This window comes from Pelodiscus sinensis, chromosome 4 (assembly GCF_052426305.1).
Source record: "Pelodiscus sinensis isolate ZL-2025 chromosome 4, ASM5242630v1, whole genome shotgun sequence".
NCBI lineage: Eukaryota > Metazoa > Chordata > Testudines > Trionychidae > Pelodiscus > Pelodiscus sinensis.
In genome coordinates, this window is record NC_143055.1 from 26193679 (window position 1) to 26468274 (window position 274596).

General features: G+C 41.6%; 1 protein-coding gene and 1 long non-coding RNA gene across 5 annotated transcripts; one reads left to right on the forward strand and one right to left on the reverse strand.

The window, feature by feature from the left end:
• The first annotated feature begins 18888 nt into the window (after positions 1 to 18888).
• Positions 18889 to 83529, forward strand: LOC102454236 (uncharacterized). 2 transcript variants are annotated; one of them, XR_012904375.2, is made up of 4 exons: positions 18889 to 19063; positions 60634 to 60754; positions 80637 to 80702; positions 83343 to 83529. It is a non-coding gene; the product is annotated as an uncharacterized LOC102454236 (long non-coding RNA). The 2 variants fall into 2 exon arrangements; XR_016349394.1 differs by lacking the exon at positions 18889 to 19063 and adding an exon at positions 50612 to 50875.
• On the reverse strand, positions 51786 to 230103 carry SLC2A9 (solute carrier family 2 member 9). 3 transcript variants are annotated; one of them, XM_006128181.5, is made up of 12 exons: positions 230020 to 230103; positions 220612 to 220710; positions 202943 to 203103; positions 196486 to 196610; positions 194951 to 195096; positions 170550 to 170682; positions 145209 to 145396; positions 141170 to 141280; positions 127646 to 127747; positions 123553 to 123628; positions 88528 to 88655; positions 51788 to 60708 (listed from the first exon to the last, which is right to left on the reverse strand). In XM_006128181.5, exons 1-12 carry the CDS (start codon positions 230080 to 230082, stop codon positions 60460 to 60462), a joined length of 1581 nt encoding a protein of 526 aa, XP_006128243.3. In that variant the 5' UTR covers positions 230083 to 230103; the 3' UTR covers positions 51788 to 60459. The 3 variants fall into 3 exon arrangements, with proteins under 3 accessions (XP_075786850.2, XP_006128243.3, XP_006128244.1); XM_006128182.5 differs by lacking the exon at positions 230020 to 230103 and adding an exon at positions 225981 to 226407 and having other exon boundaries at positions 51789 to 60708; XM_075930735.2 differs by lacking the exon at positions 141170 to 141280 and having other exon boundaries at positions 51786 to 60708.
• Positions 230104 to 274596: the final 44493 nt, after the last annotated feature.

A 274596-nucleotide genomic window follows, 5' to 3' on the forward strand; every position in this document is an offset into this window, starting at 1 on the left:
GAACAGAACAGGTAATCATCATGTGATTCCTCTCCTGTCATCCATTTTCAGCTTCTGACAAACAGAGGCTAGGGATACCATTCCTACGCATCCTGATGGACTTAACTTCCATGAACTTATCTAGTTCTTTTTTGAACCCTGTTAAACTCCTTGTTTTTACAACATCCTCTGGCAAGGAGTTCCACAGTTTGACTATGTGCTACATGAAGAAAAACTTCCTTTTGTTTGTTTAAACCTGCTACCTATTAATTTCATTTGGTGACCCCTAGTTCTTATGTTATGGAAACGAGTAAATAACTTTTCATTCTTCACTTTTTCCACAGCAGTCATGATTTTATAGACCTCTATCATATCCCCTATTAGTCTCTTCTTTTCTAAGCTGAAAAGTCCCAGTCTTTTTTATCTCTCTTCATATGGGACTGTTCCAAACCCCTAATCATTTTTGTTGCTCTTTTCTGGACCTTTTCCAATGCCTATATATGAGAGATGTGGGCGTACCATGGTTTATAGATGCAATAAGATATTTTCGGTCTTATTCTCTATCCCTTTTTTTTATGATTCCTAACCTTGTTTGCTTTTCTTTTCCTGCTACTGCACTTTGAGTGGATGTTTTCAGAGAACTATTCACAATGACTCCAAGATCTTTCTCTTGAGTAGTTATAGCTAAATTAGCCACCATCATATTGTGTAGTTAGGATATTTTTTTCCAATGTACATTACTTTACATTTATCAACATTAAGCTTCATTTGCCATTTTGGTGTCCAATCACTTAATTTTGTGAGATCTTTTTGAAACTCTTCATAGTCTGCTTTGGTCTTAACTATCTCGACCAGTTTAATGTCATCTGCAAATTTTGCCACCTCACTGTTTACCTGTTATGACAATCTTGCGGTCCACTGAGATGGAGGGCTATTCATGCAGCTCACTCACTGGCCTAGGTTGCCCCTCAGCTAGAAGATTAAAAAGACTTACTCAATGGCCTCTTGACTGTTCATTATTTTGTTTGTATCCTTACCATGTCCACTATTTTCTGTCATTTTCTAAGGTAAACAATACCCAGTTCTTCAATCACCTATGCCGCTACATGTTCCCATCAGCCCTCTCTGGTTGTCCTCTACTTTTGAATCAATTTCTTTGATGGGCTTACTGATTTATATAATGGCACATTGCATTACTACTGTTTACTGCCATTGATTTCAGTAGAATACTACTGGTATAAAATTGGAGTGTAACAGTGGTGAATCAGACCTGAGTGGCAGAAACGAGTATAAAAGAAATCAAGGAATATTGTTTAGACAGTGAGTTTTTAAAAACGGTATTGAAATTGGTCTAAAAACTACACCGTAATCCCTCGGTCATAACATGTCTTCCTCCAGGTATTTTCAGCAAGCTATTGGAAGTTCCTGCCTCAAATTAGCTGCTCATTTACATGCAAATTTTGGAATTTAGTGAAGCTTTTTTTTTCCAGTTATACAACCTACAGTGTGGCAGATGGGATTTAAAAAAATCTGAAGTTTTGCCTAACAATACTGCATATCATTACCTGATGAGTTACAGCACTGTCACAGATAACATGCCTTTGGAAAAACTCCACGAGTCATCGTTCTTTTCTACCATGAAGCATAGTAACAGTTGCTATACACGGGATTTCACAAAAATATTAGGCTGGGTAGCAAATTAAATGTTTTGAAAAGAAAGAAAGGGTATATTACTTCTGGTGATGGTTGGTTGTTTTTATTAATAAGCACTTCAATAATTTAAAATATTTTGGAGCTCTTGTTATGGATCAGGGTTCCCTTGTGCTAGGTTGTACAAATGCAGAACAAAAAGTCTCTGCCCCAACAGTCTTACAGTTTAAGTACAAGATGAGACAATAGATGAATATAGATTGATGAGGGAATATAAGTAAACAAGAAAACATTGGTCAGCATAATAGGAAGGGGTTGCTACGTGCTGCCAGCCAGATTGCTGTCAATTCTGTCATATGCAGGTGTGCATGTAGGTTTCAGTAGGGCCTTGCTGAGAGACAGTGTTCAGACTGTATGCAAAGATTTGTAGGGCCACGGGCTTAGTTTTCTTCCCCACAATTAAAAAGTGGAACTACATTTTGTTTTAAAACTTGGGGAGGAGAGAAAGAAACATGGCCACATCCTACACTGACATGAAAAATAGGTGGGATCCAAATTATGAGCATACTCTGTAGAAGGTGCAATGGTTCTGAAGAGTGAATTTCATTAACCAATATGATGGTCCAGACAAGACTGGACCATTTTAACATGAATTTTTCTACTCGCATGCAACTTTTCATAGTCAGAACAATTGATGGTGTCTCTTCCTCTAGTTCTTTGACTTGGGGTATTGCTTGGGCTATCTTAAAAGTGTAAATAATCTTTTTAGCCCTTTCTCCCCTCACTAATAGTCACGGATGGCCTGCATGAAACAGTTATAAAACCCCCAAACTTCAAGGAGATCAGACTTATTCTTTTCCCCTGCTTTAAGATAAAAAGTGGGTTTATGACTCAGACTTGAACCATTTTAAATCAGACCAAAACTAACCTTTATAGAAGTCATTACAGATTTTCAGTCCAAAACTAAGCCCCAAGGGGTCTCAAAAGGAGTGTTAATGAAATGGACAGGATGAGAATTCTTGTTTCTGATCTTCAAAGTAAACTGAATACATTTCACTCTTTAAAAAAAACATGAAGATTCATATAAAAAAATCTAGAAGGTTCATGCCAGGTCAGAAACCAAATGTGGAATGAATTTGAAACTAAAGAGTTTTTAAATTAGTGTCCATCCTGCTGTAACTTTGCATCACCCACAACACTGCCATAAGGCACATCAAAATAAAATACAGTGAATTAATTATCCTTCTTTAATGCTGGGTGAACACTGTAAAAACTTAAGTGATTATTTTTTAAAAAGCAATACCTTGCACTTCACAGTTTATTCAGACAGTTACAAGGTCCTTCACATCAACAGAGAGACAGTTAAACTCATGGTTGATTTTTACATGTTGTTCCCTTGCCTCTACTTCATGGCTCAAAAAAGTGGTGGTGGGATGCAGAGAGACAAACAAACTTGCACTTTCAGGAGAGCAAGGAGAGTGTGCTGACAGTGAAAGCAGCAACTTCTCCTATCTATTTCACTATAACGGGAGTTCAGAAAAGGGTATGAACTTATATGTCTCCTCATAGTTATTGTGTATATATCCATACTATTAGATGAGGAGCTGAAAGAAATTAAAGAGAATTGCTTAAGGTCCAACAGAAAGTCTATGGCCCAGCAGGAAATTAAACTGAGGCCACCAAAGTCCCACACTAGCAGCCTAACACTTGACCATTCTTCCTTTCAACCTATTTTGCTTCCTCCCTTCCTCTGTCTGACCTTGGATGCTTTCTCATCTCACTTTCCTTGGCTGGAGAGTTCAGTTCCCACTGGCCTTCTCCTCTACCTGCCTCCTCCTTGGTTGGAGAAATGGTGACTGATCAGACAAGAGAACCCAAAGGAGGATCTGATGCCTGTCAGGAGAGTTGAAGGGGATCAAAGCTTTTCCTGTAAGTAGAAAGGTAGCATCTAATGGGAGAATAACAACTGTCCAATGGGGGAAGGGCTAGTCTGCACACACAATGCTATCTAAATTGAGTTGAGGTGCAACTTTGTGTGGGGACACTACTTTTTAAAATTTAAAGCTAGCTTCTGTCTGTTCAGTTTGCCCATTAAAAAGGAGATTCTGCCACTGGCTTCCTCTCCCCTATCAAGATTCCAAGGGGAATGGAAGGGCCCTGTCAGTCCCTTCTTCCTTCTTGTGCTATCATAGTGGGATGGTGAGGGTAGCTGAGAGACCAGGAACATTCCTGTTTACAGTTCTACACCATGTACGTACTGCTTTTGTTTGGTCAGATATGGCCATGGACTTGTTTCAGATGCATTTATTGTTCCTTTGCCCCCCATTCTGTTCCTGGTTCAATATCTGATCACATAAGATGGGATGATCAAGATGGTGCTTGGTCTTGCCATGAGTGCAGGGGACTGGACTTCCAGTTCTATGACTCTACGAGATGAGACAATATCTGTTCACCAAATAGCAGCAAAACTAACAATTGCATTCAACAACCAGATTTAATGAGCTCTCTCAGATATTGATCTACTTAGTCAACAGGTAAATCTATGTAAGAGTCGTACCTATTTATTGGGAGCCCACATAAGTACCTGAGCACCTCACAGAGGTCACATGGGACATCTGTGGAGGAACAGAGTCTAGAACATGGCTCTCCTAAACAAGGGCCTTGGATCATCCTTCCTGTCTAGTCCATCTTTATTCCCTCCTGGCTACTATGTAATTTCTTTTATTAACTGTTTGAGTTATGTTTGCTTTGAAATTTGTCAATAAAATCCAAGAGTAGTGCCAGCTTTTACAGTAACACTGTCTAGAATCTAGATAGATGAAAACTACTTGCTTTCTTCGTACTCTTGCCAGCAGATGTACCCAGCATTGCTCCGGTCTTTAAGACTGGAGGGGTGTGTGTGTAAGAATCAGGATAGGGGTTGAGAGGTGCGGGGCACTGAGATCAAGGGTGACATCAGGGGTGCAGGAGTTAGGGTTTGGAGTGAAGAGGGTCTCAGGGCAGAGGATTGGTGTGGAGTGAGGAGGGGCATAGGGTGTGAGAGGTGCAGCAGTGAGGAGTGGCTCAGGGAAGGGGTTAGGGAGTTGTGGGGGGCTCAGGGCAGGGGATGGGAGGTACAAGACTCAGGGCAGGGGACTTGGGAAGTTGGGGGGCTTACCAAGGCTGCCTGTGGTGATGAGGGTGGCATTGCTCCAGTCAGTGGCTCCTCCCAGAGGTGAGAAGAGCCCAGGGCTATGCCCCCCAGCCAGCAGCTCATCAATGGAGGGTTGGGATTATGCTCCCCAGCCAGCAGTTGCTCCCCAGCCAGCTGGTTGGGCAGTGCAGCTCCCCCAGGAGGAGCCACTGGATGGGAAGCTCAGCCTCCGCCCCACCAGGAGAAGCTGCCACTGGAGCAGTACCAACTGTGCCAACATAGGGAGCCCCAGTAAGCTTCCCCCAACCTCCTGGCTCCCTGCCCTGAGCCCCCAACCCCTTGCTCTGACTCCTGCTCCCCAGGGTGGGCAGTAGGTGCTACTGCCCCCATCCAGAGTTACGGCTGAGGGCCGGAAGGGAGGAGCTTGGTGTCAGGCTTTGGGGCAGGATGCTCAGTTACCCAGGCCAATGGTCTGCAACATGGAGAGCCTTGGCCCCAACTGGCCACTCTCTTTCTAGTGCGGTGACTCTCCTGTGGTTACTCTGCAGTATAACTGTTCCCTGTACTTGCTGTCCCCTGTGGTTATTGCAGAGCATAACTGTCCCTCCTATTAGCCCTGTCCCTTTCTATGTTATGGAAAACAACCCCATTCCCGGCACAGCCAAACCCTAAGCTTTCTTTAAGTTAAAGATTCAAAGGGGCCTGGAGCTCCTAGCCACTGCCTCTGCTACTGTGGCCCCTTAGAATTGCCATGGGAGCACTGGAGCACTGCTCTGCATGGCACCGATGTCTGGGAGGCAGGGTGCGCCACGCTCAGGGCAGTGCTGAGGGATGATTGTCCTGGCCCCCGCCCTTTCTGTCCTTAGCTCCGCCCCTTCTGGGAGTGCAGAGCCACCCCCTTGTTCCAGAGCTTGCAATGGCTGTCAGCCTTGCTGCCTTGTCTAGTCTATTTTCCAAAACACAAAGCCAAATTCAGAGTGTGTGAGTAGCAGCAATTCCAATGATCTTGTACATGGCCTGTCTGAGATCCAGAGTCTCTGTATTGCACTGATTTGTGGGTGATTATATTATTGAATGTTCTGTATTCTGGAGGCATTGTCAGTTGCTTCTCTAATTCTATCTCTTCTGTTGGTTTCCTTTTCACGTGATTGTGTAATTTGGATGCAGTTTGCAGTTGTGTGTGTTTGTTCTGGCATTGGATATTTTCCTTATAATCCACAGAGCCTTGTAGCCTGTTTATAGTTTTTATGTCAGTCAGAAGCTGTCTGAAAGTTTTCCCCTTGGCTGATCATATTTGATATGAATGAGGAATTTTTTTGCTGTGTGTTTCACAGAAGCTGATTTTCATTCGCTCTGTAAATAATTCTGTAGACAGTCACCTACATTTAACTTTGGAAGCCCTTCCATATATATTCTCCTACTGTAATTTTGCATTGATCTTCATGCTTTAATTCAGGCACTGTTTTCTAATGAGGCCTTATGTATCATTGATATGAGTAATGACTTTGAACAAGAATGTTTAGATTTTGTTTAGCACTGGAGCTGAACTACACATTCCTGTTAACAGTAAAAAGGTCAACTACTGGCACTGTCTTCATAAGAGAACCATTTGTTAGTGTATTTCTGGTTTAGAGTACTGCATTTAAATCCCTCTTTCAGGAAAACCTAATGGTCAGTAAATCAACTTTTATTCCCCTATCATCTTTTCTTACATAGGCTATTTGCCATCATACTTCAAGAATAATCTGATCACAGTTATGGGTAATATTGTTAAGAATTAGGGGAAAATCTTCCTTTGTAGCATTTGGGACAGGCTAATCTTGGAAGCAAACCAGGTTTGAAATCTGGACCACTGATCTGCTCATTTGGGGAATTCTTATGCCTCTTGTATACCTGACCACTAGGTGGCAGTATGACAATATACATAGCATTCCAGGGGCCCCTTCATATTTCCACCAAATGGCAAAGGAAGAGCAAGTGTCATTTATTCATAGATTCCCAGAGTTTAACTCTATAAGATCAACTAGCCTGAAACACTGGCTAACACAAGCCATTATATTTCCTGTATATAATCCAATAACTTGTGTTTGGCTAAAACATAATATCCAAAAGGGCATCAAGTCCCAGGGGTACTAGAACAATTTGTGTAGTGATGCTGAGAGCCATTGAACCAAACTGTAAACCTTCTATACAATGGAAACCACTTCAAGCCAGGGGGTGCTGTCACAGTCCTAGTTTCAGCACCTATGTCCAGTCTTGATCTGAAGACATCAAGAGACAGAATCTACCACTTCCCTTAGCAGTTTGTTCTAATGGTTATCACCATCATTGTTAAGTTTGCACCTTCTTTCCAGTTCAAATTTGTTGGGGTTCAGTGTCCAGTCACTGGTTCTTGTGATGTCATCTTGGCTAGATTAAAGAGCCTGTTACTGTTGAGTGTATTTGCCTTGTGAAGGTATGCAAGTCACCTCTCCCTCTTATTTCTGATAAACTGAACATATGGAGCTCATAAAGTCTCACAGTCTAAAACATTTTCTCTAGCCCTCAACCCACTTTGGTGGCTCTTTTCTGCACCCTCTCTAGTTTTTCAATATTCTTCTTATATTGTTGGCACCAGAATTGCATGTAGCATGCCGATACTGGCCTCCCTGATGCCCCTTTTGAGAGAGAGAAAATCATCTTCCCTAGTCATTGGTTTATGCATCTAAGGATCACTTTAGCTCTTCGATAGAGTGCTCATGTAAAGTTGCTTGTCCACAATATCCCCTAGATCTTTTTTAAAGACACTTCTTTCTTCCTCCATTCTGTATGCCAGCCTGCATTTCTTGTTCCTAGATGTACAACTACGCATTTGGCTGCAATAATAATGCCATCTAGAGCCCAGGTAGCCCCTCTCCAGTAGATCTCAAGGAGATCAGTCTCATTATCCCCATTTTACAGATAGGGCAATGAAGGCATAGAAAGTTATCTTTATTATGAAAACTTGTAATCTCCTCAAAGAATGAAGTTTGGTTTGACGATGACAGGCATTTAATTATATTTCAGTCCTTGAGTTCTTATTAATTTAATCCTCTGGAGGACTAAGTCAATTACAATAGCTTGGCCTAAGCAAGTTTTCCTTAATTAGGGAGGTGTCAGATACCAACATCTCCAGTAGGCTAAAAGAAGGCCTGATACACCCATAACAAGTCTCTCATTGGATTTTTTTCATTCCCCCACTCCCCCCCAGGATTTATGCTGGATAACCAACCTATAGTTACCTGGGTCATCTCACTTGCCCTCTATTTAAATATTGGCACAATGTTAGCACTCTTCCAGTTTTCTGGAATTTTCATTGTTTTTAAAATATTGAAATATATTCACAGAGATCTCCTTAGCTAGTTCTTATAGAACTCTTGGGTGGAAGTTATATGGGCCTCTTAATTTAAAAATGCTTATTCCCAGTTGACTTTGCATAATTAACCTAATTGGTTACTAATAAACTGTGAAATATTTGATCATCCACTTTCAATACAAATATCATTGTGATTTTAATCTAGGGATCTCAAAACACTTAACAGTAAGGCATCATTAGCCTCATTATAAATATGGTGAAATAGAAGGAAACCAAGTCTCTTACCCAGAATTATACATCAAATAAATGGAAGAATTGGCAATAAAGTCCGGGTCTTCTGACACCCTGTTGGAGGCCTTATCAGCTTGACAGTAACACTTTTACAAATTAGTGGAATATAGTAAAGTCACTGGAATAACATATTTGGATATTTTTTTAAAACATGCAATAGATGGTCTCAAAAATGCTACTTTCAGTCTGCCTCCCAGTAGGTTACTTCAATTCTGCAGGTAAAGCAGATTTTTAGGAATAAATATTTTCAATAGGATTGGATGGGAGTAAAAACAGAAACAATGCAAAGAGAAACAATACAAACAATCCAGAAAGATTAAAATGAGGAACTACAGGTAATAGATGACAAATTCTTTGACAAAGTTACTGGCCTAGTGCATGGGGGTAAGCCTCAGATGGGATGTATTTTGATTTTTAATAAAGATTTTAACATAGTCACACATGATATTCTCATAAGCAGACTAGGGAAATGTGGTTGTTGTATATTGGGTTGTAGATATAGATCTTGTTGTTATAGTAACTGAGTAGGTCACTGGGGTCAGCCCAGCTAGTCCGGGCTTATTCTAGTTAGTTCTGTGCTATGCAATAAAATGGACACTTGCAGCTACTCCAGCTCTCTGCATTTCCACTGATTCCTTCCTATGCTGTGAAACTCCCCACAGCATAACAAGTGGCGATGAGGATGGGATACCTGTGCTGCCTTCAGCAACAAAAGAAGTAGAAGTCAGTGTAAGAAAACCAACTTTTTTTGGCTGTTCTGGAAGGTAGGGGTGAGAACTGACTGCTATACTGTGCAAACTGAAACTAAGATCAAGGAGCCCAGAGACTGAAAAGGGGGGGAGAAAGTGGGGGGAGAGTGCAACAGCCATGGCAACACTTACAGGGCCACTGGGACCTTTTGAGGAGACTGTAGAGCAACGGCACGTATATACTGAGCATTTTGAACTTTTTGTTATTGCAAATGACATTAAAGAAGAAAAGAAGGTGTCAATATTTTTAAGTGTTGTAGGGGCTAAGACCTGCTCTCTGCTACGCAGTTTGCTGCTCCCTGTTAAGCCAGAGACCAAATCTTACAGTGACACTGTGGAAATCCTGGGGTCACATTATGCTCCAAAACCATTGGTAATTGCAGAAAGGTACAGGCTCCATAACAGAGACCAAAAAGAAAGTGAAACAATTCTACAATTTGTAGCCAATTTGAAAAAGCTTGCTGAACACTGTGAATTTAAAAAGATGTTAAATGATGCCATACCTGACAAGTTAGTTTGTGGCCTGCACAGTGAAGCTATACGGAGGTGTCTGTTAACCGAAGCTCAGCTCACCCTACAGAAGGCCATTGATATTGCAGTGTCCATGGAACTGGCCACACAGGAGGCACAATGCCTTAGTGCACCCCCTGGGGTGCATAAAATGTCCCAAGATCCTACTCACAAAACAGTGGGGAGTCAGGAATGTTACTGCTGTGGTAAGACAGGTCACCATGCATCAGAATGCTGGTGTAAGAACCTAGGCTATGTCTAGACTGCAAGCCTCTTTCGAAAGAGAGCGTCTAGACTGCACGCGGAACTTTCGAAAAAGCAAGCCGCTTTCGAGAAAAAAGCCTGTTTGCTTTCAAGAACGCCTTCTTTCGAAAGTGCTCTTTCGAAAGAAGGCGTTCTTCCTCGTGGAATTAGGTTTACCACCGTCGAAAGAAAAGCCGCATTCTTTTGATTTAATTTCGAAAGAACGCGGCTGCAGTCTAGATGCAGGTGAAGTTTTTCGAAAAAAGGCTACTTTTTTCGGAAAAACCCCTGAGTCTGGACACAGCCCTAGTGTGTTGACATTGTGGGGGGGGAAAAGGACACATTGAGCGTGCCTGCAAACAAAAGAAAAAGAGGCCTGTGATCTGGCAGAACAAAAAGGAAAATCTGCATACCATCGAGCAGATGCCTGATAATCAAAGTGACACCCTGTCTGAAGAAGTGGTGCCATGCTATGTTTTGTCTTTGGAAGGGGGCTCCCAGGAACACTGGGTAAGCCCACTGTTGGATGGCAAACCGGTATGCATGGAGGTGGACACTGGTGCAGCAGTTTCATTGGTCTCAGACACGATGTATAAGGAAAAGTTGAAGCATCTTCCACTTAAGGCAACAAAGATCATTCTGAAGACATATACAGGAGAAGCAGTACCTCTATTGGGCACTACTGATGTTAAGGTTGAACTTAATGGACAGACTGCAGAATTACCACTGTTTGTGGTGAAAGGCCATTACCCAGCCTTAATGAGGAGATCATGGCTTAGGAAGATCCCACTGGACGGGGCAGAAGTGCACCGGATGACTAAAGAAGAAACAGGTCTGACTGATATATTAAAGAAACAGGCTGCTGTTTTTGGAGAGGATCTGGGAAGTATGAGGGGAATCACTGTGAAACTGAACATTAAACCTGGTAGCCAACCAAAATATCTGAAGGCCAGAACTGTGCCATATGCTATCAGGCCAAAAGTTGAAGCAGACCTGGAACGCCTACTCAAAAATGGAGTCCTAATACCAGTTACCCATAGTCAATGGGCAACGCCAATAGTTTCAATGTTGAAGAAAGACGGTTCTATTCAGATTTGTGGGGATTTTAAGGTCACTGTTAACCCTGTTTTATGTGCAGAGCAATACCCCCTTCCTTGCATCGATGACATCTTTGCAGGCCTGGCTGGGGGATAAAAGTTCAGCAAGATTGATCTGATTTAAGCATATTTACAGATGCAAGTTGATGAAGAATCCCAAGAGCTGTTGACTATTGTGACTCATAAAGGGCTTTATCGTTACTGTCGCTTACCCTTCAGAATAACTACTGCCCCGGCCTTGTTCCAGAGAGCTATGGACCAGATCTTGTGTGGCTTGCCAGGAGATCAGTGCTATCTTGACAACAGCCTGGTCACAGGTGGGAATGAGGAGGATCCCCTTAAGAACTTAGAGGCTACCTTACAAAGACTGGAAGAATATGGCCTACGAGACCGTAAAGATAAGTGTGCATTCTTTCAGCCCTCTGTTGAATATTTGGGACACATCATTGATGCTACTGGTCTTCATAAGTCCCCTTCAAAAGTTAAGGCTATTGTGGAAGCTCCACTCCCTCAAAATGTTAGTCAACTTTGCTCATTTCTAGGACTATTGAACTATTATGGAAGGCTTATTTCACAGCTAGCCACACTATTAAAACCACTTCACGAGCTCCTTGGCCAGAACAAGGTCTGGAAGTGGACTGACGCCTTTGATGTTGCACTTAACAAGACTAAATGTGCATTGCTAAACGCAGAGGTCCTGACGCATTTTGATCCATCCTTACCTTTACAGTTGGCTTGTGATACCTCCCCATATGGAGAGGGAGCGGACTTGTCACATGTTATGCCTTCAGGAGGGGAGAAACCAATTGCTTTTGCTTTGTGCACCTTAAGCAAGGCTGAAACTAACTATGCGCAAATTGAACGTGAAGCGTTGGGAATCGTTTTTGGAATTCGGAAATTTCACCAGTACCTGTTTGGATGGAAGTTTACACTTCTCACTGACCATCGACCTCTGACGGCAATTTTTGGTCCACACTCAGGTATTCCACCAATGGCTACTAGTCGTATACAATGATGGACATTGTGGCTTTCAGGACACACATATGAGATCAGATATCAGAAAGCCACTCTACATGGAAATGCAGATGCTCTCTCTAGGCTGCCCTTTGCCAGGCAAACATCAAGATAGTGGCCAGAAGGAAATCTCTTATTTTGAACAGGTGAAGAACATGCCCGTCACTGCTGCACAAATTAAGAGAGCAACTTGTGTTGACCCAGTACTGTGCCAAGTAATGGAACTAGTGATGCGTGGAACATCTGTATGGAACTCTCAGGTCTCATCTGACCCTGTCCCCTACATGTCCAGGAGAACGGAGTTATAAACCGTTCAGGGTGCTTGCTGTGGGGAATGCGTGTCATTATTCCAAAAATACTGAGACAACAGATGTTAGAGCAGTTGCATTCAGGTCACACTGGAATGGTGCACATGAAAGAAATTGCACGAAGCTATTTTTGGTGGCCTGGGTTGGACAGTGACATTGAAGAGAAGGCAAGAGCTTGTATTTCTTGCCAGGGTGTGAGGAATGCACCTCAATTGGCACCTCTACACCCATGGGACTGGCCTGAAAAACCATGGCAACGTATTCATGTTGATTTTGCTGGCCCATTTGAAGGTAGCATGTTATTGGTGGTGGTAGATGCTCATTTCAGATGGCCAGAAGTCTGTATAATGCCTTCCACTACTGCTGGGAGTACTATCCAAAAATTATGGGGAATCTTCTGTCATTTGGGTATTCCTGAACAACTTGTGAGCGACAACGGTCCACAGTTTGTCTCTCAGGAGTTTGGAAATTTTATGAAAGCAAACGGGATCCATCACATCACTTCAGCACCATATCACCCAGCCACAAATGGATTGGCTGAGAGGTTTGTCCAGACAACGAAACAAGCTTTGAAATCAGTTAGAGAACATTCACTCGTACAAAAGAGTCTGGACACCTTCTTGGTATCCTACAGAAACACTCCTCATGCTACAACCAAAGTGTCCCCAGCTTTTCTAATGATGGGACATCAGCTACGCATGTGCTTTGATTTGCTGAAACCTTCAGAACTGTGACAAATTGTGCAACATCAGTAGCCAGGTCAAGTCATCAGGTGTGCATCCAGAGCAAAAGATCGAACCGCTAGTCCTGGACAGACAGTTTGGCTCGGAACTATGCTCCTGGAGCTAAATGGGTCCCTGCCACTATTATTGCTCAAACAGGACCTGTTTCCTATACTGTCCGGACTGTGAAGGATCTCATCTGGTGGCGGCATGTAGATCAGTTATTGACAGGTTATTCCTGCCCCCAAGGCACATCTCCAGTTGAGTTGCCCATCCTTCCCACTGCTGGTGAGCTACCGTGTCAAGAATCACCTGCTCCTGACTCTCCTCCTCCATCACCACTAGCAGCGAACAATAACCCCCTCCCTGAGCAGGCTGATTCAACAGCCTCACCTTTTCACATTTCAAGTTCCCAGCCCCATTTCAGGCCTGCACCCATAACATCTTCGGGTGCGAGAATGCCGGATGTCCGTCGTAATCTACTTAGAGAAAGGAGGCCTCCTCAACGGCTGGACCTTCAATTGAGATTAACTCACAGATGGGGCAAAATAATCCCCAGGGTTAGCTGGGAACTTGAGGTGGTCTACCCTCATTTCATAGTTAGTTTTTGTTTCCTTAAAGGGACTTTTTTATTAAGGGGGGAGGAATATGTTGTATATTGGGTTGTAGATATAGATCTGAGTAGGTCACTGGGGTCAGCCCAGCTAGTCTGGGCTTAGTTAGTTCTGTGCTATGCAATAAAATGGACACTTGCAGTTACTCCAGCTCTCTGCATTTCCACTGATTTCTTCCTATACTGTGAAACTCCCCACAACATAACAGTGGTCTCCATGAAATTACTATAAACGTAAATGCAAAAAATGGCTGAAAGGCCATTCTCAGAGTGGTTAGTGATAGTTCACTTTCAAACAGGGAAGGTATATCTAATAATGGCTTGAGGGGTCATTCCTGGGTCTCCATACTATTCAGTATTTTTATTAATGATTTGGAAAATGAGTGGTGGCTTTTGTCCTCACTTTTTTTTAATGTAAGTTCATTCAAATGCACAGTGACTGTCTTGTTTCACCTGCATAGTTGTTATTGGGGGTCATTTAGTGCACAGGATGAGGCAGATAACACTTGTTGCAATAGACATATGTAGGATCCAGGGATCTTAAAAGATATATTGGCTATGTCTACACTACAGAAGTTTTTTTGGAAAAACAGCTGTTTTTCTTTAAAAAAAAAATCACTTACGTCCACACTGCAATCGCGTTTTCAGGAAAAAAAAAATGGAAAGAACAGGTGTTTTCCCGACATTGGTAAACCTCTTTCTATGAGGAAGAAGCCTTTTTCTGAAAGAGCTCTTTCAGAAAAAAGCATGTGTGGACGGGGAAGAGGGAGTTCTTTTGAAAGAAGAGGAAAGAGAAAAAAGCACAAGTGCCCTGGTGGCCACTCCATCCATAGTAATCACAACTTAAATGTGAGATGGCGTCCATTCAGTGTGGACTCTGTCTTTCGAAAAAGCAGATCGCTTTTTCGATGCACTTTGGCAGTGTGGATGCTCTCTTTCGGAAGAAGTTTTTTCAGAAGATCTCTTAGAACCATAGAGCTGGAAGAGACCTCAGGAGGTCATCAAGTCCAGCCCCCTGTCCAAGGCAGGACCAATACCAACTAAATCAATCCAGCCAGGGCTTTATCAAGCCGAGACTTATAGACTCATAGACTCATAGACTTTAAGGTCAGAAGGGACCATTATGATCATCTAGTCTGACCCCCTGCACAGTGCAGGCCACAGAACCTCGCCCACCCCTCTTAGAATAATCCTAAAAACCTCTTAAAAACCTCTAGGGATGGAGATGCCACCACCTCCCTAGGTACCCCATTGCAGTGCTTCACCACCCTCCTAGTGAAATAGTTTTCCCTTATATCCAACCTAGACCTCTCTCACTGTAACTTGAGACCATTGCTCCTTGTTCTGCCATCCGTCACTACTGTGAACAGCATTTTTCCATCCTCTTTGGAACCTCCCTTCAGGAAGTTGAAGGCTGCTATCAAATCCCCCCTCACTCTTCTCTTCTGCAGACTAAACAAACCCAAATCCCTCAGTTTGTCCTCATAGGTCATGCGCTCCAGCCCCCTAATCATTTTGGTCGCCCTCCCCTGGATCCTCTCCAATGCGTCTATATCCTTTCTGTAGTGGGGGGCCCAGAACTGGGCATAATATTCTAGATGTGGCCTCACCAGAGCCGAATAAAGGGGAATAATAACTTCTCTGGATCTGTTGCCAGTGCTCCTCCTAACGCATCCCAATATGCCATTAGCCCTCTTGTCTACAAGGGCACACTGTTGACTCATATCCAGCTTCTCATCCACTGTAATCCCCGGTCCTTTTCTGCAGAACTGCTACTTAGCCATTCAGTCCTCAGCCTGTAAGAATGCTTGGGATTCTTCCATCCCAAGGGCAGGACTCTGCACTTGTCCTTGTTGAACCTCATCAGATTTCTTTTGGCCCAATCCTCTAATCTTCCAGGTCACTCTGGACCCTATCCTTGCCCTCCAGCGTATCTGCCTCTCCCCCTAGCTTAGTGTCATCTGCAAACTTGCTGAGGGTGCAATCCATCTCCTCATCCAGGTCATTAATAAAGATATTGAACAAAACCAGTCCAAGAATGGATCCTTGGGGCACTCTGCTAGAAACCGACCGCCAACCTGACATCAAGCCGTTGATCACTACCCGTTGGGCGCGACGGTCTAGCCAGCTTTCTGTCCATTTTACAGTCCATTTATCCAATCCATATTCCCTTAACTTGCTGGCAAGAATATTGTGGGAGACTGTATCAGAAGCTTTGCTAAAGTCAAGGTATATCACATCCACTGACTTTCCCATAGCCACAGAGCCAGTTACCTCATCATAGAAGCTAATCAGATTGGTCAGGTATGACTTGTCCTTGGTGAATCCATGTTGACTATTCCTGATCCCTTTCCCCTCTTCCTAGTGCTTCAGAATGGATTCCCTGAGGATCCCATCCATGATTTTTCCAGAGAATCTCTTCTGGAAAAGCTTCTTCTGAAAGAAGCCTGCAGTCTGGATGTAGCCATTGTGGGCTGGGGTAGGGTTATTAATCATCGGTAGCAGAGATAAGTCTTCGGGTTTTGCATCTGTTGATCTGGCAGAGTTTGGTGCCCCTTTGAGTTGATGTGTCCTTGTCAGGGGGAAGCTGACTTCTGATGATAAGTTTGGTGTGTTTATCTGAAGGCCAGAGAGGGAGACAGGGGAAAGATGTCTTTGAGGAAGCGGTCTCCATCAAGTAGAGCTGTAACTGTTCAATAATATCCTATGCGAGTTCCCAGATGGGGTGAGAGGTGACAATATGAGATTTGGTCAGAGGGTATTTTTTCCCCAGGATTGAAACAGGTTCTCACTGTTCTATGACGTGATCTGTTTCTTTGATAGAGTCTCTAGTTTGGTGAAAACAAATAGTTTGGTGAAGGCAGTTTTAAGCATGGTAAGGTGTATACTCTGCACTTTCTCCTCTGAAGCGTCCAATGGCACCTTAAAGACTGAGAATTTTATGTGGCAGATCTGCCACGTACATTGGACAAACTAGACTGTCTCTATGTAACAAAATAAACGGACAAAAATCAGTCATCAAGAATGGTAGCATACAAAAACCAGTGGGAGAATATTTTAGCCTTCCTGGACTCACAGTTACAGACTTGAAAGCTGGAAAACTTCAAAATCAGCCATGTGAACTGATGAGCTGGAATTCAGATGCAAATTTGACATCAGAATGGGTCTGAATAGGGGCTTGAAATGGCTCTCATTACAAAAAGTAATTTTCCACTTTAGTTATCAGCATCCAGCCTGGTTGAGTTGGCTCTGAGGTAAGACTCCCGTCTTTGTATCCCTCCTATCTGTTTCTTTTTCTTTCACTCCATGCATCTAATGAAGTGGAGTTTCTAGAGGAAATCAATTGCATCCAGGAGGAAGCTGGCCCTTTGTGTGGTGAGTGGTTTGAGGATGGTTTTTAGGGATCCCAATATTTCTTTGGCAGGAGTGCCTTGGCCAGATGTGATGGGTCTGCCTGGGTTCCCTTATTTGTGTATCTTAGAAAGGATACAAAGTCCTGAGGTGAATTCATGGGGGATAAGGTTATAGAGTTTTTCTTGGGGTTGTGTGAGGAAAGATTTGAGGTTATCCTTAAATTCTGGGGAGAACGGCGGGGTGGGGTTGTCTTGTCCCTGAGTCCTTTATAGAAGATTGTCAGAGAGTCATCAGCTGGTTTTGTCACATAATCTTTGTCATTGAGAACTATGATGGCATTTGCCTTCCTTTTGACTGCAGGTTTGATTGCTGTCTTGTGGCTAGATTTCAGGGCCCGGACAGCCATCCTTGAGGCAGTGGATGTGATGTACATTAAGGATTTCACAGTCAATTTTTTTCCTGTGGCAATATTTTTGCTTTTTGGTACATGCTTTGTATTTGTAAAAGACTTTTGCATAAGCAAACTCCATTTTAGTGGAATTTACCAAACTCGGTGAGCAGCAGCTTCTTTTATACTTGCTCAATAGATGAAGAGAACTATAAATACTTTCCTGTATTATAAAAAAAAAAAAAAAGAGAGAGAGAGATGATATTAATGGTTCAAATTCATCTTCCATTCATTGTTGGTTAGGATAAAACAGGAGCCTGACGGATCTAGAAAATGAGATACATGTAAAACCAGGCCACTAAAGTTTTTGTGTGTGTTTGTGTGTACAGTACAAACAGCAGAGTGAGAATAAAGGTATTATTTAAGAAATGTGTGTACCAGAGAGGCATATATTACTGTAGTGCTGATCTAATACATTTCAAAATCAGTATTGCACATTTTCTACATTCAGTGTACTTACAAAACTTCATTAAATATGGAAATGCTAAGAAAAGACACAACTCCCATTGATTCAGTGGTACAGAATCAGGCCACAATGATTCTACAGATTGGACCTCCCTGGTCTGGTACCGTTAGGATCTGACCAGTCCCGAATGAGAGAATTTTCTGGACCAGGGGTGGTGTCCTCTGCCCCGAGCCAGCCGTCCCCAAGCCAGCCAGCCTCCTGCCTCTGGCTCCGTCTACACCCTCCTCAGACAGGCTGTTTGCTCTGCTGATCCCCCAACCCCAGGCTGCCATGGGCATCTGGAGTTCTCCAGCCCCTAGCCCCATGCTGCCATGTTTCCTTGCCCCTGTGCTGCTGCGGACTTCTGCACTCTTGTGGGTTGCCAGAGTTCTCAGCCCCACACTTCCAAAGGCAGACAGGCTTCTTTAGTCCCTGACACCATGCTGGCCCCTCACTGCTGTGGTCTGCGGGTGTTTTCTGGCCCGGCCCCAGCACTTTTGCAGCCCTGGCCCCGCTGCCCCTGGCTGGGCTGCTGGCCCTCCTACATAGGTCTCCTGGACTCTCTGGTCCAGGGGCATCCATAATCCAGACTATAGAGTGCCAGTTTTCAGAGGTTCAACCTGTAGTTAATATCTCCTGGGGGATGTGTGCTACCTGTAGTGAATTAGCACAACTTGAGCAGCCAAACACACAGTTAGGCCAGCCCAAACCCCTCTCACTGGCCTTTTCTAATTGGTGGGGATGTTGTGACGGGGGATCCAACCCCCGCATTGACAGCGGCCTGGAGCCGGCGGGCTGCGGCGTGGGTGGAGCAGCTGGTGCAGGGCAAGAGAACGTGCCCGGGGATGCCATGCATGCGCACCCTGCCCCGGGGTCAAGCCAGCAGGCATTAGGACCCGGGGATGCTGGGCAGAGCGGGATGCAGGCGGGGGTACGCCGGGAGGGAGCAGATAAGGGCAGAAGGGAGGAGGAAAAAGTGTGTGGGGGGGAAGACAGCAGGGTCTGGTGTTGCTTTCAGCCACCTCCTCTGCCCCCTGCAGACTGAGGAAGTGGTGACCACACCAGGGATGCAGAGCCAGTGGACCCGAGCACCGGGACCTCCAAAGGGTCTCCCCAGGAACGCGGACGCAAGCTGCCAGGACTGAGGGCCCATGCTGCAGGAGCAGCCAAAAGGTAGACAGAGGCCGGCGGGGGCGGGGGGGGGGGGGCGCGCATGGGGCAAAAGGGGCTGCAAGCCCACGGGACCCCCATCCCGGGGCGGGGGAATGCTCCCGGTCCCCAGGACTTGGGTACAGATGCACTGGCTCCAGAGGAGGAGATCTATGGGGCAGTCACACACACATGCTTCCAGTGAATAGGCAGCATCAGGGGCCTGAGGTTTGTTAATGTAGACAAGTGTTCCATTTTAGGTTTGTTCAAGTCTGTGTGGCTCTTGGGATAGAACATTTGTGGGTTTAGAGAGAAACATTGAGTCCCTGACGCCACAATGTGCAGGGAATTTTGAGTTGAACCTGAAGAGTATTTGTCCCCTCTGAATTCTTCCCTGCAAGATTTTTCCAACAGAGCATTGATAATACTGCTACATGATCAATGGAAAGGAAGAAATACTTCCCCAGTATCCCATGGCCTTACTTCATCACTGGTCCTGCTTTACAAACTAAAGGAAGCATTCTTAATTAGATTTACACTATTGTCTGTCATCTTTCGAATATTATCATCATTCATTCCCATGTTTCTCAACATGTGGGTTATACCCCAGGGGTTTGGATAATGTGAGCAATAATGTAAAAGTTCCCCAGTTTGAGTGCTCTAAATAGATTGAGATTTTCTTGAGTCTCCAGTGGGCTGCAAAAACTGTTGGCAAATCCAATCTTCAGTCTTTGCTTTTCTAGCTAAGGCTTCTCTGTTTGAACATGATCTGAGTAAGGATTCACTTGAAGCAATATTGATCTGGTCCAAGAACTGCTTATGTTGAGATTAATTGATTTGAAACAGCTGTGTGAACAGTTTGTTCATACAGTATGTTTGTTCAATTGTAGTTTCCAGGAAAGCTGCAATAAATCCGTATGTGCATGGGATCTTTGACAGCAGGATAGTGCATGAATAATGAACATATCTGTTATGAAACTTTATTTCATAACCACATTAGATTTATTTTCTCTAGGTTCATCGGTTCATATTACTTTTAATTGATGATAGATTGTTTTAATGTATAACAAATGCATGGAATAACTGATATTCATGTGCCCTAGAATTTAATTCTGGTTTTGTGAGATAGAGGGGAAGTAGATAAAGCACACTGGAAATATGAGGTGACAATAAGTGTTTGCTTGAATAGCCCATTGCCACACCTTTTGCTCCTATTTTGCTGATGTTCAATAGGTTCTTTATACATTCAAACCTCAAAATATAGTGTAAGTTATAGGAGCTCTTTGCTTGTTCTGTTGGTAGAAAGGTAAATAAGTTGCTATCAACAGCATCACTGACCTGTCTTTCTTACCCACAAATCCACCAGTTGCTCTTCAAAGTCCCAAAAATGTACCGGACTTGGTCTTTGTTAGAGAGGTAAAGTGTGAACTCTAAAAGGGGAAGAACTTTCTGTTTACAATAAGCAGGTCATCTCCAGTTAGCAAGGACTCTGAGCTATTGTCCTGAAAGCTCTTGTTTTCTACCTGCTAAGGATTCTGTGGTGCCTACAGGACTCCTTGAGAGAATACAGCTCAGTGAGGCCTCCTCAACAGAAACCAAGGGAGCAGTAGCAAAGTAGAGGTGACACCAGTGAGATCCTCCAGCACTTAGAACTTAAACTGAGCTGAGTTAAAAGTCTGGGCCAGGTGGTGGCACCTCATTGTATAACTTGGAAAGAAGCTTCAAGAAGACCAAAGCCAAACTTGCAGAGGGTTCTACTCTTAGAAGTCTGGGCTCTGAGTGGGTTTGAGGTGGGTGGCCATTGGACCCTTGCCTATTGGAGAGAGACTGGTGTGGAAAGAGTAGAATGGAGCACTACAGTTTTGCTGAGTGATTTAACCTGACTTTGAATATATTAATAGCTGATTTCTCTCCCCCGTCCCTTTCAGCTTCTGTGTTCTTGCTTCTCTTAAAAAAGTTTCCCTTGTTTGTCTAATAGAATGCTTGGGAGAGGGAATCCTGCCTACATAAGAGAACTGGAGCAGGAGTTCTTTGTGTCCTCCTCCCCCTGCATTCTGGGTGGATCTTCAATTTTTTTTCATGAGACTCTCCACCTAGATGTATGGAACACCTTCATTGCTGCTGCTAAGTGCTTGAGAGAAAGTTACAAAAGTATATTTCTGCATAGACACTTTCAACTGTGATGTCACCTGATCAATTACTGTCAATCTCCAGCAGAGCAGAAAAATAAGATTTCTTTTCTTTTTCCTCCTGAGCTTTTAGTTTTATTGATAAACTTTAGAAAAGGGTTGGTATGAAAATAATAGTATTGATAGTGGCAAATCTGTTGCTCATGGACCCACTGATTTCACTTGAAGGCATCCATCATCTGGCTAATATAAAGATACTGGATGTCTTTTCCTATTGCTCTTATTGTCCTGTGCATGGTTACCAAAACTATGTTGTGCTTGGCATTGTAACTACATTTCATTTCCCCTTTTTAAAGCAGTCTTGTTTTTTTCCTCAGAAACCACTTCATATTTGTCTGACTTCTGTGCTTTATAGAGGTTATCCAGCCAGATATTCATATAGCCCTCCTCACCTCACTTCCCAAACATGAATGAATGTGTTCTCCCAGAATCCCTGTGAGGGAGAAAAGAGCGATTATTTCTGTTTTGCAATGTAGCAGAGAGGGATTAAGGGTCACCTTCTCTAAAGTGCCTGGATGATTTTGTAGCCTAACTTACATCTCCAAAAGTGCCTTAAAACACGAAGAAGCATAATTGTCAAATACCAAGTGCCTTTGAAAAATTTAATTGAAGGCCTGGATTCACAAAAGGAATAGGGGCTGATGCTTGAATCTCGGTTTAGGAAACACTGCAATGCACAGTCTCCCACTAAAGCCTATAAGTGCCTGAGCTCACTCAGCATCCAAATAACTGCAGTAAAAGTTCCCTTGGGAATAGATCTCCATTCCAATCCTTTCTCTCCAAGTGGAGATGGGACTTAAACTGGGGGGGGGGGGGGGGGGGGAGGGTGTCGCATATTGCTAGTGAGACCTCTAAGTCCGGTGGTTAGCATAATGAGGAAAGAATACTTTTTCCCTGGGTTCTTGCTAAAATAGGACAGGTACTTAACTCCAGGAGAGCATGCGAGGCTGAGAACTACTAGCAGAGCTAGGGTTCTCCCTGAAGCTTGGGCTTATGACCTCACTCCAGGAGATGGATGGTGCTTCATACATACCTTTTTGGTCAGCATCTACCATTGCCTAGCCCAGGCATAGGAATCTGTTTGCAGATGATACCAAACTGTTTAGGATAGTCAAGACAGAAGCAGACTGTGAGGGACTCCAAGAAGATCTCACCAAACTGAGTGATTGGGCAACAAAATGGCAAATGAAATTTAATGTGGATAAGTGTAAAGTAATGCACATTGGGAAAAATAACCCCAACTATACGTACAGTGTGATGGGGGCTAATTTGGCTACGACAAATCAGGAAAGAGATCTTGGAGTTATTGTGGACAGTTCTCTGAAAACTTCCACACAGTATGCAGCGGCGGTCAAAAAGGCAAATAGGATGCTAGGAATTATTAAGAAAGGGATAGAAAATAAGACTGAGAATATCTTACTGCCCCTGTATAAAACTATGGTACGCCTACATCTTGAATACTGTGTACAGATGTGGTCTCCTCACCTCAAAAAAGATATTTTGGCCTTGGAAAGGGTTCAGAAAAGGGCAACTAAAATGATTAGGGGTTTGGAACGGGTCCCATATGAGGAGAGGTTAAAGCGACTGGGACTTTTCAGTTTAGAAAAGAGGAGACTGAGGGGGGATATGATAGAGGTCTATAAAATCATGAGTGGTGTGGAGAGGGCTGATAAAGAAAAGTTATTTATTAGTTCCCATAATAGAAGAACTAGAGAACACCAAATGAAATTAATGTTTTAGGAGAATAATGAAGTTGAAATCCTTAAATTGAAATGTACGTACTTTTGTCACCTTGTCAAAACTTTAAACTTATTTTTATAAGGTTTTTCATTTTAGTTTCTAGAAGTAGAGTTGTTGGACTGAAATGTTATCTGGGAATGCATTGGAAACAGTTGAAAAAAGATTAAGAAATAAAGACAAAATGCTTAATAGTTACATTAGTCAAACTCTTAAGTGATAGAGTAAAAATGTCTTTTAAAGACAATAATAGCTGCTAATATAAATGTCTCAGTGCAGGAGTGAAGATAATACAGACTAAAGACTTAATAGACATTTGTAATGATCACAGATGGGAGGAAATACTATACTGTGAGCTATACTAAAACTTCAATGTCAGGAGGCACTCCAATCTTATCAGTAAACTGAATTCCTTAAGTCGACTTAAGGTTAATTCTATGCTACTTTATTTGTGCAGAGAGAGACCAAGCAACCAATGTTTCATAATCTGATTTTTCCAAGGCACATCTACAGGTGTGCAAGGCAGTTTTCCAAGGTGGTGGGACAATGTTAAAAGTGTTTATAGCAATAAATGATTTAAAGTACTATGAAGCAGGGAGTGCCAATTGTTTTATGGGAGTCCATTGTTTTAGCATGACACTTGAGCCATTTTCAGGGGGATGAAAACAAATATTAAGACAGACAAGTCAGAGTTGTAACAGAGGTATGATATAAATCTATCTAGTACACTCATTCACAAATAGGAGAACCCAAACCCAGCCAAACATGTGCTTTAATTGCTGGCTATAGTTCTCTGGGGCACAAGAAAAGCCTTAAGGCCAAGATTCTGCAACTGAATCTTTGTGGATGGATTGTGTAGCCTGGGAAGGATTCTAGTAAAATTTGGATGGGTAAGTCTCACCAATCTGATCAGGAAAAGATCTAGGTTTGTCCTCTATCCCAACTTACAGTTCAGTGGAACCACAAGGTTCTCTGTCTTGAGGACTGGCAGGTGACCAACAGCAACCAGACTTTAACTCAGGGAATTAAATAGAAAACTGCTTTATTGCTAATGGAATAACGATAATGCTTACCATGAAAAAAAAACAGTAAGAACACAAATTACTTGAATTCCTTCCCAAGATGTCATTAACACAATCAAATTAAAACTTATCTAAGTGTACAAGGAGTAATAATAATAATTCCTACACACACAAGGTGCCCATGGTTTGATGGAGAAGGGTGGCTTCCCTTCCCTTGGAAGACCTGGGCGCAAGTGTTAGTAGGATTCCTAAATGCAAACTTAAGCAAAATTAAGAAAATAAAGAAGCAGTTATAGAAGGAGCTAGATATAAGTGTTCAGTTTCTCTGACCTGACAAAATAACACACCAGAGTGGACTGCTTTCAGTGACACTGGTTCAGCAGCCCCGATATCGCAAAATCCCTAGGCCTAAATATCCTTTTTGGCGCCAAAATGTTCCGGATATACCACCCTTTTCCATAACTGGGCCTAGCACCCTAAGATTTCTGAGGGTACCATTTTTGATTAGAAGAAATCTTTGGGTATCTTCTGAATATTTATTATGAATGACTGATGTTTTCTTGGATAATTTCTTGGAGCCACAGAGAAAGCGCGGGAGGTTGTGGTCTAGGGCCTCCATCTGTTGTGATTGCGCAGGAAATTCAAAATAACCGTTAGTGCTATGTTAGCAGATTTATACTTTAAATTCCAGGCAGGATTCAAAAAATAAACTCTTGCGCCAACCACAAACTCTTGCTTCACCCCTTTATGGAAAATCACAAACAAGTATTTCACTGATTATCTACTGCTTTAAGCCATTTTACAGAAAATGAATTCTGCAGGCCCCTTGCATTACCAGCATATTTAAATCTATATAAAGGAAAAACAAAAATGAAATCATAAAGCTGCTAATTAACTAAAACAAAGCAAATATTTTAGTAGGCTGAAATAAGGCAGATAACAGTTAATAGGCTACAAGTGCTGCACCTAATGATGTTTTTAGTCTGGGCTAGCTAAGCTGGCTCGATGTGAAGTAATGAGGCTAGGACTAGAGCTTGTAGGTACAAAATAGCTGTGCCATACCAGAGAATCAGACTTTCTGTACCATAAAGTTGGACTGAGGCATGACTCAATATTTCCAGGCCCGTGATCAGGTACAAAAAAAAGGGAACACTTTTTTGGGTGGTGATTTTAAGAGACCAGGTGGCTCTTTAAAAGCAGCTCAGATGGGCTATGTCTACACTGCAGCACTATTTCGGGATACCTCTGGTATCCCAAAATAGTTATTCTGCAACTTTTGAGCCCATTCGTTATTTCAAAATATAATGGGCTCGCTATTCTGATGTCCCTGTAAACCTCATTCCACGAGGAGTAAGGGACGTTTCAGAATAGCAATTTATTTCTAAATAAGTGCTGTGTAGACAGTGCCAAATTTTGAAATACGCTATTTCAAAATTGATGCGAAATAAGCTATGCAGTTTGCATAGCTCAAATTGTGTATCTTATTTCAAGCTTTGGGTGCTGTGTAGATGCACCATGTTGGGTATGAAAACCTAGTTTGGTTGAAAGATGGATCAGCGGCCAAAGAATGCGGCTGTCTCCACAATTTTCTGCATGGATTTTTAAAAAGAGATCTTTAACCTTATTTATGATAGAAAATAAGGATATGATAGAACTCTCGTATTAATTCCTTCCATTTGTTTTCTTCATCCCCTTTTTGTAGCACTAATATTCCCTGTTCCTTTCTCTCATCTTTAAATGTGAGCAGAGTGTCTTTTTAAAAGGCATTTTTAGTGCCTTTTAAACTTGTTTTGTGTTTGTTTTTAGCAATACAGCTGCCTGTGCACCAGATGGTAACAGCACTGCTGCTCTACTTTTTTAGTTCAGCCCGTCCTTAACCCATTCCATAATCTTGTAGAATTTAAGGCCAGAAGTGATCATCGCGTCTGACATACTGTATATCACAAGCCAGTAAACCCAGAAACTAAAATTAACTCATATGACAGCCCTCAACAGACTTCTCTGCCTGTGACACACAGTTTTATAGGAGAAACTGAGGTGCACCTTCTCTAAGACCCCTTCAGTGACAGGGACTTGATTAAAATGAGAGATACCCAGACAATCCCGGCAAATAACCCACACCCCACTCTGCAGAGGAAGGCAATCCCCTCCTCCCTCCAAGGTGACTGACAATATGACCCCAAGGAAGGTTCCTTATTGATCCTACATGTGGCAAATAGTGAGACCCAGAGCAAGCAGTCCCATCATACAATCCCTGCACACATTTTTCCAATTCTCTCTCAAAGCTGTTTTTGCTCCCATAATTCCTATAGTTCTATGCCTTTGATGTTTAGAAATCATCTTCTGTTTTCCATCCTAAACTTGTGCACAGCTAGTTTATACCTATTTGGGCTTGTGTCAACATTCTCCTTGAGCTTACATGGCTCTTCCTCCTCCCTGGTATTTAATCCCTGACACATTTATCCCTTCTCCCCCTTCCTTTTACTAAACTAAACAAGCCAAGCTCTTCCGGTCCCCGCTCATTAGATAGGCTCTCCATGTCCCTGATCCCGCTATAGCTTTTCTCTGCACCTGTTCCAATTTGGATCCCTCTGTCTTGAACATGGGATACCAAAATTGTACATACCCTTCTCTCCACTATTACAGGCAGTCCCCGGGTTATGTACAAGATAGGGACTGTAGGTTTGTTCTTAAGTTGAATCTGTATGTAAGTCGGAACTGGCGTCCAGATTCAGACACTGCTGAAACTGACCGCCAGTTCTGACTTACATACAGAATCAACTTAAGAACCCCAGGCGTCCCCAAGTCAGCTGCTGCTGAAACTGATCAGCAGCTGATTCCAGGAAGCCCCGGGGCAGAGCAACTCTGCCTGGGGCTTCCTGTAGTCAGCGCTGGTCAGTTTCAGCAGAAGCTGACTTGGGGACGCCTGGGGCAGAGCAGCTGGGGTGCTGCTGGGTTGCTCTAGTAGCGCCGCTCCTGGGTGCTACTGGACCAACCTAGCAGCACCCCATCTGCTCTGCCCCAGGCGTCCTGATTCAGCCGCTGCTGAAACTGACCAGCAGCGGCTGAATCAGGACCTGGGGCAGAGCAGCTGGGGTGCTGCCGGGTTGGTCCAGTAGTGCCCAGAGCGGGCGCTGCAGGACCAATCGGCAGCGCCCCAGCTGCTCTGCCCCAGAGTCCAAAACAAAAGCCTGGTCTGCTGGGGGGGGGAGGGGGAGCACACTAGCTGCCCCCCCCCCCCCCCAGCAGACCAGGGACACGGGGAGCAGAGCCTCTGAGGCTTTGCTCTGGCAAAGCCTCAGAGGCGAGGGACCCCGCCGCGGCTGCGGCTTCAGTCCGGGAGCCTGTGGTCTGCTGGGGACGGTCCCCAGCAGACCACAGGCACCCAGATTGAAGCGGCAGCAGCGGCGGTTCCCCGCGCCTCTGAGGCTTTGCTCTGGCAAAGCCTCAGAAGCGCGGGAACCTGCCCGGTGCCCCTGGTCTGCTGGAGACGGTCTCCAGCAGACCAGGGGCACCGGAGCAGCTTACCAACGGGGCTTTCTCGCCCCGACTTCCGGGGCGAGAAAGCCCCGTTCGTAAGTGCGGATCCGACGTAAGTCGGATCCGCGTAAGTCGGGGACTGCCTGTACTTTATACAAGCTAGAAGTGCCTCCCCTGATGCATTTGCCCGTTTTTTCAGTTGGATCACATTGGTGACACAGTCATCCTCTGACTAACTAGTGCACCCAGGTCTTTCTTCTCTATCACTTCCAGCTAATGAGACACCCCCGCTTATAGCAGAAATTATTAGATCCCAAGTGTGTGACCTTACACTCTGTACTATTGAATTTCATCCCATTTCTGTTACTCCGGTAATTCAAGGTTATTCAGATCTTCCTGCACAATAATCTGATCAATCTCTCTCTACTGACAATGCCACCCAATTTTGTATCATCAACAGGTTTCTTGAGCACACTCTTATTTCTTGTGTCAACGTAATTAAAAAAGATACTGAATAAGATTGGTCCCAAAACTGATCCTGGAGGAACTCCTAACAGCCTCCTGCAGTCCAATAGCTCTCCTTTCAGCACAACCAGCTGCCTTCTTCCTTTAACCACCTTAAAAATCTTGTACTAATCACCTTCTTCTCTAATGAAATTAATAATTTCCCATGTGGTACTGTGTCAATTGCTTTACTGAAATCCAAGTACAATATTAGCTCTAGTCTAGTCTAGTCTAGCTCTGATCTTAACCATTCTTTTCCTCAAAGAAGGATCTCAGGTTAGTCTCGCACAATCTATCTTTAGTAAATCCATGTTCCATTATTCCTTCTTTTCTGTTTAGCTCCATGAATTTAATTATTCTTTCTTACACAATGTGTTCTAAAACCTTACATACTGCAGTAAAAGCTCTATTATCTTGCACTCTATTAACCAACATTTCTGATTTCTTCTCAGTACAAATCTTCACTGGACTAGTATATTATCTAGCACATTATGCAATTGCATACTCTGTGCTCTACTTTTATGCAAAAGAGGCAGAAGACAAGTAAGCAAGCTGAAATCAAGGATTTATTCAAAAAAGCAGCTACTGGGGTATGTTACAGGGTCATTACAGATTCAGTCCAATCTCCTACACCTTCTACGTCTACAATGATAACTAATGTTGATAACAATGCCCCCGAAGCATTGCAAAATCCTGAAATGCCTTCTGAATCATCAAAGATTAAATTATGTTCAGTTTAATATTAGTGTTAAGTATATGTTTAGTAATGTGGATGTACACCATATTCTGCCCATAGTAATATGTAGTATTATCAGGATCTACTATACAGAAAATGTTACCTATGTACACCTAAGTGCTTCAAGAATCCAACCACTCTATGGTGCAGCACTATTACTGGATTGGTGAGTACCTGTGTGCTATTTTACACTTGATTCATTTTATTGTATTCCAATTCTTTGAAAATTGGCATTTAATTAGTAACTCCCAGTTAACTGGCACTCCCCGTTCCTGCAACATGTCAGATAATAGAGTTTACTGTACTGAGATCAGACTAATAAGTCTATAATTGCCTAGATCACTTCCCCACCCCTTTCTGAAATGAAAGTCCAATTTTAGCTATTCTCCAGTCATATGGTACTATTTCCAAATAGAGATATTCATTAAAAAATTCCTTGCAAGTGGACTTGCAATCTCATGTGCCAGTTCTGTCAGAATTGTAGGATAGAAATTATTCTCTGCCCCTAATTTGAGCACATTAAGATACTGAAACTTTAATTCTGCTTCAATTGTAGTAATTTCCATTTCTATAAACTCATTTCCATTACCTTTTCTGCCTTCATACCCATGTTCCATATTCTCATCTTCACTGACAACTGAGGCAAAGTATCCATGGTGCTTTGGGGCCAGACCTAAATTATCTTCATTCCCTCCCTGTGCATAGCAGCCTGACTTCATCCATCCTAAGTCTCTATTTATTAATCATAGCTAAAAAAACCCCACCCCCTTACTATTTTAATTTCCTTGGCAAGATTTAATTCAGCTTGACTTATCTTTAAACTAATTTATTAAAAAAGCTTTGCCCTCCATATTTAGGTCCTTTCATATATAAATATATAATCCTTTCATACATTCTGGAATATAGACTCTTCCTCCAGTTGATTTCTCTAAATTTCCCAAAGTCTGTTCTTTTGAAATAAAAAAACATAATTGATACCTGGTCTTGGTTATTCTTCCATTTAATTTAAGACAGAGTATGAAGCTGTTAGGAGTTTCTCCTTTGTACATTTAAATTAATTGTATTACAAAGGGGAAACTCTCCCTACATTGAGATTAATGTCAGAGCTGAAAAGTATGGCAAGCTCATGTGAACCTCAGGAGTTTAAGATGGCATCTATAAATGTATTATAACCTGATGACTTTCTTCATCCCTCAGTAAATCCTTTTATATCTCATAGAATTCCCTCCAATTCCAGAAAACGTCTAATAATAAGCCTGTTGTAGTTATTATAGAAGACAAAAGAATGAGAGTTGAGAGGTTAAAGCTAATATAATATAATACATAAGCACAGTTTGTTCTCTCCAACTTCAGCAATCCAGTTCTTGCAGCTGATGGGAGGCTGTTCAGAGGGAGTCAGCTTTCCTCAGTAAACAAGAGGCCAGTATTTCCTCTGAATTCTTTCTGCATCACTGATTATTCTACATTAAGTTAAAGACACCTATGTTAGAGACCCATATTTATGTCTCATGTATGCTTGATTTTTACATCAGAGACTCTGATGAGGGGAACAAATTGATTACAAGACCTCCATGCTTAGGGAGAATTGAGGCCCCAGTGCAGAATCCAAATAACTGGGTCATGTATTGCAGAAACCCTTGGGAATCATCTCTAGTAATACCATCGTCCTGATACTCTGCTATTTCATGAAAGGTCTTTATAATGCCTTCCTAGCACTTTCTAGGCCTTGCTATAGTGCATGTGTGCGCGCTCTCTTTCTCTCTCTCTCTCTCTCTCTCTCTTTCTCTCCGTGTCTCGAAAAGGCTCAGAATTCTAAGAATGTCAGAACAATTCTTTTCTCTTTCCTTAGAGAAGGCAAATAATTTGTATGTATTTTCAGCTTCACTGCCCACTGTATGTTACTTAGCTAGCCTGTGCTTTGCTGCTCTGGGGTAAGCCTTGATGCAGCCGAGAATCTGATGAAGCCCTCTTTCCACTCAGCCTGAACAAACTGAAAGTTTTTAGAAGGGATGAACACTGGCATTTTCTGTGCCTATTATTTTTGCTGGATTAGAATGAGCCACTGTCTGACACCATGTCATTCGGTAGCACAGGTTGAACCAGCCGTGGATGTGACTGGACCAGAGAGCCCTAGTGGAGGACCAGAGTCCTCCAGGGTCCCTTTAAGCACAAGCCTCAGATAACCTCAGGCAGCAGCCACACAAAGTAACTATTGATCTGATGCCCTCCTGGAACCAGTTTCAGCTGGCCTTAAATGCGATTCAGTGTCCACTCAGTGTGGACGTGCTGTTTTGAAATAGCGAAATGAATTTTGTGTCTAGACATGTTATTTCAAAATAAGTTATTTTGAAATAATGCTGTAGTGTAGACATACCCTAGGACAAAAGAATGAGAGTTGAGAAGTCTCAGAGGGGAGCCGTGTTAGCTTGTGACTTAAAAAAACTTAAAAAAAAAAAAAGTAAAAGTGGTGCTGTAGTACCTTAGAGATTAACAAAAATATATAAATAGCATCATGAGCTTTTGTGGGCACAACCTTCTTCTTCAGATGCGTGTAGTAGAGAAGTTAAAGCAGGTCAAATACAAACTGAGCTACATATTCTAATTCCAAATGGTGGTGGTTGTGCAATAAACTTCCAGTTTCCCAAAAGTCTTTCCAGTCTACCCTGAATAATTCAGGGGATCTCTATCTTCCTGTTCAGTTATTCTGCCCTGTTAGAATTCAGACAGTATAAAGGTAACAAAGATCTTGCTTTGAATACATATTTGTCTTCAGAGAAGACAAGTTGATGATCTCTGAACCCATATGAGCATTTTCTCTGACAGGGAGTAAGGAAGGTTTTCACTGTGGTGTCTAGTTATGTAGCCTATGTGCAGCTGCCAATGCTGTGCAGTGTAGATGGACTCAGTCTTGCCTTCAGCTTTACCAGAGGAAAAAACCATCTAAAACCTTCCTCAACACTCCTTGATGACTCCTTACCACAGATTTAATGAAATATGTCCACTCATGGCAACACTTGACTGAGGAGAGTATTTGCAGTCATACACAGGCCCTCTGTGAATTTGCAAGCAGTTTCCAGTTAAACACAGACACCAAGAGTGCGAGAACTAAATTGTAACTGAGATGCATTACATTACCACACTCCATCACATTCACAGGCACTTAGATTAATCAGCATATTACTAGCAATTACTGCAGAGTGGGAGAATGCTACAGCCATAAAGGATGGCTGGTTGCTGATGGCAAAAGATGGGTGTTATGGACTAAATAGAAAGATACAGTTTGGAGACCTCATGGAACTTTATTTCATTTCTGGTATTATTCATTTATCACCAAGTAACCCACAAGCAGTGGCATCAAACCAGGAGGGCTCAGTTCTCGACATATCATCAGAGTCAAGTACTGACCATTCCACCCTTCTGGAAATTCCAGCTAAAAAAATTCTGCTAGTTCTAATTGGAAACTATGGTTTGGAACAATATTGGCTCCTGTGGCAACTAGTTTTCCAGTTAATTGATGCTAGTGGAGCCTGTCAGAGTTTCCAGTGGGGAAGAATTTCCACTGGGGGAAACAAGTCTGACCACAACTAATGGATATTCCAAATCTGAGTTATGCCAAGAAAGATCACCCCACTGACTGAGCTCCTGCAACAAAGCTTCACCAGTGTCAAACCTCAGAATAGAGTATATCTATCACGTGACTATTTATGAAGGACTTCTTATGTAATGGCTGAAGTTTTAGTCAGCAGCAAAGATTAAACCAGGGTCTTCCAGAGCTAAAAAAGCACGAGAAGCTATTTCATGAGCTAAAGCTCCCAAGATAAGATGTATAGTAGACTCATAATTTTTTGCCTGGGCGGGAAGGGGCAGGGCCTAATCCAGAAGGAGTGGGGCCAGAATGCTTCTCGGCTTCTCCCCCCTTCCCCCCACACCATAATTGCTGTGAGGGTGGGGGAGCCACTTTGCCCCCCCTTTTCGCTAGGCACCCATGCCCCTGGCAGGGTGGGAAGAGGGAGGGAACACAAGAGGTAATCATCACGTGATCCCTCTCCTGCCTATTAATTTCATTTGGTGACCCCTAATCTTTATATTGTGGGAAAAAGTAAATAACTTTTCTTTATTCACTTTTTCCACTCCTTTCATGAGTTTATAGACCTCTCTTATATACCCCCTTTTCTAAGCTGAAAAGTCCAAGTCCTTTTAATCTGTCTTCATATGAGACCCATTCCAAATCCCTAATCATTTTGTTGCCCTTTTCTGAACCTTTTCTAATGCCAATATATCTTTTTTTTAGATGAGAGGACCACATCTGCATGCAGTATTCAAGATGTGGGTGTAACATTTTTTTATATAGAGGCAATAACATATTCTCTGTCTTATTCTCTATCCCTTTCAAAATTATTCCTAACATTCTATTTGCTTTTTTTGACTGCCGCTGCACACTGAGTGGATGTTTTCAGGAAACTATCCACAATGACTCCAAGATCTCTCTTGAATAGTTGTAGCTAAAGTAGACCCCATCAGGTTGTTGGGATTATTTTTTCCAATGTGCATTACTTTACATTTATCAACATTAAATTTCATTTTCTATTTTGTTGCCGAATCATTTAATTTGGTGAGGTCTTTTTGAAGCGCTTCAGAGTCTGCTTTGGTCTTAAGTATCCAAGCATCTTTTCAGCCTTGGTGGAAATTATACCCATTTCTCAACTATGCAAACTGATTTTCTTTGAATGAATGTGATTAAAAACAGTGGCTCCAGCAATTATGATATTTCTTAGAAAGGAGGCAACATCAGAATATAGAGGATGTATAGGTTCAATTTGTATCTTATGTTACATCATCTACATCATGCTAATTTGTTAGGTAGAAAGGATCTTATTAAAGAAGTATTGAATAGTTGAATGTGAATTTAAAGTAATCTTAGGTTGAGGCCTTTAAGATACAGCTGGAATATAATAAAAATACTAACAGCAACGGCTGGCAATGGGGAATAGGAATAAGAATAATGGAGGAAGAAGGAAAACAAATCCTGTAAGGAAAAGGTGTTTAAGTGTGTTATAGGTGAAAGTGTATCCGGAACTTAGGCTACGTCTACATTGGCAAGATTTTGCGCAAATACTTTTAACGCAAGAGTTTTTGCGTTAAAGTATTTGCTCAAGAGAGCGTCTACACTGGCATGTGCTTTTGTGCAAAAGCATCCGTGCCAGTGTAGATGCTCTCTTGTGAAAAATTCATGTTGCCTGTCTACACTGGCCTCTTGCGCAAGAACACTTGCGCAAGAGGGCTTATTCCTGAGCGGGAGCATCATAGTTCTTGCGCAAGAAGCACTGATTTCTTACATTATAACGTCAGTATTCTTGAGGAAGAACTCGCGGCCAGTGTAGACAGGCAGCAAGTTTTTGGGCAAAAGCAATTGCTTTTGCGCAAAATCTTGCCAATGTAGACGTAGTGTACTTTCAGTAATGGGAGCATTGGCCACTGAAAGTAGGTTGTTTGTTTTTATGTCATGCAACACTCCAATTGCTTTAAAATGCAGTAGGGGTTTCTATCCATGTATATACATTAATAATAAAATCTATGTAAAACATTATTGAAAAGATTCTGTAATTTGTCAAATTAACAGCACTTTTAATGCATAAATATTGAGTAAACATCACTGAGTTGTTAGAAGTAGCTGTAAGCTTCCTCAGTGAAAGGGACAACCTTAGCAAGTGAAAATACATTCTGCAAACATGAAGCATATGCTTATCATGACACAAAAGTTAGAATTTGCAATATATACATTGTATACAACAGTGCCCAAAGTATATTGTTTTGATTGTGCTTTTTGTTACTTTAATCTATGCTACCATAGCTTATTTAGGAAGATTCAATTTGTGTCTCTCAAATAACCAGTACACAGTATGATGCATTCATAATTCACAATGTTCGAGAGAGATATTTCATGCATTCGTTTTACCAAATTGCCCTAATAACTAGCACTGTGTGGTCTAGGCTGTATCAAGGATTTGAAAGGAATTGCAGATATCCATTCTAGAAAACCAGCCTGGATTGTTTCTGCCACTACTAGTTAGCTAAGGACATGCAGTTATTCAGTAGCATTTTTTTTTGCCACATTGTTTAATAGTGGTGTAAAATTTTCCCTTTAATTGAAGTGCTGTAGATTTCATATATAATTATTATTGGAGTTTCCAAATCAATGTTTAGCTTTTATAGAAGCTAATTAAGGCCCTGAACTTGTATGCATTGATTTCTATTGGCTCCCCCCTGCACTGAGGTCAGTAACACAGTTGTGATATGAACAAGTGAAATGAACAAGCTTCAGTCCAATTATCCAAACTTTGTGCATCACAATATATAAGCAAATGTGAACAGTTTGTGTTTTTAATCACTTATTTTGTAATGCAAGTTTCAGGTTAAAATAAGTTTTAAAGCCAATGTAAAGATTATCATTATTCACTCGAGACACACTGCATCCTCTTGTAGCAGACAGAAATAACTAGATTATTCAAAAATTGGTGTTGTCTATGGACCAAGTCCCTACAAATGCAGGCATTTTCTACTCAGTTCTGTCCACAGATAAAACTGCACCTAACAGTCTTGATTAGTGTTGGAGAAGGGATAAGAGACTGAGGGAGCTGGAATGCAGGCTGTTCCTTCTGGAGAAAGAAATGTGTCTGGTATGTAGCTGGTGTGTGTTTAAGTTTTTTTTTCTCCCTCTTCTAGTCAGGATCATTGAGATTTTGGGTCATTTCAAGGGAACATAGAAAATATTATTACATTCCAACTGCTTGCTGCAGAAATTCCAGGAACCCTGACTGTTCATAGTTGGATTGCTACAGAGTTGATTTTATCATGGCATTCTATTCAGTGTTCAGATTTACTCAGAAAATATAACTCTGTGCACTGCACTGTCCTCATGTTATAGACTGGGAAACTAAAACAGGGAGAGGAAGTGACTTGTGCAAGATCACACATTAGTTAGTGGCAAAGCCAGTAACAGAACCAAGACCTTCTGACAATCTGTGCAGGGCCTTATCAAGAATTTCAACAGTTGCTGTCCATCACTAGCAATCTAAAAATCAAGTTTAGATTAGAAATATGCAAACACAAATTAATTGAGTTAAGTCCTGTGTCGTATAGCTTGTTAGGCTAGGCAAGCGGTTCCCAACCTTTTCTAGATGGGGACTCATTTTGACAATTCAGTAAGACTTGATGACCCAGGGCAATTCAAAAATGGGGGGAGGAAGGGAGGCAGAGACACCTAGGGAGACATTTGGCAACCCTTATGAAATGTAATGGTGACCCATATTTGGGTCCTGACCGATATGTTGGGGAAACTCTGGGCTAGATGATCAAGCTTTATAGTATATGAACAATTCATTATGCAAAAATGCTTTTTAAAATATACCACAAAGTTCTTCTTTAAATACAGCCAGCATTTCCTGAAACTCTGATAATCTATCTACTCTTTGTTAGTCAGCTCATCATTTGATATCATTAAATGGTTCTAATTACAGGGATAAACATTGAGACCAGAATAAACCCAGGAATGAAACGAAGTTCTTAAAAGGTAAAATTATAGTGAGAATCATTGTGCCACTTAACCCATCAACCCCATTTTAAAATGTCAACTTTTAAAGAACCAAAGCATAATATAAAGTTTAAGATACCACAGTTTAAGATGTCACCCTCAAGGTGAAAGGGATATAAAAATGCATTATTCTTCACAGTAGGTTAAACTTCTCTCATGTGCTGAAATGGGCCTTAGATGTAGGCTTGAATAATACACATTACCTTCTATGCTAGTTCTTGTTAATGGTGTTCTTAAGACTGTCTTTGAAGTAATGGAGGCAGTTAAACATCAACTCATAGGCTACTGACTGGCCACCAAATAACGATGACTTTTGGTCCTTATAAACCTGGAAGTAGATTCCAACCTAAAAGTGAAAGGCTTTAGTTTTGGAAGACTAGTTTACAAATCCTGCTACCGTGTCTAAGCCATCCAGTTATGTAGCTGGAAACCTGGTGGTCGGCCACAAAATAGCCACCCGAACACCAGATTGTCCCTAGGATCCTCCTTCTTGTCTTGTTAGTGTATAAAAGGAGATGTAGAATTTAATAAATGAGAACTCCTTTCCATTCCACTGTCAATAAATAAGATGTTCTGCAGAAAGAACGATGCCAATTTAAATACTGAAGAAACCATAAAATTCATGAGCCATTCAACACTGCTTGTGAAGTTCTATGAGAATATTTTGAATATGTTTTATATACAATAATCTAGAGGATGTATGAGCAGATAAAATAAAATAACTCATCTGGAATTTTTTCCCCTGGCTTTTTCTTATGGTGTTCTAAATTTGAAGTTTAGAATAACTATTCTTCCGTCTGGACATATAATCCAGAATTTTGGGCCTTTTGCTATATGGTCCTTGATTTATGCAAACTGCTCTTGCAGAGAGCACTATACAGAGAGTGTTATGCAAGTGGATTGAGGCTGATTACATATTCTTTTGCTTCAATAATTCAGAATTGAGGTATAACCACTAAGAAATGATTGAACTCCTTTTCTTCATCCAGGGATCATCATATTTATATTTCACGGGAAGGAATCAAATGAGGAAAAAAACCACACATTTCTTTACATCCATGTATATAATTTAATTTCAATAAAGATGAGGTGGAATAAAGAAAGTGTGTTGGCTTGTTAACTTAACTTACAATTTCTAATCAAATACACAAATGAAGTTATAGCTTATTGACTTTAAGGCTTTAGAAGTTGGCATTACTTTGAACACTGAAGGCCACAGTTAAAAATGTAGAATGCAATTGCATATTCAAAATTTGCATGAAATTATGCATAGTGTTTGTGTTGCTAAAAGTTGGACAGTGTAAACACTGTTTGTCTGCATTTTTTCAGACAAAAAACTTCTACCCTCCCCTCCCCCCATGAGCAGTGTTTGCTTTGTCAGCAGGAAAGCACTGTTAACACTAGAACGGGCTGAGGAAAAGCTTTTGTCATTCATGTTATTTTTTTATGAACCCGTGAACGACAAAAGCTTTGCCGCTTGATTGCCAATGTAGACAAAGCCTAACTGAGAGGTCCGATTTGGCCTGAAGAGACTTTTTATTGGTGATGCATGAGATGAGATAGACCAGCTTTATTACCAGAGCCCTGAATGTGCATGTAGTGCTGGCAGTTACATAACTATCAGGCCTGATTCTTCATTCATATGACTGCAGGCCAAGAATAACTCTGAGACCCCACAGCCATTTTGACAGTTTAGCCTATTAGGATAGAACTGTACTTAAATATCACATTCCACAGCACTCCCACTGTTTTGAATGACAGTTTAGGACACATTAGGTGCGTATGTGTGTGCACGCATAGGTGGACACACAGTGGGGGGGGGGGGGGTCATGAGATGACAGCGGATTGCTCAGGCTGAACTCCCATATTGAGTTTAGCCAACAGACAAAAGACATGTAAAATGCATTGGGAAGCAGTCTATATTCAACACTCACATATTCCTACCTTTCCACTGGTGCCTTTAAAATGTTAAAACTTAAAAAACAGTGAATATCCTATAGTACCTTGGAGACTAACAAAACATGTAGATGGTATCATGAACATTCGCGGGCACAACCCACTTCTTCAGATGAATGGAATTATGTTAGTAAATCTTTGATTATTTTCCTGCTGTCTGGGCTACATAATAAAGTATGGCTGCTTAGGACAGGCTTTAGCTATTTATAACATTGTTTGTGACAGATACATTGCCAGAAAACGTCATTGATGAGGTAAGGCCCAATCTCTTTGAACTACATGAGTGAAGATAAAGTTGGGGTTTTTTTTTTGTTGAGAAAACTAACAATAATATGGAGACCTCTCTCTGTATCAATGACCTGTCCTCTTTGTTATTTACATTTCCCCCTTAATTTTTGTGTCATCTGCAAACTTTATCAATTATAACTTTTGCATTTTCTTCCAGGTCTTTGTTAATGTTAAATAGCATAGGGTCAAGAACCTGTCCCTGAGGGACCCCTCTAGAAACCCAGCTGCTTGATAAGAATTTCCCATTTACAATTACATAGAGTTGTAGGATGGGAAAGGATCTCTGGAGGTCATTTAGTCCTGTCTCCTGCACTCATCATGGGACTAAGTATTATAACATATCATTCAGTCAGCTTTTAATCCATTTATTGCATGCCGTGTTGATTTTCTATCATTCTAGTTTATTAATGAAAATGGCATGTGGTACCAATTAAAATGTTTTACAGAATTTTATTATATCAACAATATTATCTTTACCAACCAAGCTTGTAATCTAATAAAATATATTGTTAGTTTGACATAACCTATCTTTCATAAACCCTTGTTGATTGGTATTATTGCAATATCATCCTTTAATTTTGTTTAATCAAGTCCCATATCAGCCACTCCATTATCTTGTCTGACAAGTCTGTAATTATCTGGATAATCTTGTTTATCCTGTATACATATTCTCACAAAATTAGCTTTCTTCCACTCCTCAGGAACTTCTCCAGAGTACTAAGACTTATTGAAAATCAGTATTAATGGGCAAGTGAGTTCTTCAGCTAACTCTTAAAACTTGTGTATGCAAGTTATCGGGACTTTCTGATTTAAAAATGTCTGTCTAACTTTAGAAGCTGCTATTTAACACTCTCCTGAGATGTGGAATGGAGAATTGCATAAGAATGACAACACTGGGTGAGACTATAGGTCCATCTAGCCTACTATCTGGTCTTCTGGCAGAGGGCAATGCCAGGTGCTTCCAAGGGAATAAACATAACAGGTAATCAAATGATCCCTCCCTTGTCGCCTATTTCCCACTTTTGGGAAATGGAGGCTAGGGATGCCATTCCTGCCCATCTTGTCTAATAGTCATTGATGGACCTAACCTCCATGAATTTATGTAGCTCTTTTTTTAATCTTGTTATAGTGTTGGCAAGTCAAATCGTCAGGCAAAGAGTTCTACAGTTTGACAATGCACTGTGTGAAGAAATACTTCCTTTTATTTAAACCTGCTGCCTATTGATTTCATTTGGTGACTCTTAGCTCTTGTGTTAGGAGTAAATAACCTTTCATTATTTACTTTCCCTACACCAAACATGATTTTATCGACCTCACTCATACCCCACCTCTTGTCATCTCTGTTCCAAGCTGAGACACTCCAGTCTTGTTAATCTCTTCTCATATGGAAGCTATTCTATGTTCCCAAATCATTTTTTGTGTTATCATATGAGATAACATAATCTCTCCCTCCATACAGAACAGACATATTTATTCTCTCTCTTTGGGACTATTCTTGATAATTCTACAATTTCCACCTTATATGGGACCACTATTATTGTGAGGGTTCTTTTTGTCTGTAATATACTTAAAATGGTGTGACTCTGCTAGCCATTGATTTATCCTTATGTTCAATATCATTTTCTTTCAAGTTATCAGTGACTGTCAGGCAATGTCATTTTTTTATATTGAGCGCCCTCCCTCTTTTGAACATACACTCCTTGCTATAAAGGTTATAATAATTGATTTTTAACATTCCAGTCAAATGAATCTCCTTATCAGTTTTCCAATCCATTGTTTAGCAACATTGGTGCATAGGCTGTTAAAAATCTCTTCTCCTCCTGTTTTTTAGTTCCTTGATTAATTTTATTTGCAATATTTGTGTACCCTCCTATTTTATTTGTTTCATGTTTTCTTGATTAATTAGTCTACTATAGCCAAACTATACAGCCCCCCTTTGGCCCACCTTCTATAAGGAATGTTCCACAAAACCTGCACCACTTACCAGCCAGCAGTTTACTTACGGACTATTCTCCTTCTCTTTTCTTTTGCTTGTGGGATTGGAAGGATGTCACTCTCCCTCTTCAGCATGCTGTCAGCTTCCCAGAAGTTATCTGAGAGAGATCCTATGATCCAGTGTCATTACTGCTGATATCAATCATCACTAAGGGATCTTTGCTGATCAGTTTCAGAAACCTTTTTGATCTTTGTCTTGGCTACAGGAAGGCAACATATTGTTGTATTGGCGCAGGACTGCCGACAGAATTGCCAGGCCCCTGGGCACTGTGGGGGCAGGCTCTAGATCCCCTGCAAGGGGTGGGGCCTTGTGCAGGATGGGCAGGTTTGAGGCTAGCCCAGGGGTGGGCCATAATTTTTGCGCAGGGGGCCATTTAATGAATTTCTATATGTGGTCACTGGCCAGTTCCAGCCCTGGAAGGGGCAGGGGGACTAAGCTCCCCCAGAGTTGTCTGAAGCTGGAGGCTTTGAATAAAAACCCAGCAAAGAGCTCCCGGCTCCACTGCTACCACATTGCTTTGTAGCCATCCAGGGTTGCTGTGGCTATTTAAAGGGCTCATGACTCTGGCCCCTGCTGGTTAGCACCGTGATGGGGAGCCATGAGCCATTTAATTAGCATCCTGCTATCTGAGCCACCCTCTGGAAATGCATAGAATCTTAGAATACTAGGACTGGAAGGGACCTTGAGAGATCGAGTCCAATCCCCTGCCCTCATGGCAGGACCCAGTACTGTCTAGACCAGGGGTTCCCAAACTTTTTGAGATGGGGACCAATAAATCCATTCACGAGCTTTTGGAGGACCGGTAACATTCATTTGCATATTTGCATGTTAATTAAGCAAATGATGACTATGTAAATAAATACATTTCTGGTCCTCCCAAAGCCGTCAGTGCCAGCCTTAGAAAAACTTTTGATACGGTCATCCACAATATTCTTTCCAGAAAGTTAAGGGAATATTGATTGGATAAGCGGACTGTAAGATGGATAGAAAGCTGGCTAGAGCAGGGTTTCCCAAACTTTTTACTTTAGTTGGAACCCATTTTTTTAGTACTGTGTCTTGCATTCCAAAAATATAAATGCAGATTAAGAAAAAATGAATACATTTTCACTGTGCATTATTTATTCACAATAATAACAGTATATAACTGTTTGGAGGATAGGGACATAATTCAAAATGACCTTAGCAAATTAGAGAAATGGTCAGAGGTAAACAGGATGAGGTTTAATAAAGAGAAATGCAAAGTGCTCCACTTAGGAAGGAACAATCAGTTCCATACATACAAGATGGGAAGCGACTGTCTAGGAAGGAGCATGGCGGAAAGGGATTTAGGGGTCATAGTGGACCACAAGTTGAATATGAGCCAACAGTGTGATGCTGTTGCAAAAAAAGCAAATATGATTCTAGGTTGTATCAACAGGTGTGTTGTAAGCAAAACTCGTGAAGTCATTCTGCCGCTCTTCTCTGCACTAGTTAGGCCTCAGCTGGAGTACTGTGTCCAGTTCTGGGCGCCACATTTCAAGAAAGATGTGGAGAAATTGGAAAGGGTACAGAGAAGAGCGACAAGAATGATTAAAGGTCTAGAGAACATGACCTATGAAGCCAGGCTTCATGAACTGGGCTTGTTTAGTTTGGAAAAAAGAAGATTAAGGGGGGACATGATAGCGGTTTTCAAATATCTAAAAGGGTGTCACAAGGAGGAAGGCGAAAATTTGTTCCTCTTGGTTTCTGAGGACAGGACAAGGAGTAATGGGCTTAAAGTGCAGCAGGGGAGGTTTAGATTGGACATTAGGAAAAAATTCCTAACTGTCAGGGTGGTCAAATATTGGAATAAATTGCCAAGGGAGGTGGTGGAATCTCCCTCTCTGGAGATATTTAAGAACAGGTTAGATAGACATCTGTCAGGGATGGTGTAGACGGAGCTTGATCCTCCCTTGAGGGCGGGGGGCTGGACTCGATGACCTCTCGAGGTCCCTTCCAGTCCTATTATTCTATGATTCTATGATAACATAAATCTTAATTACAATTTAACCAGTAGAATTTATTTATTTATTTATAATTGAATGAGTTGAATACAAGTCATTTGTGTGCACTTGATAACTTTTAAATAACTAAAAATAGAACTAATGGGAAGGGTGATGTTGTTTTGCATCACATAGCAACTTTATGGCAGGAGCAAAAGAAGAAAGTTTTATCCTCAAATCTGGTTCAACATTCTATTTTTATATTTATTTTTGAAGAAAACCAAAGATGAGAAACTAGTTTCACACTTATGTCGTGATGAAAGGCATTAAGAATTTGACTGCTTTCTCAGATAAATGTGAATATTCATTTCTACAGCTCAACCAAAAATCAATCAAGGATAGTTAATCAAAGTTCTCTTTTAAGGCAGAGTCACAGGACAGTTCAATTAATGAATCCACTTCTGATACACTCAATTGTAGTATTTCTTCATTTTTGGTGTCAACAATAAACAGGTTCTTAATCCACATTTTACTGGCGTCAATTGGAGGAAAATATTCATTTAAACTTGATGTTAGCCCCAAGAGGTGTTCTTGGATTGCTGTAGAAATCGCATCTGAGATATTGGTTTCAGCATATTTTTCTTGTAATTCAGTTAAAGTATAAAAAGACTTAAAGTTTCTCTTGTTAACTTGCTGTGCCCATAAACGAAGTTTTTTAATTGTTGCCTCAACTTTTTCATGAACTTTGGAAATATTAATTTTAATGCCTTGTAAATTCAAACTTAAATAATTTAAAAGACAAAATGTCACATAAGTAAGCCACCATTGTTGACCAATCAAATTCATGAAACTTGTCTTTAAATGTAAATATAACATCTTTTGCCGATGGAGGGTGTCACTTCAAGAACAATAAAACTTCATCCTTCATTTCAAAGAGTCGTTTCAAAATGTTTCCTTTCGACAGCCATTGAACCTCACAGTGTAGTAAGAGATGCTCATGTTCACTTCCTAATTCGTTGCACAAAGCAGTAAAGATTCTGGAATTCAAAGGACAAGATTTCATATAATTTATAAACTTCACACAATATTGAAGAGTGGAACTCAAAAGTGATGGCATAGTTTTCACAGCTAGTGCCTCTCTGTGAATACTGCAGTGCACCCATACACAGTCAGGTGCTACAGTTCGAATCCGCGGGACAAGCTCAGTGCGAGACCCTGCCATTGCTTGAGCCCTATCACTGCTCGGTCCCACACACTTTTTCCAGTCAATATCGCTTTGAATAATTAAATCATTGATTAGCTTAAAAAATTCAGCAGCTGTTGTTCTTGTTGGAAGTGGTTTACAAAATAAGAGATCTTCTTGAATGGAGCTTTCATAATCATATCTAACAAAACACATCAAATTGGCAGCGTTAGCTATATCAGTGCTTTCATCCACTTGTAATGCAAAACACTGACTATCCTGTAGTCGATGAATGAGCGTTTCTTCAATATATTTCACCATTTCTTCAATTCTACATTTCACTGTATTGTTGGATAAAGACAGAGAACCCAACTGATTTCCCTTTTTTCCTCCATAAATATGGGATGTAATAATATTCAATGCAGGGAGTATTAACCTTTCACCAACAGTATACGGGTAACCTGTCTTGGCTATTAGTTTTGAAACTTCATATGAAGCCAGCACAAAGTTTTCATTTGAAGAGCCCATTGAAAGTGCGCTTTTTTTTAGCAAAAGCTAATTCATTTCTCTTATTTATGAAAAAATCTATGGGCTTACTCGCATATTCTGGATGCTTGCATTCCAAATGGCGTTTCAGTTTTGATGGTTTCATGCACTCGTTGGATAGTTCTGACACGCAGATTAAGCATAATGGCAAGTGGTTATCACTACCAACGCTTATAAAACCAAATTTCAAATACTCATCAGAATAATTGTGGGTCCAAGGAGTTTTTATCTTCTTATTCTCACTGGTACTAGGCTGCACATCATTCAAACATTTTTTAGTTGTATTTTCAGTCACATTCTTCAGCCATGTATCCATATTGAAGATGAAAATGAGAGGGTATGTTATTGAAAATAAATGAAGAAAGCTTAAGCAGTTAACCTAAGAGGACGTGCACGTTGTCCCACTGTGCAGAAACAAGCTGAGGCTGCCGTATCATGTGACAGGTAAACCAATGACACAGGCTTGGCTGCATGAAAAATACACATGCTTCTGGGGAGATGAAGCCCTTTCCCTGCCCTTGCCAGGTGGCCTGCCCTCCTTGGCACTGCCAAAGCACTGTGCTGCCCCAGAAAGCCCCACCCCCAGACAGCCACTGAAATCCCATAAGAAGTAGTCTGCTACTCACCCACGGAGACCACCGCCATCCAGCAACCCTGGCTGCATCCTCCGTTCAGCCCAGGACAGGGCTTGGGGACGTGGTGCTGAATTGGCAGTCCGGGAGCCCAGAACTCCCGGCCGTATCCTCCGGGACAGGGCTCCGGGACGTGGTGCCGCACGGGCATGCTTGGAGCCCAGAACACTCCGGCAGCCACACTGAGGCCTGGGATATTTTTGCTGCAGCCTGGTACCGGGCCATGGCCCATAGTTTGGGAAACGCTGGTCTAGACCATCCCGGATAGACATTTATCTAACCAACTCTTAAATATCTCCAGAGATGGCGATTCCACAACCTCCCTGGGCAATTTATTCCAGTGTTTGACTACCCTGACAGGAAGTTATAAACCTCCCTTGCTGCAGTTTATTGAAATTCTATACATAGAAAGTGGCCAGATGCAGTCAGCGAGCTGGATCAGATTCAGCTCCTGGGCCACATCTTGCCCAGCTGTGAGCTAGCCTCCCCCAGCCAGCCCTTTATCACTGCCTGACCTGTGCATCTAGGGCTCTGCAGAGGTGATTTAAAGGGCCCTGGGCAGCTGCCCCTCTACCCTTGTCAGCAGCTCTGTCAGCATCATGCTGCTGCTGGCCTGGCCTGCGATTAAATTGCCATGATTTAAAAGCAGTAGGAAGCCCCAGGGCTTCCACCCTGAAGCTGCTGCCATGCCACACTAATCTGCTAATGTGATTGTAAAGGAAGTGTCAGGGAGCTCTCAGCTGCTGCTACCACAGCGGTAGTTGTGGGAGACCTGGGCCCTTTAAAATCACCTGGACCCCTGGGCAATTGCCCCCTTTACTACCCTTTCAGCAGCCCTGGTTGGTCTCTTGCAGAATGATTTTTTTGATTCTTCTGATTATTGAATCCCCAGCATGGGCTGTCTGTCTCCCTTGAGTGCTTGGTGGACAAGCTTGTTTCTTTTCTTGCAGATTGGGCTGAACTGCCATCCACAGGTGTGCCCTGAAGATCTGTTTTCGTGCATCAGCTAGGCCTTGAGAGGTACCTTCCACTCTTTCTAGTGTTGAAGACCTGATATCAGTTAGCTGTATGGAATTCCTCCTGAACCACTTCTCACTGGTGGCCACATCCTGGCCATCCTTGTCTGTTTCATTGCTAATGAGGAATACTGACATGACTTGTTGCCGTTGGTGACAGTTTTCTGTTGCAATAATTGGAGTTATACCAGAGATGAACTTGTCTGCTATCTCAAAGAAGTAGTACAATATTTGATAGCAAATCCTTGCCAAGATCTATAGCCTGTAACTCCAAAATAACACAGAATTATATGCCTTTAATTTCTATAGTAATTCCTCATGTATTTGAAATAGACTGGGAGACTTTCACAGAATTCAGTTCTAGACTTTTATCTAGGACTATCAGCCACATCCAACTCCTGAAGCTCAAATGCCTGTGAATGAATGTATGAGACCTATAGACTAACATTATGCACAAAAGGGAATATTGCCAACATTGCTAATTCATAGGAAGATATCTAATCTGCCTTTTAATTAAATCTCTTATGTAACCTCCCTCCAAAACAATCTAAGTGGCATAATGATATTTAAAATATCCAGGCTATTGCAGTTTTACATCTCTTCTAACTGTAAAGGATGGCCTGGAATTGCTAACAATTCTGCATTCCAACATGATCATTTCTCCATTATTACCCATCTTCTCAGTTTGAAAAATCAGGAATTACAAATAGGCAATGGAAAAAAAAAAGTCTTACTTTATATTAAGTGAATTCAGCATTGCAAAGCAATCTGGAACTGTCCTAGATACTACTTAATTTAATTAATATTAACTGTATCCTTCCAATGTTTCACCTTAGCTAATGTACTTGTGAATGTAGTCCTTATTGCTATAAACCTCTGATCTTTCCTCTAAATTCTACTAAGCCTGGACCTCAATGTTATCTCGTGGCAATTAGTTCCACAAGTTAATTATTCATTAGTTAAATTTGTCGCCTTCAGTTCATTGCCTTATTCATGTGGTGTGAGAAAAGGGTTAAGAGGAGCACCTAGCTGACCTCTGTTTATTTGTATTAATCTCTGATGTTTCTTATTAGTCATCTCTCTCTCTCTCTCCCTCCCTACAGAAATCTAATAATTTTCATTAACTGTCTTCAAATCCTCCCCTTCTCTTTTATTCGTATTCTTATAGTCTGTGACCTGCCATGTTCCTATAGTTAGTTTTTATACCATCATAAGTACTTATCCTTACAAGAGGTTCCTGGGGCATGATCCATAGAACTAGAGAAATGAGCTTTAATTTGGTGGTAAGATAATTAGTTGACATTATAATTAAATAGAATTTTAAAATAGATTATTTTTAATCGGAGAAGGAGAAATTAGTAGGGCTTTTGCAAAGGAAATTTATGGCCAAACAATGGAATTCTTAGAACATGTCAGTAAAAGATCAAGTGAAGAAGAACCAGTTAACACACTTTAAGATGGTCAAAAATTATTTAACAAAGGCCCCTCAAAAGAAGCTATTAGGAAACTTAAGTGTTCATTAGGGATGTTACACAGTTACGTAATTAACTGCTTCCTATCTACTGAAAATCTCAGCGGTTACAGAGTTGCATGCTATAGGCTCTTCAGTATAAATCTTACATTGAAGTAAGCTCCCTGGGAGCAGAGCTGGCAGCCAGTACGTGCTGGGAGCCAGCCCCCAGCTGCCAGTCCAACTCTCAAGGAGACAGCTGTACTGTGGGTATATTTTATACTGCAGATCTTGCACTGTAGGGTGGCAGCTGACTCCCTGAGAGCTAGTGATTTCTGGAAGCTGGTTTTTAAGCTGGCTCCTGGCTTCATGCTGGTGGGAGCCTGCATGCTCATGATTATCGGTTAAACATTTAAACAGTTATACTATTACATCCCTAGTGTTCATGGGGTGAGAGGTAAAGTGCTGGTATGGATTAAAATTGGCTAGGAAATAGAAAATAATAAATAGGAATATTTTGACAATTTTCCAAATGACAAAATGGTAAAGTTGCTTGCCCCAAAAATCTGGTTTTGGATAGGTGTTTTAATGGGTTTATCAGTTATCTGGAATGGACAACAATTAGGTGGTTAAAAATCTTCCAAAGACGACTGTAAGGAACTTGAAAAAAAACTTATTAAATTAGGTCAGTGAGTGTGATGAGGCCACATGAAATTAGTGGTTGACAAATGCAGGCAAATATATTTTAAATAAATTGTGCAACTCTCAGCAGTGCCGAGTTCAATCTAAATTAACACTAACCCTGTAAAGAAAAGACCAAGATATCACGGTGAGAAAGTCAATGGAACTACTGCCCAACCTGGCATAGCTGGCAAAAAAGCAAACAAAGTGAAGATACATAAAGAATAAGACAGAAAATATTTAATTTGCTACCCTCCAGTCGTCTGCTACAGTGGCTGACTTTAATGAACAATTGCATATTTTTAGCAGCTCAGCTATTTAATTCTTAAGTTCCTTCCAGGGAAAACTTAGCACTTTGCATAATCAGACCATTAATGGAAATACACACATTTTTCACCTCAGGGATAAAAGCAGAAAAATAGTAGGAAGACTACATGTGACATTCAAGTTGCTCAAAGGATTTTAAACATTTGTTTTTATTTTTGACCACTTGAACTCCGGTAGAGGCATCAGGGTCTTAAGGCAAAATTTTTCAAAAATGACTGACTAGTAATTTTTGATGCCTCCATTTTTGGTTGCCTTAAAAAGGCCACCTTTCCTTCCTTGTAATAATTTAGAAATTAGCAAAAATAGAATTGCCAGATTGCTACTGAATCAATAGTCCATAGCAAAAACATAAAAAAACAAAGAAAAAAAAGCAGTAGCCCCAAAGTAACCCAATCTATGTATTTAAACAATTTTTATTATTATGAGCTTAGACTATAGGTTTAAAAAGAACCACTATCTATTCTAGAGCAGGGGTGGGCAATAATTTTTGATTGGGGGGGGGAGGGGGGCAGACACATGACACTGCAAGATTTTGGAAAGTGATTGATTGAGGGCCACACGCTTCCATGATATGAATAGAAGAGATGTGGGGTGTGGGATGGAGGTTGGCTGCAGGTTGGGAGCTTGGGGTAAGGGACTGGGGTGCAGGAGGGAGACTGGAAGGGAGTTGGGATGAAGCAGGCGGTTGTGACCTAGAGCGGGGGACTGGAGTGCAGGGGTTTGGGATGTGACCCAGGGTAGGAGGGGATTGTGATCTGGGGCAGGAGTTTGGGGTGCCAGATATGGGAGGGGGTATGGGTGTAAGAGGGGGACAGAGGGTTTGGGTATGTTAAGTGGGGGGAGGAGGGGAGGAACATGGTTCTTCTTGGCTGTCTGTTACTCCAACAAGCAGCACCCATTGCCTGGTTTCTGACAAACTGGCCAATGGGATGTGCTGGGGGCAGGGCGCCCCCTAAAACTTCCCCCCTTCTCCAGTATTAAAACAGAAATGGAGCCCTACAAGTAGGGTTGCCAGATGGTTTCAACAAGAATACCAGACACACTTGACATAACATGACAATCTATATTACATCTTATTTAGAAAATGCCGGATATTTATATTTTCTCAATTTGTTTCCAGAACAGAAAGCTCAAATACTGGATTGTCTGGTTCAAAATCGGACAACTGGCAACCCTACCTGCAGCTACATTTCTGCACAGTGCTACGGAGCAAGCTGGGGAGCCTACCTGGGGCTTCTCACTGTCTCCACAGGCCAGATCTGGTGGCTTGGCAGGTCGGATTTGGCCCAAGCCTGATCTAGAGTATAATAAAATGGTGGATGTTAGCAGCACAGATCTGTAACAATAAAATTGTCAGCTAAATCTCGGCTTGGGTTCATGTGCATGCTTTATGCAAGTAGCTATGAATAAATACAAAGAATTGGAAGGAGGGTCTTAACGTGAAGCTGTAAAGATTTGAGAGTAAACATCACCTCCATGAAATTCCCAGACGTATTCAAAGTTGTGAATCATTGATGAAGATATTGAACAGTATGGGTCCCAAAACAGACCCTTGCGGAACTCCACTTGTTATCCCTTTCCAGCAGGATTTAGCACCGTTAACAACAACTCTCTGACTATGGTTATCCAACCAATTATGCACCCACCTTATGGTGGCCCTATCTAAGTTATATTTGCCTAGTTTATCAATAAGAATATCATGCGAGACCGTATGATTACTTACCAGTTGAAAGAGAAGGACATAACAGTCCAACAGACACAGTTATAAAATGGCTGGCTGCTTAAAGCAGCATTTGTTTGTATTTGCATATGTAGAGGACCAGCAGCTCCTCAAAAGGTGTTTTGGAAAAAAGTCCAAGAATTGCAAAGTGCAACTGCAACCCCGATGAGGCATCAGCCTTTGTGTGTAACAGTCTACATTGTCTTACTTGGTAACCTGATCCAAAGCCCATTATAGTCGAAAGAAAGACTGACAAACATGTGGCACTAAATGGAAGAATAGATGGCCATCCTGGGGCATTGCCATTCGCCCCCAAAATTGGAGAGTTGGAAAAGTGCGAAAGTTTTTAAGCATCCTTTAAGTAATGTTTGTTGGGTGACACCTGAGGTTGGTTTCTTGTCAGCAGGGGAAGATCACAGGTAGTCATTCTGTTGCTCTGCTGCTCTTACAGTGAAGCACTGAAACATTCAAAGCTGGGCTAATGTGGATGTGCATGGGGTAGCCTGAGCATCCCTACTGGTGTCACAGGGGGCTTGCTTCTTCTAGCCTTTGTAAAACATCAAGATGTGAGGATGAGGCATGTCATGATTATGAGGGTTAGCCAGCAGCCTGGGGATTAAGGGGTTAACTACACCTAGCCAGGTGGAGTGACCAATAGGAATGTAGGTGGGACTTTTCAAACTGGGACAAAGGAATTTGGGTTTTTTTCTTTTCTCCTTTTTGTCTCTCAGAGAGTTCTCTGCAGCTACAGAGAGGGACAAGCATGTCTCTCTCTCTCTCTCTCTCTCTCTCTCTCTCCAAGACATCATTCTTCATTTTCTGTAAGTAGGGTAAAGTTTAGGTAGTTTCGTTAGGTTTTATTGTGTTATGGATTGGGTATGAGATCTGAGATCTGGCACTGCTTAAAAGATGTTTTGGCTTTTCTTTGTAACTAAGTTCTAGGCCCATGGAGTTTCTCCATGAGTATATTTTGTTACCTTTCTCTCTAGTCATTATACTTGCAACCAGAATATTGTTGTAATAATAAAAGTTCTTTCTTTTCTTTTATTAACCTGGCAGTGGTTAATGGTGTGCCCTGATTTTTGTTTAGGGGGAAGATTTCCCAAATGATCTTTCCCCTGGTTTCTTTAGCAACATTTGGGTGGTGGCAGCGGAAGTTTTATTCCCAAGATCTAGGTTTTTAAGATCTTGGGGGAAGTTTTATACCAAAGCCTGGTAGATAAGGCTTTGGGGTACACTTGCTGGCCCCCACTTCTGCATTTATCATGCCAGAGTGGGGAAGGAGCCATGACAAGGCAGATCATGATAAATACTGCAGCAAGCATCTTCTGATCCATGTATAGAGCTTTCTTCCCCAACACTCCTTGAGCCTGCTTGTTTCAGTGAATTTGAAAAAAGTGCTGCAGTAGCTCCTAGTCCTGCTATTGGCTCTGACAAATACACCTCTGCATTGTTGGTAGAGCAAAGAGTAGCCAGCCTGGGGAAGGGGAGGAATGAATTACCTTTCCAAGTGGTGCGGTGAAGTGGGGACACAGCAGCAGAAGTAGCTTTTGGTTGGCTGGTCAGAGGGAAGAGTAAGCCAAGGAAACAGCATGGCTGCTTATCTTTGTGTTTTGCATTTGCTGCTGCAGTTCAGTCCTTGCCAATCCAAGAGCTGGAATCTGTATCTCAGGAGCTCTGATTTAACTCAGCTGCTCCTGATTTCAGCCAAGAGCCAAGCAGGAATTTGCATGGGCTGGACCTTCTTGTTATGCCTGATGAACCTCCATTCCTCTCACTCCAGTGAGGGGGGAGGGAGGAGAGCACTAAGCTGTACTTACCAGAGTGGCATGCCTACTTGCTGAACAGTTATCTTCCATTATACATAGATTTATATCTTTAATTCTAATCAAAACACTTATTGAGACTAAAATGAATGAAATCTCCATCATCTCGATTTGAGAAGTATATTGTAACAATATGGAGTTTGCAAAATAACTTAGACTCTCCAGGCCTGATTGTACATAGAAGATTTTAATGATTAATTACATGAAAACATCATGTGGGTTACACAACCAAAACCTGAGTACTGATACTTTCTATCATCTTTGGATAATCTCACATTATTTGCCAGCAGTGAAATAGAGCCAGACTCTTGCTAGTTTCATTCTCATACATTATCTGACTCTCATTGTATACAGAAATCACTGATCAGCAGAGCCCGGCAAATCTGTGTCTATCCACTTTATATTCGTACCTCATTTTTGCAGATATGGATGTGGATACAAATTTTATATCTAAAACCCTGCAAATTTGCAGCTATCCCCTTTAAATCCACGGATATGAATGTGGATATCTGTGACCCATTTCTGAGGAAACAGATGTGATGCAGATACACAATTTTGTATCCACACAGGCTCTACTGATCACACATTTTTAATACTGCCTTTAAAACAAAAACACACAGTTCAGCATTTCCCATTTTTAATTCAGAATTTAGCAAAACAGACTATGGCACAAATAGAACATTCATTGACAAATGTATAGGTTTGAGTATAGACAGTTTAATAGACCCAAATAGAAGAGTAAGGGAAAACTTGTAAGAATATTACATCCCATCCTTTGATTGCTAGTTATAGCAGACTAAGAATGGAAAAATGTTGCTAGGCAATACTTTGAGAACAGTTCAAAACCATACTTGGTTCAAAATGAGACTGTTAGTAAATGTTTGCCATTATAGAAGGGTTAAACCGTACTTCAGAAGTTCAGTAAAACTGATATCGGGGTGCCAACACAAATGCCAACATTATCAGAGATTAATGCCAAGTGGCTAGAGGATGAGCAGCACAAAGTATCAATTTTAAGTTATTATGAAGAGTTCAGTTATGACACCCTGACTCAATCGGAGTACAGGTTGAACCTCCCTTGTCCGGCACCCTTGGGACGGGAGTGGTTCTGAACAAGGGAATTTGCCAGACCAGGGGAGATCAGGCATCCAGGCTCTCCTGGGGCTCCCCTCCTGGCAGCTGCCCCGGGAGAACCTGGAGAATTGACCTCTTCCAGCCCACTTGCCTGGGTCTGCTGCCCACAGACAGCTTGTGGGGCTCTCTTCCTGCCCCCCACTCCCACACATGGTGGCAGCTGTTCCTGAGATTTCCCGGCCCCACGCATGGCAGCAGCTGCTCCAGGGGTTCCCCAGAACCCTACAAGCAGCTAAACAGCAGTTACTCCCAGGGGTCTCTATCCGCAGGTCAGGGTACCTGCAGGCTGTCGCCGACCAAACCAGCTCCCCTTTCAAGCTGCTCTGAACCTTTGTGGAAATAGAGAGACAAAGCACAAGAGCTATGCAGTTCCAAATACTTTCTTGAAGAAAACATCTCTGTATTTTTTCCCTAAAGATTTGATTAATCTCAGCATATGATTCTCCACTGCTAGGGCAAATGATGAGGAAGGACACAGGAGGTGGGCACCTGTTACGTGACTGCCCCCACATGACTCCTCCCCCTGCCAACTCTAGCCTGGGGGAGGGCTTAACCAATCCCCCCTCTGCCCCAGGTCCCACCCATGCCTGCCCAACCCTTATCCACCATCTTCCCCATCCCTGCTCTGCCCCTGCATGATCTCTGCCTTGCCTCTACTCTGTCTTTTCCCTAAGCCCCTGCCTCCAAGTGATGCAGCCCAGGGAGACTAGCAGGGGACTGGCATTAACATCAAGCATTGTCCCTCCCCTCACCCCACATATACCCCTGTCCACTGGCATAATCTTATTATATTTAGTATTAAAAAACAGTCTGATTCTCCTCTGCATTACCCAGATTATATATTGAAATAATATCTGGTATGGAGAACTTCACCCTTTCCTATTACCAATCAATAAAAGTGCGCTCAGGTAATTTTCTAGTAATGGTTAATATACATAGCTGGTATGTGAACATACAATCACAATGTAAGATTAGAGAGACAGGGTGGGTGAGGTAATATCTTTTAATGGATCAACCTCTACTGATAAGAAACATTGTTTAGTTTACACAGAGCTCTACAAGTCTGGGAAATGTACTCAGCATGACAGCTAATACAAGGGGGAAGAGATTGTTTAGTGCAAGTAGTCAACATCTATTGAAGTTAACGCCTCTTCAGTCATGGGACATGGAGAGATGGGAAGGATGTAGGGAAGGAAAAAGTTGAGGTGGGGGGACTATAGATTATTGTTTTTTCCTTCCCTTATTGGCCACCTCACTTAGAATAGTTCCTTGAAATATATGTTAAATACTTATGCTAAACAATGTGTTCTGCCTTGTATTTAACTGTGACTGACACCTGCAGTTGGCTTGTGGCAGCTGACTCTGGCTCAGGGAACTTGGGCTAAGAGGTTGCTTAACCGGGAAGTGGATGTTTGAGCTGTGGTTGCAGTCTGAGCTCTGGGACCCTTCTGCTTCACAGAGTCCTGGAGACAGTCTCCAGCATGAGCCCAAATGGCTACAGGTGGGTGTACAACTGACTGGATAACCGTTCTCGGAGAGTAGTTATTAATGGTCCACAGTCATGGGCCTAACAAGTGGGATTCTGCAGGGGTCAGTTTGGGGACCAGTTCTGTTCAATATCTTAGATATTGGCATCAGACCCAGCCTTTGGGCAAGGCAAGCGAGGCAGTCACCTTGGGCCCCATGCATTCAGGGCCCTGTGCTGCCCAGCTCTCATCCCTACCTACACGGCTGGAAGCCATACGGCAGTGCAGCTTAGCATGCTGCGTTGGGCTCCGCACGCGCTTTGGCTGGGTCTGATTGGCATAGAGAGTACTCTTATTAACTCTGCAGATTATACCAACCTGGGAGGGGTTGCAAGTGCTTTGGAGGATAGGGTCATAATTCAAAATGATCTGGACAAACTGGAGAAATGGTAAATAGGATGAAGATTAATAAGGAGAAATGCAATGCACAATCATTTTCAAATATACAGAATGGGAAGTGACTGTTTAGGAAGGAGTACTGCAGAAAGATCACAGTACTCAGTGGACCACAAGCTAAATATGAATCAAAAGTGTGACACTGTTGCAAAAAAACAAAACAAAACAACCCCCCCCCCCATAATTCTGGGATGCATTAACAAGAGTGTTGTGAGCAAGACATGAGAGGTAATTCTTCTGCTCTACTTGGTACTGATTAAGCCTCAACTGGAGAATTTTGTCCAGTTCTGGGCACCACATTTCGAGAAAGATGTGGAGAAATTAGAGAGGATCCAGAGAGGAGCAACAAAAATGGTTAAAGGTCTAGAAAACATGACCTATGAGGGAAGACTGAAAGAACTAGGTTTGTTTAGTATGAAAAAGAGAAGACTGAGAGGTAACATGATAGCAGTTTTCAAGTACCTAAAATAGTGTTAAAAAGAGGAGAGAGAAAATTGTTCTTCTTGGCCTCTGATGATAGGACAAGCAATGGGCTTACAACTGTAGCAAGGGAGGTTTAGGTTGGACATTAGGAAACTCTTCCTAATTGTCAGGGTGGTTAAGCACTGCAATAAACTGCTTAGGGAGGTTGTGGAATCTCCATCACTGGAGATATTTAAGAACAGGTTAGACAGATGTAACCACCACTGGGCAGATTTGAACCCTTTGAGCTAAAAGCCAGTTGACTCTCAGCCCATGCAGTATCTGTTGCTGTGGTCTAGGTGCCACTGCATGGGACAATGAACCACACTAGGTAAATTTTAAACAATTAACAAAACTATCCAAAGCCCAAGATTTGGTGGTGATGGGGGACTTCAACTATCCAGACATATGTTGGGAAACTAACACAGCGGGGCACAGCCTATCCAATAAGTTTCTGGACTGCATTGGAGACAACTTTCTGTTTCAGAAGGTTGAAAAAGCTACCAGAGGAGAAGCTGTTTTGGATTTGATTTTAACAAATAGGGAGGAACTAGTTGAGAACTTGAACAGTGATCATGAAATAATAGAGTTCATGATCTTAAGGAAAGGTAGAAGGGAGACCAGCACAACTGAGGTAATGGATTTCAGGAAGGCAGATTTTGATAAGCTCAGAGAACTTGTAGGTAAGGTCCCATGGGAAGCAAGACTGAAGGGAAAAACAACTGAGGAGAGTTGGAAGTATTTCAAAGGGACGTTGTTAAGGGCCCAAAAGCAAACAATTCCGCTGTGTAGGAAAGAGAAAATATGGCAAAAGACCAGCTTGGCTTAACAAGGAGATCTTGCATGATCTCAAAATAAAAAAGGAGTCTCATAAAAAATGGAAACTAGGACAAATAACAAAGGATGAATATAGGCAAGCAACATGGGAATGCAGGGGCAAGATTAGAAAGGCAAAGGCACAAAATGAGCTCAAACTAGCTACAGGCATAAAGGGAAACAAGAAGACCTTTTATAAATACATTAAAAGCAAGAGGAAGACCAAGGACAGGGTAGGACCACTGCTCAGTGAGGAGGGAGAAGCAGTAACAGGAAGCTTGGAAATGGCGGAGATGCTCAATGACTTCTTTGTTTCGGTCTTCACCGAGAAGTCTGGAGGTGTGCCTAACGTAGTGAATACAAGCAGAGAGAGGGTAAGTTTAGAAGATAGGATACACAAAGAACAAGTTAAAAATCACTTAGGAAAGTTAGATGTCAGCAAGTCACCAGGTCCTGATGAAATGCATCCCAGGATACTCAAGGAGCTGATAGAGAAGGTATCTGAGCCTTTAGCTATGATCTTTGGAAAAATCATGGAAGACAGGGGAGATTCCAGAAGACTGGAAAAGGGCAAATATTGTGCCCATCTATAAAAAGGGGAATAAGAACAACCCAGGAAACTACAGACCGGTCAGTTTAACGTCTGTCCCAGGGAAGATAATGGAGCAGGTAATTAAGGAAATCCTATGCAAACACTTGGAAGGTAATAAAGTGATAGGGAATAGCCAGCATGGGTTTGTGAAGAACAAGTCATGCCAAACTAATCTGATAGCTTTCTTTGATAGGATAACGAGCCTTGTGGATAAGGGAGAAGCGGTGGACGTCATATACCTAGACTTTAGTAAGGCATTTGATACGGTATCACATGATATTCTTATTGATAAACTAGGCAAATATAACTTAGATAGGGCCACGATAAGGTGGGTGCATAATTGGCTGGATAACCGTAGTCAGAGAGTTGTTGTTAACGGTGCTAAATCCTGCTGCAAAGGGATAACAAGTGGAGTTCCGCAAGGGTCTGTTTTGGGACCCGTACTGTTCAATATCTTCATCAGAGATGTAGATATTGGGATAGAGAGTACGCTTATTAAGTTTGCAGATGATACCAAACTGGGTGGGGTTGCAACTTCTTTGGAGGATAGGGACATAATTCAAAATGACCTTAGCAAGTTAGAGAAATGGTCAGAGGTAAACAGGATGAAGTTTAATAAAGAGAAATGCAAAGTGCTCCACTTAGGAAGGAACAATCAGTTCCATACATACAAGATGGGAAGTGACTGTCTAGGAAGGAGCATGGCGGAAAGGGATCTAGGGGTCATAGTGGACCACAAGTTGAATATGAGTCAACAGTGTGATGCTGTTGCAAAAAAAGCAAATATGATTCTAGGTTGTATCAACAGGTGTGTTGTAAGCAAAACTCGTGAAGTCATTCTGCCGCTCTACTCTGTACTAGTTAGGCCTCAGCTGGAGTACTGTGTCCAGTTCTGGGCGCCACATTTCAAGAAAGATGTGGAGAAATTGGAAAGGGTACAGAGAAGAGCGACAAGAATGATTAAAGGTCTAGAGAACATGACCTATGAAGCCAGGCTTCATGAACTGGGCTTGTTTAGTTTGGAAAAAAGAAGATTAAGGGGGGACATGATAGCGGTTTTCAAATATCTAAAAGGGTGTCACAAGGAGGGAGGAAATTTGTTCCTCTTGGTTTCTGAGGACAGGACAAGGAGTAATGGGCTTAAAGTGCAGCAAGGGAGGTTTAGATTGGACATTAGGAAAAAATTCCTAACTGTCAGGGTGGTCAAATATTGGAATAAATTGCCAAGGGAGGTGGTGGAATCTCCCTTTCCGGAGATATTTAAGAACAGGTTAGATAGACATCTGTCAGGGATGGTGTAGACGGAGCTTGGTCCTGCCTTGAGGCTGGGGGGCTGGACTTGATGACCTCTCGAGGTCCCTTCCAGTCCTATGATTCTATGATTCTAGGTGTGTGGGTTACACAGACACCTGTCAGAGATGTCACAGACTTGGTCCTGTTGTGAGGCAAGGGACTGGACTTTATGACCTCTCAAGATCCTGTCCAATTCTATGATTCTATGATTGCAATTACCCAGCCCCATAGTCTGAGCCTAAGTCAGCTACCATGGGCCAGCTGCATATGCCTAACTGCAGTGTAGACATGCCCTCTGAGTACATTTCCCAGACCTGAAGTCAAGCTCTGTGCAAGCTGGAGGAAGGCTGGCCTCTCTGCCCCTGCAACAGAAGTTAGTCCAAAAAAAGACATTATGTCACTCACCTAGTCACTCAAATATCCAGGAACCGAAGTGGCTACACCAATACAGCATTATCTTTTGGTTTTCTGATTGTAGATTATGATTTAAAGCACGTTATGTTAAAACCTGAGAAATCCTTACCGAAGAAAACATTTGAAGACAGTTTTGTAAAAATAATAAAATACACATGCCAAATTTACAATTTTAGCACTATGCAAAATGGACTATTATAAAACATAGCTCACCCTAAAATATTGCACATGCTCACTCAGGAATTATCCCAGGACCTCTAAGTGTTTTGGATTTGTTATTTTTATATAAAATGATGCTCTTTGTTATTTTATTTCAAAAGTGCTTATCCCAATAATAACTAGGTACTTCAGTTATTCAAGGAAAACAATTGAAAAATATGAAAGAGAGCCATAGCTTGCCTAAAAACTCTAAGATTCAGGAAGAGTAAACATCACAAATCAATATTAGAGGGACAGCTGTGTTAAATCTATTTTAGCAAAAATAATGAGAAGTCCTGTGGCACCTTAAAGGCTAACTAATTTATTTGTGCATAATCTTTTGTGGGCTGCATGCAACTTCATCAGTGCATCTGTTTCAGGTGCCACACAAACGGGACTCCTTGTTGTCATCACAGACCAGAAATCCCTGCTCTTGTTCTATCATGAAATTAAATGAACATTGGATAACATTTTTAAAAGCACAATAAGAGTTAAGGGTCTATGCCCTATTTTGAAATCTGACTCAGGGCAGGTCTACACTAGAGCTGAAAGTTGGCTTAACATACACAATTCCAGCAACATAAATAACATAGCTGGAGTTGATGTACTTTAAGCTGAGTTTTGGCGCCATCCCCACAGTGGGAGGTTGATGAGAAAAACACTCCCATTGACTTTCCTTACTCCTTGCAATTAATCAACAGGGGTGTCCTCACTATTTGATTTAGTGGGTCTTTATTTGACTAGCTAAATCGAATGCCAGAAGATGAACCGTTGCAGCATGTGAAAACATGTCCTTAGGCAGTGAAGACATGTCCTTAGACACTTCAGTGCATTAGTCTCATAGGCCTTTAGTAAGACTTAAGCTCCTAAATCACTTTTGAAAATAGGGCTAACATGCTTTTAAAAGTATTACTATTGTCAAAGTTAAAGTCTGGGTAACTCAATATTTCATTAATTTTTCTCATAACCCTATTAATTCAGAATATATGAAATTTTTGTTTTTAGAAGAAATGCTTCACTGCTATTTGCTTTAAAAAACAGAAACCCAATGCCAGAAATCTAGCTCTATAGCCAGTATTTGTGGGTTGGAGGGAGAATGTGCGTCAGTAATAGTGGAAACAAATTGCTGTTTCCATCTTCTGGAGTCAGTGGGAATGAGAGAGGTTCTTGAAAGGTGGAACAGCAGCTAAAATTTAAAAAATGATGTAAAAAATACCATGATTGTGTCCCTTTCATTTTGATGTGCAACTTTAATAGCATATTGGGAAAAGATGAGAGAACTTGCCTCTCCCCCTCTTCTCTTCATGTCCACCAAGACACTCAGAATCTCTGACACTGGCATATAGGTCCACTTGTATCAGCGGGCACGTAGCTGCTACGTTTATCTGCACACTGATCAGCCAGTCCTTGCACAGGATCGCTCTACCCAATTCCCATTGATAATCCAGCTTCCCTTCTCTATGCCTGATCCTATCCCCCTCCCGCCACCTGATGATCGATTCCATAGGTTTCCTGGAAACTCGGGATCTTGTTCCCATCAGATGTCATGATCCTTCATATATCAGCTTCCCTCCAGAACCTTCCCAGCTGACACTGATTTGCCCTATGCCCATATTCCTCTGAATTGAAAAAAAGCACATAAACAGAGGTATTAATAACACAAACGCTGAACCGCTAGAACTATCACATGCTTTCGAAGCCAGAAGAGCATGTGAGTATTTTTTCCCCTTACAAAGAATGCTGAATTGTTATATTATTCTGTTTTTAATTTCACCATTGTCCACTGTAGAAGGGAAGTTATGTTCTTGTTCTTCACTTGATTTTGTTTCTGATGAAAACTGGCTCATCTCCCGTCCTTCTAAAGTTCTTTTGGCAAATGCCTGGCTGATTTCATTAATGGTCTTATTTTTTGTTTCGGGCAGGACTAAAAACAGATAAGTAGCTCCAGCAAGGCAGATGACAGCAAACACCAGGAAGCAAAATGTCTTCAGTCCATTCTGTGAATAGAAAACAAACCAAACCAGTGTTTCAGATATTAGAGAGGTAAGACTCTTATGAATCAGAGTAATGTTTAAGACTTGTTTGACAGAAACAGTACATGAATCATTATAGAACAGCAGCCCACGTGCACTGCATTTATTTTGAGAAACCCAGAGCAATTTTTTGACAAAGTTCACCTAATAGACAGCAATAAATTCAAGCCAGCACAGCAAGTCATTACCAGTTTAAACATGCTAATTTTTCAGTTACTTCACAAGGAAGGGAGGAGTATAAAGAGCTTCCTCAAACCTTTTCCAGGGCTCTTACTTAACAGCTCAGATCAGGGGTGCAGGTGCTCCTGAGGCATATTGTACTCTAAAGCAGGTGATAGCAGTTACCAATATGACTTTAATAGGACATGCTGTTGTTCACATCCCTGAAAATCAGGCTAGTTATTTAGGTGCCTAAATATGCATTTACATATCAATGTTTGAAAATGCTGGCCAGTGTTTTTAGTAGCACCCCTTTGTAATTAAATGAGCACAAAATTAGGAATCTGCCAAAGCCCTCAGGCAGCCAAATGACAGTTTTGAGATTAAAAAGATCAACTTGGATTTTTTTTCCTATTTCTAAATTTCGAGGAGTATATTACATAATAAAAGATGTTACAATATTTACTTTTCTTATAAGAAAGAGAGACCGTTGCAAGAGTTAACTAAGATAAGTGCTATAAAATACAATCCACGTTTACATCCTTCAGATTTTACTACTGCAAATGTTTTACTGTGCAAAAAAAGGGATAACTTCAAAACGAGAGTTTCTATACTGCTGTTAAATAACTCTTGTTAAACAAGCCTGTTTAGACTGTATGTCTATAACACAATTTTTCAAAATCTTCTGTAGTATTTGAGTATTGCATGATACAGTTCCTTTAAACCAGGAACACTGAACATTGAACAACCACTGAATCAGTGGGGTCGGGATACCAACTGGAACTTTGAAAGATCTCACTCTTCTCTGTTTTTATGTAACTTAATACACTCAGAACAATATGGGTACCCAGAACAAATCTCTGACGTATTTTTATTAGCAGGGCAAAATGTAAAGCTCAGCTGTTGATTGCAGTTCATATCTAATAAACTAATTACACAAATATTACAGATTTTCCATGACATCTGACAGTCAGTCCTGAGTAAAGAATACAGGAGGGAACTAGGTATTACTTTAACACAGACACACACACTTTTGTCTATGACAGAGGTTGTTAGAAGACGAGGGCTGCATCTAGACTGGCATGATTTTGCGGAAATACTTTTAACGGAAAAGTTTTTCCATTAAAAGTATTTCCGCAAAAGCGCGTCTAGATTGGCATGGATGCTTTTGCGCAAAAAGTGCTTTTGTGCAAAAAGCATCCATGGCCAGTCTAGATACGATTTTATGCAAGAAAGCCCCAATTGCCATTTTAGCCATCGGGGCTTTTTTGCGTAAAACAGTTCTTCCCTGTTTACACTGGCCCTCTTGTGCAAGTATTCTTACGCAAGAGGGCTTTTTCCCCGAGTGGGAGCATGAAAGTATTTGTGCAAGAAGCACTGATTTTGTACATTACAAAGTCAGTGCTCTTGTGCAAATTCAAGCGGCCAGTGGAGACAGCTGGCAAGTTTTTGCGCAAAAGCAGTTGCTTATGAGCAAAATCTTGCCAGTCTAGACGCACCCAAGTTGTATTCCAGACAAATACTGAGTGGAGCAGGAGGATTGGGGCTTCTCAGTCTCCCAGCTCTCCAGTGTTACTCTCCTTGCTAGACATCATTCTCATGCTCCCTGGCCTAGTGACATGCACGGTTGATGAAGGTAGGGTTGGGGGAGGCAAGCCCCCCAGTTCCACCCCTTCAGATGAGCCCCCTCCCCCCCATGGGTGCCTCCCTATCTCTCCACAACCACAGGGAGGGGAATAGGGTGGGTGAGCATGCATGTCCCAGCCTCCCCAGCCCCAGAGCACAGGGAGGGAGGAGGGTGTGCAGCCCCAGCCTCCCTGGCCCTGGAGCATGGGGTGGGTAAGTGGTGCATGTGGCCCCAGCTTCCTGGGCCCCCAGGAACAAGAAGGGAGGAAGGCATGTTGCTCCAACCTCCCTGGCCCCAAAGCACATGCATGGGCAGCATGCATCCCCAGCCTCTCCAGCCCCGGAGCATGGGGAAGGAGGAGGGTGTGTGGCTCCATCCTCTCCAGCCTGAAGCATGGGGAGAGTGGCTGCTTGGGGGCAGCAACACTCTGCCCTCAGTGCACCTACAGTAGGCGTTCTGGGGTGAAGCTGGCGGTTTGCCCCCGTCTATTATACCCGACTCCAATGCTTAGTGATGTATTTATCCATAGTGGAACAGCTTCAGCAGGTGAGGTGGTGGGAACCCTACCTCAAACTAGCCCATAGTTCAGTGGTTAGAACAATTTGTTGAGTGATGGGAAATCCCTTTAGAAATTATTTCTCCTCTGCTAAGGGGGTGGAAGTGAGGCTGGGTCTCTCACATCCCAGATGAATGATCTAATCAAGTGGTCTCCGACCTTTTAAAGCATGAGATCACTTGTTGAATTTAAGTGCAATCCAGGATCTACCTCAAACCCAACCCCCCCTTGCCCTAGCTCCTTCCTGGCCCTGCTCCAAGGCCCCGCCCTTGCTCACTCCAGCTTCCCCCTCTTCCCATCCTCACTCAAGTTTTTAATCAGACTGGGGGCAGAGGTGTAGGGGAGGGAGTGCAGATTCTGATCTTGGGCTAAAGGATTTGGAGTGTGGGAGGGGTTCTGAGCTGAACCTGGGACAGGGAGTTTAGGTGCACGAGGGGGTTCAGGGTGCAGGCTCTGGAGGGCGGTTTGGGGGTAGGGGTTTGTGGTGCAGGAGGGGTTCAGGATGGGGGCTGGGGTTGAAATGTTGTCTCCAGCTGGGCACCGCTTACCACAGGTGGCTTCTGGGTGGTGGTACAGGGGACTAAGGGAGACTCTCACCCTGCACCACTCCCAAAAGCAGCCAACAAACTCTCTCCATTCCAATCCCTGTTCTGCTCTGTGGAGAGGAGGTACAGGATAGGAGGAGGGGAACCCTGACATCAGCATCCCTCCTCTTCTTCCTGTGCCCTGTACAACAAGCAAGAGGCCCTTGGAGGTGGAGGACAGCTCCAAGGCAGAGGGCAGGAGCAGCATGGCAATGCTGAGGGGCAGATGAAATACCAGCACTAGACAGCCTCCCAGCTCACCGTCAGGATCACCTGTCAAAGGCTCCAAGATCTACCAGTAGATCCCAATCTACTGGTTGGTGACTACTGCTCTAATCACTTGGCTAAGAGTTATAAGGTGGGCACTGCCTCCAGCTGCTTTGTGGGGAGCGAGGCAGGTGCTTAGTTCATTCTTAATAGAGCTGACTCAGACACCTATGCCAAGTGACTCAAGGAGGGGGTTCGTCACTGCAAATTAGGGATGTTAAATATCAGTTAATTGAATAGTTGAGTAATAGCATTAATTCTTATTGGTTAATAGACTATTCTACAGTCCCTGGGGGCAGGGCCAGCAGCCAGTGCACTCTAGCCTCATTCCTGAGGAGCCCCCTGCCACTTCACACTGCTGCCTCTCTATCAGAGGCAGCAGTATGGGGTGCCAGGTGGGAGCTGGTCCACAAGGGGAGCCAATTTAAAAAACAGCCCCCTTGAGGTCTGGCTGCCTGTCGCCCTGTGACGCAGCCTCTGATAAAGAGGCAGCAGCCCCTGTCTATGGGGGTCTGAGCTCTTGGACCTGGTGCGAGATGGAACTGAGCTGGGCTTACTGTTCATCTGGCTCCTAAAACACTTTAAATGCAGAGCCATAGCACGTGGCATGAGTCAGGACAGAGCCGGGCTGCCTGCCCACCCAGCTCCTAATACACTTTGAATGCAGAGCTGCAGCAGGGGTAGGTCCTGGACCTGATGCAAGTCAGGACCAAGCCAGACTGCTGGCCAGCCTGATAAAAAATTTACTGGTGGGGAGTGAAATGTGTGTAGTCAGATGATAGCATTAACCTAAGCTTTTGCTTATCGGTTAATTGACTACACTATGCCCTACTGCATATCACAAGCAGAGACACACTTCCCTGCAAACCTGCTCTTAAATGCCTATCTCCTTCAGAAAGTTGAGGGCTTAGCATCATCTCTCTTATCAGTATCTCCCATTGGCTGCCTTGAGCAGCTTCCAGCGTAGCCTGCTGGCTTTGTGGATCACATTATAAGGAATCTGCCCCTTGTGCATGTGCCTTGTCGGGGCAGGGCAGCTTGCATGTTCTTATGATCCCAGGAGCTATGCCAGCAGGAGCTTAGTGCTCCTGGTAGGTTCAACCAAGATGGAAAGGTCAAGGGGAGAGGAGCCAGACTAAGCATGCACACCGGTCCTCCAGCATTGGGGGTTTGGCTCAGGGCTAACAACCTAGAAAAAGTATTTTTTTAAATGTGCGTGACGGCCTTCCAGAGTCACTTACAGTGACTTACTTGTATGACTGCCAGTGGTGAAAGCAGAAATGATGAATTACACTTGGGGCACTATTGAGAAGCTGGCCAGAGACAGACAGAAGTTGCTGCCCTATACGCCAGTGGGCATGAAGGACGATGATGATGATTATAAGGAATCTATTCCTCCCCATTCACTGTGTAGAGAGTTTAGTCTTGTGAATCAGTGTGGTTCCAGTGATCCTTCTACACGCCTAAGATTAAGCATTGTGAAGCTCACTATCGGGTCCAAACCACTACCCTTTCCTCCTTCAAATTCCCCCCAAAAACTTACCTTTTCTGTGAAGCCTAAAAAAAAAAAATGAGGAAATATTTGTGTGTATTTATATTTATTCACACACATACACACACTCTTACCATTACTTATTAAGTGTACAGGGACTGATGAAAACATCAATCAATCTTTGGGAAACCCTGACTTTCCCCAACTATAGTATTCTTGCCCTCATTTGTTGTCCCACATCCATATTCTAGACTGCAAGCTCTTTGGGATGTGGGTTAGTACTATGCCTAACACTATTTTATGTCTCATTCAGTTATCAGCTAAATACTGGGGCTATGTCTACACTTGCAATAATCCGCAGTGCATCCACACTGCCCACCTGCTCCTGTGCAAGAAGATGTACAGTACGGTGTGGTAAGAGACGGCTTCTTGAGCAAGAGCTACACTCTTTTCTTACAAGTGTAAGCTCTCTTGCGCAAGAAGCACAAGTGTGGATGCTCTCTTGCGCAAGAAAGCTATTTTAGCTATAGAGTTTTATTGGGCAAGAATCCCTGCCACGCATCCACACTGCCATGGGCGCTCTTGCGCAAAAGCACATCTCACACATGGCAGAGTGGACGTGTTCTTGCTCAGGACTCCTTGCCCAAGAACCCTTGCGCAAGAAGTTCTTGCTCAAGGAGCCACCAGTGTAGACATAGCCTATGTGTGTCAGCCACTGTTCCCTCTAATTTTTTCCATCTGTGTGCAGAATAAATTTTGTTATGTGCACCAAGGCATATGCAGATGTGTACCACCAGTAGAAACACATGCTGCTAGCTATGGGTGCTCTGATAATCAGCTAACAGGAAACACTGGTTTCATTTGATGAGAAACAAAACACACTTACTGGTGAAGGCTAAATCTAATAAAAGGGATTTATTATGCTGTCATTTTTAATAATGTGGCTGATTTACCAGTTTAGCTAATCCCAATGTCTCCATAGCTAATTTGTCATCTAGCTCAAGGAAACCTGGAAAGCACATCTGATATATTGACTAAGGCCCCCTGAGTACATCAGCAATTTTCTCTTCAAACATCAATTAAATCCCAGCAGCAAAATGCTCATACAAAACCCAGCAATAGTAAGAACACGTACACATGTATTGAGGGGAAATGTTCTTGTAAGGAAGCAGATCTGGTTTTTAAGCTTATAGACAGACAGAAACAAATTAATTTAATAGCGATGAAAAATAACTTCACAATAGCTCCATAAATTGTCCTGTCAGCTTTAGAACTGTTATTTTGAATTAGAATTTGCAGCATTTGGAACCATATAATAAGATTGCACTTTTGTATATGTCAAAGCCTGGGCTGAGGCAGAATGAAGTAGGGGCTGATTAGTATGGAAACAGACCTGGCTAAAGCAGAAACAGGAGTGAGAGCCAGCTGGAGCAGGAGCAATGAGACAAACCTATTGGCAGTGAGCGAGCATCCAGCCAGATAGTGATGAGGAAGAAATTGGACAGAATTATTTTAAGAGCCAATACACCTGCCTTGGGGTTACCTTGATGGGTTTTAGCCTGTGGCTTGTCTGAATCTTGGTTGACTAGGAGACTGCCTATTACAAGACCCAGGGGTAATTAATTGGCTTTGATGAATCCTAACACCTTCTGGCTCAGGGATGATTCATCATATTTAAGCAGGCTGGGGTTCAGTGGTAACTCAGGCATAGGCACGCTCAGACTCAGAAATCTAACAATTTACTCATTTTGACAAATGCACCTCTTGCCACAGGCAGCAAATAGGTAGAATGGAGGTACACTAGTGCTTGAGGCCCATTACAACGGTTGGCAATTGAGATATACCCAGGAGTGAAAGGAACTTATATTCTTACAGATACTGTCCTATTGCAACCCAGGTTCCTGACAGCTCTTTAAATAGTTCCCTGCTTGCTTTTGTCACAGCTCAGCCACTTCTTGCTGGAGCTGTGCAGCTGGGTGCACCCCCTTATTTTTCCCTCTGGATAGAGACAGATAATCCTGACAAGTTGCGCACAGCCATATTCCACAGAGGAAAGCAACCCCCACCCCCAAACACTGAGCTGGAGGAAAATTCCTTCCTGACCCCACATCTGGGGATTAGTGAGACTCAGAACATGTGAGCAAGAACCAGCCCATCAAGCACCTGAGAGAGAGAATGCTGGTTGCCACCTGATCCACACCACCCAATGTCCCAGCTATACTGATGGCCATCACTGATGCGTCAGAGGTAAGAGATTAAAAACCCATTCTCCTGGAATACATTGTGGAAAATAAAATCTTTGAGACTCCTGCCACTGGCTGTCTGAAACCTAGAACCACAGGGACTATAAAACAAAGTGGAAGTGAGCCTCAGGGCTGTTGAGCCCTGCTTCTTACCCTTACAAGTTGCCCCATCAGAGGGAGGAGACTGGTCTTGATGGACCAATAAATTCACTGGGCATAGCAAAATCATGGCAAATCATATGAGACTATTATGTGATGCAAAAGATAATACAGTAGCTAAGTACTCAGATTATTATCCTATCTGATCTATCAACATCTTTCCTGTATCAGCCATCACTCTGTAGATAAAATATGAGTCTTATCCTGTTGAAATTACCTATATTCTGCTCTTATTTTATAGGGCAGTTGTGCTTTTTTTTTTAAATAGGAATGAGTCCCTTCGTAATGTAATATCCCTGATGTCTGTAATGTCCCTTCCTTGTATTGTATTTATATCAGTGGCTTCTCAGTAGATATGGTCCAAAACCAAAGAGGCACTGGTTGGTTATCTGCAACTATTCAGGAGTCAAATCCCAAGGTCTTTTGCTCAGTTTGACCTTAGTGAGACTTTGCAAGAATAAGAGGCGAGTAAAAAGTGAGCATGAGCCTCTGTTTGACTCCTTGTTTTCAATGAGAATCCCCGATACTCAGCACTGCTGTGGATTTGAGGCTTCATAGATCTTACAGCTTTTTATTCACCACAATACGCTTGCTGATTCATGTCAATGTAGTTTGCATGCACAATTGCAGAAGGCTTAACAATGGGAGGGCAAGGCACAGAAAACTTCCTTATGTACTTTCTACTCAATGAAAATTTTGGGGGAGGAGGAGAATCTTTTCCCACTTGACACAATTCTTTTAAACATAAAGCAGACACTGCCTTATATTCACTACAGTGTGTTGAAAAATGGAGTTCTTGGACAGAATATTTTCTCTCCATTCACAGGAAATGTTGACTTTTCATCAGAAAACCAAACCCCTGCTCTTTCCAAACCCAAACTTTTTGGCTGAAAACCCTACTACAACAAAACCAAAAAGTTCGCTTTTAAGGTTTTTAATCTTCTAACAGAAGCTTGACATTTTTTGAGAAAAGCAGATAATTTAGATGAAAAACTTCATTTGATCAAAGGTCTGGTTTCCTGTGGGACAATATTTCCAGCCAGGCCTGTTTGTTTCTGGGAGTCTAAAGATCTACATTTTCTGCAATTAAGAGCTAAGAGCAGAAAAATGGAAAAACTAGGGGACTTTGTTCATCATATAGGCAAGGTGGGCTTTAAGGGCCCCCTCCTGACTTCCCCCATCTTTCACTGCAGTGAACAGCAGTTGAGGGAAATCAAGTATCTCCCAGTTCCATCCATTAAGTCCAAGACGTGCTAAATGGAAAAACCTGAATTAGATTCTGATTTGCAGCTGTGTAATTTATATGCATTTGGATGAAAATGCAGTGCAGTCAATGTACCCTCTCTAAGGGATACAAACATGTTCCAAGTCTGTGTAGGGTTATTATTGGGTACACAGATAGAAAGTATTGGCATGGTGATTGATTTTTACCTTTTTCAAAAGTCATCTCTGCCCACATGAAGCAAGTATTAAAGAGCTCATTTTTGAATCAAGAAAAGTGAAATGAATTGAAAAAAGATCTAGTATTAAAATAAATGTTGCTATGCTTTTTGTATGTGCGGATAGATTTTTTTAAAAACATAATGTGTTCAAAAGCTGTTAAAAAGAAGAAAATGTACAGCTGTTTAGGTTAATAAGTTACATTCTGTAAATACTATAGCCTGGAAAAATGTGCAATTAGTTGAATACAGTCCCTTGCCAGATCATTTAATAATGTGTCAATTGATTCCTTATTCAGCCCATTTTGCTGTAAGGCTCAGTTACTAAGTGGTGATACAGTAATTGTGAAGGGGATAAAAACTATCACTTGGCAGCATGTATTCTCAATGAGACAGCAGAATAAGTGAATGAACTCATTCTGTAGAGGTGTTGAAATTTGAGTTTTTGAAACAGGCCTTTTAAAATCTTCTTATTTGGAAAAAATAGTCTTTAAAGATCTTGCTCTGTGATGTTGACCTGTTTTTAACTGCACTGTGAGCTTTTTAAGAGCTTTTCCATGGAAATGTAATCCAAACTTAGTATTTAGTATTCTTTTATTTGTACCTGATTTGCCATCTCTAGAATAGCAGCATTGTTTCATAGTCACTTTCAGATTACATCATTACTTGTTTAGAGAATTTTACTTGGGGACTGTTGCCCTTCTCTTCATTTTCTTAATTTCTGTTGGATTTTACAGCAACAAAATTAAGGACATATAACCAAGATCCTCTATACTCTGCAGCAATTGATATTTAAATTCACAGATTCATAGACTCCAAAGCCAAAACAGAACACTCAGATCATCTAATCTGATTCTTATATGCTCTTGGAATCATAGTGGGGCATATACAAAAACAGCCATAATGGGTCAGACCAAAGATCCATTTAGCCCAGAATCCTGTCTGCTGACAGTGGCCAATACCAGATGACCCAGAGGGAGGAATCACAACAGGTAATCCTCACGTAGATCCTGTTATCCATTTCCAGACACACACAGACTAGGGACACCATTCCTACACATCCTGGCTAAAAGCCATTGATGGACCTAACCTCCATGAATCAATCTAGTTCTTTTTTGAACCCTGTTAAGGTGCTAGTCTCCACCGTATCGTCTGGCAATGAGTCCCACAGGTTGACTGAGCTGAGTGAAGAAAAACTTCCTTTGCTTGTTTTAAATCTGCTGCCTATTAATTTCATTTGGTGACCACTAGTTCTTATATTGTGGGAATAAGTAAATAACTTTTCCTTATTCACTTTTTCCACACCAATCATGATACTGTAGACATCTATCATATCCCCCCTTTGTCTCCTCTTTTCTATGCTCAAAAGTCCAAGTCTTTTTAATCTTTCTTTATATGGGACCTGTTCCAAATCCCTATACATTTTTGTTGTCCTTTTCTGAACCTTTTTCAATGCCAATATACCTTTTTTGAGATGAAGCAACCACATCTGTATGCAGTATTCAAGATGTAGGTGTAACATGCTTTTATATAGAGGCAATAACGTATTCTTTGTCTTATTTTCTATTCCTTTTTAAATTATTCCTAACATTCTATATACTTTGACTGCCGCTTCACACTTAGTGGATGTTTTCAGAGAACTATCCACAGTGACTCCAAGATCTCTCTTTTGAGAAGTTGTAGCTAAATTAGTCCCCATCATAATGTATGTATAGTTGGGATTATTTTTTCCAATGTGCATTACTTTACATTTATCAACATTAAATTTCATTTGCCATTTTGTTGCCCAATCACTTAGTTTGGTGACATCTTTTTGACACTATTCACAAGATAGTCTTAACTATCTTGAGCAGATTGGTATCATCTGCAAATTTTGCCACTTCACTGTTTACCCCTTTCTCTAGATCACTTATAAATAATAAGATGGGGTCCGAGAACAGACCCTTGGGGGACACCACTAGTTACCTCTGTCCACTCTGAAAATTTACCACTTATTCTAACCCTTTGTTTCCTGTTGTTTAACCAGTTATCAGTCTATGAAAGGATCTTCCCTCTTATCCCATGGCAACTTACTTTACTTAAGTGCCTTTGGTGAAAGACCTTGTCAAAGGCTTTATGGAAATCTAAGTATACTATATCTACTGGATCGCCCTTGTCCATGTTTGTTGCCCTCAAAGAACTCTAGTAGATTAATAAGGCAGATTTCCCTTTACCGAAACCATGCTGACTTCCCCCCAACAAATTATGTTCATCAATGTGTCTGACAATTTTATTCTTTACTATAGTTTCAACTAATTTGCTTATTACTGAAGTTAGACTTACTGGTCTGTAATTACCTGGATCACCACTAGAGTCGTTTTTAAATACTGGCATCATGTTAACTATTTTCATCATTAGGTACAGAAGTTGATTTAAAAGGATAGGTTACAAACCACAGTTAATAGTTACTCAATGTCACATCCGAGTTCTTTCAGAGCTCTTGAGTGAATGCCATCTGGCATTCTTTTAGAAAAACATCCAATCTTGATCTAAAAATAGCCAGTGATGGAGACTCTATCATCACCCTTGGTAAACTGATCCAATGGTTAATCACTCTATTAAAAATCTACAACTTATTTCCAGTCTGACTTTGTCTAACTTCAATTTTCAGCCATTGCATCATGGTTTTCTGTTAGACTGAAGAGACCATTACCAAGTATATGTTCCACGTGTAGGTACTGATAAACTGATCAAAGTAGCCCTTAACCTTTTCCTTTTAAGCTAAGTAGATTGAGTCTATATTATAAGGCATGCTTTAGTCATTTTCTTGTCTCTGAATCCTTTCCCATTTATCAATATCCTTGTTGAATTGTGGGCACCAGGACTGGACAGAGTACTGAATAGTAGTTGCACCAGCACCAAATACAGATACATTAAAAAAGTTAGTTCATTAAATAGGGATGTCAATTTGCAATTGACTGAAAGATTAATTGATAGGATTAACCAATAAGCCCAAGCTTATCGACTACACACACTTCCCCCTCTGATATAGAGGCAGCAAGAGGGAGGAAGGTGGGATCCAGTGCCCCTGTGGAGCCAGCTTTTAGGTGCATGGGGAGCCAACTTTAATGCACAGGGGAGTGGGTAGATGGCTCTGTGGATCTGGTGGAGGTGGGGAGCTAGCTTTTAAGCCAGCTCTCCATGAGCACCAGACCCGCAGAGCCACCTACCCCCTGTGTGGAGGGTGAGGGGAACAGGCGGGAGCTGGTACACATGGGAAGCCAGCTACCAAGCCAGCTGCCCGTGTGTATCGGCTCCCACAGAACCACTTGCCCCCTTTGTCATGGTGCTGCCTCTATCAGGCACCAGGAAAGGGTGAGTGTAGATGGAAGCGGATACATGTGGGGAGCTCCATGGAGCTGCTTGGTTCCTTCCACACTGGCAGCAGGGGAGGGGAGAGGAGCCAGTGCCTGGAGGGAGCCAACTTAAAAACTGGTTCTCCATGTGCACCAGATCCACAAAGGCAGCAGTGTGGGGGAGAGGGAGAGGGTTTGCTCCATGGGATGCTGGTGCAGCCTCTGTTCACATGGAACTCGGAGCCCCCGCAGACAGGGACTGCTACCATTCCACGCTGCTGCCTCTGATAGACCAGCAGTAGTGTGGAGTGGCAGGGGGCTCCCCAGCTGTAGGGCCAGGGGTGCACTGGGTGCTGGCCCCGCCCCAGAGGACTATCCAATAGCCATGTAACCGTTAAAATTTGATGTGGTTACACAATTATTTAATTAACATCTAACATTCCTATCTTCAGTTCTCTCATAAGACCAGTTCGTCACAGTAAGGCTTTTCTGGGGCTCTTTTCTGCACCCTTTCTAATTTTAAATAACTTTTTAAAAATGTGGACTCCAGACCTATATGCAATATTCCAGAAGGAATGATGAGGAGCTGCTAAAAGGCATAAATTGCATTTAGATGCCTAACTTCCATTCATTTCATATTTCCCCTTCAATACATGATGCAGCATTTTATTCTGTAGTAGAATAGCCCTAATGAGCTGTTCTTTGTCTAACCTTCACATAAGAAAGCGAGAAGAAGTGCTAATTACTTTTCTAAAAGATTGTCATTTCTCCAACTATATCCATAGCAATTTTAAAACACCAGATACACTTACTTATAAAAGCATAAAATAACTTGGTTAAGATGATATCCTGGGTAGAGAAGCTTTAATATACTTTGTTGTCACTACTCCCCATTATTAAAATTATTGTACAGCATAACTGAAAAAATTTAAAATGGATCATTACACATTTGTGGAAATAATCCAAAGGAACCCTACCAGGTAAGTGAATCTCAGGGACTAAAAAAGGGACTCAAGTGTAGAAAAATGAGGCAGCAATAATATGGAGATGCATGCAGGGCGCTAATGAATTGTATAATGATGTGAAAGTGCCACTTCACCAGGAGAAATGAAGACACACACACGGGCTGAAAAGGGAACTGGGGGGGGGGGGGGGGGAGGGAATCAAACACATAGCAAAGCCTTACTGCATCTTAACAGCAGGCAGGAAGAATAGAATGACTAGCACTTCATGGCACGGGAAGTTCTTACTGTGCAAAGATCCATCTAGACCATGAGGAACAAAGCTCAGCTTAAGGTATGTTGATTCCATCTATCTTGTTAACGTAGCTGGAGTCACATACCTTAAACCAACCTCCTGGGTGTAGAAGACTCAGGCCAGGTCTATACAAGGAAAAAGAAAGGAAGGGGGAACTTAAGAGCCATCACTGAGGCTAGAAACGTACACAAAGCCAGAAAGGTGGAAGGAAAGTTCCTGCCACTCACTGAATGGCCCAAAGTCGTTCAACTTTGCTTTTGGTTCACCAGTTTCCTGTGATCTTAGAACATAAGAACGGCCGTAATGGGTCAGACCAAGGGTCCTTCTAGCCCAGTATCCTGTCTACCAACAGTGGCCAGCATCAGGTGCCCCAGAGAGGGTGGACCAAAGACAATGATCAAGCGATTTGTCTCCTGCCATCTCTCTCCAGCCTCTGACAAACAGAGGCCAAGGACACCATTTTATCCCCTGGCTAATAGCCTTTTATGGACCTAACCTCCATGAAATTATCTAGCTTCTCTTAACTCTATTATAGTCCTAGCCTTCACAGCCTCCTCTGGCAAGGAGTTCCACAGGTTGACTACACGCTGTGTGAAGAAGAACTTTCTTTTATTCATTTTAAACCTGCTACCCATTAATTTCATTTGGTGACCTCTAGTTCTTCTATTTAGGGAACTAATAAATAACTTTTCTTTATCGGCCCTCTCCACACCACTCATGATTTTATAGACCTCTATCATATCCCCCCTCAGTCTCCTTTTTTCTAAACTGAAAAGTCCCAGTCTCTTTAACCTCTCCTCATATGGGACCTGTTCCAAACCCCTAATCATTTTAGTTGCCCTTTTCTGAACCCTTTCCAAGGCCAAAATATCTTTTTTGAGGTGAGACCACCACATCTGTACACAGTATTCCAGATGTGGGCGTACCATAGTTTTATACAGGGGCAGTAAGATATTCTGGGTCTTATTTTCTATCCCTTTCCTAATAATTCCTAGCATCCTATTTGCCTTTTTGACTGCCGTTGCACACTGCATGGAAGTTTTCAGAGAACTGTCCACGATAACTCCAAGATCCCTTTCCTGATTTGTCGTAGCCAAATTAGCCCCCATCATACTGTACGTATAGTTGGGGTTATTTTTCCCGATGTGCATTACTTTACACTTATCCACATTAAATTTCATTTGCCATTTTGTTGCCCAATCACTGAGTTTGGTGAGATTTTCTTGGAGTCCCTCACAGTCTCCTTCTGTCTTGACTATCCTAAACAGTTTGGTAACATCCGCAAACTTTACTACCTCACTGCTTACCCCTTTCTCCAGATCATTTATGAATAAGTTGAAAAGGATTGGTCCCAGGACTGACCCTTGGGGAACACCACTATTTACCCCTCTCCAATCTGAAAATTTACCATTTATTCCTATCCTTTGTTTCCTGACTTTTAACCAGTTCTCAATCCAAGAAAGGACCTTTCCTCTTATCCCATGGCCATGTAATTTACACAAAAGCCTTTGGTGAGGGACCTTGTCAAAGGCTTTCTGAAAATCCAAGTATACTATATCTACTGGATCCCCCTTATCTGCATGCTTGTTAACCCCTTCAAAGAACTCTAATAGATTAGTAAGACAGGATTTCCCTTTACAGAAACCATGTTGACTTTTGTCCAACAAATTCTGTTCTTCTACATGCTTCACAATTTTATTCTTTATTATTGTTTCGACTAATTTGCCCGGTACTGAAGTTAGACTTAGCGGTCTGTAATTGCCAGGATCGCCTCTAGAGCCCTTTTTAATATTGGTGTCACGTTGGCTACCTTCCAGTCATTAGGTACGGAAGCCGATTTAAAGGATAGGTTACAAACTACAGATACTAGCTCAGCAATTTCCCATTTGAGTTCTTTTAGAACCCTTGGATGAATGCCATCCGGTCCCGTAGATTTGTTAACATTAATTTTTTCTATTTGTTCCAAAACCTCCTCTAATGACACTTCAATCCGGGACAGTTCCTCAGATTCATCACCCACAAAGGACAGTGCAGATTCGGGAATCTCCCCAACGTCCTCAGCCGTGAAGACTGAAGCAAAGAAATCATTTAGTTTCTCCGCAATGGCTTTATCGTCCTTGATTGCTCCTTTTATAGCTCGATCATCTAGGGGACCCACAGGTTTTTTAGCAGGTTTCCTGCTTCTAATGTACTTAAAAAACATTTTATTATTTCTTTTTGAGTTTTTGGCTAGCTGTTCCTCAAAATCTTTTTTTGCTTTTCTTATTACATTTTTACATTTGATTTGACAGTGTTTATGTTCCTTTTTATTTATCTCACTAGGATTGGACTTCCACTTCTTAAAAGATACCTTTTTGTCCCTCACTGCTTCTTTTACATGGTGGTTAAGCCACCATGACACTGTTTTAGGTCTCTTGCTATGTTTTTTAATTTGGGGTATACATTTAAGTTGGGCCTCTATTATGGTGTCTTTAAAAAGTTTCCATGCAGCTTGCAGGGATTTTGGCTCTAGTCACTGTGCCTTTTAATTTCTGTTTAACTAACCTCCTCATTTTTGTGTAATTCCCCTTTTTGAAATTAAATGCCAGGGTGCTGGACTGCTAAGGTGTTCTTCCCACCACAGGAATGTTGAATGTTATTATATTATGGTCACTATTCCCAAGCGATCCTGTAACGGTCTTATAACAAAAACCTTGTTATTCCTGAGCATGTTAGCACTTATATAGAGCCTCATTATAAGAACAAACCGTTTTCCCACAGTAGAGTTACTGTGTGGAATTCTCATTCTAGTTTGCAGCCTATGGCTTAGGAATTGTTTGATTGAGGAGTTCTGACTTGCCCCTCTGCTTCAGGAATCCCCTTTCTCCATCTCCAAGCCAACACCTAACAGGTTACTACTGCCTGATGCTCATGCAGGAGGGGAACAGGTTATGTGATGAGGCAACTGGGAAGAGGAACCGATATGGACACTTGGGCTATGTCTACACTGACAGGTTCTTGAGTAAGAACCTGCAGAGCATCCACACTGCTCACCTGCTCTTGTGCAAGAAGATTTACAGTACGGCGCCGTAAGTGAGGGCTTCTTGCGCAAGAGCTACGCTCTTTTCTTACAAGTGTAAGCTGTCGCGCAAGAGGGCAGTGTGGATGTGCGGCAGGGGTTTCTTGAGCAAGAAAGCCCTATAGCTAAAATGGCTGTCAGAGCTTTCCTGCGCAAGAGAGCATCCACACTGCCATGGACGCTCTTGAGCAAAAGCATATCTCGCACATGGCAGTGTGGATGCGTTCTTGCGCAAGACTTCTTGCACAAGAACCCTTGCGCAAGATACCACCAGTGTAGACATAGCCTTGCAGAAGAGCTAGTGGAGAAGCTAATGGGGTAGCAAAGTGGTCTCTGTAGGGTGGCAAATATTAGGTTCTGGCACTCAGTTTGGCAGCTGTGGTGGGTGTTCTATTTAACTGGGGGAGTAAGAGCTGGAAGGGAACCAGTCTCAGTATTTTAAGAGTTAAATGCTGCCACTAAATTACACTGATGGGGGTACAATTGCCACCTAAGAAATTTCTGTGTAGGTCCACCACACTTTTCAAGGGGCAATCATTCTACCAATTTTGCTGCTTCCTCCATCTCTCTGCATTTTGACTTTGTCATATTATGGCAAAGTCATGATTAAACATAGGTAATACAGAGCAATCATCTTTTTGAAAACAGGCACCAAACACACAAGAATATCAGAACATTCCTGGAGAAAAGTCACCAAGTCTTGCTTGTCTCTATAGCTTATCTCTGTTTTTAACATTACTTGGGGAAAGAAACAAGCATAAATTAGTACAGCCACTATCCTAGATTCAGTAAAGCTTACACAGATATGAGTTCTCAATGAAGGCACAAAGAGTTCTGTGTTGTCGCACTGTACTCACTCTCCTACAAAAAGAAATTTCTGTAACACTTCCAATTTTCACATTAAATTAAAAAAATCAGAGTTTAGTTAAATTTTAAATAATGAACACTAAAGGAAAAATTAATGATGAAAATAAAAGTTTGTTTTTGCTGCCTTTTACTTCACTGGCTACAAATTGACTTTAAGACACAGTATAAACTGAAATGTTTGTACTACTTTTTCCTGTTTCTTCTCTGCTTTATTGTCTATATTTTGGTTGACTGGTAACAATTTTGAGAGCTGTATTCCTTAGCTCTGCTAGAATAGAAGATTTGCTAGTGTTTCTGAAGTAAACCCTTGTTTGATAAAGATAGCGTGTAGTCAACCTGTGGAACTCCTTGCCAGAGGAGGCTGTGAAGGCTAGGACTATAATAGAGTTTAAAGAGAAGCTAGATAATTTCATGGAGGTTAGATCCATAAAAGGCTATTAGCCAGGGGATAAAATGGTGTCCTTGGCCTCTGTTCGTCAGAGGCTGGAGAGGGATGGCAGGAGACAAATTGCTTGATCATTGTCTTCGGTCCACCCTCTCTGGGGCACCTGATGCTGGCCACTGTTGGCAGACAGGATACTGGGCTAGATGGACCTTTGGTCTGACCCAGTATGGCCATTCTTATGTTATGTTCTTATGTATGTTCTTATGCTGATAGGCTAATATAAATGGTTGATTTCTGTGCACCATTCTATTATGGATAAGCATCAAGAAACTCAAAAGCACAGAGTTTTCCATCAAACCATATTTAAACGACTGAACAACTTAGGTCAGACTCAGCCTTGGCGGTATGACCCCAGAGACATAGTCAACACTTGTCAAGGGGTTTCACAAACAGCATGACCATTTCATATAGCTGAAGGAGAAGAAGGTACTGGCAAGCTGACGGGGAAATTCTGTTATGGAAAAATTAAGAATGACTAGGGTAGGTGACCTAGCTATACAGCCTTCAATTTCTGTTTCTAAGCCTCTGAATCCAGCCTATGGTATAAGAAATGACTGAAAGTTGTTAATGGCTCTTTAGTCGCTTATGATAGATAATTTGGTGGCCTCTGTCTGGTTCCTAGGAGATTGGCATCTACATTCCTTGAGGAATCCTTGTCAATAACTTCAGAAGAGAAGCCAAAGAATTGGCTGCACCCAGTACTAGCCAAAGAACCCAGAGCGCTAACATTTTGCTGGATCTTATATATTTATTGTTGTACCTGTTACACAGTAAATGGTTCATTTTTGCATCTTCCAAAGGATGAAAGAGAGCCCATCAAATCGGATGCTTTATAAGTATTAGAGAACCAGTCAGCAAGCTTAAGTTACATAACTAGCTCTGATTAGCTTAACTTTGGAAAGCTTAGAAGACAGACTCTAGATCAAAACTACATTACTTGAAAGAAAGTATACATAACACAATGAAGGGTCTCAATTTTTCTTTTTTATGTTCTCTATAGAAATGTACTTGTTTTTGCTCCCAATTTAAATATTAAAAGTAAGCTATTTACATCTATTTCTGGGAATTTAGCTTTTAAGTAGACTGCAGGACTCATGTGATACTCAGAATCTAATGACTAAAAAGCAAGCTTGTGCATAGTACTGAACGTGGCACTCTAATTCCAGGCCTAGTAGCATGAAATGTAATTTAATCTCATAGATGAATAGATTCAGGATATTCAAACACTGTAGGAGAAGATCCCTCACTAAGAATTAGATACACATAAAAATAGGTTTCATTCTATTTTGTCTTGTCCTCTGCAAATTCCATTGGCTAAAATAATATGGGGACAATTGCTCTGTCGGTGTAATTCTGTTAAAGGTAATGCAACTGAATTAGTAGAAAATTCGAAAATCTTGTTAGATACCACAAGTTCAGCAAGGTGAGTCTGGATTTGTTGTTGGATGGGAAACTGCTAGTGAAGATGCAGCTCAATTTATAAAGTGCCTACTACTGGAGGCATTGGTTACCTAAATATTTAAAGAGAGACCCGTGGGCATTCCAAAGTGCTCATTGTTATAATTTTGCTCCACTAATACCCTGGAGGAGCAGTTAGGCCAATGTTCAGTGCTTTTGAGGACACCACTAGGGAATTGTATTAACCTCATAAACCATTACTGGAACCATCAAAATGATATTAGCAGTCAGTTCATCAAGAATGAACAAAGAGATAAACTAAAAACAATCAAGAAGAAGATAAACAAATTAATATACCTGGCATACTGCCTTGAGGATCACCAAACACAGGCCTCCTAGCAGATTTCCAAAGACAGCACAAAGAAAGTCTCTTTTCTCTGGATCAGAGATTGTAATGTCAAATAATGACTGCGAGAGCATCATCCTAGCTGACCTTAGCAAATGTACGGTAATAAATAGTAAGAGGTGTTCTCTCTGCTTTTTATCCTTGCATAGTTCCATGGTTTTTAGCTATGAGCATCTTTCATACTGTTCCTTTTACTCTGAAACATAAAATAGCCTGAGGAAAAAAATCTCTTTTTATTAATAGTTGGAGATCTGGCCACCTTGAACATTTGTAATGGTCCGTGACCAAAGTATATTAGGAACCTAATATGACCCCATTTCAATTTTTTTTCTACTTAACTGAACTGCACTATCTCCCTTTTCCTCCCAAAAAACCCAAATATGTTATGGCACTTTCTTAACAAAGTGTCCCCTGGCAGCAAAGCTATCACAGTTCAGGGCAACTGTACTTGTATTTCCCTTCAGTGGTCCAGCTAATGCATCCAATCTCAGGATTCTACCTCCGAACCTATTAAATAGAGACCCACATCTCTCCTCCTTATGACCAGGGTATTTTCAGGTTGCACAGTTCTCAGTCTATACTATGCATTTCTCATTACAGACAGGTTGCCCCTGGATACCCGCTTGCTTTTCTTGAGAGAGAATTAACAAGTGTAACTGCTACATTGTAAGTACCACCCTGTTTTTACTAGTATGGGAATGGCTGGGTGAGGTTCTATGGCCTGCAATGTTCAGGAGATCAGACTGGATGATCATGATAGTATCTTCTGGCTATAAAGTCTATTAGTTTAAGAATAAAGTAGTCTTGCATAAGGTAACAAGCATTACAGAAGCGACGAGGAGTCCTGTGGCACCTTATAGACTAACTGAAGAGCCACAGGACTCCTCGTCGCTTTTGCAGATTCAGACTAACACGGCTACCCCTCTGATACTTAACAAGCATTACAGAGAAAATATATTAAAAGCAATAAAAGAACCTGCACACATGCCAATAAGTTTACCGGAACGAATCCCAATCCTAACATGGATTCTAACAAGTTCAGTCTTCTGCTAAACCAGGAAGAAGGCCCTATGCCAATTTAAAACCAGGTTATTTATCCCAAATCCTTGCTTTGTCTATTAGTGCCTAGTAGGGTTGCCAGGTATCCAGTATTCACCTGGATAGTCTGGTATTTTTAGCTCCTGTCTGGTAAAAAAAAAAAAAAAAAATTCAGAGAATACCGGACACCTGAGATGTCCGGTATTTTCTGAATTTTCCCTGGCCAGGAGGCAAAAATCCTGGGCACCTGGCAACCCTACAAATACTCAGTGTCTGGCCTCCCTCCCTGAGCCCGCCTTGGCTCTCAACAAGGCTTACCTGGTTCCCCAAGGCTGCCGGCACAAAATGGCTGCCGGCCAAAAGACCTAGGGAAAGCAATGCTTTCCCCTAGGTTTTAGTGCTCAACTACTCCCCCTGTTCCTATCCCTGCACTCACTCTTAAATGGGACATGCTGTTTTATTTTAATTTTTTTTGGCTCGGAGTTCTTTTTCTTTTTTTTGCTCAACAACTTTGGTCTCTCCTCCCCCTCCCTTTTTTCCCTTCAACAGAATTTTTTCCTGTTTTTGCGGGGGGGGGGGGGGGAGAGGAGGAGGGAAAGGTGTTCGGTATTTTTGTTTCAACCATCTGGCAAACCTAGAGCCTAGAGAATCCACTTTGAACAAGTACAGGCCTTTGTTTTTGGGAGGAGGGAGGTGTCTCTCTGGAGATGATACAACATGAATTTGCCTAATCATTCCTGCTGTTCTCCTATTCACCCTGCTCATGGAAATGCACACAGATCCACAACAACAGATTCCCAATTTCATTTTTAATACAATGGACTCAAAAGGCATTAATTTAATAAAATTCATTCAAGATACTGCAGAATATTGTTAGTCTGCCAAAGCAGCAGCCATTCACCGGTTTTCCATCAACTCATCCACTGGTCTGCCCACCCTTTAACATCTTCTGTGTTGCAGAGACTTAGCCCTCTGGCTAGCCACTTACAGTCCTACTCCTTTTGAAACATTCCAAGTGCAAACAAGTATGAAACAACATAAACTCTCCTATTCCTCTAGAAGAGCTGGTGGGCACTAGCCTCTGATCCTAACCAGGCTTAATCCTTAAGGATGGGATTTTCAAAAAAGCTCAGTGATGGCTAAACTCTACAAGAATATTGGTCATTGGGAATTTCACCAGTGACTTCCACTGAGTTTAATAGGAACAGAGTTCAGTCAATAGTGAGCACTTTTGAAAATCCCAGTCTAAAATTCCAGCTGTATTGGCTGGTTGTGTTTGATCACATAAGATGTATGGTATAATCTCTGTTCCTTGATTAGATGGGCACATGAAGGAGTTTGAAAATTTTATTTGCATGGAGTATTTGCAGATGCTTGTTACAAATATGCTTTCAGAAAACAATAATAATCATTGACTGATTACTTAAATGTCTGGGTAAAGAACATAAAGGGCACTGCACAAGTGAAATCATTTTGTAGTTTTAGCAATACTTGTTGACATCATTCTGGATATTACTTTCAAACTCATTATTTATCCAGAAAAGAAAAATCACAAAGTGATCCTTTTCAGATCTTATTCATTTCCCAAAACTGACCCTTCAGCAAACATTTGGACTTGCTACACAAAAGAAGAGAGACATGACTGAGTTCAACATGCTAACCTGACAGATTCCTTAGAATGAGCTAAGATCTAGCTTATAGATTTATTAATATTCCCATTTCTGACAACATGCCTTCTTGAAAATGAATAAAAATTATGAGAACTTTCCAAAACTGAAAAATTATGGATATTAACCTGACACTGATGCTTTTGAGCAGTGAGCCCATTGGGCTTGGATGACCTGGAGATAAAGATTTTAGATCTCAAAGAGCTGTATTCACCAGTGTATTATTTATATATGCCCTTCAAACTCACAAGATACTTTTTCAAAAGACACTACCCAACACTGTCAAAATTCTAGTGCAGGGCATAAGCAGGGATGAGTGCTTTAACCTTTCCAGGTACAAGGATCCACATGAAAAAATATATACATTAGGAAAGAGGAACCAACCCTGAAGTGCCTGTTCATTTGATGGATATTTTGCTTCAGTAAAGCACTTTGGGATTTGGCCTATAAAACCCAGAGCATTAAAACCACCAAAATTTTAGCATACAGAGAAGAACTGGGACATTCTGGAAGAAGGGGTGGCAACATTTGGGTAACTCATTTTCTAAATCTGATCTACTGAGTCATTTCTCTCACCAAGATCTGTCTTTTGTCTTTTCAGGGCCCAGTCCTATGAACTATGGCATGTATTCAATGGCCAATTAAATCAGTGGGTGTAGAGAGCACGGAACACCTCTGAGCAGACCTCATGACCAAGCCTTAAGTGATGAAGAGGAGTTTGAAATGCCTCCAAACTGAGAAATATAATTTTTATCGTGTGAGTGAGAGAGAGAGAGAGAGACACAGAAGACCACACGTGATAAAGTTACAACTCCCATAATATATTTTAAGTTAATAAATTCAAGGTGTAAAACAGTGCATGTTTTGACTTCTGTTATTTAAGAGGTATTATTACTTCGCTTCTTAATTTTCTTGTTACAAATACTATATACACTTAAACCTGGCAGCTCAATCTGAACAGCTGGCCCCACAAACAAAAATGTGAGGAGATAAACAGAGTTTTGCCATCTGTCAGTAGAAAAGGACTGCAAGGACATGTTAAAAGATCCTCAAGTTGCAGACGCCTGAAGTAGAAAATAAAAATTCTTAGAGTATAACATATTCCAGTTTTTTCATTGTAGCAGAATACATCAAGAGAAAAATGTTTTAAAAGTGGATGTTATTTAGAAATGGGTAGCTAATCCATAACGTTTGTGTAACAAAGAGGGAGCTACACTTTTTTGTTTTGAAATTATATGATTATAATGCAGTACTCAGATGTGCACTGAAGGAGCTGGATGAAGATAAAGTTTAGGAAGCCATTCTTAAATGTGCAACTTCTACTTTTTGAATGAGGATGACATTAATAGTTGATCTCATGAATAATCCCAGAAGAAAGTCAAAACCTGAGTAAATCTGTTTTCATGTATATGCCTCTGATTTCTAATGGTAAGAAAGTTCTAAAAACAAAAAACAAACAAACTGCAGCACACTCTTTTTTCAATGCAACTAAAGATGTATTTTTGTCATTAAAAGTTCTTAGAAGTAGATTTTTTTTTCATCTAAATAATGTATTTACAAGGACAATATTAGATAAATGTTAGTATATAGATAAAAATGAAAGGTAATCAATTTTTAGCCTAGTGCCTTTTTAAAAACAGTCAACACTCAGTGAGTGACCTATGATGAGGTACTAGTAGAAACACAGAATACATATAATACAATCTAGCAAAGAAAGTAACGGATTACATAACAGGAGAGATGTGCTTGAGCCACACAGTTCAGATTTGGCTGACAGAAGAGCAGTCTCCAAGTGGGAGCGCAGGAAGTAGAAATGAGAGTACATGCATGGAGTACGTTGTCTATTCCTACAAGAAAAATCTGAAAAAAACCCTCCCTGACTTTTAGGAGAAAAATTGCCCTGACAAATGTACACAGTTTCAAAATTTAAGAGCAATAGCCTAACTCCATAGAAGCTCAGGGGAGTTTCTGTGACTTTATCAGGAGTACAGTTAGGTGAGCGCAAAGCACTTACACCTTACTTTAGAAATACAGATTGATCCAATGCCTAGTGAAGCCAATGAAAAGACTCCCATTGATTTCATTATACATTCGATTGAGCTCTTAGGGATTATTCCTGTGAGCATTCTTATTGAAGTCAATGACAAGAGTTGTAGAGTAGGGCAAAAAATGTTGGTGCATAACAAATTCACCAAAAATGCAGCTTTGGCCAACTTCAACATAGAAAATTGTTTTTAAAAAAGGTTAAAAACGTTCATTTCAACATGTTCAAATTGAGCCACTTTTACAGTTACAGGCAGTCCCCGGGTTACGTACAAGATAGGGACTGTAGGTTTGTTCTTAAGTTGAATTTGTATGTAAGTCGGAACTGGTACATATTGTAGGGGAAACTCTAGCCAAACATTTTTTTTAGTTTTGGATAGCATAGGGAAAGGTAAACTCCCCTCTAATGTTTGTTTTGCTGTCTGTTCCCCTGTTCAGAAGATTTCACATCTATTTCTGTCCCTGTGACAAACTCAGGACTAAAGGAAAGTGATAGAAAGTAACTCATCAAATACCAAATAGCTCTGCACCATGCTTTGAGCTAATAGCTTTATTTCCACACACCACCCAGGGTTCTAGGAGGAGGGTTCTTTTTTTGCTAACACAATGAGGCCAGCACTTTGTTTGTTTTGGTGGAGTCTTTGTTTGCCCAGGGAGCCCAGCATGTATAGGGGGAGGAGGGGCGGAGAGGCTGCTTTGTCTGCTGTTCCGCAGCCTGTTGCTCAGGGGAGGGGGCAGCCTGTTGCTGGCAGGGGGGGAGGGGGGGAGGCGTGCAGGATGCGAGGCTGCAGGGGGGGGGGAGGGCAGCGGGCTTGGGGAGGCACTTTTCCTCTGCCCCGCAGCTCTGCGGGATCCCTGTCCCTGTGGCCAGCTGCTGCAGGCAGAGGCCAGTTGGAGCCGGCCGAAGAGGAGGAGGAGGTGGATTCTAGGACCCAGGTGAGCGAGCCCCGGGGACGCTGCTGCACTCCGGGAGCCCGGCATGTATAGAGGGGAGGAGGGGCAGAGAGGCTGCTTTTGTCTGTTCGGCAGCCTGTTGCTCAGGGGAGGGGGCTACATCTACACTGGCATGATTCTGCGCAAATACTGTTACCGGAAAAGTTTTTCCGTTAAAAGTGTTTGCGCAAGAGAGCGTCTGTACTAGCATGTGCCTTTGCGCAAAAGATTTGCTTTTGCACAAAAGCATCCGTGCCAGCGTAGATGCTCTCTTGCGCAAGAAAGCGCTGATGGCCATTTTAGCCATCGGGCTTTCTTGCGCAAGAAATTGATGTTACCTGTCTACACTGGCCTCTTGCGCAAGAACACTTGCACAAGAGGACTTATCCCTGAGCGGGAGCATCAGACTATTTGCGCAAGAAGCACTGATTTCATTCAGTAGAGCGTCAGTGTTCTTGCACAAATATTCGTGGCCAGTGTAGACAGGCAGCAAGATTTTGCGCAAAAGCAACTGCTTTTGCGCAACATCTTACCAATGTAGACACAGCCAAAGATTGTTTTCTGCACAAAATTCTAGGACTCTAGTACCATTACTTGATAATATTCCAATTGTGCGAGGACTTATAACTATTTTCCAGAATCTCCTATCCTTCCCAATTTGGAAGTACGATAAGTCAAGATGGTAAATACTCTGAAGAAATTAGAATATGGATTGGCAAAGCAAATACAGCCTTCGATTAACTTAGGAACAAAAAGTTAAAGGTTAAAATCAAAAGTTAACATACAAAACTAAGTTCTTCCATACAAAACTAAGTGTCTACTCAGCCATCGTTGTAGCGATAGAAACCTATGGCAGTGAAACCTGGCAACTTAAAAAAACTAGATGCTCACAAGTAAGATGCCCTTCATGCTAAGTGCTTCCAGAGAATATTAGACATAAGCTATGAGGAAAGAAAAACAAATCTTGAGGTCAGAAAAATGGCTAAAGTGAGGACTCTTGCAAATAATTTGTGAGAAGACACTAAAGGCATGTGTTAAAAAGGAATTGTAACCGATCGCCAATTAAAATAAAATCCAACAAGAAAGAGGGACAGACCTAGGATGACTTGAAAGTATACAATGAATAATGAAAAAGGAAAAGTTAATTAGAAATGGGAGGACTTGTGTCACATGTCAGCTGATTCGCAAGCATGGAGAATATGGGTAGCCCATTGTGCTGAAAAGCATGGGTTGGACTAAGGTCTAAGGATGAGATGGTAAAAGATGTCCTATATACTACTGAGAATAAATGTCTAACAGAAACACTACACATTTTACATGAAATATTTTTTCTCTTCTGAGCAGACACAAAAAGCAATTTTCCAGAAATTAAAAAAAATGTGTTATTATTCCAATTATTCTAAATTACACCAATTATTTCCAAATCTCATTACCCAGAAAGGACTAGTCCAATTAGCCTTAGACTTTTCAGAACTATTCTCTAGACAACAATTACATGAGAAAAACTTCTGATTTTTTCCCCCTAAAATATTTTCTGTGTTTGCTTAAAATGTTAACAGGCAACTACGTAGTCACTACTCTGGTTTTGTAATTGTAGACCCCACTTTTATCACATTATTATAAGGTGGGATGCCCTGTAAATAAGATGGGGTTAGCCCCCACCTGAGAATAACTAGTTGCATTCCAGCTGGCCATACAGAAGACTCAGGATATGACCTGGCAAGGAGGGCTTGCCACACCACCCAGATGAAAGGCCTGGTGGAGAAACCTATTACTTAGACAACAGATCTCTGAGGCAAAGATTTTAGGAGGGGCCAAGACTTGGTTTATCTGTTCTGATATATTTAGCTGTGTGTATACAATAAATGCATCCCTGCAGAAAGTGACTGAAATATTGTCAGTGGTGGGAGACTCCTTAATGCCCACCAGCTTGTATGAAAGTGGGAAAACAGAAGCAGTGTCCTTTGCCATGTTTGAAGAGACTGTGCTACACATATACAGCACTGCAATAAATATATTCCAGACAAAACAGACAAAAGGCTTGATATAAACAAACTGGAGAGAGTCCAGATGAGAGCACAAAAATGTATATAAAGTTTAGAAACCTTCATCTATGAAGAAAGGTTAAGAAAACCTGATTAATTTTGAGAAAAGAAGACGGATGGGGAACTTTATAACAGTCTTCCAGTACCCAAAGGATTGTTATACTGCTGTCTATGTCCACTGAAGGTAGGACAAGTAGTTATGGGCTTAGTCTGCAGCAAGTGAATCAGATTAGACAACAGGAAAAGAACGGTAAACGGTGAAATAAGTTCCTAAGTGAGGTTATGGACACCCCATCATTGGAGATTAAGATTTTTAAAATTTTTAAGATTTTAAGGTGTTTAAGAACAGGTTAGCCCTACTGTTCTATATTTCTTTGGTTCTATTCAAATCCCAATTAAGTGAAGTCAATGGGAATCTTGGTATTGACTTTAATGGGCCCCAGATCAAGCCTGAAGTCCTCATTTATCACCCAAGTTCAGCATTTGCTTGAAGGTCACCCTTCTTTTTTGGGAGCATAAAGCTCTCTTTAAGTCTCCACTCTTTCTCATCAGAAATATGCTATTGTCCACAAGTCCACAACATAATCATGTTTTCCTCCCCAGTTTCCATTAAGTAGAGCTTCATCGTAATAGGCATTTACAACTGGCACATTGAAATGCATCAAAAGAAGGAGCAGGTTTCATTCCACTTCACAAAGTTTCAACATCACATGCTAATATACTTTTAATTCAACCAGCATACAGTTAATTGTGCATGGGATATACCTGAATGAAAGGGAAAAGGAGTCCCACTGAGAAGTTGGAGAGCCAGTTGACTGTCCCAGCTATCATAAATGCGGCAGGCTTTTGAGATTGCTGAAAAAACTCTCCAGTCAAGACAAATGGAATCCCACCTGAAATACAACAGCCAAAAAATGGATGGTTTAATAACCTCTGTGATCTAAAGCTGTGGTAGTAATTATTATAGAAATATCAGAAATTCACAAGCACTGAGATCTGTGACATCAATCAATGTCAGGTGCAGCTACCTGTCTCTATTCTGGTGTGAAATTATAACATGGAAACCTTGATCACTAGGATTTATTATTCCACATTCCTTACTGAAACTTTAATTTTAAAGGGCTTGGATTTACCCTCTATTATACCAGCTTTGGATGAGTATAATTCCTTTGTGGAGTTACAGTGACATAAAACTGGCAACAATGGATAATGCAGCCCAAAGTGTATTCCAATTTAAAGTTGATAACATGGGAGTAGTTTAATTTCTGTTCTTACTAAAACAGTCAAAATGCGGCAGTTTAAGGGATATTCTGTAACAGATTTTTATGTTAAACATTAACATCTGAACAGGTGACTTAGAAATATACTTTAAAAAGAACAATGAGATTAAATAAAATTATTCCTTTATAATTCATAACATAATTGCATAATTCACATTTGTAACAGTGAAGCTTGAAATGGTAAAAAAAGAAAAAAGGCAAATGGTTGCTACTCTATGGCTGTGTCTACATTGGCATGATTTTGTGCAAAAGCACTTGCTTTTGCGCAAAAACATGCTGCATGTCTACACTGGTGGGGAGTTCTTGTGCAAGTACACTGACATTCTAATGTGTGAAATCAGTGCTTCTTGTGCAAGAACTCTGATGCTCCCGCTCAGGAATAAGCCCTCTTGCACAACTGTTCTTGCGCAAGAGGCCAGTGTAGACAGGCAACATGAATTTCTTGCGCAAGAAAGCCCGATGGCTAAAATGGCCATCAGAGCTTTCTTGCGCAAGAGAGTGTCTACACTGGCATGGATGCTTTTGCGCAAAAGCACATCTCTTGCGCAAAAGCACATGCCAGTGTAGACGCTCTCTTGCGCAAACACTTTAATGCAAAAACTCTTGTGTTAAAAGTATTTGCGCAAAATCTTGCCAATGTAGACATAGCAATGAAAGCATACCACAGGAGCTATTACACACACACAAACACACATTCTAAATGAAGAATGTTCTTTTTAATTAAAATCCCTTTTGAAAATCCATTTTCCATAACATGCACAAATTTAAAAAACAAACTCTGCTGTAGGTTATATCCATTCTCTTCGTTGCCGCCCAGTGTTTCTATCTGATCTATCTTTGCCCTTTAGATTGTTAGCTCCTTGGGTTGAGATTCTGGCTTCACTTAACCGTTGCCTAGCACTGAACACACTTGTCAGTGCTTAAAAATGATATATCAGTAGGCTGCTACAGTATAGTGCTTAGCAGTACAACTCTTAAAATACATACAGTACCAAAAATAATATGTGCGCCAAGACATAGTATCTCGCAGACATTAATAAGGGATGAATAGAAGACATGAGACAAGTACCTTACTAACATACAGCAGGAAAACCTGTCTCTGCCTCAAAGAGCTTAAAGTCTAATGAAACAATGGATACATGGCAAGAGGAAATGGGATGTGGCAAAAAGCCATGATACTGATCAGTAAAGTTCAGCAAACATCCTATTCACTATCATTTATTTTTCTTTTCAGTGCCTGAAAGCTCCAACTGAAACTGAAGCCCTATAATGCAAGGTCTGTACAAATACACATTAAAAGTCTCTGACCCAAAGAGCTTACTGTCTAAATGGACAATACAAAGGGCACAGAAAGGTAGTATTGTTACCCCATCTTACAGAGGGGGAATTGAGGTACCAAACCACTAAGCACTATTACTTCAAAGTTGCTCATCCTGTCCATATTCCACAACTAAAAATTGTATTAATCTCTGCGGGGATTTGATACAGTGCACTGGCTTTTTTGTACATCACTTTAAAGATGTATAGTAAAGTGCTATTTATTGGCTCAACAGGCATATCTTTTATAGTATATATTTTGAAGCACAGACAACACACAGTCTCTTAACACTTGGTGGCTTGCAGAGAGAGACTGCTGTACTCCTGCTACATGGGTTCAGCTTCTAGGTTCTGGCAGGCAAGATAACAACTGCATCAGTTACGTCAGCATCTGTTTCAGATCTTGACATGCCATGTGAGGAAGCTGTTTGCCACAGAGTTTATCCTATGGAGAGAGGAAGCGAAGTACTGCATACGCAGAAACCATGGAATGCGGCTCTATTTATAATTTATTCTGTCATGCCTTTGCTGTAGGACAATCTACAGAGGTGTTGCTGTTCTTGTCAGCATAATCAAAATGTTGTACTAGATCCATTTGGGAAAATACACATTGTATAAAAAAGGAAAAAAGCCAGAGGCAAAAAAGAAAGAACAGAAGGACAGAAATATATCATAAAGCATAAATGTTATGGAAACATATAATGTTATCTATGCTATTTGAAAATCAGCTTCTTGAAAAAGCATAGAATCATAGGACTGGAAGGGATCTCGGGAGGTTATCTAGTCCCCAGCAGTCAAGGAAGGACTATTTTTTTAAAAATCTGACAGAGGTTTGCCTAACCTGTTCTTAAAAGTCTCCAGTGATGGAGACTCCACAACCTTCCTAGGCAATTTATTCCAGTAGTTAACACTCTGCTTGTTAGGAAGTTTTTTCTAATGTCCAACCTAAATCTCCCTTGCTGTAATTTAAGCTCATTCCTTTTTGTCCAATCATCACAGTTTAAAGAGAATATTTTTCTCCTTCTTCCTTTTAATACCCTTTTATGTACTTGAAAACTTATGTCCCCTTGTTGGGTTATGTAAATCTGTATACCCATATATTCCAGAAAATATGTGTTATAGACCAAGGAGCCTATTGTGGTACTATGTCTAAATGTTGACATTTAGACTAGTTTGTTTGACATAAATATGTATACTGCATGTTGGCAACAGAAGTGAGAATTTAAGATTTCAAGCAGTCAAGAGCTATTTGTACAAAATAATTGATGTCCATGAAGAAATATGAAGAATCCAAGAAATAACATCAGCTGGACTGCTATAAAAATGTGTCAGATTTGAAGAAAATGGCATGCCTTGGACCACGGCGGCCCACTCAGAATTGTCTCATTGGAATTCTGTTGGTAAAAAGTCCAGGCAACAGACACACAAGATTAATGATGTCATGAAGTGGTTTATAAATGGAGGCTTCACATATTTGCAATCTGATGTAGTTTATTGATCTAGAGCTCTTTTTGGATATGCTATGCTATTTGAAAACCTCATGAACCTTGTGATTAAAGTGAACCTCGGCCAGAAATCAGGATTTTTGACTATGGATTCTGGTGTAGTATGCTTTGGGTATGAACATGGAGTGAGTGAGGTTCATTTTGTAAGCAATAAAGAGTATTTAGGGTATTATACCAACACTGTGTTAGATACTGGCAGATACCAGGCAGATATACGCCTGCTCCCTCATCTTTTAGGGGGAACCCTCCTCCAGGTCTAACACCCTCCAAGTCTTCTCTTTGGCAGATTAAACAAACCCAATTTTTTCAATCCTCCCTTACAGTACTCATTGAATTTCATCCTAATTATTTCAGACTATTTATCTAGTTAATTCTGAATTTTAATCTGTTCTCCAAACCAGTTGCAACTCCTCCCAGCTTGGTATCATTCGCAAAATTTACAAGTGTGCTCTCTAAATCACTGAGGAAAATACGAACAGACCTGGATCCAGAACGGATCTCTGCAGGACCCCACTCATTATACCTTTCCAGCATGACTGACTACTGAGAACGACTCTCTGGGAACAATTTTCCACCTTACAGTAGCTCCATCTAGGTCAGGGGTGGGTAATAATTTTGCCTGGGGGCCACTTCAAAAATTTTTGAAATAGTGCCAGGCCATCCCAGGAGGGCAGAGCCTAAACAGGAAGGAGTGGGGCAACCCATCCCCAGACCATGATTACACTCCCTCGCCCCCAGGCCAATCTGGGCCTTGGGGCTGGGGAACGCAGGAAGCCTCCTCCTGCCCTGTGAGGAGCACATGGCCCTTTGAAGTGCCACGGGCTCCTTGCAGGGCTGGGGCAGGGCGAAGGAAGCTTCATGCAGCTCCCCTGATTGGCCTGGGGGCAGGGGAGTGCACGAAGCCTAGGGTTGCCAGATGGTTTCAACAAAGATACCAGACACACACGACATTACATCTTATTTAGAAAATACTGGACATTTATATTTTCTCAATTTGTTTCCTGAACAGAAAACTCAAATATTGGACTGTCCAGTTCAAAACCGGGCACCTGGCAACCCTAACGAAGCTTCCTCCGCTCTCCCCCCTTCCCCACCCTGTGAGCAGCATGCGGAGCTTCAAAGCACCACGTGCTCCTGGCAGGGCGGGAGGAGGCTTGGCATGCTCCCTGCCCCCAGGCAGAGGTGGCTTCAGGCGCTCCTCTGCCCCCAGATCCTAATTGGTCTGGGGGCGGGAGAGAAGCAGGGCCTCTGCAGGCTGGATCCACCTGCTTGATTGGCCGGATCCGGCCCGCGGAGGCCCTTTTGCCCACCCCGATTTAGGTGGTAGTTCCCTAGTTTGTTTATGAGAAGATCATGCAAAACGGTATCAAAAGCTTTGATAAATCAAGATCTATCATGTCTACCATTCCTCACTCCCCATCCCTAAGGCTTGTTCCCCTGTCAAAGAAAACTATCAGGCTGGTTTGACATGATTTGTTCTTGACAAATCACGTGTGGTCTCTAGATACAATTTCAGCTTTAATAAGATTGTTCTTTACGTTAGTCACGAGCATCACAAGAACTCTTGAATGTAATTAAAAAAGAAACGTAGCTAATTTAATTAGTACCGTGTCCAGGAAGTCCAGAAAAGGGAGAGTGGTATTGTGGAGCCTTTCCAAACAGTTTTTTTTCCCTTAAGGGGAAACGGGGATATTAGAAATGGTACAGACAAGTGGTTCTATGCTTCAGGGGAGTATAACTAAGCATTTCCAGAAGGCACCTACTAGCCAACATAGGGAGGGTATGCCACTGTCGTGGGATGATGTCAGAGATTGTGTGAGAGAATGAATCGGCCCCTGATGAGCATGTGAAGGGAAGTCTGACTAAGATGAAGGATGGGGAAATTCTGAGAAAAACCAGGAAGCTAGGATTAGGCAGATTCTGTGATGTAAAGCCCTAAATTATCACAAGGCTTGTGCTGCACTGGGACACAAAGCAGGGATGAAAGTGTCTTCCAGGAGCTAGAACAAGGGAACAGCCAATTATGGTGAAAGACCCAATGCAAACAGAGTTAAATGAAGCAGGAATTGAACCACCAGACAGATTAGAGGACACCATTAAATAATAACTCTTGAAAAGAGGGTCTGGCTTAGGACTCAATGGACTGTGATATGAAACCTAGAGTAATCGAGAATAAAAGTCAGTGAGATACAGGTCAACATCACGATGTCATAGGCATGACCTAGCAAAGGTACTTATGTATAAATATGATTTAATGTACAAGTATAGGAATACAAATGGACAGGATACACAGTCTAGATATATACACTATTGAAAGCGACTGTTTATTGTTGCCTTCAAGACCTCCAACTGCTTATTAGTGTGCATTAATTTAGATGAAAATTACACCGGCATCTATGACAAACTTTAGAGCAGCATTTCCCTATGAAAACAGCCTCCCTTCAGGAAAATGAAATCAGCTCTCCCCATTAACCTACCCAAGGCCTCCCCAAAATAAGTGGTCTGTTGTGACAACTGAGACACAGTTCAGGCTGTTTTTCATAATCTTCCTCTCCTTTCTCACATGCTTTAGTAAACAGCGAAACAGTTAAAACGCCGACACTTAAGTCTCCTCTGGGCAGGGAACTTGGTCCCACTCCCTCTTGAGGGGGGGAGTTTTAAGGCTTCACAGCTTTCTGACTTACACTGGGATATCCACAGGGATCCAGTCTGCCTAAAGGCCAGTGTCTCTGCTTTGCTTTCCCTCCAATGGCTATGATCAGTGTGTTGCCAGAAGTCACAAGTCACCACACAGCTAAGTTAGCAAATAAATTCTTAAAAGCTAAAAGGATTACAGAGAAAACATGATAAAAAACCCAACACAGATTTAAACACACATTGAATGCACCAGGAATTACCCCTCCATTTGAAGTGGCCCTAATAAGCCAGTTTCCACTTCTCCTACAAGTGTTGGGGCCCTCTTCTTCCTGTCTGCTTGTTGGATCAGAAGACAGGCCCTGAGTCAGTTCAATGTTTTTTCTAGCAAAAGCTCTTTCTGTTACGGGGCTGGGATATGGTCAGTGGACAGAACAGGAAACATGCCTGGTGGTCAGAACAAGATTCACTGTCCAGGAATCGGAACCCAGAGTCAGGATCCAGAGGTCACAATCAGAACCAGGTTACCCAGGGAAAGGGAAGGCTGAAACAAGCCATGGGAAAATGCTTTTAGCAGCCCTTAAGTGAACTGCTGCAGATTCTGTGCTTAAGAGCCAGTGTACAGATTTTTTCCAGTCATTCAGCCAGCATAACCAAGCAAGCAGTTTAGCTACAATTGTTAGGTTGCCTAGAGACTGGCTCTGCAGCAGGCCTTGATTCCTGACACTTTCTTTGTCTGATGGTCTCTGGAAAACTCAGCTTGAACCGGCATATGAAACCATCCCACGGAGTGACTCACCTTAATCATGCCCCCTCCCAGGTACACACTGTTTCTGGTTCCTGTAGGAGCTGAAATAACCCTCCCCATTGCAGTTGCAAATAGTCAGTAGCCCACACGAATACACAAACCCAAAGGTGTAGTATGCAGTTGCAATATCTGTCACAACTACGACCTAATTGGGGGGGGAGGCATGAGACTTAAATCAATCATAGTTTGTAAAATATAATAAGATTTTTTCATGGAAGTTGCTATTGAATACAAATTATTATTAATCCAGTGATATCTGTACCTATACTTCCATACCAAAAGAGCTTAGATTCTGTATTCAGATTTTGGAAATTTATGTAAAATGGACCTGCCAAACTGACAGAGTTGCAAATATGTTCTTCAAGCCATCCAGGTAAATCATCTGGACAAGTGTATCAGTGAAAGAAAAAAATGTGGTACAGACAGCATAGGCAATCCAAATTTTAATATTTCCTTGGATTGTTGTGATAAAGTTTGTCTTTATCAATCATCCGGTACAAATGAGTGAATGCCGTAATTCAAGTATCCTCTTCCCCATCATTAATGTGAACTGCACATTTCTGGCCGATGTCCAAATATGGTTTGTTACTGGAAATAAATTATAAATAAAAGCAGCCAGTATGACCAATTCACAGAGTTGGCACAGCTGTTCTGAAACACATGGCCACGGAATCTTGCAGCTTCCACTATGTGTATTTATGTAGCCTGGCATTATGGATTCAGCACACATCTAAATGATGTACTTCCATGAAGAATGAGCCATACCTGAGCATGGTCATCAGAAGGCTGTACACATGATTTTCAGTAAAATTGCTATTTTTTGGTTATGATCATAAAAGAAGAAAATATACACTAGGAAACTTTCCCGTAGGAGTTTTTCCAGCAAGGCAGCTTTTGAACATGAATTTAGAAAGCTAATGCACCAACCATAATTACTGTGATGATTCACTTTCATTACTTTGTTCTTTTCAGAGTAGCAATGAGTGTAATAGGAGGAGTAACTCTTAACACACTGTGATGTCTTAATGAAAGACTAATATACCTGTTAAGACTGCTATCACCACTACAACTTACCAGTTTCTTATTTCAGCTGTAGCATACTTAGGGTCGGATTTATAAACATCCAAAAATGTGTGTGCGTGTGCACACAATTTGGCAGACAAAGTTTATGTACTTGTGCAATATTTATTTCCATACATAATCACTACCACTGAAATCTATATAATTCATTGCAAATGTCAATAATTGACTATTTGGATGAGTGTGCAACTGATATTACAGCACTAAAATAAATAATACATTAAATAAATTAAATAAATAAATAAATAAATAAATAAATAATGTCAATTTCATGATTTTAGGAATACAAATGCAAATAAATTTTGCATATGTATCAACATGCATTTTAATAAAATATATACATACTAGAAGATATACCTGGCATTACTTGGATCTTTAACTCCAACAATTTTTGTTTTTTTGGAAAATAAAATTAAAATGTACATGCTCCATTAAATCATTGCTCTAGGGTGGTGCTTGGGATGAGAGGTTCAGTATGCAGGCTGCTCCAAGGAAAGAGGACTACTCCAAACCTCTCTCACCACAGCAGCTTGGGGCCAGGTGAGAAGCATCTCTCCAAGGCTGCTGCAGCTTCAGCAAGCACAGCCATTGGAATGGTGCATGATCCCCAGCTAAGGCAGATCAGGTTCATCATCTCCCTGTGTTCCCCAGCCAGAGTGATGAATGCAGCAAACTGTGCACTTTTCCCTTGTTCCCAGCCAGCAATGTCCCAGTATGAATCAGGAGGAGGGAGAACTTCAGCCTCCCTGACCTCCTTAAAGTGTACCTGGGTGGTGGGAAGCTCGAGACTAGGGTAGTCCTGAATGAGGGGCAGGAAGAGTAGCACACCCCCAGCCAGCTCCTTTCATCTGCCTGGTGATTCTGTCTCTCTTCTGTATGGTTTTATGAGAAGCAATCTCATTCCAAGCACATCCCATTTTTCTGATACAACCAAACACTTACGTTGTTTTAAGTTATGATAAGAGGAAGCTGCATACCGAATTTGCTGGTCCTAGTACTTACTGTTTAGGAGGAGTTCTTGAATAGGCAGACAAACACACAGACAGATTCTCTCAAATATCTGGTATTTATTTTAAAATATTTTGCCCTGCCTCTCTATTTAAAATATTGGAGGCATCTTACAAAATTTTAAACACACAATATACTAAAAGCAGAATAAAAGATCCTAAGGGGGAAAGGGGGCATAAAACCTACTAAGACACACAGAGAGGAGGGGCGACTCACTCTCTCTCTCTCTCTCTCTCTCTCACACACACACACACACACACACACACACACACACGAATAAAAACATGGATAAAAAGGGTGCATGCGTGCACACAGACACACATGCTTCTAGACTAGGACCCTCTTCTAGCATTTGAGAATCAGATTTCCTTGGTGGCCAGGAGTGCTTTTGGGCTGCTGTGGCTGATCCACCAGCTGTAACCCTTCTAGAGTAAGAATGACTTGGCCACAGCGATTCATGCTCTTTGCACATCCCTATTGGACTCCTGCAGCGTGCTCTACATGGGACTGCCTTTGAAGAGTCTTGGAAGTTTCAACTGGTCCAAGATCCAGCTGCTCAAGTTCTAACTAATTCTCATTATACTGAGCACATTATGCCAGTGCTCCGGTAGCTGCACTAGCTACCAGTATGCTTCTGGGCACAATTCAAGGTCTTAGTTATGACCTATAAAGCCTTAAACAGTTTGTGACCAGGGTATTTGAAGGACTCCTATATGAACATGCCCAGAGATTAAGATTTGCTGGAGAGGCTCTGCTCCATATTCCTTCACTTAAGGAGATAAGGCTGACATCTACATGGAACAGGGCCCTCTCAGCTTTTGCTGCCAGGCTACGGAGCTCCCCTGGCACATTCGCCTGGTGCCAATGCTGGCACTGTTTTGGCAGTGTTGGGGTGTGCGTGTGTGTATGCGAGTGTGCCAAATTTTTATTTTGGTTTTTATTATTTTTTATTTCATTTTAATTTTATGGTACTCAAAAAGTGTATTAATTTAACATCATATAGAACAGCTGGGCAACTTAGGCTAACAGCCCATATGAGTGGCCTTCCTCCATCTCAATGGGCCACAAGATAGTCATAACCAAGACAGTCTCTCAGGATAGGTTAGTTTTGCTAACTGCACTTGCGTATCCAGAATTTGTGGGGTGTCCCTATGCAACTGTAGCAGCACTAAGGGGACACATGACTCTCCCAATCAATGTTGTGTGCAATCAGCACATACCTCATTTCATGTGCCCTTGCTATACATGTGTGTAGGGTTGCCAGGTGTCCAGTTTTGAACCAAACAGTCCAGTATTTGAGCTTTCTGTCAGGAAAAAAATTGAGAAACTATAATTGAGTAAATAGAACTGTCCAGTATTTTCTCAATCAAATGTAATGTAGATTGTGATGTAATGTCAAGTGTGTCCAATATTTTTGTTGAAACCATCTGGCAACCCTACATGTGTGTCACTTTAGTAATACAGATAGGGAAAAAACCACATCAACAGAAACCAGAGGAATCTAGCACCCCTACATGGGGTCAATGGTAAACAAAATATCTCACAGGCCACGTACAACCCCAATAGGCTGCAAACCGCAGGCATCACTATTATAGAAAGCCAGTTCTGGGAGCATTATTAATATTGTTGTTGTGTATCAGAGTAAATAAATGAACTGAGGGCCCAGAACAAAAGTAAAAAATTGATCTCTTGTACAATAGGATCATTAGTATAAATTTTAGGTTTTTAATTCTCATGTACTTTATTCCAAGTGATTTAAGTATAGATACAAACCAGTAGATAAAGAAAAAATTAAAATAATCTTGTTATGCCTGTTATGGTAATCTTTTTTTAAAAAACCCTACATATTCCTTGTACTTTTTAAATTTTCAATATTAGGAATACTATTAATCTGAATCATCTCATGATTTGTTGTCTACTGAACAAAGGTTCGTCCTTCCTTGAATACTAATTACTGTGTTTTGAGAGATGCTCAGTTCCAAAAGGCAGTACACATTCAAGCAGAACTTTCAGAACCATAAATTTACTAGCTGCATTTTCCTCTCCGCAAATTGTTTCTATAAAAGAAAAGAACAAATTTACTCTTTCTAGTCCGGCACACTCTGGTCCCGCAAAATTCACAGTCCAGCTAGAGATGTAAAATTCCAGTTAATCAGTTAACAGGTTAAACCTTAGGTTTAACTGGTTAACCAATTAAGCGAGATTCTGTTCCTTGGCTCTCCCACTTGCACATGGGATGCTGCTCCAGCTAGCAGCAGAACTCATTAGCCTCAAGCATGGAGTTCTGCTCCCTGGTACTGGTTAACTGTTCACATCTTTAGGTTTGACATGATTTTAGTTATTTGGATGTCCACTTATGCATGTGGCCAAGATTCCCGTGGTCCTATAAAATTTGTTTACAGCCACCTGTCCTGGTGCTCAGTGTTCTGTGTTATTTAACTCTAATTTACCCCTATATAGCTTCTAAGAGCCTAGTAAGCAATGCAAGTGTTGGTAAAGCTTCTAGACAATACTGACCTGTGATTCAGCAAATTCTCTGGTTCAGCACTGGTCAGGTCCCTAGGGTGCCAGACTAGAGAGGTTCAACCTGTACTCTCCGCAATGGAAGAACCTCAAGAATTTCAGCAAGATTAAAATTTCAGCTTTCTTGATGCTTATAATCCCTTCTCCCATTAAATACATCTGATCTTCTGGATACCTGTCATTTCAAACTTACCACGGATCCTTCTCTTTCCTCCCCAACCTTCTACACTACAGCCTCATCTTCTGCCACTGCTGACAACACTAATTTGCTCATTGTCACTGAGGCCTGTAATTTTTGGGAACAGGTCACCTTTGATTTAATCTTCTCTCTCACCCCATACGTCTATGCCACACCCAAATCTTGCTGCTTCTTCCTATAAACAACTGAAACCCTTATCCAAATCATCAATTTTTATTAATTACCATAAACATTTTTTCTCTGGTCTCCACAACAACCACATTGCCACTTCATTATTCAAAATGAAGTTGGTAAGGCAGTCTTCCTTGCCAGTCATTTTGATCATATCACCCACCTACCCCCTTCTTTGGATCATTCTACTGAGTATACTTTTAAATTCTAGCTTCTTGTTCTCACCTTTAATACCCCTGATAACTCTGCTGTTCTGCCAGCAAAAGCTTCCCACTGCAGAGGGGAGGGAGAGACTCACGGGCTGAAGTCAGCTTGTGTGGCGAAGGAAGTAGCTCTACCCACTGCTGCTTCCCCTCCACCCAGCTGGGGGAACAGCAGTGCAGGTAATTGCTTGCCTGAGTCTTTCCCTGCTGCTCCTATTGGCTGGAATCACAGACAATGGGAGCAGCAGAAGGTGGTACATGGGAGCAATGGGAGATACAGAGCCAGGTAATCGTCCCCTGTCCCCCTCATGTTCAGACCTCGCATCTCCATCTCCCTCATGTACATCCCTCTCACTGAGACCAGGCACTCCTACCTTGCTCCTGCACTCTCCCACCTGTGAAGACCTCCTCTCCCCATCTGCAGCCTGCTCCTGCACCCAACCTGCCAGCCAGACCTTCCAACCTCAGATCACTCCTGCGCCTTTTCTCCCCGTCCTGCACCAACCTTCCACCCACAATCCCTAAACTCAGCCTGCTCCTGCACCCTACCTCTCAGCCAGACTCTGCATCTCCACCCCCTTCAGTACCCATTTTGTCATCACAGGTGGCTGGGGGGCGGTCCATAGAATGATCTGCATTGAGTAGGGTAGACCACAGGTCAACAAGTTTGACAACCACTGTCTTAACTGTATTCTCAGACTCTCTGTGCCATTTCAAACCCCCTAATTAAAATATCTTTCAATTCACTTGCTTGAACATACAGCAAATAATTTCTTTATTCAACTACAAGACTGAATCATTATTAAGATAGAATTACTTTTATGCTTTTAAACTTCAAAGTCTGATAATTACTTCAGCTATTCTTTAGTTTATTATGAGCAAATGGACTTTAAGGACTAAAGAAGGTTCTTACAGTTATCCCTTTAAATTCTATTAAATAGTTGGATTGTCTATTACATTTCTATTTTGCAACAGCCTGCAATGCCAGGAAAGATTTTTTTCCCCAGTGGAATTAATGATTCATTGATGCGACAACCTGTGGCGTTAATGCACAATATTCTTGTTGACATATCAATATCACAACCTTTTACAAATCCAACCAAATTAGGTTTACTACTTCCCTTAATAACACACTCAAAGAAAAATTAACCAGGCATGAGTTCCCTGTCAGGAATTCATGATGATGGTCCATCCGCAATAAATGTTATTGGCTGTGAAATGCCTCTCATCCAGAACAGTTTTAAAAAGAGCTGATGTGATATCTAAGGCTTCCATGGTAAAATATTTTAACAATAACAATTATAATTAATTATAATCAGCTATGTTGTCTTATATTTAGAACAGCACCTTTCATCCTAAAGGATCCAAAAAAGTATAAAACTCTGGGATCATAGGATTTAGATTTCCTGTGTATTTTTCAAATAGACACGGCATGGAGGCTTCCTTGTTAATGACTGCCCAATTTCATTAGAATTTTGTGGACTCTATGGGCTCAGAGATGCACAGTGAACTCTGGGGAGTAAGTAATGTAGATGACCCACACTGGCACATGATTTGAGTAGAGCACCAGATATGCTGATGCTTGTGGCCTTTCCTCCATTCATGGAGATGTTCCTTCCAGAAGAGGATGAGCAGCAGTTCAGGCCCCAACAGAGGATTTAAGGTTTCCTTCTGATGAAGGGATGTGGGTTCACCATGTCTCCAGAAGAAAGTGTAGCTTTACACATTTTGTATACTCTGAAAAGGTTTGGATGGTACCTACATTCTGGAAGTTCATGCAAATGGAATTTTTTACTAGATCCCAGAGGAAATTTTGCTGGATGCATATTCTATCGGAACATGACTGTTCCTGATTCTATCTGAGAGAGAATATAAGATGCATGGCCTACCAAAAAGCTAAACACTCTGTACAGGTCATAGGGAGTTGGGGGTGAGGTTGGGGTGATGTGGAAGGGTAATGTGGATCACTGCAGGGCAGTATGACTATTCTGAGAAGGCTGCACAGAGTTCAGATGCTTTGGTGTGTGAGTGGTAGCTGGTGAGCCGATGTAGCTCTGTTTGCTTTAGCAAAATGCAGGACAATGTAGAAAATGCAGGACATGCACCACCATGGATGTAGAAGCTCTATATACCAACATCCCACATGAAGACGGATTACAAGCAATTAGAAACACTATCCCAGAGGACACTACTGCCAACCTGATAGCAGACCTATGTAACTTTGTTCTCACCCACAATTATTTCCAGTTTGAGAACAACTTATACCTCCAGATCAGCGGCACAGCCATGGGTACACGCATGGCCCCACAGTATGCTAACATCTTTATGGCTGACCTAGAACAACGTTTCCTCAACTCCTGTCCCCTTTCACCCCTCCTCTACCTACGGTACATCGATGACATCTTTATGATCTGGACGCATGGCCAAGAAACACTGGAGATATTCCACAGAGATTTCAACAACCTACACCCCACCATCAACCTCAGCCTGGACCATTCTACACGAGAGATCCACTTCCTGGACACCACAGTACAAATCAACAATGGAAAATTAGATACCACTCTCTACAGAAAACCCACCGACTCATACAGTTACCTACATGCTTCCAGCTCCCATCCAGAACACACCACACGATCCATTGTCTATAGCCAAGCCCTTCGATACAACCGCATCTGCTCTAATCCCACTGACAGAGACCAGAAGCTTCAGGATCTCTACCAAGCATTTATAAACCTCAACTACCCACCCAGAGAAATAAAAAAGAAACTACATTGTCCTGCATTTTGCTTCAGCTACCCCAGACTAACACGGCTACATCTCTATCACTATTCTGTTTGCTTTAGGACATTCCTTTAGTCATTCCAAAAGCAAAGTGGTCAGCATGACCTGGATGTGAATCTTCTAAATCTTATTGCTGGGGCAAACATACTCTGTTCATCTCTTGACTGTGTACTCATATTTCTGTATGAGTGCTGGGTCTTCCCACCTGATTGATTCTGTCCAATGTATTTTTTGCCACACAACTCTTACTTGTAGCTTTTTAATTTGGTTTTACGTTCTTTTCCTTAGGGCCATTTAGCAATGTATCTTAAAACTCATTACATTTTAACCTTTTACTCCTAGCATAGCCTAAAGAGATCACATTTGCTTAAGTGTAGAAATGTGATGAAAAGCAAATAAAGAACAGATTTTGGAGCCTATATCTTGGTTTGATAACAATAAGGACTAGTAAAATATAAGTGAAAACAAAGTGAGATAAGTTAGGAGACAATCTTGGGTTATATGGTAAATATATTTGTGTTTTAATTGGTTTTAGCAAGTGTTGTAGGGGAATTTTGGGATGTTTTTGGGATATTGGTAATTGTAGAATTTGCATTGACAAATAATAATTAGACTGATGTTTGATATTAATAGGCAAGAAAGAAGACATCTGGGGTTTGTGGAATGGCAAATTAAATATAGCAGAAGAAATATAAATATGGTAGAGGGCATGCTTAATTAATTAATTAATTAAATGTTATAACATTATAAAAAGGATAAGTAATTTTAGATTAGTATGCATCTTTCATTAGGAAAAGGATTATATTCAGATTCTTCTCATCCAAGGACTTATCACTTCTGAATACAGTGCACCATGACACTTTGGAATGTGAGCAAGGTGTAGATGACAGGGCAAGTTAGATTAGACTGAGAGGGTTACTTCAGGGCAGCCAGGAGTAGCTGACCTGGGGCTATTAAGGGCAGAATGGAAGGGGGGGGGGGGGAAGGGGACGTGCAATAAATCAATTAAGGGACAGCTGACTTCAGGCAGCCACAGGGGCCTTTTAAAAAGCCTTCCCAGATTGGGGGGGGGGGGGAGGAGTTTGGTGGAGAGGACTTATAGCTGATAAGAAAAGAATCAGAGAAGTGGATACAGAGAACAGCAGCACTGCCGGTGTTCCAAAGAGGAGTGTTTGGATTCCCTTACCCAAATAGCTTGAGAACCTAGCCAGTAGCTAGGGAGGACTAGTTCCTCAGCCCAGACTGACCAGGGGCATCACTTTTAGCCAAGTGATAGAAGCCCAAACACCAACAAGGACAAGCAGGACCCATGCTGCAGTACTTAGACTATGAATTTGTGGACTGAACAGAGGTCTGGGGCCCAGGAGTGGGACTGACTTTGCCACAGTAGTTATATGGTAATGTCTATTTGCTTTAACTAATTATTTTTTAAATAAACTCTTTAATTCAATTACTTGTTGTGTCATTCAGAACCTGCCACTAAATTAAGTTATCTGTAAATGCCTCAGAGGTTCGAACCTTAAAGAATTCAGTTTGGTCCTATTAATTATGTTTAAATTATTAATTGGGAACAAATAAATTAAAGTTATACTAGTTGACTGCCTTAAACAAATAGAAGGATGGCCTTGTGACTTTTCTTTAAATGTACATGAGTGTGGATGTGCATGTTAGAAAGAGAATTACAACTTGCTAATGTTATTAGTCCAGAAATAAATGTTGTGTGGCAAATATAAATACATTGCTTTATTTATAGTCTACAAAAGAAAATTGTTCACCTTAAACATATACCAGTTGTAGGCTGCAATTTGCAAAGCCACCAATTTAATTTGAACACCTCGTTCCCAATAGCTATAATGCGTGTAGAGTGTTTAAACTGAATTGGCAGCTTCTGAAATCTTCACCATATTCTTTTAGGGATATGCAAAATTCTAAGACAACACATGGCATTTTTCCAGCTTAGAACACTGAGTCATTAGCAAGCAATTAACTATCATTCAGGCAAACATCTAGTTCAAGGCTAATGTTCTTTTCGAGTGTTACAGTAATCACAATTTAAAAGTTACAGTTTTAATTGGAAATTAAGATAATTTTTCACAATCCATTGTTAAAAGGGGAAGGTTCATAAGATTTCCTACTGTAGAGATTCACACATCTCTCCAGCAACACTCCATATCTGACAGATACAGATGATTATAACCTTTCAGTTATTATAGACCCTCATCTCTTTCTGAAACCTTTACTAATTACTAAGGACCAAATACTTCATTCCTGATGGAACTCTATGAAAGTCAACAGACTTACACTGTAGGCTCAATGTAAGTGCATAGTGAAACCAAAATTAAGTGTATTCATTTTGAGATGTCACTGATAATATCTTATTTAATATTGTGAAGGGTCACAGTTTATCTGAATACCTTCCATATACTGATAGACAAAAATGTATCAAAATCCAAACCAACCCCTAGTATAATTTCTGCACAGGTTCTCAACCAGGAGTATATGTACCCAGGGGGTAGGATGAGATCTTCCAAGAGGGTACATTACTTCATCTAGAATAGATACTTGTCTATTTTACATCATTGCTAACATTATTAAGTTTGCAGATACTTACTGCTTTGGAATCATAATTCAAAATGATCTGGACCAACTAGAGAAATGGTCTGAACAGAATGAAGTTTAATGAAGTTTAAACAGAATGAAGTTTAATAAAAGACAAATGCAAAGTACACCACTTAGGAAGAAACAGTTCCCCCAAATTTCACTGGAGACCACCCCAAAGTTACACTCTCATAGATTTATTAAATGAGGAATTAATCCATTACAGGGTTAATCTCAAGAGGACTGAGCTGTCACTGAATGCCACTACAGGGTTAAACTGAAGGGGCTTGAGCGCGTGCGCACGTACACACACACACACACACACACACACACACACACACACACACAGACACAGACACAGACACAGACACAGACACAGACACAGACACAGACACAGACACAGTTGCAGAACAAGCCAAGGCATATTGACTTGGGAAGTTTGCCTCTAGCCATGGATCCCCGTCAGAGAGCTGGTCAAGAAAGAGAGCTTCTGCCAGGTGCTCTCCCCTTTTATAAGAGCTGGGCAGCTCCTGTCATTCACACAGGGGTCCTACCCAGAGCCGACCTGAGCCATTCATGAGCCCCGGGAGCACGGTGCCGCCCCTGAGAGTGCGGCGCATGCCCAGCCCTGCCCCTGGGTGCCCAGCACATGCACGGCTCCACCCCCACCCGGTCTGGCAGCCCGGTGCGGCGCCCCCTACAATGGGGTGCCCCGGGCGGTAGCCCGGTCAGCCGGCTCTGGTCCTACCTCCACGTTACTCACTGAGGAACCTGCCCAGACCTCCCGCAGTCTGGGTCCTTTGTTTGCTTAAAGCAGCCTTGTGTCTTTAGTCACCAGTTGGCTCCTGGTTCTATGTGTTTAGCCTTGCTGTTTCCCTCACCCCAAACAGGCTCCAGTCTCACACACACACTTATTACAGGGGGGCACGCATCTTAGAGCAAGTTACAAGCAAAGTGCCTGAGAGTTACAAAGAAAGATTAGAAAGTTGAAAGACTCGACAATCACCAAGATTACAGTAGGTTTCTGCACTTATAAAGCAACCTGGCTGAGAGTTACAAAGTTGCAAAGCTCAACAATTGTACAACAAGGAGCAGAATTTAAAAGTCAAGGTAGCTGAAAGTTACAAAGAGACAAGTACAAAGCTTCAAAGCTCAATAGTTACAAAGATACCATCCAGAGCACAGCATCTGACTGAGACTTAGAAGACAACTACCCCCCTCAAACAGTGTTCACAGCAATGCAGTCAGCAGCAGGTTCTGTCATTCTCTAATATGTTGGCAGGACCTTACAGTTTAATGCATTTCCACAAAATGTGTGTAAATAAAGTAATAGCTCAGGCAGAGGCTTTATGCAACAGGAAAAATCAGTTTCACACATACAGAATGGGAAGTGTCTCTCTAGGAAGGAGTACTGCAGAAACGGATCTAGGGGTTATAGTGGACCACAAGCTAAATATGAGTCAATATGAGTGTGATGCTGTTGCAAAAAAAAAAAAAAAAAAAAAAGCAGCAAACATGATTCTGGGATGCATTAACAGAAGTGCTGTGATCAAGACATGAGAAGTAATTATTCTGTCTAGTCTGCATTGATTAGGCCTCAGTTGGTGTACTCTGTCCAGTTCTGGGCACCACATTTCAATAAAGATGTGGAGAAATTGGAGACGGTCCAGAGAGGAGCAACAAAAAATGATTAAAGGTCTAGAAAGCATGAGCTATGAGGGAAGATTGAAAGAATTGGGCTTATTTAGTTTAGAAAAGAGAAGACTGAAGGGGGACACGATAGCAGTTTTCAAGTATCAAAAAGAGTTTTACAAAGAGGAGGGAGAAAAATTGTTCTCCTTGGCCTCTGATGATAGGATAAGGAGTAATATTCTTAAACTGCAGCAAAGGATGTTTAGGTTGGACATTAGGAAAAACATCCTAACTGCCAGGGTGGTTAAATGCTGGAATAAATTGCTTAGGGAGGCTGTGGAATCTCCATCACTCGAGATTTAAGAGATCTCTTGAGATCCCTTCCAGTTCTAGTATTCCATGAAAAGCACTAAGAGTCAGTATCAACTAAAATTTCACAAAATAACTTGTTTATAGTATTCTATATACTATACACTGAAATGTAAGTATAATATTTATATTCCAATTGATTTATTCTATAATTATATGGTAAAAAGAGAAAGTGAGCAATTTCTCAGTAACAGAGTGGTGACTCTTGTATTTTATATGTCTGATGTTGTAAGTAAGTGAGTGAGGTGAAACTTGGGCATACCCAAGACAAATATGACTCCTGAAAATGGTCTAGCAGTCTCGAAAGATTGAAAGCCATTGCCTTAAAGAGATAAACAAGTGAGAACCCTTGAACTTTGCTGGTTCAGATCAAATGGAATCTGGACTCAAACCTCGCCTGGTATTAGTTATGCAAAACCAAAACCTGGCCACTCCCTCAGTTCATCTCTGTGGGAGTACATGCTGCAAAAATTGACATGACTTGCAATTGCCATTGTGAAGCAAATTGACATAATTAGATTGTAAGCTCTTATAAAATCTTCACACCAGGGGTCCTATCCAACATTGGCAACTTATCTCCGATACCAGTAGACCTGCACAACAGATGAATATTAGTAAGTAAGGGGGTCTAGTGTCTTAAAAATGTGAGGGAATTAGGGATTTCTTATGGTTTGTTCATTCACATTTGAATAGCAATTCTCTGAGTTCAATTACTGTGGGAGTTACCTCTGAAATAGACTATAAAAGACTGTAAAATGTCTAGAATATTTTCTGTTTAGATCTAAATGTTGAACACGTGAAAAGGCACTGTAATGACCCTCCCATTTATTTATTTAGTACAAAGGAATATTAAAGGTTACTTCCTCCAAAGCAGTTTTTATCTGTCCTCTTACATAAGAATACCTACCATCTGGGAGGATTTCATAAGCTTCTAACTCAGGGAGCATGCCAAGATTTTGGTAAGTGGTCAAGAGCCACACTTTTCTATGAAGGGAGTGCAGGGTGCAGAAGGGAGCTCAGAGTAGGGGACTGGCGTGCAGGAGAGGATGTGGGGTCAGAGGGAATTTGGATGAAGGAGGGGATCATGATCTGGGGTCAGGGCTTTGGGTGAAAGGTCTAGGAGGGAGTATGGGTATGCTTATGGGTACAGGAGAGGATTCTAGCTTGGGTGAGGGCTGTAGAAGGAGGTTCAGAGTCTGGCAGAGAGTTGTGTCTTGGGGTGGAGGGAGTGTGTGCAGAGGACTTGGGTGGCGACCTAGAGCAGAGAGTGGAGGTGAATGAGGGGATGGAGTGCCAGAGGGAGGCTCTGGACAGAAGGCACTTATTTAGGCCACTCCTGGCCAGCAGCCCAGAAGGCGCCTCAGGCAGGGTTCCTGCCTGCCAGCAGCTCCAGACTGCTCAAAGAGGCTCTCTGGGTGGCATGCTGGAGGGGGAAAGTTTTGTGTGTGCTTGTGCCTTCAAAACAAACTCTCAGCTGACTGGCTTCCCTCCACGCAAGCATGCGGTGCAGAGCGACATTGAGCAGTCAGCCACTTTGAGCAGCATGGAGCTGCTCTGTGCCTAAGGGTCCTGGTGGGGTGGGCCAGATTAAAAGGTTTGGCAGGCCGAATCTGGGTTGCAGGCCATATCTTGCCCAACTCTGTTATAACTGAAAGATTAAAGACCCTGTTTGAAAATATGGAGGAGCTTTAAAATAAGTGGCTTTTCAATTAAATACAGCTCTCCCTTTCCCCGCCCTCTCCCCTGGATTTGTTTAGATGCCACAGATTTCTGTTGAAAAAGGAGACTTATGCACTCAAGCATAGATCTAACACCTGCTGGGAGTACAGAAATGAGACTCAAGAAACACATGCATCCCTGTAAGTGGAGATAGACAGAACAATACCACACACGAGAGCCTTGCAATATCAGGACTACCTTCTGAAATACAAGTTACATTTTATGTCAATCTTTTTGTTTCTGGCAGCACATGAACGGAGACATGTAACTGTGAATGGTCTAACCCTCTTCTTTTGTCATGGATCCAGGAACATTTTTACTGCCCTTGCAGGTCAAACAAACCTCCTGACTTTCAAAGATACCCTTTTCTCACAACCAGTTCCACTGTTCATACAGCTTTGCGTTGACATTCAGAATAAGAGCCAGACTGATTTAAAATCTAAATACCAACCTCAAGGTGCAGCAATAATTTTCTCTGAATTTCCTCCTGTATACAACATGCCACCAATTTAACAGATGCCAAACGTGCAACTACCTCAATTTAACATACATACCTTGCATCTAAATTCAATCTTGAATCACTTTCCATACAAATTCTAGTAAACTTAGAACTAAACCATAAGACAAGCCACAAGCTACAAAGACAAAAGTGAAATATCCTTCTTAGGCAGTCTAGAGCAAAAGAAAAAGAGAAAGAAAACAACATTTCAAAACTAGAACTGCTGAATTTCTTTAGCTATTTTGGACCCTAAAATTCAGAGCTGGATCGTCTTCTCAACTCAGGTTTCCCATACGATATTATAAAGAGATAAGGAATTAGATTCACAAGGTTATAAGAAATGCATGAAAATAGCATCCAAATAAATATAGTTAATTCTCCACAAATAAATAAAGTTAAAGAGACGGATCAGAAAAGACAAGTCAAATGCCTAGGTAGAAGCTCACCCTAGGACACAAAGTAACCCTTCTCTTTCTCCCTCATTCAGTCAATATTTTATTTTATCTAAGCATACAGTCATTCTGAACACTTGATATAGCTCAGCTTGTCTGGTAGCAGACTTTTCAACTGTCTCTGATTAAGCCTATGTCATCCTCCTAGATATGATTAAAATATCAAAGGCAAAGTGAGAACTGAACACAATATTAATCCCATACTTGAACTGGATCCAAACTGGTATAATCTCCAGAGCAAAGATGGTTAGAATAAATTTCAGGTAACAGAGCTAACACTTCAGATCTCTGAAGGTTCACCAAATTACTTTTACTCACTGTTCCTCAATCAGAGGCAGATTTCCTCTCTACTGTAGCAAACAGCTTTTTTATTCCATTCCACAAAACAAGGAATATTAAAGCGTGTCTCTGTTTCTGTTTATTAAAAGGTTTATACCTTTCTTCTTTGTTTATATGCCATTTCAGCGGTCAAAAGTTAGACAGCATGATTGTAATCAACCTGTAGTGGTCTTAAATCAATGCTAATTTTTTTCAAGTGAACAAATAAATCTGTTATTTTCAGTTTGCCAGAGTTGCAAGATTCTGCTCTAAAAGTTATTTCCCTAATTTCATGATTTTGGGGTGGGGAAATCTTACTACAGTAAACTTCCGATAATCTGGCACCTTTGGGACTCAGGGGGTGCTGAATTATCGGATATGCTAGAGTATCAGGAGGTACTCCGGAAGGGGGGCTATGAAGGCTCTGGGGACAGGGTTGGCGGGGGAAGCCCCGCGAAGCCGCCGGCAACAGGCCAGCTGGGGCTGCAAGCGGCAGCCGGTGACTTGGGGAAGCGGCGGGGCAGAGCAGCTGGGGTGCTGCAGGGTTGGTCCCTCAATGCCACCCCTCACCTGAGCGGCGCTGTGGGACCAACCCAGCAGCACCCCAGCTGTTCTGCCCCCGGCTTCCCCAAGTCTGCCACTGGTCATTTTCAGCAGCGGCCTTGGGGAAGTGGCATGGAGCAGCTCCAATTGTCCGGCTGGCCGGAGCACTTCGGGGTTCCAGTTGGTGCCAGACTATCCGGAGTGCCGGACCACTGGATGCAGGACAATTGGAGTTTTACTGTAATTGGACTGGCTACACAGCAGTGGACAAATAGCAGATATGCAACATAATTACATACAAAATGCAAAAAACTATTTAGAATACTTCACAAAACTAGATAAAAAAACATTACAAAAGCCAAGATTGTATTAAATTTATGTGCCAAGTCAGGAAATACCTGAACTGCTATTTAAACGGGACATTTTTGTACCCGTAATTCATTTACACATATTTTTGGCAACAGATTGCAAGTGTTGAATTGCAGGAACAGTTCCTTGTGGACACCACTCATAAGGCCCAATTGGAAAGCCTTATTGCCTATTGCTTACCTCCTCATAGGCTGACAATAGTAAGATTTGGAATTATATTAATATTCAAATAAACAACTACAGCCAGCACTGGAGCTGGGTGCAGGATGACAATTCTGTTTCACGAGAACTTTTGACATTTGTTTTCCTTCTTCAGTAGAAGAAAACAATACCTTTCCAAAACTTTTGTGAAAGAGGAATTTGGGTCACAATACAGACAGTCCCCGGGTTACGTACAAGATAGGGACTGTAGGTTTGTTCTTAAGTTGAATCTGTATGTAAGTCGGAACTGGCGTCAACCGCTGCTGAAACTTATCAGTTTCAACCGCGGCTGAATCTGGATGCCAGTTCTGACTTACATACAGATTCAACTTAAGAACCCCAAGCGTCCCCAAGTCAGCTGCTGCTGAAACTGATCAGCAGCTGATTCCAGGAAGCCCGAGGCAGAGCAACTCTGCCTCGGGCTTCCTGTAGTCAGCGCTGGTCAGTTTCAGCAGTGGCTAAATCAGGACGCCTGGGGCAGAGCAGCTGGGGTGCTGCTGGGTTGGTCCAGTAGTGCCCAGAGCGGCGCTGCGGGACCAACCGGCAGCGCCCCAGCTGCTCTGCCACAGGCGTCCAGAGAAAAGCCTAGACTGCTGGGGGGGGAGGGGCGTACTAGCTGCACCCCCTCCCCCCCACCCCAGCAGACCAGGAAGACGCGGGCAGCGGACCGAGACGCACCGCGGTCCCACAGCCTGGGTCCTCCACGGCTTTGCTCCCCGTCTCCCTGGTCTGCTGGGGTGGGGGGGGGGGGGGTGCAGCTAGTACGCCCCTCCCCCCCCAGCAGTCTAGGCTTTCTCCAGCAGACCAGGGAGACGGGGAGCAAAGCGTCTGAGGACGCCGGCAGCGGGACAGCCGCGGGGCATCTGGGCTGTCCCACTGCCTGCTTTCCCCGCGGCTTTGCAAAGCCGCGGGGAAGCCGGCAGCGGAGCTGCCCAGGCGGCCTGGGCTGCCTCCCTGCCCGAGCCCCTCCGCGGCTTTGCAAAGCCTCGGGGAAGCCGGCAGTGGAGCAGCCCAGGCGCGCCTGGGTTGCCCCGCTGCCCGAGCCCCCCCCCCGCAGCTTTGCAAAGCCTGGGGAAGCCGGCAGCGATGCAGCCCAGGCGTGCCTGGGCTGCCTCGCTGCTCGAGCCCCCCGGCGGACCAGGCAGACCAGGGAGACGCGGAGCAGCTTTTCTCGCCTGGAGTACACGGGCGGCGGGACCATGAGGTCCCGCAGTCCGTGTGCTCCGGGGCAGCCCCGTTCGTAACTGCGGATCCGACATAAGTCGGATCCGCGTAAGTCGGGGACTGCCTGTATACATTTTCAGATAGAAATCAGAGTTTTTGTATTTGGGAAGCCTCTCTCTTTCTCCCCATCTTCTTGACAAAATTAGTCATAACTAACACGTCTTAGTGAAACATTCTGGCTTCAATTTAACAACATAATCTGATGAAACTTCTTTTACAAGGAAATGTTCCAATCTTCTCTACTCAGCATAATTTTCTTTGAATTCATGAATATATACATCATCTTTGCTTTCTGATCAATTAATCAGAAGTAAATTTTATTCTGGATCTTCAAGGTGCATCTACACAGCCCTGTAACTCGAAATAAGGTATGGAATTGAGCTATGCAAATTGCATATCTTATTTCATCATTTGGCACTGTCAACACAGTACCAATTTCAAAATAAAGTGCTATTCCAAAACATCCTGTACTCGTCGTACATTGAAGTTTACAGGGATGGGGAATAGCGAGCCAGAAGTAATGGGCTTGCCGTGAAGATGAGGGATAGTTATTTCGGGATACTCCAGTACCCCCAAACAGCATTGCAGTGTAGATGCACCCTGCTAGTAGATGTACTATTCTTGCAGTGTTGAATAGTAGTTTATTGAAAAAAATCATGCAAGAAAACAAAGTACAAATCCACTCCTTTGCTGAAGCAGCCTTAATGTTGGGTTAGCCATCTTCTGTAGGATTTTTGTAGTTCATAGGATCCTTGGAAGGTCAAGAGAGTAATAGCACCTTTCTCCCTGCAGCTAGTGTACTGAACAATAGTTAAGAGAAACCTTGTGTATCTCATGATCCCTGGGGCCACTGTCATTTGAAGGAATTTAGTTAACTAATTTTACTATTTTAAGTTCATAAATAAGTGTTGAACCCCAGCCTTCGGATATTTAGGAACTAAGGCACTTTAGGACAGAACATCACTGGAAAATGTTAGGAAATACAGTTTAGCTTTTTGTTTGTCTTTGTTGTAAGCAGAGGGATATCAACAATCCATCAATATACCTGTAGTTAACATTACAGTTTCAATACTTAAGATTTCTGCGTGGAAAACATCTGCAAACTTGCCTGAAAAAAAAAGGGGGGGGATCCTGAGTGAAGAAGTGACAGCTGTTCCTGGTTAGTGAGGAGCAGATGGGACTCTGCCATATGCTTTTATGAAAGTGACAGACAGAAATCATCAGAGGTTCTAACAGGAGAGAAAATATTGCATTTGTAAATGAATTATTATGGCACGGTGAGGCAATTAAAAGTATTAATTTCTATACACTGTGGGTTGGATCCTCAGCTGGGGTAAACTGGCACAGCTCCACAGAAGTCAACAAAGTTATGCTGGATTTATCCTAGCCAAATATCTATATTTGTTGACCCACTAGAAGCCATCTATAACTCTTGCTGAAGTCAATATGAAAGCTCCAATTAACTACAAAGATAGTTAAGGCATATTCCAAAACCTTAATTATATCACACTATCCATACCAGCTTGTTAACTCAGGTGACACTCATCTTTCCACACAAAGCTAAGAACTGTCACATAGTTTATTAAGTTGTACAGGTTGGATCTTCCTGGTCCGGCATCCTTGGAACCTGACATCCTGAACAAGGGAATTTACCAGACCAGGGGAAGTCCTTTGCCACCTGCCTGTCAGCCTCCCACCAGCTCTGCTTCCACCCTGGCTGTTGGTCCTGGCTAGGTTGCCAGATGCCAATCCCCCTGCCTCCAGCTCCAGCCGGCTCCCCTCGCACCAGCCTGACTAGGCTGCCGCCTGCCAGACCATGGATATTATTGGACCAGAGGGTCCTGGTTTTGGGAAGTACAACCTGGCTGAACATTATTGCTCATGTTCCAGGGGAAAACATTCTCTCAGATTTATGGCAAACAGAAAAGATTAAAAATAATGTTCACGTCTACTTACGTTACTATCCGAGTTACAGTAATCTATCTATATTAGAGAGTTTGTGCATATGTCTGTCTGAGTCCATTTGTTCAAGAATCCCTCCTAAACGGTAAGAACTAGAACCACTACATTTGCTAGGCAGCTTCCTCTTATCCTAACTTAAAGCAAGGTCAGGGTTTGCTTGTGCCAGGAAAATGTGCCTGGAATCCAAATTGTTTTCCATAACATTTCTTCTCCATTGAAGAGCTGGAGCCAGGCAACACAGCTCTAGGTCTCCCCAACCCCCGGAGGAGCCAGCAGGAGCCAGGCAGGTGCAGTGCTGCCATTGCTGCTGCGGGTGGCCATGATGAGTCTCCCCCAGAACCTTAGCCTGAGTCCCCCACTCCCTGGCCTGAGCCCCCGCCATCTCCCAATACTTTTCCCCGAGTACCTCACACCCCCAACCCTCTGCCCTGACTCCTGCACCCCCCATACCACCATTTCCCTGGCCTGAAGGACCCGAGCAACACCAGATAAGTCTTCTTGTGTGCTATATATTAAAAGTGAGAAATTGTACTTTTTATGCTTAATGATTGCATTAAGCTACAAACATTTCCTCACCATGATCATAACTTTAACATTAATATGACCTTTGTGTTGGCCACACTGCAATAACTTCATTCTGGCATAGAAGGCTCACACAGGACCTCCTCTCCACTTAAGCTCTTGACCAGTTTGAAGTCTAGCAGACGTTTAACAGTCAGACGTAAGCCTCTGAGTTTCTGGCCCTAGGTGTCTCAAGCTAGACACCTAAAGACACACGAACCAAAATTTAGCTGGTGCTATGAAAATCTGAACCATAATGCTGACGAAATAAAGTAAATTAAAATATTTTATGTTCATAGCATACATTTTGCACAAAGATGTTCAATTTATTAATATGTTGCATTACACACCTCTAGGTATTTTAAAAAATCTCCTAGTAAACAGAAAAACTTTGAGCCTAGTCAGTTACTCTATTTAAAAAATATAAAATTAAGATGAAGTGGCACACTGATTAATTTTCAATTATTACAACCATTCTCCTATTTGCACAATGAAATATATTAACTGTTTCCCTTACGTTGGGTAGCACACACAACAGAGAAGAGAATTTGAGCAATACTATATTAGTCAATAACATATCAGAGTATCGAATTTAAGTTAAGTTACTACTATACATTATTACTTTTACCAACAAAGACCCAAAAGTAGAGCTTCCCCTTCTAATTTTAAGTTAAGATGACATAGCTACAATCTACTGGATTTTGATGTTGAAGTAGCCATTTGCCCAGTGGCTAGTAACTAATTTAGGGGCCCAATCCTATAATTCTTCACTCACATGAGTAGTTTCACTGCAGCCAATGGGACCACACATTTATATTTATTTGAGCAAGAATTACACAACTGGATTCTGGAATACTTATTAATTTTTTGGAATTTCATCTATAAAATTCTGCTTATCTAACACCCAGAAAAAGAACCCATTAAACTCATTAAGTCCCACAATCAGCAACCCCTTAAAAAAGCACTTGGAGTTCTGGATGATGGCTCAAGATTCTACAAAACTGACTATATCTAGGTCTTAGCTTAATTACACTAATGCACAGTATGGGTGGTTCCTCAGTCTTCATAGATCAGTTAACTAATATGTGACTGATGGTTTATCAACTTTTCCTGTCTGTAAGCCCCCCCTCAACTCATCTAATAAGGCCCATTTAGATGGACTAAAATTTAATTTAATTTTAATTTAAAATTCAGTGATTATTTTTGTTCCATTTCAAAGTAATTAGATGTCTTATCTGTTCATGTAAAAGGAACTAAAGCAATCTGGCATGCAATTGTACATGAAGAACCAGTAAGAGAAAGGGGAACACTTCCTAATGTGGGAGCCAGCTCTATACCTGACATAGCCTGTGCTCAATTCATTTGTTACCACTACTTTCCTCTCTCCACTTGGAAAACTTACCATTTATTCCTACCCTTTGTTTCCTGTCTTTTCATTGGTTATCAATCCATGAAAGGACCTTCCCTCTTATCCCATGACAACTTACTTTACTTAAGAGACTTTGGTGAGGGACCTTGTCAAAGGCTTTATGGAAATCTAAGTACACTATATCCACATGTTTGTTGACCCCCTCAAAAAACTCTAGCAGATTAGTAAGGCATGATTTCCCTTTAATTTCTGATTTAAAAGCAGATTGTCTGCAGGGGGTCCCAGTGGGGAGTTGGGATCCCCTGTGGTCAGGGGCTGCTGCTGGCTGGGCAGGCAGCCTGGCTCAGTCCCAGCTCATGCCAGGTGCTATATCAAACCCAGCTGCGGCTCTGCATTTTAAAATGCAGTAGAAGCTGGGGGAAGGGGTGGAAAGGGAGGGAGGAGGGCATGCTGCCTGACTCCTACTGGCCTTTACATTGCAGAGCTGCAGCAGGGTTGGGCCGGCACACAGCACGAGCAGGGCCCGAGCCAGGCTTCCTATCCACTAATTGAATAGCAGATACATCCCTAGTGTGGTCCCCTTTCCTGCTACTTTGACAATAAACATCATCTACTCCTGTCTAGTGGCAGTACACATCCTAAGAGTCAAAGAGTTGGACAACCATCCCTACTCACCAGACCATGTGTGGGGATCATCACTGTACCTTGGCACCTTTATTTTAATACTTAAACACTGATGCTTATGCATGGAAAAGGAGCACTCTCTTCATAAGCCTTCACTCCTTGTGTAGTAGCACAACAAAGACAGGAAGTTGCTTCTTCACCGGTTCTTTCATTATACTGTTGAATCAAATAATTCAGGGCAGTGTTCCCTCTAAGCTGGTAGGCAGCACAGCGTCACAGATGATTAATCAGTGCTGCCCAGTCAGTCAGCTCTGTGCATGAAGCCATGAGCCTGACTGGACAGGGCTGATTAATCACCTGTGAAGCTGTTCTGCCATGCAGCTTAGAAAGAACACTGATTCAAACCAATGTGACAATTCAGCAAATATTTTGTGGTATAACAGTGTCCTGCTGTTTAATAGCTCTAAGGTTTAAATGAGTAGAAATGTCCCATTTCCAGGACAGACTACAAAAAACATGGCTGGCTCCATTTTAAAATAAAAATGCAAAGTGAAAACTCTTTAGGACGTGACTGTGCTACACTGACTTCCACAGGGTTGCACCTTGCTCAAAGAGTAGCCCACTTGACTTCAATGAGACTACTCACAGAGTCAAGTATCACTCAGCATATCAGTTGTACAATCAGTACATCTATGTTCATTTTTCTTATTTAGACATGTAGATATAGATTCAGTGTCAGCCCCCACAAAATCACGTATAACTGAAGTTAATGGGAGTCTCATATACTTAAACCACTGATGACTTTGGTATACAGGCAGTCCCCGGGTTACGCGGATCCGACTTATATGGGATCCATACTTACGAACGGGGCTTTTCTCGTCCCGGAGGACGCGGCGCGTCTTGGCATCCCGCCGCCCGCGTCTCCCTGGTCTGCTGGGGGGGGGGGGCGCAGCTAGTGCGCCCCCCCCCGCAGACCAGGCTTTTCTTGCTGACACCTGTGGTAGAGCAGCTGGGGCGCTGCCAGGTTGGTCCCGCAACGCCAAGGAGCGGCGCTACTAGACCAACTCGGCAGCACCCCAGCTGCTCTGCCCCAGGAGTCCTGATTCAGCCACTGCTGGCCAGTTTCAGCAGCGGCTGAATCAGGACGCCTGGGGCAGAGCAGCTGGGGTGCTGCTGGGTTGGTCCAGTAGCGCCGAGGAGCAGCACCCCAGCTGCTCTGCCTCAGGTGTCCCCAAGTCAGCTGCTGCTGAAACTGACCAGTGGCTGACTACAGGAAGCCGGAGACAGAGTTGCTCTGCCCCGGGCTTCCTGGAATCAGCCACTGATCAGTTTCAGCAGCAGCTGACTTGGGGACACTTGGGGTAGAGCAGCTGGGGTACTGCCGGGTTGGTCCCCGCAGCGCCCCAGTTGCTCTGTCCCAGGTATCCAGATTCAGCCGCTGTTGAAACTGATCAGCGGCTGATTCCAGGAAGCCCGGGGCAGAGAAACTGGACACCAGTTCTGACTTACGTACAAATTCAACTTAAGAACAATCCTACAGTCCCTATCTTGTACGTAACCCGGGGACTGCCCGTACAGCAAACCGCAGAGCTGGATTTGAAATATTAAGGGCTAAATTTTGATTTGGACTACGCAGCCATGTAGAATCATAAAGGAACCTTCATTGCACCTTTGCAAAGGCTCCCCAGACCTTGTATCTGGGCAACGAGAGATAAAAGAGTGGACTGCTCCATGCTTGCTTGCTACCTCAGGCTAGGAGGAAGGGATCAGAGAGGATTGGAACATGGGCTCTATTTTCCAATACACCAGCCAGCCCAGATATCTCCGAGCAGGGGTGCCATAACTTACTCTTGGCAAAAGGTGGCAGCAAATTTCTACTTCCCCGCAGCCCCAACTAGATAAAGAGAAATCCGGGAGCCTAAGGGCAGGAGGGCCAGCCAGCCAGGGCATCAGGGTTGGAAGCCCGGCTGGAGGCCAGACCGGGGCAAGAGCCCCACGGCAGCTTCTAGCAGCCCACAGCAGCGTGGGGCTTCGCATGAGTCCCCCAGCAACACAGATCAGCACTGGGCTGGAGCCCCATGGTAGCCTCCAGGAACTTGGGGTTGAGGTTGGAGTCTCATGGCAGTGCAGGACTAGAATCCTCCAACAGCTTCTTGGAGCGTGGGGCCAGGGCAAGAGCCCCGTAGAAGTTCCCTGAGCATGGGGATGGAACCCCATCGCAGGAGTCACAGCTTCTGCTACCCAGGGAGCCGGCAACAGCTAGGCAAGGTGCTCAGCCAAGTGAGAGGAGTGGGAGGAGAGACAGGTGCCTGCTGGGGCAGCCTTGACAGCTAGTAGCAGGAGACTTCCCCTAGTCTGGCAAATTCTCTCATTTGGGAGCAATCAGGTCCCAACGGTGCTGGACCAAGGAGGTCCAATCTATACTTTTTTTTAGGTTAACAATATAGGGTAGGTTTTCTTTTATTATGAAATATGGCTAATGATGGAAACTAGTTTCCATTTCTAAAAGAAAAATGGTCCTTTACAGAAACAAAAGAAGCACAAAAATTCAGAGCCTGCCCAGACAAAGGATAACTGATCAGAGGGGCAGTTTCACTGTGGGTAAATCTGGCCTCATTCAATTTAGCTAAAGTGCTTTTAATTTTTTTAATGGAATCATCATCATAATGCTTGGGGCAGAATCCCTCGACTCACTCCCTCCAGACTTGGAATTTAAGCTGAAAATCCCTCGTATTCACAACAAATAGTTTACAATTATATCTACCAGGTATCACCCAGCCTTCACAGGGGAGCTCTGGCAGGTTCTAAAATATTTCAGGACAGGACCTGTGTGTCTCATGCCAGTTTCATGCCAGTTCTTGTATCAAGTGTTAGAATAACATTTCTTCTCAGGTCATAGTAGTCATGTTAGATGGCTTTCAGTTTATTTGCTAGGCCTCTTAAACCACATCAAACCACTATATGCAATTCCCCCCCAGGGACAAAATTTCTCCAGATTTATTACCTGCCTCAGAGATGTTCATTAAACAAACATCAGTAATTATTTAAAAAAGCAGTCATGTAGCACTTTAAAGACTAACAAGATGGCTTATTAGGTGATGAGCTTTCGTGGGGCAGACCCACTTCTTCAGATCATATTCTGAAAGTGAAATGGCATGACCATTATATAACAGAGGGATACAACGAAGAAGAAAACAAATCAGCTACATAGAATAGAAGGTAGGGAGGGACGAGGGGACGAGGAAGAGATAAGGAAGGAGGAAATTGCTTATTGTAAGAGTCATATTGTACCTTCTATTCTATGTAGCTGATTTGTTTACTTCTTCATTGTATCCCTCTGTTATATAATGGTCATGCCATTTCACTTTCAGAAAATGATCTGAAGAAGTGGGTCTGCCCCACGAAAGCTCATCACCTAATAAACCATCTTGTTAGTCTTTAAAGTGCTACATGTCTGCTTTTCTTGCTTTGCCAAAATCATACTAACACAGCTACTTACCTCTCTTGTTACTTTTCATCAGTAATTATAGTTACTGAGGAAACATTTTAGCATCCCTATTAAGTCAGGAATACTATCCCTAGCCCATAAAGATACACATAACATTTATAAACCTGGAACATTCATAGACTATTATATAATGTGTTGATAGCATCTATCACAGTCACCACATTTTTACCAGCAATTAGGATTATATGACTGCATGAGAATGGTCAATGGATTGGTTTTAGAGAAAACAAGTATTACGTTTTCTTCCTTAGAAGGAGAAACAAGAAAACATAGCTTCAAGAAAAGTGCTGTAATTTTAGAGATTTTCTATAGGCAGAAGTCTGCAATAAAGAACAGAAGTTTCAGTCTTCCATACTTACATGTATTGCCTCAATACAAGTGCAAAATGTATTAGAAAATCCTGACTAGCAGCATTAACAGGATAAAAGGTAAGTGTACAAAGTTGAGTGAACAAAAATAGAATCTATCACAGGAAACAAAGGAGGGGGGGGAGAAGAGAAAAATGTGGAGGATTTATTGTAAAGATTTGAACTCCAATGTACATTTGAAGTTTTGAAAACTAATGAATAATTTTTAGGGGTGGCCAAAATGACTCTGCAAATTTGCTTCTATGGGGTTTTTGAAACAAAAATAAGTGGAGGTGACTAGTGTTCATACTTACAGGAGGTAAATTATTTCTGCGTGTTTAAAAGGGAAATTGGCAAGAAGTTTAAAGTAATTGCTTGAGCTCCCAAGACTAAAAATGCCTTTAAAAAAAAAATCCAGCAATTTTTCACTCAGAATTTTGTTTCGAACATGACGTACTTGGGCAGATTGACATGTGGTCTTATTAAAGCACAAGTGGATTGCATGATGATTTGCAAAATGGGTTTTGGTGCCAGGATTGGGTGGGACTTCTATTCTCTGCTGCTCCCTAACTCCCACATAGGTAGGTAGGCAAGGGCAGAAATGTGTCAGCTTTTTCAAGCTAGTTTAACCCACATCCAGCCAGAGAGCATGGAAGGGAGCTGGCATAGATTAGTGACAGAGCTGTTTGCCCAGAGCATTAGGAAAGTAGGAAAGAACTTCTCCTGCAGTGTCATGGCTACATAAAACCCCACTGGGTTGGGGGGTGGAGGTGTTTACATATTACAATTTAGCCATATTTTATTAAACAATCCACACAAAAACAGTATGTTGCCTTTGCCAACTGTATTCACAGTAGTAGTTAAATAATGAACGCCATCACCAAAGAGAACAGTGGCCTTAATAAGAAATTATGCCAACAACAACAACGATACACAGGTAAGGAAATGGAACAAAAGAATCAAGTTACATTTCAGCTCCATAAAAAGAGAACGGAGAAAATATGCAGAATGAAATGGCAGAAGTGATGGGGACAGAAACCTTGCTTTCATATTTATAATAAAACAAACAGGAAGGAAAAATCATAAGTGTAGTTTATTTTCCCACTTTTGTAAAGATTAATTTGTTACGGAATCTTTTTGGGGGGAGGAGAGCCACCACATTGTTTAGGCACCACATATTGTACACAAACTGAGGCTGCTTAAATGCATCTTTCTGTATCTGCAAACAAACTGTATCAAAATTAGCTACTTGGAAATTCACAGGGCTAGATTCTGTTCTCAGTTAAATTGATGTAATCCTGGAATAATGTTATTTAAGTCATGTAGTTGTTCCAAAATTACACTGATGTAACTGAGTTCTAAATCCAGGCCATTAGGTATCAGTGCTTTTGAACAAACCCTGTTCCAAAAAGAGTTCATTGTAATAGACTGCAAACTAAGGATAACATACAGTGGATCAAGTTGTATCTTTTGCTACGAAAAAGCCTAATAAATCCTGAAAGAACTAACAAACAGGTACTCAGAGTACAAGTGTCATTACTGGCACACTATCGACATGCTCTTCTAAATTCATGCAGTCTATGTAAAATTGACATGCAATGAGGAACCAGAAGCATTATCGAGGGGAGATTAATCTTTTTTATCATCATCTTATACAAGATGCACACACAACCCCCTGCCACACATGTGGCAATGTCTAATGCAAGGTTTCTCAAAGTGGGCTGCAGGCCCGCTTTGTGAAAGCTGCTAGAGGGCCTGCACCGCTTTGTTTACCCAAAGTGTTGCCTTGGCTGGAAACAGTGAACAAGAGGCAATGCATTAGGCTCCATGGCTACAGACCTGTTAGGTAAATAAAGTGGCTTGGGCCTACTAGTGACTTTCCCAAAGCAGGCCCATGGTCCACTTTGAAAAACACTGGTCTAATGTAATGCATGTTTTAGTGTTTGGTGCATGGAAAATGACACAAAAGTGAAAAAAATTACTTACCTGGGCCAATGCAAAATGATGCAATTGTTGCAAGAATACAAAATATACTGAGATAGGGGAGCCAGTATGCATGATTCTGGAAAAAAAAGCAACAAAAAATAACTCATACTCCTATCAAAAGCTGAGTCAATAATAAGAGATCACATAGAATGAAAATATTCTATACATATGTTCCATAGACTAGGGCAGTGTTTCTCAACCAGTGATACAAGTACCCTTGGTGGTAATTGAGAGAAGTCTGGGGGGTAGGTCAACAACTGAAATTTGGGGAAAACTGAATTTTTGTTTTAAGTTTTACAGCGCTTTATTATTTTTGTACTTTTTACACCCAAAAATTTCATCGCCTGCCTGGCTACGATTAAATTGTTTAAACAAATGTGTTGCAATGTTAGAAAAAAAATTGTATGTCTGAAAACTGTAGGTACTGGGGGTACTTATACATTTTTTTAAAGGGGTACTTTATAAAAAAGGTTGAGAAACACTGAACTAGGGTTTATGCTAAAAGTTAGTCTTAAAAATCAGTATTCCTGAAATATTTATTAGATAATTTATTATTCAAATTATACTAAAATTAAAACTTCGAATGCATACACTGAAATGTCAAAAGGTCTGCTGCACTGAACAAGGCTCAAATATTCAAATCTCATAACTTTTTACATGTTGCAATTCAGCTAAGATGTGAAAGAGACTTTTCTTGTGTTGCACAAATTCTGTTTAGTCATCTACCTGACATATTAATGAAGGCCAGCATGGCTACTTTTTTAAATGACAAAAGGTAATCTCTGTGAATGACAGACTAAACACATGGCTTCAATAGAACAGGGCCCTGTTTGCCAGAAGCTGGGAATGGGTGACAGGAGAAGAATCATTTGATGATTATCTGTTCCATTCATTTTCTCTGAAGTAACTGGCACTGGCCCCTGTCAGAAGGCAGGATACTGGGCAAGATGAACCTTTCCTCTTACCCAGCATGGCTATTCTTACATTCTAAGCGTCAAACAATGGACAGTGGTTGCAGTCAAGCAGGATGGGATTTTCAGCCACATCCTGAAATTATAGACAAACAACCCAGTGGGTCTGAATCTGCAGTCAAGGAAAGTTTTGTATGGAAAAGGATAGCCACGGGCTATCAAGATGATTTTGTCTACAGAAAACAGACTCAACCATAATACAGGTAAAAAGTAACCAAAAGGAATAATCTAAAATTAATAAGAAGAACGTAAAGGAAGGCAGCGTTAGATTCAACAGGATTGCTAAATTATATGCATGTTCCTGCTAGCTTGAAATATTGAGAGAAAATTCTACTTAATTACCAGCCCACTGTCCTTGATTCATTTATGTAGCAGAGTAGTAAACCTCCCTGTTTTTCCACCACACTGCTGTGGTCTCATCATATTTCTCAGAAAATGTTTAATAGCATATAGTAATATTCACACTCATTGTAACAAAGTCTTTATTGCTTTTACAAAACATGAAGATATATTCCCTTACAGTATTCTGAAGCATCATCATAAGTATACTTGTCAATATCAATGATTAAAGTATAAGTTCAAACAGAACAGTAATATATTGATTGGTTTGTTTGCTTTTAACTTGTTTTTTCACTAATTCATACATTATAATATGTGAAGGATTTTCTTGGCATTTGTGAGAATTCATAAAGCTGTACATTTATCAGAGAGGAGCTCAAGGTCCAAAGTCTGGATCCAAACACAGATCTAAATTTCTCAGCCCCTTGTACAGAGAGGAAGTAGGTGCAATTCAGAACCAGATACAATTTTCCTCAGAGATCAAGGCTGTTGTTAAGTACTATTTAGATATTTCACAGATTTGTAGTGATTAAAGAAAGAAGACACCATTAAATCATCTAGCTCAGCGGTGGGGAACCTACGGCTCAAGGGCCTTATGTGGCCTATCAAGGGTGTGTGTGCGGCCCATGAGACATTTTGTTTATTGTTGCCCATGTGCAGGGTTGCTAGATTCCGCTGGTTTCCATCTGGGTAGTTCTTTCCTACTGGGTAGTTCTTTCCCACTGGTATTATTAAAGTGGCATGCACATAAAGCAGGGGCAAGAGAGGCAAGGTGCATGCTAATTGCATACAATGACCATGAGAGTCGTGTGCTCCCTCTGCATCCAATCAAAGTGCTGTTACGGTTCAATGGGCGCACCCCAAAATACTACATACACAAGTGCAATTAGCGGAACTACCGTATAGCTCAGGAGGCTGTCACAATTGAGACAATCTTGCGGCCCACTGAAATGAAGAAGGGCTACTCATGCAGCCCACTTGCTAGTCTCGTTTGCCCATTGCTGATCTAGTCTGACCTCTTGTATAACACAGGCCCTTAAATTTCACCCATTTCTCTTGGACTCAGCTCAATAACTTGCTTTTGGTTAAAGTACATCTTCCAGAACAGAATCCAGTCTTTATTTGAATACAGGCAGTCCCCGGGTTACATGGATCCGACTTACATCGGATCCCTACTTACAAACGGGGTGAGGCAACCCCGCTCTAGCTGCTTCCCCTCAGCAGACCAGGGAGACGCGAAGCTAGCGTTCCCCCCAGCAGACCAGGGAGACGCGGAGCGGCTTTTCTCAGCAGACACCTCAGCTTGAGAATAAAGGACTGAGGAAAGTGAGGTGTGGGAGAATAAAACTGAGCTTTGGAGAAATGTTTGGCTAGAGTTTCCCCTACAATATGTACCAGTTCCGACTTACATACAAATTCAACTTAAGAACAAACCTACAGTCCCTATCTTGTACATAACCCGGGGACTGCCTGTACATTGACAGAGAATCCACTGCTTCCCGTTTCTCTTTATTCCACTGGTTTACCACTTTACTGTTAAAAATGTGTACAATATTTCTAATTTGTCTAGCTTCAGTTTCCAGCTACTGGTTCTTGTTATGTTTTTACTATGTTCATATGCTACACACATGGATTCCAAGAGTATGTTCACACCCTAAAGAAAGCTATAATGATAGCCCAAATGAAAATGCCTATACTAGCCATAAGCAAGCAGGTGCAGGTATGTTAGCAGTGAAGACAGAGGGACCTGGGAAAGCAATGAAAATATGTACCAAGGTCCCTGGCAGGATTGTACTGGGGTAGCCTGCCTGCTCCGAAGCATGTATTGCCACATTTTCATTACTATTATTGCCTTCACTAGCTAGATTAAGGCAACCCACAGCCTAATTAAACATTGGTTTGCAATGTACACATACCCTCAGTGGTACCCTTCACATGAACTCAACCAAAGAAACAGGCCAGAGCAGTCAGATTAAAATGAGCCTTGCCATTTACCACTTTACCAAAGACAGAGAGGTCTTGACTACAGCCAGAAGAACAATTTTCTGAAAGATCACCAAAAGCAGGCTGTTTTAACCTGTCAGAACTCTACTTTTCAGGCCCCAGGAACAAAAGAGAGTTGCACATGAGGATGCATACAAACAGAGGATAAACATGTCAGACAAACTGATTTCCTTTCAGTGTTACAGTTTAATAACCTTCTTCTAAATCATTTGACATAATCACTTGTGAAGTAAACGCTAACCCTGCATCTCTATGCCAGGTGCTGCCTTCCAACAAATAAGGAATCTTCACCTTTTGAGTCAAAATAGCTGAACTGAATTTCAAAGGTACTGTCACACTGGAATGTTTTCTCCCCTGGGAGTCTTCTGGTTGAATTTAACCTTTTTGCTTTTGAAAAAAATATCACCAGTACACAGAAGGTTCCTAGAAAATGCAAGAAATTTCAAGGAGATATATACTGTTTCACAATAAAAGTAAGAAGTATTGAATGCAGCATTTCTCAACCAGGGGCAAAATTATCCTCTCATATCTGCATATGTGAAACTCTCACTTGGAAATGAATAAGACAATCTTCTAGATCCCATTATAACTAACAATCACATGCTGAAATAATTAAATGTATAATTAAACAGAAGACAGAACCTCAAATCTCCATTTCAGAATAGGCGATCATTTAATCAAAAGTTGGAATGACCTGCAGAAATAAGTTGAAGTAGTAATACATACCTGACATTTAAAATAGAAAAAATGAAAATAGTTATATAAAAGATATACTGTACCTGTAAAGTCAGGGATACTGTAAGTATCACAAAGAAGATGACCATCAAACCAAAACCACCAATAAGTAGAGGTCTCCGTCCAAGCCGTTCAATAGCTAAGCCCTAAAGAAGAAATGGTATTTTACTATCTTAAATTACTAGTAGAGCTTTGTTAATTAAAGACATTCTTACAGTGAAGCACTATCTATGGTTTTTACATAGAACCTAACTTAAATTTTGTTAATGCATACCTGCAACGTGTTCATAATTACGGTCAGATCACATCACCTGACGATGGAAAACAGGTAACTGTAATATTAAGCATTACTTATTAAAATAGAGTCAATAAATAATATTTGGTTGGGTTATGTCTTTTTCCTATATAGAACCAGAAGATTATAGATGGAAGAATGTGAAACTAATGGATTGTCTTTGGTTGCAATGGTGTACATTAACTTTCCATTAGTGCTGTCATCAAATAAATGTTATGCTTAACTTTTCTTACATAACAGTTACTTGAATTTGTATGATCAGAAAAAGGGAGTACCAAGCTATGAATCATAAAATCTTATTCAAATGTAGGGTAGCATGGATGCACTGAAACCTATGCATTTGTGCTACTTTTCATTTATTTATGTTGACTGCTTTGCAGCAAAGAAACTCAAATTTAAAAAAAGTCACAAAATCAGAGTATGTCTTCTAAAAAGAATAAAAAGAGCCCTAAAAAGGGTTAGTATAAAACTAATTTCATTACCCTACAGTCACACTCTAAATAGATGAGTAGTATATATTTTAGACCAGAAACATCAGAATATTTTCTAACATTCTATTCTCCCCAATAATTACTCATTAATTTTCTAATGAAGAAAGGGGAAAGTGACCTGAATTTTAAAGGGTATGTGGAAAATAACTACTTCAGATGGTTTTAAAGTTAGAATTAAATATTTAATTGCCAGGTAAACGATTACTTTGGACTAAAAGCCTGTGTTCAAGCATCACCCATGTGAAAGATGAAATGCAGAAATGAAATTCATTCTAGACTATATATGTGGAAGGAGAGGGCACAACTTGCGCAGTAGGTGCACCCTCTACAAATGTCAGCTCTGCCAGGTATTATGGAAGAGGAGCAAGGTGACTGCTACCCCATGCCAAGTCCTTCTCCCCCTCTTTTGGAAGGCTAAAGCCAAAACTGGGCTTAGTCTGAAGCATTCTTTGGAAGTGTCTTCACAGAAAATTAAAAATCATAGCTGGCCTGCATCTGAGTTCTCAGGTTGTTTCACTGATGTGTAAGCTTCCAGGGTTGGACTGGAGCCCAAGATCTGGGACCCTTGAATCTTACAAAGCCCAGGCTCTGGCCCAAAAGTCAATACAACAATGAGACAGCTCTGCAGCCCAAGCTGCACGGGCCTGCTGAAGGTTTTGCTTTTCTGTATAGACATACCCAGAGCGGCCCAATATTTCAGAGGCTGCCAGTGTGCTCCTTTGGTCCCCTCTTTTCATTGTTGTGCACACATGGAAGACTGAACATACCATTCGATGGAGCTTCTGTCTTAGGGTCACAAGGTGCTTTGCAAAAGACAAATGAAGTGAACCTGAGAGGCAGATACTTCATAACATCCTTGTACAGAGGAACTAAGGGACAGAGATACTGAGGCTCACATCTTCAAAAGTCTCATTTAATTTTGGGTGCCCACGTGGGACATTTATGGCCTGATTTTTCAGAGACATCGAGTACCAATTCATAGGCTCCTATTTTCCATTAAATATGAGCTCTGCTCAAGCACCGGTGACAGTGGCAGTCAGTGCCTGCAGCTCCATGATCACCAACCTGAGCAGAAGTTAAAGCAGCAGGAAGCCAACTTAAATTTTGGCCACTGGAGCTCACACTGGTAGAGAATCTGGCCTAGAGGAGTCTGATGCCATCGCAGCTTCCCCTTCTTCTGGAAGTATGTAGGGACAGCTGGTGTAGAATATGTAGCACTCACTGAAAATAGTAGACCAAATAATCTAGCCTGTGTGTATTTTATGGCCAGAAGGGACCATTATAAACATCTAGGCCAGTGGTCCCCAACCTTTCAAGGTTGTCGGGCGCCAGGGGGCGTGGCCGTTCGCCCGCCGGGCACCAGGGGGCGGGGACACTTGCGCCCCGGGGGCGGCCCCCCCCATAGCCGCATGCCCGGGGCCACGCGCCCGGGGCCCCCCCCGCCCTGCGCCGCGCGCCCGGGGCCGGCGCTCCCCCCGCCCTGCGCCAGGCCAGCCCCGAGCACCTGGCGGGCACATGGAAATGCCCCCGCGGGCGCCATGGAGCCCACGGGCACCGTGTTGGGGACCACGGATCTAGGCTGACCTCCACAACACAAGCCACTGAACTTCACTATCAATGAAGAGAATTAATCTTTCTTATTGTAAAAGTAAACAGAATCGAGTCCAGTAACTAAGCACCCCATAGTATTTGGAAAAATTTGACCCAAGAGACTTTCCCAAAGCCACACAGCAAGTCATGGGCAGAGATGGGAATAGAAGTCATAACTCTGTGCTTCAACTGGTAGGATATGTCCTAGGTTCTTAATCCTGCAAGGGACTGAGCACGTTGGTCCTGATTTAGCAAAGCACATGCTTCACAATGGGACTACTCTTGTGTTGGGAGGTAAATGGATGTGTAAGCGCTTGCTGGCTGTGGGCCAGAGCACTGGGCCCATTGTGTAATCCAGATCTAGATCCCCTATGCAGGGAAGTCTCTATAACACAATCTGTGGTGAGCAAACAGGAGAAAAGAAATCGCCTTTATATAATTCTCTTCCCCCTCTAGGTAATTCTGGCTGCAATAATGAAATCATAAGATGACACTTTCTAGAATGCCTGTAGCTAAACAGAACATAACAGAAAATTTCACAAAGTGAGTACAAGAATTTTTAAAGGTAAGGAAACTTATTTCTTTATTCAATGTCTCCCACAGCATAAGAACATGTACTGAATGTCCCTGCCTGAGGGTAATTAAGGAAAAGTCTACCCTGGCAAATTTTGCTGTTTTATCTAAAGACAACACTATATTATTGTCGACACATTTTATATCAGTATGAAAGTACTTACACCAGTAAAATGTATGCCATTTTAGAAACCAGCATAAACTATACTGGTATAAAGCACCGTTATACCAATATAACTACCTTGGCAATAGGACTTTCACAAGTATAATTATGTTGAGGAAAAAAAATCATACCATTAAACTGCATAGCTATACCTGTATAAACTTTTCAGAATAGACCAGAGCTCAGTTTTCATTTCAGCCTTGCCGTTCACCACAGTAAAACAAAACCTAAGTTATTATTGCCTTAAAATTAAAACCCAGATGAATTTGTAGGAAATAACTAATGAACAGAAATAGATAATGTTATAATTAGCCATTAATTAAGTAGTTTATGGAGTAAGTACTCTAATAGAGTTCTTTGAAGGGGTTAACAAACATGTGGACAAGGTGGATCCAGTAGATATAGTATACTTAGATTTCCAGAAAGCCTTTGATAAGGTCTCTCACCAAAGGCTCCTGTGTAAATTGGCCCCACAGTACGGTAACATCTTTAAGGCTGACTTAGAACAACGTTTCCTCAGATCCCGTCCCCTTTTACCTCTTCTCTACTTACGCTACATCGATGACATCTTTATGATCTGGACCCATAGCCAGGAAACACTGGAGACATTCCACAGAGACTTTAACAACCTACACGCCACCATCAATCTGGACCATTCTGCACAAGAGATCCATTTCCTGGACACCACAGTACAAATCACCAATGGTAAATTAGACACCACTCTCTACAGAAAACCCACTGACTCACACAGTTACCTACATGCCTCCAGCTCCCAACCAGGACACACCATACGATCCATCATCTATAGCCAAGCCCTGATATAGAATCACATCTGCTCTAATCCCACTGACAGAGACCAGAAACTTCAGGATCTCTACCAAGCATTTATAAAACTCAATTACCCATCCGGAGAAATAAAAAAACAAATTGAAAGAGCCAGATGAATACCCAAAAACCATCTACTTCAAGACAGACCCAAGAAAACCAACAATAGAAAACCACTTGTCATCACCGATAGCCCCCAACTTAAACCCGTCCAATGCGTTATCAATAAACTACAACCTATACTGGAACAGGATACAACCCTCTGAGAGGCTCTGGGAGACAGCCCCATAGTCTCCTACAGACAACCACCGAACCTCAGGATGATTCTTACCAACAACCACAGGACATACCACACTAATACCAACCCTGGAACTTTCCCTTGCCACAAACCCCGGTGCCAGCTTTGTCCACATATTTACTCTGCTTACACCATTATTGGACCTAACCACGCCAGTTACAAGATCAAGAACACATATTCCTGTTCATCCAGAAATATAATTTATGCCATCTTGTGCCTAAAGCTTCCATCTGCTTTGTATATTGGACAAACTTCTCAGACACGTCGCCAAAGAATCAATGCACATAAAACACACATCAGGCTCTTTCACAAAGAGAAAAGAGTTTCTTGCCATTTTAACCAGACTGACCATTCTCTCAATGACCTTAAAACCTGTTTATTGGTTCAAAGAGATTTTTACTCCAGACTTCAAAGAGAAGCCTCAGAACTGTCATTCATGCTTAAATTTGACACTTTATGTATGGGCCTTAACAAAGATGCTAATTATCTCACCCATTACAAAGATAGCTTCCCCAATTATCACCCCCAATATCATTACCTCACGGACACTAACCTTCTCCCCTCATCCCCCCTCTGTTCTAAAATCTGATTTGTCAATTTTATATATGTTCACTTTTTTTGATTGTATCACTTTGGTATATATGATCATGCAAATTTTCTTCCACAAATTGATCTGAGGAAGTGGGTCTGGTCCACGAAAGCTCATCACCTAATAAACCATCTTGTTAGTCTTTAAAGTGCTGCATAGTCCTTTTCTTTCAGCTAGACCAGACTAACACCGCTGCATCTCTATCACTGTGTAAATTAGGTTGTCATGGGATAAGAGGGAAGATCCTTTCATGGACTGAGAACTGGTTAAAAGACAGGAAACAAAAGGTAAGAATAAATGGTAAATTTTCAGAATGGAGAACACCAGTTACACTAGTGGTGTTCTCCAAGGGTCAGTCCTAGGACCAATCCTATTCAACTTATTCATAAACAATTTAGAGAAAGGGGTAAGCAGTGAGGTGGCAAAGTTTGCGGATGATAGTAAACTGTTCAAGATAGTCAAGACCAAAGCAGACTGTGAAGAACTTCAAAAAGATCTCACCAAACTGAGTGATTGAGCAACAAAATGGCAAATGAAATTTAATGTGGATAAGTGTAAAGTAATGCACATTGGAAAAAATAACCCCAACTATACATACAATATGATGGGGGCTAATTTAGCTACAACTAATCAGGAAAGAGATCTTGGAGTCATTGAGGATAGTTCTCTGAAGACATCTACACAGTGTGCAGTGGCAGTCAAAAAAGCAAACAGGATGTTAGGAATCATTAAAAAAGGGATAGAGAATAAGACAGAGAATATCTTATTGCCCTTATATAAATCCATGGTACGCCCACATCTTGAATATTGCGTACAGATGTGGTTTCCTCACCTCAAAAAAAGATATTTTGGCATTAGAAAAGGTTCAAAGAAGGGCAACTAAAATGATTAGGGGTTTGGAACGGGTCCCATATGAGGAGAGGCTAAAAAGACTGGGACTTTTCAGTTTAGAAAAAAGGAGACTGAGGGGGGATATGATAGAGGTATATAAAATCATGAGTGGCGTGGAGAGGGTGAATAAAGAAAAGTTACTTACTTGTTCGCATAATATAAGAACTAGAAGACACCAAATGAAATTAATGGGTAGCAGGTTTAAAACTAAAAAAAAGAGTGTTCTTCAAACAGCGCACAGTCAACCTGTGGAACTCCTTGCCAGAGGAGGCTGTGAAGGCTAGGACTATAACAGATTTTAAAAAAAAGAGCTAGATAAATTCATGAATGTTAGGTCTATAAAAGGCTATTAGTCAGCGGGTAAGGGTGGGTACATCTATACTTGCTCCCTAGTTCGAACTAGGGATGCAAATGTAGCCAACCGAAATTGCTAATGAAGCGGGGATTTAAATATCCTGCACTTCATTAGCATAATCTCGCCCACACGCTATTCCGCTCATCAGCTGATTCGAACCAAGAAGTGCGCTCTGGGACATGTTAGTTCGAATCAAACCCCTTAGTTCGAACTAACGTTGCTCCTCAAAACATGAGGAGTAATGTTAGTTCAAACCAAGGGGTTTGATTCGAACTAACGCATCCCGGAGCGCACTTCCTGGTTCGAATCAGCTGGCGAGCAGAATAGCGTGTGGGTGAGATTATGCTAATGAAGCACGGGATATTTAAATCCCCGCTTCATTAGCAATTTCGGTCGGCTACATTTGCATCCCTAGTTCGAACTAGGAAGCAAGTATAGACATACCTGAATGGTGCCCCTGGCCTCTGTTTGTCAAAGACTGAAGAAGGATGGCAGGAGACAAACTGCTTGATTATTGTCTTCGGTCCACCCCCTCTGGGACACCTGGCATTGGCCACTGTCGGCAGCCAGGATACTGGTCTAGATGGAACTTTGGTCTGACCCAATATGGCCATTCTTATGTTCTTAAGTTTATTAAGTAAAAAGAAGTATTATTCATTTGTAAGAGTGAGAATAGTTTTAGCTTTTAAACCAGAATTCCTGGAGGACTTTTCTGTTAAGCTCTCAAACAAACCATACATAGGGTCTATATCTTGGCATAAGGTGGTTATCTATAAAGCACAATGAAAACTGGTACAAAATAAGACAAACAATTAAAAACCAACTTCAGGGTTTTTTTGTCTCTCTTTTTCCTTGAAAGCATTTACATATACTTCTCTTGCCATATGTCAATCTTGGAAGTGTATTTTTTAATTTCAAATTCAATAAATTTCATGCTACTATAGCTTCAGCTGTGGACTGTGCTCGGATATAGTCATGCTTTAGAAATCATGCTAAACTGCAAGTTATTTTGGATTCATGCACGGTTTTCATTCATTGTCCTTTAATTTTGGATTGTTCTATTTATTTCAAAAAACATCAGATGAAGAGATTCTTATTATTTCAAATGGCAAAATTAACTGTTCTCAGCTTAGAAATCATTTGACTCTTACCTAATATTTCTCATTGGTTTTCACTGAAAAAAATGGAAATAAAGCAAAACACAAATGCACTAAAGATTTCTTATCAAAGTCTGGTACTATGAAAAAACATTGTGCACATATTTATTACTTGTATTTATAACACTGTAATACTTTCTGAATTCACATTCTCCTTGTCTTATTGATCCCAAATGCTTCACTGACATTAAATAGAAAGCTAATGAAGAAAAGGTGTCAACAAATAAATAAAAAGGAAAAAGTCACAGATATTGTTCTTCTTTTAATAAGTTATTTAATTACTTGTTTCACTGGTAAAAAATGCTACAGACAGGATAACATACAGACTTTGATTATAAGCCTCTCTTTTGACAGATCATTACTTGCTCAAAAGTTGTTAATTAAAAAAAAGCCACTTAGATGTTTTTGAATCACTCAGTGTGAAAAATATTTCTACAAGTCTAAAGCATTTATGATTCTGCATTCACAATTTACAAATTTTTCTCAAACTAGTAAAATCTAGTAGAAATTTTCTGTACCGTAGTCCACTTTATATGTCATAAAAGAAAATTCTGCATGTGTTCATCTATAATTACAGAGAAAATGCAATTGCTTTCCTGCCAAATAACAAACAATGAGCACACCCTCCCAGAAGGAGTTGTGTTTCTTGTGATTAAGTTCTTGACTTGTGTGCAATTAATACTGCAACCTTAAAATTCCACTGATGTAACTTTTTTCAGATAGTTCATTTATCATTGACTCGTCTATTGCTATCTTCTGTATCAACAGATCACACAACTACGTTCTGACAACTCCTGTGAATAAATTCAGAGTTAAAAAAAAAACAATTACCAATCACTTGAATCAACAGCAGAGACTGGTGTTAACATAATGAAATCAGAGCATATTCAAAAAAATCTGAGCAGGTTTATAAGGAAGTAGAATTGCTAACAGGTCCCAGTTCCGTTGTCCTTATGGTAGGATCCTTAATACTTCATTTCAAGTTTTCCCCAATCCTTAAATTTCCTTAAAAAAGCTCTCAATTATACTTTTTAATATCTTAAGTCCTGTTATTAAATATGCTTCACTACTTTTCAATATTAAAATTAAAATTATAATTATATTACCTTTTTTCTCCTGACATGCTTCTGACACTGCCCTGAATAGGAGCTTCTCTTTAGATTCAGACTCATGTGATTAATGTGACATGCCAGTTTTGTGCTATTTCCATGTTAAGAAGTAAGATTAAGCAGATAATCAAATCTACATCCCTCATCTCCATTCATCATTCAGGATACAATCATTTGCATCCAAGAAAAGAAGACAAACCAGTGAGATGGATGGACTTTCTGATGTATAGGTTTATTATATCCTTTTATTCACAGTGCACTCATTACTCTTAGAGAATGAAGCATACTGTTCCAAAAAGAAGCAAAGAGTCAGGATGCATTTATGTAGGTACCTAAATCCAGATGTAGAAGTTTAGCCTGAGGTACCCAGACTGGGCACATCAACACAAGCACACTATGTCCTCTTTGGCTCTTGCATCATCTTGGGTGGTAAGTTCTTATGCTCTCATATGACAACTTGTTGAGAATGTCAATCACTCAGCAGCTGCTATGAGCAACTGAATCAGTCAAAAAGTTGTCAGCAGGGGAACCCCTGGAGGAGATCCATTGGATTCTCCCATATCTTTCAGTCATGTTGAATTCACCTCTGTTTCAGTTGGTCTATCTTTGAGGGTTTTGGGACCTTTCTCTGATTTTCTGACCCTGACCGCACTTTACTGCCAGCTCTTCTGTCAACAAAATAAAATCACCTCCAGAGAAGGGAAGTAGCTTCACTACTGGGAGTGTGGCTCCCAGTGACAAAGTACTGTCCTCACCAGTGCTTTTCACAACTATAACTTTTGTCATTGACAGGTGTGTTTTTTTCACATCCCTGAGTGACAAAAGTTTGAGCAATGAAATTGCCAGTGTAGGCATAAGCTTAGACTGCTTGGTTCTTTGTAGTGGTTGGCATTTGGGACTTTAATGGCTAATTCCTGGATTATTTGTGATAGGTGACCAACATATGGATTGAATATTAAACGAACATGCCTCAAGAATTTTTCACAACCTTAGAAATAATAAATATTTCTTTAAAATGTAAAATGTATTGGTATACTCCTGAAAAAGTCATTTATAATATTATCTAACTCAGCATGTTATGTCTTAGGTCTCAATTTAGCATTCAAGTTTATGAGGCATGAGTTTATGAGACACTGTACTGCACAGCAATGAAGCATGCTACATTTACATACAAGCAGGAGGAAAGCAGCAAATGTGTCAGGGAAAGAATGAAGTAACACTCCAGAGAAATATAACAAAGCTGTAGCAGTGGTATTTTCAACTCTCATAATCAAAAGGGAAAAAAAGTCCACCCTTCTGAGCCTTAACAGTGGTCTTGGTGCACAGACACAACACAAGCCACCACTGCCAGCCAAGACCACCATCAGACCAATTCACACTCCAATACTAGTAATATTGATTAATAAAAAGTGACCAAATGGCCCAGATTATTCACACTGAGTAGTATTTTATTCCATAAACAGTCACATTGACCTCAATATAGGTACTACTCAGGGCAAATAAAGTGATAATAATCTGGCTCTCTATTATTAAGTTCAGATTCCCCATGTTATAAAAGACAACCACTACATACATATACACATAAAACAAATATCTTATGCGCTTGAAACTTTCCTGGGACGAAAGCTATTTTCTACAACTATAACATTTCTAGGTTTTATATTTGTATGTGGTGTGATACTAGTCTAAGTATCTTTCAGATCAAAAATTTGCTTCATAAGGATCAGACATATGAAAACAGCAAAATGAGGATGAGCACAGGAAGACTAATTAGTGAATTCTTCTTTGTGACTAGAAGAACCCAGTGCTTTATGCGCTGAATAAATCATTCAGTTATCACCACATATATTTGGGAGAGCTTTCATGGGATTAAGCAAAATACACTGAAAGTTTAATAGTCTAAAAATTCATGCTATTGAAATGTTAGGCAGAGTAAACAAATTAGCATAGCGGTCAATTTATGAAACTAAATGTTTGCTTACATGGACAATTATTTATAGCTGGATAAAATAATAGATGATGATGTGCAAACATATTGCTCTTGATACAGTTAACAGTTTTTTATTCAATGCTTAATTTTATTTAAGGTAAAAAGCTGTTTTAAAAGGGTGTAATTATTTTCACAAACACTTTACAAGAAAAAAAGCAACAGAATATTTGTAGGGAACTTCTATAGATTTTTTAAAAAAACAATAATATTAACAAAGCTCATATTCTTGTTACAGTCTGTATTTATTAGTAAATAATGATTGTAAAATGTGACTTAAATTTTACTATATCTTTCATTCCAAAAGATTCCAAAGTGCTTCAAAACTAAATTCAGTTGGACCACTCATGTAAATGAATTTACTAACGTTTGAATTGATAGATAATTAATAAGTCTCAGAGGGGTTGCCATGTTAGTCTGTAACTTTAAAAACAACAAGTAGTCCTATGACACCTTAGAGGCTAACAAATATATATACAGTAGACTTCCGATAATCCGGAACCTTTGGGACCTAGGTGGTGCCGGATTATCGGATATGCCAGACTATCAGGAGGTACTATAAACTGGTTATATATATACACACACACTGTATACAGTATATACTGTATATAAAGTGTTTTAACCCTTTTTATTGTACATACTGTATACAGTATACTGTAATGTTTGTTTTTTTAACCCTTTTTTACCCTTTTCTCTCGGTTCAGCTGCTGCCACTGTTGCCTTGTGACTCTTATTTTACTCTGTGAGTGTGAGTGAGAGAGAGAGAGAGAGGACTCTGGACAACTGAAAATACAAAGGGATATTCAGAACATGGCAACCAGAGTTTGTATGTGACTGGAAGTCTTGGGTACAATACCTATTACTTTAGAAAAAGTACCTTGGAGTCGTTAATGAGCACACATGGCCAACACTTCTGTTTTCTACATTGCAGAAAAAGAAAAAATTGGAACTTCAGCAGCACAGTCTCCACAACAATGTACAGTAGCAGGAAACTGATTCAACAATGGCTTAGAAAGAAACACTGAGACCACTTGCTGCATGCACTATTTATTTAAGTGTTCATTCAGTCTTTCATTCAAGTACTGATCCAGCATGTTTCCAATGAACTGGCTGGATCACAAGGACTGGAATACAAAGTGGTATGACTGTAGATTTGTCATGAATCATACTAGACAGGTGTTTCAGCCTGGGCATGAGCTTGGGAACAGCAGTGTTTGCAGCAATATTTGCATTTCAGTTTTCAAGTTCTTGTTTGCTTATATAACCATTGGGGTTTCTACTCCATAGAAAGAGTGACAAGGCTATAATTAAAGCTTGCTAATAGCAAGCAATCAAATAGATTAGTGTAATGGCTAAGTATTAATGAGATAATATTTGTAAAATGCTATAACGGGGTAAATTAATATTATAATTATAGAATTTTTTCCCTCATGTCAATTACTGTGCTATTATCCCCAGAAGATAAGTTAGAGAGAAACTTTCTATTTGAATTTCTTTTACTGTATTAAGGATATATTGTGAATTTAATGTTTTTTAGATTCTTTATTAAAAATACATGTGTTTTTTTCCGCTCTTATCTCATGGGTTGACACCAAGTCCTACCACCGTCACTCTGCTGTCTTTTTATGAAACAGCATGCTGCCTATATAACCTACTGCATCATGGACTAGTCCACAAAGAGGATAGAAGCCTACAACTGCTGTCCAAGAATGGAGGAAATTCATGATCTCATTTGGTAGGGAACTGAGTTTTGGTCCTAGGTTTTATTCGTGATGATGACCTGACCTAGTTTCAGTTTCAACTTATTTGCTATTTGTAAACAAAGTAGATGTTTGTAGATTCCTAGAAAGGAGTGTGTTTATGAACTCCCCTCCCAGAGCTGTGCAGGAGTCATGTAGTTTGCCATCAACAAAACAGTGAAACTGACTATACATAAAATGCTGGCAAATGCACAAAATAAACCTGGGGGGAAAAGAAAAGAAAAGAAAAACATCCTCCTTCAATCTCTTCTAACTATAGTAACCTTAGGATTCCCTTGTGAGAAGAGAAGGTACAACATTTCCAATGGCAATATAAAATTCAAGTCGGAGCCCCTTTGAAAAGGAACAGTAAAATGTACCAGAGGATTCTCGAAATAAAATTAGACTGAAACACTGCTTTATAGTCCTATCTCAAAAGAGCACGTTTGAAGAGTTAGAGATTTCCATACATCAATATTTCCAGAGGCACAGCGAGCAGACTGAATATAAAATAAGGGAATTAAACCTTTCGGCCATGAGAAAAACTTACCAAAGAAATCAGAAATACCAGGAACTTACCTAGACATAGCCACTTCTTATTAGCTATAGCAACGTGTTCTGAACATGCCCTACAAACTGACACTATGGAACCCAATAAAAAGACAGAAGATACTATTTACAGAATGGCTTTTATGCCATGAAACTATCTCTATATAATGTTCAGTTCTTGACAAAAAAAAAATCACCCTTCTCATAAAAGTAGCAATTATGTTTCTAAGTTTATCTAAAAGAAATATTAAAATAATGTCTCATTAATTGTGAAACTGAAATCCTTACAAATCTAAAAATACATTTGTGGAAAAGTACAAAGATCAGGAGAAGGTCTTTGTGACACAAGATCTCCTTATGTTTTGTACAATGTATTGGTAGCTTGATTTAGTACAGGGGTGGGCAACCTCTGACCTGTGGGCCACATATTGTTCATCAGGGTTAAGAGATGGCAGGCCACAAGATGGTTTATTATCTGAGTGTCTGCAGTTATAGACCCCGTAGCTCCCAGTGTCCATGGTTCACCATTTCCCGCCAACGGGAGGTACAGGAAGTAGTAGCTCAGCCCACACTGCTTCCTGCAGCTCCCATTGGCTGGGAATGGTGATCCATAGCTAGTGGAAGCTCCAGGACTCCATGCTTGTAGATGCTCAGATACACAAATTCTGGAAGCCCATCAGCAGCTAACCCTGATGAGCTGCGTACAGTCGGTGCACTGGAGGTTTGCCACCCCTACCCTGCAGAGTCATAGAAAGTAGGTCTAGAATTGAACTCAACTATGGTATTTTCAAGCTATTGAACTTAATCATCAATATACAGTAGCTAGTAAAGTATTTTAACATGAATAAAGAAATAATACATCAGTAACACTGATATAAATTTAATATTAAATATGTAATTTTAAAGGAGGCTATTTATTATCAAATATACACCTCTCCAATTTAGCATTCAACTTACGGAAGAAACAGAAGCCAAAATCTCAATAAGCCCGGTGCTCAAGGTAACATATGGGATCAGTGTATGACTAATCCCAGCTTCACTGAAAATGCTGTTCGTGTAGTACCAGATCTATATTAAAAAAAATTCAAAATGAATGCTTCATTAAAATTGTCATGGTTTGAAAAAGGGGATGTTAACATTTAATTTTAATATATACATAAAAACCTTTTACTAAAGCCAAATATTACATGATGAGCTGCCAAAGAGCGTTGAAATGACTATAAATCTTGAATTAGAGAGCACATGCTGGAGGTATAATGTATTTATTCAATAAAAAGTTAATAAATCTTTCTTTTGAAAATTGTGACTGTTTAATGTTTCACCACAACTATATCGAATAGTACGATCATCAATGTCTTCGTTATACTTTCTGGTGAATCTAGAAAATAATGTACTTGATGGAATTAAATGGTGAGAATTTTTATTACAAGATAAAGACTTGGAAATGAATATTAGAAGATACCAGCTGGACAATTACAGAAGCCAACTACTTGGTAATTTCCCTTGGGAATGATTTGAAGCTCTTGGAAGAATGTGAAAGAATTAGCCCAAGTTGTTGTGGGTGTCTTTGTTTGTTTTTTTGTTAGTCATCTGGGCAAGACATATGGCAAGCACTGCCTGGTTAGTAGAGCACCATAGGCCAACTGGATCTTAGAGTTTAATATTCTGAGGGATTTTCATATTGCAAAGAACTCTCAGATTAAATGAGAAAAAAAGGTGAATCCACTTAAAATACTGCCAGAGAATGGATTTAGTGCGCTTGCTATAAAGCAGGCAAAATACTTGCTCATGTAAGTTGATTAATTATGGGCTGAATCTTGATTGCCACATAGTCCTGCTGAAACAAATGGGATTTCTATATGAGTAAAATAAACAGATCTGACACAATTTCCATAAATACACAGTCAGTTTAAGAATACTGGTTGTATGGTTTAGAAATAAAAGGCTAATTGCCCTCAAAATTAAAATAACGCTACCTCAAAAAAACTTGCACCAGGAGATGGCTGGCACCTGTTTCTGCCCAATCTTATTTTCCTAACAGATGGGCAGTATCATCTTTTTTCTTTCAGTCCCATTGTCCCAACTGAAGGCCTAATCTAAAATCCACTGAAATCAATTGGAGATATTCACACTAGCCTCCAGGGTATTGGATCAGGCCCAAGCTTAGAAAAATTATACACCATGCAAAATATCACATACTTGCACTGTTCTACTTTTAGATCCTATAAGAAAGATGAGAACCTACTCACTCTTTGTGCCCTTCTACATTTACTATATATTTGAGTGTGAGTCTGTCCATCCATCCATCTGTCTGTCTGTTCAAGAACTGCTCCTAAGTGCTAAGAGCTAGAACCATCAAATTCAGTATGCAGCTTCCTCTTGTCATAACTTAAAGAAATGTAAGTGTTGGGTTATAACAGGAAAATGGGATGTGCCTGGAATGGGATTGCTTCTTATAAAACCATACAGAAAAGAGACAGAATCACCAAGCAGGTGAAAGAAGCTAGCTGGGAGTGCGCCCTCCCTCCTCTTGTACTACCCCAGTCCTGAGCCTCCTACTGCCCCAGGTTCCCTTTGGGGAGAGCAAGGGGAGGGCTGACGCTCCCCCCTCCAATTTGTATGGGAACATTGCTGGCTATTCCCCTTTGTTTGGGGGGGGGGGGGGGGGGAAAGTACACACAGTTTGCTTCTTTCCTCACTCTGTCAGGGAAGCACAGAAGGCTGATGAACCTGGACCTGCCCCATCCAGGGGACATGCACCCCTCCCCTGCTATGCCTGCTGAAGTTGCAGCAGTCATCAAGAGGTGCTTCTCACCTGGCCCCAAGCTACTACCATGAGAGCGAGCTGGGGTAGTCCTCTCTCCCCAGGGCAGCCTGCATACTGAACCCTCATCCATGGCCCACTCCCAGAGCAACGATTTAAATGAAGCATGTACGTTTTCCATTTTGTTTTCTAAAAATTAAAATGAACTGAGTTAAGGACCCAAGCAATGCTGGGTAAATCTTCTAGTTATGAATAATCTGTAGTTCCAATAGACATTAAAATGACAATTTCATAAGATACCAGGATTCCAGCATATGCCTAAGTGTGACAATCAGTAATTACCAAATTACGTCTCTGATTATATTTTTAATATTTCAGTGGCTGCAGAATTAAAAATTAGGATATGCATATGTATGGAAATAAGGTCCTGATTTAGCAAAGTATTTAAGCATATTACTAATTTTAAGTAAACAATGGAAGTATTCATCCACTTAAATTTAGGACTTTGCTTAAATATGTTGTTGAATTCAGTACTGAATAAGTAATTCAGGGAGAAATATGTCTTACACAGATTAATGAACTTTTTGGAGAAATATGATTGAAACAAGTAGTGTAAAGTTAAGTAAAAGCCGTTGGGAGAAAACTCTGTCATTGAACATGTGCATGATTTCCATTTTCCTCTACAGGAAATCAAATATATCAGAGAGCTAATTAGGTTTTGATTTGATTTTGCAGAAAGAGAGTGATGGCGGGTTATAAAATTAACATCAACCAAAGAAAAGCAGCAGTAGGTTTTTCCAGATACTTTATCCTCCTCTTACGTTCTTAGTGGCATAACAAAGCAAGTGAAACAGTGTTACAGAGTTTATTTCAGCCAATTTCTGTTACACAGCACCTTTCTCACAGGCATCGAAGGAGGTTTTATAACAATAATAATTTAACTAGAAAATGTTTTAAATCATAATTCAAAAGTCAATTTATGTAACATTTGTTGCTTAAGAGGCAGACTTAGATGGGGGAAAAATTAGATAAAAATAGCAATTCCTACAACTACAGGGCACTGCTAATTGATACTTTTATATGGAGCTTGATTTCAAAATGTGCTAGCCTAAAATAAGTGCTGCATTAATTTTGAAGCATGTACAATAGTTTAAAAAAATATATACACCACCATGGAAAATTAAGTGGTTTGTTTTTAATGGATATCATACATTCCATTGGAGGTGGTCAGTTTGGTTTTCCAAATACACCAATCTCTCCCACATGTATCTGTGGGATTTTAAGCAATGCAAGCACATATAAATGACATCTACAGTAAGTAAGTTGAGTTGATATACTGTAACAAAGAATGGGTGACAAGATAATTCCATTTCATTTCATAGCAAAATATCCACAACAAGGAACAAAAAACCTGTCATTACCACTAAAATCTGCAGTTACAAGAAAACAATATCTACTGTGCTAGGTTTATTTTCCCCCTAATTTCTCCTAAAAGTTGAAGAAAATCTTTTAAAGTTCTTTCTAACATGTGTTGAAAGTTTTTCGTTACCTAGGTTACATTTCCAGTTCACTATTCTGCAATATGAGCTTAAACAAATCACTTAGGTAACATTGGCAAAAGCAGGTGACGCTGATTGGGTAAGCGGTTAATCGGCAATCTAGCCGGGGTGGAGTGGCCCCTTGCATCTATGGGCTCCTGGTTAACATATAACCAGTTAACTTTTTCAGCAAGATTTTACATCCTGAGTTCCAGCCACAGAGACAGAGAACCAAACAGCAGAATACCACATATTCTTGTGGTTAGGGACCTCCCTGCCATAACATAAGAAACTCAAGTTCAAGCATGTGCTCCACATCAGCACAGGGGTGGGACTGAACCCATCTCTCCTACCTACTAGGTGAGAACTCAACAAATCTGCTAAGGTTATGAGGAGGCTGCCAATGGCACCTGTTTTTCAGGCAAATTCATATTAATTTCTCTAAACTTCACAAAGTCCAAAACTGCATTTTTCAGCAAGTGTAGCATTTGTTCAAAAAGTTTGTTAGTTCTAACCCTGTTGCCAGCTGGGGCTTTAAAATGCTACTGCTATACAAATAAGAAACAACGGTCAAAAGGACTAGCAGGAAAAAAATGAAAAATCAGGAAGTTTGTCAAGTAGGAGAACATCTAAATACTGATTAACCAAAGGCATGACTCCACTGGCAGGCAGCATACGGAAAAGGAATACTTACAGCATTTAGCCCACAGAGCTGGTAGCAGGCCATAGTGACAATCACAGTAATGATCTGCCAGCGCACAGAGCGGTTTCTCAGAAGTTGAAGGACAGACACTAATTTAACACTTTTCTGTGCTTGACTCTCTGCCAAAACTTCTTCTACTTCACGAGAGACATCCTCTTTCCCAAGGAAGGTCTGGAATGCTGCAAAATACAATCACATACCTCAACAAGAAACCTAATATGCTTTACTTAAAAAAAGAACAAGTGAGTTTCAAAGAGTTGATAGGTTTCAGAGGTAGCCATATTAGTCTGTTTCAGCAAAACAACAAGGAGTTCAGTGGCACATTCAAGACTAATAATTTTATTATGACATAAGCTTTTGTAAGTTGCAACTCACTTCATCAGAGGCATGAAGGGAAAGAAAAAAACAGATAGTAGGGATACAGAGATGGAAGTGTTACGTCAGAGCTAAGTCAATCAGGGTGGATGTGGATAGGAAGGCAAGAATATCTAATGTGGAAAATTACTTATGGTAATGAGCAGGGCTTCACAAACCCCGGCGAGAGCCACTCGCCAGCCCCGCGCTGTGCATGCGCAAGCGCTAGTGAATGGAGCTCATGGAACAACCGGCTGAAATCTACTCGCCATAGGCGAGTAGATTCAGCGGTTTGTTGAGCCCTGGTAATGAGCTACCCATTCCAAATCCCTATTGAGACCCATTCTGATGATGTCAAATTTGCATATGAATTCCAGCTCAGCAGTTTCACATAAAACTGTTGCTCTTTAAGATTCCACAGGACTCCTAGTTGTTTTTCAGAGAGCTGAATACATTTAAAACATTTTGAGTGTTGCTTAGCTCTTTCGTGTAGCTATTCTGCTCCCTGTTTATTGAGCATGGCCTGGCTCATTGTCATCGCTACTATGGAAAGTAATTTTGGGGATCAGTCCTGAGTAAGCTGATAGCAATGGAAATCGAGGTCATTCAGCATTTTGCACGATCAGCCACTATCCTTTATTTGGTGTTTCATACAAATTCTATCCCAAAATACTTGATCAAGTTAAAACAACACCCTTCCCCCACAAAAAAAGTATGGGAACTGAAGGAAAATGTAACCTCATAAATTAACCTCATTTGGCCCTGACTACTTTTGTAGCCAAACTGTTGAACATCTGTTGATGACACTCATCATCATTAGTGGGGAGTTTTGGTAGTATAGTCAAGGTTTTAGTCAGAAGACCAAAAGCAGCAGCAAAAATGACATTACAATGAAGAGAGAAAAGTAGGACATTTCAAGTTATGATTTTAAAAGGAAGTTGTGGATGCAAAAATACATAGAAAGAGAGAATTTCATGTATAGTGACACAGATTTACATGGTGCTTGACTGAAAAGCCAAAGAGGCAGGGTCCTCTAGTCATTGAGCTAATGACTCAAGTAATTAGCCTTTGAAGGGACTAATCTCACTCCCATCAAGTCCCAGATGATTTGGAACATTAGTGACCTGAAAATCTCACCTCTCTGATAGTGGTGCATTTTTGATCATTGGAGGCAATTGCCTCATTTAATAGGGAAGAGTTTTAATGTCTGAACTACACAAATGTTTATTTAAATTAAAATAAAGGTCATTTTATGTAAAGCACATACGCACTTTTAGCTATGTTGAATAAGTATGTGTGTAGCAATACATACTCCCTCCTCCCCTTCTCTCTGTTTATGTTATAAAGATGAAAAGGAGGAAGTCTGGAAATCACATAAAACTATCTAACATTGATTAGAGATCTATGATATATCTCTGATATTTCTATGGCCTATCACCACAATATCCAGAACAAAAGAAGGATTTTTCCAAAGCACCAAGTGATAGCCTAACTCAGTTCTGTGAAGGTTAATCAGAGTTTTATCATGGCCTTTAAGGACAGTTGTATTAGACCAACAAAAGCATTTGTGAAAATCCCACCTAATTAGTTCAAGTAGCAATGAGATGAAGAGACTTTGTTTCTGAAGATAAAATGGGACTGAAAAGTAGCAGAAAGGTGCAGTTGTTATAAACCAAGGAAGGACAGACATTTGGGAAGAAAGATTTTACCCTACTTGCTTCCTAAAACAATAACTACACTTCATGCAGACAGATTTAAGTCAAGGATTCAACTCCTTGGTGTATTAAATGATTGGAAAGAATTACCCAAAGTAGTTAGTATTTTTGCAGTCCCCAACATACATAAAAAACCTGGAATCTACTTCACACCATTCTCCTAATGTCAGTGCTTATATCTCATTAACATGCATCAGCCAAAAACAAACAAAAAAAATCCCCAAACCCCCTAGGTGCAATAATATAATGGGTAAGATTTACTGCATTAACTTTTCACTGTGAACATTAAAAGCTTTCTACTGAATTCATGCACAGAAGCATTAGTCACTTTTCAAAAAACCCTTAATTTCAAAGTTGTCCTATGAGTGTGCTATAAATTGTGGATATTTTTATTAAAAATCTGCGAGAACCTACCCTGGGGGTTGGCTTCATAACATATATTTAAATATTTGACATCTTGGAATTATTTGTGCTACAGAGAATCAATTGTATTACAAAGGCTCCCGATAACCAGGCTGTTCCGAGCACAGCAGATGAGTCTCAAAAACAATTATTTACTCAGCAGGTCCCTTAAAATTCCTTCTTTTAAGGAAATAATACCAGTTATTATTTTATTGGGAAGAAAAGTGATAGCATTGCTTTGATTTTACTGACAAAGAAAAAATATGTACTTTTGGTTTATTTGCAGCTTTGCAAAGCATTATCTGTAGAGATGTTATGTTCATAGCTACTCTTAAGCACACAAAGGACTTGGATATGTAATAAAACCAGATTCACTGAGTAATGATAATTGAGATGCCCACATTCCATTTAAGATTTGAAATTCCTGGATTGTAGCATTATATAGCAAAAATATAGCTCCTACTGTGGAGTTTCAATGTTATTAGGGATAAGTCACCCAAATCAAACAAAAACCTATAATATCAATGTACCAGGACCTGTACAAGCTACCAGTTCAGTTCTCAGTGGAATTAAAAAGGATTTAGCCAAAATCTGCAGAATTGTCTAACAATTTTAGATGTTTCCATTTTTTTCCCCATGTCCAACTTGAGATGTCTTTAACATCTGTCTGTACTGCAATAAAACACCAGAAGATGTCCATGTCAGCAGATGTGGGTTTGTGGTCCTAAATCTGTGAGGCTGTAAAATTGTAGTGTAGACATTCTGGCTCAGGCTCGAGTCTGGACTCTAGGACCTTCCCCCATTGAGGGATCCCAGAGGCTGGAACCCCACCCAAGCATCTACACTGCTATTTTACAGCTCCATGGCCGAGCTCCAGAAGCCTGAGTCAGCTGCCATGGTCCAGCCATGGGTCATTAATTGTAGTGCAGACAGACCCTTTTAGGAGTTGAATTTTCATGGTGGTTGCTGATGTCTTTCTGAAAATCTGGTCTGTCAAGTTGGGCACCCAAAATGGAGGCAATCAAAATCAGTCAACTTTTGAACATTTCGAGTAATTTGTTTTATCCTCTGAATGCTTTGAGAGCTGCATCCTTAAGAGACCTCATCCCTCAATGCACTATTCTCTATTAGATGTTTCCATCACTGGTACCCCCTCTTCATTCAGAAGAAAGAGAGTTGATAGCAAAGCATTATACTTAAAGGGTTTTTCCCTCTGCAGCTCAATTTTCCCTTTGGTCCAACAGACCACACTATTCTTTAAACTTTCTGGCACACTGCTTAGATTAATCTATTTATGCAGGAATTTTAAGCAAAAGAAGGTTAATAAACTCAAGTTTGAGAATCCTAGTTTTGTGGTTGGGATCAAGAATGTGTCCTTTTATCATGGACGAATTATTTTTCATTGAATTATACTTTTTAAATGATGTACTTAATTCTTGCTTAAATGACTGATGTATTTAGAGCTTGGTATAAGCTGTAAAAGTAGAAGTAAATTTAGGTATTGTATATTTAATGACCTATCTACATGTCATCATATTATATGCTTTATTGATAAGAATACTAATATTGAAGAGTAGCACATAGGGAAGGTAATAAGGAGTACAATGTCAAAAAGTTCTACTTTAAAATGATTCTCACATATTTTAATGCACCTGTTTTATTTTTTATCAGTGCAAATCAGGTCAGTGCACAATTTTTTTTATTTTTTCTGTTCTCAGAACCCTCAACATTCCTGTAGGGCATATGGGCAAAACACAGGTGCAGTCAAGTAAAAAGGAAGCCATCTGTCCATTCTGCACAGGGGATTTGGTACATTTCTGAAAAGAGGAAGAAGTCAAATATTGTAAGTACAGAAATGATTAAAAGAGCACAAGGCAGAAAAAGTATTTGTTTTCATTTCCCTGCAGTTAAGAACAGAGATGTAACTGCCAACAGCAAAACTTCACAAATACTAGAAAATACACCAGTAAATCTGTGAATGCTAAGAAACAACTACTTCCCTGCATTAATGCTTAGTAGAGAGCAACTTGTACAATGCTGTATCTTTTTCAGCAGATATTTTACTACTTAACACTTATCCTAGAATTTCTTCCCTTCCAATATTGTCAGAAATATAATTATATAATTTAATAATAATACCTGTTAGTCCAGCATGCTTAAAAAATCCTAAAAAAGAATCTTCCTGAAGAAGTGGTGAAAAGCTCAGACTCTCACATCATTTAAACTCAGCAATCATGTGTCAGATGGTTGCACTCACATGCGAATACCATAACCAGGCAAGGGTCAGAGTGGCACAGGTATGCTGGCAATGCTGCTGATAATTCAGCCTCCAGACCTGTTTATAGTGGCTCAAGAGGGGCACTCAAATATTAAGATACCTCAAATTGCTACTTGCTTTTGGTAAGCTTGGCTGTAACACCTTCAAGATTGTGAAGGAGTGAGAATCATTGCTGTAGATACCAAAAAAGAGGTGAATTTTGAGAAAGTACTCACAGGAGCAAAGTACTGTAGTACCCAAGAAAGGTTTTCCAAAACAGGTTTGTACGGTCTATAGGTTTCAAAATTAATTTTCCACACCAAACAGTAAATAGCATCTCATTTCCTGTGAACACAAGTTTAGAGTGCCTACAGTCCAGATGAAAGCTGCTATCTCCTTATGGAGGTTTAGTTGTCACCTCAAGCTAAAAGTGACTAAAACAGAGCTCCTAATCTTCCCTTTCCCCTAAATCTTCCCCACTACCTCCTTCCTCCATCACGGTGCCCAATGCCACCATTCCCGCCAATCACTCAGGCCCATAAGCTAGGAGTCATTTGGCCCTTACATCTAGGCTATATCTAAATCTTGTTCATTCTTCCAACACAAGATCTCTAAAATAAGGTCTCCCATGCCCACTTATACAGCTAAAATTCTCATCCAAGCTTTCACCATCTCGTGTCTTGACTGTTACAACATCTGTCTTTTGGGCCTTAAGCAGCCTTGTCCTGCTCATTTCACTGAAATAGAAAAATGTATGTCTGGAAGGGACCTCAAGAAGTCATACAGGGCAGCTCTATGCACCATTCTTCACAGGAACCTCTTCTTAAAAGTCTCTAATGAGAGGGATTCTGCAATCTCCTTTGGAAGTCTATTCCAACACTTCACTATCCTTGTAATTTGAACATTTTCCCTAATATCTGTCCTAAAAATCTTCTTTTCTGCAGATTACGCCGATTACTTCTTATCCTTTCAGAGTGCTGCTGCAAAGATCATTTTGCTAGCCATGCCCAAGTCACCACTCTCTTTAAATCCCTCCTCTATCGCACCAAACTGCACGTATTGACTTTAAAGGCCCTTCACAGTCAGTCTCCACTCTACCTCTCATTCACTACTGAGCTGATGGTCACCTTTAATCAGCGCATGATCCATTCTCCACTAACTACATTTTCAAACACTTTTGTGCTTTCTCCCATGTTGTCCCACCTGCTTAGACGGTGCTTCCCCATCAACTCATTGTCCACATTCAAATCACTCCTCAAAATTCTCCTTAGCTGTGATGCCTACAGAAATTTGATATTTAGTTTTCTGCTACAGAGATCACCGCCCATTATCTAATCAATATAGTCCCATTGTTTCCTACTATTATCCTGATTATAATCATTTGTTATTTCTTGTCTTATACTGAAATTGTAAGATCCTTTTTGTTCTCTGTGTTTAAAGCACCTCGCTCAATGATATCCTGGTCCATGACTAGGGCCCTGGTCTAAGATGGTGGAAATGTGTCCGTCATGTACCGGAAACTTACCTACTGCTACACTCACCTTCATGCCTCTAGCTTCCATCCCAGACACATTTCTCAATCTATTGTTTACAGCCAAGCCCTAAGATACACTGGAGCCCAGATTTGCTCCAATCCCACAGACAGAGACAAACACCTAGAGCAGGGGTTTCCAACCTGGGGTGCGCGTACCCCCAGGGAGTATGAGACACTTGTCAAGGAGGTACAGGGAATATTTGAAATATTCCTAATTGAAATATTCCAAAAGTAGTAGTGTTAGTGAAAAAAGTTGTAGATTCTAGAGCAGTGGTCACCAACCAGTAGATCGGGATCTACCGGTAGATCTTGGAGCCTCTGACAGGTGATCCTGACTGGCTTGGCCAGGAAGCTATCAAGCACTGGCACTTCAGTTGCCCCTCTACCCACTGTCATGCTGCTCCTGCCCTCTGCCTTGGAGCTGCCCCCTAGGAGTCTCCTGCTTGCTGTGCAGCATGTGGGAGGGAGAAAGGGGGCACTGATGTCAGGGTGTCCCTCCTCCCCCCACTTCTGTACCCTGTCTCCACACAGAGAGAAGAGGATGGAGAGAGCTTGGCAATGCAAATCTCTTCCACTCACACACTGTGTGTGTCTGACATTCTCACGCACACTGTCCTTCATTCATCTCCTGACCCAACACATAGGTGGGGGGTTGCTGTTACATCTTTTACAGCTTGCAAAGTGGGTTACTTTTGGTTTTTGACCGGTCTGTGCATTTCATAATTTTCATTTCTCTCTTACGCTTAAATTTAATTCTTTGAGTTGTGAGTTCTAAAATAGCTAACCTGCCGTGGCTGGATTAATTATCCCTATGGTAATTGCTGCTCCTGGAAGTCACTGGCATGTCCCTGCAGCCCCTGAGAAAGGCAGAGCAGGGGGTTTCTACACACTGTCCTTGCCTGCTGACACCACTCCTGCAGCTCCTATTGATCAATAACGGGGAGCCGTGGCCAGTAGAAGCTGTGGGCTCGGTGCCTATAGATGAGGGGCAGCACATGGCGTGATGGAGACATTTCTGTACATGCCAGGTGCTTTCAGGAGTGGTAAAGGGCCAGGGCAGGCGTGAGCCTGCCTTCACCCCACTGCTCCACCACCTGGAAAGAGTCTCATTTAAATTGTGCCCAGCCAGAGCCTGCTTCCTAAACCCCTGTACCATCCCTGAACCTCCTTCTGCACCCAACCTACTGCCCAGTCGTGAGTCCCCCTGTACACAAACTCCTTCCCAGAGCTTATACCCTGAAGCCCCTCCTGGATCCCAATGCCCCACCCTGGGCTAAGCCTGGATCCCCTCCCACACCCCAAACTCCTTCATCCAAAACCAGAGCCTGCATCCCAAGCCCCTACCTACCCAAGCCTGGCAAAAGCAAATGAGGTTCAGGGAGGAAGGGGGGGGGGGAAGAGTGAGCAGGGTGAGGCCTCTGACATGGGGTGAAACAGGGCAAGGTCTCAAAGAAGGGGTGGGAAGGAAGTAGGGCAAGGGTATTTGGGGTTGAGGTAGATCTTACATTCCACTTACATTGAAAAAGTGATCTTGTGGTCAAAAAGGTTGGAGACCACTGTTCTAGAGTCTAGAATTGATTTCCTTTCATATTGAATAGGGGGTACGGGAAGGTTTACTAAAAGCCAAGGAGGTACGGGGACAGAAAAAGGTTGGGAACCCCTGACCTAGAGGATCTAGATAGAGCATTCTTAAAACTGAAATACCCACCTGGAAAAGTGAAAAAACAGATCGACAGAGCCAGAAGAGTACCCATGAACTACTTCAAGACAGGCCAAGAAGAGAAAACAACAGAATTCCACTTGTCATCACTTACAACCCACAAATTAAACCCCTCCAATGCATTATCAACAATCTACAACCTATCCTTGAAAATGACCCCAAACTCTCACAGGCCAATCCTTACCTACAGACAGCTCCCAAACCTCAAACAAATTCTTTCCAGTAACTATACTGCATGTCTTCATCAAAATCATCCAGGAACCCTCCCCTGCAATCAGCCCTGGTGCCAACTCTGTCCACACATCTACACAAGCGATTTCATCACTGAACCCAACCACGTCAGCCACTACCTCGGGGCTCATTTAATTGCACATCCACTAATGTGATCTATGCCATCAAATGCCAGGAATGCCCCACAGCCTATATACTGGCCAAACTGGACAGTCTGTACAGGAAAGAATTAATGGACACAAATCAGATATCCGAAAAGGCAACACACAGAAACCTGCTGAAGACGACTTTATCCTGCCCAGCATTCATTAATGAATCTCAAAGTCACAGTGTTGTTTCAGGCCAATTTCACAAGCCAAATACACAGAGAAGGGTTGGAACTTAACTTCAATTACAAGTTTGATTCCTATCAGGGAGGAATGAATAAAGATATCGGCTGGCTCACACAATACCTTCCACGTCCTAATGATTTAACCAAACAACCAACGGGTACTTATAGAGGTGCAAATTGGTCTTAGCCTCTTGTAACTTGAACAATCCAATTCACTATTTTTTTCTCCCCCTCCCTACCTTTTTCTTTCTTTATTCTTGGATTTGGACTTTCAATACTCCAGTCATCTGAAGAAGTGGGTTGTACCCACGAAAGCTCATGATACCATGTACATGCATTTAGTCTTTAGGATGCTGCTAGACTGTTCGTTGTTGGGTTTTTTTTTGCAGTTACAGACTAATTTGGCTATCACTCTGAAACCAAATAAGTATGGCAGTTTTGTCCCAAAACAGCCCCTTATGTTCTTATTCTGAAACAGACTTGTCCCTTCACCACATCAAATAAGATCAACTCACATCCACTCCATTAGAAATGCATATACAGGTTGGACACCTCCCTGTTCCTTGGGTCCTGAGCTGTCCCAGACCAGGGAGTTTGCTGGACCAGGGGAGGTCAATGCTCCCCTGCTGGCTACCCCACTCCCAGGCTCCTCTCTTTGGGGCTCCCTGCCCTGCTGCTGACCCCCCTAACACTGGCCCAGCACAGCTCCTCACACTGCTGCCTGCCTACTGTCCCAGGGTCTCCTGGGGTTCCCAGCGGGGACTGCTTGACTACTGCTGGCCCTGCTGCTGCAGTGTCCCCCCGTTGGGGTGCCCGGCCGCCCGGCCCCACGGCTAGGAATGGCCCCGCTGTCACTGGGGATTCCGACTGCCCACCTCTACCAGCCTCGCTTCAACCAGGGGGTTCCCTGGCAGACACAGCCGTCACCAGCTCTAGGGTTGCCAGGTGTTGGACAGTCCAGTATTTGAGCTTTCTGGTCAGGAAACAAATTGAGAAAATATAAATGTCCGGTATTTTCTAAATAAGATGTATTGTGATGTAATGTCAAGTATGTCTGGTATTTTTGTTGAAACCGTTTGGCAACCCTTCCCAGCCCCGCTGCCATCAGGGGTTTGCTGAGATTCCTGGCTTGGGCTGCCGGGCCACAGCCAGTTCCACTGTAGTCCGAGGTTCCCCAGCTGGGGCTGGGACTAGGATTCTCCAAGTCACCTGACCCCACTAACGCTGGGGGGAGAGGTTTCTCTGGCTAGTGTGGGGGCTCTCCAAATGCCACCTGCTCCTGCTAACACTGGGGGTTCCCCGGCCCCTGCATTGCTCCCACCTCTCCAGGCCTCTCTGGTTTAGCAACATCTATGGTCTGGCATCAGAGAGTCCCGGATTTGGGTGGTTCAACCTGTATTGTATCTCTTACCAAGGAGACCTGCAGTGCTACACTACTGAAGCAGTTAAGTACTTGCTCCTTTCCTTCTTTCATAAGTGTGGGTGTTTTAATGTACGACTGAACATATTAGAGAATCAGTTTTATAGATTACACATCGTGTCACATTAGCACCTACTGGCAAAGTTATTTGACACTTAGCACACAGTATTATTGTTTCTTGCAAATTAGAATGCTCATTGAATTCCTTTATCTATTTTTAGGGCACATTATCACAGTTGCACTGAAACTAATTATTTGCTCAGGGCTGCTCTTCTGCAATGAGAAAGTGAATATACGTAGAGAGGTTTCTTTAATGGTTTGGCTAAAGAACACACAGATTTCTAGAGCTGACAGAAGTCTTTCCCTATCACATCACCTCGCAATCACTGTTTGTTTGCACTGCAGCAGAGCATAAAGAACCAGGTCATGGATCAGGATCCCATTGTGCTAGGTGCTGTAAAAGCATAGGACAAAGATGGTCACTGCTCAAAAGAACTAACAACGTAAGCAATCAGACAATTACAAAGAGGGTAAGTGCCTCTCAGTCCTCCTTTCTGACCCCATCATCCTGCTCCCTCCTGTCACCCTGAATACAAACCCTTCAACATTTTTGTATTGTTATTACATGCACCTCCCGAGCTTCCATCACTGCAATATGCATTGGACTTTCCCCAATCACTGTAGTGTCTGAATGTTATCTAGGAATGTAAGATATTATTTATTATAATAATTGTGTAGCTGCAACAATTTTTAGCAGTTACATGGTTGCTAAAATGCTCCCCGGGGTGGAACTGAAAGCCAGTGCACTCCCAATTCATAAGAACAGAAGAATGGCCATACTGGGTCAGACCAACAGTCCATCCAGCCCAGTATCCTGTTTGCCGACAGTGGCCTATACCAGATGCCCCAGAGGAATGGATTGCAACAGGTAATCCTCAAGTGATCCTCCCCTGACACCCTTTTTCAGGCAAACCGAGGTTAGGGACACCATTCCTATCCATCCTGGCTAATAGCTATTGATGGACCCAACCTCTATGAATCTATCTAGCTCTTTGTTGAACCCTGTTAAAGTCCTAGCCTTCACCACATCCTCTGGCACGACTGACTGTGCTCAGTGAAGAAAAATGTCCTTGTGTTAGTTGTAAACCCACTACCTATTAATTTCATGTGGTGATCCCTAGTTCTTAAATTGTGGGAATAAGTAAATAACTTTTCCTTATTCACTTTTTCCACACCAGTCATGATTTTAGAGACCTCTATCATATCCCCCCTTAGTCTCCTCTTTTCTAAGCTGAAACGTCCAAGTCTTTTTAATCTCTCTTCATACGAGACTCGTTCCAAACCCCTAATAATTTTTGTTGCCCTTTTCTGAACCTTTTCCAATGCCAATATATCTTTTTTGAGATGAGGCGACCACATCTGTACACAGTATTCAAGATGTGGCTGTACCATGGTTTATATAGAGGCCATACGGTATTTTCTGTTTTATTCTCTATCCCTTTTTTAATTATTCCTAACATTCTATTTGCTTTTTTGACTGCCGCTGCACACTGAGTGGATGTTTTCAGAGAACTATCCACAATAACTCCAAGATCTCTCCCATTCTAAGGTGACGTGTACCCAGTCAGTATGGGGATAGTTGAAACCCCCCACTATTTTTTTTATTTTGATAGCCTCTCTAATCTCTCTCTGCATTTCATAGTCACTTTCACTGTCCTGATTAGGTGGTCAATATATCATCCCTACTGGGGAGTTGTATATTATATAATTCCACTCCTGGGGAGCCCCCCCATCAACCTGTGCTGCTCTCTCTGTATCCTGCCTTCCCCTCCACGCCCCACTCTGCTGCCTCTGTGGGTAGGCACCGGCACGTGCGGGGAGCCAGCTTAAAAGCTGATACAGAGGCAGCAAGGGTGTGTGTGTGTGTGTGTGTCATTGTTTGGACTAACTTATAACCCAGGTTTATCAGTTAATCATTTCAATGACTATATGCCAACACCCCTAGTATTATCAAGAGAAATCCAACAGATGGCTCATTGCCCGGTGCTTCCCTCTTCTCTGGTTGTTTATCTGTCAGATCAATCCTGACTTCCCTTTCTATCACACCCTGTTCTTTCTGCCTCTATTTGCCCTCTCCTTTCTTATGCTCACAGTGCCACTCTTCATTTACACTAATGTATGGGAGAAGAGGATTGGGCCCTCTGTCTAGTTACTCATGGCAGCTTAGCCAATTTAAATACAGGTTGAAGGAAAGGCATAAACAAAGAAAGGTAGAATTTGTGGAACTCATTGTCAACAATATCCTGATGCACTTCTGTTATACAGGTTGAACCTCCTAAATTCAGGACTCTCTTGTCGATCAACATCCATGGTCTGGCAGGATGACCAGAGAGTCCTGGAGCCTGGGAGTGAGAGCCAGTCGGGAGTCCAGAGGCAGGAGAGCCCCATCATGGGGACCGGTGAGCCCCCTCTGGGTGTGGCACAGAGGGGCAGCCATGGAACCCCATCCCACTGTGGCAGTAGTGGTGCAGCTACAGAACCCTAGCCGGGTGCAGCAGCAGCAGGGCAGTCATGGAGCTTTGACCCAGTGGGGCAGCCATGGAGCCCCGTCCCTGGGAAGCCCCAGCCAGGCAAGACAGAAGCAGAACCACAGCAGCTGGGGAGCCCTGTTCCCAGAGAGCCCAAGCCAGCTGGTAGAAATGGGCCGGAGCCAAGCACCAAGTCTTTGTAGCAGCAGGGCTGGAGTGGGGTCAGCAGGAGGGAGGGAGAAGTCTTGGGAGGCCAGTGGCAGGGGATCTCCCCTGATCCGGCAAATTCCCTCATCTGGGACCAGACCAGGGAGATCCAACCCGCACAATAATTAACATTCCTCTTCCCCATGCTCTGAGCTTTAAAATAGCTTTATTTTATAAAGACTAATACACTCATCTACCTTAAAAACTGCACTTCTTTCAGAGATACAGTTTCTCTGACGAGCCCTAAATTAGAATAAAATATATTGTGGTTATATAGGATGTTTTTATCTCGAAGAAAAAAGGATTTGGTCATAAGACAAGCTCACATATTCCTGATATTAATATATTCTGTGCAGATCTCAGGGATGAAATCTAAAAGTCAAATGATTCAGACATGTTGCTATAGTCACTTTTAAAATAGAGAATAGTCCTTAGTAACATTACATTATTTCACACACATACATATTTAATGGAAGCCATGCCTTTCTTGGTCTCCCTGCATATATCTATACTGTATTGTAAACCCTCACATGTGAGATCTAGGCATGCGGACTCGGGCTATGTCTCGACTACAGGGTTTTTTCGAAAAAAGTGGCTTTTTTCGGGAAAAAAATCACTTGAATCTAGACTGCCACTGCATTCTTTAGAAATTAAATCGAAAGAATGCAGCAGTTTTTTCGAAACCGATAAACCTCATTTTACGAGGAAGAATGCCTTTTTTTTTTTTAAAAAGAGCTCTTTTGAAAAAAAGCGTTCTTGAACACAAACATGGCTTTTTCAAAAGAGAGCATCCAGATTGCCTTGGTTCTCTCTTTCAAAAAAAGCAGATAGCATTTTCGAAAAAAGTAGTGGCTGTCTAGACTCTCTCTTTTGAAAGAAGCTTTTTCGTGTAGTTTAGACTTACCCTCGGTGTTTCAAGTCCATATTTGTGTGTTCGCAGTTGTGACGGGGCTCCCCCGCTGGCCACCTTCCCCGCTGCTGAGCAAGCGATGTTCGGTTGCCGCGGTGGGGAGGTTCGTCCATGCGTGGCCTGCTTCTAGGCCGCTTGAACGTTGCCCCGGGCTGACGTCAGGAGGGGTGACATCAGGGATGCCCCGGGGTGGACGGAGGGAGCGGGGAAAGGCCCCGCCTCCAAGAAAGGAGCGGAGGTGCGCGGCGTCCCAGACCAGGGACGTCATTTGGGGACACTGGCATTTGGAAGAGCCGGGGCAAGCCTCCGGCACAGCCCCCGCCGGAGATAGGGCGAATGGGGCGGAAGTGGCAATTTAAAATGCAGCCACCCAGACGCGAGGGGAGAGGGAGGTCCAAGCTCAGAGGGAGGTCCGAGCGCAGGAGGAAGAGGCCAGCCCCGGCCAGGAACCGTCGCTCCCCCTCCAGCAATCCTGTACACGAAAGGGAAGGTGAGCTCCGCAACAGGGGGGCTTTTGAGGAGAAGGGAAGTAACCCAAGGCGAAACCCGGTGTGGTTGGCGAGTTTAGGTGGCTCGCCCCACCAACCAGACCGGATCCCCATAGATCCGAGTCCTTAGGGCCCTGGGCTGGGGCCCGTGAGTGGGGGCGGGTCCGGGTCCCCACTTCTCCCTCCACGGTGTCCCCCGCCACAGTGGTGAATGTGTTGTGGCGGTGACATGAGCGGAGAGGAGAACGCCGACGCCGACTAGAGACTGGAGCAGTGGGGAAACGGTAGGCGGGCCGGGTGAGGAGGGTGCCGGTGATGAGCACCCAGTACGGACTGCAGTTGGCCTGGCGATGGGCTAAGTGAAGACAGTCAGTTGGGGCACTGAGGCAAGGTGGGAGAAGGGGGGTGGGCACAGGGGCGCCCCCTAACAGCAGTACTGTGTTGTAAATCCAGGTTTATAATTTTGGATCTGTATCTCAAAATCATATTAACACATCCATACTGCACTATGCAAGCCTTTGACATGGTCCCACAGCTCGAGTTGCATCCATATTGCAAAATGACCAGACCTGGATAGGGATCTGAATGTCAATGAGGATCATAGGATCTGGGAGCTGAGGGCCAGGTGACCTGAGTCAGAGAGAGCTGTGTATGGATGGTAGCAAGAATATAGAATCATAGAATACTAGGACTGGAGAGGTCGAGTCCAGTCCCCTGTCCTCATGGCAGGATCAAACACTGTCTAGACCATCTAGACATTTATCTAACCTACTCTTAAATATCTCCAGAGATGGAGATTCCACAGCCTCCCTATGCAATTTATTCCAGTTTTTAAACACCCTCACAGTTAGGAACTTTTTCCTAATGTCCAACCTAAACCTCTCTTGCTACAGTTTAAAGCCATTGCTTCTTGTTCTATCCTGAGAGGCCAGAAAGAACAATTTTCCTCCTTCTCCTCATGCCACCCTTTTAGATACCTGAAAACCGCTATCATGTCCCCCCTCAATCTTCTCTTTTCCAAACTAAACAAGCCCATTTCTTTCAGTCTTCCTTCATAGGTCATTTTCTCTAGACCTTTAAACATTTTTGTTGCTCTGGATCGTCTCCAATTTCTCCACATCTTTCTTGAAATATGGTGCCCAGAACCGGACACAATACTCCAACTGAGGCCTAATCAGTGCAGATAGAGCAGAAGAATGACTTCTCATGTCTTGCTCACAACACTCCTGTTAATGCATCCTAGAATCAGGTTTGCTTTTTTTGCAACAGCATCACACTGTTGACTCATATTTAGCTTGTGGTCCACTATAACCCCTAGATCCCTTTCTGCCATACTCCTTCCTAGAAAGTTGCTTCCCATTCTGTATGTGTGAAACTGATTGTTCCTTCCTGAGTGGAGCACTTTGCATTTGTCCTTATTAAACTTTATCCTGTTTACCTCAGACTATTTTCTATTTGTCCAGATCATTTTGAATTATGACCCTATTCTCCAAAGCAGTTGCAACCCCTCCCAGCTTGGTGTCATCTACAAACTTAATAAGCATACTCTCTATGTTGATATCTAAATCATTGATGAAGATATTGAAGAGAACCAGTCCCAAAACAGACCCCCTGAGGAACCACACTTGTTATACCTTTCCAGCAGGATTGTGAATGGTTAATAATTACGCTCTGAGAATGGTTATCCAGCCAGTTATGCATCCACCTTATGGTAGCCCCATCTAAATTGTATTTGCTTAGTTTCTTGATAAGAATATCATGCGAGATTATATGAAATGCCTTACTAAAGTCTAAGTATACCATGTCCACTGCTTCTCTCTTATCCATAAGACTCGTTATCCTATCAAAGAAAGCTATCAGATTGGTTTGACATGATTTGTTGTTTACAAATTTATGCTGTCTGTTCCCTATCACCTTATTATCTTCCAAGTGTTTGCACATGATTTCCTTAATTATGTGCTCCATTATCTTTCCTGGCACAGAAGTTAAACTGACTGGTCTGTAGTTTCCTGGGTTGTTCTTATTTCCCTTTTTATACGTGGGCACTATATTTGCCCTTTTCCAGTCTTCTGGAATCTCTCCTGTCTTCCATGATGATAGCTAAAGGCTCAGATACCTCCTCTATCAGCTACTTGAGTATTCTAGGATGCATTTCATCAGGCCCTGGTGACTTGCAGACATCTAGCTTCTAAGTGATTTTTAAATTGTTCTTTTTTTATTTTATCTTCTAAACCTACCCTCTTCCCAGTAGCATTCTTTATGGTAGGCATTCCTTCATCAGACTTCTCAGCGAAGACCGAAACAAAGAAGTCATTACGCATCTCTGCCATTTGCAAGTTTCCTGTTACTGTTTCTCCCTCCTCATTGAGCAAGGGGCCTACCTTGTCCTTAGTCTTCCTCTTGCTTCTAACATATTTATAGAATGTCTTCTTGTTTCCCTTTATGCCTGTAACTAGTTTGAGCTAGTTTTGTGCCTTTGCCTTTATAATCTTGCCCCTGCATTTCTGTATTGTTTGCCTATATTCATCCTTTGTAATTTGTCCTACTTTCCATTTTTTATAGGATTCCTTTTTATTTTTAGATCATGCAACATCTCCTGATTAAGCCAACGTGGTCTTTTGCCATATTTTCTATCTTTCCTACACAGTGGAATAGCTTGGATTTGGGCCCTTAATAATGTCCCTTTGAAAAACTGCCAACTCTCTTCAGTTGTTTTTTCCCCTCAGTCTTGCTTCCCATGGGACCTTACCTACCAGCTCCCTGAGCTTACCAAAATCTGCCTTCCTGCAAACCACTGTCTCTAATTTGCTGTTCTCTCTTCTACCATACCTTAGAATCATGAACTCTATGATTTTATGATCACTTTCATCCAAGATTCCTTCCACTTTCAAATTCTCAACCAGTTCCTCCCTATTTGTTAAAATCAAATCTAGAACAGCTTCCCCCCAGTAGCTTTTTCAACTACTGAGCCTGGCTGTGCAATGCAGTGTAGAGGTTGTGGAATCTCCATCACTAGAAATATTTAAGAGCAGATTGGATAAACATCTATCAGGGATGATCTAGACCAGTGTATTTCAACCAGTGGTAGGAGTACCCTCAGGGGTACTCAAGAGAACTCTGGGGGTATGTTAACACAACTGAAATTTGGAGAAAACTGAATGTTTGTTTTAAGTTTTACAGTGCTTTATTATTTTTGTACTTTTTATACCCAACAATTTCATCACCTGCCTGGCTACGATTAAGTTGTTTAAACAAATGTGTTGCAATGGTAGAAAAAATGTTTGTGGTCTGAAAACTATAGGTATTGGGGGGTACTTATTTTTTTAAAGGAGTACTTTAAAAAAAAAGATTGAAAAACACTGATCTAGACAGTGCTTGGTCCTGCCGTGAGAACAGGAGACTAGATTTGTTGAACTCTCAAGGTCCCTTCCATTTCTAGTATTCTATGACTCTGAGTCCTGTATTGTCCTCTCTTACTTTCAGAAAAAGCTGACACAAAGATCGTCATCCTTCACTGCTGTTCTGACCAGGTCATGCTTGCTCTCCTTGGATTCCTTCCATTGTTTGAAGCTCCTCCAGTATATCCAGTTCAAGCTTCCTGACTTTGGCTTTGCATAACCCTAGCCCACCTTACTTATTTGTCCTGGTCTCTTTTTGTCACTTCTTCCAATCCCCTCCACTCTATTGATGATGCTGGATCCATGTGCCCACATGTCTGCTTTGCCTACAAGCCATCTCTTTTTCTTTCTTTCATTCTAACCAATTCTGAACAGGTATTCAAGGACACTTTTCTTTCCATATTTAAGTTCCTACTATAGTCCCAAAAAGACATATGGATACTGCTAAAGGAATTGCTAGATAACAATACTTACTGTACAGAAGTATAACATAGCATGCTTTAATTAAACATGCTTCATGTTGATTTACACACAAACTATATGGATCACACTTTCCAAATGGCTCCTAAAATTCTGCTTACTTGTTTTGCATCTGCAATTGTTTGTCCAAGCTACCAAATGTCAGGGTATTTAGCATTAAAACCCTGAAGCGTGAATTAAAACTACAGAGGATCTGAAGGAGTTATTACCCAAAATCCCACTGAATTTCAATATTTGACTACCTAAATCTCCGAGTCCCATTTGGAAATCACATCCTAAAGAACAAAATTATTTTCCTCTGTTCATAGAAGACAGAGATTCCAAAAAGATTCCAAAGAAGTATGGCCTTCTCTTTCCTAGAACATACCTTGAGATTGCTTCAGAGGGGTAGCCGAGTTAGTCTATAAAGTGCTACCAGACTATTTGTTGTTTTTTAAGTTTAGCCTGTACAGACTAACAAAACATATAGACAGTATCATGAGCTTTCATGGGCTTTTCTGGTCTTAAGATGACCAGAGTACTGTTTGATTTAAAAGTGAGTCAGGTCCAGAACTACTACTGTCCTCTTACATCGAAGAAGTCGTTTGAAAGCTTTAGTAGTATAATATTTGTTTCAAAAATGCATCTAAATTTAGAAGAGCAGTTTTAAGACTGCTTGTTATCACTTTTCTTATACATGAAAGTAATTTCCAGTAAGTTGGTTGCTAAAACTCATTTCAACTACTAAATCACTGGTAATCAGGTGCTGGCAATATTGCTTTCATGATGATAGGTTTTCCTGCTACTCTGAAATCTTCCTCCAGTTTGCCAGCTACTTCCTATGCCTCTGGATTAGCAAATACGGATGTAAAATTCCATTTAAATGCCCGCTGCATCACACCATGGGTGGGGAACTGCTCCAACCGGGCTGGGTGCCAGGTAACCAGTTACCCCGGTAAGCATGCTGGTAAGGCAATGCTTACTAGGTAACCGGTTAACCACTTACCCCCTTTACAGACCTGCAATCAAGTCATTCTCAGAACACACATACTAAATATGTGACAAAACATATAGAGCTGCTATAGGCAGTGGTCACTGGCCTTAGGTACAAGGCAGGTGAATTATTTTAAAGCCTTTTTAAAGAGCCTATTTTGCCAAATCTCTGATAGATTTTATTCAATCTCAGAGAGGTAGCTGTATTAGTCTGTATCTGTAAAAACAATGAGGAACCCTGTGGCACCTTAGAGATCAACAGATTTATTAGGGCATAAGCTTTCATGGGTAAAAGCCACTTAATCAGATGAGTTGGAGTGGGCAGAGGGTACTTCTGTAAATGAGGCTAATCAAGTCAGGATGGAAGTGGCTCATTCACCACAGTTGATGTGGAAATGTGGAGTTCAAGAGAAGGAAAATTGCCTTTGTAGTGTGTTAACCAGTTAAGATCCTTATTCAATCCTAAATTGAGAGTACTGAATTTGCAAATGAAAATCCAGTTCAGCTGTCTCTTTGCAATCAGGTTTTGAAATTCCTTTGTAGAAGGATGGGGACTTTTAAATCCATTACTGAATGTCCAGGCAGCTTAAAGTGTTACTTCTACTACACATTACTTTTCTTGTGCTCATATGTAGAGACTGTTTGATTTGGCCAATTCACATGGCAGAGGGGCATTGCTGGCACTTGATGCATACATCAGATTAGTGCAGGGGTCGGCAACTTTTTCACATCCAAGAGCCAAACTACATCAAAATTCAGAACAAGTGGTCAACAAAGGCTATTTGTAGAATGCCTATTTCATGACTGAAAATATACAACTTAATATTATAACTGACATGATGATTAATAATAGCATAAATTAAAACACTGAACTCACATTTTATTTAATGGGACTTCTGCTGTTGCATCTTTTCACACTTTTTTTGAAGTTTACATCATAACTGGTCAAATTCAGCTTCATGCACACATTCAGGCTATCTTCTGTCAATCTTGAGGGCAAGATGCCTTTGATGTGATTCAAATGAGAGAAAGCCTGCTCACACATATAGGTGGAGCCAAACACTGAAACTAAGGCCAAGCTGAGATTCTGCAAGGTGTTGTATGTGACAGGAAGTTCTTTCCAACTTTGCAGAATCAGATCATCATCATCATGATCCAATTTCTTCATGTCAGCCCATTAGTGCAGCTTTGCCAATTCTGCACATTGTCTCGATGAATTTTTCCACCCAGATATCAGACTCCTTGAAATCTGCTATTTCCATTTCCAAAATCGCTGACAGATGCCTGGAATGACTATCAAATCCGCTGAGTTTGCGAAAGTCAACGAAACAAGACACGAATGCCATCAGGAATTCAGAAATAAACCCGGCAAGCTGCTGCAACTCAAGGCTCTTTGATACAAAACACGAAACATTCATTATCTTTTGAAATGTGCCAGTCTGCCCGTCTCAATATCTTTGACAAAGACAGTCAAAACTGACTCAAATCCAAACACTGCCTGCTGCATAGTCAGGATTGTATTTCCTTGCCCTTACAGCTTAAGGTTTAACTCATTCAAAAATGACCAGTAATGTTGACAAGATAGTAAAACTTGAGCAAATAATCTCAGTCTGAAAGCTTGGGGTGTTTCACACCCTTCATATGCAAAAGTGACTTAATCTCATTAATGCAAGCAGCAAAATGAGACAGAACTTTACCGTGAGATAACCAGCGAACATTGCTATGCACTAGATGGGGGTATTTGGAATATATTTCCTCGACCAGTGACTGAAATTGACAGGGATTAAGGGCTCAGGCAAGAATCCAGTTGACAATGAGAATTACCAGTCCCATTATATTTCTGAGTTTAGTTCCACAAGATTGCACACAAAGTGCCTCCTGATGTTCAATGCAATAAAAGTTCAAAAGCGGGCTGTTCAGCTGTTCTGACAAAAGAGTAAGGAATCTCCTGTATTTGCTGACCATGCTAGGTGAACCGTCCATACATACATACACACAGAAGATTATCTAATGGTATTTCTTTCTTATTTATAAAATCCATCACAGTCTTAAGGATTTCCTTGCCTTTTGTTTCAGTTTTCATTGGTAATATCATAATCATTTGTTCATGCACAGCACTTCCACAAATATGACATTCCAGGATACACAACTGATTAACGTCACATATGTCTGTTGTCTCATCCAAAGCAAACAAAAATAAGTAAATGTATTTAGGGTTGCCAGATGGTTTAACAAAAAATACCGAACCTTTCCCCCCCCCCCAAAAAAGGTGGAGACCAAAGTTGTAAAACAAACAAAAAAGAAAAAGCAAAAAAAGCCCCCCAGAACAGAATTGTTGAGCAGCTTAAAGGTTGCCCCTTTAAGACAGCTGCCATCTTGGGCACCATTTTTAAAACCCCACAGCTCCAATCCAGTAAGCACAGGGAAGCCGAGGGCTGGGGGAAAGCCGGCAGGGGCCATTTGGTGGGGGGCACAGGAGCAGCTTTGCGAATCGCACTTTTGGGGGGCAAGAGCAGCATGCGGCTTGCGATCCATGGGTTGGCCACGGCTGGTATTGAAGGGGACATCACGTGGCCAGCTCCCGTGTATCTGCTGGTCACGTGGGCCAGAGCAGCTTGTGCTCTGTTCCCACCCCAATCCGGCACTCCCCTAGCATGGTCACCGGCAAGTACCCCCTCCTGCCCCCCTTCACTATGACTCTGCTACGCTCCTCACTCCCCCGCTCCCACGAGACGCGGCAGGGGAAAACTGTCTCCACCGGGCTTCCATCCAAAGCAAACAGGAAATACTGGACATTTCACATATCCAGTATTTCCTGTTTTTTTTTTCCTTTTAAACGGGACAGAGCCCGCAAATACCAGACTGTCCGGGTGAATAATGGACAGCTGGAAACCCTAGCTGTATTCAGTTTTTGCATTTGTTCCTTGTTGATTTGATGGGCTATTTTCACAACTCTGTCATGAACTGTTTTTGGTAATAATGGCATGTCTTGAATTTTCTGTAAGATTTTGCCCTTGTTGCAAAACTCAAATAGTTCATAACCAATTTTTAGCATTCATCTCTTCACATAATGCCCATCAGTGAAAGGCTCCCCCTATTGAATAATGCTGTCTGAGCCCACAAAACTTCTAGAGTTTAAGCTCCCGCTTTTTTTTTTTTTGACCATGCCAGCAGGCTATTTTGTCCAATGTTCATTTTTCTCTGCAGCTCCTCGCAGACTTTTTTCCATGCATCACTCGCAGAATATTTTGTAGCATAGCTGCATGTTTGTCAGGTCTTCAAGACACAGTCTGGAATAAGCCTCAAAAGTTCTGCTGTATCCTATCCCAAGAGTGTCCTGGAAAGCAGGCCTTGACAAACCAGGGAGTGGCCTGTAAGTTCAGGGTTTAATTCCCAACCAGAGGCAGGGATCGAACAAATAGATGGGATTTGATAAGGTGCAGTACAGCCTGTTTAAAGTCAGCACCTTGCTGTCTCTCGGGATGGACTGTTAACCCCAGACCCATGCACCATTTACCTATTCAAAATAAGGCTAACATTATATATGACTCTTGTGCTCACCCACTACATAGGGATGAATTTCAGCTTCAGGAGCTTGTGCTCACCAGAAACCAGGCCAGGGAGCTGTATAGGAACCTGAGAGTTGTCCTGTTTGGTTTGCACTTTGTGCTTTGTTTTTATCAATATGTATTTGTTGCATGTGTTCACTGCTTATAAGAATGCATGGAAGGAAATGGAGAGACTTTTGTTCAGGTGGGAGAAGTGTGAATTAAAACAAAACACCAATAATAAAACCTAAAATTATTTACACAACATATGTACATCTTACCATCACCATCCTACTAAAACAAAACACTCCACTGCATGTACCTGTCTCCCCCTGGAGAGAGGATGCAAGAGAATGAGCAACATATAACAGATGTTAGTCATGTCACCTAATAACACTACTGCAAGGTAGCTGGGTACAAAGCGACAAGGATGGTATAAGGTAATTTATGCAGAATGGAACAGAGTATTGAATAGTATGTGTGCCAGAAACAAAGTAAGTTTCTATGTTTATTGTAAATGAACTACTATAACCTGTACATCTCTAATTACAAACTATAGAAATGATCCCTGTGTGACATGGTGCAGTACAGAAGAACCCCTGGGGCTGCCTCCCGAAGTGCTGACAAGGCCACTGCCACTCACCTTCCTGCTCCCTGAGGTTTCTCACTGCTCTAACCTGTTGGGCCAGCTCCCCAACCCAGGCACCAAGCTGAGATTACTGCTCGCCCCCACCACCACCTCCAAGAAGCAGTACAGACACTGAAACTCTTCCGATCCAATTAGAATGCAGTTTTCGGCCTAGCTTCCTGGGATACCGCTCCCCAAATGGGATCAGAATCTCAAAGGAATTACTGAGGTAAGCCCCCTTTGACACTGAAAGGGGGAATGTACACACTGGTTGCTCCCAACAGTTATTTACACTGGGCTTGATAGTAAATAAAAGTGATTTTATTAAGTACAAGCAATAGGATTTAAGTGGTAATAAGTGAGAAGAGGCAGAGCAAAGTAGATTATAAACTTAAACTAACACAAAATGCTCAGCTAATTTAACACTAAAACCTCAGTACAAGCTCATGACAAACTCACCCTAAAATGGTTCCTTTTCCAGCTAATTCCTCAAACCAGGGCAGTTCCTCACTCTGGGGTCTTTGGATCCCTTTCTTGGGAGTGCCTCAGCCAAAGACAAGGACCTTCTAGTTTCTGACTGTTTTAAAGGTTCCCACTTTTGCATGGGAAGTCACCTGGCTAGTCCCTACCAGTTAGTGAGGTCATGTGACTTCCTAAGACCAATCACACCTCAGACTTAAGGACAAAAGGTTATCTGCATATGACTGGCCAGACATTGAGGCATCCCAGTATTGGAAACACCCTTGATGGCTTTCCTTGGCACATTATAAACCATAAAGCATTCCATACTCCATACGTCTAATGTATACAAGAATGATACATAAACCAAAATAAGATAAACGGATCCAGCAGATTATGACATGAAGATTGATAGGTTACATGAGACAATTTGTCCAAAGCACCTTTGAGTTAGGCATGTCTGTGTCCACAAGTCCATTTTCTAAAGCATGGGGGGGAGGGGGGAAGAGGGGTTCAATCACACCCTGAAAGTATAGTCAGTATGTTGATCATTTTTCTATCTAGTGGAGTGGTTTGTTATTTCTATGTGTGCTGACTTGTAGTAAGAGTTTGACCAAGCGAAAAGGAATGAAAAAATCCACTTGGAAGACATTTCACAAATGACCAAATATCTGACAGCAACAAAGCTGCAGTTCTGAGCTGAAGGACTGGGATTCCTTCCCTCAGATGTATCAAAATTATGTCATCTGACAATTCTGCATTTAAAACTGAAATATGTAAAAAATGCACTGTTAAATAATTAACCCTAAGTCATAGATTAATTTATGATGCAAAAGTACACACAAAGCTTTGTTCAGTACAGTTTTCATAGTTATCAATGGTATTTTTAAATTAATTGGTACTGCTGGAAAAAGATAACAATAGTATAAGCCACCTTATATAATGGCAAATAATGTATATTTCCTTCAGTCCCTGCAAGAATCCACAGTCTGCAAGCTCCTTCCATTTGTCTAGAGCTTCTGCCTAAGGCAAGGACAGATGTTCTACATACTTGCATATGCCATCCAGCTATGCTATAACCATATGTTAGATTTTCAAATTTATCTGTCCAGCTAATAGTCTTCCCTCCCCTCTTAAAATTACTATTATAAATCTTAGCATTGATCTGGCCCAGTGTTAGGCACACTTCTTCTGATCACAGGCCACCCACATGCAGGTTTTGTTTATGTGCAAGTAAGGATGATGATTTTGGTGTGCGCAGCTGGATTATTCCAGGAAGTGATAAGAAGGTAGAGTGAAGCTTTTCACCCTTAAATAAATATGGCCAAGATTTGTAGTAGACCTGCCATCTAGCAACTATACAATTACCTAAATGCATATATTCAATCCAGCTACTACTAGACAAGGCCCTGCATCAGACTTAATTCCCGTTAGCAGTGTTGGTTGAGAGCCTAGGCAGTGACTGTAAAGATATATCCTGCCAGGTAAAGGGTGAGACACAGTGACAGGGCAATATGGGAAAACTTTCACCATCATTGTCCATGCTATATGTTTGGTGGAGAATTAGAGGTCTTCAGTTATCAATCAAGACAGCAGCTATTTCACTTACACAAAAAACGGTGAAGGGAAAAAACAAATATGATAGTATTTTGCTTTAAAGCTACAGAAAACAAGATGTTCAAAATTACTTGCCAGTGAGCATCTCTAATACAAACTTTAATACTACATGACAAATGATAATACCCTGTACCTTTTTCTGCTCCATTTCTGTCTTGCTTTTCAAGTAGGAGGTAGTGAGGACTCTCAGGAAGGAAGGGTAAAATCCCAGCTTGGACCAGTGAAGGAACAACAATTACTCCAAATAAGTAGGGCCAGAGAGATTCCTACAAACAGAGGCAAACAAAACATGAATAAGATGTCCCTTTAATGAAGCCAAGATAAAAAATAATGCTGAGGGAGCAAGCTGTGCCTTTTGAGATAACTTTATAAAGTGGGCATTGTAATATTTATTCCATTTCAGTTTAGCCAGTGATTTGAGCATAGGGTTGCCAGATGGTTTAACAAAACATACCAAACATCCCTCTCCCCCACAAAAAACCCACCAGGAAAAAGTTCTGTAGAGGAAAAAAAAGCAGGGTGGGGGGGAAAAAGGGAGGGAGGAGATGACCAAAGTTGTTAAGGGGGGGGAAAAAAGGCACCATGCCTTTAAATGGCCCGTACTCCTCATTCTCCCGCCCTTGCCAGATGCGGCAGGGGAAAATTATCCTGCCGGGCATCTGTCAGAGGGAAACAGGAAATACTGGACATTTCACATGTCTGGTATTTTCTGGGTTTTTTTTAACCAGACGGGGAACCCAAATAACAGACAGTCTGGGTGAAAACCGGACACCTGACAACCCTATTTGAATTCAGTCTCTGTGTGCAGGGAGATAGGGGGGTGAGGAGAGGAAAAGTTAATATAAAACAAAAAAAAAATCAACTGAGCATAAGGTTGCCAGATGGTTTCAACAAAAATACCGGACACACTTGACATTACATCACAATCTACATTACATCTTATTTAGAAAATACCAGACATTTATATTTTCTCAATTTGTTTCCTGAACAGAAAGCTCAAATACTGGATTGTCCAGTTCAAAACCAGACACCTGGAAACACTAACTGAGCACAAGTGAAAAAGAGTGGGGAGGGAAGCTGAGAGGGGGGTTGGGATTGGTCAAATGTATCACATGGTTTTGTTTTTCTTTAATATTACAAACTACCAAGTGACTCAATATTAACAGAGTCAAAACAGTTGCAATAAAACCTAATCACCAGATCACTGGTCAGCTTTAGGAAGCAGTACAGTGTTACATGGGAGATACAGTTATAGATGGCTGCTCATGGCATCTTCGTTGTATCTACTTGTTCAAAAATCATTCAGACTGGCTATATCACATTCAATACCCCCAAAAATGATTAAAAAAAACCTCCAATGCTTTGGAAACATTCTACTTCTCCAAATGTATTTTCTTTATTTCTAGTCATCAGAGCACAGCACTCAGAACAGGGAACTTTGGATTTGAATTTAGACACTGGACTCAATCATAATCTACGCACCATATGTAAAATCAAGATAATACTGTAGCAAATTGGTAGGTGACCAACATTTCATGGTTACCACTTTGCTGTATGCTGATACCATTCCAAACTTCACTGGCTTTATGAGTGTACCTTAGTTCCTCCTTCCTCAAAACATTAACATTCGCAGTGACATCAATGGGGTCCAGAAGTCATCCTAAACCTCTCTTAGCTAAAAGAAATTTTGCCCTATCCGTATTGACTGTCCATATATATTTGAGCAGTTCTAATGCAATCCAGTAGAGGGCACAAAAACACAATTCATCATAATCCTTATCCTTGGTTTACCTTGGAGTCGAGATCTGGCTATGTGCTATAAATATTTATTTATTATTATCTATCTTAACACAAGAGCACAGCACTAACTAAGACAGCATATTTTTGCATTATTATTAAAACAGAAATACAGACTATTATTTAATATTGTAGATTTTTTGCATTCAGAAAACATTATTTTCTAAAAGAAATGGTTTAAAGAGTAGAAGTACAGGGTCACTATTCAATCTCTGAGCTAAAATTGTTAAAGGGAAAAAGAAGCCATCAATAAAACAGCATTCCTCTCTACAACTCAGTAAAGCTTGTTTTGATTTTCTCAATCATTTCCTAATTCTCCATTTAAAATACAGTAAAATGTGTAAGGGATTACATTTTCTTTTTGTCTTTTTTTGTAAAAAGGACAAAAAACAGAGCAGCATATTAATTGAAAACCTTTTAATCTAACCTGCACTTCCAAGTTTATTTATAACTCACTGGCAGAGTGAATAAGAAATCTGCCTTAATTTAACATTATGATTTTATTACAACATTTAAACAGCATTATGCATGCATGACATTCACCAAGAGTTAGAAAAATGCTCACATGCTACTTTAAACTTGGACTATCCCTAGTAATAAGGCTCATAATTTCATACTGTATTACATAAGCCATTATGAACTGACAGTCTATGACTATTAAACATTGCAGCTATTAAAATATAATTGTTACAGTCAGGTACACTATTTTAAAGGCATTTTACTGTAGTTTCAGTGAAATTCTTTAAAGATTACTTTAAAGAATAAAATAGGAATATCATCACATAAAATGGAAGATTTCTTCATTACATTGCACTTGAAGAAATAAACCAACAGAACATGAATAAACATGTTTTCCTTTCAACACCAGTCTGGCTATTTGTTTAGAACTTATATGACACTCATCACTATCTGAGCTATCAATGAAAATCTCATTGCACAGGAAATCACTGAAGTCAGGACCGTAGCAAGATTAAAAAAGGGATTAGATGTTTATATGGATAAGGAGAGTATTCAGAGGTATCATCACTAATGTTAATAAATACTTTGGAAGGATTATTAAAATTGCACATGTCAGGGATTAAGGTAATCTTTAACTATTAGAAACCAGGCTGAGACTATGTGGAGAGCAGATTACCCACATATGCTATCAAGGCTGTTCCCCACCCTGGCACGATGAATGCAGAAGTTGGGAACCTGCAAGAGCACTCCAAAACCTTGCTTCTACAGGTTCAGATACAAAAACTTCCCCCCACAAAATCCTAATACCTAGATTTTGGGGATCCGCTGCCATCAAGTGTTTTTGAACCCCAAAATAACCCTGGGGTACCACAAGCTCTTTTCCCCAAAAGAGCTTGTAAAATAAAAGAAAAAAAACAAGCTGCAGTGTCTGGTAGCTGATCCCTCAGTCAGAGGCATGTAGATATACACAGATGGGCCTTTCAGGACACAAAAAAATCAACCAATACTGGTTAATTAGAAAAAAGAAACTATCTTTTATTATCAAAACAAAACTACAGTTGCAAGCATAGTAAATTGGCTAGATGGAAAGAGCCACCCATTGCTATACTCAGGGAAGGCCCCTGGGCTGAAGGCTTAGTTACAAAAGAGAAAAAAAAAAACAATTAGCAAGCTCAAACATTATTTCCAAACCCCCAAACAAGGAAAACAATAAACCCTGATGGGCTATCTAAAACTTTTCCCTACTTACACATTTTAAGAAGTCTGTTCCTAGAGAGAGAAGCATCTCCCATCTCTCTTAATGCCTGGGAGAAACTGCTCAATCTCAAACAAAGAAGAGAGAGAGAGAGAGAGAGAGAGAGAGAAACCCTTCTTTTCCTGTTTGAATTTCCTACCCGCATTGTGATTGGCTGACTCCCCAACACCTTGGCTAGGTACATCAGCTAACCCCTTAGTCACCAGGTGCTGGTCAGTATTCCTGATTATAACATACACCTATTGCATAGTTCCTATACCTTCTTCTGAAGCATCTGGTGCTGGCCATTGTCAGAGAGAAGATATTGAACCAGGTGGATCTCAGGACTGATCCAGTCTGGCAATTTTTAGATGTTTATTTGTGGACCAATGCAATGGCAGAATTGTCTAAATTCATGTGAGGAAACAAAGTGATGATTGGTAATAATGGAGTGAAATTTAGCAAAAGACTATGTAAGATGCCTATTGGGGAACAGAAAATCCTAAGAATGAAGTCTATCAGATTGTAATAGTGTCACAAGAGAGATGTCCCACTAGGCAAGGCATTTGAGGGAACAATCTGCACAGAGACTGCTCTATGAAGGAATCCTATATTGGCAAGGAGCTAGATAGGGATGTGAAGGCTATCAAGGCCATCTTAATCTCTATTAAGATAATCAAGGATTTATACCATTGTCCATAACATTTCCTAGATGTATAATTTTAAAAGAAAATGAAACCCTTGCATACCAAACTCAAGTCGTCTTAGTTCAATATTAGATTTTGTCTACTAAGACAGATATATAAAGGTGTGTCTACACTACACTGTTACTTCGAGGTAACTAGCATTATTTTGAAATAATGTGGGCATGTACACAGCAATTCCGTTATTTTGAAATGAATTCAAAATAACAGGTGCCTTATTCTGACTTCTGTAAACATCACTGCACAAGGAATAAGCTATTTCAGAATAGGCCTATTTCAAAATAAGGCACGTGCAGATGCTCCACTGCTGCTATTTTGAAATAGCCCCTCACTATGGCCATTCTAAGTTATTCCTCCCCAGTGCCTCCTGGGGTTTGTCAACTCAGAGGGCCATGGCCAAACAGGATTATTGATTCACTTCACAACAGAGTCAATTAGGGATAGTTGATTTTATTAATCTCACTACATCACTACTATTACAGGGTTAATACCGCCAAATGGTTACACAGCTACTGCAAAGTGACACATCAATAAGCACAGGCAGAACAATGCATAAGAGGGTAACAGGCACTTAGAAATGCACACGCCCCCTCAAGTCTGCAGGGAGTCCCATTTCTGTCACCTTGCACCAGGCTATAGTGGACGTGGTTCCAGCTGGGGGAATCTACGGCACCCTTTGAGGTCTAGGTCACTGGTGAGACTCACCGGGCACGGGATTCCCTACACTAGTTATACTACAGTTGTTTACCCGGTGTGCATATACTGGCTCAACACCATTCTTATCATTCTTATGTTTACTGCTTAGTAGTTTCCCAGCTCAAATGCATGGGTTAAAGCTGATAAGGGCCAGCTGCTTTTTGCGCTTGCAGGGTTTCAGGCGATGTACTTCAAGGATGGAAACTTCCATCCCAGGCCTGATGAGCTGCAGGAGTCAATATGACTTTTTATGTGACAGGGTTCTAAATCAAGATAGCATGTCTACATTAGGGAAGCCTACCTCAGACTAATTTTGAGGCTTCCCTGCAGTGTAGGTATGCTATTTCAAAATTAGCTATTTTGGAAAAACTATTCCAGAATAGCTTATTTCGAAATAACTGTGCAGTGTAGACATACCCAAAGAGACTGACACTCAGTCAAGGAGAAAATCAGCTGAAAGAATAGAATATATGGAGCTACCTGAGACATTATGAAAAATTACTGCTTTAGTAGATTTTCCATTTAACTTTTCTTCCATAATAATCTTTGACTGTCTCTGAACTTTGATCACAACACTGAATATTGCCATTATTTATAACTAGGAGCAGATGGAAAACCCAGGGGAAAGTACTTCAAAAGAAGGGTTTCTGGGAAAGGCAGATTAAAGAAACTGTATCAAGGGAAATCTGGATTTGCCTTTGAAGAAAGAATGGAAATATTTAGGATATGGCAGAAAAAAACCCTAAGAAAACAGGATTACTCATAAAAGCAAAATGGCCCTTTTGCTACCTCTGTTCCTAAAACGTCTTATGTCCTAATTATGGAAATAACGTAGGGATAAGAACCTTAGAATAGAATTCCCCCTCTGCCTAACTCTGGTGATTTCATTCATCCTAATCAGGGATTTGATGCTGAAAGATGATGAGCAGGCTGCTCAGAATTCAGTAGGGCTACTTGTGCTCACATATGTATTTTCACAAGTTTTGCTGGAGCGGGACAGTGCGCTCAGCACCTTTCATCATCAGACCCTCATGGTGCCTCTCCAAGTGCTTTGATTCTTCATCAAAATCAGAGCCCACATCTTTCCACTTTGGAGCCAGCTGTCATTTTCCTTTCTTTCTGATTGGAAAATGAGGTTTTGGGGGGGGGGGGGGGGGGAGTGAAAACTGGAAGCTTTCTGCGTAAAATTGTGACCTTTAATCAAAAACTGACCACCCAACCCAGTCCCTCCCACAAAAAATAATAATTCGGGATACTGTCAGAGTGCTGTATGCTGGGTGTCTCATGGCTGTTTTCTTCTGTATGGGCCAGGTTTCCCCAAAAAGACAGCATTGCCCATAATGCACTGCAGCCATTTGTCTAGCAAGAGGAGACACACCATGGGGTATCCTGAAAGACATAGCCCAGGCAGGAAACCTATTACGCCCTGAATGAGAAAGAGAAAACAGGGTACTCAAATTCTGAATAAAAAATTTTTATTTTGGATTTTCTACCCAGAAACTGAAATTTTCCAGGGGTTGGTGGAAGTGATTTTCCAACTAGCTCCACTCTCAACCACTGAGGCGGTTTGTGTGTCAGTATTTTTCTTAATAGCAACCTTAACTATAAATACTACAAAAACTACTTTTCCTCTCAAGAATTCAGGAGGAAGGAATTTGAAGGGGAAGCTTTTTATTAACATTACGCACATCAGGCGTTACCAGCTATCTATGGCTCTCTCTATGAACTAGAGATGGGATTCCCATGCCCATGTATATGTACTAGTGCAAGAACATTGATGTTTAGGGAGCAGCAGTTAAGGCACAGTCAAGCCCTGCCAAGTATATACTCACAAGTTTCAAGCAGGTTTGTAGTCAGCACAGCTCAGCTGTGTATTTACTGCAGTGCAACCACAACTACACTGCTACATACATTTGTGCTAGCTCAATGAGACCTGGCATGAGGGTGTATACATGAGAAGGGGACTCGCCCCTGGCTTGTAACATAGATGTAAGCTGAAATGGAATGAGAAGTTGTCTATTTGTTTTAATGGATAATGCAAAGAGATTTTAATTGATGTAAAAGAGACTGAACAAAATGGGTACTTGTTAATGGAATAACGAAGCTTCATAATACAAAAGAAGATATTACAAAACAAATAGCTATTGTAACTGGCTGTTTTGCTTTGTGGTCAGTTATTAGTAGATCACTTCATTAAAAAAAAAATCTTATTTCCATTTAGAGCCCATTGTGATTTTGCAAACATTTAAAAAGTAGAATAGTAACATAAAACCTTTCTAAAATGACATTTAGTCTGTGAAAGTGATGCATAGGATTCTGATTCTTGAGTAGTGCCTCAGATTTCTTGTACAATTTTTCCACGGTGCCAAGGACACTAAGCAAGGGAGAAAACAATAATTGTAGAATGTTATTAATGTTCTGCCAGCCTAGGAAGTTTTATTTGCAATAAATCTTTGCCCTTATCAAATCCATATTCTATAGCTTTTCAGTTTTTCACTTTTTTCTTCAAATAAGCCTTCAAAAACTATTATTGTGAAAAGCTATAAATGAGAATGAATTCAGTCCTTATAATACATTTCAGGCCAGCACAATGTAACAAATCTATTTTTACCATATAGGACATTGATCTTCCATTGTTTCCTCTACAGAGGTATTTCACTTTTTATTTACACAATGGGGAAAAAAAGACTTTAGACTCAAACCTTATCTAAAGCAACAATAAAGGTGCTTTCATCTTCTAACAATGCATTTCAATGCACATCGACTCTGTAGTTTACACAGACCTGACATGTCTACAGTCTTCTCCAGTGGACTATAGATTTTTGGCACTTTCAGTAGGGAAATTGAACAATCTGTAACTTTTTTCTTGCAGATGCGTTCAGAAAAATTCTTATCATTAAGGACTCGTGAAACTTTTTATTGATTTCCAAGGGCTTTGAGTCAGGCCATAGACTACTTCAAAATCCACATTCTGTTTCCATTCACTTCTCCCATTATTTACGCTACCCAAGTCCAGGTTCCTCATACCTACTCAGCACATTCATTCATTGTCTCCTTTGTCTGCTTGCTTGAGGTGGGTTAGTTGGTTGGTATTTTGTAACTTTTTATATCTCAGGTCTCTAACTTCACCCCAGTGAATTTCTTAAACCATTCTGGAATTGTTCTAGATCTTCTCTAGATCCCAAGAAAAACAATTCTTGTTGAGTCAACACAAACACTGGCAAAGTATTCTGGAAGCCTCTGTTCTCTATTGAACATATGCAATTTGTTGGTTTGGAAGCTAAATTCTCTACATTTTCCATATGTACTGAGCATGCTCTACTCCAGACATGGGCAAAAATAAGGCCAATAGGCTGGATCTGGCCCGCCAAGCCACTAGATCCATCCTGCAGATATAGCAGGCAGCCACAGGCATGCTCCCTGCTTACCTCACTATCTGCATGCTGCTCAAAAAAGCAGCTACCTGGCCGTTTCTTTTTCACAACAGTGAGCCTGGAGGGGAGGGGTGGAAATGGTTTCATGAGCTGACCCTGCCCCCAGCACAATCCCATTGGCCAATTTCTGGCCAATGAGAACTCCTGTTTGAAAACAGGCAGCACAAGCAGCACGGACACCCCCTCGCCCCCACTCGTAGGTATTTACCAAGTTACAACCCCCTCCTGCCACAGGTCCCAACCCAAACCCCTGACCCCTCCTGTACCTCAATGCCCTGCCCCAGATCACAGACCCTTCCTGCCCTAGGTCATATCCCAAACCCTGGCACTCCAGTTCACCGCCCTAGGTCACAACCACTTCCTTCACCCAAACTCCCTCCCAGACCCCACTCTCCCTCCTACACCCAACCCCTTACCCCAAGCTTCCTTCTGCACCCAACCTCAATCCAAGACCCTACACCTCCTCCATTAATAACATAGAAGAGTGTGGCCCTCGACCACTTTACAAAATCTTGGAGTAGCCCCCCCCCCAAAAAAAAAAATTATTGCCCACCCCTATTCTAGTCCCATAATGAAGGGATTGAGCAAAACTTTCATGCAATTGCTATTCCTTACTGCCTCCATCCATTAAGGCACTGGATACAGCAGCTGAAGTAAAAGACTCTATTTTGTAGATTCATTATTTCACCTGCTATTGTCCTGACTCTCTGATGTCTTTTCTCCAGCCTGAGCTTTCCAAAGTGTTAACAGTTTCTATGGAGACAATTGCCAGCATAAGGATACCAAGACTTTGGAGACACTGACAATCTTCAATCAAAACTCACTAAATTCAATTTCTACTGAGCAAGCTTTGGGTTTAGCTCTACAAAACTACAATAGAAAAATGGATGCAAAACGCAACATTAACAGCAGCATACACATTCCTAGACATTTTACTTGCTAGTAAAGCTTTGTGAATTATGTTTTTTTATTTACTGGCAATACCATAATTTTTAACTTCAAGTCTAACCAAAACTATTTTTTCCAAACATTTTAACTGATCAATAAGTAAAAAAGGGAGTAGAACAAAATGTGTTGCCATTTCAAATATTTTTGAAATAAAAATGCAATATTTTAAACTAAGTAATTTTGAACTGAAATGCTTCATTTCAACCTTGCCCTCCCCAACAAGTATGGAATAATGAGAGGGTGGTTATTTTTACTGTGTGAAAGGAAGATGAAAACATTTTTTTAGACTCACTGCTTACTAAAGGACTTCTAGGCATTACCAGTACTTCTGCTATAAACAAGAGAGAAATTAGTGTTAGTATTCTCTCTGATATACGGGCAGTGCCAACATAATGTTTGGTCGTATTTCATATACAGGGCACTGTCTACATGGAGCCAAGTCATTTACAATATTTTTTTTAAGCTTAAAGAAAACTGCACTGGGACCAGAATTTGAGCACGTTACACAGGTCTGGTCAGTCATGAACTACAGTACTCCTAAACATTTTAGAATTATGTCTTGCAACATATTCAATTTTTAATTTTTTTAAAATCAGAGCTTTTATTTGCAAATGTGGAGATTCATGTCTAGAATGTCATATGTTATTAAATTAATTAAATGAACTCAACCCAGATAAACATGCTAGAGTCTAATATTTTTTAAACTTAAACTTAATAAACATGTTCACATCTCATCTGTGGGAACACTTATATTTATAAATAGACCATGTGAAACCAAGTAAAACACCTGGGGTAATTTCTTAATATTTGGGGCTCCATGAAACAGTCAGTAATCAAAGGACTGGTTGCAGAACTGCTATGCAAGTCTTCCTACTGCTGGTTTTACCCCTACAGCCTTCCAAAGCAGGTTTTACAAAATCCTGTTGTATAATTCCAATGCTGAAAAAAAAAAAAAAACCATTTAATACATATGGTTCTGGATTTAAAATCCTACAGCAACATGCCCTATTCTGCAGGCCCCTGGCAGGATGACAGCATTGTCAGGTCATGCATCAATGTTTCTTTAGTTCTTGTATGAGGTGGCTTCTGAGTTCCAGTTCAGGAGCTCACAGCTTGCACAGTAATTAGGTCGAAATGCTTAGCTGTATGACAAGAAAATGGCTTAAGAAATACTGCATCCTCTGCCCCTTATATGCCACAGAGCGGTAGATCACATTCATCCCTGCTAGATAAATAAAAAGGCAGCTCCTAAGGGTGTGCCTCAAAGGGAATTGTTCTCTGCTAATAACTGTTACCCCATCCAGGTCTCTCACATCTGGAAAGGGTGGAGTTGGGCACCAGTTAATAGCAGCAAGATCTCCCATAATGCGATGTTGACACAGCTATATAAATTTGAGCACTCTGTTCAGAAAAGCACCCAAGTACATGTTTAAATCCATTCCTGATCAAGAAAGCACTGAAGCATAGGCTGAAAGTTGATGTGCTTAATGATCAGGAGGTCACAAAAAAGCAGCTTAAAACCACCTTAGTCCCTACTTATCACTCCACGCTGTGAGGTCTGTGCTTTGTTAGAGGCACACACAAGATCTCACTCTATATTGTCTACTGGAAGCTTATTTTTAAGCCTAGCATAAAACACTTTTGTTAAATCTTCAAGATTACCCACTATTATTTGACTCATTTTACTTACTATTCGAAGTGACATAAGATTTTAAGGTCTTGCTAATGATCGGGGATTTGTGTGTGCTATAATACAGTCACTTAGGCTCTGCTTCTGTAGTCAATGATCCTGATAATCCTACTGTAGTCAATGGATCTATTACTCATGTGCTTAAAGGCAGGTACATGTGCAAGCAATTTGATGAATTAGAGTCTTAGTTTAAGCTGATCACTCTAAAATTAAATATGGGTAGAGAGAGGCTATGAAGGTTCTTTGTGTAACACAGAGAAGCTTTCTATATAAGTGTAAATGTAACATTTTCTGACATAAGGTGTGGAGAGAATGCTAGGGTTATATTTTCCAGCCCACAGTTCCTTTAAGGTCTGAAATTGTGCTGAAGAGATCAAAGGGACCTCACTATAAGGAGCAAAGTGTGGTCTCAGAAGAGACTGGGGTTCAATAAAGATGCTCCAACACTTGGTTTTATGCAACCCTGCTTGCATGTGTGTGTTGGATTCTGACAAAAAGCTTTAATAAAATGCTCCAATTTAAAACAGTACTCTGATCTGAAAGTGTAACATTCACATTTAATTACTATGTATCTATGTAGATAGAATTCTTTGCAGAGGCTTGACTTAAATGAGGCTTGATGAAGGGGTCAAGAATCCATCCATGCAGGTTCTACTGCAGGATTGGAACCTAATATTTTATTAATCCTGGGTTATAAAGCAATATCAGAATAATTCCTTCACAGAGAAATACCTTTGACTACTGTCATAAGAATTTCAATGGCAAGATTATATATCTTTATAGATAGACAGACAGACACACATACATCCTATCTCTCTCTCTATATATATATGAATAATACACATTATTGAAGGACTCAAAATAGACTGACTGACTGCTCCTCATGTTATCATACTAACATTTATCAGTGATTCATCCATCATCTCTCACAAGATCATGTTGTCCTTAGCCTTTACCTGCAGGCTGTGGCTCCCTATGAACGCTTCTATATAGCTTTCTTTGGTAACTAACGATACACTCTACATTTAGTAAACAGCCTTTGAGTCTGAAGTACAAAGTCTTAAGAAAATGCAGTCTTAAAAGCAGATCAAACAATGAGGCTTTGAGAAGCAATGTAGCTTATTTTTGGGACAGGTTATTGTGCCTTCAATGATACAGAAAATTGTAAAGTAGCCAGCTGTGCAACATATTTCAGGGCATAGGAAGCACCATAGAAAAGTATAAGAAATGGCAGCCAGCATAATACAAAAGGTACATATGGAAAAGCTTTTAAAAAAACAATTCTCTCTTACTTCTAATATCATGGTCATTTTTTAGAAGAATTAAAGAATATTAAGTCTAAAAGGGAGCTAAAGTTATTTTGGTATTTTGATACAAAATACAGTCTATGACTAAATAGAGTCCAATTAAGATCCCACTTGATGCAGAACAGTTTTCACCTGTCACAAAAGCGTAGTCTATACTAAAATGGTTTTGCTAGTATAGGTTTACTAGCAAGCAGCCCTAGGATAGTTGCAGTTTATACTAAGGATGTTAAATATCAGTTAATTTACTAGTTGAGTAGCTGACGGAATGTCCATCGACTACTCGATAGGCAATCTGCATTCCTCCTCTGAAATGTACAAGAGGCCCCCGCGGAACGTGGACCTCTGCATGCAGCCCAGGGCCAGTGGGAAGTCCCTCTGACTCTGGGTTGCAAGTGGGCATGCCAGCTTTGAAACGTACAAGAGTTCCCAGTGGGGGTTCTTGTGCATTTCAAAGTGGAAGCGTCCTCATGGAGCCTGGGGTGAGCAGATGACTCAGAGTCCCCAGCTGACCCTAGGCTCCACACGGCTGCTGCCATTTTGAAATGCCGCCTTGGGAGCCGGGGATCAGCTATGAGGCACTACCCTTTTGAACGCCATCTCGGCATTTCAAAGGGGCAGTGCTACACTGCTGAGCCAGGGATCAGCTGTGAGGTGCCGCTACTTTCAAATAACCCCCCTTCCCCCTCCCCCTTCTTTGCTGCCTCTGTCTCATAAGCATTTGCTTATCGGATAGTTGACTAGTCCTTAACATCCTTAGTTTATATCAGAAAAATAATTTGTTTACCAGTATAGTTTATACAAGTTCCCCGAATGAACTATGTCCTACTGACAAAAGGATTCTTTTTCCAACATGGAATTTGTGCCAGTATAAGAAAGTCATAAAGAATCATATCCCTATCCAACGTTATTATACTGGCAACATTTTCTCATGGAGGCCTAGGCAAAGACTGCTGCCAGTTGCTGAAATACAGAAGGAAGCATTACTCTTCTTTTTTAAAGGAAGAAAAACAAACTAACAACATTTTTCACTTGCTCCTACTGTTTCAACAACAGCTGCAAAACACAACATAGCCACAGCAAAGTTAGTATGCTGAGATTAAAAAAAAAAACAATATATCAATTTGAAAGTAGGGATGTGATCGACTAGTCACTTCTCTTCCCTCCCCTTGCTGCCTCTATCAGAAAGAGGCAGCAAGGGGTGGGGAGAGGAAGGAGGGGTTAAAAGCAGAAGTGCTGTGTGGAGCCCAGAGTGAGATCCTGGGCTCCATGCAGTGCTGCCACTTTGAAACGCCGTGGGGAGCACGGGGCCAGCGGGAGACTGCTTGAGTGCTACTGGCCCTGTGCTCCCCGCAGCACTTTCGCCTTTGAAATGTAGCAACAGCCCTGGGTCTGTTGCTACACTTCAAAGGCAGACACACCCTTTGCAAATTGCATCGACTATTCGATTACCAATTAATCCAAATTTAACATCCCTACTAGAAACCCAGATCCAATGCTGCTCTTACCTACTCCTGCTTTTTGCAGATCTAATTCCATTTCCCAAAATGGGGTTACTCCTCATTTACACAGGTGACAAAAAAGAATGGACCAAACCAGCTGGCAAGTGCAAACATGCACACACACTTCATATTTGAATTCCTTGGAGTCTATTCCATCTATGCACAAGGGTAGGCACATGTAACTCAGATTTTAACTGTGAATGAGAAAGACTCATATAAACTTCATGTACACTGCTGAAAGAAGAGATTCTCCGGTACTGTATATCCAAAGCATAAAGAACAAGTAGGTTTCCTTAAAGTATATAGGTTCAACAAGAGATTTATTTAAAAAAGAGAGAGATGGGTAAACACATAGCTGACCAGCTAAGGAATAATGTACTCAAGTCTATTTAATAAATTAACTCTGTACTGGAGTTCAGGTGGCACCATGGAAGCAAATTAGAGCTAATTTTATTGATTTCACCAAAGCCTCTATCTGGAGCTGTAGATGAGATATGCATGGATTTTGTGTTTGACACTGCTTACTAGAAAAGGGTTAAAAAAAAAAAAAACCCCACCCTTTTAAATTAAAAAAATCCTCACCAACTTATATTTCTCTCTCATCTGCGCTGTTCCCCCCAGTGATTTCAATGCAGCACAGAATAGTGAGAGAGAGAGAGCAGGAAAGTCCATGACTGCAAAGCAATGTTGACGTAACTAGAAATTTTAGATGTTATAATTAACAGCTTCATGACAAACACAGACACAAATGAAAAATAAAATACTGTATCATTAGGCAGAAGTGATCAGTTACAAGAATTACAAACTCTGTGCACAATGACATCAGCTAATTATTTTTCCTGCCAAACATGTGCTGGAATGCTGAACCAGGACCACCTCCAGCAAAAGCACTGGCTCTTGAGCTGCATGTGTAAATCTATTTACACCAGATTTGCTTAGTGAGTGTGCTACACTTAGGCCACTAAGCTGTCCCTTCTGATTTAGTTATAAACTTTTAAAAAATATTTTAATACCACCATATACTACTTGATTTTCCAGCTTAGTAAAATTATATAGTATACACATATATTAAATTAAAAGAGTATTATTAAAAGGGGGTAAGTCAAACACTCAGAGGTTAGAAAATAGAAAAATTAAGGTTGCATATGCAATCTGAATTATCACTTTGGTATGAATGCATTATGGTGCAGTTATTACTACACAATCACACACTATTTTTTTCAAAAGACCCCTTCCTCATCCAGGGCATGTGATGAACAGGGTTCACTTAATGAGCAGCTATTCAATATTTTGTTTTTCCCTCATTGTTCAGTGTGCAGCTCCAAACCATATTTACTATGCAGCCTCTGCTCTGAAGAGAGAATTATCATAATTAATTTCCTCTTGGGCTTTTCTGTGGCAGTTAGCACTAGAATGCCTGCATAACTATTGCCAAGATGCTCAGGGAGGATGGATTCTAATGCTAAAATCAAAGATGTCTCTCCTGAGTGTATTCAATCTATGATTTTTTTAAGGCTTATAACTTGGTCAAATTTGAATGGCACAAATCACACCCCTGACACAAAAGCCAACCATGTGCTAAATTTTAAGCCCCTGCTTCCAAGTATGGGGTCAAGAGCTGCTCAGGAATTAAAAAAAAAAATTATCAGAATTTTATGTGGGCAAAACAATGCATTTTCCCCCAGCCTTGTTCTCTAAAACACCTGAATTTTTTTTTTTTTTTTTTGCAAAAAAAACTCGAGGCCGATGCATGGCATACGAAATTTCAGAGCAAATGATTAATGTTTGCCAACTTTATGAGTAACTGAAAATAGGGCCCTATAATGTGAACTGTCAGGCAGCCTTAGTTACAGAAAGTTCTAATATCCTTCCCTATAAATATGTACGGAGATTGTGCATGTATATTCTCTCTGTCTCACACGCACACACAAAAGAGAAGTGCAGCTAATATGTAACACAATTCACACATATCATGCCTATCTCAACAATAGGAAAAGTTTATTCATAGGCTATATTTAGGCTCAATTGGACAAAATAAAGAGAGAGGGAAAACAGTTGAGAAATCCTTCTGAGACTGGGATGTACCAATATTATATCTCGGATAAGTCCCCCAAGAGAAGTAGTATAAGCTTGGACTTAAAAAAAAAAAAAAAAAAAAAAACCACACTACCAAATATTCCACATGGAATAATACTGACAGGAACTGGATGATCTAATGACAGAATCACAGAAACTAGAAGATAAAAAGATCTGACAGGCAGTGTGTTAAGAAGTGACAGATTTGAAACATTCTTTTCTATATAAAATATACTCATTCTCAAAAGAACATATTAGAAGTTGCACATGTAAAAAACCAAGATTGCTCAAAATTATTTAATTTTGGAGCCAGTGGCAATATTATATCTCCCATGTTACTGAAGATAACACAATTACATTCTTGTGGGCCAGCATAAGTTGACATTTGCAGTTGCTATGGCTTCCTGAAGAAAAAATGGCTTCAGGTTACAGAAGGCTGATGTATGATGTTGGTCTAATTAGCACTTTATGACACAGCAACCAGAATGATATAAAGAAGCAGATTATTTTAAAAAAAGTGTACAGTGGTAATCAGAAAGAGGTAACAAAAATGATTAGGGGTTTGCAATGGGTCTCAAATGAAGAGAGATTAAAAAGACTTGGACTTTTCCGCTTAGAAAAGAGGAGACTAACGAGGAATATGATAGAGGTCTATAAAATCATGAGTGGTATGGACAGTGAATAAGGAAAAGTTATTTACATATTCCCACAATATAAGAACTAGGGGTTACCAAATGAAATTAATAGGCAGCAGGTTTAAAACAAACCAAGGAAGTTTTTCTTCACTCAGCGCACAGTCAACGTGTGGAACTCCTGGCCAGAGGATGTGGTGAAGACTAGGACTTGAACAAGGTTTTTAAAAAAAAAAAAAAAAAAATTCATGGAGGTTAAGTCCATCAATGGCTATTAGCCAAGTTGGGTAGGAATGGTGTTCTGGCCTCTGTTTGTCTGGAAATGGGTCACAGGAGAGGGATCATGTGAGGATTACCTGTTGTGTTCCCTCCGTCTGGGGCATCTGGTATTGGCCACTGTTGGCAGACGGGGCTAGATGGACCTTTGGTCTGACCCAGTATGGCCATTCTTATGTTCTTAATTTATGTTGTGCGCCCAATTCTGGTCTCAAAATGGTTTGACACCAGATACCTGCACTGATTTTCACTGAGATATAGCAGACTTTATTATTTGCCTTTGTATAGTGTAAGAGAGATCAGAATGAGAGCCTTGAAATTCAAACTGATGTTTATCCAAAATTAAAGGGGACAGAGGGCTTAGAATAATTGGTGGATGCTGACACAGCAGGTGTTGTAGCAAACCTGCAATGTGACTGTTTACCTTGAGTTCCAGAGACTTAATCTTTTTTAAAATATTATACTCAAAGAGGACACCATCTAGTCTATACAGATTCGATACCATCCTCTAGCTAGCTTCAGAGGCAAAGGCAATAAAAACCATGTCAGAATCCAAAATTATCTGTATTTAATCTCAACCATCTGCTATCACAATGTACTTTGCATTTGTTTTAATACATCCCTTGCTAAAATACTTAGGCTATGTCCAGACTGGCAAGATTTTGCGCAAATACTTTTAACAGAAAAGTTTTTCCATTAAAAGTATTTGCGCAAGAGACTGTCTACACTGGAACGGATGCTTTTGCACAAAAGACATCTTTTGCACAAAAGCATCCGTGCCAGTGTAGACGCTCTCTTGTGCAAGAAAGCTCCGATGGCCATTTTAGCTATCGGGCTTTCTTGCACAAGACATTAACTTAGCTGTCTACACTGGCCCTCTTGCGCAAGAATACTTGCGCAAGAGGGCTTATCCCTGAGTGGGAGCGTCGGAGTATTTGTGCAAGAACCACTGATTTTGTACAGTACAAAGTCAGCATTCTTGCGCAAACACTCACTGCCAGTGTAGACAGGCAGCAAGATTTTGTGCAAAAGCAAATGCTTTTGCGCAAAATCTTGCCAGTCTGTACGCAACCTTAGTGTACAACAGCGATGTCTGTATTCCAAGATAAGATGTAGAAACAGCTAAAAATCCTTTTATCAAGATGTTGTAATAGTATCATCAATACAGAAGAAACATCAGTTCCTCATCCTAGTCAGCAAGGACAACAGAAACAGCATTGATATTGGGCTGGTGGCTAAAGCAGTGCAGAACCTATTGAAAGAGACTCTATACTTCCTTGTAAATAATCTTTGCACTAGGATGCTCAAGGCAACGTGCAAGGAAAAATACATACATGTCTGAACTATGGTAATCTGTCTGCCAGCAAAAAAAAAAAAAAAAAAAAATCACACAGCCCAATATGAATATTGGAGTGAAGCGGTTATGACATTATCTTCCTAAAATGAGCAGAGATCAGAAAAATCCTGGCTGCACAAGCATCCTGTTTTTTTTATTTTATTTTATTCTGAGGTGAAGACTCAGTCCCTATCTCTGCTGTACTAACTTGGAGCCATTCTTTCCCCAGCATTTCTCATCCCATAGAACCCAGAGAATATAAATCCAATGGAGTGAAAAGGTTGTAGGAGGGAGAGAGTCTGTTATCTCTACATTAGTTACAAGTATTGCACCTTCACATTTTCAATGTCCTCTGTCATTTCCAAAGGACAGTTAGTTATCACAGAGGAGGTTGGTAACTAACTCTCCTATTCATTTGAAAAGGCTTTGGATTAAGCCTACATAGTACATAATTACTGGTACAGCCTGTCTCCGACTTACGAACCGGTTACGGACCAAGCAATTGGTCGTAACTTGGTTTGTTCATAAGTCGGACCCCATTGAGTTACATGCGACCGCGCGGTTTGTAACTGCGGATCGCGTTCGTAACTCGGGGTCCGCCATTTACAACACTTTTGGTCGTAACTGCAAACGGTCGTAAGTCGACCGTTTGCAACTAGGGGACCGGCTGTATATGGAAATATTTGACTGGCAAATCCAAGCTGTTATTCTATTCATTCTTTTGTGTAAGAGTCTTATTCATTATAAGAAGTATAGCCTAGGACTTCATTAAACAGTCAACCTAGGACTTCATTAAAATTCTTGGAACTTTTATATATTTTCGTATCAAGGTTTACTGATCTGAAAGCTCACACTAGATGTCTGTTATTTGTTATCTATTATTTCCTTATTTTAAAAGTTCTAAACATCTAATCAGGAAACAGAAAATGTCATCTGATGTATCTGACCAACCATGCACACAAATGAAGAGCAGATAGAATAATATATGATGTTATAGCTTAAGGTTATCTTTTCAAACTGTTTAGTGAAAGCTTATGAACAACAAAGATGTTCAAAGTAGTCAGGGTCCAGCTGTTAAGAATTCATGAATAGAAAAAGGAACTAAATAGGTAACAAATATAATTTTTAACCATCTCTAACAGAAACCAACAATCCAATATGCAAAAATACATAGATGTCAGTTTTTTAAAACAATTATGAGAGTAAACAAGGCCAATTGCTCTTGGATGAACTGAAGAAAGGATTTAGGTTTTCATCATTTAGCACAAACCAGCTACAAGGGATATGATGCTGGTGAGGTTTGTAGGTTTCATCAAGACGCTATTAATCGGGTCTTCTTTGTTTGGTTTATAAGATGATTGTAGATCTTGTATAGGTTGGGCCTCCCTGGTCTGGCATCCTTGGGATCTGACCGGTCTTGGATGAGGGATTTTGCCCAACCAGGGGAGGTTATATCTGGTCCCCCTGCTACTGGTCCCCCTCAATGTTAGATCGGTGGCAGGCGTGCTGGGGTACACCGGGCAGCCTACCTGAGCAGCTCCGCTGTGATGCACCACTTCTGGCTCTTCCAGACTACTCTGCTGTGGCGTGCCAGGATTCTCGCCCCTCTGGGCAGCACAGCTGGGGCACACTGAGAAGCCTAGCTAAGCAGCCCTGCTGCGGCATGCCAGGCTCCCAACCCTACCAGGTAGCCCCGCTTCTCAGCTGTGGGGATCTAGGCTCATGGTCCCACTGGCAGCTTGCTGCCAGCAGCCTGCAGCCTGCCAGTCCACATTTCAAATGCTGTGTGAAATACTTCACATTCAAATTAAAGGGAAAAAACTAAACCAAGGTGACCATTTTATAGGCATCCTTCACATGATAGACAGAAGTCATAATGTGAACCTACTGGAGTATGGATGTATTTAAACTAAAATAGTCTTGCAAATGTCTTGTACCTGCTCGAGAGGCAACTTGCTCAAAGAACAGTACTTTGAGCATAATGTTTAAGAGGCTTTATGCTGCAAGATGTTACTTTAGGTAAATGGTGATTGAGCACCTTAGAAAAATATAGAACACTCAAAAAGAGCACAGAGTAATAGGTATCAGAGGGGCTGCTATGTTAGTCTGTATCTGCAAAAACAAAGAGGAGTCCTGTGGCACCTTAAAAACTAACGGATGTATTTGGGTATAACCTTTTGTGGATAAAACCCACCTCACCAGGTGCATGCAAATAAGGAGGCACCTCAAAATGCATCTGAGGAAGTAGGTTTTCACCTACAAAAGCTTATGCTCCAATAAATCTGTAAGTCTTTAAGGTGCCACAGAACTCCACACAGTAATATGTTTGACACTTAATAGATTCTAAAGAAAAAAATTCATAACAAAATGTGTGCAGGTACAGGCAGTCCCCGGGTTACATGGATCCGACTTACATCGAATCCCTACTTACAAACGGGGTGAGGCAACCCCGCACTAGCTACTTCCCCCCAGCAGACCAGGAAGACGCGAAGCTAGCGCCCCGCCCCCCCAGCAGACCAGGCAGACGCGGAGCGGCTTTTCTCAGCAGACACCTCAGCTTGAGAATAAAGGACTGAGGGAAGTGAGGTGTGGGAGAATAAAACTGAGCTCTGGAGAAAGCTGAGTCTAGCTTTGGCTAGAGTTTCCCCTACAATATGTACCAGTTCCGACTTGCATACAAATTCAACTTAAGAACAAACCTACAGTCCCTATCTTGTACGTAACCCGGGGACTGCCAGTATTCCACAGTTATTCCTAGTTCCACAGCCTTTACATATGTGAAACTCCCATTGACTTCAACAGGAACAGCACGTAAAAGCTGGAGGGTAGTAAAATCATAGCCCCACTGAAGTCAATGAGAGTTTTGATACAGACTTCAGTAGGTATGTCTTCACAACAGCTGGGAGCATGCCTTTCAGGTTGGACAGACTGACATGTGCCACGCCCACATGACTTAGTGCACTAAAAATCGTAGTGTTGGACACTGCAAAACAGCAATGGCTTAGGCTCCCCAGAGGTTAGACCCTCCTGACCATCTGTGGGGTCTGACATCAGTTTTCAGGGAACACCCAAAACTGTGTTGTCTAATAAGGTCTTTCACTTAAAGGCAAACTGAGTCAGCATTATCCTTAGGCAGTGTTTAAATGATAATTTAAAACAAGGCTGAAAAAGGGGACAGTTGAGGCATGTCATCCAGAAATGAAACCATGTAAGAAAAGTGACATAGCAGTCCTGCAGTGGATTGAAGTAGACATTTATAGGGCACTTGATATTTTGGTATGTAGGGGACACTCTCTCCTCAATCCTCAAGTGAGTACTGCTATGGATCTGTCTGTTAGAGAAAGCGCCCTTAGTTCAGGTATCACTGTAACAGGATTGTTCTGTGCATTTCCTATACCTCACTTTGAAAGTGAATGTGTGTGAAAAACACTGCCAGTTACCAACTAGTATAAGCATCAATTTCTTGTGTTCAGAGTAATGGTGACATCCAGTGGCCACGAGGATAATAGCCAAGCCCTTAGACGCAACCACATCTGCTCTAATCCCACTGACAGAGACCAGAAACTTCAGGATCTCTACCAAGCCTTTGTAAACCTCAATTACACACCTGGGGAAATAAAAAAACAAATTGAAAGAGCCAAATGAATACCCAGAAACCAGCTACTTCAAGACAGACCCAAGAAAACCAACAATAGAACACCACTTGTCATCACCTACAGCCCCCAACTTAAACCCGTCCAACGCATTATCAATAACCTACAACCTATACTGGAACAGGATTCTACACTCTGGGAGGCTCTGGGAGACAGACCCATAGTCTCCTATAGACAACCACCTAACCTCAGGATGATTCTTACCAACAACCACAGGACATATCACACAATACCAACCCTGGAACTTTCCCTTGCAACAAACCCCGTTGCCAGCTTTGTCCACATATTTACTCTGCTGACACCATCATGGGACCTAACCACATCAGTTACAAGATCAAGAACACACATTCCTGTTCATCCAGAAATATAATTTATGCCATCATGTGCCAACAGTGTCCGTCTGCTATGTACATTGGACAAACTTCTCAGACACTTCGCCAAAGAATTAATGCCCACAAATCAGACATCAGACAGACAGTTTCACAAAGAAAAAACAGTTTGTCATTTCAACCAGACTGGGCATTGTCTCAACAACCTTACTACATGTATATTACTTCAAAGAGACTTTAACACCAGACTACAAAGGGAAGCCTCAGAACTGTCATTCATGCTTAAATTTGACACTTTATGAATGGGCCTTAAAGATTCTAACTACCTTACCCATTACAAAGATAGCTTCCTCAATTATCATCCTTAATATCAATATCTCATAAACACTCTTCGCTCCAGCCCAGCTGCCCTGCGCTCAGCCCGGAGGGAGCGCGGGTTGGAGGCTTCCCGCCGTGGCTGGTGTAGGGAACACCCTGCCCCCAATCTTGTTCCCTCTCCCCTGCCCCAAACCTGCCTCCCACCCTCCTGCTCCCCTGTTCCCTCTCCCTTGCCCCCCCCACCCCACTGCAGAAACCTGCCCCCCTCTGCAGAAATCTGCCCCCCGGCACCCTACCCCCCCCCCCCCGCAGAAACCAGTTCCCTCTGGCATCCTGTCCCCTACTGCAGAAACTTGTCCCCCTGCCTTCCCCACTACAGAAACCTGTCCCCCTGTTTCCCCCTGCAGAAACACCTGTCGTCCCCCCCCAGCACCCTGTCCCCTGCTGCAGAAACCTGTCCTTCTGGCACCCCTCCCCAGTACTGTGTCCCCTGCTCCCGAATGACTTTTCTATGGGCCAGTGACCCCTGACTCAAGGCAGGTTCCCTGCCATTCTCATAAATAAAGACAATGCAGAAACGGTGTGTGTTTAACATAGTATTTTATTTAAAAAATGAAGCCTGGCCAACAAACCCCCAATTGGGGCTAAGCCCCCATCTGGCCACAACCACTCCTGCATTCCCCCTTCTCCAGACCGTAGAGCTGAGCCTATCAAACACTGGAACCCCCTGCCCGAGCCCCTCACACACCTCAACCCAAATTCCTGCACCCTCACATCCACAAGCCTGTGGCTTGCTTAGTACCCCAACACTGTCCGGCCTGGAGCCCTCCTCCCCCGAGCCAGTGTCCCCTTCTCCACCTCTTCCTGTATCCAGATTTCCTCCCAGAGCTTGCACCTCTCACCCCTTTCCACACCCAAATCCCTCATTCCCACCCCAGAGACTACACATCCTGTCTCAACCCAGTGAGGGTCCAGCTAGACTGCAGGAGTTTTTCAGGATTCTGGAGATATTCCAGAAAAACTCTTCTGCATCCAGGGATGCATTTGTTCTTCTGCTTTTTTAGTGGAAGAGCAAACAGGCTCTTTCGGTCACCTCTATACTCCTTTTTCCACAAGGAATAAGGGGACTTCCAAAAGAAGGGGTTTTTTTCTGACATTTGGTCTAGTCCAGACAGGCCAAATGTTGGAAAAACTTCTTCCTACAGAAGAATTTTTTTTTTAAGCAGCAGTATAAAGATTGGCGATAGCAAGTGATGGAGAGGAGGAGAATTGAGAGGCCGGGGCGGTAAATCTTGGCTTGGTCTGTCATTTAAAAAGTGATCTTGGGTGTAAAAAGGTTGGAGACCACTGATGTAAACAATTCTAGGAAAATCCAGCAATTTCCCTCAGGAAAAGGGAGAAAAGGAATCCTTATTCCAGCCACCCGGGCCACTTAATCTGCTATTCTCAGACTGGAGACCTCTCATAACTATTTTCTTCACAATGACTCCTGCATACCCCAAAGTGAATGACTACCTAAGGCCACACTCTCTTTCATCTAATTAATAACTGCTTTAAATGCAGGGCCTCCAAATTAGGACTGGAAAACATCAGTGGGGGGTTCACGGGTCTTCTGCTGCTGCCCATGCTGGTAGTGTTCTGAGGAGAATTATATTTTAGAATTAAATAATAAAAAGGAACCTACACCAGGCTCTAAGGCACTCTAACATATAAATTAGCAGTGCAACAAAAAGTCAGCGGCATTATAATAAACAAAACAGCAACCCAGCTGGGCAGCCGGCTACAAAAAACACTTTTACCCTTTCATTACCCTGAGAAGAGCATCTTCAGTCCTCTTTTAAAACCCTATCAAATTGAATGCTCTTTTTTGCAGCGTGGCAGTAGATCACCAAAGTTTTGCTGGTCAGCAACTGCCCAGGGGACAAGATCCCGTGTCCTGGAGTTCTCTCAGAGAATGATAATTAAGTATACACATCACACACAAACTTTACAACAAACAAACAAACCTTTGAAGACATTGCTTGCTAAAATGGTTCTAGGTACACGACAGTAGTGTGGTTTTCTACCTATAAAAGGAACCATCACAATCCCCAATGCCACTTTTTAAATGCAACACACAGTGGACAAACATCCCCTAAGTACTTACATTTCCAAATATTTCTGGCAACCCCAAAATCTGACCAATAAAAACTCCAATACAGATAAAGATTGCTGTGATCTGCCCCAGAGAACCCCGGATCTCTTTAGGCGATATTTCACTCAAATAGATGGGAAGGGTGCTGAGAGACACACCTATAAAAGAAAGGAAAAACAGAGAAATTGCTGTAAGTAATAAATGAGCAAGGACTTTATTCAGAAAAGTCTGAATACCAATTTTAGACATCAGCATGATGAGGGTGGCATAAGGACCTATTTGGAAAAGAACAGAATCTATGTATGCTGTGTGTGTGCGCGCATGCAAATGCATTCGTATCCTTGTAACACTGAATCACCAAGGAAGCCAATAATTTCCATTTACATATTGGAAATGATGCATGCAGGTCATGGTTCCATTGCTGCAATATGGGGAAGGGTGTCCGTTCTACAGAAATTACTACTAACGGTCATGGAGACAGGAGGTTGGGAGGACTGTCGTACTCAACCAGACATGCAAAATAAGTAGGATGAGGAAGCTGTTCTTTTGCTCATCCCCATAAGAACTGGGGGAGAAGGAAAGTGCTAAGCTGGTCTAAATGGTATTTGGTCCTGCGATGCGTGCAGAGGCTTGGATTTGATGACCTCTCAAAGTTTCCTTACAGTTCTATGAAGTTATCCCTGGATGGGATACATGCGTGTGCTAAGGGGCAAGTTAAAATAGCAAGGATCTTTATTTCAAGAAAGCAACTAAAGGTGTGAGCTGCATGGAACAGTAATCGTGGAATGCTTGTCTGAACTGAGTTTTCCTATCTCAATTCTCTGGATATTAAGGGGTCATCATTTGCCAAAGGAAAGCATGGGAGAGGATGCTAATACTCCACCGGTTTTGCCATCCTTTCAGAATGTGTTTACTGCATGAATTAGAAAGGAGAACGTACCCTCCCCCCCAACATGTGGGGAAATAAAAATGTGACTATGGTTAGTCCCTAACACTGACCAAGCCTTGATCAATGACAAATGTTAGCAGCCAGCAGAGTAACACTGCTATAAAGTACCAATTTCTATGTAAACAATGCACATCTCTTCAAAACTAATGTAATTAGCTTACAAACACGATAACTAAGGTGTCTAAGAAGAAGGGTTTAGTGACACAGAAATCAAGGTAAATATCCTGTTCTGAAACAATCAGAAGTCCATTGAGAAGGTAGAAAGATTTTATTACAAATGGATAGCAATGTTCTAGGTCTTCAGTCTTATCTTATTCACATTTAGTATTGCTAGATTCAACGTCAAATAGAAAATAAGCAGCTTTAATAGACAGACCATATTCTCTTACCCAAAGGGCTTCTGTTTTGTGAAGGCAGACATTCAATTTGAGGTCATTGTTAATATCCATTTATGATTCTTCATTAATGATCAGATTCTGCCATCCTTAGTCAGTCTGATTGTTCCCATTGAATTTAGGGAGGGTTATGCATAGAAATTACTCCTCAATATCAAGGTAGCAGAGGATGCACAGTATGAACGGCATGACACAAAGCTTACCTGCATGAATACCCATCACAGTGCGTCCCAATACGAGCATTTCAAATGACCCTGCTAACTGACCAAAAGCCATCAACAATGCAGCCACAACTGCAAATACATTATTGATCAGCAGTGTGTATTTTCTGAAAAAGAAAATGTTACATTTATATTTACATGACATTTTAAATAGTTATATTAACAAACATTTATTAAAATAGCTACATTGTATATAAAGTTGCAAATAATTAAAAACTCGGTGCTTAATAACAGAGTTTCAAAACACTGTAGCTAACGACATCTCATGCAGAATAAATATGGTAACTGTTTAAAAATAAAAGTCTAAATCTCAAAGGCATGAAGATTTTCTCTCTTATGGTCCCCCACAGCAAGACAAGATATAATTAAGACAGTAGTTCCCAACCTTTTTGAGCATATGGACTCTTTCAATTTATTAAAATTTCATGGACTCCCCCACCAGGGAAGAAAAGAAAAGGAGAAGGAAAGAAAAAAGAAAAAGTAAGGATTGGGCCCATCCGATCCTTATTTTTAAACTTTCTACAAAACCCCGGCAATGCCATCACGGACCACTAGGGGTCCAGAGACCACAGGTTGGGCACCAGTGGCAAGATTTGGATGCTTCAGAGGGGTAGTCAAGTTAGTCTGTAACAGGAAAAATCTTAAAACACAACAATAGTCTAGTAGCACTTGAAACACTAACAAAACATATAGATGGTATCATGAGCTTTCGTGAGCACAGCCCACTTCTTCAGATGACAGGAGTGTTAGAAGTCCAGATCCAAGAATAAAGTGAGGGAAAGAGAGAAATGGGAAAAAAAGAGAATGAAAAGGAGAAAAAAATAGGAGGGGAGGAAGAAAAAAAAAAAGAGAGAGACAGTGAGTAGATAAAATAAGCTGGACTATGTAGCAGCATTAACTGTTCCAAATTGCAAAAGAAATAAAATAGACTTTCAAATGTCAATAGGTTGAAAAAGATGGTAGATCCCTCCATGGCATTTACAAAGTTTTCAACAGATCAGGAAAAACCTCAGTATGTATTGGAATGCAATATGGACAAACTTACTTCTCGATTACAGAATGGAAATCTGGAAAAATTCCATGGATGTCATCAGATTTACATTATTGTAACTGAAAGCAAAACTTGTCCCCAATTCATGGTATTATAGGTATATAGAAGAAAATGATCTCATGCACAGCTGGACAAAACGTTAATTTCTTGTTAAGATCAACTTCTTTTCACAAAAAAAGTGGGAATTCATCATTTTAAATTTGTTATCCAGTTCTATATATGTTTCCAAATTCACTATCACTAGATGAAATTACTAGGTAGTAGTATAATTGAAATAAACTTCTTTTCCATATTTTAAACCAAATCTGAAAAAACCACCCTCTCGGTCCTTCCTCTAGCACAACTACACAAAGCCATATAGCTATCATTTAACTACAATTTTATCCCTATTATTCTTTGCTGACCGTGCTCTCTCTTTCCATATCTTTTGAGTACTGGATCAAACCATTATTGATCTCTCTCAGTCTAAAGAAGTGGCTGCATGAAGAATTTCCTGAATATTTTAAGTCTCTGCTTCACTTCCTGCTGTACGGTGTACAAAGTCTGATTCTGCCACGTATGTGTAACAAGAATGTTAAAGCTATGAAATCAATAGCTCTCCTGAGATAAATTCTTCAATGATTATTCTCTGCTGAAGGATTAAATAAAAAGCACTCCCAGTAACTGAGATAATCACTACCACCTGACTGGATGTCTTCATCACCTGCTGTCTCAAAGAAAAAAAGTCTGCAAATGGTTTCTTTTTTCTTAATGGCTGGATTGGCAGGTCTCACCAACCCCTAAAATAATGATTAATTGAAGGAGTTTCAGAATATGCCTAGACTGCAAAGAAAAACCTATGGCACCAAATCTCAGAGACCAGGACAAGTGACTCAGGCTGGTAAGGCGGGGATGGGGGTGGGGCTAAAAGTATCAGTGCAGACGTTCTGGTTCCAGCTGAAACACAGGTTCTGAAACCTAGTGAAAAGCTTAGAACCCAAATGCCTACACTGCTAAGGTACAACCGCATTAGCTCAACCCCTCAGACAGACACAAACATCTACAAGATCTTCACCAAGCATTCTTAAAGCTACAATACCTGCCCAAGGAAGTGAGGAAACAGATCGACAGAGCCAGACGTGTATCCAGAAGCCTCCTGCTACAAGACAGGACCAACAAAAAAAAAAAAAAAAAAAACAACAGAACACCACTCATCACCTAGTCCCTAGCTAAAACCTCTCCAAAGCATCATCAGTGATCTACGACCCATCTTGGGCAATGATCCCCCACTCTCACAGACTGTGAGAGGCAGGCCAGTCCTTGCCCACAGACAACCCGCCAACCTGAAGCAAATTCTCACCAGCAACTATACATCACACCACAGTAACTCTAACTCAGGAACCAATCCCTGCAACAAACCTTGGTGCCAACTCTGCCCATATATCTACACCAGTGACACCATCATAGGACCTAACCACACCATCATGGGCTCATTCATCTGCACATATACCAATGTAATGAATACCAACATGTGCCAGTAATGCCCCTCTGCCATATACATTGGCCAAACTGGATGGTCCCTACATAAAAGAATAAATGGACACAAATTAGATATAAGGAATGGTAACATACAAAAACCTGTAGGAGAACACTTCAATCTCCCTGGACACACAGTAGCAGATTTAAATGTAGCCAATCTGCAACAAAACAACTTCAAATACAGACTTCAAAGAGAAACTGCAGAGCTACAATTCATTTGAAAATTTGACACTATCAGTTTGGGATTAAAAACAACTGTGAATGGATAGCCAACTACAAAAGCAGTTTCTCCTCTCTTGGTGGTCACACCTCCACATCAGCTGCTAGAGTGGGCCCTCATCCTCCCTGACTGAATTCACCTCATTATCTCTAGTCTTCCTCTTGATTGGTACTCTTTTTATATGCCTGTATATTTATACCTGCCTCTGGAATTTCCACTACCTGCATCTGATGAAGTGGGTCTTTGCCCACGAAAGCTTATTCTCCAATAAAAATGTCAGTCTATAAGGTGCCACAGGACTTCTTGTTGTTTATACACTGCCATGTTTAGCCCTGTAGCCTGAGTCCCACAAACCCAAGTTAAACTGACCATGGTTCTAACACTCAGCCCTGTAGGTTTTTCTTTAAAGTGTAGACGTACACTGCAGGTGGAAGGTCAGCTAAAGGTATGCAACTCAAGCTATGTAAATAGTGTATCTTGGCATGGTCTCCACAGTGGGAAATTGACAGGAGAAACGCTTCCGTCAACTTCCCTGAATCCTCCTAACAGAGTTCTATTTAGTGGGTTTTTACTAGACCTACTGAATCAAACCCTAGAAGAGTTGATCCTCTAGCAAGTGGAGATGTGGCCCAAGAGTTTCTAAGGCAGGGTGAAGACACAGGCCAAGTCTTTACAACCAAAAAGTGGAGGCATGGTTTTGTTTTTGGTTTTTTTACAGTAACTAATGCATATCAGCTCTCTCATTGTACAATCCTTGTGCAGCTAGCAAGGGATGTAAAGGGTAACAAGAAAGGTTTCTACAGGCATGTCAGCAATAAGAGGGTGATCAGAGAGGGCGTGGGGCCCGTACTGGATGAGGGAGGTAACCTAGTGACAGATGATATGGGAAAAGCTGACACACACAATGCTTTTTTTTTTTTTCTTTTTTTGGTGCTTCTTTAAAAGAGGGAAGAAGGACAATCCAGGGAACTATAAACCAGTCAGCCTTACCTCAGTCCCCGGAGGGGATCCTCAAGGAATCCCTTTTGAAGCACTTAGAAGAGGGGAATGTGATGAAGAATAGTCAACATGGATTCACCAAGGGCAAGTCATGCCTGACCAGACCAATCTGATTAGCTTCTATGATAAGGTAACAGGCTCTGTGGACATGGGGAAGTCAGTGGATGTGATATACCTTGACTTTAGCAAAGCTTTTGATACGTTCTCCCACAATATTCTTGCCAGCAAGTTAAGGAAATATGGATTGGATAAGTGGACTGCAAGGTGGATACAAAGCTGGATAGTTTGTCACGCCCAATGGGTAGTGATCAATGACTCAATGTCTGGTTGGTGGTCGGTTGCAAGCAGAGTGCCCCAGGGATCAGTTCTAGGGCCGGTTTTGTTCAACATCTTTATTAATGACCGGGATGAGGGGATGGATTGCACCCTCAGCAAGTTTGTGAATGACACTAAGCTAAGGGGAGAGGTAGATACGCTGGAGGGCAGGGACACGGTCCAGAGTGACCTAGACAGATTAGAGGCTTTGGCCAAAAGAATTTTATGAGGTTCAACAAGGACAAGCACAGAGTCCCGCACTTGGGACAGAAGAATCCCAAGCATTGTTACAGGCTGAGGACCAACTGGCTAGGTAGCAGTTCGGCAGAAAATGATCTGGGGATTAGCGTGGATGAGAAGCTGGATATGAGTCAACAGTGTGCTCTTGTAGCCAAGAAGGCTAATGGCATATTAGGGTTCATTAGGAGGAGCATTGCCAGGAGATCTAGAGAAGTGATTATTCCCCTTTATACTTCATTGATGCGGCCACATCTGGAATATTGCATCCATTTCTGCCCCCCCCCCCCCCAACTACAGAAAGGATGTGGATGCATTGCAGAGGGTCCGCGGACGGCAACGAAAATTATGAGTGGGCTGGAGCACATGACCTATGAGGAGAGGCTGAGGGATATGGGCTTATTTAGTCTGCAGAAGAGTGAGGGGGGATTTGATAGCAGCCTTTAACTTCCAGAAGGGAAATTCCAAAGAGGATGGAGAGGGGCTGTTCGCAATAGTGACGGATGGCAGAACAAGGAGCAATGGTCTCAAGTTACAGTGGGGGAGGTCTAGGTTGGATATTAGGAAAAACTATTTCACTAGGAGAGTGGTGAAGCACTGGAATGGGTTACCTAGGGAGGTGGTGGAATCTCCATCCTTAGAGGTTTTAAAGTCTCCGCTTCACAAAGCCCTGGCTGAGTTGATTTAGTTGGGATTGGCCCTGCTTTGGGCAGGGGACTGAACTCAATGACCTCCTAAGGTCTCTTCCAGCCCTAGGATTCTATGGGAAAAGGCACAATAAGTTTTAAACAGTGCCTCCCTACCACAGATGACCTCACCTAGCAACACTGCAGTAAAACAACAACAACAAAACAACAAATCCTACAGAGCAGAGCTCTCCAAATAACTGATTTTTCAGCTTGCAGGCAGTTCCAAGCAAGTCATCAACCCTCCCGCTCAAATAAAAACAAAACCAAAAAGACAAAAAATATTGGTTAAGGTCAAATCAATATAGATTTTTTTCCAGAATATTTTGTGTTTAAAGTTTGTCTGGAAATTTCATCAGAGTATCTTTTCTCCACTAAGATTTTATAATGAGCTAGCTACTGTGTGAGTTAGCTCTCTGTAAATAGAGCCCTGTGTGGATAGTAAATTTGTATCTGGATGAGCACCCGTATCTGCAAATGTTAGCCATAGATACAAAGCAGATCTACATGGATTTGCAGAGGGTCTATCAAGCACACATCTTTCTGGCAGTGAACATAAAAGCCAAAGGGATGTCTGCCAAAGTTATTTTAAGGTTAGTAAATGAAAATACAAGATCATGATAGGAAAATCAGTTGCGCATAGAACTGTAGTAACATGATTTACATAGTGGTTTGGCAATAGTGTAGACCTCACACTTGCTCAAAAACAAGTAGCAGGAAAACATTTTCTCAACAGGTCTCAGAAAATAAAATGTACTTAATATCTATTTAGTTAACCTCCAAAGTTTAGATCTTATGCTTAAAATGGTACAAAGAGGCCACGCTTTTCCGCCAAAAGACAAGATCCCATCTGTGAAAAACAGGAAAGTAGCATAAATATAAATAATAATGATAAAAAAAAACTATTGACATCACTTATATTAGATACTACACCTTAAGCATTTCCAAATCAATCTAGTCAAACGACAGTGCTTATGGTAGCTTCAGTACCTAAAAACAAACTCCATAAATCTTCCCATAAGGAAAAACATTCTGGGCTTGCTGCTCTAATTTTTTTTTTTTTTTTTTGGTCATCCCAGACCACAAACTACTAGAGAGTAGCCCAAACTTTCTATCATGCCCCTCTCAGAATGAATACTCAAGGCCATCCATACCCATATGCAAAGCACACAGCCATATAGTCCCCATGAGTACTACACCCCTTACACTGCCAGCCCACCTGCCCTAAAGGACCTGAGCAACACCAGGTAAACCTGCTAGTATCATATGAAGTTTAGAAGCTATCCAATGTGGTTTTCCTAATGTAAAGGTCTTTAAACTGAGAAGGAAGTTTATTAAGTTTAAAAGATTTGTATTGAGGCTATAGAAAGGATAAAATAAGATGCCAAATTCAGATCTTTATAATGTACTTACCGGCCAAAGATCTTTACAATTGGTGTGGTAAGTATCGTACCCACTAGTCCACCAATGGAGAAAATAGACACGGTTACAGACCAAAGGAGTGTAAGATTTCCTCCATCTATTACATGGCCATATCTTCCTTCCCAACTGCCATTGTAAAACTTCTTGATATACTGAAAGCAAAGAGACAATAATGGTATGTGTGAACGCAGCTTAGTTGAGGAGTAAGGCCACTGAAATAAACATGACTTAATTATACTAAATGACAAAACAGGAACTTGCTGAATAGTAGTTTCTTGAATAGACATCTGTGACGTCCATCTTTAATCTTTTCACCCTAATCCTGAATGATCTGGAATAAATAAAAAATATGCAAATTGAGTTGTTAGTGTTATGAGTTGAGTGTAGCTGCTGCACTGTGAGACTTTTTTTTTTTTTTAAAATAGGTCACTCAAAAGAACCTTGAAAAGCCTGGAATACCAGCACTAGCACTTTCTTTGGCGGATCCTCAACATAAAGTGAGAGGATCCTTATACTAATGTCAGTGTCGTCAGAGGCCAACACCTTCAGAGTTGGACCAAAATTAGCTTGCACCAATGGAGGTGGAATGAGCACTTTGTGTGCATGCTTGATACAAGCTTACCAAAACAAATGCTGTATGGCCAACTCACCAAAGGAAAAAGAGCCCAAAAATGTTTTAAAAACATCCTCAAGATAAACAAAGAGATGTGGCATTGACACCACACACTGGGAGACAGCAGCTCAGGATAGGCATGTCTGGCAAAGGCTTGTCAGAGAGGGAAGATCCACGTTTGAGGAAGAGCACCTTGCTTTGGTTGCAGAAAAATGGCAGGGGGGGAAAAAAAGGAAATATAACAGTCACACAGCAATCATGTCCCAGTTCTGTCTTCCAATACCACCTGTAATGTCTGCCAACCTGCCTGTGGCTCAAGGATTAGACTCCTCAGTCACCACAGGATCCATGAAAAATAAAACCTGTGAAGGAACTCATCCTCAAACTTGCAAACACAGTCCCCATAAAAGAAACACAAAGCCCAGAAGGCAAATAAGGCCCCAATGATGATGATAATGTAATTCGGATAAATATTAAGAAGCCACTCTAAAGAAGTGGCCGAACCAACAATAGTACTACTCAACACACTGGCAGGTGAAAAATCTTAAGAGTCGATGCTGACCCAGGCCCAAGGGTTTTTTAGCAACAAAACTTGCCAGTGTAGATATGCTCTGAGTGGCAGTTGCCATGTACGGGGGCAAGTATCACAGGCAGCAGAAGCTAATCTGATTAAATAGAACAGAAAGAAATTATATAAATAAAAAGACTTAAGATAAAGTATGCTGTGTTTATTTATTCAGAGTTCAGCACACTTTGGGACTCCCCACCTGAAAAAAATTGCAGCATGAACCCTAAAGCACAGTGTCTAAAAGGAAAGCTGAAAAATCCTTTTAATGAACCAGAAATACATTTAAAACAGTGAGGCAACATATTTATAATTATGCAATAAACTTACAGTTTTCAAAGGGTAGACGATCCATCTACTATCTTTTTGCACATAATGTAACCTCAAGTGCCTATCCTGAAAATTAACTAAATGCCAAATCTCCTGCACAGAGAATGTATGAAGAATGCTTTCTAGTGCTTCCCATCAAAGCTAATTATGTTATTTCCACTTCTTGAAGGATGTATTAAAAAACCTCTATGAAATACTACCAAGAAATTGCTACACAGCTAGAATCCAGTTAGCCTCTGGCATTTTTGCCATTTCAATGTTCCATTCTGACTCATATGTATCTTGTCATAAAATTTGCTTTAGTTTTTTGAAGTGACTATAAAAGTTACAGAAATAGTACACTTTGAGTGAAGGCCTACGGTATACTCTCCATGACACAGGAATTGTTATTAATACACTTCACATTTTGAACTCAAGTTCATGGACTTGTTTGCAAATTACCCATTTTTCATTATTTTTGAAGTCAATCTTTTAACACCTGGGTGAGGTATCAGACCCCCAAAGGCATATTTTAATACTGAAGTAGGTTCCCTCACTTTCAGAGGTGCTGAACACTCACCAATAACGGTAATTTATACCAGTGTAATATAAATCAATGTACAGGTTGGACCTCTCTGGTCCAGCACCGTCAAGACCTGACTGGACCCGAACAAGGGTATTTGCAGAGCTCTGTGGCTAGGGCAGGAGCTCCGCAACCACCTGGCTCCACTGCTGGGACCATGGTCCCCTTGCTGCCTCTGGGGAAGCTCTACTCCCAGCAGCAGCTAGGGAGTTCTGACCCCGTTCCCAGCTGCGGAGCTCCGGCTGTGATGCCAGCTGCAGACCCGACCGCGGACCTAGGTGGCTGAAGAGCTCTGGCCCTGGTAGCAGTCAGGGAGCTCCACAGCCACACTGCCTGGAGCCAGAGCTCCCCGATAGCAGCCAGGGACAGGACAGAGCTCCCCGGCCACTGGAACCAAACTGGGGCTGGAGCTGAGCAGTTGGGGCTAGAGCTCCCTGGCTTCTGGGGCCAGAACAGATCCGGAGCTCTGCAGCCAGGATTGGGCTGGATCTCCTTCATCACTGGGGCCAGAGCTCCCCACTGCACCACCCACCCTCTCCCCCACCCGACATGTGACTCCCAGCTGAATCACCACTCCTCCCCCTCGCCCCCACAAACCACCCTTCCACCCCACTGCCAGACATCCTGGTTCCCTGGGCTTTGTGGTCCAGGAACATCAGTGGTCCTACCAGCCCACAGATGTTGCCAGACTAGAGAGTTCCAGGTCAGAGAGGTACAACCTGTACTTATATCAGTAAATTCCACATAGGGACATTCTTTTTCTAGAACTAGTAAGTGAAAGCCCATATTGCTGTGGTGATAGAAATGTAGCCGATTGCAATTGTCTGAGTTAAGTCTAATATCACAATGTGCTAGCACTCTTCATGGCATAGACAAATGCTTTATTATAGCTATATACAAGATATAATTCATGAATTCAAAATGGTCAATTACTGTCCAATTTTAAAGTTCAAGCAGGGTTGCCAGATGATTACAACAACAATAGTGGACACATTTGACATTACATTACAATCTACATTACGTCTTATTTAGAAAATACCGATCATTTATATTTTCTCAATTTGTTTCCCGAATAGAAAGGTCAAATACTGGACTGTCCAGTTCAAAACCGGACACCTGGCAAGCCTAAATCCAAGCAATGATTCAACTTGCTGATATGCTAAACAAAAAGAGCGCTCTTTGTAGCAGTTTCCATCACTCCGAATCTACAGACATTTGGGGTTCATAAATGACAGAGTAACAATCCTTATTTAGTTCAACCAAACCTCCTTGCAAAAAGGCATATGCTAAACTGAAGAAGGTGTTCTTGTATCTCAAGTTTTTAAAAGGTTATTTTGTCTCAAATATTCAAAGCTTTTTGACAAAGAGCCTTCATATACTCATGTGAAGAAATAGCAGCGTGTGACGGACGTCCCCCCATGCTTTATCAAATAAACTTATGGACACAAATATACATAACTCAAAGATGCTTGGGACAAACAGCCTCATATAATTTATCAATCTTAATGTCTTAATCCGCTGGGTCCATATATCTTATTTTGGTCTATGCATAATTCTTATGTGTAAAGTTAGATACATGGAGTATGGAATACTTTATGGTTTTAAAAGTGCAAAGGCAAGCCATCAAGAGCGTTTCCCTCAAGGTCTGGTCAACTCTAAACAGTTTCTTTTGTCCTTTAAGTCTTAGAAGTGAATACTGTGTTCAGATGTGGTCACCTCATCTCAAAAAAAGATATATTGGCAGTGGAAAAGGTCCAGAAGAGGGCAATAGAAATGATTAGGGGTTTGAGAGATTAAAAAAACTGGGACTTTTCAGTTTAGAAAAGAGGAGATTGGAGAGAGGGTAATACAATAGAGGCCTATAAAATCATGACTGGTGTGGAAAAGGAGAATAAGGAAAAGTTATTTACTTGTTCCCAAAACATAAGAATTAGGGGATACCAAATGAAATTGATAAGTAGCAGGTTTTAAAACAAGCAAAAGGAAGTTTTTCTTCATGTAGCACACAGTCAACCTGTGGAACACCTTGTCAGAGGATGTTTGAAGACCAGTGCTTTAACAGGATTAAAAAAATAAATATATAAATTCATAGAGAATAGGTCCATTAATGGCTATTAGCCATGATGAGTAGGAATGGTGTCCCTAGACTGTTTGTCAGAGGCTGGAAATGGATGACAGGAGAGGTATCATTTGATGATCCCCTTTTCTGTTCACTTCCTCTGTGGCATCTGGCATTGGCCACTGTGGAAAGACAGGATATGGGCTAAATGGACCCTTGATCTGACCCAGTATGGTCATTTTTATGTGAACACTCTTACATGCTATTTTTTCTTGAGAGACCAGTGATGCTACGTCTTGCTGTTCTGCATCCTTGCTGAGGAGCAAAGAAAACCATATTTTTCTTCTAAGAAACCCAATGGGGAAGGAGTGGCGGGGAGGAAGACAGGTGACAACATGCTACTAACTTCCCAAGTCTTTTCTATTTCTTTTTATGAGGCTTCTCGCTCCTGCTCAAGATTCCTACTGCAGGGGTAAACATACTTTCTGCCTTCAGTAGTTCTACAGAGTGAGTGAAAAATATATTCTACTTTCAACCTCTATTATGTCACCATAAGAGATGTCAGCTGATCAAAATAATGCTTAATACTTTCAGTCCTAATAATGGGAGATAAACTTTGATTCTATCTGGGATTTGTGACTTGTCATGGCTTTTTTTAAAAAATACCCTCTTTCAAAGCAAAATAGGTGTTAAACATTAACAGGCCAAGATATACTAAATATTAGTATTTGATATTTATGTTATTTCAGCACACATACCTCAAACAGGATCAGATTCCTAGAGTGCTTGGCTCTGCACAAACGTAAAATAAAAATCATAGTTCCTATCCCCAAAGAAATTGATATGAGAAACAGATTCATTGCAACCCAAGGAGGAAAATAAAAAGTGACAGAAGTTTGCAATTGCTGATCACCAACAAAGCAAAACCAATTCCTCCCTCCATCCCTATCTGTTTGAATTACTGCTGTTGTGAAGACCTATTAATCACTTGTATGACTAAGTTATAACATTTCTCCCTCCAATCTAAAGTTCAACTTTGAAAGCTGCTTTATGAATTAAATTCATGGGTATGGAATGAGGCTGGAAATTTCTTGTTTATTACGAAAGTGTCTAGAATTTCATGTGTGATGAAGCCACATATAAATATAATTCAAATATAAATCACTATCACTTTGCTAAAGGAGCAGGTACGCATAAGAAATGAGTTCTAAAGATAAGGACCAATGTGTTTCCGCTACTTCTATAGGAATCTGCTACCATATCATACAAGAGCAGCTGCATTTTATGGCATTTGAATCATATGCTTAGTGCTTTACACCTTACAGTGGTTTAAAGAAAGAGATATTAGGCATGATCCTACCTTGAAGTGTGCTGTTTGCAGGCAAGTGGAGTTGCTGAATATTATGGACTGCTATTACTCATGTAATTTAGGGGCTGAAAAGGGTTTTAAACCCCACAATTGATTAGAGGACATGTGTGTAACTTCTTACTAAGCATCACATCACTCTTTAAAGAGATGTGATCATTAAGGATATGAAAGCAGTTTGACTTGCACCGCAAAGATCCTTCTTGAAAAAAAATACAAGTTGGGGCCTGTGTGTGACAAGAGCAGTTAACATCAGTGAATAGAAAGGGGGTAGAAGGTGTCACTGATTTACTTCATACTGAGAGCAATGAATTCAGATCAGCTATTGCCAGTAGATTAGCAAGGAAAGAGACTAAGAGGCAAGCAATGAAATGAAAAAAATAGCCTGAAATTGTACTTGTACTGTAGTTTAGGCCTGCTCAATTTTAGAAATATCATGCAACTTAGTCCACCAAAGTTTGACACACTGACGATGCATGAGGGTGGTCTGAGGGGTTGCATGTCCCCACACACACACACTGTAGGCAGATGGGCCAAAGGCAGATGGACCCCACCTTTCAGAAACTCAGGACAACAGTGGGGGATATGACGCCCATAGCAGGGTGAAGCAATGATTGGAAGATAGCTAACATGACACCAATATTTTAAAAGGGATCTAGAGGTGATCCTGACCATTTCAGACCAGTCTAACAGCAATACCAGGCAAATTAGTTGAAACCATAGTAAAGAATAAAATTGACACACATGGATTAATATAATTTGTTGGGGGAAGTCAACATGGTTTCTGTAAAGGGAAACCATGCCTTACTAATCTGCTAGAGTTCTTTGAGGGGATCAACAAACTTATGGACAAGGGGAGGAAATCCAGTGGCTATAATATACTTAGATTTCCAGAAAGCCTTTGACAAGGTCCCGCACCAAAGACTCTTAAGTAAGTTGTCATGGGATAAGAGGGAAAGTCCTTTTGTGGATTGATAACTGGTTAAGAGACAAGAAACAAGGGGCAGGAATAAATGGTAAGTTTTCTGAGTGGAGGTAACTAGTGGGGTCCCCCAAGAGTATGGGACCCATACTATTCAACCTATTTATAAATGATCTTTAGAAAGGGGTAAACAGTGAGAAGGAAAAATTTGCAGATGATACTAAACTGCTCAGGATAGTTAAGACCAAAGCAGAATGTGAAGAAGTTCAAATAGATCTCACCAAACTAAGGCTACATCTAGACTGCAAACGTCTTTCAAAAGAGGCTTTTTCGAAAAAGCATCTTTCGAAAAAGAGCATCTAGACTGCAACCAGTACTTTCAAAAAAGTAAGCTGCATTTTCGAAAGAGAGCACCCAGGCAGTCTGGATGCTCTGTTTCAAAAAAGCAGTTTGCATTACATACCACCTTTTTCGAAAGAGCACTTTCAAAAAAAGGTGTTATTCCTCGTGAAATTAGGAGTACAACCGTGGAAAGAAAAGCCACGTTCTTTCAATTTAATTTTGAAAGAATGCGGCTGTAGTCTAGACGCAGGTGAAGTTTTTTCAAAAAAAGGCTACTTTTTTCGAAAAAACCCTGCAGTCTAGACACAGTCTAAGTGATTAGGCAACAAAATGGCAAATGAAATTTAATGTTGATAAATGTAAAGTAATGCACATTGGAAAAAATAATCCCAACTACATATACAATATGATGCAGACTAATTTGGCTACAACTACTAAAGAGAAAGATCTTGGAGTCATTCTGGCTAGTTCTCTGAAAACATACACTCAAGTGTGCAGCGACAGTCAAAAAATCAAACAGAATAGAAAGAGTCACTTAAAAAAAAGATAGAGAATAAGACAGAAAATATCTTATTTCCTCTATATAAACCATGGCATGCCCACATCTTGAATACTGCGTACAGAGTGGTCGCCTCATCTCAAAAAAGATATATTGGCATTGAAAAAGGTTCAGAAAAGGGCAACAAAAATGATTAGGGGTTTGGAACGAGTGCCATATAAAGAGATTAAAAAGACTAGGACTTTTCAGCTTAGAAAAGACGAGACTAAGGGGGATGTGTTAGAGGTCTATACAATCATGAAAAGTTATTTACTTATTCCCACAATAAAAGAACTGGAGGTCACCAAATGAAATTAATAGGCAGTAAGTTTAAAACAAACAAAAGGAAGTTTTTCTTCACTCAACACACAGTCAACCTGTGGAACTCCTTGCCAGAGGATGTGTCGAAGGCTAGAACTTTAACAAGGTTCCAAAAAGGACTAGATAGATTCTTGGAGGTTAGGTCCATTAATGGCTATTAGCCAGGATGGGTAGGAATGGTGTCTCTAGCCTGTTTCTCTGGAGGTGGGTGACATGGGAGGTATCACGTGAGGATTACCTGTTGCAATCCGTCCCTCTGGGGCAACTGGTATTGACCACTGTCGGCAGATAGGATACTAGGCTAGATGGCCATTCTTATCTTCTTAAGCAGGGCAACACAGCTCCACTCCCCGGCTGCTGGTGCATCATTCAGGAGAGGGATGGGATTGCCGCCCACACACTCACCCACAGGAAGCAGAGAAATGCAGCCAGCAGACAGAGAATAGAACCATGTCACTCCACTTCTCCAGCCACTGATGAGTGCAGAGGTGAATGCTAGTTCCCTGTGCCAGATCACTGGGGAAGAGGGATTGGGGGAAGATGCGGGGATGGGGGGGGGGGGAAAAGAGTGGGACAGGGATGGGGGAAGTGGGGGCATTGTCCCAGCCCTCCCACAGGTAACGCAGGGAGGAGTCAGATGGGTGGGGGGGGGGGGAGGGAGAGGAGATGGTCACATGGCCAGTGCTTCTCCTGCATTCTTCTTTACCAGTCACCGTTGGTTTGAGTGTGCTCCACTTAGACCAAATTAAACCTATGCTCTAGTTTTAAGTTTGCCACATCTCAAAGGATTTTCCACCACCCTGGAGAGAAGTAAAAACCGCATGAGTATTTTTATACTCATCATGGTTTTAATGATGTTATGAGAGTAGGTGGGAGCAGTCAACTATAAAGGACATTGAAGTGATGATTCATATGGCAGATTAGGTAATTAAACAGCACAGTCCCTCTCAGTTTAAACATTCCAATCATTTTGTCTAACATAAAAGTTTCTTTCTGAAAACTCATCTTATTACACCAATCACAAAGAACAGAAAAAAACATGTGGCACTTCCCTCTCCCCTCCCACCCCCCCCCCCCCCAAAAAAACCTGCTAGCAGGCGGGGTACTATTATTTATTTGTATTTAGGAAAGAAAGTGATAACACTACTCTCCTGAAATTCGTTCTGTTCAGGAATTGGGAACAGAGCAAAGGGAAAGGGAAGAAAAACATTCTAAGCAACAATGAGAGGAAGCAGGGGAAACTCATTAAAAAGAAGCAAGGAAACACGGCAGTAGAGCGGTCTGAAACAAGGTAATGAAGATGTAGGAGACAAGAAAGGAAAGAGGAAAACAATCCTAAATAGATAGAGTAAAGACAAGATATTGTTAATGATATATAGCATCTAAAGCAAGGAATCTACTGTTGGGAATCCATTTTTGCAGAAAAGGTTATTTGGGAGATATCCCCCTTTTTTTTTTTAATAGCTAGGAGATTTGCATCCTTAAGCTGACAGTAACTCAGTTTGCTTCACTGTTAATCTTTTATAAAATTACTGCTTTTTAAAAAAAATATACATGCACAACATATTTATAAATGTAATGGGAAAATTACTATGGATTGTTAAGAACTGTGTCATTCTCATAGAATGCCCCAAAATTATACCAATTCATGTCCTTGCAATCCAAATAGGGATGTAAAATCCCATTTAATTGGTTAACTGATTAAATGTAGTGTTTAACCGATTAAATGGGAGGTGGTGTGGTGGGGTATTGTGGTCAGGCTGAAGCAGCCCCCTCCTTGTCCCCCCCCTCCTTGCTCCCCAGAGCAGGCAGGGAGCTCTAGTCCCCACAGGGTTATCAGTAAGCATCACCTGTTAAAGTTACAATTTAATTGGTTAGCCTTTTTCATCCCTAATCTCCAAATGGATATGACATTAGACAAGACCACTTGTTTGTGTGCTTCTGCATTAATAAAAAAAAAAAAAGACAAGTGAAAAACTGGAACACGATCACTCTCATACCAATAAGAATCTTGAAGATGCATTGCATAAGGCATTATATTAGCATTTTTGTTAATACTGATTACTAAAATATGCAAATTATATTTATAATAGGATAGCTAATTTTCATGTAAACTAGTTCTCAGTATGCTCTTTTGTTTATAATGATATACACAGAGTATCTGAAAAAGTCCCAACTGAAATAAAAATAGAAAGAAAAGAACACCATAATTAATATGCAAATATCTATGGGCACATCACATCTTATTATAAATGGAAACCCGTAAGAAAATGGAAAACTATTAGGGTATTTTTGCATAAAAAACAATCTTGCTTTAGAGAGCTTTCTATTCAATAGACTTTAGATCAAGTTCTTCTTAGAAGCCAGTGGAAAGACTCCCATTGATTTTAATGGACTTGAATCAGGCACTTAAAGAATGAAAAACACCATGAATAATTTTTAGAGAATATGCCCATCCTCACGTCTTGACTACTAAAAATAAAGGACAACAAGAATTTTTTAGCTTGTATGCTGTTAACAATACCACACATTCTTCTGTTGAACTTCACTGAGGCACCAGCCCAGAGAATGGCTGCCATCTTGCACGGCTGGGGGAAACCCTTATGAGGAATTTTTCCCTGGCTCCAGAACCATAAGTAAGTGGCATAAACCAATGTGTAACCAATGATTTTAATTTATGGTTAATTTATTATGGGATATTATAATTAACCAAGATCTTATGTCATATATACTCAATGTATGCTAAACAGAGTTAAATTGTATGGAGTATAGACTTATATGATTTATCAGTAGTTAGAAGGGATAACTATGTATTTGTATTTAAGGACATGTCTATACCAAATGGAGAATCAACGCTCAGAAGGTCGATTTTCTGACATTCAATTTAGCCGGTCTGGAAAGGACCTTCTAAATCAAATGCTGAGGGTGCCCCCATCGATTCTGGAACTCCTTGCAGTTGCAAGGAGTAAGGGAAGAGGATGGGAGAGTTTCTCCTATCAATATCCCACTGTGGGGCCACTCCAGAAATATCAGTGTGGTACATTGACCCCAGCTACACAATTCATATAGCTGGAGTTGCAGATCTTGCATCGATTTTCTCTACCAGTATAGAACTGGCATAAGTAAGTCAGGCATGCCAGACAGGCCTCAGAGGGCGAGGGGGGAAAAGAGGGCCAAATGCAGCCCAATCAAAAATTTTTTGCGGCCTGCCGCTACATTTTTATAAAAGAATAAAGTGCAGCCCACTGGCCACTCCGAGCACATGGTCGAGTGCAGATCACATCCAGCTGACTCGCCGCACTGCGCACGGCATCACAGTGACCGCTCCAGCACGTACTCATGGCCAGCCGGGCTGCTCTGTGTTACAAATTATTTTATATAGGGAAAATAACAATTTTACACATCAAATTATTATATTATAAAAAAGACCTGAAAAATTATAAAATATACCTAAAACATAATCTAATAATAATAAATAATTATGACTTTCCGATAGAAGTACATTTTCTTTGGTGGCCCCAAAAGCTATCTGTTTTTGTTTGTGTGTCTCTCAGTAGACTTTGACATGCCTGGCCTACAGGCTGAAGGCCTGTATGAGTTTAGCGTAGCCAAACTAGGTCTATAGGTTAAAAATGCTTAACATGTGAGACCAGTGAATGACCCAATACAACAAAATTACATGGAAAAAAATGGACCAGTAATACCAGGAAAAATTAACAGTAAGAGTGATTTTATGCTTACAAGATAACCATTAGTCACATTTTTCTAACACATGCCCACATCATACAGTGCGCTATGTGCATAAATATTCATGAGGTATAATCAGAATCTCATTGTAAAAAGAGGGTGCCCATAATATGAAAATGGAATTCCCAGTGGGAAACTTCAGCAGGAACCATCCCTCTACTGATGATCAACCCATGAGAGATTCATCTGACCTGGATACTATCTACGAGGATATGAATATATTTGTAACTTGTGCATAGGTCTTCACAGAACTTCTGTATGCTTGAGTAATATAATTTTAAGTGTAACTTTCATAAAACTTGAAAACTAGACTAGATTTTGTACTTGTGAATGTATGTGTGGTCACTATCCTTAGTCTTTATGCATTCCTAGAAACTCAATCTGAACCAAGCAGCAGAGGTGACTTTCACGGTGTAGGCATCAGACCCAACCCACAATTATGTGCAATACAAAATTACTAAATTTAAATAAAAATAATAGGCTATACACAAAAGTGAGAAGAGTTCTCTCTCGGAAGGTAAACGACCTCACTCTTAATTTTACTGGTCTCCCAGATCTTACACTGACAGCTGCCAGAGTAGACATTCCAAGTCATCTATAGATGTAGTTAAACTTTCATGGTATAAGAGGACTATCAAATCAAGTTTATTGCAGGAAGAAAGCAAACAATGCATGGTAAATAAAGGGCAGGAATTTTTCATTTCCAACACGGAGATAAAAGTACACTGCTGTATCAGTGTCCTGGAGACCTCACTAAAAAGTACAATCTAGGTACTGAATGAAAAGAAGTCCAGAAGAACAAAGGTCTTTGATTTACACCCAGCCAAACTGTTAATCTCAAACTTTGCCAAAGTCCCAATTGTTTTTTGAGAGAATTCAGTCACTGCCATTCATAGGGCTCAGTCACACGTGCAGCCTAGTTCGGTGGTGGGCAAATACCAACATCAGAGGATACATATGGTGGGACTTATAAAGAGAGGGAGGCATTGCAATGCTGAGTGTCACAGCATCTAACTTTTAGACACCTACACAATCCAGGACCACTGTGATCCACAAAGTCCCCTATGAAAGGAATGAAGAGAGAATGCAATGCACAGAAGCCAGCACACCAGGTGGGGAGATGCCTAAGCTAGCTAATAGAAGATGCCAATGGTAAACGTGTATTCCAAGCCCTGTTCCTTGCTCAGAGATGTATGCTTAAGTCCAGGCTGCAGGGAAGCCATCCAGTTCTGTGGGCAATCCACAAAAGGGAATCCTGTACTTGAAGTACTTATTGGTGAAATGAGCGTAGTGCCTGTCTTGCTTCACACAAAGGTGATTATGGTCGTGCCCAATTTATGACTTTTAACCTATTGGCTAGAGCAATCACCTGAGCTGTGCAAGATGCAGGTTCAATTTCCCTGTCTCTGACAAAAGGGGGAGGAAGATTTTTAACAGGTACCTTTCACCCTTCAGGAGAGAGTGCACCCTCTAACCACTGAGCTGTGGAATAATCTCATGTGCAGCTCCCTGAGTCTCTTCTACTGAAGCTGTTGTAGATAACTAATGAAAAGAGTGATGGGAGCGGATGCTGCATCTCCTGACTCACTGGACTACAGCCATTCTAATCCTCTCTTGCTCTCTGGCCCAATGGCTCTAAATATTTTTCTAGACTGGAACAGATTCACCAGGAGAGACTGAAGGAGCAGCACATCAGCATCTCTCAAAGCGCAGTGATCAGAATACAGGAAACCCCGCCTTACGACGGCCCGAGTTGCGACCTGCCTGCACTACGACCATTTTTGTAAGTGTGGAAGGGGCTGAAAACCCCGGACTTACATGCTCGGCCTGCATTTACAACTGCGCATGGCACCTGTTGTAAACACGGGTTCGAGTTACGACGCCCCCGATTTGCGACGCTTCCGCAGGAACCGATCACGTTGCAAGTCGGGGGCTGCCTGTACACTCCTGAGAGGTGTGGGCAACCCCTATTCAAATTCTATCTCCTGCTCTGCCAGGGTGATCTAGGTCTCCCATATCTCCACTAGTCTAAAAGTCACACGGAGAGCATCACCTCTTTAAGGATGTTAAGAGGCAGTTAATACAATTTGTATTGACTACAATATTAGTTGATAAGGGAAAGCACTCTCTCAGCTCACACCGGTTCAGGAGCTACCCCAGCTATGCCTCTGCAGTTTAAATGTAGTAGGAGTTGGGTGCACAGGCAGCCCAGCTCCTACAACATTTAAACTGCAAAGCCACAGCGGGGAGGTCCTGGACGGGCAAGAGCTGGGGTGGAGGAGTCGGGACCGCAGTGGCTCTGCATTTTAAATGTAGTAAGACCCACCCAGTTCTTACTAGATTTAAAAATGCAGAGCCACAGCAGCACAGGACCAGCATGGACTGAGCAGTCCTGGCTTCTGCAGCCCCTGTTCGCTGCAGCCTGGGCTTGCCATGGGCAGAGGATGCTTTGGCAGCAGCCCCTTTCCACGATCAGTCCCAGCTGCTGAACCAAAAGCACTGTAGGTGCCTTCAGATGCATAAGTAAGGGGGTGTACTCTGGTGCATAGCTCTGGCAAGACCAGGCTGAGCTGTGGCAGAAGCCAGCAGGGAGCTATTTTAAGAGCTGGCAGGGACCTGCATTGTGATAGGACAGTGCCTATAAGAAATTTAAGTTCCTTACACCCCTGGGTGCCTCCTACCCATGGTGTTTCCTAAACTAAATATGCTTTTCCCCAGTGGCCACAGGGAACCAGTTGGCTCAGGGATTGGAACCCTGGTTATTCTCAGCCCAGGGCAGTCTGCATGCTAGTAAGGCTGCCCAGGAGCAACAGACCCTGGAATCCCTGATTAAGCTACAGAGTGAGCTTGTTTTCATTGGAAAATTTACATTCTGGTTCCACGGGGTCTGCTCAGAGAGGGCACCTCTAAACTACATTCCTCTTCCAAAAGAGGAATGTAAATGAGCCCAATCGAAAATGCAAACAAAGTGCAGATGTACAAATCTCGTGCTTCATTTGCATAATCGTGTGAGCGTTTTTTCAAAAAAGAAACTGCAGTCTAAACGGGGTCCTTTAAAAAAACCCACTCTTTTTCAAAAGAACCTGTACTCCTGAAAAAAATGAGCCCCATCTAGACTGCAGTTTTTTTTGAAAAACCCTTTTTCGAAAAAGTGCTCTCACGCGATTATGCAAATGAAGTGTGAGACTTGTAAATCCGTGCTTCATTTGCATTTTCAATCTGGCTCATTTACATTCCTCTTTCGGAAGAGGAATGTAGTTTAGACATAGCCAGAGAATCATGACCTATGCAGGGAAATAACAGCGCATAAGAGGTCTCCAGTGCAGGGTGGAGACGAGCTTCTGTGTTTGCGCTAGTCCCCTTCCCATTTATACAGGTGAAGAGTGAATACCAGGGATAGGCTTGAGCAAAGCCTAACTCTACCAAAGCACTGGCTTGTGCTGCAGCCAGCATGAACACGAAAGTGGTATGTGCTGGAGCAGGGGTGGGTGAAATGGCCTCCACAGCCCAGATCCAGCCCACCAAACAGTTTGATGCAGCCCACGAAGGCCTTGCCACTCCCCCGTCCCCAGGTCAATTACAGTCTAGGGACCAGGGAGCTTATGGCTCTTAGAGTCAACCCTGGTGACTCTAAGCACTGCGCCCCTTGCAGGAATGGGCTAGGGCAGGAGGAGACTTTGTGCACTTCCCCCGCCCCCAGGCTCTGATTGGCCTGGGGCTGGGTGAGCGCACAAAGTTTCCTCCCACCCTGCAACAGGCACAGCTCTTCTAAGAGCTGCATGCTCCTTGTAGGATGGGGGCAGGGTGGGAGGAGACTTTGCATGCTCCTCCCCCCCAAACCCGCCAAGCCCTAATTGGCTGGGGGACACAGGGGAGTGTGTGAAGTCTCCTCCCACTGTCAGGGGCATGGGCACCTAGAAGAAACTGCCAGCTATTCAGAACAGCTGGTGGTTCTCTCTGGGGGAGGTGGCAGGACTTCACACGCTCCACCACGCCCAGACCAATCTGGGTCTGTGGGCAGGGAAGCATGGAAGTGTCCTGATCCCACCCCTTCCAGGGTAGCCTGGGGCCACTTCAAAAATATCTGAAGTGGCCCTGGATCCAAAATTATTGCCTACCTCTGTTCTAGAGACTGCTCCCCTCCCCTAAGTGAGAGGGAAACTAGAAGGCTGGATGTGGTTCTGCTCCTCAGGCAACATGTTGAAAAACTCCATGTGGCCCAGACTAAAGTATGACAACGTGCCTAAGAATGGCTCAACCTTGCTCTAAATAAACAGCACTGGCAGCATCTACTTTTGAACCATGAAATAGACTGCACTAGGAAGCAGAGTACAAATGAAGAGGTCAAAGTTGCATAATAAAAACAACTCCACCATGACTAATTGTCACATTCCAAGCCTACCGTGTATGTTTTCGCAGACATCCAACAGCTGCCACTCTCTCTCTCACTAGGGATGTTCAAATGAGTTTATTTTTGCAAACGTGTAATCGCTTGCAAAAATAAATTTTCAGCGTTTATATGGTTTACCCATGGGGGGAGCAGGCAAGAACTGGAGTTCTCCAGGAGCCAGTATTTAAACGTCTCCCTGAGAGCACTGGTTCCTGCCTCCTCACCCCCAGGGAAAGAGGGGAGGCAGCTCTCTAGGGATATTAAAACAAGGTTAATTTACTAATCGAGTAGTGGATAGAATTTGTATCAACTACTCAATTAGTTGATTGGCAGCCCAGCTCGCACAGTGTGCAGGACCAAACCTTGCTGCAGATCTGCTATTTAAAAGGCAGTAGGAATCAGGCAGCCTGCCCCCCAGCTCCTAGTAGGGATGTTAGATATTGGTTAATTGAATAGTCAATTAACTTCATGAATTCTTATCAGTTTTACTCAACTATTCTGTAGTACCTGGAGGGGGGCCGGAAGCCAGTGCACTCTAGCTCCACTCCCGAGGAGCCCCCTGCCACTCTGCACTGCTGCCTCTAACAGGGTGGAGTGCCATGCAGAAGCTGGTCTGCGAGGGGAGCCGGTTTAAAAACCAGCTCCCCTCATGGACCAGCTGTCTCTGATATAGAGGCAGTGGCACAGGGTGGCAGCAGCCCCTGTTGGAGGGGAGTCTGAGCTACCAGACCTGGCGCAAGCCGTAACGGAGCCAGGCTGCCTGCCCGCCTGGCTCCTAATACACTTTCAATGCAGAGCCGCAGCAAGGATAAGTCTTGAACCCAGTGAAAGCTGGGACTGAGCCCCGCTGCTGGCCAGTATGTTAAAAAAAATGTACTGTCGGAGGGTAGAGGAGAGAGAAATGTGTGTAGTCTATAGTGTTAACCGATAAGCTTTTGCTAAACTATCCTATTACATCCCTAGCTCCTACTGCATTTTAAATTGCAGAATCGCAGAGGGATTGGTCCCGGATATGGCACAAGCCAAAACTGAACCAGGCTGCCTGCCCAGCCGCAGTAGCTGCTACCCCTGTCTATGGCCAGCCCAGGCCACCGCAGGCAGAGGCTACTTTGCGGCAGCCTCCCTGCTTCCCGCGCTGCTGCCTCGAATAGGCAGCAGCATGGTGGGGGGCAGGTGGCACCACAGAGCTGATACTGGGAGGAACCAGCTTTAAGCCGGCTCCCCCAGCACCAGCTCCTACTTCTCCCCCCTTTCTGCCTCTGATACAGAGGCAGCAAGGGAGAAGGGAAATGTGAGAAGTTAACTTGACTACATCCCTAGCAGAAGCCGGCACACAAAGAGCCAGCTTAAAGTTGGCTTCCCACATGCACCAGCTCCCACCTCCCCCATCCGTGCTGCTGTCTTCAATACAGCTGTATGTAACTGTGAGCGTTAACTGAAGAAACAGGCTCATTGGTTAACCATGTACATAGATACCATGTATCTCTCACATACACTTTTACTTCCACTCTTGCAAGACCAATCTGTTTGTGCCTCAGCTGAGAGTTGGCCCTTCTAAGCTCAGACTGTCACCTGTACTATTTTAGAACAATATTTATTCAGAGGAAAAACAGTGTAGGTTGGGCAGGCCTGTCTACACAGGGCCAAAAGTTGGAAAAAACCCTCTTTCAGAACATCCCTTCTTCCTCATAAAATTAGGTTTACAGGGATGCCGACAAAATGCGTCCGCTTTTCTGATATTTTTTCAGAAAAGTGGCTGCGTTCCTTGGACATCGCAGAGGACGTTTGTTTTTGTCTGTAGTCTACACATACAGCTATAGAACAAATATTTCAAAGAGTTTGTGTAATTTTTGGACAACATCACCCTCTACTGGAATTTGATTTTAAAATCTTTCAGTTACTTACCACTGTCGGTGCATTCACTACGGAGAGATTGTAACCATAAAGAAACGAAGACCCAAAAGCTCCAGCAAAGGAGGCAACAATAAGGCTGCCCGACCAGTCCTGAAAAGAAAATAAATTTAGGAGTCAGTTTACTTTTTAAGATACAGCTATAATTATTATTGACAGCATCTTGGAGACAATCAAGTACATCCTCAAAATAAAGGATAGCAGCTTAGAAACATTCTCTCTTATAATTCAACCAAAATGAATTTTGATATGAAGTTGTCACATTTGTACATATATTTTTAAGTCAGATTAATTCAAAATTCATGCAAGGTACAGGTTTTCAATGCCCCTGTTATTTTACTATTTATTGTAGAGAAGGTTGAAAAATAAAGGTTACATTCAAACTGAAGTCTCAATCCTAATGGAGATTGACAACTGCAGAACCTAACCCAGGTTCAGAAGAGTTTTATTTTTGGATATAGCAGAAGTAAGGCCTAGTACTCAGGAGAGATCTCTGGCTCAGCTGCTGGCTGACAAATCCCCATCCTGAAAATGGAGATAACAATACTGTGTTACCCTGTGAAGGGCTGGCGATCCACTGGGGAAGAGTGCTATAAAAGAGTTAGGTATTATTACAGTACTTCCAATACTTTTGTTTGGTCCTGAACCCTTTCCCTGTGGCTTCATACAGATAAACTCGTCTTGATTTTATCAAGTACTTCTTTAACATGAGATCCACAGCCAAGCAGCAAACTGCTAAAGATGGACCACAATCAAAGACAACCTCATCAGAAATACACAGATAATGCAGTTATCCAAGGCATGAAGATGGGATGGGCAATAATTTTTGCTGGGGGGGAGGAGGGCGGACACTTCACAAATTTTAGATCATGGTCATGGGCCAACTCCACCCCCAGAAGGGGCAGGTCTTCAGGCAGAAGGGGGTAGTTCCCAAAAGGTGCCAGACCTCCCTGACAGGGGGAGGAGACTTTGCGCACTCCCCCACTCTACCCCCCCAATTGGGACCTGGGGGCAAGAAAATGCATGAAGTCATTCACTGTTCAAAATGACTGGCGGTTCCCTCTAGGTACTTCATGCCCCTGGCTGGGGGAGGGTGCCGCCTGCCACTTAGAACAGCAAATGATTTTGTACGCTCCCCTGCCCCCAGGTCTTGATTGGCCTGGGGGTGGGGTAGCAGCAAGGCGGATAGCAGGTTGGATCTTGCCCACTTCTGCACTAGAAAGTAGTTGTGTAATCTTGATGTGACAAGCCCTTGAGCAGGCTTTTCTTAGAGGAAAACAAGATAGTTCTATAACTGTGATGTCCAACATGCTAGCTACATGTGGCCATCTGGCTGGTTGAATGTGGCTGGCTGGCTTGAACAATGTGGCTATCTGGCTGATTAAGTGTGGTTAGTTTGCTATAGCAGTAGCCAATATAGGCATAACATAATAGTTAGGTATTCATATCATTCTAGCAAATTTTTCTTAAAGAAATAGTCTACCGGGGCTTTTCCAAATTACCACTATTAATAAAGGCCCATTTATTACTTTTCTGATACTCCGCTGCAATTATTTTGAAGATCATCCCACAATTCAGGGAGGGTCATAATTATAGGTCATATTGTATTATATACAAGATCAGCCCAGCAGTGACTAGGAGAAAGCCCATGAACAGGGAAACATCTACAAGGGCTCCATAAATTTCTAATGCCCACTGAATCTCAGACAAATTCTAGCAATTGATATTTGTTACAAAACCTCTTTCTGTTGACTGGATAGTCTTTTCTCCTACCATGCGTCTTCCAGTAATTGTGAACTTGTGCCTGCCCCCTTGTCTTTCCATTCACCACTTGTGTTAGCAATTTGCTGTTTCATATTTGCCATCTCAACAGGTGTGCAGAGGCTAAGATCTCTCTGTTGTTGGAGTTTCTGCCAGGCTCAAGAATTTTGCATCCTAATGAATATTCTGTATCTAGAACAATCATCTCTCAGTGTTCTCAAACACAAAAGTCAAAATCCAAACCAACAAAATGTCTCAGCTGTTTCTCTGTTTCCAATTATGCCTGCGAAGTCTGCCTCTTTTATGGACAAGTTTGGGAGTTATTAGGCTGTCAAGTGATTAAACAAATTAATCACGATTAATGATTAAAGCCGCCCCAGTGTTTCCAAGGGAATCCTCAGCTGACCCCAGCAGGACTTCAAAGGGGCAGCACAAGGCGGAGCCTGGGATCAGTTGGGCAGTCCAACTGATACCAGGCTCCTAATGCACTGCCCCTTTGAAGCTCCAGAACAGCACTTCAAAGGGGTAGTGCAGCATTAACGCCTGCAATTAACATGTTAAAAATTAATGCATTAATCCTTCCTTGCGTTAATGACAGGCATCAATGCGTATCAATTGACAGACCTAATTATATGTTCCTTCTATTTCCCCAACATTGTCCATTTTGTTCTCTCTCTGAGTTAAAGATGACTAGAATGGAATGTGCTCTCAGCATGGGTACAAGGACATAATCAGAGAAGCAACTTATACCTTCCCTGAGCCAATGCTCTATATAGAATTTCCCATGGAAAGTTATGGTGTGGTAGAAGTTATTTTGGAATGCTGATCCTGGATGACAGTTTCTCTTTGTTGCTACAGATTCAAGGGCCATTCTGATACCTCATAAATTTGTTCTAAGTGCTTACGGTAATTGAAAGTCAATAAGTTTTATTTTCAAAAGGACTCAAACATTTTGGAAACTGGGATTTAGCAACTTTTTTTACCCTATATCTGCATTCCTAATGCAGACTCACCTGTTTAAGCCCAATCAGATTTATTTCCTATGGACAATCATCTCTATTCCGCTCAGAAATAGAAGGGCCTCTTAAAATGGACCTCCTTTAGAAATAAACCACTGATCATTTCCAGGGGATTAGTAGGGATTTTATAGCTGCTTCATCATAGCAGTCATTGATGCAATCAGTTAGTGGAGCAGCATACAGGGTTTGGTGTCTACTGAAGTTGACAGAGAGGCTCTTAAGCAGCCTTTTCCTATTGCATTATCACTGCTGAGCATGGTTTACTAACAACTGGGGAAGATTCATGTGTCAGGACAAATACTGCAGCACAAGGGGACATCTGCTCAGGTCAGTCATTTCCTGTATTTCAAGTCACAGACGGCTCAAACATGCTCTGTTGTAGACACTGGAGTTTTTAACTTCTGTGCACGGTGGTAAATTTTCAGAGAACTAGACAGCTTTCTTTTCCCATTCTTTTCCTATTCAAAGCAGTGACAATTATGCACATGAAGTCCTGGGTGGGAAATGTGTCCCATTGCGTTGTCCGCTTACTGCAAGATGGCTTGATACCATCCACCAATTTTCCAGAAGGAAACAATGAAAGAAAAGTGTGTTATTCAGTTTTGATGAGAAGGGGCATTTTGGAAATGCAGGCTCTTTATACCCATCAACAGAAACATTTGAGTTCTGATGCTTGGTCCCTTCACACCAGTGTTACTGCACTATTAGATCTGCTGCTAAAGGCAGGCTAGGAGATGAGTAGCAAAGCAAACACTGAAGGAACAAGAGCTATATAGTACCATGATCTTTCGTGGGCACAACCCACTTCTTCAGAGGTGGTTAAAAAGTGGCAGACCCAGCGTAAAAGTCATAGAAATGCTGCCAATCAGGAACACTCCTCTCCTGCATCCTTTCACATGGTAATGGTCACTCCTGCACAGGGCTTATATGTCACTTTGTGTGCCATGCAAGATCTCTATGCAAGCAAACCATTGTACGAAATTCCCCAAAATTCAAAATTTCTTGCTCCAGAGTTTTAAAGCAGCATGCTTCTCCTCTTTTGTTTGAGATCTGCCGCTCCACTCTCACTATTTCTGCTTTACTCAAATTTCAGGAAAGCAAGAAACAGAAGAAAGAAGAATGATGTAGGAGCTTTATCAGACACCTGCTTTTGGGAAAAAAATATTAAAACTGATGAGATCCCAAGCACTTTAAAAGTTCTTTCCCTTACACTTGGGTAATCACAAGGAAAGTAAAACATGTAACATTAACTACTATTCCTCACACATTATCAGTTTCCTTGTATTAGCCAGAGGTCATTATTCAAGGTACGGCTACGCTTATTGCCACATTGATGGCTTTCCCTTCAGTGAAGTGATAACAGAGAGTCCAGAACAGAAATCTCTGAATACTCCAGCACAGGGATGGGCAAAAATTTTTGAAGAGGGGCCACTTCATGAATTTCAGAAGTGGTTGCAGGCCACCCCAAAAGGGGTGAGGCCTCAGGCGGAAGAGGCAGAGTCTCTAATCAAATTTCACATTACACAGGTTTAAAAGAAAGGCTCTGCACGTTTGAGGTAATGCTTGTATTATAAAGTTATGAGATACATATGATACATAACCAGCATTAACCCAGATTTACATATGTGAGCTTTTAGGTGTTACGGAATAAGTGTTTGGGTATGTCAACCATGGGAAGTTCTACAGAATCAGCCACAGTAAAGAAGATATGTACATGAGTGAGGATTGTCTGTCGATCCATGGTCTGTCTATCCAGGAAGACTTTCTATAGAAAGAGTCTGCCAAGGAAAAACCTGGATGGGCTTTCAACAACATGCACACCACCCTGCCAGGTGATTGTCCAATCTGTCCTGTGAAACCTCTAATTACTAGGATTCCACAACTTCCCTTCGAAGTCTATTCCAAAGTGTCAATCTTGGTCTTATTTTATTTTAAATGGTAACATTTGCAGCCCTGTTTTTTAACACCCAATTCAAACTTGCAGAGGTACAGCCTCTAGGATTACAATTAGAGAGCAAGCTGTAAAATGTAATATTTGTCTGAAGAAGAATTTCATAAAAGAAATTCTTCTTCAGTTCTTATACTCAGCAATTCACTCCCTTCCCCAGGAAACCTCCAGGTTCCCTCCATTATTCTGCTAATGATCCAACTTCTAGCTCAGTAGACTCACAGCTGTGTATCAGCCAGCCTCTCTCTACTAAAACATCAGCACCACAAGTTTCCTAAAGGAGGCAGGACTAAGCAGGGATTTTTTTGCTCCATTCTCAAGGAGAGTTGAGATAATTATCTCGGGTACCGAGCATCCACCAACATGGGGGAAATCCCTTTGTCCCTTCCCCCTTTCTTTTTGTTTTTCTTTAATGCGCAAGATAATTGTTCCAACAATTGCCCTCTGGTCACAGTACGATTTGCACAGCGTTGGCAGGGAAAGTCCATGAAAATCCCTACACCATCTCTGACCTCTCCACTAAATTCCTTTGGCGAGCCACAAAATTAAAGGGCTCCTCTGCGGAAAGTAGCCTCGACGTCTCCTTTCACGCTCCCAGACCAAATTTCCGCTTGCGCCTACGTGGTGCAACTTACGTTTTTCTCTCTCCTGCTGGTGCTTTGTAGCAGGGGCACCGCATTGGCCATTTCCGGGTGAGTCTGGGTTCTGCGGCGGGCGCCACCTTAGCAAAGCTGCCTGCGAGGAGGTTGCAGCCAGTCCGCGTGCACCATAGGCGCAAACCCCGAGCCCCTCTCCGCGCGCTGCGCTGCGCTGGGGGCAGGGGAGCGCGTTGTGTAACGCTGCGAGCGCAACTCCCGGGGCGAGCTGAGCTCGCTCGTTTTTGTTTCATTTCCCTTCCAGAAAGCACCGTTAGCAGCCACGTGGCGCTAGTTACGCGTTTCTCTCTTCTGCAGCTGGCGGGACTTTGCCTCCGGGCGTTCAATGTGCTGCTTTCGGGGCCTGTGACGCTGCCTTCGCGCGGCTGCCTGTTAGGCGAGCCAGCCAGTCAGTAGGTAGCAGGGAGCTTCAGGGCGGCGGCCCGGGGACTCCCCGACCGTGCGGTGCTAGGCACTGAGGAGAGCTGCTCTGCGAGCCGGGCTGGGTGTTGTTCGCTCCGCTCTCAGCAGCTCGGACTTGGCCCGCCAGGGCTCCGCGTTCCTGCACACGCTGTATGGCCATTGTGAGAGGCTTGTGGCCCGGGAAAGGGGATTCCTTGCGCCCAGGGCACAGCAGCCTGCGGAAGGGGCTAGTTCTCATAAGGGGAGTGCCTGGCGCCCATTAGTCGCCTTGATATTTTTCAGCTACAGCTGTCCAATTCACGTGAAAAAAGGAGGAGAGGCCTTAAAGACCAACAGATTTGTTTGGGTGTGGGCAGGATCCCACTTCATGAGATGCATCTGATGGGGAGGGGTTTTCCCAGGGAGGACTTGTGCCTCTGTGGATCTAAGTCAAGTCTTTAGGGTGCTCCAGGACTCCATGCTGTTTCTGCAGATACAGACTAACACAGCTACCCCTCTGATAAATATAGATGAAAATTCCTGTGAAGATGCATTTGAGTAGGGGACACATGGGTGTCTCCAGGAGTCAGTGGGGATTTAGAAGAATTCAAGGGGAAATACGCCTCAGTGAAATTAACTGGTTCCATTTTCATTATTGTCAGCTTCTCCCCTGCACCATATAGTCTGATTGATTGGCACAGGCTGCAAAAGTGCAGCTTAACTTGCCTACAGCTCTAAAAGGTATGGGGGGGTGAGAATGACAGTGCAATTGTCCTTTACTATCAATGGAACAATATTATCACATCAAAACACATAATCAGCTACATTGATACATATACCTGCAAGCATTATAATTACATTCTGTTATCATATCAGTTGCTCCATTTCTGTTATTCCCACTCACTCCAGTAATTACATAGGGAAAAGGATCGTATTGCTGTCTTGTTAAATGTTACAAGCAGTTTAACCTCTGAGAGACATAGAACCCCTGGACTGTGTCTATGTTGGTGCGATCTTGTGCAAAAGCACCCGCTTTTCTGCCAAAACTTGCTGCCTGTCTACACTGGCCGTGAGTTCTTGCGCAAAAACACTGGCGTTCTAATGAATGAAATCAGTGCTTCTTGCGCAAGAACTATGATGCTCCCGCTCAGGAATAAGCCCTCTTGCGCAACTGTTCTTGCGCAAGAGGCCAATGTAGACAGGCAACATGAATTACTTGCACAAGAAAGCCCTATGGTTAAAATGGCCATCAGAGCTTTCTTGCGCAAGAGAGCATCTACACTGGCAAGGATGCTCTTGCACAAAAGCACATCTCTTGCGCAAAGGCACATGCCAGTGTAGACACTCTTCTGGAAGGGTTTTTGCACAAGAACTCTTCCGCAAAAGAGTACTTGTGCAAAATCATGCCAGTGTAGACGTAGCCCTGATGTTTGGTACTTGCATAGTGTTGTGTGGCTGTCAGTAGGCTTACAAGAGGAATTAAAGAAGTCAGATTTGTAAGGTGATACCATACCACCGTGTAGCCATAGGTCTTGTTCCTTCTGCAAAAGTAGAAACTTGGTGCAATTACTCTGTGGACTTTAGGGATATATTTTAGCTGTTGTATTATTGATTAGCACTGGCAATTTGAGATGGAAACATAGTGTACTTGGTCTATTAAACTGCAAAACAGATTTATGCTGTATATTGGGCAAAGCTTCCTAACAGTGAAAACAGTTAAGTATTAGAACTGATTATGCAGAGGGATTGTGAATCATCAGTGAACGTTTTTAAGATTAGACAAATGTCTGTCTGGGATAGTCTAGGTCCATGGTGTCCAACACGCTAGCCACTAGCCACATGTGGCTATTTGGCCAGTTGAGTGTGGCTGGTTTGCTATAGCAGTAACCAGTATAGTGGCCACTGCTTTAGAACTGGTTGGACACCAAAGTACACTTAATCCTGCCTTGGCATAGGGGGGAGGAGGAGAGAGGTTGAATATTTGATTTCTTAAGCCCTACATTTCTGTGATTCCATGGTATGTGGCTACTGTGATTACATGTACATAGCTGTGTGTGCTTTTGGCTCACTGGTAATTTTTAAACTTGTTGGGGATATCCATGTAAATCCAGGAAGCTGTGCAACCTTAAAACCCCCAGTCAGGAAGAAGTGGGACATTAGTCTCTGCATAGGAGAGGTGATGAGTGGGAGCTGGAAACCCTGATGTCAGTGCCCTTGGTGGAAAAACGTGCAGTTGCACCAAAACTGTGACCATGTGCATGGAGTTTTTGTACAAGCCTTGCCTGGACATTCTAAATGCTTTTGGTCTCTTATTGTTCATAGTAGATTAACAGCAACCCAGCAAAATACACTGTGATACATCTTAAAATGTATATCCATCAAATCATTCCTTCAGCAACTCCCTCACTTCCTCATTCAAGGACAACTCAGGTTATTTCCTTCTTAAATATCCGTGAGGAAAGGGTTATACAACATTTCTAGATGGTTGACAAACCTAGGCTATGGCCCAAAAAGGGGAAGGAAGAAGCAAAACAGAGGTTTCCACAGAAAGGGTCCTATCAGCAGCTTCTCATCAAACATCCTCAAACATTTAGTTTGCCCAATGCTGCATTTGAGTTATTCCAAAATCTATATAATGGTAGCAACTCAGAGTTCAGGGCCTCTGTGTGGTAGACAATTGTGCAGATATGTAGTCACAGGAAATCGCAAATCCAGAAAGTTTACAGCCTAAATATACAAGCCCAATAAAGGGTGAAAGATATTCTAGAAACTGAACGTCAGCCTCATAAATCCCAAAACTGGCTAGACCTCAAGCCTCTTCTTCCACTCCAAAGAAACAAAGCAATTAGGTTCAGATTAGTAAAGGTATTTAGGACTTCTGTCCTCACCACAATTCAATACTTAAAGGCTACGTCTAGACTGGCATGATTTTCCGCAAATGCTTTTAATGGAAAAGTTTTCCGTTAAAAGCATTTTCGGAACAGAGCATCTAGATTGGCACGGACGCTTTTCCGCAAAAGCACTTTTTGCGGAAAAGCGTCCGTGGCCAATCTAGACACGCTTTTCCGCAAAAAAGTCCCGATCGCCATTTTCACGATCGGTGCTTTTTTACAGAAAGCAAATCTCAGCTGTTTACACTGGCCCTTTTGTGCAAAAGTTTTGCGCAAAAGGGACTTTTACCCGAATGGGAGCAGCATAGTATTTCTGCAAAAAGCACTGATTTCTTACAGTAGGAAGTCAGTGCTTTTGCGGAAATTCAAGTGGCCAGTGTGGACAGCTGGCAAGTTTTTCCGGAAAAGCGGCTGATTTTCCAGAAAAACTGGCCAGTCTAGACACAGCCAAATTATTTAAGAGCCTAAATCTCATCAGAAAGGAATTTAGACTCTTAAAGTAGACTGTCAATAGGACCTTGGCTCCTAAGTGCCTTAATCCCTTTCTAAAAAGATAATCTAGGCTCCTAAATATTTAAGTGTTGCAATGCTGAGCACTGCAATGCCTAAATTCCTTTACACATCTATGCATTAGTGTTGCTAGTCTGCTCATTGTCAATTACCTTTTATATCTTCACTCCAAAAGTGAATGTTTGTTATGATAAAAAAAAAATTAGGAGGCAGAGGTACAAAAAATCCAAACTCACCACTTTCTTTTTCAGTGCCTGTTTTTCTTTCATCTTGCCAGTGCTTTTCTTTGTATTCTCCATTCTGTTGTCTTCTTGATAGTCTGTTAATAGCAGAGAGAGGAGATTTCATTTGTATATTGTGGCACCTTTCATTTGAAATCACTTAAAAACACTGTGGCTGTGTCTACACTGGCGTGATCCTGCGCCAAAGCGTCTGCTCTTGCGCAAAAACTTGCTGCCTGTCTACACTGGCCCTGTGTTCTTGCGCAAGTAAATTGATGTTCTGCTGTATAAAATCAGGGCTTCTTGTGCAAGAACTATGATGCTCCCGCTCAGGAATAAGCCCTCTTGCGCAACTGTTCTTGTGCAAGAAGCCAGTGTAGACAGGCAACATGATGTCTTATGCAAGAAAGCCCTATGGTTAAAATGGCCATCAGAGCTTTCTTGCGCAAGAGAGTGTCTACACTGGCATGGATGCTCTTGCGCAAAAGCACATCTCTTGTGCAAAAGCACATGCCAATGTAGACGCTCTCTTCTGGAAGAGTTTTTGTTCAAGAACTCTTCCGCAAAAGAGTTCTTGCGCAAGAAGCTGCCAGTGTAGATGTAGCCTGTCTGACCCAGCAAGCACTTACTTCAAGAAAATCTTACTTCAAGAAGGATGTTGATAAAGTGGGGAGGGCTCCAAGAAGAGCTATGAGAATGATTAAAGAGTTGAAAAATCTGTCTTATAGTAGATACAAAGAGCTTAGTGTGCTTCATTTAAAGATTAGGGAATGGCTTGATCATAGTCTATCTACATGGAGAAATTGTATTTTGATGATAAGATCTTCAGTCAAGCAGGCAAAGGTATAATGAGATCCAATGTCTGGAAGGTGAAGTTAGACAAATTCAGACTGGAAATGAGGCATAATTTTTTTAACAGGGAGAGTAATTAGACACTGGAACAATCTACCAAAGGTAGTGATGGATTCTCCTTCACTAGACATTTTAAAATGATATTTAGATGCTTTTTCAAAAAGGCACGTTCTAATTCAAAGAGGAATTAAGGATAAATTCTTTGTTTGTTACCCTACGGTCTCTTAATCCAAAACTCAGGGTAACTGCTTTTTGTGGAGATGTGTTAGGAATATATGAAAGGGGGACACAGTGCATCTATCTGACTGAAGATTGGATGAAAGCACTTTGAGTTTGTGCCAAATTTACTTTTTTTTAAGCTCTCAAGCATCATATGCAAAAAGGTTTAGAGTATCCCCAAAGCATAGTTACCTATGGTCTGGAGCAGTAAAATGACAAGGTTCGAGTGCTCAGCTTTCCACTTGTCACTGGGGATTCCAAGAGAAATCTGGAAGTTCAAATCCAAATTCCTCAGACTTATCCACCCCTTTTATGGTAGTAACTGCTATAATTACATCAACATGTCAATCAAAGAAAAGCCATTAAGCAAACACTTTTAAGTGGTTAGTCCTGTAGTTGTATTTCCACACAACAGTTCCAAGATATAGCTAGACTTTCTGTTTAAGAATGTTAAAATGCCGATAATCAGCTAATTGCATAGTCAATGGAATTTCCTCTACTACTCGATTAGTTGATGGGGGGAGGGTGTTCACTACTCCCCACTGCAGCGCTACAGTTTAAGGTTATTAGGAGCCAAAAACTACAGAGCTGCAGTGGGTTTCGCTCCTTAGGGCAGCATGAGCCAGAACTAAGCAGTCCCCACTTGTGCCACCCTGGGAACTAACCCTGTTGCAGCTTTGCTTCTGCCTGGCTCTTACTACCTTTAAAAGGCAGAGCCACAGCAGGGGACCAGGTGCGAGCCAGGAATCAGCTGCCTCTGTCTCCCCTGTCCCCATGCAGAGACAGTGCTGGGGGGAACCAGCTTTTAAGCTGGCTCCCCCCTGCACTGGCTCCTGCTCCCCATTTTGCTCCTTCTGATAGAGTGACTAGTCGAGTATTGACTCAACTACTCTGTAAGCCTAGGTTTGTCAGGTAGTCGACTACTCCACTAGTTGCTTACATTCCTATTCCTGTTCTTTTAACTTGAGCAGTTTCCAAAAACAAAATAAAAACAAAAATAAACAACAAAACTTTAATAAGGAAGGCAGAAGGGTCATGCACATATCTTGTGGTCACCTCCTTCCCTTCCTGGTCTGCCTAATTATGCTAAGGCTGCTTCAACACCCTATTTGCTTAGCTGCTTTTGGCAATAAGAATGATAACTGGTATTTCAGTTACTGGCACTGGCCTAGGCATTTTGCTGTGTTGCCAGTATCTCCCTGAACACCTGCCCTTAGAATGTATGAATGAAACTACTCCAGGGAGTAGTCTACTTACCTGAGTTACTCATCTCAATCCAGTTCAGGAAAACATCCCTACTGAAGGCAGTACTGAAGTCACTGGGACTTAAGTGAGTGTTTAAAGTTAAACACATGCTTAAGTGGTATGCTAAACAGGATGGACTTACACGTGTGCTTAAGTGCTTTCCGGAATCAGGGTCATTTTTCATTTAAAATAGTAAGGGCAGGGACTGTATTTTACTATATGTTTGCACCTACTGCTGGGGGATTCTGGCCTAGTTGGGATCTCTATACACTACTATTCAAAATAAAGAGCTGCAGGAGGAGGGGGTTCAGACTTCAATGTAAAAGTTGTAGAAAAAGATAATTTCATCCACGTCTAGACTAGAATGGAAAAGTTGTTCAGCAATGCACAGTAAAACACACGGCAAGATTTTCAGACAGAATATCCATTGAAACCACAGGAGGAATTTAGGTAGCCAGGTGTAATTACAACACTAGTGTTGGGTTGCAGCCAGGATACTAAGCTAGTACCCTACAGCTAATCACTCATCTTTGCTATCCAGCTCACCAAGAATACATTAACTCCAGCACTGTCTGATAATACTATGCTGGGACACTAGATAAAAATGGACACAGATGGAAGAATAATGAATAAGTAATGCTCTAAGTTTTTATTAAATCTTGTTCTGAGATACCCACTCATGGTCATTTTTAATGTTACACATTTTAGCTACAGTTTATTTGCAGGCTAACAATTGGAAGTGGGAGTTTTAGAGGGGGAGCATAAAAAGTAGACTAGAGACAAAGAAACCTCATACAAAATTTATCCATAACAGAAACTGTTTCAATACAGGCAAGTTCAGGGACTTCTAGTTACAGATTTCATTTCTATATTCTGTATAGGCTGTGGCTTTAGATTAAAGGTAATACAATGAAGGCATCACCAACCTATCCATCATCCTACATTTAAAGAAAGACTCATGTCATTGTCTTAAAACTAATCAAAATGATGAAGATGATGAGGTGATGCCAGTTCACAATTCAAAGCGAAGAAGTAATCTCTAGTCCATGGATGGGGAACCTACGGCTCCAGTGCATACCTAGATCCAACCCCCAAGGCTCAGGGCTGTTTTCCCCTCCCCTCCACTCCCAGGACTGGGGAGCCAGTGCTGGCACCCCAGCCCTGCCTCCCTCCCCACATAGAGCTGGAGCGTCAATGTTTGCTCCCCCTTGTGGAGGTGGGGGGAGCCCCGAGCCTCACGGGCTAACGTCAGGCAGTTCTGGGGCTGGATCTGACCCAGGGTCTCTGCCTGGTGTGGGAAGGAAGTGTCAGTCCTGTTCCACGCACTGAACCCCTCATATTTCTCTGCCTCCTCCCCCTAGGGGGAGCAAAAAATCTATTAGCCTGCACCCCCAGGCTCTGGTGTGTGAGGGAGTGTCTTAATGCTTCTCAATCTGGGGCCAGATGTTGCATCCCAGGCATAATATGATCTAGTGTCCTTCAGAGGTTATATTATATACAACTTACTTAGATTAAATTATCATTTTGTTTAGTGTGAAAGGATTAATGTGAACAAATACGCTGCTCTTTCAGAACTATAGGAAAATTCATGCTTTTAAAAGTGGTATTTCTTCCTAATAGGTAAGTAACAGTTTCACTGCTTTATTACAATTTATTCATTGTATTTTAGTTCATTTTGATATGGGCCAAGTTTATAAATTGTTTTTGTTTTTTTTTAAGGGACATGGCAACCATCTCAAATGAGAGATACAATTCAGTAAAGCAGACCTACTGCAATATGAATAATCTCAGGCTACACCTCGGCTGCAGGTTTCTTTCGGAAGAAGCTTTTCTGGAAGAGATTGTCTGAAAAAACTTCTTCAGAAAGAGAGTGTCCACACAGAAAAAGTGCCTCAAAAAAGCGATCTGCTTTTTCGAAAGATAGCATCCATTTAGTGTGGATGGTATCTCACATTTAAGCTGTAATTACTATGGATGGAGTGGCCACCAGAGTACCTGTGCTTTTTCCTCTTTCCTCTTCTTTTGAAAGATCTTCCTCTTCCCCATCCACACACACCTTTTCCCGAAGGAACTCTTTTGAAAAAAGGCTTCTTGCTCGTAGAAAGAGATTTACCAATGTCGGACAAAAACCCTCTGTTTTTTCAATTTTTTGTCGAAAGAATGTGATTGCAGTGTGGACATAAGTGATGTTTTTTTCAGAAAAACAGCCATTTTTCCAAAAAAAACCCTCTGTAGTGTAGACATAGCCTCAATAACTAATTAACACAGCCGTTGCTAAGAAATATAATAAAGTCAAACAAATAAAGCAAAGGTAACTTTCTTGTGAGTTAGACTGAGAAAAAGAAAAAGTAATAAAGGCACTAATGAGCAAAACTCCAGGTGAACTCTCAGGATTTCATGGGTTTTCAGCAAAAGTTGGGATGCTAAATCCCCACTGCACTGTTGAAAAGTTCTTCAGTTTCTATATTCAATACTCTGTATTGGTCTCTTGGGTAGTTACTTAAAGTGCTGAACTGACATACCACGTCTCTCAAGCAGAATGCAAATGATAAAACAGAAAGGGATAACTTATTTCAGAAATACATAGTTGAAGGTTACTGAATTGCTGATCCTGCACCTCTGTAGTTAGTACAGGTTTTACCATTGACATCAATGGGAGCATGATCTGTCTCTTGCTGCATAGACTTCACAGAAATGTCTGGCTATAAATCAGATAGTTGGGAAGCTGGTTAAGTTCACACACTAGTACTTGTCTGAACATGCAAATGTTGCTGTTGCATGTGCATCTAAATTCTTTGGAAAATTGGCCTCAGATTAATCAATTCAAGGTTTAGCATTCTATCCTGTAAGGTGATAAGCACTTTCTGGTCTGGAGCCAACTGAACATTTAATCCCTCACTCTCATAGGCCTTGGGGGACAGGCCAATCCTCGTTTACAGACAACCCCCTAACCTCAAACAAATTCTTTCCAGTAACCATGCAGTATACCTCTAACATATTCATCCAAGAACCCACCCCTGCAATCAACCCTGGTGTCAACTCTGTCCACACATCTATACAACCGATATTATCACAGGACCTAACCACATAAACTACCTCATCAGAGGCTCATTTAACTGCACATCCACTGTGATCTATGCCAGCAATGCCTCCTCTGCTATGTATACTACGAGAAAGAATAAATGGACACAAATCAGATATTCAAAAAGGCAACCTGGGAACAAGAAATCCTAAGAAGTGAATGTAAAATCTACTATGTCAAATGCAAAAATGGTTAAAATGGTTAATATAGAAAATTACAATGGTGCTGCATCCAAGTGATCTATTTGTCCAGCATGATCTGACCCATCAAATATTTCCTATTTACTTTATTACAATCACTATTTGGAAGAAACAAGCTATGGACTATATCCTGCAAGGATGGATTTTTACAGCAGCCAGACTAAACTCATGTCTGAACAGTTTTATTTGACTTCCTGTCACTACTACAGTTAGCCAAAATGTTTGTGGAAAACAGAAAATAATAGTATTAAAGAGTCCAGAACTGTAAGGTGTTAAATACCTTCAATTTTTTGTTTGGGTCAGTGAGTTGAGGTTGCTTCTAGATGCTCAAGCTTTTTATGTACGATATATTCTTTGTGAAATGAGTAGAGTTGGTCAGTAAATAAAAATAAACATTAAATATTTTTTTTAAAATTCTGTGTTCCATTGATATTTTCAGCCAATTGTTGTAATGAGAAGGACCCAAATAGCTTTGCTCAGATATGGGCTTAGTCTGGCTGCTGAAAAAGAGCTTGCAGAATGTACTCAAAGTATTTTCATAACTTGTTTCTTCTGAACAGTGATGGTTAATAATTTACAGGCAGTCCCCGGGTTACGTACAAGATAGGGATTGTAGGTTTGTTCTTAAGTTGAATTTGTATGTAAGTCGGAACTGGTACATATTGTAGGGGAAACTCTAGCCAAACATTTCTCCAGAGCTCAGTTTTATTATCCCGCACCTCACTTCCTTCAGTCCTTTATTCTCAAGCTAAGGTGTCTGCTGAGAAAAGCCGCTCCGCGTCTCCCTGGTCTGCTGGGGGGGGGGGGCACTAGCTTCGCGTCTCTCTGGTCTGCTGGGGGGAAGCAGCTAGTGCACGGTTGCCTCACCCCGTTTGTAAGTAGGGATCCGATGTAAGTCGGATCCATGTAACCCGGGGACTGCCTGTATTCTTCACTATCTTGTAAATTAGTTTTGCTTAATCATTTCCCTTTTCGTTTACACACACAAACATGTCATTGCTGAGTGAAATCCTAGCAACTACTCTGGAAATGATCCTACACATTTGGGAATGACATTGTTTCCAATGTAGATAAAACGTGAATATAACCCCTCACTCTAAGTTTGACAAATTCCCCTTGGCAAGAGCAACAGAAGGCATTTCAACTTAAAGCAGCTTCACATCTGATTTTCACCTGCTATTTTATTCACCAGTTACTGAGATATAGGAATTATTGCACGGCAGCTAGCAACAGTAGCTGTTCTCCATTTTTCCAGAAGACGTAAGACCCCTAGATAGGGTTACCAGATGGGTTTCAAAAAAATACCGGACACACATGATCTCAGAATGGGAGGGGGAGGGAAAGGACCAGCCAGGAGGGGAGCGGGGCTGGCCAGGAGGAGGTTGGGGGGAACAGGGCTGGCCAAGGGATATCGGGGGGAGGGGAGGACTGGCTGGCAGGAAGCAGGCCTGGCTGGGAGAGGGTTGGGGGGAGCGGGGCTGGCTGGGGAAGATCGGGCCTGGGGGGGACCGGTCGGCAGGAAGCAGGGCTGGCTGGGATGAACTGGCCAGCAGGGAGCAGGGTTGGCCAGAAGGGGGTTGGGGAGAGTGGGACTGGCCAGGGGCAACCGGCTGGCGTGGAGCAGAGCTGGCCCAGGCACACGTAGAGCCAGGGGTGCTGCCCGTCCTGCACACGATCCTGGTGGGGCGCGCGGGCAAGTCCAGCCCCGGGGATTCCATCCCGCCCCGTCCCCCCGCTACTGTGTAGTTGCATACTGCCTGACTGGTAGATACACTCACTCAGTGTGAGCGTGTCTACCAGCCAGGCAGTACGCAACTACGTACTGATACTCATGATAATAATAAAACTTAATTAGAAAATACCAGACATTTATATGTCCGGTATTTTCTCAATTTGTTTTCCAGTCAGAAAGCTCAAATACTGGACTGTCCAGATCAAAACCAGATACCTGGCAACCCTCCCCCTAGAAGAAAGTATTTCCCAAGTGTCTGTTGTTATTGGAGTGCACTCCCCCTGATTTTAACCAGTAAAAACTGTGGGGCAGGTTTTCTCCTGTTTCTGAGATCCAGTTAGCACAGAAGAGGGCTATCACTCCCAGATTCTGAGAGCTACTGTGCCCTGGCATGAGTTAGAGCATCTCTTAGCATGCTCTAACACAGGGGTAAGCAAATTCCGACCCGCAGGCCAGATGCAGTCTGCGGGGTTAATCCATGATAGGCCCCTACTTCCGTGTTTACCTGCACTTCTGCAAGTATCAGACAATCACAGCTTTCGTTAACCGCAAATCGTTGTTCACAGCCAATGTGAGTGGCGGGAAGCTGTGTCCCAGTCTGCGCCACTTCCCTCTGCTCACATTGGTCATGAACAGCAATCTGCAGGTAACGAGAACTGCAATCATCCAATACCTGCAGAGGCGCAGTAAACACAGCGGCGGTGACCTGCCAGGGTTAGCCCCCAGAGGGCTGCTGGGTTTTTAATGGCCCATCCCTACTCTAATGTCTATACTGCAATTAGACTCCCATGGCTGGCCCTTGCCAGCTAACTCAGGCTTGCAGGGCTCAGGCTAAGGGTTTAAAGCTACATCTGGTTGAAGGCTGCTAATGCCAGACTGTAGATTACTGTGTTTGTATTTCAAAGGAATATAAATTAATAAAGGGTTTATGACTTATTCCCCCTCCTTACTAAACCTAAACATAAAAATACAATAATAGAGCCAACACAGTGTCACTATACTGTTCAGAGCGCAGCAATCTCCCTCGCCCCCCAGCCCCACTCAAAGCATGCAGCACAGTGATTTGGTAGCAATGTAAAGGGCCTCGGGCTCTGGCTCCAGGCCCCTTTGATTTACCAGGCCACAGGGCAACTCCCCTCTTTGCACCTCCATCTGTGGGCCGGGCTGGCAGGATTGGCCCAAGCCTATCTGAGAGGTTCTAAAAGCCATTCAATTACGCCCAAGGCCCAAGATTTAGTTCCTGATCTCCATTCTATAACATACCATGCAATACAGATTAATGAGTAGCTGTGTCACCCCTGTTCTGAAATGTAGGGAACTCTTTACAATGTTTTGCTGCTGTAGTTTCCAACTTGGATTACTCACAAACAGCCTCCAGCATGTAAGCCACTCCTAGCTATGTCTGTGTGTGTGCTGTAATCAGTCAGTCATGCCTTGGCTCTTAGCAGCCTTACAAATTGCTATAGGACCGTAACATATACCAAGATTTCTCCTGCACACCCACCCCCCAACCCAACCCTCTCCTGGACATTATGGATATCTTATATCCGTTATTCCTTTACAGGAATAATGTCCACACAACTTGCTACCTTAAATGGAATTACCCAGGGACTTCAACTTGAACACACTGAATTAGATACAATAATAAAAGTTTACTAGCTAGAGACAGAATTTAAATAATAAGGCATAAAGATCAGAAATGGGGCTAAGAAAAATAAAGATGTTTACTAATGCCTAGAACAGACTATATCAGAGTTCAGCAAAGTTTTCACATGCACTCCAGCAAATTACAGATCAAACTCTTAGGTAAGGCCCCTCTCTCCCAGAGTCCAACATCAAGTTACTTTGTCTTTTCTGGTGAAATGAAGGAGAGAGGGGTGCCCTGAAGGGATGTCAATGTGTAGACGACTATACAATTAACCGATAAGCCTAGGCTAGGAGCCAATCTGCACGGGGAGCTGATTTTTAAACCGGCTCCTCTCACGGACCAGCTTCTATCTGCCATCCCAGACTGCTGCCTCTGATAAAGGAGTAGCAGCACAGAGTGGCCGCCAGCTCGCAGTCATGTAACTGCTAAAATTTGATGTGGCTACACAATTATTCCATTACATGCTATCTAACATTCCTAGTTCCTGGTGTGTTTGTCCCTCCTTTTTATGTTTTCAGTTTTCCTCCTGAAAAACATTTCTAACTGAGAAGCAGCAGCCAAAGAGCCTGCTGATTTTTTCACCTGTTTGAATTTCTTTTGTCTTCCCCTTCAGCTTGCTGACTTTGAACTGCTTAAATGCAAACTAAGCAGAGTATCCCATTCCTTTGGTTAAGGAAAATCTATGTGCAGGCTGCTGTTTGGATGGAGTTGTGGGGCTTGGAACATTTGTTACCACTACCACCACACAGGGGAATCTTTTAACTTCACACATAGCGTTGCCACTCACATTTTTATATGGATAATATTGACCAGCAACTTACATGTTTTTATAGGGTATCTTACAAATCATACTTTGAGCAAAGATTATTACAACAACGTGTAGGATATGAACTCAGGGATGTATTCATTCACACACTCCAATAACTTGTACCTGCCCAAAGCTCCTATGTCTTGACATTTGGGTAGGGTCAGTGTTATGGAGAGGTGACACAGACTGAACAGAGGGCATAGAAAAAATGTGAACGTGATGCATGAGTTCAGAAAATAATGGATGGAGATTTCCTAATAAATGTGTTTAAAAAACAGCGTGCTCCTGTAAAGACTTCAGTACTGGGAAAAACTTATTACTGAAAGGACTTCAGTTATCATCTTGGAGCTCTTTATTCAGGATGCAGCTCATTCTCTGTACTATGCAGTAAGAGATCATGAGTAGCAAACTTCACATAAAATTATGAGCTCCATAGCTGGGGCGAAGGGACAATCTTTGGCTGCAGTTTTGTCAGCATTTTCTGGCCTGTGCTCCAATGAACTACAAAATGGAAAGCTTCCTTTCATCATGAATTTTAGTTTTCTAGAGCATATTCTACATAGCCAGGAATTCTACTCCCACCATCTAGTACATAAGGATTTTCTTACTCACCCCTCATTTTACTCAACCCTGTGCATTGCATTGCAAAGCAAATTGTGGTAGCTATTTCCAGTATATTTCTCTGATCAGTGTGTTACAGGATTCTTCAGAATCATTGAAGTGTAGGACTGGAAGGAATCTCAAAAAGTTATTTAGACCAGTCCCCTAAATTCTAGGGAGGAGTAAATAATAATTAGATCATTCCTTGCAGGTGTTTATCTAACCTGCTATTAGAAACCTCCAGTGATGGAGATTCAACAACCTCCTTTGGCAATTTGTTCTAATGCTTAATTGCCTTGACAGTTAAGAAGTTTTTCCTAGTATCCAACCTAGACTACCTTTGATACAATTAAAGTCCATTGTTTCTTGTCCTATTCCCAAAGGTTAATGAGAATAATTTGATACCCTCCCCCTTTGATACATCTGAAAACAGTTACCATGTCTAGGGTTGCCAGATGGTTTAACCAAAAATAACTAACATCTCCCCCCTCCCCCCCCAAAAAAAAAACTATTGGGGAAAAATTCTGTTGAAGAAAAAAAAGGAGGGAGACCAAGGTTGTTGAGAAAAAAAAGGATCCCGAGAGTTATTAAGCAAAATAAATAAATAAATAAATAAATAAATAAAACAAAACAGCATTAAAACGGCATGGCCCATTTAAGAAAAGTCTTTAGGTTTTTTGCCAGCGGCCATCTTGTTGTCTTGATCAGAGCCAGAAGGCAACTTCCCTGTGGAACCAGGTAAGCGGGGGAGTCCGGGGGCCCTGGGTGCCGGTTGCCGAGTGTGTGTAGGGTTGCCAGGTGTCCACTATTTTCACCTCCTGGCGGGGGAAAAAAATCAGAAAATACTGGACATTTTAGGTGTTTGGTATTTTCTGAATTTTTTTTTACCAGATAGGAGATGAAAATACCTGACTGTCTGGGTCAGTGCTGGTCACCTGGCAACCCTAATATGTCCCTTCTCATTTTTCTCTTCTTCAGTATAAACAATCAATTTTTTCCCAGTCTTTCCTCATGGGTCATGTTTTCTAGACCTTTGATCATTTTTGTTGCTCTGCTCTGGACTTTTTCCAATTTGTGCACATCTTTCCTGAAATGTGACCTGCAGCACTAGACACAATACTCCAGCTGAGGCCTAATCAGTGAGAAGTGGAGTGGATGAATTAATTCTGGTGTCTGCTTACAACAGGTCTCCTAGTATAGCCCAGAATGATGTTTGATTTCTTGCAACAGAATTATACTGTGAATTTGTATTTAGTTTGTAATCCACTATAGCCTCCAGATTCTTTCTGCAATATTCCTACCTATACAGTCATTTCTAATTTGTATGTGTGCAACTGATTGTTCTTTCCCGATCAGAGAAATTTGCATTTACCCTTATTAAATTCATCCCGTTTACTTCAGACCATTTCTTCAGTTTGTCCAGATCATTTTGAATTTTAATCCGGTCTTCCAAAGTAATTACAGCCCCTCCCGACTTGTTAACGCCTTCAAACTCATAAATGCACTTTTTATGCCATTTACTAAATTATTTATGAAGATCTTAAATAGAACCTGAAACAGGACCAATCCCTGAAGGTCCCAACTTGATATGGCCTTCCAGTTTTACTCTGAAGCAATGATAACCACTGTCTTCAGAACGGTTTTCCAACTGCTTTTGCATCCACCATGTAGTAGCTCTGTTTAGGTTGTACTTCTCTAGTACATTTATGAGAAGGTCATGTGATACAATATCAAAAGCTGAGGGGAGCTGACCGGATTGCTGGGCCCCTGGGCAATGTAAGTGGGGGGGGAGGGGGAGATGGTTCCGTGCTCCTGGAAGGGACAGGGCAGCTCTGGAATATCCAGATGACCAGGAAGATGTGCCACTTGTGGTGAGTGCACCCCATGACACTGCCTTTGTATAGACCAGCTCTACATTTGCCCTCTTCTAATCCTATGGAATCTCTTCCATGAGTTTTTGAAGATAATTGCTAATGGCTCAGTCAGCTCCTTGACTAGGCTAGGATGAATTCATCCATGCCTTCCACTAGAGGCACCAACTGTTGTTTTCATGGGGGAATGAGGTTGAGTTTAGCGTAACTAGTTTTGTTTAACTAATATGAATTCTGGTAAACTACTTGCTGCTGCAGTAGAGCATCTAATTAGCCTCACAGCTGCTGTTGGAACCCATCCAATTCCAGTTTTCAGTAGGGAACAGGATGTGAGATTGCGTAGTGCTTTGAGGTTCAGAGACATGCTCAAGGCCATACAATAAATCAAAGGCAATACCAAGAACAGAGCCCTGCTCAGTCTGGTACCCCCATCTACACTTCCCAAACAACATGTTTAGAAGATAGACAAATAATTCACTACATTGATATATTTGCCAGTTTTCTGCTCTGGAAGCCCAAGCTCAAGTGGGGGTTCAGGTCCTCAATAGATCAGATGGTACCATCCTGGCTCCCATTTACTAACTCTACACTGGCCTGCTTAACGAATTTGAGAGCTGCTTTGCCACATTTGCTGCTGCAAAGGGGACTGAGTTTTGCAAGACAAAGCACTGGCTCTGCTGCTGGAGGGGCAGCCAGGAGACACGTCTATTAACAGCTCCAAAAGGAAACTGACACTTAATTTCTGTCTTAGTAAATCCCAGATGTGACTGTGCAGCAGGCCATGTATGTGGGTGAAGCCAAAAATAACATGTCAGGAAATGTCAAGGAGAAGTAAATTCCCTTGAAATCAAGGAATGAGTGGATAATATGTTCACACATGGGTATGATGACTAGGAGGTTTATCTTTGAACAATGCCAAAAGGCAGAATTCACTGAGGCCCACTGAGTGTAACTGAGGGCAGATCTTGGTCCAGGACAATCGAAAAAGTATGAATTCCAGGAAAATCAATGTATACGGTTACTCCTCACCACAAAAACAAAAGACAGGACAATGTAGCACTTTAAAGACTAACAAGATGGTTTATTAGGTGATGTGCTTTTGTGGGCCAGACCCACTTCCTTAGATCAATTTGTGGAAGAAAATTGGCACGACCATATATACCAAAGTGATACAATCAAAAAAAAGTAAAAACATAAAACTGACAAATCAGATTTTAGAACAGAGGCAGAGTGAGGGGGGAAGGTTAGTGTCTGTGAGGTAATGATATTAGGGGTGATAATTGGGGAAGCTATCTTTGTAATGGATGAGCTAATTAGCATCTTTGTTAAGGCCCATATTTAAAGTGTCAAATTTAAGCATGAATGACAGTTCTGAGGCTTCTCTTTGAAGTCTGGAGTTAAAATCTCTTTGAAGCAATATGCATGTTTTAAGGTCATTGAGAGAATGGTCAGTCTGGTTAAAATGGCAAGCAACAATTTTCTCTTTCACAGAGAGAAAAAACCCCTCTTTCAAAAACCCCCTTCTTCCTCGTGGAATGAGGAATACAAGGGCTTCCGAAAGAACACGTTAGCTCTTCCAGAAAAAAAAAGCAGTTCCCTGGACACGACGGAGTTTTTTGGGGATACTGGAGGTATCCCGAAACCCCCCTGCAGTCTAGCCATACCTTAGGTGTGTGGGTTACATACATGCACACACACACTTTTATTTAGGATAGGCCTGTTCAACAACTTTTCCCTAGGAAGGGCTGTATGGGATTTATTTTAATATGTGCTATAGGTTGAACCTGCCTGATCTGACACCCACGGGACCTAACCAGTCCTGAAGGAGGGAGTTTGCCGGTCTAGGGGAGGTCCCCTGCCACCAGCTCTCCAGCCGTAGATGCTTCCCACTATTGGCTTTGCTTCCAGCCCTCCTTCCATCACGCTGCCGTAGGTCACTGGACTCGCTACTTCAGATCTCACTATTGACTAGGGCTGTCACAAGCTCCCAGCTAGGGCTGCCTCTGGCTTACAGCCCTGGCTGGTGCTGCCAGACTTCCCCCATGACACATGACCATAACTTGATTATATCTAACTGTAAACCTCATGTCATTATGAAGAATGCAACTTTTAATTCATTTTCCATTTAGTTCAAGGGAAGCTGCAGAGAACTAGTTGTACTTCAGAACATTAAGATGCCAGCAGCTTGAAAAGGAAAGGCAAAATAACCTCCAGAGTTTGAGTGGGGGATGGATTAATGGACTAGCCACTAATCTGGAGAGAGAATGAGTTCAAAATCTGTGGTTGTATCAGTTCTAATTGTCCATATTATGAATGCATTGCATATTTTGAAACAGCAAGTCATTGGCTAGAGATAGATCTCAGATGTATGATTGTATGATGCACACATTGAGGGTGCTCAGCCTATCAGGAGGTGGTCAAAGATGTGCAGCAGTCAGGTTAAAGGCTATGATTCAATACAAAAATTCAAGCAGGTGCAAATGTTCACCAGCTTGGCTGATTCAGGGGCTTTATCAGCTTGGCTGATTCAGGGCCTTAATCTTTTATAAGAAATTCACAGAGGAATACTTCAGTTAGTTTAAAAAAACTGATTACATCATAAAGTACCATACAACAACAAACTGAAAGTCAATCACAATAACATGAGTAAGTGGCTGGGGTTATTATGAAATTTAGCTTAAACAGAAGAACCTCAGAGTCATAGACACCTCAGCAATGGAGGATGTTTGCTTGTAACTCGAAACAAAACATTTTGGTTCTTTCAAAAGTTTATAAATGAACACCGACTAAATACTTACAGCTTTGAAACTTTATTATACAGAAAAAAATGATGCTTTTAATTTAAACAGTAGGCTGAAACAAGCACAGAAACAGTTTCCTTACCTTGCCAACTTTTTTATTTTCCCTTTATTTTGCTTAAGAGTTTACACTGAACACAGTACCCAATTTGCTTTTTTTGGTTTGCTGCTGTCTGATTGCCTCCTAGTTCTAAACAAGATGTGGAACTGACCAGTGAGTTTGTCACTCTGAGGTTCTACTGGGGTTATCCCAACATACAAAGGAGCATAATAGAATTTCTGCTTCAAAATAATAATAGTGAAAACATAGACCATTATCTCTGCTGCTGATGGTTGGTGGTTGAGTCCATAAGAGTTGCCATACCCAAAATATGGATAAATGTATAAGCCTACAAAATAAACATGAAGACTACTATTTATACTATGAGCTGACCTGTACAGGTTCTTACACTTCTCACATCCATGGAAAATCTGAGCACCTTCCTGTCATACATTGGGCATGTGACTAATATCTGACATATATGGTTCCTGTTTTCTCATCCTCTCCTCAGTTAAAAAGTAGTGTGCGCACGGTAATATTTTGTTTTTCAGTTGTATGGCCACTGCTCTGTTGTTGTTTTTTTTTAATCTTAGCAAAAGTAAGATCAAAGATATCTGTACCTTGCACATGAAGTGCAAGATATTGAGGTTTACAATAGTCCTGGTCAGCAAATGATTTCCCTGTCTCATGAAAACTTTCCCAATATGAAAGGTTTTTTTCCCCATTCTGCATCAGTCCTCCTCAGTTCAAAGTAAGGTGTTGAATCTGGGTCTCTCACATCTCAGGCTATCAGCTCTCCAGATGTGGGCTTCACTCCCTTCTCAGATCTGTTCCTCTTTGTATAAAGAATTAAGTAATTTATTGGAGCAGGAATATATGACCAAATGATTTTTTTCTGACTCTCTATGCTGTTTGTATGTGGACTACATAAACTAGAGAACACAACTGCAACTTTGTGAGACTGCACACAGCCTAGATCAGGGACTAGAACTTTAGCACTCTAAGAACACTCTATAAACACACAGCTGATTTTTACAGGATCAGGTTAAGGAAATTTCACAACCACATTTCTGTAGTCTTCAGCACTGTCCTCACTCCCACATCTAGTGTATATTATCTCCTATAAAAAGGTTTATTTGTGAAAACTATTTTAAAGTATACATATAATTAAACAGATTAAACATTTAATGAAGCATTTAGCACACAGAGACTGTTGCAAGACTCTTCTATTTGCAGTGGTGAAATCTGTTTCAGCATCTTTTATGTCTGAATAGAGAGCTGGTAACAATCCTCTTACACGTGTTGCCAGAACATTCTGAACTTATGGCAAGGCCATAACACATGTGCAATTAATGTCCTCTTCTTTCGCCCAAGAGTTCCAGCAAAAGTCAGCCGTTAACAATCCTCTTTAAAAGAGGATGAAGTTAAAAAGATTGGAATAACTTCAAATTATAGAAACTGAATTATTATTTTTTTAAGCAGAGAAGTGAAAAGTCAATAGTGTCGTTTCTCAATTTACTTTTCCCAATTTCTTGTAAAATACATTCCCAAGCCTAGGGGCCTATTTGTGCTGAGTATATTTTAACTATAGAGACCTCAAAAAGAGCCTCTCTCATCTTGGATATGGAAAAGCAACTAGGAATGGTACAATGCTATATTACCTATAGATGCTATGTTTTTCTGACTGTCCGATAACTCCCTCTCTCTCCAGGGTGCAGCTAGATATAGTCTTGAAATTGTCTGAGATGTTTTGATAATTCCCTAGTTAAATAGCTCTCTGGTATTTTTTATCTCTACTGATTGTTATTATAACCAAATAAAACATCTTTTCCCAAGTTTAAATTTGGGACTAGCCAAAAAACATAGGTACACCCACTATAACTTCAGCATTAGCTAAGGAGCACTGTGTTGGGGAGAAGGGAAGAGATGTTTGCCATTAAATTAGAGGAGATCACTAAGGCTACATATACACTAGAGGGTGTTGCCAGCAGAGAGTATGCTAATGAAGTGCTCATTAGCATTTGTCGCGATGTTATTAGCATATTCTCTGTCCAAGGCTTTTTACACAAGAGGTTTTGGCGCAGAAACAAGCAGTGAAGATGGATCCGTTTTGTGCAAAAAAATCCTTTTGTGTGAGATCCTTATGCCTCGAAAAAAGAGGTATACAGATCTTGCGCAAAAGGGAGATTTTGAGCAAAACGGATCCGTCTACACTGCTTGTTTTTTTGCAAAAACCTCTTCCATAAAAAGCCTCGGGCAGAGAATATTCTAATGACAGTGCGACAAATGCTAATGAGTGCTTCGTTAGCATACTCTCTGCCAGAAAAACCCTTTAGTGTAGACGTAGCCTAAGGGTCTGCCAGTGGAATTATTCTACCTCATCCTATTTACAAAGACCTTTCTCCTTGAGTTGCTCTCTGAACATGATTTTCCTAACCCATATATTAGCTCTCAGCTAGACTGTTGGGGTGGGAACCAGCAATGGAGAGTGAGTTAGATCAGTTGATTAGAGGGAAGGTAAATCTGGTAGCAAAGTAAGAAATATATAACTGATGCTGGAAGTCACCTAAGGTGGGGGAAGATGACCTATACTTCCCATCTCATATATGGAATTGTTTTCAGAATAAAAGAGGGAAGAGAAGATGGGAAGAACAATACTAATATTTCTCATCTTCAGTGATTTAACACAGAACTGGTTGAAGGATATTTTTGCCAAAATATGCTGTTTTATCAAAGCCAAAACATTTTGTGGGGACCTATTTCTTTTTACCAAACTTGTGTTGGGAAAGGGGCTTTTTTTTTGGTGGTGGTGGAGGGAGGAGCTAGGGGCATAGAGGAATAAACAAAATAATCAGGTCGTTAAGGATGTGAGTCTCATCCCAATACTGTAACTCGGGTTAAGGAATGATACACATACCCGCTCTTCACTTCCCTATCACAATTCCATTTTTTGCAAAAGTATTCAAAAGGTCTTGCTTTGGCTCCAAAGCACTTCTCAAACGTCAAAAGATACCATGAAATGGAGTTGTCATCCTGTGGTCAGTTCTAGCTTAATTGTTTAAAAAAGACTGTGTTCTTTCTATTTCTGTTACTATAATAAAAGCAACTTTTAAAATTCTATGTTATTGAGTACATTTTTACATAGAGAAACAGTGAAATGTCAACAACAACAACTAAATTCAGTAGACAACTCCATATTGGCTTTAAAGTTGGAGGACCTCTGGTAGCTTATAGGAGAGACTGGTAGCATTAGAGTTACCAATGTCAGCTGAACATATTCCTGGAGATTTAATCACATGACAATCTTTTTAAAAAGGCAGCACTACAAGGGTTCCCAACGCTCTGGGATTGGCCTGGAATCTACAAGAATTAAAGATTAATCTTTAATTAAAGTTCCACAATACTTCTTGTTACACAGTCCTGCTACTCTGTCAAACTCTGATCATTGGGACTGAAATTTTTGGTGGTGTCTGCCTTACATTGTCTAATTTTGTCCCAAACAGCTCAGCCATTTCTGAGAATGAGGCTACAGAATTTCTAGTATTGACCAGATTGCATGGGTGTTGCTATTCCAACAAAGCAACTGAATGTGATCCAGCCCAGGACTGAGTGGTATAGCTGGACTTTGCCTGTAATTGTTGGTAGGCCAGGCTGGGACTGGGGCACTGAACCTGAGATCATGGTGTTGTTTCTCCTGTGCTCTCACTGATCCTTCCCACTATTTCCTCGCTCCGCTTTCCATGACACCCAGGCAGGATAGAGAGGGAAGCTGTGTGATTCAAATGCAAGGATGATAAAATCTGAACCCAGGAGGAGAAGACTTTTGGGGCAAAATGACAGAGACACAATGCTGTAAGTGGGCATGGGAGATTAACAGCTGGTTCCCCACTGGAGGGGGAGGAAGAGGAGACAACAGGGCTGGGATCCAGTTGGCTGGGGGGGGGAGGAGGGAGGGAAAGTACACTGTAATTGAATGCAGAATTGGAAGGCCTATTTACTAAACCCCACTTCCAAAGCCTGTGATGGAACTTAAGATTCTTGAGACTTGCCATTCCTCTGCCATCAGCAAATATCTATGAAACCCAGTGGCAAAGTGTCTCGTTCATCACCTCTAGTGCTGGTCCACAATGGAGATGACAACCTATAGTTACTCTACTAACCTATCAGTTACTCTGTTAATTTAACTGGCAATGGTCTGTGCAGTGGATCTACAGGTTCTGATGCCAAGAATGTCAATATGATGTCATAGGATAAAATGTGTCTTTTCAATTTTCTGTAAAAAAAACCAAACAAACCCAACACCCTAATCCCCTGAGAATCAACCTTCAGAATCCTTACATGGATTTAGGATCAGATCTAGTGCCCATTAAAGCACTGGATCTGAGCTGTTTTTTACAGCAGCTGAAAAGACATCCAGGCCCCAATTTTTACCTACCTGTTAGTTCCCAGCACTGGGGCTCAGTGCTACCTTTGAATGCCCACAGAAATCATCTTTCCTTTACAGCTTAACTTAATTTATTAATCAACACACAATTCAAGGATATAAAGACAGACAGAAACTCTGGCTTGGAAGGAACCTTTTTACACCCTGGCAGTCCATTTTACACCCTGGCAGTTTTTCCCCCGATAAACAAGCAGCACATGGCTTTTTAATAAAAAATATTTTATTTTCAGACACAATTTAGAAAGAAGCAATTCTCTAGGAAAGCATGTGATTTCCCTTGGAGTGATGCCATTAATCTGTCCCTATGTCTATGGAAGAAAGTATTTGTTGACTCCTCACAGAAAATGCTGATAACTGCACATTTATGTTAGGAGATGAACATCTATATAACAAACAACTCTCTGGATCATAGGATTTCTTTAAACAAAACAAACCTTTTGTAGATCAATGAATAGAAGGGCCGTTGCAGGGCATGGGTTAAATCCTCTGGCACCTAAAGGGGGAGATGAAAATGCAGGGGGGGAGGGAAGGGGTGTTCTTCCTTTCCTCTCACTCCCAACAATAAAGCAGCAGAACAGAAAACCTCCAAGACATTCAGACAAACTGCAAACTAAATTCCAATCCATATATTGCCAATGGAGGAGGAAGTGTGTCCAATGCCCAGCTAACTAATAATCAGTGCTTTTTTTGTGATGGTACTGCCCGGTACTCAGTACCAACACCTCCAGACGCAGTACCAGCACCTCCAGTCAGAGCGCAACAACTTTTCCCCTGGAGTACCGGCACCTTTTTTTTTAAACCAAAAAAAGCACTGCTAATAATCATTAAATAGGGTGTCCCTCTGCTCCAACCTACAGGTTAAATGTGCAGCACAGCACATCCCTCAGCCCACCAAGAAGAGCCTTGCTCTGGCTGATTCATTCATGCTCCTTCCCAAGGCAGAACAGGATATAGCCCCGTGTCGTTAGAACACAAGTAGCCATAGCGTGTGAACAAACAGAACCACCTGTCATTTCCCAGAGATACTCCATGAAATATTTGAATGCTGAAACTAAAATCAAGTGGCAGGAATGAGGTTGAAAAGAATGCAAAAAACCACAATAGGCAATATTCTTTAACTATTCCTCTTATAAGTTAAAGTAACCAGCATTACAAACAGCAGCTACAATGACTGCATTTAAAAGCACTGGGGAAGAAAGATTGCTGTAACATCATAGGGTTAGAGGAAAAAAGTCTGTTTATCTATATTACATTGAAAATTACTTTTTGTGGGTCTGCCTCATAGAAACAAAGCAACAAAGAAATAAATGGTACTATACAACCACGAAAGAAAGAATTCAGGGCAGATGTAGTAGATGAAACTAACTTCAATACATTTTTTAAACAAAAGGGATTTTAAACTCTCAGAAAAAATTCCATTTACTTTCCATATTTAAAGTTTTAAATTTCTGATTGTTCCTACCTTATAAGGTGCAGAGCTGAAGCATGAGCTGAATAAGTCTTCAAGCATAGAAAGCCTAACTTTTATAATACTGATCACATGGGTGATAGTAATAAAATATGAATCAGAGGGTGGTATATCCTAATAGGTTCTCTCTGCTTTCTGGTTTTCAGGAGTCGTTTTGAATGTTTATTTTTCCTCTTCTGGATGAACTTTACTAGAACTCAATCCTAGACTTCCAAGTTCCCTGCCACCTCCCACTGAAGCAACACTATCCAACCGGACGGACTAACTACTACACATTTGAAGCAGGCACTAGAATGTAGAGCACACTGTATTAGATCCATCAGTACCTTTCTTAATAGCCAGAGTAAATTGCTTCTAACATCCGCCAGCCCTGCTCACTTAGATCCCAGGGACAGCAATGCCAATAACACTAATATAGGTGACACACCTAATTTCCTTATGCCCCATATTATTAGTAATATTTATTATTTGCATTGTAGTATTGCCCAGAGGCCCCAGTCAGGACTGAATCTCACTGTGCTACATGTATACAGACACAGATGAACAGAGTCTCTGTCCAGAGAAGTTCATGTTCCCTTTTGAGAATAAGACACAGCAATGAGTGTAATAAATGAAAGAACATGTGGTGCACTTATGCAACAGCCTGATAGTTCCTAATTTGCCACAATAAAAGTTTTGTTTCTGATCAATCCCAAATGAGTCTGAGATACTTAGAAAGAGGGTGCCTGGTAGAAAAAAACCATCTTTTAGAAAGGGCTAGGCAACTATGTCGATCTTCATTATCATTGATCAGCCCAGGAGTGGCCCTAGATGAGTTGCCGGCAACTGGCGCCCTAGGCGAAATGCACGATCAGCACCCCCGCCTCCAAACCACTCAGCGGCCGTTTAGTTTGGCACCCTCGGCGATCGCCTAGTTCACCTGTATTGACAGGCCACCACTGGATCAGCCAATTAGAGTTTGTGCTGAAGAGGTAATGCCAATCACTTACTATCTTACTGAAGCTTTTGGCATGTATATTTAATCTCTGGGTAGTTCTCTTCATGGTAAATTTATCACAAATTGCCAATACATTAGCATATGCTCCCATTTGGGAATAATTCAAAACATGAGCTATTTAAGCTCCTATTTATTATATTTATTCGTTATAAAATGGGTCAATGCAGCACAAGTGAACTAGAAGGTTTATTATGGGGTTTTTCCAATTTTGGGGGGATTTTCTAAAGCTTCCTGCTTTAATTCTGGTCCTGTTGAAATCAATGGCAAAATGACCATCGATTTAAATGGGAGCAGAATAAGACCAAGCTAAGCATTTGCAGAAAATCTAAGTACTTTTAGAAAACATCCATTACATTTTAGGCCCATTCCATACTAGAAAAGGTTTACTGGCATAGATAGATACTGGTTGCCCTGAAGGAAATAAGCCATTTTTGCTGGTATAAATTAATCTGTGCTACAGCTTTTGCAAATATAGAAATCCTGTTTTAAAACAAACATGAACACGATCCTACTGATACTACTATCCCAGCAAAATTTCTAGTGTAGACCTGACCTACAAGTTGGACTGTATGGGATGTCATTAGTAATCTCCATCTGCAGATCTAAAATCCTTTTGTAAAGTGGAAATTGTTTCAAAAGTGATACTCCTTAAGACCTGCAAAGACTTATATGCGTGTTTAAATTTAGACACTGCAATTACTTCCATCAACTTCAGTGGGACTAAACACAATGCACAAAGTTTAATCAGAACAGTAAAGTCTTGGCAGGACTAAGGCCTAAAACTGTGGCACATGCTGTGCAAAGCACACACAACTAATCTGACTCCATATTTGTTCAGATCAAATATAAAACATTACACCAAGAAAACACATCTGTAGCCACAGCCTATTTCAGACACCCAGTCTCTTCCAAATATTCGGATATTTCACTCCAGAACCATTGGCTGATACATTTATTATAGTTATTATTTTATTCTGGGTCCAGTTCCAACTAATTGTGCATAACAAGACCTGCCCAAACTCTTTGGGTGTGAAGCTCAATTGTTAAAGCCCATAAAGTTATAGATCAGAGTCCCACTGTCCCATGCAAATATATCCCAAAAATCAGATTCAGTTTTCATACCTTTGCCATACGTCTAGACTGGCATGATTTTCCGCAAATGCTTTTAACGGAAAAGTTTTCTGTTAAAAGCATTTGCGGAAAAGAGCATCTAGATTGGCACGGACGCTTTTTGCGGAAAAGCGTCCATGCCAATCTAGACGTGGTTTTCTGCAAAAAAGCTCCGATCGCCATTTTCGCGATCGGGGCTTTTTTGCACAAAACAAATCTGAGCTGTCTACACTGGCCCTTTTGCACAAAAGCTTTGCGCAAAAGGACTTTGGGAGCAGCATAGCATTTCTGCAAGAAGCACTGATTTCAGACAGTAGGAAGTCAGTGTTCTTGCGGAAATTCAAGCGGCCAGTGTAGACAGCTGGCAAGATTTTCCACAAAAGCAGCTGCTTTTGCGGAAAAACTTGCCAGTCTAGACACAGCCCGTATGTCTAACACGAGACAAATAAAAATAAGAGAATGGAAGAAAACCAAAATTTGATTTACAGATTTTGCCTTAATTTCTTCAAAAATGTGCAACTGCTTATTCTGTACTGCATTCTCTTTCCCGGCTAGTAGAACTGGGACTCTTTTTAGCACTCTTTTTAACTCACTCCACGGTCTATAGGGAAAAAAGTGTTATTTAATGAATGATTACTAAATGCTTAATCCCCAGTTCATGAAATGATTCTAGGGCGAGCTGATTTTCTGATAGCTTCCTAATTAAAACTCTCTCTAAAATATGAGTGTTTGAACGTAGTCAGCAGCTATTATTCCTTTAAAAGTCATGAATATCTAGTCATCATGTAAATACAGAAAGTATATTATTTTGAGATTGTCCCTCTTGTCAGGCATTGACCGTAAGAGTTTTTGGCATATAGTGATTGGAGACCAGGTCCAGGAAGCTCTCCACCTAACTTCCATTGAATATCTTAGTAGATCTGGGCCTGAGCATCAGAGTTCACAGAGGGAATACAGTCAGAATAGATTTATGGTGTTTGAGAACTTTCTATGATATACAAACTGCTAAGCAAATTGGACAACCTTTAGTAAGATTGTTCATATAATCTATACTAGGGGTCTCAAACTCCCAGCCCATAAGCTATCTTCAGCTGAAACAATGGTACAGTGTGACTCAGGTGACTCGGTGGGCCGAGGGGGAACTGTCCATGACCATTCCCCTAACTCTGCCGCTTCCCATCATTTCCCCGCCTCCCCCCCCCCCCCCCCATGGCATCCCATCCTTAAGGATGTAGCTTTGGGGCTCAGTGGAGGCAGTGCAGCACTGAGCAACAGCTGTGGTTGAGTCCCTCACACTCCCCACGGCCGTAGAAGCCATTGGGAAACAGAGTGAGTATTCCTGCTGAGTGCCTCCACTTCCCTTCAGCTCTTCCACCATGGGGAGTGCAGAAGGGAGCCTGACCATTGCTGCCATGCCATGCTAGGCCACCTTGGGAACCCTCAAGGGGAGAGAACAGGGCAATGGCAGGAAGGGGTGGGGCTTAAGGAACAATAATGGACATTTCCCACTCTCCCTCCTCCCCGCCTGCTAGGAATTGCTCTGGCTGGGGATGACCCATGGGTCAGGAGTTTGAGAACCCTGATCTCACTATATAGAATCATGTTAGTGGAACAGTTTATAAACTGCTCATGCTAAGAGTTTAAACCCTGCATTCCAATTTGGGGTGGAGTTAAAATTCAAAAAATGTGGGCTGGGAGCTTTTATTTTTGAAATTATTTTGACTATGTAGCCAATTAGAGATGACAGGTAATAAGGATCATTAGCAGAAAGAAGGTCAAGAACAATTCCCATCCTGAAGTCAAGTAATTAGCTTTATTTCCTATTTCAGTTTATTTGTTTCTCTTAGTTTAAGATTTATCTCTAGTTTCTATTCCTTATCATGAGATTTTTGTTTTGTCTGTAATTTTATTCTAATTATATCTAATTTCCTTCCTTCCTCCCTCCCTCACTCCTCTCATCTTGTACCCTTCCTTCAATTTTTCTTAGGTACTTATTGCCAGTCCCAGTTTCCCAGGGTCACAGTTAGTGGCATAGAGCCCACTCCGCGTGCTAATAAATTTTGTGTTCGTTTTTTCCTACCTCATGCATTTTTTCCCAATAATTAAACTTATGCAGTCCTGCTCCTTGATTTTCTAATTGAGACAACTTATTTCTGTAAGTTATGAGGAGAAAACAATTTCCTGTTCTGAAGACATCTAAGATAAGAACATAAGAACAGGCCAACGGGTCAGACCAAAGGTCCATATAGCCCAGTATCCCATCATCCAACAGTGGCCAATGCCAGATGCCCCAGAGGGAGTGAGCAGAACAGGAAATCATCAAGTCGTCCCTCTCCTGTCATCCATTTCCAGCTCCTGACACCATTCCTACCCATCCTAGCTAATTAGTATTAATGGGATCCTTTAAGAGACTTAGGTGTTGCAATGCTGAACCTCATAGCATCGACTTCATAGGTGCCTATGAAATCTAACACCAATACTGCTATCCACGCAGCTGAGTGTGTACCTGGGCTTCCTATATGACAAGTGGGGAGAGACAGGCCCTTTAGTGAGCAATCCACAAAAACTAGCATAGTGGGTGATGCCACCTAAACTAACTAGCCAATGGTAGATGTTGTCAGGCAGAGGGATGTGTCCACAGCTCCACCCCTCTCATGAAGGAAAGCACCTATCTCCAGATTACAGGGAGGTGCCTGACCCTGCTTAGCAATCCACAAACAGGAGCTCTGAACCAGTGCTTAATTTTAATGAAGGAGGTGTCAGGTCTAAAGCAATTATGACCTACAGCTCAAGCAATTTTTTTTTACATTTGTAACTGATACAGCAAGCCCAGAGGTGTCTGAACTGCCATGCCAGGGGTTCTGGTACTCAGCTCTGGCAAGCCCAAGCACAAATTAAGCACTGCTCTGAGCACATCTATTGGATGAGGTGCCACATGTAACTGAGGCAGTCAACTACCTGTGTTTGCCTGGTTTGTGAATCGCTCTAGGACATAGATGGGAGATAGATGTGTAAATATCTAGAGTGAGGCAGCAATGCATGTGCCCAGAAGCTGAAACATAAGTGGCTAAGGAACTTCTACCATGAAACTCTTAAGCCGTGTGTGAGTTTAGCACTTAACCCACACAGGTTAACCACAGCTCTGACCACTGTGCCCAATGCACAGAGACATGGAGGGAAGGTTATAGTAAGTGGGGATGGCTTTCTGTCGAACATTCCCAAAGTTGGACTTTAATGGGCCTTCTATAAGAGACTTCCCTTGTCATAGGGACTGTGAAGTTTATACATTGCATCACCAATTTAATGTTGATTTAAACATAGCATTCCTTATGTGAGGCAGGTTAGTGTTGTTATCATCCCCATATTACAAATGGGAAAATTGAGGCTCAGTAAAATTAAAACACAAATATCCAACAGTCCATTAATTTGGGGGAGGGGCTCAATTCAGGGCATGATTTTTAGATGTGCTGTTCACCAAATGTTCCAGTAAAAATCAACATGTTTAAAGTTTGATACCCAAAATTTGGTGGATAAAATCTAGAAATGTTGGTCTTATGGGCCTGTTCCAAATTACAGGCAGCTGCAGTGTTAAGAGCAGAATCCGGGAGCCCTAACTCTCAACCTGAACCACTCACTGGTGTACAGTGCCTCTCCTGAGTGTGTGAATAGAAGAGAATTAGGATCTACTGAGCACTTTTCATATTCATGTCAAGGTGCCCCTCCCCTAAGAGAAAGATCTTTACAAGATAATATATTAGCCCAGGTCTATACTAGACCCGGAAGGTCAGCTTAAGGCATGCATCTCCTGGAGTCAACATAACTTAAGCTGAGCTTGGCGCTGTCTTTACAGTGGGACGTCGACGGGAGAAAATGCTCCCATCAGCTTCCCTTACTCCTCATAACTGCGCTGTCGGAGGGGGAGGGGATGGCTGCAGGATTCAATTTAGTGGGTCTTTACTAGACCCACTAAATCAAACATCAGAAAATTGATCTGTGGCATAGCAAGTACAGATGTGGCCTTAGATAGTGTCTAAAGAATGTTATAACATGAAATAGGGCAGCTTGACACATTGACTTGTACATTTAAATAATTATGTGTGTGAGACTGGTTGTTCAGGATGCCAGGGAAGTCTCTCAGTACTCTTCTAAGAGGGAAGTGGGATCTTTCACTTGTACCTAGATAATTATCTGACACTGACAAAGACACCCTGACTTACAGCCTCACCCATCTAAAAGATAGCATAATAACAGTGCAGCATTGCCTTCCAGTGCATCGCTGAATTACCACTAATGGTTCCAAGCCTGAGTTGTGGTTTTGGGAGTGGATCTGTGCAAATACCCATCTAACCCTATTCATGTGGGGCACATTAACTGGATTCCTTGTGGTCCATTTGCAGAGGTTGGCAATGGGTTGATCTTGGCAGGTTCACATGAAGGGTTGGGATCTATGCAATCCTGGACTTCCAAGAAAACTTCCTACCATTCTGTCTCACGTCCTCTGGATTCCCTTACCTTAGGTATTTTCAGGCAGTCCCCAGTGATTTGAGGCTACTTGCCTCAGCTGGGCTTCTTTGAGATTCGGGTGTCTCTTCCCTTTGGATCATTTGGGGTGAGAACTAGACTTCTCCAGAGAGAGATCATGACAGGGCAGCCTGATATGGGTTTCCACCCATCTTTTTAAATCATGTGAGATCTTCAGAGGGACCTGATTGTGCCTCCCCTTATCCCTGATAGAAGTGTAGCAGCAGAGGAAACCCTACTGTCACCAGGCACTGGAACAGCTTATACTAGTACAGCACTATTGAGAGGTGCTTTTCTTTTCTAAGAATAGACGGTTTCAGTTCTCTGTTTGTAGGATTCCATGTTAACCATTGAAGCCAATTTGTTCGATATGCAGCCATTCCTTTACTAGCACTTCCCTGTTGGAGTAAATTAGGCTTATATAAAGTCTTTGTATTAGCTTCTGCTATGTGCTAATTCCAGTTTTTACATTTATTATAGGCTGTGATCCATTCAGTCCAGTTGACCTCCATGCTCACAGTCAAATTTTACTCATGATCATTGCTTTGCCCCAGTTACAAACATGATCAGTGGGAGTCAGGACATTTTGTAAGAAATAGCCTCAACCACACAATCCACTTCCTATTGCAAATTCAGTTGCTTAGTCAGCCTTACCATTCACAGAGAGGCTAAGGAAATAGGTTTATTGTTCTTAATTACATATAATTCTGTTATAGGTACTTAGACATAAGAACAGCCATACCAGGTCAGACCAAAGGTCCATCTAGCCCAGTATCCTGTATGCTGACAGTGGCCAATGCCAGATGCTCCAGAGGGAGTGAACAGAACAGGGAATCTTCCAGCAATCAAAGAGAGGCTAGGGATACCGTTCCTACTCATCCTGGTTAATACCCATTGATGGACCTAACCTCCATGAATCTATCTAGCTCTTTTTTAAACTTTGTTCAAGTCCTAATCTTCACCACATCCTCTGTCAAGGAGTTCCACATGTTGACTGTGCACTGAGTGAAGATAAACTTCTTTTTGTTTGTTTTAAACTTGCTGCCTATTCATTTCATTTGGTGACCCCCTAGTTCTTATATTGTGGGAGTAAGTAAATAACTTTTCCTTATTCACTTTTTCCACATCAGTCATGATTTTATAGCCCTCTATTATTAGGGCTCGACAAACTGCTGTTTCTACTCACCTGTGGTGAGGAGATTTCAGCGGTTGCCCCGTTCACTGGTGGTGCGCGCATGCTCAATGTGGGTCTTGCGCATGCTCAGTGAGGGGCTGGCGAGTAGATTTTGCCGCCATTTGTCAAACCCAGTCTATCATATCCCCCATTAGTTTCTTCTTTTCTGAGCTGAAAAGTCCAAGTTTTTTTAATCTCTCTTCAAATGGGACCCATTCCAAACCCCTAATCATTTTTATTGCCCTTTTCTGAACCTTTTCCAATGCCAATATATCTTTTTTGAGATGCAGGGACTATATCTGTATGCAGTATTCGAGATGCGGGTGTACCATGGTTTTATATAGAGAAGATCTTATCTGTCTTATTCTCTATCCCTTTTTTAATTATTCCTACCATTCTGTTTGCTTTTTGGACTGCCGCTGCACACTGAGTGGATGTTTTCAGAGAACTAGCCACAACGACTCCAACATCTCTCTCTCGAGTAGTTGTAGCTAAATTACTCTCCATCATATTGTATGTATAGTTGAGATTATTTTTTCCAAATATGTATTAATTTACATTTATCAATTTTAAATTTCATTTGTCATTTTATTGCCCAGACTCTTAGTTTGGTGAGATCTTTTTGAAGCTCTTCACAATCTGCTTTGGTCTTAACTATCTTGAGCAGTTCAGTGTCACCTGCAAATTTTGCTACCTCACTGTTTACCCCTTTCTCCAGATCATTTATAAATAGGTTAAATACGATTGGTCCCAGGACAGACCCTGTATTCATATGATACTTTGTTTATGAATGCTGGTAGTTTGACTGTTAATAATTAAATTAATTGATAATGAATATTTTGGCATGGTGGTGTCAAGTTATCCCAACTAGGGAAAGGAGTTGTTGGTCAAGTAATCAAAATTTAATTTAATTACCATATAAAATTGATATGAGTACATGCCAATTCTCTTCCAGAATATGATCTGAGGAAGTGGGTCTGGCCCATGAAAGCTCATCACCTTTTAAACCATCTTGTTAGTCTTTAAAGTGCTATATAGTTTTTCCTTTTGTTCTCTCAAATATAAATATCTGTAGAGGCTAAATGCCCAGCCTTCCATTTACATCCTTGTGCATAGGAATTGTACCATTATGCAATCAAATAGAATTTTTCAAACACAACAATATAGAGGCTCTCAAACATCTCATACCATGGATTATATCCTAACTGGAAAGTCGGGGCCATGCTGACTGGCCAGCAGGACCCACACTGACCAGTGGATGCTCCCCAGGTCTAGTGGCTGCTCCCTGGGGTTGGGGCACTTACTGCCATCCTGTGGTCATTCTGAAGTATAACTGTCGTCTATGCTTGCTGCCACCTCGTGGCCATTCCAGAGTATAACTGTCCCTGCTCTGAACCTTCTTTGATTGATGAGAAACAAGCAATTTTCAGACCAACCTGGAACAACCAAACCCTGACATTGCTTTAAGTTTGGATAAGAGGAAGTTGCAAAACAAATTTGGCAGTCCTAGCTCTTACTGTTTAGGACGAGTTCTTGACCAGACACTTGACAAAACTCACAAACTGTTTCAAATGTATATAGATATCTTGCATTGTAGACAATCTCCCTTCCTATTCGTGACTGCAAATCAGCCTCGTTGCCATGATGGCAATTGTTTACATGAAAGTTGTATTAAGAAAGTAGATAATGGTTTTTTTCTTGGTCACTTAATGTGATTAAGTTACATTAGAGGTGTCAGTAACATGTGACCAGTCAGGTCTCCACAGGCCTTCTGCAAGTGCTCAATGTACCACTGGAGAGCTATTGATAAGATGTTTCATATACAGGCAGTCCCCGGGTTACGTACAAGATAGGGACTGTAGGTTTGTTCTTAAGTTGAATTTGTATGTAAGTCGGAACTGGTACATATTGTAGGGGAAGCTCTAGCCAAACATTTCTCCAGAGCTCAGTTTTATTCTCCCACACCTCACTTCCCTCAGTCCTTTATTCTCAAGCTGAGGGGTCTGCTGAGAAAAGCCGCTCCATGTCTCCCTGGTCTGCTGGGAGGGCGCTAGCTTTGCGTCTCCCTGGTCTGCTGGGGGGGAAGCAGCTAGTGCGGGGTTGCCTCACCCCGTTTGTAAGTAGGGATCCGATGTAAGTCGGATCCATGTAACCTGGGGACTGCCTGTAGTGTCTACAAACAGAATTTGAATCTTGTAACAATTTTAAATGCAGATAAGACTTATTAGTCACCTATGGCACAGTAAAGATGGAACCATAATTACACAGATCATGGATATAATCTGGAGAACAATCTCTATTTATATCATCATGACTAATCTGGTTAATATATTATGTGGCTGCATGAGATCCATGAAAAGATGCTAGTGACAATGCAGAGAAAGGCTTTACCACACTTGGCAAATGGCAAATCTGAATAATTAAATTATCTGTAAAAACAAATCATTGAGTCATATTAGCCAGGGACTATGGAGTAAAGAACAAGAAATGTAATGGCAGTTTCTGCACACTTACAGCTTTTTTCCAAGTGCTATTTTCAAGTGCATATCACATTACAGAAAAAGGCTCCATGTAAATTAATGGAGTCAAATCCTTGTGTTTTCATTCATTTGAGCAATCTCCTAGACAAGAATCTGTGCACTTTGCAGCAAGCTGGATTTCAATTCAGATCCAGCCACAAACTGGAGTTGCCCCAGAACTGTCATAGCCGGAAGACAGGTGCCTCTTCCTTGGTAATCACCTACCCCAGCCTGGACCTGTGGTGGCCATGGAGAGGTGCCTCTCATCTGCCCCCAAGCCACTAATAGAAGGGGGGATTGGGGACTGACCTCTCTTCCTGAGGCAGCCTGAACCTCAAACCACTCATCCCCGGCCTCACCCTAGAGCCTGAACCTCCAACAAGAGCCCTCACCCTGCACCCCAACTCTCCATCCCAGTGCTAGGCCCTCTCCTGTACCCCAACCCCTTGGCACTGTCCCCACCACACACTGTCCATGTGTGGAATGACATGTTATGTGATATAAACATCAGCTCCATATTGGTGCACATATAATTATTCTGCATATGGACATAAAAAATTAGAGGGAACACTGCTCAAGAGGCTGACATTTGAAGATATATTGGTCAACTTTATTTTATAAACTTTAGTCCCATCAAAATGTTTCTATGTAGATTTATACTATATAAGGAAACATTCTTTAAAATAGATATTTTCCTCCACACCACTCAAGCACTGCAATATTATGTTTAAACTGGAACTCTGAAATGTTAAACAGTTTGGTTTTTTTTCATTGGCCAAATGGTATGTGGCGGGCTACAAGGAAAACAAATAGTGAAAAATCAAATTAGACAATGTTGCTTTAGTATTAATTATAACATGATATTAGAAACAAATGGAAGGAAATCTGCAGGCAAAGGTGATCCTAGTGGATGTAGTGTACTCAGACTTTCAAAAAGCCTTTGACAAGGTCCCTCAACAAAGGCTCTTTAGCAAAGGAGAAAGTCATGGGATAAAAGGGAAGGATCAGTGACTGTTTAAAAGATAAGGAACAAATGGTAGGAACAAATGGGTCTATTTTCAGAATGGAGAGAGGCAAATGGTGGTATTCCCCAAGAAACTATATTGGGATTAGTGCTGTTCAATATAATTAGTAAATAATCAAAAAAAGGGGTAAACCGTGATGTGGAAAAGTTTGCAGATGATTCAAAATTACTATAGTTAACTCACAAAAATGGGCAACAAAAGTCCCTGCTTTTTCACAGACTTCCTGTGTGACCTTGGGAAAGTCACTTAGCTTCACAGCTCCTATCTGTAAAATGGGATTAATAGCACTTCCCTCACTTTGAAGGTGGTTGTGAGGTTAAATACATTAAAGATTACAAGTATCTCAGATATTACAGTGATGAGAGCTATACAAGTAGCTACGATAGCTGCATATGTAGAGGATTATAAATCTGAAAGGAAGTGGAGTAAAAAAGTAAGCACTCAAGTACAAATTTCTGTTGTAGTTGTTCACAGGATTTTCTAGATATCAAGGCATTTTCAAAAAGCTGACTACTTATTATTTTAAATACTGTAAACTAGATGCCTGTTCAGTCATGTTGGGGTAGGGAGGTGTTGAATCTGTCATAATGTTCGTGTGGGTAGTTCGGTGATTCCAGGGAGATAGGATTAACTTTGCTGATGGACTTGAGGGCTCTAGCTGGTGTGGGTTTTTTACTGCACTTTATCATCAAAATGACACTTCTGGAAAAGTTGAAGGGAGCAGAGATTTTGTCAGTGATACCTTAAGGAACTGATTTATTCACATCTCAGTTTTAGGATTGCCAACATTGTATTTCAAAAATAGTATTAATTTTGCATTATTAATAATAAATACTAATAATAATAATTTGCAGTACTTACCACACAGGGTATTTCTTGCTGCTTTTTGTAGCACTCAACAAATCCTGTTCTTGTACAGAGATGAAAAAAAAGTTGACGTTTGTAATAAGGGACTGTTGGCAACCTTCCTCAGTGTCCTTATCTATAAAATAAAGAAGAACAATATTGACCTACATCACAGGGTGATTGTGCAGTTTATTATTGATGTATATTTAACACGTTGAGATCCTTGAGCAAAAAGTAATATTAAAGTGCAGGACTGAATATTGTATTAATGAATGGGACACACTATTTGGCTCATGCAAGAGTCCTTACTTCTGTGGAGGGAAGCGTGGTTGAGACAAAAAAAAACCTTGAGAGAATGGGGAGCTTAGGAGTATGAATACTCTTTTTCCTCCACAGAGCCATCTGAATCATTCCTTTTCTCCCTCCAGGGCAGAGACTGATGAGAAAACAACCTGCCATGATAGAAAGGGGAAAGGAGACTGGAAGTTGGAGGAAGGGATCTTTCACGGTGCCTGTGCTAAAAAAATCCCTCACATATATGCTCAAATTTTACCAGAAACATAGACTGTTTGCGCCCAAAAGCCTTGTTACCAGAGCTGTCAGACACACTGTTGTCAGTGCTAGGGAAGGAAGTTGGCTGGGGAATCAGTCAGCCCAGTCTCCTCAGCTTTGGGGGGCCTCAACACCTATGCAGGGTTATTGGAGGAGGCACCATCTCATTCTCTCGTGACCCACTACCATACCATTTATAGAGGCAGAGTACTGGTGTAAATTCCTGGGGATCGCTGAGAGGCTGCTGAGAAGCTCTGCAGTCCCTAGGATTCCAGTATTGCTCCTTGTGAACAGAGCCCTGTCAGGGCATAGAACTACCACAGACACAGTGAATTAGAATTGGGCTCATTATTTACTAGCATATGTGACATAAAGTTGCCTCACAGCTTACGCTAATCATCTCCGTACTGACACACTTTATATATGATCATTTTACATCTGTGAGCCAAATTCTACTGGCAATTATGCTCAGACAACCCCAGTGATGTCAAGAGTGTCACAGAAGGGTAAGTGGGAACAGAACAACAAAGAAATCAGTCTAAATGGCAAACAATTCCCTCCTATTTCACATAGCATGCTGCTGACTTCATGGTGACATAGGAGACGACCTCTTCTCCTGCACCCATCCAGTTACTTCAGGAGAGAGAAGAGAATTTAAAAACAGAAGGTAAGTGCAGGAATTTCTCCATTCTTCCTTTCAGCCTAAATCTCAGCATTAGTTTTAATATTTCAACACAAAAATCTATAAAAGGTGTATTTTAGTTACTCAAAAAATAAACTAAATACTTTATGACAAACCATTTTTTTAAATAATGCAGTTTACTAGCAAAAGTCAAGGGCTGGGCAAGGTAAAAAGGCAAATGTCACAACATATATTTACAGAAGTCATACATTTCCTCTCTGTCTAATAGAAGGAAGGAGTTTTAAAACTGTTTCAGTAAAACAACACAATTAATTTCATTTGTTTTGGATATTTGACATCTATACAGTCCAGAATCTGGTGGTTTTATTCATTCATGGTTTCATTCAAAGGGATAGTGGTCCATTAGCCCCTCTCTCACTCCTCTGAGCCTGTCCAGCATGGCTCTCTCCAGGTGCTTCTCCCAGTCTGGGAACCCAGTCCTGCACCTTCCTTGGTCAGGACTCAATTGCCCTCTTTTCTCTGAGCAGCTCCTTTTAACAGGGCTTCCCCAGAAAGCTGCTCTCTGATTAGCTTCTTATAAGCCCTTTCCTACTTGTCTGTGTGGAGCTCCAGCCCATCTTAACTTATTGTAGAGAGATCCAGAGGATTGGGGTTGTCAATCCCAGCTTTCACTTTTTGGGCACGATCTACTATTTCATTGCTCCAGGTTAATATAAATTTAATTCCCACAGACATCAATGGAATTATACCAATACAGTAATACAATGGTGAACTGGGGCCAAAATACCTAAGAAAAGAAAGAAATGTTGCTCATTGAACAAGAGTTTAATGTTTCAGCATAAATACATATAAAGATAAAAATACTTTAATTATACTGGAAACTACTTTAATTGCACTTTTAGGATACATCTACACATCACACTTATTTAGAAATAAGCTATTCCGGAAGAAATACTCTGAAATAGCTTATTTTGAAAATAGCACGTCTATATTACAGAGAAGCCTCAAAATTAGCCTGAGGCAGGCTTTCATAATGTGGACATGCTACCTTGATTTAGAGCCCCAGAAGGCACTGGGGAGGAGCTACTTTGAAATAGCAGCAGTGGAGCGTCCACACTACAGGCAGTCCCCGAGTTACGCGGATCCGACTTATGTCGGATCCGCACTTACGAACGGGGCCCGTCTCCCTGGTCTCCAGCAGACCAGGGAGAGGAAGCAAAGCGGCAGAGCACGCGGGCAGCGGACAGCCCAGACGCATCTGGGCTGTTCGCTGCCCGCATGCTCCGCCGCTTTGCTCTGCTTTGCTCCCTGTCTCCCTGATCTGCAGATTGTGTAGACAGTCGCATTATTTCAAAATAACACTATTTATTTAAAAATAACTGTGCTGTGTAGATGCACCCTTACTGATTTATATTATATGAGGATCTTTAAAATAGTACCTTGTGTAATATTTGGACTCATTGATTTTTTTTTAAACCTTTATATTGAGTTTTCATGACCGAAGGAAATGTAAAACCAGATAATGCAGGCAAATTAAAACCAGGGCATATGTATTGAATGGCAGTGTAAATTGATTTTTGGAGATGTCTCTGCCGTGCAGAATATGAACTGTAATTTATAGAAAATTAAAATGATCTGTGAAGCATTGTTATCTTATATTGGGTGAGAACTGACAGAAAGGTCAGGTTAATCTATAAACATGTTATGTGCTTGCTATCAAAAATAATTCCGCAAAGTCAAAGAGATTGAAATAAGAAAGGAGGTAGTTCAAAAGAAGAATCCTCTGGTGCCAAAGGCAAGGGGCTGGGTGTTGGGAAATATGGGTCCTGATGCTAGCTTAGCTACTGTCCTACTTGTGTGGGACAAATCACTTTGCTTCTCTATGCCTTAGTTTCCCTATCTATAAAATGGGCATAATGAAATTTACTTCCTTTATTAAGCACTTTGAGATCTACTGATGAAAAGCACTGGAGAGTGAAAAGAGTGGAGTATTATTTATAAATAGACTTAGGCTAATTTCTAACAATGAAAGACCAAGTTGAGAACTTATGTGGGGGATATATTATCTCACATCTGCCCAGTGTGGGGTTTTTTACACGTTCTACTGAAGCATCTGGTGCTGGCCACTGTTAGAGGCAGGATACTAAACTAGAAACACTGATTCAGTAGGGCAAGTCTCCTCTGTTGCTAAATAATTAAGAATGCAGTTCTACCTCAAAAATGTTTTGCAAATTATCATCCACTTTAAAGCACAACACAGGGAGTTATGTCCATGTAGGGTCATTTGAGGGCAGCCCTCAGGCTACAAATCATGCTGACTGTTTTCACAGTTTTGTTTTCATAGATCCTTTGCAATTTGTTCAGCATCACAAATCACTGCATACCTAGTTAGACAGACAGAAGGAGGTGGCAGAGCAATATACCCTTCTAGAGAAAAAATGTAGGACTACTAATACTGCGCTGTGATAAATAAGCTAATAGCAGTATAATATTAGCAGTTCTCCCTGCCACCCACACAGCATGTAGCAGGGACTGTAGATAATAACATAATGCATATCATATGCATGATGCTGAAAGATTGCTGAAGTGAGAATGGAAATTATTAGAAATGATATGGTCATGTGACCATGTTAAATGTTAGCAAACGTAAAACTTACATTGCTTAGGCATACCAAAATAAAATTCTATGCTATGTTGGAACAAGACTGATTAAGTCATCAGGATATGACTAATTACAGTAAACATGACTAGGGACGACTTATACCATTCGGGACAAAAGATTGGTAAACCACAGCTGCACCAGCCCTTTCTGTGTTAAGGAGGCAGGTATACACAGTTGGGTAGTGAAACACACTTGTTGAGCTATGAAACAATCATTTTACCTTAAATAACTCCTTATGGCTTTCCAAGCTGTTAGAGTTGGTGTTGTGAATGGAACACAGCTAGATGGCACAGTGTCAACCAATGGGACCAACAGTCTGGCCTGGCCCCGATAAAGGTGGAAAGCTGTCCCGCTCTGTGCTCCTGGAAGGGGCTGGGCCTCAGAGAGGAGGAGGGGTGGGGATCAAGGGCAGGATGGGGCTAGGCAACTTTCAGTAGTGCCCAGCACACACAGCATGGCTCTCCAGCAGCAATTTAAAGGGCCCAGGGCCCCAAAGTGGCAGCATGTGGGAGCTCTGGGCCCTTTTGCATTGCTGGGCCCTGAGGCAACTGTCCCCTTTGCCCCTCCCTGTCAGTGGTGCTGATGTCAACACATGATCATCTCTGAAGTGTGAACTCAAGAAGTCTCCATAAGTAGTTTCCTGAGGCTACTCAATTGCCCTTCCCCTATGCATTGTTAAGAGGACAAACATTCATAATGGAAGAGAATAACAAGGAACAAAGATTGTGGGAAAATGAAACCAACAAACCAAGGCCTGTTTTCAATGCATACAATGAGTTTAAATGCACATTGTACCAGTGTTCTGCTACTAATAAAAGAACATCATTTGGGTAGTTGATTAATTACATGGTAACAAATCAATAACCAATACATGCACAAAGGAATTTATTAAGTACATAGTCTAATAGACAGGACATTTATACCTCCAAACCAGTGGCACTACTATGGGCACCCGCATGGCCCCACAATATGCCAACATTTTTACGGCCAACCTGGAACAATGCTTCCTCAGTACTCGTCCACTAGCGCCCCTCCTCTACTTACGCTACACTGATGACATCTTCATCATATGGACCCATGGGAAGGAGGCTTTGGAAGAATTTCACCATGATTTCAACAATTTCCACCCAACCATCAACCTCAGCCTGGACCAGTCTACACAAGAGATCCACTTCCTGGACACTACGGTGCAAATAAGTGATGGTCATCTAAACACCACCCTATACCAAAAACCTATGGACCGCTACGCCTACCTACATGTCTCCAGCTTCCATCCTGGACACAACACACGATCCATCATTTACAGCCAAGCACTAAGGTACAACCGCATTTGCTCCAACCCTTCAAACAGACAAAAACACCTGCAAGACCTACACCACGCATTCTTGAAACTACATACCCACCTAAGGAAGTGAGGAAACAGATCAACAGAGCCAGATGTATACCTGCTACAAGACATGCCCAACAGAGAAATAACAGAACACCACTGGCCATCACCTAGGGAGTGTCTAAACTACATGGCTCCGTCGATGGAGCCATGTAGATTAGGCTGATCAGCAGAGGGAAATGAAGCCACGATTTAAATAATCGTGGCTTCATTTAAATTTAAATGGCTTCTGTGCTGAGCCGACAAGCAGCTAATCAGCTGTTTGTCAGCTCAGCGCGCTAGTCTGGACGCTCCCGCGCCGACCTGAAAGCCCTTTATCGACCTCCCCGTTATGCCTTGTAGGATGAGGTTTACCAGGGAGGTCGATAAAGGGCTTTCATGTTGACAGGGGAGTGTCCAGACTGCCCCAATCTGCTGACAAACAGCTGATCGGCGGAGCGGGGCAGCCATTTAAATTTAAATGAAGCCGCAATTATTTAAATCGTGGCTTCATTTCCTTTTGCCGAACAAACAAATCTACATGGCTCCATCGATAGAGCCATGTAGTCTAGACATACCCCTACAGTCCCCAACTAAAACCCAACGCGTCATCAGCAATCTACAACCCAATCTAGACAATGATCCCCCACTCTCACAGACCTGGGGAGGTAGGCCAATCTTCACCCACAGATAACCTGCCAATCTGAAGCAAATTCTCACCAAGAACTATTCACTGCACCACAGTAATGCCCATTCTGGAACCAATCCCTGCAATAAGCCTCGGTGCCAACTCTGCCCACATATCTCCACCAACGACACCATCACAGGACCTAAGCACATCAGCCACTCCATTACGGGCTCATTCACCTGCACATCTACCAATGCAATATATGTAATCATATGCCAGCAATGCCCCTCTGCCATATACATCGGCCAAACTGGACAGTCCCTACATAAAAGAATAAACGGACACAAATCAGGTAGCAGGAATGGTAAAATACAAAAACCTGTAGGAGAACACTTCAATCTCCATGGACACACAGTAGCAGATTTAAAAGTAGCCATCCTGTACCAAAAAAATTTCAAGAACAGACTTCAAAGAGAAACTGCAGAGCTACAATTCATCTGCAAATTTGGTACTATCATTTTAGGATTAAACAAAGACTGTGAATGGCTAGCTAACTACAAAAGCAGTTTCTCCTCTCTTGGTGGTCACACCTCCACATCAGCTGCTAGAAGTGTGACTCATCCTCCCTGACTGAATTGACCTCATTATCTCTAGCCTTACTCTTGATTGGAACTCTTTTCTTATGCCTGTATGTTTATACCTGTCTCTGGAATTTCCACTACATGCATCTGATGAAGTGGGTCTTTGCCCACAAAAGCTTATGCTCCAATACATCTGTTAGTCTATAAGGTGCCACAGGACTTCTCGTTGTTCTTGCAGATTCAGACTAACATGGCTACCCCTCTGCTAAATAGATTGAGCTACTTAAGGGTAACTAAGAGGAAGGTAAGGGAAAGCTCAATCACAGTCTATAACTACCTACATGGGGAATAAACATTTAATAATAGGCTGTTTTATTTAGCAGAGAATGGTCATGTGATCTAATGGCTGGAAGTTCAAGATGAACAAATTCATACTTGAAATAGGGTTTAAATTTTTAACAGGCAAAGTACTTAATCACTGGAAAAATTTACTAAGGGTCATGGTTGATTCTCCAACTGGCCATTTTAAAATCCAGATTTGGAACTTCTCTAAAAGATGTGTCTGGGAATTATTTTGGTGGAAATACTTTGGCCTGTATTTATAAGTCAGACTAGACATTACCAGGCATGAAAGATAAGTTCATCATAACCGGTATAGTTTAGGAATATTACAATATTTACATTCCCCTAATTAATTTCAGTCTTGCTAAAGGAACAAGCACATCTATCCAGTGTTAGAATCAGTTACACACAACATTAATAAGTGTGATTCTGGGGCTGGAAGTAACTTATCTATTTAGACTGTTGAAAGTTACCACTATGCCATCTAGCGTTAGACCCTGGCCACTGGAGCTCATTGTGCCTCTCATTCTTGCAGAAGTCATTTGTGACATGGGGAATCCTGGAAGCTAAATCTGACACAGCCAAGAGTCTATCTCATTACTGCTCCACGAGCTAACTCTGGGAATTTACAGTCTTTCCCCATTTCCAGTAGACTCTAGGAACTATATAGCTTTCTTTCTAAATGGCACCTTTTTGTAATAATCATCATCCTTCTCTGTACACACTCAAGCCTGTGCTAGCTAATGAGCCCAGGCTGGTAACTACCCGTTTATCCCATCCCTAATTATTTATAACCATCATCCTCATTGTCTTCCTTCAATGATTTTATTCTAAAATAGTAACAATTTAAGTGAATGTTTTCTCAAGTTGTATTATTTATCCCCTTTCCTTGCTTGGTCTATATGTTCTGTATACATATTTTAAATAATTCAGGGGGCTGTATTCTGGTGTGTGCTATGCTCAAATTACGCTAAAGGGACAGATGTTTTGCAAGTGCTCTGCCTCCCTAGCTGAGTTAGTGGTTTGGTTTTTTTTTGTTTGTTTTTAAAGAGCCCAGTTTACTGATACTGTCAAATTTTCAAAAATTCTTTAGCTGCTATTTAGAATCATCCAGGCTCTTCCTATAAGAAATGGATGCTAAAAGTGTAAGATTTTTGTATCTGGCAGCCCACAGTAAATAAAAGCCATTTTTTTAACATAAAAGGCAGACAAATGATTAGTTTTTTTCTACAAAGGTAATCAAGATCTACCTTGAATTTAAAAAGAGGGCTTCTCACATGAGGAGGCTGTTGCAACATAGCTGGATACCTGACTTGGGTCTCCACACTCTATGAAGGACCTTGGACATGCTGGAAGCATTTTTTTTTTAATTATTTTTGCATAAACAGTAAAACTAAGAACAAGCTTTTATCTTCTTTAGAATAAAAGTTTCCATTTTATTAGCTTATAGGACTCCTGCCATTTAAGATACTGGGTTTTTCAGATGAATGTGTGTCATGTGAAAAGATGAAATAAAGTAACTCATTAGATCCAACCCATAAAACCAACCCATTGTTGAATCCAGCCCATCAGAATTATCTCCTACTTCATCCCAGCAAAAGTCTACTGTAGGAATAGGTCCTTGGATGTTTTCATCTCAACATATAGAATATTAAAGGAACTGGCACATGAAATTGCAAGTCCATTAGCAAAATTTTTTAATAAATCTCTAAACTCAGGCATTGACTGTAGAATTGCTAATATAGTTCCTATTTTTAAGAAAGGGGGAAAAAGTGACCCAACTATAGGCCTGTTAGTTTGACATCTGTAGTATGCAAGATCTTGGAAAAAATTTTGAAGGAGAAAGTAGTTAGAGACATTGAGACTAATGGCAATTGGGACAAATTACAACAGGCATGTCCAAAGTCCGGCCCGCGGGCCAATTGCGGCCTGTGTTCCGGTTTAATACGGCCCCACAGGTAATTTGGCAATATCTATCTTTTATGGCTCCCAACGAATCCATATGTATTGAGATGAATACATTGTAAAATTTCAGTTAATGTCAGTTGGTCTAAATCAGTTATAAATATATTTGGACACAACATATATACTTGGTGTTATGTTCCTGTTCATATTTTTTGAACTTAAAAGTTGACAGACAACCTTTATTACCAATAATATGTAATGTACTTTACAATGTTCCTGACCTATATTTCAGCTTCCTGGATTTTTTTTTCATCTGGCCTTCAGATATGAAAGGCAGAATGATTTAACACCTGTTTAGATTTGTCATCCATGTGACGAAATGAAAAGTATGCCGTTTGCAATAAATTTTGCATAAAATAGTTAATTTGCATTTAATTTTAATGGTTCAAAGAATGTCAGGCAAAATGATCGGCCTTCATGCATGTTCACTTCATCAAATCTGGCCCTCTCTGAAAAAAAGTTTGGACACCCCTGAATTACAACATGGTTTTACAAAAGGTAGATCGTGCCAAACCAACCTTATCTCTTTTTTTGAGAAAGTAACAGATTTTTTAGATAAAGGAAATGCAGTGGATCTAATCTAACTTGACTTTAGTAAGGTATTTGATACAGTACCACATTGGAAAGGATAAAAAGGTAAATTGGAAAAGACAGGGATTAATATGAAAGTTGAGAGGTGGATAAGCAACTGGTTAAAGGGGAGACTACAGCGGGTCATACTGAAAGGTGAACTGTCAGGTTGGAGGAAGGTTACTAGCGGAGTTCCTCAGGGATCAGTTTTGGGCCAATTTTATTTAATCTTTTTATCGCTGACCTTGGCACCAAAAGTGTCCTGATAAAATTTGTGGATGACACAAAGTTGGGAGGTATTGCCAATTCAGAAAAGGATTGGGATTTCATACAGGAAGATCTGGATGACCTTGTAAATTGGAGTGATAGCAATAGGATGAAATTTAATAGTGAGAAGTGTAAGGTTATGCATTTAGGGATTAATAACAAGAATTTTAGTTATAAGCTGGGGCCACATCAGTTGGAAGTAACAGAGGAGACGGACCTCAGAGACCTGGTTGATTATAGGATGACTATGAGCCGCCATTGTGACATGGCCGTGAAAAAGGCTAATACGGTCTTGGGATGTATTAGGCGAGGTATTTCCAGTAGGGATAAGGAGGCGTTAGTGCCATTATACAAGGCATTGGTGAGACCCCATTTGGAATAGTGTGTGCAGTTCTGGTCTCCCATGTTTAAGGAGGATGAATTCAAACTGGAAGAGGTACAAAGAAGGGCCACTAGGATGATCCGAGGAATGGAAAACCTGTCTTATGAAAGGAGACTCAAGGAGCTTGGCTTGTTTACCTTAACCAAAAGGAGGCTGAGGGGGGACATGACTGCACTCTTTAAATATATTAGAGGGATAAATACCAGGGAGGGAGAGGAATTATTTAAGCTTAATACCAATGTGGACACAAGAACAAATGGATATAAGATGGCTAGTAGGAAGTTTAGACTTGAGATTAGACACAGGTTTCTAACCATTAGAGGAGTGAGGTTCTGGAACGGCCTTCCAAGGGAAGTAGTGGGGGTAAAAGCTATCTGGCTTCAAGATTAAACTAGATGGGTTTATGAAGGAGAAGGTTTGATGAGATAACATGATCTTGGTAACTAATTGACCATTCATTTATCAGTGATAAATAGGTCAATGGAGGGATGATAGGAGTTACTATAGAGAACTTTCTGGGTGTCTGGCTGATGAGTCTTGCCCACATGCTTAGGGTTTAGCTGATCACTATATTTGGGGTCAGGAAGGAATTTTCCTCCAGGGTAGATTGGCAGAGACCCTGGATGTTTTTCACCTTCCTCTGTAGCATGGGGTACAGATCACAGCTGAAGGATTCTCTGCATCTTGGGGTCTTCAAAGTATTTGAAGGCTTCAATATCTGAGATATAGGTGAAAGGATTCTTCTAGGAGGGGTGGGTGAGATTCTGTAGCCTGCACTGTACAGGGGGTCAGACTAGATAATGGTCCCTTCTGACCTTAAAGTCTATAGCCACATAGTACTCTCTCTCCAGGTTGGCACAGTGGGTGTGTAAGTGAAAGAATAAGGTCTTTTTCTGTAGTCATATCATAACATTGGCTGCAGCCAGATTGGAAGAGCAGCAGACATTAGGTGAGGAGCAGAACACTTCCACTCATCACATTCCATGTAATGTAATTTAGAAGTGTGATATCAGGCTGTGAAAAGGAAGACCTTGTCTTAATGGCACCAAATAACACCAGATAAAAGGTCTTAAGATGGTTAAACCCAACTTGGTTTGAGCATTCTGACTGGTAAAACACTACTTATCAATAGTAAGGTTTGTAAAATGTCAAGGACATGATCCTCACTTCCCTATTGCTTTTATAATTTCAAGCTGGTTTCTTAATTGATTTACCCATAGAAAATTAATTGTACCACAGAAACAATTACTTTACAATGTGTTACGGTACAGCTAAGCAATTTTTTTTCCCCTTCCCAAATAGGACTCAAGCTCTACTATATAAACTGGAGTCCAAGGAGACCAGCAGGAAAGAAGGAACAGAATAAGGCAGGAAGACCTGGAAGAACTCACCTTCAGGACACAGCCCAAGATCAGATCTGACAAGAGTTCTTTGC

Excerpts from the sequence above, each read along its gene's own strand:
- SLC2A9 (XM_006128181.5), bottom strand. The coding sequence starts at position 230,082 with ATGGAGAATACAAAGAAAAGCACTGGCAAGATGAAAGAAAAACAGGCA. Across the intron at positions 123,629-127,645 it reads CAGTATCCCTGACTTTACAG|AATCATGCATACTGGCTCCC; the intron begins GTACAGTATATC and ends TTTTTTTTCCAG. Across the intron at positions 88,656-123,552 it reads ATCATTTTGCATTGGCCCAG|GTGGGATTCCATTTGTCTTG; the intron begins GTAAGTAATTTT and ends GTTGTATTTCAG.